The 229,855-nt window shown below is 37.4% G+C and overlaps 7 protein-coding genes across 9 annotated transcripts; 5 read left to right on the forward strand and 2 right to left on the reverse strand.

The window, feature by feature from the left end:
• The first annotated feature begins 29,624 nt into the window (after positions 1 to 29,624).
• LOC149071218 (uncharacterized) lies at positions 29,625 to 30,140 on the forward strand. Its single transcript, XM_089248101.1, has one exon. It carries the CDS (start codon positions 29,625 to 29,627, stop codon positions 30,138 to 30,140), a length of 516 nt encoding a protein of 171 aa, XP_089104227.1.
• A 7,219-nt stretch (positions 30,141 to 37,359) lies between these two features.
• On the forward strand, positions 37,360 to 37,833 carry LOC149071219 (uncharacterized). Its single transcript, XM_089248102.1, has one exon. The coding sequence runs from the start codon at positions 37,360 to 37,362 to the stop codon at positions 37,831 to 37,833; it is 474 nt and encodes a 157-aa protein (XP_089104228.1).
• A 587-nt stretch (positions 37,834 to 38,420) lies between these two features.
• On the forward strand, positions 38,421 to 38,900 carry LOC149071220 (uncharacterized). The gene has a single exon (XM_089248104.1). The coding sequence runs from the start codon at positions 38,421 to 38,423 to the stop codon at positions 38,898 to 38,900; it is 480 nt and encodes a 159-aa protein (XP_089104230.1).
• Positions 38,901 to 55,426: 16,526 nt separating this feature from the next.
• On the forward strand, positions 55,427 to 57,289 carry LOC149071221 (uncharacterized). Its single transcript, XM_089248172.1, has one exon. The coding sequence runs from the start codon at positions 56,006 to 56,008 to the stop codon at positions 56,972 to 56,974; it is 969 nt and encodes a 322-aa protein (XP_089104298.1). The 5' UTR covers positions 55,427 to 56,005; the 3' UTR covers positions 56,975 to 57,289.
• A 39,426-nt stretch (positions 57,290 to 96,715) lies between these two features.
• LOC149071222 (DNA-directed RNA polymerase I subunit RPA2-like) lies at positions 96,716 to 149,441 on the reverse strand. Of its 3 annotated transcripts, none has more exons than XM_089248150.1 (26): positions 149,326 to 149,441; positions 147,315 to 147,396; positions 144,989 to 145,033; positions 144,253 to 144,306; positions 142,202 to 142,321; positions 141,850 to 141,915; positions 140,238 to 140,312; positions 136,691 to 136,795; positions 133,234 to 133,400; positions 132,497 to 132,637; positions 132,137 to 132,190; positions 128,492 to 128,609; positions 127,505 to 127,592; positions 120,802 to 121,035; positions 117,364 to 117,437; positions 117,070 to 117,273; positions 116,003 to 116,212; positions 114,110 to 114,214; positions 107,223 to 107,402; positions 106,079 to 106,317; positions 105,635 to 105,776; positions 104,674 to 104,830; positions 104,437 to 104,562; positions 104,102 to 104,229; positions 98,557 to 98,721; positions 96,716 to 97,456 (listed from the first exon to the last, which is right to left on the reverse strand). In XM_089248150.1, the coding sequence occupies exons 2-26, from the start codon at positions 147,387 to 147,389 to the stop codon at positions 97,184 to 97,186; spliced, it is 3,345 nt and encodes a 1,114-aa protein (XP_089104276.1). In that variant the 5' UTR covers positions 147,390 to 147,396; positions 149,326 to 149,441; the 3' UTR covers positions 96,716 to 97,183. The 3 variants fall into 3 exon arrangements, 2 of the variants coding, with proteins under 2 accessions (XP_089104276.1, XP_089104277.1); XR_016194687.1 differs by lacking the exon at positions 96,716 to 97,456 and adding an exon at positions 100,721 to 100,812 and having other exon boundaries at positions 98,608 to 98,721; XM_089248151.1 differs by lacking the exon at positions 132,497 to 132,637 and having other exon boundaries at positions 96,726 to 97,456.
• A 185-nt stretch (positions 149,442 to 149,626) lies between these two features.
• Sse (extra spindle pole bodies like 1, separase) lies at positions 149,627 to 206,917 on the forward strand. Its single transcript, XM_089248178.1, has 22 exons — positions 149,627 to 149,645; positions 153,834 to 153,928; positions 155,846 to 156,085; positions 158,901 to 159,795; positions 159,898 to 160,017; positions 163,226 to 163,341; positions 164,033 to 164,217; positions 167,119 to 167,217; positions 167,309 to 167,449; positions 169,459 to 169,609; positions 170,556 to 170,852; positions 171,030 to 171,287; positions 173,490 to 173,769; positions 173,922 to 174,066; positions 180,706 to 182,621; positions 182,730 to 182,857; positions 190,215 to 190,904; positions 193,791 to 193,970; positions 194,570 to 194,787; positions 198,732 to 198,815; positions 205,345 to 205,512; positions 206,494 to 206,917. Exons 2-22 carry the CDS (start codon positions 153,842 to 153,844, stop codon positions 206,717 to 206,719), a joined length of 6,624 nt encoding a protein of 2,207 aa, XP_089104304.1. The 5' UTR covers positions 149,627 to 149,645; positions 153,834 to 153,841; the 3' UTR covers positions 206,720 to 206,917.
• A 7,192-nt stretch (positions 206,918 to 214,109) lies between these two features.
• Positions 214,110 to 223,310, reverse strand: LOC149071224 (alpha/beta hydrolase domain-containing protein 17B). Its single transcript, XM_089248258.1, has 2 exons — positions 222,415 to 223,310; positions 214,110 to 217,202 (listed from the first exon to the last, which is right to left on the reverse strand). The coding sequence occupies exons 1-2, from the start codon at positions 223,059 to 223,061 to the stop codon at positions 216,986 to 216,988; spliced, it is 864 nt and encodes a 287-aa protein (XP_089104384.1). The 5' UTR covers positions 223,062 to 223,310; the 3' UTR covers positions 214,110 to 216,985.
• Positions 223,311 to 229,855: the final 6,545 nt, after the last annotated feature.

Consider the following 229,855-nt stretch of genomic DNA (forward strand, 5'->3'; position numbering starts at 1 on the left):
ATAACCGACCGGACTCATCGTCTTCCACCTTGGAGCGACAAAACCAGTTTTTTTCCAAGTGACGTCTAAAGGTCTGGACACAGCTATTCACACCGGGCCAGGACCAAAGCCGCTTGTAAGTTACTCTTAATGCAGCTTTGGCCAGGACCGTAGCTCGGTCCTTAGCTGGCCATGACTCAAATCTCTGCCCCTTTGAGAGCACACTTTTCCGTGTGTTGCCTGTTTCGTTGCCGTATGCTGGCTGCTAGCTTAACCCAGCTGCGTCGTCTCCTTTAAGATTTTAGGCAGCCCCGGTTCGGTGTAACTAAAATGTTTAGCAAATTTAGCAATGGCGATTTCGCTATAATAACTCGAGCGTGAAAATTCATAATAATAATTATTCTAAATAATCTCTCTATGTAATATGTATATAAATATGAGTTACCAAGTGAATTGGTGAGTCACCATAAGACTAAGTGATTGGGTGAGTGACTGCATTCGCGTACGCAAAGTGGGGGGTTTGGATTCTAACCCCCCCCCCCCCCAAAGCCAAGATTATAGTGTTATTTTACAGGAAAAAACGTAAAACCCCTCATTGAGAAGAAAAAAAAAATTAACCCACCCCCCCCCCGAGAAAATTCAGAGTACGCCTATGAGTGACCACATGAGTGGTTCATCGAGCGACCGTATGAGTGAGTAAGTGACAGTATGTGACCTATGGGTAAATGGCCGTATGAGTGACTAATTGAGCGACCGTATGAGTAAATGGCCGTATGAGTGACTAATTGAGCAACCGTATGAGTGGCAAAGTGAGTAAATATATCAGGGGTGCAAGAGCTACGCCAAACTGCACCAAAACGGTTCTCTTGCTACATGGTGCTTGCGCCAATTCTTGGTTCGCGCATGTACCGCTAATGCACGTAGTGCGTCAAATACCCGGAATTAAGGAAAAAGAAGCATAAAAATTTTCTTCACGGTAAACACATTCTTTCCGAGACAAGGAAAAAGGTACGGAGGGGGAAACTTCAGTTTTTTTTCACTTCCCACCATCTACCACAATCGCGTTATCTCGTGACCTTTGAAAGTAGTTGTAAGCATTTTCTTACTTCAATATTATAAAGTCTTGTACCGTTATTGGTATAACCAGCGGGCTATCAAAGTCCCTGCATGAATATGCAGAATTTTCCGATAGCTTTTTTTTCTCCTGCGGGTTACGTACTGAAAATAACGGCAATTTCGCGGCTACCAACCTGCGTTCAAAGACAGCTTATCTACGGCGTAAATTCACTTTATTTCACTTATATGGTCATTAGCTTGGTCACTCACTTGATCATTCATATGGTCGCTTAGTCACTCATATTGTCACTTGGTCATTATTAGGTCACTCATATTGTCACTTGGTCATTATTAGGTCACTCATATTGTCACTTGGTCATTATTAGGTCACTCATACGATCATTCACTTGGTCACCCACATGGTCAATCACTCAGTGTAACTTCCGTGGACACTCATACCTTCACTCACACAATCATATGTTCAATCACTCGGCCACCCATTTGGTCACTCTTACAGTCACTCACTTGGTCAATCATACAATTACCCATATGGTCAATCACTCGGTCACTCATGTGGTAAATCACTTGGTCACTCATACGATCAATCACTTATTCACTCATACGATCAATTACTTAGTCACTCTCTTGGTCACTCATATGCTCAATCAGTCACTCACTTGGAAATTCATACAAGAATTCAGTCGGTCACTCGGTTATTCGTACGGTCAATCACTCGCTTGGATACTCGTACATTCATATGGTCAATCACTCGTACGGTAAACTACTCGGATATTCATATGGTCAATCACTCACTTGGACACACATACTGTCACTCACTCATACAGTCAATTCCACACTCATAGATACTGTCACTCACGTGATCAGTCATTCTGTCACTCACTTAGTCATTTGTACGGTCACTAACTCACTCCTAAAGCCGATTTCATACTCACTTGGTCACTCATGCACTTATATGGTCATTTACACAGTCAGTCACTCATACTTTCAGGGCAGGTGAAATATCAGGTGCGAAAATTTCGGGGGCGAAAATTTCGGGGGCGAAAAGTCGGAGACGAAATATCGGGCGCGAAATTTCCGGATCCCGTCACCAACACGGAGAAGAGTTGCCGAATCCTAGATAAGCTGAAAAAAAAACATTATTTTTCAAAAAAAAAAAAATGCTTGGCTGGAAATTTGGTTGGTGCTTAAATTACTTTTTGATTTGTCAAGCCCTGCTCCAGGTCACTCACTTTCTAGGCAGAAACTGATTTTTAGGCCGAACACATACTGGAGATGTGAGCGGAGAGGTACGGGCGAGCGTCGAAAACAAATATACTGTTTTGTTCTGCGCCTCACATATATGCTTAACCCAGTCTATCCTAATTTAAAAGTTTGACGATTGTTGTGGTAGTATTTCACGGATTAATCCCCCCCCCCCCTCCGTCATTCTTTTAGACGTGAGTATTTTACAAAATTTTACTGGGACTACGACATATTTCGCAAATTTCCGCCCATCCCATTGCGCTTTTTGCATGGAAAACTACACTATGTGCAAGAGAACTTCTTTCTGACGACGAACGAACAGTGCTGCAACTAGGAGGGGAGCAGTGGGGGGGGGGGAACCCGGGAAACCAGTCTGGTACTGGCCCCTTCTGATACTACGACCGGGAAACCAGACTGGTTTCCCGGTCGTAGTATCAAAAGGGGCGCAAATTCCATACTTTACAAATTTCATCTTTTCAATTGTCCCTGAATAGCTTTTAATAAGAAACGTACTGCCATGGGACATAGGCACCAGAACATGGGGGGGGGGGTGAAATAACCCCCCCCCCCAATAAATTTTGTGTTGGGGGGGCTGAGAACCCCCTTCCCCAATAAATGAATAAATAATACGGGCTCGAGGCTCGTCACGGGACGACTGGCAACTTTCAGCCCTCTCAATATTCAAGAAATAATGAAGAAAAATTTCAGAATTAATGAAAGAATATTCAAGAAATAATGAAGAAAAATTTCAGAATTAATGAAAGAATATTCAAGAAATAATGAAAGAATATTCAAGAAATAATGAAGGAAAATCCAGAATTGATGAAGGAAAATTCAAGAGATGATGAAGGAAAATTCAAGAGATGATGAAGGAAAATTCAAGAGATGATGAAGGAAAATTCAAGAGATGATGAAGGAAAATTCAAGAGATGATGAAGGAAAATTCAAGAGATGATGAAGGAAAATTCAAGAGATGATGAAGGAAAATTCAAGAGATGATGAAGGAAAATTCAAGAGATGATGAAGGAAAATTCAAGAGATGATGAAAGAAATTATTTCACATTAATGAAAGGAATGATTCTAGTATTAATGAAATAAATAACTTAATCTTTTTTCACCTTTAGATGAGTTCTCTATCCTTTTTTTAAATCTTTGAAACCCAATATTTAAGTTTTCCTAGGAGCAGGTTTCCTGTGCCGCGCGCAACGTGATCCGTCCAGCGCGACACGCCGTCCACTCACCAGTAAGAAAAGCAGCATGACTGTTTTCCTAAAGAGCGCAATACGCCTGACGATAGCGCTTTACGTCGGGCGTGATTGGCTGACTGCTTCTGGAGGAGTCAAATGCGTCGTGCGCCGCGGTTTTGCCGATATTCTCTTCACTCTTGTGTGTTTTCTTTTCCTTCCCTTCAAACCGGAGCATGCAGACGACAGAGTAGCTGATGCCAAAGCCATATACTTTATATAGCCGCCCTGATATGACGCGCCTCGCTAGGAAAACACAAACGCGTAGCGTGATTATGTAACTCGTTTCTGTCGGCGCGAAATAGTTTAATTCGGTTCACGCTGCGCAACAAACCTATTCCTAGGAAAACCCGGCTTTAGAGACCGAACTGTACATTTCTTTGGAAAAATTGCCAGGCGGGAAGTTTGTTTTGACCGAGTCACGTAATTTCCTCGCATTTGATGTCGCTGCAGTCGCGGTGGCTGGATGCTCCCTCCAGTAATATAATCTCTGTCGTCTGCTTCTCTCCAGGTTACTTGTTTTGGGCGTCTCTTTGTGTCCTAAAAAAATTACTGAACTGGTAGTTCAAACTTCCAGTTCTGTTTGTGAGCTTTAGCTTGTAGGGAACCGACTTCTTCTCTGTCGTCTGCTCATTAAGAGGCTCTTTGTTTTGGACGTCTCCTTATGTTCAAATAAAATAACCGAACTTATAGTTCAAATTTCCAGTTCAGTTCACGAGCTTTGTTTATAAGGAACTGAGCGGAATAAAGAATATAGTTTTTTTCACTTTGAACTTCATCTTCACCACATGAGTCACTTTTAAATTTGACATTAGATGGCAGCACATTACTATAAAGTGTAGTGTGGAAAAATTCACTCTTTACGATCTTACCTGTCGTCTGCTGGTATGGAAGACCTTTGTTTTGGATGTCTCCTTGGGTCTTGAAAAAATTACTGAACTGGAATTTTGATCTTTCAGGTCAGTTTATGACCTTTGTTTATAAGGAGCGTAGCTGCATGAAGAATTTAGTTTTTTATACCTGAGCTTCTCGTCATCACCACATAAGGCACTTCTCATTTTGAAAGTAGGTAGCAGCACCAAAAATATTTTTAAAAATGAATTTCTTAAAGTATTCTAGAGTATTAAATTAATTTTAATTCCCGTTTAAAATTGTTAGTGCCATTGTGAATTCGCGGCAAATGCTACAAAGCAAAAAAAAAAAACAAAAAAAACTGCTATTGGCGGACGGCGTAACAGTTCGAGTCACCCGGTATATACAGGTTTTGTCATTGCGTAACAAAGTGACAAAACTGTTCATGTGAACATAATAATGATTAATTATCAGGATTTCAAGCCCATTGGAAAATATAAATGAGGGGCCATTTAAGTATTACGTAAGCAGATTTTCAGCCATTTTTGATCCCCCCTCTCCCCCCCCTTGTCATCAGAACAGTGATTCCCCCCCTTCCCCCGTCAGCAAAATTTCGTCAGCAGCTTAGAATATTTCATATCTTCAAAAAGGGGTGGTTGCAGTGCCGTCTTAACGCATGGGCCCAACCGGGCACGGCCCGGGGGCCTCATGAGAAGAGGGGCCTCACAAAAATTATAATTAGTTGAAATTTTGGAGAGTTTGCCTGATAGGGCCTCAGAAAAATCACTTGGCCCGGGGGCCCATGATGCTCTTAAGACGGCCCTGGGTGGTTGATGACGTAATCAACATTCAACCCCCCCCCCCTATCATCAAAAGTCAGCAAATCCGAAACCCCCTCCCTCCCCTCGATGCTGACGTAATACTTGAATGACCGCTAATAAGATTTTCAAATAAGAAAATTATCAGTTTGTTGACTTCAATTTCGATACGGTGAAAATCTGATATTTCGTTGGATGACAAGTTACCTTCAAGTGGCTTTTTGGTTCATAATGTGGCCGCTCTCTCGCAGGCGAACGAAGCAACGTGCGAATTGGCTAAAGCACAACACAATATTTCACATAATAGTCCGTACTATATTTAATATACAGCGCATAGGTAACGGGGCATATGGCATTTTACTGGCGAAGGATTGGTCCTAGAGGCATACTTCCAGTTAGAAAAAGTACCCGAATAATGTGTAGTACTCAGATATTTGATTCATGTTGCCAGGGGTTACATAGTTATTAAAATTAAAATGTTAACTTTTTATGTGGACACCCTGTGTCCAAAAACCCAATTGGAAAGTTGTTTCCCGGTCTCCAACAGAAAAATTCATCGTTTCTAAGTGCAATATTCACTGAGATATTCGAAGAAGGTTGGAAAAAAAAACATCATTAAACGAGAGGAAACCGTTCTACCCGCATTTAATGCTGTTTTTCCCTAATTTCCTCATTTTTTCGAATTCGAATATCTCGGTGAATATTGCACTTAGAAACGTGAAATTATTTTAGTTGCCATCGGGAAAGTCAGAGCAACAACGTCTTAATTGGGTTCTTTGGCACACGGGGATGGTATAAAAAGTTTTTTTTATTTTATAACTATACAACCCCTTACAACATGAATGACATATCTGAGTTGGGCATATGATTTGGATACTTTTTCTAGTTGGAAGTATGTCTCTAAGACTAACGGCTCGCAAGTAGTGCCATACGCCCTGTTACAAATGCAGTCTGCATATACACGTAAAAAATAGTTTGAGACGAAATACAGTCGACTCTTGTTTTAACGAATACCGTTATAACGGAAAAAATATCGTTTTAACGAAAACTTTTCAAATCCCCCCGGATAAGTTTACATAGGAACAATATAAAAATCTGAAATTTAACGAAATTTCTTTATTACTCCGGTCTCTTGGAGTTCATTATAATGGGGTTGACTGTATTACCACCAAAAAAATCTGATATTTTTGCAATTTTTGATGCGAAAGCAGTCCTTTTTATAATGATTGTGTCATTTTCTTTTATAAATTTAAGAAGGAAACAAAAGAAAGAAAGGGTAGGGAGAGAAAAAAAGAAAAATGGCCAAGAGAGGTTCTCGGTTGTGCGTAAATGCCTTGAAATTCCACTTGTGCGCAAGGGGATTCGGGCCTCACTCTCAGTTTTATGACAAAATTTCACATTTATGAGACGTTTAACTACGGTTACGATTAACCTCTATATATATATAGCTTTCAATATTAAAATATTTCATTTATACGGAGCACAATTTCAATTATTTGGCATTTTCATTTTGACTCGAACTCCAAATCTTTGGCATTTAAACATAATTTCCAACTATCAAATCCACGAGATTTTCGCAAAGATTGTGAAAAATGCGTCGCTGAATTGGTTTTGCATGCGTATTATCAACACTGAAAACCATAAATTTTAGGTTGACAGATACAAAGACGTGCATTCAGCCGGTTACTGACATTTCAAAGTGAAGACTTACGTGAGAATTTATTGCCCTTTTCTGAGAAATCAGCAGATGCAGTGAGTCTCAAATAAACGGATTTAAATTGCTTTAAATGTAGTCATACGCCAATTTAGAATTTTTTTTCCTTATGTCCACAACATTGTTCTTGTAGGATACTACTACAACTTCACCAAACACCAACTCTGGCCATATCGCTATATTGCAATTTACTGCCATTAGTGAGATGGGTTGGAAGTGAAGGCGCTGTCGATCGGTGGTCGCCTCGAGTTCGTTAGGGAAAGTATCTTATCTGTATCCTCCCTTGGGTTCGAACCCGGGACCCTAACAACCACCTACACGATGGTAGACGAGCATCTTACCGCCATGCCACTCGGGCACTTCTTGCAGGATAGAAAAATTGCATGGGAATTATTTTGGATGTTGTAGGCCAGTAGTAGGCCACCAGCAGGCTTACGTAGTAGGGCAGTTAATAGGAAGCATTACAGTATAGATTAAAAAAAATTCAAAGATGTGGTGTCAATCTTAGAAGAAGTCCCAATACATTATCTGCTTGGTTTGCTTATAGAAACCAATCAGCTAACCAAATGGCGTTAAGACCGTCTTAAATATGTTTAAAATCACGTTTTTCCTGCTAAATTGAAAGGAATGACATATGAACACTTGCGATTGAAACAACAGTAAATTTATGCAATTACCGTTTCTTAAGTTATACAGAAATGTAATTCTAAAAAATATAATTTCGCGGGTATTTTTCCTCATGTATGATTTGGTCTCTTGGAGTTCGTTATAACTGAATTCAACTTTATTTCTTTTCAGTGGAGGCAATGGGTTGGCACACCCCTCCCCAAAAATTCATACCCCAGAGCAATCATTCTTTTTATTCGATTTTTATTAATATATTCCCCATCAGACCACTCAGTGCCGGTTGAAGATAGCTATCCGTCTGTAATGGCATGAAAACGATGGGTTTTTTTAAAAGCTTTCATTTTTCACGAATAGCGAAAAAATTGCGAAAAATATATTCTAGGCATTTTTTGTTTGAAATTAAATTTTTTTTAGTCAGAGTGACTAAAAAAATTTAATTCCACAAACTTCTTCGTGGCCCCCGTATCAGTAGCCGTGGCTCCCCTTTCGCCAGAATTTCACCCGTGGTCCCCCTGCAATATCCTAGGGTCCCCCCTGAGGTCATATGGCCCCCGGTTGAGAACCACTGGTCTAGTGCACCCGGAAAGTGAAAGGACGGGGGTTCGATTCCCGCAGGGGCAGCTGAATTTTTTCTCTCTTCGCAACAGCTAGTTGTTAAAAAACCTTCGTCGTATGGTAGCGGAGAGTGACGTAATCCTTGTATATAACTATTACTTGGTGTTTAATTAGTCACTCTTTTGTACCCTCTTGAGATTCCCGAAGATACGTTCATAAAGAAATCATCAAAAATTCCATTGAAAATTGAAAAAGTAACATTTCAAACACATTGAGAAGCTATTATTCTCTCTCTCGTGGTCTTCATACACCGAAGTCACCATAAATGAAGTTATCAAAGCAAACATATTTATGTTACGGGCCGTTCAAGTATTACATAAGCAAATTTTTTGCCATTTTTGGCCCTTCCCCCCTTGTCAGCAAAAGTTAGCAAAACGCTGACCCCTCCCCCCTCTTTTGTCAGCAAAATTTCGTCATCAGCTCTGCCCCTCTGAATCCTAACGCTTAACGCATATTGGACGCATCAGACACGTTCACGGGGGGGGGGGGGAGGAAGGGGCATAGGGGGCTCGTGCCCCCCCCCCCTCCCACGATCAAAATTTTTTTTTTTTCGATGCAAAATTTTTTTTTTTTTTGAAATAGAAATTTCGGAAGAAAATATCTTTAAATGTTATTATAATCAATTCCTGCTAATTTCAATGCCATTTGAAGGCTATGAACTCAAAATTTATCTTTAATAAATTAATTGTGACCCACCCTCTATATAAGCCATATAATTATAAATCACATAAAGGCCCTGACCCGCGGACCAAATATAGCCCTGGGGGTTAACTTACGCGGCCCCTGCCCTCTTCAAAAATAATTTTATAAAAATGAATCAAGCGGCACATTTACAAATTGCTTAAGCGTCCCGTGGTACAATTCCTGAACATTTAAGTGGCCCGTGGTACAATTCCAGAACATTTAAGTGGCCCGTGGTACAATTCCAACATATTTAAGTGGCCCGTGGCATATTTTCAGATCACTTAAATTACCCGGGACACAGTTCTAGAACACTTAAGCGATCCATGACATATTTAGATATCCCTTGAGTGACATGTGACGTAGTTTTAGAGCACTTAAGTGGCCCCCAGTGCGGTTCTACATCACTGAAGTTACCCGCGGCACATTCTCAGATTATTTAAGTGATCCGCGGCATATAATCACGGATCACTTGAATGATGCGTGGCACAGTTCCAGAGCACTTAAGCGGCCCGGACACATTGCCAGATCACTTGGATCCGTGAAACATTTAGAGTTCACTAAAATGGTTCTGTAGGGCACTTATCAATAGGGGGGGGGGGAATGTTACTTCAAGTACCCACAAACTATCGAAAGGTTTTCTCGTTTTTGGCGCACCGAGTAAGATGCCATTAAAAATATTTCATATTTTCATAAAGGGTGGTTGATGACGTAAGCATTATTCAAACTTCCGTCTTGTCATCAAAAGTCAGCAAATCGGAAACTCCCTCTCCCATCGATGATGACGTAATACTTGAACGGCCCCTTACCTGCTCACATTGAAACGCATTCTCAACGCGACATACATTCAGTGTGAACAACCAATCTGTTAATAATAGCACTAAATTTTGGCTTGGTTATGGGAAATCGTAAATAACCAAGTCCTCATTAGTTTATTGGTAGAATTTTACAAAGTAAACAAGGTTTACGGGGGCTCAGTCGATTGGGCCCAAAATGGGAGTATATTTCGACTTCCAATGTATTCCCCGAACAGGTCGATTGCGCCCACTCCAATTCTAATGCTTGTGAATTACGGGAAGGGGGGGGGGGGGTCGGCTACCAACTGCTGAGTGGGGGTGTCACTCAGGCTATAGAGACCCGATCACTGTATATAGACATTAAGCAGTTTTTGCTACAAAAAAAAGATGAAAATAGTGTAGATCGGGGCCGGCTTGCATTTTAGGTAATTTCGACTATCTTTGGCTTCTATATGAAATGTCCTGGCTTTTTTTAATGAAGTTGATTTGAGAATTTATTATTTATTGAAATCAAGGATTAAGATCACTTATATAACTTATAAATTACATTATGGTAATAATAACTATAATTATAAAAACTAATTATATTCATACAAATAAATATTTATCAAACTAAATATTTTTCCTTGAATCCATTGTGATTAGCAATAGTGCTTCGTTTCCCGTTGTTTGGGATTTCTTTAGTGGTTTCAGTGATTACATAGACACAATTTTGTTAAACTTTGAAAACTTTTTTGGTGATAATTGGCGATGTCCCGTATTTTCCCGTAGGGGATCCCGATGTACTGCAAATTCCTTTCCGAGGAGATATTGTCAGTCGGAGTATATAGCGTACTGTATGTATAATACTTTTCTAACAAAATACATTTCGCAGGCCGGATGGAAGCCCTTCGCTGTGTGCATTTGGTCTGCGAGTCGGAAGTTGTACGTCCCTAGTGTAGATGATTTTTAAATCAAATTGTATAAGAATTCATATTGATAGAAGAGAGAAGACATTTGGAAGTTCCTCATGTGATATAATATTTCTCTGACGAAATATGATCATATCTTCAACATTCACAGGTCGGGTTTTAATAAAATTAGACTGAAACTTATATTAATGAATAGGAAGATGAAAAATGTCTCATCTATAAAAGTATGTAAAGATTGAATAATCACTGAGGAATGCGTTAATCATACAGGATTCAGGTTTTAATCAGGAATAGGCAAATTATAGGCGTCAGGTCACCATGGCAACTATAAAATCGGTATTGATGCCAGTGCCTGCCTAAGGCATGGGCCCACTTTGCCATGGCCCGGGGGGGGGGCCTCACGAGTAGAGGAGCCTCATAAAAATGAGATCTGTTTAAAATTCACTAGAATTTACCATGAAGGGCCTCAGAAAAACCACTTGGCCGGGGAGCCCAAGATGCTCTTAAGCCGGCCCTGATTGGTGCCTAAAATTTTGTATGCATCATTGCTAAACTGAAGTGTAACTAAGACTACTTTTTTTGACTTCGTAATAATGTCTTCGTAATAATAATGAAGGAAGAGTTTAATTATGTGGGCTACAAACTTTAATTTTCCAGTCTATTAGCAATTAATTCTCGAGTGTAAAGTACTGAAGAAATGTTGGATAGGTTTTTAATGGCATAGCTTTTTTTTTATACAGCTTCGAGTATGATTTCCACTTTATTTTTGCAAGAGTGAAGCTGATGGACACGCACCCGTAATATATCTTAAATGCGAGAATCAATCACTATACGTACAACTATGAATAATTAGAGCCGTGGTGCTCATTGAGAACAGTTCTGCCGGACGAAAAAAGCGAGAAAAATAAATAAAATATTAAAACGAAAATTCGATTGACTATATAAAAAAAATTGTTTAGAGAAATCAGTGATGAAAATGTCTCGAGTTGAAAATAAAATAAGCTTTCAAAAAAAATAGATGGAAAATGGTGCAAATGTCAAGCATAAACATTTAGAATAAGTTAGAATAAGCAAAATGACACTTGAATTTGCTTGCCTCTTAGCACGGTTAAATTTATATTAATTGTTTTCACTGTCAATTTTGATCAAACTCCTCTGCCGACTTCATTTATATCAGCGGATAAAAACGTGAACCCCCCCCCCCCCCATAAAAGAAAATTTCGGATTTTTGATTGAAAATGTAATTTTTTTGTGGAATTTTCTGAAAATTATATTTACAGAAAAAATACCTATATAAAGATAAACTTCACAATAAATGAAAATTTTTTTTGTTCTAAACGTAAATGATGAACGTAATGATGAAACGTAGCTATGAACAGTATTTCATTAAATAATAATACAATTTTTATACAAGTGTTCGAATACGATCACGGCAGTTCAGGATCGGGAAATGGCGATTTGAAAATTTAAGTTGATAAAAATACTGCATAGATAAAACAAAAGAGAAATTAATGCTCAGTTAATGTAATGAATAAAATTATCACTTTTTGTTTGTAATGAAAAGCTACACCTATATATCAGGAATTGCTTCCTTGATATTTCTTTTCGGTCATAGTATTGTTTGAGAAGATTTTTGATAAATACTTTCGATTTCTTATATATTTTTGATTAAACCTTTTGCTAATTTGCCCACCGTTTTTCAAAACATGAGTTTCTATATGATGAGTATCTGTAATAACCTTAAGAAAACAGAATATATTTGGATTGGGATGAAAAAAAACCTCATTATACCATGAATGCAACGATTCGTTTCATTGGTGGTGCGTTCTGAAGTCGTACGGGGAGTTGCCCATAATGCTAGTGAAAATTTAGAGTCCTCTGCTCGTAATGCTGAAAATGTAATCGTCCTCCGTATAGTCTGAAAATTTCTCAATATTTTTTTCCTGTGGGTTGGTCGGACATAAGGTCTTCTGCGAAAGCGTCAGAAACATCACCTTTCGGAAAAGGGCAAGCCGAAACACAAGTGAAGCCACTGAGACTTCTCAGAATTACCATCTTTATAATCCACACTAAGGCCACATTCTTGAATTTTCCTGTACCACGCTTGGGTGAGATGAAACCTACAACCAGTGATGCTACAGTTGGGCCATACTTTCCTCGCAGTCATGTGTACAGAAGTTTCAAGAACACATCAACTTCGAGGGGCATGAAATCTTCTCTGCATAACTCAATTATCATTTTGAAGCCATTCACATAAGTTTGACTCATTTTATCTGGAAGCAGAAAAAATACTAATGGGACAAAACGACTATTCTCAACAACATGGACAGTGAATAGCTGACTAAAATACTTTGGACAGTAAGCAAAAGTACTGTCGACCGAAATTTTACTTTGTTTGCTAAAATAGTTCAAACTGGAATTTACAAGACAAACAATGTGACGATCTCGGTCATTGAACTGCAGCAAAGTTTCACCTCGTGCACTTCACCTAAGCTTTTCTACAACGTGGGTAGATTTTTTTTGCCTTGCTCTTTCGATACATATATTTTTTAATTATATAATTTACTCAATCTTTCACGTTGATATTTTCGGAAGGGCGAGAAGCACTAATTTCTTCTTCGATGTTTCGTGATGGTTTTTCAAAGAGATTTTCCTCCACCTTTCTTTTGACCGCATTCGATATTATTTACCTCTGAAGATGATTTTCGATTTCAAGTTGTGAGCCAACTTCCGAGTTGAAAATTATTGTACCATTTTCATCCTGTACAGCTTTGCAGTGCAATTCTTATTAGTACATCTCCATTTGATGCCTTCATTCGTTTTGTGACCTTTATAAAACTTTTTTAAAACCTTTATAAAACTTTTTTAAAACCTTTATAAAACGCCTTTGTTTTATTTTTTACAGCTAATTTAGGAATCATAATTGAATTTTTCTAGTTTTAAAAAAATATCTGAGCTGACAGAGTTGAAAATTTTTCAGAAATCTTAGTGTGAGACTTGGAAAAAAAAAGAAGTGAAAATTTTTTTGAGGGAAGAAGAAGCACACGGGTTGATGTCTTGGAAGACACCTGTATACCCTAAGACGCCTTCATATACGTCATATACGTATATCAAGGGGTTCTAGTATACCCTAAAAGAGGGTGACGTCATTGTTGATACTTGAAAAAGAGTAATTTGGAAATGACCCCTCGAAAAAAAATTGTATGGAGCACTATAATTTGATAACGACCCCCTCGTAGGGCGGGGTGTGCGAACTTTATGCAAAGAAGAGAGGGCGAGACTTTAAAAAAAACAAACACAAATACAATGCCACAACAGGCAAAATGCCCAACCGAGGTGGCTGAGAAAAAGATGCCCATAACAAATATGGATGTTATATATTTAAAAAATACAGCAAAAATAAAAGTGATAAGTGCGTTGAAAACATTAATTTTCTAGGGTGACGTCATCGCTGAGACTTGGGGAAAAAAAAATAGAATAACGACTTGATTCCATGGGATTCCTGACGTGACGTCTGGAATTTCACACGTTAGCGCTATAAAAAATTCTACATTGTATTTTCTGAAAAAAAAAATTTACTAACGATAATTTGGGAAAGATTTCTCTTCACGGGATGACATCATAGGAAAGAAACACAATACGCAGCGCCATCTAGAGAGCCTCTCCTTATCGCGTGGCAGCAAAGGGCAGCACCCATTGTTGTCGTGCCCCCCCCCCCTATTGTGTCCTAGTATTCCGTTACTTCTATTCATCCGAGAGTCATACTTCCAATTGGAAAAAGTATCGAAACAGCGTGCGGATTTGAAACACGCCATCTATATTGCAAATAGCTGTATAGTTATTAAAATATAAAAATTAATGTTTTATACGGTTCCCCTATCCTTTAACTTCCAATTAGAAAGTTGTCGCCCTGTCTTTCTTGAGGCCAACAAAAAATTCAAAAATCTGAGGAAAGTTGGGAAAGAGCAGCATGAACTAAGGGACGACGCTTCTTTCCCTCATCTGTGCTCTTCTTTTCCTTCGAGTTTTTGAATTCAAATATTTCAGCAAAAAAATTGTTCTTAGTCTCTCACTCATTTCATTTCTCTCACTCATTTATTTTTTGCCAGTTCAGACAAGTTATTTTCTCCTGTGAATTTATGTCTCGCGGTTCCGCAAATTACTTCTCCCATGTTCACCAGTCCCTGAAATTGTTCAACTTTATTTACCAGCCCGCAGTTGTCAAATAGTTGAGGAACACCGTGCTATAACTTGAACATTTATATTCATGTAAATTACTTATCATTTTCTGTGTTTTTAATTGTAGAAAATATATAATTTTGAAATCGAATTTTTCTAAATGACATTATATTATAGGTATTGAATTCGAGGTACAGGATTTTACGGATGTAGGTCGATTGCGCGAACCTTTCAAGCTAATCACTGGATTTCCAAACTGGAGACTGATTTTACATGATTTAAGAAATATTTACTTCAAATGTTTCTGAAGATCACCATATATACTTCATATCCGATAGAACTTACTTTCTAACGTAGTATATCATTATAACAACACATTAATCGTAAAATCGATCCTAATATCCTATCTTCGATCCCAATATGCGTTAGGAGGGGGTGGGGGCAGAGCTGACGAAATTTTGTTGACGGAAGGAAAGGGGTCAAAGCATGCTGATTTTTGCTAACGGGGTGGGGGTCAAAAATGGCTGAAAACTTACTGACGTAATACTTGAATGGCCCCCTAATCTCTTCAAGAGCACCAAAAAATTTGGAGCACTTACAAGGAAAATCTCCCAGGGTGTCTGTCGTCTTCAAAAATTATGAAAAAAATTAAGTACATTCATCTCGCCTAAAAACACATGAAAAAAAAAATTAGCGCCGGGATGCAATTATTAAAGCTACAAAAATTATTAATTAAAAATGATAACAATTTGCTACTTATCACCTCTCGCGCTTCTTTGCGGATGTCTATAAATAAAACTTACTCACAATTTCCTTTCTTTTCTTTCCTCCATATTTCCTCTATTCTAGAAAAACTAGTAATTTCTCTTCCTTTGTCTGTGCTGTGTGTGTGTGTACTTGATCCAGGAAGTCTAGAAATACTAGCGGGCTCATCACTAAGAGAAACAACGCTTGTTAGCTCTGTAATGGTCAACGATGCCTAGGAAATCGTAAAAAAAATCGTTAAAATTTCAACTAGTTTCAACTAAGACGAAATTATCTAGCAGGTGTCCACGTACCAATATTTTAAAAAACGAAAATAATAAATCCTAAACTTTTTAAGAAATAATGGTTTAGAATAGCTTATGTAAAAACAACAGCAAATGCATAACCATCATATCCGCCATCACCGAGCACTCTGATGTCAGCATTATCACTCTTGACGAGCCCATCCTAATTTTCAGACGCTATAACTTGATCCTGTGTTGAATGAATGGTGTCACTGTATGACTCTAGGGATGCGGGATTTTTAATTCGTTATTGGCGTATATATATTGGCATTAAAAATATTAATATTTACTTACTTTTTTTGTCACCCATAATAAGTTCACCGGTTTTTTTTATATTTTTGTGCATATCAAAATCAGGGGAATCAATAATATTTTTGTCAAAAATTTTTGATTTCACCTTGGGACCCTTTCCTTGTAAGTTACTCTGTTAATCTCTCGGTTTTTTTTGTCTAATAAGTAGATAATTTTGTCATCGGTCGATTAAAAATGTTATAAGTTAAAATTTTGATGGTTGCCTGTTGATTTCGCGCACCGCAATAGATGTGGGCTTTAGACGAAGACTAAAGTCTATTCCGCTAAAGAAAATACCCTCCGCTCCACATCTACAGGGACAGTTTTTCAGTCTCACTTAAACAACTGCCAATTTCAGATGATTCCAAGAGCTACAGCTCTCCACTCCACTCCGTCTTACTCCTTTCAGTATACTCCTTTCAGCGGAGCAACGATAGAGTCCACACCGCATTAGAATCACCTGATGGCTTTTCCGGCATCTCGATAATGAAATGAGTCGGCAAGAAAAATAATTTTGCTCAAAGAATCAAGCAAAAAAAAAAATTTTCTTGTAATCCCACCTCCACTTCAACAACTCGTCATCATCATCATCATTCCCCCATTGCAACAGCCAGCTTTGGCTAAACTGAGCAACACTAGAGAGGAAGTGTGCTTCAAAAAATCGTCGAGGACATTCAGGATTGGTGTGCATCAACGCCATTGAACTGAACCACAGCAAGTGCCAATTTATTTGGTTCACGAGAAAAACAGACCCAGGAAACGCTCCCATACATATCGGTGGCGCGGCCGTGGAACCAGTAAGAAAAGTGAAATACTTAGGCTGTATTCTGGACAGGCTAATGACTTTTGGTTCCTCAGATTGACTATGTCAGGAACAAGGCCACCCAAGCCTTAGGTATGCTCTCCAAAATGACATTTCCTCAAGCTCGTCTCTCCTTAAAGAATAACGTCACACTATATAAATCTACACTTCAACCAATTATGACATATGCAGCCATCTAAGTCTACACAAGTCATAGCAATATGAAAAAGATACAATCTTAGCAAAACAAGATCCTAAGTTCTCTTGTGAGAGCACCTAAATTTATACGTGGAGCTGACATTAGGAAAGACCTGGGTATACCCCTTATTCTGGACTTCATCAAGAAGCTCTCTAAAACCCACCGTGACAAACTTCAGAACTCATATGGCCATCTCAATGAGATAGTCACTTACGACCCATTGCAGAGAACCATATACCATTGGCCAAGAAAGATATTGCATACTGACTGAACACGCTACTGCTCTTATAAAGAAAATTATGTATACTATTATTATTTTTGTTATAAATGTTTTCGAGAAAAAAAGAAAAAAAAAAGGAATACGGAAAAAAGAATAAATTTAAATAATGTATTTAAAAAAATGAATAAATACATTCATGTCCATAAATTAAGGATAATTCAGAATCACATGGAAATCGAAATCTAAAGTAAAAATTTCACATGTAGAATTATCACACACATCTGCAAGAATGACATGCAAATTTCAGGAAGCCACCAGATGATGCCGATACTACGTCACAATGACGAGAGTGTAAGAAAGGGGTATATAAGGAATGGTGGCAAAGAAGTAAAATTGTTCACAATAGTTCTGTAAGGCGCTCAGTGCCATAAGCGAATAGTTATGACACAGAGGACGCATGTGAATGATTTTTTACGTGGTAGAATTATCGGCCGCCTGGAATGTGGGCGTACTCAGATGGAAGTATCCGAGGAACTTGGAATTGCCCAAAGTGTCATCTCTAGGCTTTGGCAACGATTCCGAGATAACGGAAATGTCAGTAGACGTTACAGTACAGGTCACCCCCGAGTTACAACGCCGAATGAAGACCGGTATTTGGCAGTAACTGCCAAAAGAAGCAGACGGAGCACAGCATCCGACCTGTCTCGTCAGCTATCTGCAGCCACGGGTATCACAGTTTCAAGGCAAACCGTGTACAGACGTTTGGGAGATATTAGTCAATATGCTCGCAGGCCTGTCAGATGTGTTCCGCTCACGGCAACTCACTGTCGGCAGCGATTAGCCTGGAGTAGAGAACATGCAATGTGGACATCGTCACAGTGAGCTTGTGTGATATTTTCCGACGAGTCCAGGTTTAGCTTGCAGTCTGATTCACGTCGGATTTTCATATGGAGAACGCCAGGTACCCGTTACCGCCAAGACAACATCATTGAACGACACCGTTACGGTGGTGCAGCATTGCTCGTTTGGGGTGGAATTATACTGGGTTCCAGAACAGATCTGCATGTTCAAACCGGAACCATGAAAGCGCAAATTTATCGGGACATCATTCTGGAACAACATGTACGTTTGTTTAGGGGTGCCATAGGCGCAGAATTTGTGTTTATGGATGACAACGCCCGTCCTCACCGAGCAAACATCGTAAACGAATGCCTTGAATCTGAGGATATAACCCGTATGGAATGGCCAGCATTCTCACCTGACTTGAATCCTATAGAGCATGTGTGGGACATGCTTGGCCGACGAGTTGCAGCCCGTCAACCCCCTCCTACATGTGTACCGGAACTTCGGAGAGCATTGCTTGCTGAGTGGAGTGATCTTCCCCAAGATCAGATCGATAATTTGATACTCAGCATGCCTAGGCGTTGTACGGACTGTATTTCATCGCATGGGAGACATACAATGTATTAACCATCATACCAACCATGTAATAGAAAGTTTTTGTAAAGGAGATATTTTTTACAATTGCTCCAGGGAGCAAAAATCGTAGTTTTTATGAATGGTATCATACATACACCATCGTTTTTGTTCTTTCTCTTTTGTTTAATAAATGGGCTTTATGAATAAGTAACGTTTGTTTTGTTTCTGAACCTTTATTTTCCGGAGCTGGCATTATCCTTAATTTATGGACATGATTGTATATATATAAACGCAAAACATGCTTTCTAGTGTAAAATACTTGACTGCATATTTCTACCAATAGATGGCAGCACACTTTTCGAAATATGTGGGAAAAATTTAGTCAAAAGGGGAATTTTCGAGGGAAATTTTGCTTGATGAGGCTTTTGCTTACCATCACTGGTTGTGAACTTTGCGAGAAAGTTGTTAAATACGTGTAAATTGCTGTTCTGTGAATAAATATGTGTTTGTCCGTCAAACCGCTTCTTGTTTTGCTGTCTCGAAGTCTTGTGGAAAAAATTGTCCGGAACAATATTATGAAAATGTAGTGTGGGTATTTACGAATTTAAAATATTGAAAACTGCAATAACTATCGTTTAAAAAACGGGACAAATGCATAAAAAAGTCTTAACGAAAATTACAGGAATGTCCCGTAATACGGGACAAAAGTGATCCGTCAAATTGTTTCAGGCATTTTAGTGGTTCAGAATGGTTGTGATTTTACTGCTCTTATACTTGATATATGAAGTTCAATTCCAGCCATAGGCGGAGATAGACTTGGAAGTCTGTAGGGGCACGATGATGATGTCAATTCATATGTACATAAGATCAGTCAACTCCACTTTCGACGCTGGGGGGGGGGGGGGCGTAAATCCACCAATGTTTCTAGCAAACAAGTGAAAAAATGATTTTATATTCAAACTTTAAGTATTATAAATGTCACAAAAGGAATGAAGGCATCAAATGGAGATGTACAAACAAGAAGTGCACTGCAAAGCTGTACACGATGAAAATGGTACAATAATATTCAACTCGAATTGGCTCACAACTTGAACCCGAAAATCATCTTCAGAGTTAAATAATATCGAATGCGGTCAAAATAAAAGTGGAGGAAATGTCTTTGAAAAACCATCACGAATCATCCAAGAAGAAATTAGTGCTTCTCGCCCATCCAAAAATATCAACGTGAAGGATTGAGTAAATTATATAATTAAAAAAACATATGTATCGACAGAGAAAGTCGAAAAAATCTACCCACGTTGTAGAAAAGCTTAGATGAAGTGCATTAGAAAATTTTGACGCAACATCATTTCGAGGTGAAATTTTGCTGCAGTTTAATGACCGAGATCGTCATATTCTTTGTCCGCAAATTCAAGTTTGAACAATTTTAGCAAAGTAAAATTTTGGTCGACAGTACTTTTGCTTACTGTCCAAAGTATTTTAGTCAGCTATTCACTGTCCATGTTGTTGAGAATAGTCGTTGTGTCCCATTAGTATTTTTTCTGCTTCCAGATAAAATGAGTCAAACTTATGTGAATGGCTTCAAAACGATAATTGAGTTATGCAGAGAAGTTTCATGCCCCTCGAAGTTGATGGTGTTCTTGAAACTTCTGCACACAGAGCTGCGAGGGAAATATGGTCCAACTGTAGCATCACTAGTTGGAGGTTTCATCTCACCCAAGAGTGGTACCGAAAAATTCAAAAATGTGGTCTCAGTGCGGATTATAAAAGATGGTAATTCTGAGAAGTCTCAGTGGCTTCACTTGTGCTGCGGCTTGCTTTTTTCGAAAGATGTTTCTGACGCTTTTGCAGAAGATCTTATGTTGGACCAACCCACAGGAAAAAAATATTGTGATATTTGCAGACTATACGGCGGACGATTACATGCAGAGAACTCTAAATTTCCACTGGCATTATGGGCGACTCCCCATGCGACTTCAGAACGCACCACCAATGAAACGAATCGTTGCCATTCACGGTATATAATGAGTTTTTTTTTTTTTTTAAATCTCAATCCAAATATACTGTTTTCCTAAGATTATTACAGATATTCATCATATAGAAATCCATATTTTGAAAAACGGTGGGCAAATTACAAGGGCATAGCGCGGGGGGGGGGGGGACTTAGTGGTCTGGTCCTCCGAAATTTGAGAAAATGACCGAAAAAAGGGAAAAAGATGGCCAAATCTATTGTTCTATCACTTTGGTCTCCCTCCGAATGAAAGTGAACAAAATTCCTTTCTACGCCCTTGGCAAATTAGCAAAAGGTTTAATCAAAAATATATAAGAAATCGAAAGTATTTATCAAAAATCTTCTCAAACAATACTATGACCGAAAAGAAATATCAAGGAAGCAATTCTTATATATAGGTGCAGCTTTTCATTACAAACACAAAAAGTGATAATTTTATTCATTACATTAATTGAGCATTAATTTCTCTTTTGTTTTATCTATGCAGTATTTTTATCAACTGAAATTTTCAAATCGCCATTTCCCGATACTGAAATGTGTAGCCGTAGTCATATTTGAACACTTGTATAAAAATTGTATCATTATTCAATGAAATTATTGTTCATAAACTATCACGTTTAGAACAAAAAAAATTTTCATTTATTGTAAAGTTTTTGTTTACAGAAAATACCTACATAGAGATAATTTTCAGAAAATTTCACAAAAAAATTACATTTTCAATCAAAAATCCGAAGAAAGTTTTAAGGTACACGTCTTCATCCGTTGATAAATAAAGTCAGCAGAGGAGTTTGATCCAAATTCAGAGTGAGAACAACTAATTTAACCATGTTAAGAGGTAGGCAAATTCAAGTGTCATTTTGCTTATTCTAATTTGATATTTATGCTTGACATTTGCACCATGTTCCATCTATTTGGAAAGCTTATTTTGAACTTCGAGACATTTTCATCACTGATCCTCCAAACATTTTTTTAATAGTCAATCGCATTTTCATTTAATTTTTTATTTATTTTTCTCGCTCTTTTCGTCGGGCAGAACTGTTCCCAATGAGCACCACGGCTCTAATTATTCAAAGTTGTACGTACAGTGATTAATTCTTGCATTTAAGATATATTACGGGTGCGTGTCCATCAGCTTTACTCTTGAAAAAAATGAAGAGGAAATAATACTCGAAGCTGTATAAAAAAGAGAAAGCTATGAAATTAAAAAAACCTATCCAACATTCCTTCAGTACTTTATACACGGAGCAGAGAAGAATTAATTGCCAATAGACTGGGAAATTAAAGTTTGTAGCCCACATAATTAAACTCTTACAGCAAGAAAATAAAAACTCAAAAAAGTGTGTGTGTGACCTTTTTCGATGGCAACTGTGCTCATTTCAATTTTTTTTCCTCTCTCTTCATTAAGATGTTCCCAAAGTTCACCATCTGGCTGTAGAGTGGTTAAGGAGCCACCTCCTGACTGTGCAGGTCGGGGTTCGAATCCCGGTTTGGTCATGGGTGTCTACTAACACTAACGAATTCCGTATACAGATCTTATCGGACCCTACTAGAATATACGATCTGCGGCCTCGTCACTGAAACTCATCTACTGAGAGCCAAGCGACGTTGTGCCTATCCACATTTCGTACTGACGAATGTCAAATCAACTTGTAAACACTGCCGTTTTAACGCATGGGTCCACCCGGGCATGGCCCGGGGCCTCACAAAAATGAGAACTAATTGAAGTTTTCAAGAATTTTCCTGGTAGGGCCTTAGAAAAACCAGATGGCCCGGGGGCCCATGATGCTCTTAAGACGGCCCTGCTTGTAAATTGAGATTATATTCCAGAGACAATTAATCATAATCAGTCTTGGCGATACTACGATTATTCAAATCAACTTTATTATAAGATGCGCGTGATCTGGCGGTTATACCTTTCGGAGTTCTTTAATTTCTTCCTCCGTATATTATGATACGTCCATTGACGAACATTGATTATATGTGAATTTACATGTGCAATCTATGTGTAATATTTTTATTTATTATTCTGAAGATGTTTAATAAAATTTCCAACACACCCATCCTCCAGGAACGCTTCGATATCTCAATGCGATGGGAAGCGGGGTGTGTTTGGTTTTCAAAGGTCAAAGATCTTATGGGAATACGTGAGGATCGCGTTAAAAAATTAGTCCCATAGCTTCCCTGATAGTAAAAGCTGCAGACAGCTCAGAACCAGGGCTGGACACACACAAATCTAGAAAAAAATTAGGCACCAACCTAATTTCTTTGGAGCCAAGCATGTTTTTCCCCAAGAAAAACTAGTCCTAAATAAGGTTTTTTTTTTACTTTTCCCAGACTTTATGACCCTTTTCCCATGTTGAAAGACACATTATTACGAAATCAAAAAATTTTGTGTGATAGTTACACTTCAGTTTAGCAATGATGCATATAAAATTTTAGGCATCAATACCGATTTTCTAGTTGCCATGGTGACCTGGCGCCTATAAATTGTCCATCCCTGACTAAAACCTGAATCCTGTATGACAAACGCTTTCCTCAGTGAATATTCAATCTTTATATACTATTATAGGTTAATATAAGTTTTAACATAAGTTTCAGCCTGATTTTATTGAAACCCGACCTGAATGTTGAAGATGTGATCATATTTCATCAGAGAAATTTTATATCACATGAAGAACTTCCAAATGTCTTCTCTCTTCTATCAATATGAATTCTTATACAATTAATTTAAAAATCATCTACACCAGGGATGTACAACTTCCGACCCGCAGACCAAATGCACACAGCGAAGGGCTTCCATCCGGCCTCCGAAATGTATTTTGTTAGAAAAGTATTATACACACAGTACGCTACATAAACTACGACTGACCAGCTACTCGAAAAAGAATTACAGTACATCGGGATCCCCTACGGGAAAATACGGGACATCGCCAATTATCACCAAAAACGTTGTCAAAGTTTAACAAAGTTGCGTCTATATAATCACTGAAATCACTAAAGATATCCCAAACAGCGCAAAACGAAGCACTATTGCAAATCACAATGGAGATTCACGGAATTTTGATGATTATAGAGTTATTATTACTATATATAATGTAATTTATATAAGTTATATAAGTGATCTTAATCCTTGATTTCAATAATTAATAAAAATTCAAGCAACTTCATTAAAAAAAGCAGGACATTTCATATAGAAGTCGTGATAGTTAAAATTACCTCTAAAATGCAAGAGTCGTCGACACTATTTTTATTTACCATATTTTTTTGTGGCAAAAACTGCTTAATGTTTATATGCAACAATCTCGTCTCTATAGAGTGACACGTCACTCAGCAGTTGGTATTCCCCCCCCCTTCCCGTCACCCACAAGGATTAAAAGCAGACTGGGCCACGACCTCCTATATAACCTAGTTATATAGGAGGTTATCTAGGTGGTCGTGACTGTGCTCAATCGACCTGTTGGGGGGGAATACATTGGAAGTCGAAACACTTGTGGTGGTGCTGTCCGCAAAAGTGCGTAGGTGTTGGCATTCCTATATTATATAAATCTGCCAACACGTCGTTTTCGTGAGCGCGCCTTTTCTTGACTTCTCTTACGCTGTTTTAAGAGAGACTTTCATTTCTTGCAGAGTCAAGTCGTCATTATCTGTGTCCGGGTATTCTCGTTTCGTATATGTGTAACGTACTGTGTGTTTCTTCAAATTAATAAACTTTATACAGTAATTAGCTGTTATCTGGAGTTTAAGTATTTTTTGTGAGTCAGATTTACGCTATCTATGGACAAGTCACTACTTGAATTTAAGTGTCAGCACTCACACTAGTGATACAGCCCCCGTAAACCTTGTTACTTTGGAAATTTCTACCAATAAAGTAATGAGGACTTGGTTATTTACGATTTCCCATAACCAAGCAAAAATTTATTGCTATTATTAACAGATTGGTTGTTCACACTGAATGTATGTCGCGTTGAAAATGTGTTTCAATGTGAGCAGGTAAGGGGCCATTCAAGTATTACATCAGCGTCGATGGGAGGGGGGGGGGAGTTTGAATAATGCTTACGTCATCAACCACCCTTTATGAAAATATGAAATATTTTTAATGGCATCTTACTCGCTGCACCAAAAACGAGAAAAAGCTTTCGATAATTTGTGGGCACTAGAAGTAATATTCCCCGTATTGATGTATTATGCATTTGTAATGTTGATGTTATTATAAGTGCCCTACAGAGCCACTTTAGTGACCTCTAAATTTTCGCGGATCCAAGTCATCTGGGCCGCTTAAGTTCTCTGGAACTGTGCCAATCATCACTGAAGTGATCCGTAATTATATGCCGTGGGCCACTTAAGTGCTTTAAAACTACACCACATGTCGCTCATGGGATCTCTAAATGTGTCACGGATCGCTTAAGTGTTCTGGAACTGTGTCCCGGGTCATTTAAGTGATCTGCGAATGTGACACGGGCCGCTTAATACTCTGGAATGGTACCACGGGACATTTAAGCGATCTGTAAATGTGCCGCTTACTTCATTTTTACAAAATTAGGTTTGAGGAGTGCAGGCCGCATATGGCCTAGGGCCATATTTGGTCCGCGGGCCAAGGGCCTTTATGCGATTTATCATTATATGTCTTAGAGTGCGGGTCGCAATGAATTTATTAAAGAGAAATTTTGAGTTCTTACCCTTTAAATAGCATTGAAATGAACAGAAATTGATTATAATAACATAAAGATATTTTCTCTCTCTCTCTTCCGAAATTTCAATTAAAAAAATTTTTTTTTTTGCATTAAGAAAATAAATTTTTGATCGTGGGAGGGGGCACGAGCCCCCTATACCCCCCCCCCCCCCGTGTACGTCTTTGATCCCACCAATATTCGTTAGGATTCAGAGGGGCAGAGCTGCTGACGAAATTTTGCTGACAAGGGGGGGGGGGGGGTCAGTGTTTTGCTGACTTTTGCTGACAGGGGAAGGGAGGAGAAGGTCAAAAATGGCAAAAAATTTGTTTACGTAATACTTGAACGGCCCTAAATATGTTTGCTTCAAAAATTTCATTTATGGTCACTTCGGTGTATAAAGAAGATCACGAGAGGGAGAGAACAATAGCTTCTCTATGTGCCGCTAAAGGTGGTCAAGTGGTTATAGTGACGGACTCGCATCGCGAGGACTCGGGTTCAAACCCCACCTTCACCATACTGGTGGTCGGCTGAAGTGGGTTTTCTGTGGTTCCCAGTTTCAAGGCGCGAATGCGAGCCGATCTCCCGTTAAAAAGTCTCTCCACAGAGTGAAACAGACCTACAAACAGCACAAATGCAATTCAATCATATCACAGCACTCACTTCTCTTCTGAAATATAGATGGCAGCACTGAAAAATCAAACACAACACTACATATGCGCTCAGACTGTTAGTTACACACACAGTTACACCTCCGGCACAACTCACTAGGTAGTAAATCGCTCATAAATGGTGATGGACCTGAGTTGTGCTCGGTTTGAAAGAAAGAAAGCTTCTCAATGTGTTTGAAATGTTACGTTTTTTTTTTCAATTTTCAATGGAATTTGATGATTTCTCTTCTCTTTATGAACGTATCTTTGAGAATGTCAAGAGGGTACAAAAGAGTGATCAATTAAACACTAAGTAATAACTATTAGTTTGTGTTTTAAAGCGTTAATCAAGCATCAAAATATGCATAGAGTTGTTATATTTACCTTATATACATATATATACGTATTTTGATGTCCGATTCCTTCATTAATTCATAGAGCGGAAGCTTTATCACATTTTCAACTTATTTACAACCAATTCTATCGGCTAGTATTTGCAGCAATAGCTATCGAAAAGACAAAAAAGTCGCGAGTAAAGATGATTCAAGTTGAATCTCGAGAATCACCGCTTTAGAACAATCGTCATTTATACAAGATATACAGAAGACTGGATGTTGTGAAGATATTTATTATTTGAGATGTTAATTTTTTAAGGAAGGAAAAAAAATCGTCATTTAGAACAACTTTAACTACGGATACAAACCATCTCACCAAAAGAACGCATTCTAAATTGAGCAAAAAAATTTTTGAAGTGTCGTACTGAAATTAAGCAGCGCAAATGAAAAAATCTGCGAAAGACTACCGCTTGGGACCGGATGATGTCATCCAGATGATGTTAATCGGCAGTACTGCGTTTGTGAACAATCGGCAGTGAAGATTAAGCCAAAACGTACAACCGTGCTCCTGTGTCGTCACGTCGGCCTCCAATTGACTAGAAAGACGAAAGGTGTCGAATGCCGGTTTCTTCCCTTGGACAGAGAGAGATGAAGAAGATCCGAAGTGCGCTCATTGCGCAGATTACGGAGAGGGCACAGAACACCGCAACTGCTCTAACCGCGTTCACCGCCATGCAGCGATCTGCAGAAACCTGGAGAAGAGCGCAGCGCAAGCTCGCCCCGCCGGCTAGCGACAGCGGACATTTCTTCATGATTGGAAGAAAGAAGAAGAAGAAAACCGTGCGCCCATCCATCCAGAAGTGATTGCGTGCCACCGTCTCGGTGCCGGTCCCCATGTGTCTGATGTCCAGTCTCCATGTGTTAACAGACTTCTTCCTGGCCTTTAGTTTCGTAAAAAAAAAAAATTAACATTATTTCGTTTTAGTTTATGAGTTTCTAGTTAAAAACTGTCATCACACTTTGAAAACATGTAGTAATGAATAAAATGTATAGTTCTTTTCATGACAAATTTGCTATTTTTAATATTATTCTTTACCTTAAAAAAATGATTACTGAAATAAAATTTCAACAGTTTCATTCAAGAACTGATGCGCTTAAAAATCCCCTTTTCTATATCCATTCTTCTTTTCGATACCTTTACCTTAATCCTTAAATAAAGGATCAATAATAGGACCAATTTGCTTGGGGGGGGGGGGAATATCAACCACCTTTATCATACCGCCGACATTGAGGTGACTGATCAATTGGGAGTCCCAGAATCCGCTGCGGTAGCGACCCATAGCAACACCTTCTAGAGCAGTGCACCTTCTAGGGCCTCAGAGCTACAGCCCTGTCAACCCTCCCCCCCTTGTGGGGGTCATGGCCAACGGTGCAGTGGCACCATTGCATCATATTATGTGGGCTACACTGAAGTTATTAATCTACAATTATTTACAAATTACACATGAAAGAAAATTTAAAGCCTTCACCATTAATTATTAAGGTTATATACATTAATTTGGACCGCCAATCTAATGAAGGGATTATTTTTTAGAGAAATTTTAGTTTCTCTTATTCTTCCCCCCCCCCCCCCCTTCGTGCAGAAGAGCAATGTGAGGAGGCGGGAATCGTCGGAGAATACTCTTTTTCTCCTTTTCTGAGTAGCTCTTAGGGGCCATTCAAGTATTACATCAGCAGATTTTTAGCCATTTTGACCGCCCCCCCCCCCCGTCAGTAAAAGTCAATAGAGTTCCATCCAAGAGCTCCGTCGGAAGCCATGGAAGCAACATGCATGGTCAATGCCTTAAAAAGACTGGAGCCGACAAGAAAACTGATCAGTCTTGTCAGATTTCTACAAGAAAACCCGGACAAGGCTAAGATGATCGGACCGGACTTGGATGAGGAGAGGCCCAGCACCATCGATATGGAGCCAAGACGCTCGGTCAGGCTGGCAGAAAAACATCCGCGATACGTCAAAGACTCGTCAGACTAGGTCTGACAACAGATTCCCCTGAACAACCTGGACTCAAGCAAGTACTCGGCTAACGTTCACACTGTACAGACAGACAGACATGACCGCTCAGAGAGACCATCTTGGGATGGTTTGCGCTCTTTCCCAAAGGGATGGACGGTCTTGGAGAGATGTGTACCTAACAGTCTGAATGCGTATGTAGTGTCGTGTTTGATTTTTCAGTGCTGCCATCTATATTTCAGAAAGGAAGTGAGTGATGTGTTGGGATTGAATTACATTTGTGCTGTTTGTAGCTCTGTTGCTCTCTGTGGCGAGACTTTTTAACGGGAGATCGGGTCGCATTCGCGCGTTGAAGTTGGGAACCTCTGAAAACCAACTTCAGCCGACCACCACTATGGCGACGGTGGGCTTCGAACCCGGGTCCTCGCGATGCGAGTCCGTCACTATGACCACTCGATCACCATAGCGGCATTCACACTGAACAGTTGCCTCCTTCCCCCTCTTTCTTTCATTTATCTGTCATCATGATTTGTATATACAGTCAAACCTCGTTAATGAATCACTCTTGGGAGAGCAAAAATATGACCTGATAAGCGGAGTGACGTGTTAACCGGGTGACGCACTAACGAGGTTTGACTGTATTGTAATTAATCTCTAGGATTTTCTTTTGTCTGTTCTTTTTTCGTTCTTCTTTAAGTTTTTAAAACTTTTTTACGGATGTATTCTTGTGTACATGAAAACTAAAGTTCCCCGACACTACCCAGCCCCTTAACAAGGGCTGAAATTGACGAATGTCGACAGAGCTTGGGTGGTATACGGTTTAAAAGTAAAAAAATTAAAAGTCAGCAAAACACTGACCCCCTCGCCCCCTTGTCAGAAAAAATTCGTCAGCAGCTTAGAATATTCCATATCTTCAGAAAGGGGGGTTGATGACGTTACAACTGTAGTGACCGATCATAAACGATGCTCTGTGACGTCACGATGTCACGTTTTCTCGTTGTAGCGTTTTTCGCCTTGCGATGGATGGTAACCTAGCAACGGATCGCCAGAGAGTTTTTCGAACGTTTTAATCAGTTGATTGTATTTCGTCATAGAGTATGGATGTCGCGTATAACTTGTCCGTGTGTGTGTAAATAAATGTTCATGCTTTAAAAATGAAATTTACATCTTCTCATTGCCGTCGCCTTTACTGGTGACCCGGACGTGATCCCGAACCTGCCAAGAACTTATCGCCATGGCTGAACAGCAAGAGAGCAATCTTCGAATTCAAGCTGTCCACGCGAAACTGCCGACATTCTCGAAGGACAGGATCAAACTTTTTTTCGTCCAGCTCGACGCTGCCTTCAAGATCAACCATGTTACTGCCGAAGGAACCAAGTATAACTACCTAGTCAACTGCCTAGATGTGGAGATCTTGTCAACGGTAAGTGACATTGTTTTCGATCCTCCCGCATCGGATCCGTTCTCGAAACTCAAGGAGAGACTTCTCGCTGTATATAAACATTCAGCCGCGAAAGAGGTCAAGATATTGTTAGAAGACCTATCCTTAGGTGATCAGAAGCCTAGTACGTTGCTACGTAAAATGCGCGAGCTTTCGACAGGGCGAATTAGCGATGAGACTTTCCTCAAAAATTTGTGGCTTCAACGGCTACCAAAGAGTATACAAACAGTGTTAGCTGCCAGCAGCGAAGAATTGGACAAGCTAGCCGAGTTAGCTGATCGAGTAGCTGAGCCAATTACGGTCATGTAGCAGAAGCTTCGTCTTGCTCGGAAATAAGAGACCTTAAACTGCAAATCTCGGAGCTGACTAAAAGAGTTGAGCAGTTGGGCAAATACCCGAGGAATAGCCGGAACCGCTATCGAAACTCCAGTCGAGACCGACGTTATTCTGGTTCTAGGAATCGCTCGCGATATCGAGACTCCGATGAAAACCCTAAAGTGTGTTATTATCATAGCAGGTTCGGAGATAAAGCTTCCAGATGCAAGTACCCCTGCGCTTACAACGCTCAGAATATTCAGGGAAACGGTCCAAGCCCCCCGCAGTAACGGCATGCGGTGGCGGCGATAGCAGTCTTCACCATAGCCGTTTGTTCATTATGGAAAGGAAAAGCGGCATGAAGTTTTTAATTGACTCTGGAGCTGATATATCAATTTTACCTTACAAAGGCAACGGCAAACCGACAACTTTTGAGCTTTTCGCTGCAAATAGTTCCCGTATATCTACCTACGGTTTGAAACTCTTGGAATTGGACTTGAACTTACGGCGGAATTACAAATGGCATTTCACCCTCGCTGACGTTGAGAGACCAATTATCGGATCGGATTTCCTTGCTCACTACGGACTCATCATCGATATCAAAAACAAGCGACTTATAGATCCACTCACTTCTCTCACATGTAAAGGTTTTACTTACAATGGACCTTCGACAACGATTAAAACAATCTCAGGAAACAGTGCTATAACTGAAATTTTGAAGGAATTTCCCGAATTAACGAGACCTCGTCCGTTTTCGAGGAAAGCTTCCCATAATACCTTGCACTACATAGAAACTAAAGGTCCTCCTGTTTTCGCAAAGCCACGCAGATTGCACCCAGCTCAACTCAAGATTGCCAAGACCGAATTCCAGATGATGTTGGATCAAGGTATATGTCGTCCATCGAAATCAAACTGGGCTTCCCCGTTGCACATGGTTTCAAAAGGACCTAATGAGTGGAGACCAACTGGTGATTATCGAAGTCTGAATCGAATTACTGTGCCGGATAACTACCCAGTGCCACATATACAGGACTTTGCGCAGAATCTGCATGGATGTAAAGTTTTCTCTAAAATAGATCTGGTCAAAGCATTCCATCATATTCCTGTAAATCCCGATGACATTCCCAAGACAGCAATCATAACTCCCTTTGGTTTGTTTGAATTCGTAGTCATGCCGTTCGGACTCTCAAACGCTGCACAAACGTTCCAACGCTTCATCCACGAGGTGCTACGCAATCTCGACTTCTGTTTCTCGTATCTTGATGACGTGCTCATCGCCAGCCATGACGCAGAGCAACATCACAAGCACTTTAGAGAAGTGTTTGAAAGACTCGATAAGTACGGACTGACAATCAACACATCTAAATGCGTGTTCAATGTACCGGAAATTTCCTTCCTGGGCTATTTGGTCAATGAACACGGCTCGAAGCCTCTCCCGGACAGAGTTCGTGCAATCCAAGAATTTCCTCTTCCAGAAAACATCAAGCAGCTTCGAAGATTTCTAGGAACTTTGAACTTTTACAGGCGATTTCTACCATCTACAGCAGCTGTGCAAGCACCACTTCATTCCTTCTTGTCCAGCACCAAGAAGAATGACAAGACATCAGTTCCTTGGACTCTTGAGACCAGACAAGCATTCGAAAAATGCAAAGCTCAGCTCGCTAATGCCACTCTTTTGCACCATCCCTCAGCATCATCACCATTAGTTTTACATGTGGATGCCAGTGATTTTGCTATAGGTGCCGCCTTGCATCAAGTATCTAACGATAATCAGCTACAACCACTCGCATTCTTCTCGAAGAAGCTTTCAAGCGCACAAAGAAGTTATTCTGCTTACGATAGAGAATTACTTGCAGCTTATTCTGCTGTCAAGCACTTCAGGTATATGCTAGAAGCAAGACAATTCTGTATTTGTAGTGACCATAACCCGTTGGTGTATGCGTTCAGGCAGAAACCAGAAAAGTGTTCACCACGCCAGCTACGACAGTTGAACTTTATCAGCCAATTCACAACAGAAATTCTCCATATAAAAGGTGTCAAAAATATTCCAGCTGATACTCTTTCTAGAATATCGACCATTTCTGTACCCACACCTTTAGATTATGTGCAACTCGCAGCTGACCAAGAGAATGACAACGATCTCAAAACCATCTTAAATTCTAGTGAATCATCTTTACAACTGAAAAAACTCAGCCTTCCTGACGCAACAGCCGAAATTTGGTGTGATGTGTCAAACGGCAAAATAAGGCCTTTTGTACCAATTTCTCAACGACGACGAGCGTTTGATTCATTGCATTGCTTATCACATCCTGGCATGCGAGCAACATCAAAACTGCTGAGTGACAGATTTGTTTGGCCTTCAATTAGATCTGACTGTCGTGAGTGGACTAGAGCATGTATTCCATGCCAACGCTCTAAAGTTCACCGACACACTCGATCCGCGCTGGCTGAATTCAAGGTACCTAACAACCGATTTCAGCATATCAATCTTGACATAGTTGGTCCATTACCATTATGCCAAGGTTCTCGGTACCTCCTAACGATGATAGACAGATTCTCCAGGTGGATCGAAGCCTCTCCAATGCCAGACCAAACTGCCGAAACAGTCGCCAAAACATTAATTGCCACTTGGTTTTCAAGATTCGGCATACCGCACAGGATCACCACTGACCAGGGCAGACAGTTCGAGAGCCAGCTTTTCCAAAGCTTGAGCAGATATCTAGGATTCCAACATCATAAAACGACTGCTTATCATCCACAAGCAAATGGGCTGATCGAGAGACAACACCGATCGCTGAAAACTGCCCTGAGATGCCGTATTCAACCACAAATTTCGTTGACACTAGGGGGGGAGTGTGTAGTGACCGATCATAAACGATGCTCTGTGATGTCACGATGTCACGTTTTCTCGTTGTAGCGTTTTTCGCCTTGCGATGGATGGTAACCTAGCAACGGATCGCCAGAGAGTTTTTCCAACGTTTTAATCAGTTGATTGTATTTCGTGATAGAGTATGGATGTCGCGTATAACTTGTCCGTGTGTGTGTAAATAAATGTTCATGTCTTTAAAAACGAAATTTACATCTTCTCATTGCCGTCGCCTTTACTGGTGGTGATGTAGTGACCGATCATAAACGATGCTCTGTGACGTCACGATGTCACGTTTTCTCGTTGTAGCGTTTTTCGCCTTGCGATGGATGGTAACCTAGCAACGGATCGCCAGAGAGTTTTTCGAACGTTTTAATCAGTTGATTGTATTTCGTCATAGAGTATGGATGTCGCGTATAACTTGTCCGTGTGTGTGTAAATAAATGTTCATGCTTTAAAAATGAAATTTACATCTTCTCATTGCCGTCGCCTTTACAACCTTCAACCCCCCCCCCCGTCATCAAAAGTCAGCAAATTCTAAACCGCTTCCCCCCCCCCCCGATGCTGACGTAATACTTGAATGACCCCCTTATCGACTTTTATATCTAAATCTCTGCTTTTTTCCTTTTCTTACGCTCTTGGGCTTTTTTTTGGTGGTGCGTTATTTTCTTTTTTTCCCTTGCTTCTAGCCCTCTCTTTGAGTTCCGAAGTCAGCGATGACGCAATGTGTCTATTGAGGCCACTAGATCGCAGCAGCATACTGTTGGCGACCGTGAACAAGTGATACACAGAGCGCCAGATCAAAATAATATTTAAATTTTCAGATCTACATCTCCTTCATCATTGGTTTTCACTACTAACGTGAAAAATTGATTATTACATCATTTCCGCTTTGTAACAAGCTACTCGCTAACTTGTTACATTAATTTGTAGTTAAATTTTAATGAAGCCTTTTAGAATATAATTTTGTTTACGACGCCAGACAGTCTGGAAACTGGGTTGGACTTTTATTCAGGTATCGTGTATGCACAGGTGTTACCTCCAACGCCTTTTGCAGATTCTCAGAATTGACCCTGCCCTTTGGGCAGTGGTGCCTTGAGAAGGAGTGGCAGATGGATTTTATCAATGTTATGTAGACATCGGGGCAGCAGCGAGATTCCAGTAAGGGATTCTAGTCTGGGACCCAAAGGGGAGGAGGTGTGACGTTTAGGAGAGGGAAACAGGAGGAAATTGGACGAGAGAAGGGGGTTGAAAGGGACAGAACGAACTGGGTCTTGATGAGAGGTGGTTGTCCGGTTTTGGGGTAAAAGTGGAAGGAGCGGAAGATGACGAAAGCCTGGGGTAAGGCTTGACCTATTGCTTTTCCCCATTCCTCTCTCGCTCAAGGAGTAGTACCATAAAACATATGTACTGATTTATAAGTATGTAATTTAAAAACATCCTCTTATATACATTATTTGTTAAGGCTGTAAATAAATAATCTTTTACTCCGACCTGAGGACTAGGGTTGAATAATTGAGTGGCATTAATTGGTATCTCGAGTATCAGCCCCAGATGCGCAGAGCAGCTCTGGGACAGCTTTGAGCGGCCGTTGTGCCTTGGGTGGCTGCGCGCGCAATTCAGTATCATCTCAGCCACCAAAGCCGCTTGAAATGTAAGCGTATTTCACCATCGAGCTTATATTACTGGTACATCGAGTAATATAAGCTCGATGGTATTCACTCAGTGTTAAAGAATGGCCACGAAATTGATAGCAGCGCCATCTGAGAAGCGGAAGGGAAAACTTGCAGATTGATGGACGTGGCTTCCCCCTTCCTCTACTGCTGATTACGTCGCTTTTCCACAATTTTCGCTGCTAAATTAGCTGTCAATTATGTGAGAATTAACGCATCACCAAAGAAAGCTTTTCAAGCGGCGTTACCATCGAATTACAAAGGAAACCTATTCATCATTCAAGCATCGTGATCATGGGTGGAGATACGTGGGGGCCCAGTGTCAAAGGTGAAGTTGACTGATCTAATGTATATATATGCATATATGAAATGGCATCATCATCATCGTGCCCCCAGAATTCCAAGTCTATCTCCGCCTATGGTCGTAATTTAAAAATTGATTCGACATTATTATTTAATATAGCTGAATTTTTTTGCATTTCATGACCTCTAGGATTACAAATGGTGAAATCGTCATAAAAAAAAAAATCAAAAAACGCAGATATACTATACCTCAACACTTTCCGTCCATAACCTTAGAATTATATATCTAGTTTTTCTTGAAAATAATGTAAAACTGGATGATCTCCCACGGCATGAGCTTGAAATCTATCAAGATCAAGCCAGAAAACTGTGGACGGAGCTCAACGCCTTGCACGATGAAATCGTCATCATGTCAACGGATGAACATTCTGGTAGCCCACGAACCGGAATTCGGCGATTTGGCAAGCGGATCGACGATCTTCGTTTCAGTATGGCCCAGGCATCGGAATAGACAAAACAATCAATTACTGTAAATTCAGAAGCTAGTTCCGTGTGCTTACCGAACGAATTGCCTTCGTTCAGTGGTGAACTTAACGATTGGTTGCCATTTCGCGATATGTTTACAACGACCATTGATCAAAATAAAGGTCTAAGTGACATTCAAAAGTTACAATATTTGAAACTATGTGTCAAGGAAAACGCCGCTCAAGTAATTCACGCGATCCCGCTCACAGGGAGCAATTACGGTAAAGCATGGGCACTTTTGTACGATCGGTTTAACAACGTAACTGAGATTGTTCAGGCAAATTTGGACAAGCTGTTTTCACTACCAAGCATCACACATGAGTCAGCACTATGCCTACATCGGCTTCTAGATACCACGAATCAGTGCCTGGGAGCTCTACAATCGCTCCAGCAACCGGTGCAACTATGGGACAGTATCCTGATCTACTTCCTGTCCAAGAAGCTGGATCCGGAATCTTTGCGTCGATGGCCTCTTCATTCGCAGTGGGATAAGAAACTTCTCACTTTCAGTGAATGGCGGAAATTCATCGACAATCGAGCTCGCGCTCTTGCAGCTGTCAGCACAAGCAAGTAAATCATCAAGTTCAGCCAAGTCGAAGACGCAAGGTCACCCGACGAATTCATTCGAATCACGAAAATCAGTGTTGATAATAAATCATGGTGTTTCTAGCACATGTGTGGTTTGCAAAGGAAACCATCCCATCTTCAGGTGTTCGAAATTCCTCGACCAGAGTAGAGTGTTTCAGCTAGAAGAGCAACAGTCGAAAAGCACCGACTTTGTTTCAATTGCTTGGGATCATCACATATGGTTCGGAGTTGCTCTGCAGGACACTGCAAAAAATGCAACGATTCACACAATACACTACTGCATGAAGCGGATGTTGATACCACAACGACTGTCAAAACAACTTGGTCTTTTCGTCACAGTTGTCGCGTACAATGAAGACATCGACTTCCATTTGTGTCATCTTACCGACCGCCATCGTCAAATGTTTCGATAAAATGGATCAAGCTCACACATTCAGGGCACTTCTCGACTCCAGAAGCCAATCAAGTTTCATCCGGGAGGCATGCGTTCAAACACTTGGTCTCCGACGACATAATTGCAACTTGAATATCTCTGGATTATCGTCAACCAAGCTTGGCAAGGTAAGAGGGCTGGTTCATCTGAACACATCTTCATGTGACAACGAATCGACTGAACTGATTAATGTTTTTGTGTTGCCCAAAATAACCTGTAATTTGCCGCAAACAACCATTTCTTCAGAGGAGTTAACACAGTTCAAAAACTTGAAACTAGCAGATAAACATTGCTTCCATACTGGTCCTGTGGATGTACTATTGGGTGCATATTTTTTGGAAAACTGTTGTTTCCTGGGCGAGTAGCATCTCGAGATGGTTTACTTCACGCCCTCGAGACAGTGTTCGACTAGGTCATCTCGGGGAAGATACATACCACAGACATACCGAGACCTGTTTCAACAACACTTCTCGTACAATGTACAAGCTTCGATCTCAATAAGTTCTGGGAATTGGAAGAAGTCCCACAAACTTCATTGTTGACAGCCGAAGAGCAAGCATGTGAAGAACATTTCGACACAACTCACACACGTAATTCATCGGGAAGATTCCTCATCAGGCTTCCTTTCAAGAACATCGAAGGAAAATTGTCATCATCCAGAGACGTAGCTGAGACACGACCTCTACAGAATGAAAGGCGTTGGAGACACCAGCCAGAAGCTCAGAGAATGTATCGTGAGTTCATGCAACAGTATGAGACTCTGAGACACATGAAACAGCTTGAAATGACAATCAAGATAAGTACTACCTACCTCACCACGCAGTTATGAAGCCTGAGAATCAAGCCAAGTTTCGAGTGGTTTTTGATGCTTCTGTAAAATCACCATGGGGTTTGTCACTGAATGACAAGCTGATGGTTGGACCAACACTGCAAGACGATATTTCCACACTTCTTCCCCGCTTCCGAACTCACAAGGTCGCCATGACAGCAAACATTGTAAAAATTTATCGTCAGATCCCTGTTTATCCGGACGACACGAAGTACCAACCAATCTTATGGAGAAAATCGCCAGACATACTCATCAAGGAGTATCAATTGCTGACTGTGACATACGGAACTGAATCAGCACCTTACTTAGCTACCAAGCGCCTGCGACAGTTGGCTGAGGATGAAAAAGATGAGTTTTCCAGAGCTTCTGCTATAGTCAAGCAGGATTTTTATGTAGATAATTCGCTCACTGGAGCAGATTCAGTTGAGGAAACTATTCACATTCAGCAGAAAATCATTAAACTTCTTTAAAACGGTGGATTCGTCATAAAAAAATGGGCATCAAATGAAGACTACGTTCTTGTATCTGTACCGAATGACTTTCGTGCAACAAGTACTACGTCCGAAATAGAGACTGACATCAAAACTTTGGGCATTTTATGGAAGCCAAAGGATGATGTATTTGTTTTCAATTCAAAATAACCAATCTTCTTTTGTTGGTATTGCACATGACATGGAAATTATCGACAGGTTTTCCTCACCTACTTCTCTTCAACGAGTCACGGCATATGCCTTCAGATTCATAGACAACTGCAAACTTGCTGCACCTGAAAGGAACACAAGGTTTCTTACCACTCAATAGCTGAAACATGCATTGCGTATATGGATCAGGAGAGTTCAAGAAGTACAATTCAAATCAGAATTGTCTTCGTTGAAAAAATCAGGAACTCTACCTTCAAACTGCAATATTATCCGGTTGAATTCATTCATTGGCGATGATGGAATTATCAGGGTGGGCGGAAGTGCGACATGCACATTGGCTGGGAAGTCACCAACATCCAATCCTTCTTCCAAAAGAGCATCATTTCACTCAGTTGATTATCCAGCATTATCATACAATGCATTTGCATGCTGGACCTCAACTTCTCCAGTCTTGCATCCAACAGCAATTCTGGATTGTTTCTGGAAGAAGTGTGATCGGGCAATTTTTGAGGAAATGCATAACCTGTGTTCGCTACCGTGGCGCAACAGCTCAAATCATGGGCGATCTATCGGCTGCAAGAGTAACACCATCTCGAGCATTTCTTCACTGTACTGTCGATTATGCAGGACCTTTCACCATCAGGATGTCGAAGGCATCTCGAGCAAAACCGTGCAAAGCATACCTGGCACTTTTCGTATGTTTCACAACCAAAGCTGTGCATTGTAAAGTTGTGAGTGACTTGTCAACAGAGGCATTCATCGCCACTCTGAAACGATTCATTTCCAGGAGAGGAAAGCCGAGTGATATATACAGTGACTGCGGAACTAACTTCGTGAAAGCTGACAAGGTGCTAAGGGAGTGTGCTCGTCTCTTTTCATCTCGCATTCATAACTAACGTGTTTCCAGTCATCTCACATTCGGAGTAAACTGGCATTTCAATCCTCCAGCATCTCCACACATGGGAGGTATTTGGGATGCTAGAGTGAAAGCCGTGAAATACCATCTGAGACGAATCACTTCCAGCCTCCGGGGGTAAGCTATTCCATTTATTGACAACCCTATTAGAGTTCACTGCGACACCATAACCTTGCATTGTTCCTTACCAATCGATACTGGTGTCCCCTTGTAAAAGATTGGCGGTGTACTAAAAGTTCATGGTCCATCCTATCCATCCCGTTGAATGAATCGTTTCTGGAATCGTAGGAGAGCTGAGTATCTTACCTAGCCACAGCAGAGAAGAAAGTGGTTGAAACGCAAGGAAGAGTGAAAGAAGATCGTCTACCACCCTTGCAGTGGAGACTTGGTTGAGTAATCGACTTGTTTCCAGGATCCGACGGGATCGTGAGAGTTGTCTCTATCAAGTCCAAGAATGGGACATTTAAGAGAAATGTACAAAAACTTTGTCTTCTACCAGGTGACAATTTGTATGCCGATGTTATACACCGTTACATGTCATGTTTTTTCTTGATGTTAGAATTTTCATCGTTGCTTTCAGCAAAGTGTTATACAGCTCGCATACTTGTACTGCATTTTATGTATATCATATATCGCACACTTTTGGATTTCATGTACAACAGCATATGTTGCTTCGCATCGACACTATTTGCACATATTTTGTATAATTTTCACATGTAGCTGTCATCGTATTTCATGTAAACATGAACGTTTGACGGTTTCATTAGGGTTATCTGGATCCGGGTCCTCTATTGCGTCATCGCTGCTCGCGGCCATGTTTACTACTTCTCTCTGATTGTTGACCTCAGCGTCGCGACGTGCTGCCGTGATCGTACTCGCAGAACTTGAACTTAGTGGTGGTGTTGGTGGCCGAACATACTGATACAGGGGTGTAATGTGATAGGCCTCCTCGTGGTGCACCCTGGGTAACGCCAAATCTATCACACGTCATTGTCATCGCTTTTTGTGCTCATATACTTCACCTTCAATAGCCCAAATTACATGTTTATTTCGACACATCTTGCAGTACATGTCTTGCGTCTCGTTTTGTCCTGTACATGTTTTTGTCTTTTGTGTCCAACCCCTCATTGTGGGCCCCGCTCAGGCGGGGAGGGGTCCTCCCGGATGGGGCATTGCTTCTAGCGTATGCTCCATCCGGGACGCTGTCTACCTGCGTGTTTGCCGTGCGTGGAGACCCGTAAGGCTGGAGATGAGGATCCTGGTTAGCCTGATGCGCTAGCTTTGGCCTCGGATTCAGCCGAAACGGGAGGCTTGGATTAGCCCCGTCCAGGTCAATCGGCTGTGGTCGCCTCGGTGGCTGAAGGGGTTACACTACTGGGCAGGTAGAGGGGCCGGGCCTGCCGGACGTCGTTGAGGTTTGTTGGTGCTGCTTCACGACGATCTTGGATCTTGAACGCGTCTGCTCGCCTGCTTTGGTGGTGTATAGCTCCCACCTAACCTGACGTTGCTATTAACTTTCACCGGTTACGTGTGCGCGTCCCCTCGTAGGGCTCCATGGTGGGCATGGTGGGTGGGAGTGGAACAATACCCATTCAAATATGGGAAAAAATCAAAATGCACCAAAACGTCAAAGAACTGCTTCAAACCAAACACATGTCACTGTAACTGCTTCAAATTCATCAACTGTCTCATTTTTCTTTCTGCACTCTTCAGATGCCGAAAAACCGCTGGCCAAAGTATCACCATTTGTAATAGATAAAGCTCTCTATGGCACAGTTGGTACCTTAAAATCGGTGAAGGCCCTTCGTTCAGGAGACCTTCTCATCGAAACTAACACACCCAAACAAGCCGAACTCATTCAAAAGCTCACATCTCTCGGAGACATTCCAATAACAGTCAAAATCCATCCCACATTGAATTATTCACGTGGTGTCATTTCAGATAATAACTTAATTAACATGGATGAAGAAGAACTAACACAAGAGCTGGCGTCTCAAGGCGTAACATCTGCCAAACATATTATGAGCCGCAAAGATGGCAATCCAGCTCCCACACGAAACATAATTCTCACATTCTCATCACCAACATTGCCGAAAGATATCAAAATAGGTTATTATAACCTCAAAATCCGGCCATACATTCCTAACCCTGTTCGATGCTTTAACTGCCAAAAATACGGCCACTCACGAACGGCGTGCCGCAGTCAACCCACCTGCGCAAAATGCGGTGAGAAGGACCACATTTCGGACAACTGCACTAATTCACCATTCAAGTGCGTCAATTGCGGTGGCGACCACCCCGCATTTGACAGAAAGTGTCCGAAATGGAATGAAGAAAAAGAGATCCAGAAGATCAAGGTCCTCAATAACATCTCATATATCGAAGCACGCCGTCGTATAACCTCTAACCAAACTCCAATAGGTAATAGATCATATTCTAATATGGTAACAAATCCATCATCAGCTAATATGACTAACAATGTTGTCACCAAAGCATCCGTAACAACTCAGACTGAACCAATAGCTGATACATCAACTCAAACATCATCATCTAACCAACCGTGTAATAGTTGTGGCTGCTGTTGCTCTGCTGGATTACGGAGGGAGTCCACTACCTCCGAAGAAGAGGCAGGAAAAGCAACAGTGCACACATTCAAAAAACCTACGGTTACTAAACCCAAGATTAATTCTGGAAATAAATCTAAAAAGACCGGATATTCAAGAAAAGCAATACAGAGAGCAATAAAATGTCCCACCCTCAAGAATGTGTCACTAATTGATGACAAGTCAATTGGTGACATGGATCTTGATAATCTATCAGAATCTGGTGGTACTCGCCGGAAACTAGACCGGAATAAATTTAAAGACCTCGAACCGTCTACTTCTACCTAATTTATGGCCAACATAATCCAATGGAACATTCGTGGTCTTAGATCCAATTATGAAGATCTCAAGGATTTGATCAATCACTATCATCCTGTTTGCGTGGCACTCCAGGAAACTTTTACGAAGCCCTCGGAGACATGGAACATCAGGCGACATTCCCTGTTCCGTATTGATTACGATGACGGGAGTAGAGCCTGCCGCGGTGTTGCTCTGCTGGTTCCACATTACGTGTCGTCGCGCGTTCTAACGCTGCGCACGAACCTGCAAGCCATCGCGGTGGAAATCTCTACAGGCCTAAGAATTACCATCTGTTCCATTTATTTGCCACCAAATGACACCATCTTACAGAGAGATCTAGAAGATCTGATTGATCAATTACCTCCACCATTTTTTCTTCTTGGAGACTTCAATGCACATAACATGATATGGGGTTCTAACAGCAACACCCCACGTGGCGAAATGGTTGAACGGCTGTTAGAAGACATGGACCTCGCCATCATGAATGATGGCAGTTTCACTCATTTTCATGCCCCAAACAATAGTTTCACTGCAATAGATCTATCCTTATGTTCACCCTCACTCTTGCCCAACTGGTCCTGGTCGGTTGATCCGGACCTCCACGGGAGCAATCATTTTCCTCTAGTGGTTAAGTGCCTTGATCGAAGCCATAGCATACCTGAGGGTCCTCCTCGGTGGAAGCTTGTGGCCGCCCGATGGGCAGACTTCACGGTCAAGGCAGAAATCACGGAGGATATGGTTTCGCAACCCGACGTCGACCATTGTGTCGACCTTGTGACCAGTTGTATCATCTCTGCAGCAAATGAAACAATACCTAAAGTCTCCTCGAAACTTCCTAAATTTCCTAAACCTTGGTGGAACCACGAATGTAATCTCACGATTAAATCACAAAAGAAAGCATGGAGTAGGTTCCGGCGGTATCCTACCCATGACAACAAGTTGGCATTTTTAAAAGCAAAGGCGATAGCGAGAAGAACCAGGCGCCAGGCTCAACGCGAGTCCTGGCACAAGTTTACCACGGGAATCAATTCATCTACTTCATCGAAAGACATTTGGGACCGGATCCGAAAAATCAATGGTCATTATCAGTCTCATCCAATCACCATTTTAAACACCAATGGCACTATCATCAGCGATGTGAGGGATATTGCGGATACCATCGCCGCCCATTTCGCCACTGTTTCCAGTGATGCGAATTATCCCCCATCGTTTCATCCCATTAAATCATCGGCCGAACGTACATCGTACACCTTCCGGCCTTTTACACCGGAGGGATACAACTCATTGTTCACCCTTCATGAACTGACGACGGCCTTGCAGCGAAGTCCTGACTCAGCTGTAGGGCCCGATGCCATTCATTATTCCATGATTCGGCATCTCTCACCAGAATCACTGTCACATTTACTCATTTTATTCAATCGGATCTGGGTCAGTCATTCATTTCCTGACACCTGGCGAGCAGCCATTGTTCTTGCATTCCCGAAGCCTGGCAAAAATCCTCAGCAACCTAATAGTTACAGACCTATTGCTTTGACCAGTTGTTTGTGTAAGCTCATGGAACGCATGGTCAACTATCGCCTTACGCACTACCTTGAGGTTAGCAATATTTTATCGAAACATCAAAGCGGCTTTAGACGGTTCAGGTCCACAACATGCAATTTGTTACGCCTTGAGACATCAATAAGACAAGCATTTGTGAAGAGGGAGCATATGCTAGCCATATTTTTCGACATAGAAAAGGCCTACGACCGTACTTGGAGGCACGGAATTCTTTCCGACCTCTATAATAGCGGCTTGCGGGGCAACTTGCCCATTTTCATTAAGAACTTTCTTGCTCGCCGCATCTTTCAGGTACGGATCGGAAGCACGTTATCAGCTCCCCAAATTCAAGAACAAGGTGTACCTCAAGGTAGCATTTTAAGTGTAACACTTTTCATTTTAAGACTCAACGGGGTGTTGAACCAACTCCCGTTGTCTGTCACTGGCGCACTCTACGTGGATGATCTGTTGATATCTTACCAATCAGTGAATATGAGGTCAGCCGAGAGACAATTACAAACCGCTCTCAACAAGATCAGCAAGTGGGCTCATAATAACGGCTTTTCATTCTCCGCTGACAAGACTGTTGCTATGCACTTTTGTCGGCGTCGAGACCTACATGATGACCCACAATTGTTTCTCAATAACAATCTAATACCTATTGTAGAAAATACTAAATTCCTCGGCATCACATTTGACAAGAAACTCACTTTCAAACCTCAAATTGCGCAATTAAGAGCTCGTTGCATGAAGACGATGAACCTCTTGAAGGTCATCTCTTCTACATCGTGGGGAGCTGACCGTAAGTCGCTCCTCCACTTATACAAAGCTTTAATAAGATCGAAGCTCGACTACGGCTCCATTGTATACGGGTCGGCACCTCGGAGCTATCTGAGTGTGCTCGACCCAGTCCACCATCTCGCCCTGCGGATTTGTTCTGGAGCTTTCCGGACGTCTCCAATGGAGAGCCTGTATGTCGAATGCAACGAGCCATCACTGACATCAAGACGCCAACAACTTTCTTTGAAATATTATATCAAAATGAAGTCTTTACCAGGTCATCCACTTCATCGTGTCACTTTTAATCCCTCATTTCATAGACTATTTGCTACTCGCCCTTCATGTGTTCCATCTTACGGTCTTCGTATGAGGGCACTTGTGGAAGAACTAGAATTAGACATCAGTCGTGTGGCCCCAGTTGCTTGGCAACTGGCACCATGGGAGCACTCTCTGCCAGATGTCTCTCTTTCATTATCATTATACCCTAGAGCCACCACAGCAGATGTCATATATCGACAGATATTCTTTAAGCACAGGGGTAGGTACAACAGGTACTTCCCCATATATACCGACGGCTCCAAGAGCCCTGGCCATGTCGGTTGTGCCTACATCTGCTGTGAGGAGACATCTTTCAAACTTCCAGACACATTCTCTATTTATTCGGCAGAACTGTACGCAATCCTTCAGGCTCTACGTCATATACGACGCAAACGCCACCGACGATGCATTATCTATAGCGACTCTCTCAGCGCATTACAAGCACTGTGTTCTTTTACTTTTCACACTCATCCATTCATTCATGCCATTTTCCATGAGCTAAATTACCTCACTCATCATGGTACCACAGTAAAATTTTACTGGGTACCAGGTCATGTTGGAATACCGGGCAACGAAAAAGCAGACAACGCAGCTCGAACAACAACCAACATTGATAATAGCCTTTTGGTACCTGCCAGTGACCACTTCTCAATCCTCCGGGAAGTGATGCATCGCCGCTGGCAGGAGCACTGGAACAATCAAGTAAATAATAAACTGCATGCCATCAAGCCCACACTTGGCCATTGGCGTTCGAGCTGCAGAACTAACCGAAAGGAGGAAGTTCTGCTTGCCCGGTTGCGCATAGGACACAGTCGTATCACACAATCATATCTTTTATTACGAGAGAGTCAGCCACAGTGCCCACATTGTCAAAGTCCATTAACCATTGCTCATGCTTTTACTTGTTCACATCATCGTCATCATTTTACGACCGCTTTTGGTCAAAGTCATCTTTCACTTCATGACATTTTAAATGACCACAGCGATGCATCTCGCGTTTTTAAATTCATCAAAGCCATTGGTTTTTATAACAAATTATAGATTTTTACAATTCATGTCATTGTTTTATGCTTTACGTTGCTTTTTATCATGCATGATTTTAGTATTTTGACATTACAAAAGGATGATTTTTATAATTTGTTTTGGCGCAGTTTGACCAAATTGGTCCTTGCGCCAGAAAATTTAAAATCCAATCCAATCCATACTGATACAAATTCCGTAGACGAGTTTTCGAAGATGGCTGAAGACACCAGAGTGATTCCTGAACCCGAGGTCAGCCGGGGCTGTTTCAGAGCTTGAACGAGCGGGTGGTGGTTGATAGGTGGTCCGGATGGATGTGGGGGTACTGGCGATAATTTCCCTGGAATGTGCGTGGCATGTAATCGCAGTGCATGCCGCCAGAGTTTTCTGATGTACTGATGACTGGACCGTCTACGAGGAACGTGGATCCGACGTTCCTGAACAAGCAGCATCAGTGGTGGTTGGTGACGACGGCGCGATCGGTCCACATTGGTTCGTGTCCGACGGCGTATGTGTCGCACAGGGCGGACTGGTACTTCGATGGCTGCAACAACAGACAGCAGCCTCCCGTGAGGTGGTACTCATGATCATGAGACCGTAGTTCTGATTGCGTGTAAATTATCCTGGGAACGACTGGCGCTGCATGCCGGAAGAGAGGATTGCTATCGTCGGCGGGATTGTTCACGACGATTCCGATTGTCGGATCCTTTTTTGACCGTTGGATCGGTGAATAAGTTTTCGTAGAGAGTCGGGACTCAACGTAGGTCGTTCCAGTCGTATTTCTTCGTGTCGATGACGGTTGCCCATTTTCAAGTTGGGCCAATGATAACAGTAGACCTTCCAGTCGGATTTCCTTGGAGGTGAGCTTGAAATCTTTGGTGAAAAATTCGACATCTTTGGTGAATAACTTAAAGCTGCCGTTATTATCATAACTAGTTGAAGAAGCATTAGGCACGTTGCATTCGTTTTTATGTTCGGGGTTGGGACAAGGACTCGAAGAGAACATCGGACGGAATGTCCAGCTGGGTATCCTGGTCCTCGGGCTCGCACCAAGGAACCAAGGAACCTTTTTATCGTCAATCGTTGCTGCTGGTGGTGCCTGCCGAATTTCGGAAATTGGATGATGGCGATTTATCCGCTCTGGCGTTTGATTTTGGAAAGCCACCGACGGTACCCGAGACGTTCAAAAAATCCGGATGATTTTGAGACGTGCTCTGGATCTCGAATGTCGCGTCCGAGGTTTTCGAAACATTTTGCGAACCTTCGCCACCGATATAGCCCATTGACGGCGTGAGAGGCTTTTGGTAGAATTCCGATTACACAAGTTAGGAACTTTTATATTTGCGTTTGTATCGCTCAAGGGTGAGAGGTCTGATTTGTCCAATTGATTTTCAGCCTTGGAGTGATCTTCAGGGCTGTGACCGTACCGTAATCGAGTCGACGTCTGGGACCCCTCCCGTCATCATGACTCCTCGTTTGCTCAAGGACGCGGTGTTTTCTTGTGAGCAATATGCAGTAACAACGTGTGTAAAACACACTTCCTTATCGTTTACCATGAAGAGACGTGAATCGCGCCCGATGCTTTCTTGGTGCTCCACGTACGACACAACAGCATCGTTCTGCCGAGTGCGAGTCCCTCTCAACGTAGACTCTCCCATGTCCCCAGGAACGTGATGCGAGAGGGCCGTCCTCGACGCGATCCTTATCCTCGAGAAGACCGGGCGTACAGTGCAAGTGATACGGCGAATGTTGGCGGTCATTTTTTCTCTCTGCTGCCGTTGTTAAATCGGTAAATGAGAAACATGCAACTGTGACTCCGGTTCTCGCACTGACCGAATTCCCGGACCAATCCGTATACGAACTGAAATCGATTCCGAACGAAGTGCTGTTCGGAGTTCGGCCGCGTCGGGACAAGGACTGCTCCAGGCACTGCTCGACTCGTTGTCAGGAGCCCTCAAAAATTCGGATTCCAACGATGCGACGGGTGTTGCATCTTCGCGTTTTAGCGCGGGTCATGATGATGAAACTACGAGTCCGACCTCGTCGACGTGTTCATCATGAAATTCTTGGGCCGAAATTCCATTCTCCTTGGAGAGTCAGGTACGCAAGTCTAGAAGTCTGGAGTCTATGACGAGGTACCGAGTTCTCCTTGGCTTCCAACCGACGTTGTTGAGACTTCGGACATTTCTCTCTTAGTTAATCTTGACTGTATGTATCCTCAATGTCTTCTAATGGATTGTTTCCATATAGAATGTACATTATAATTTTTCATTTGTTCAATAAATAGAAGATGCTCTCCGACACGACCCAGCCTCCTAGGAGGGGAAGAGAGGAAGTTGTCTTGCACAACAGCTCTGGGCGTGAGCTGCCATCGATCATCTGAAAATTGGTTCTCCATACCTTTGTTTTCCGACGAATCTTCCATAACCACCATGAGAGGAATTGATTTTTTCAGATGACCATTGACCAATGAGAATTTGGATTCGCGATCATCATCTACTTGAGATGGACCTTGCTATTCTTCGTTTCCGGATGATACTACGGCTCTTCTGTGGACCTCGTAACTGGAAGAGTCGTTGAAAGTCACTGCGCTATCCGTGGATTCGTCGATTTCGTCCGTTTTGAGTGTCGTCGTCGAAGTTGCCGCCAACTCCTTGCTCTCGCAATCCTCTATCTGGAAATTTCTCGTAAAGGCTCGATCGTGGCTGGCATCTTCGAAAACGTCCGACTCCAAGTCGATCACGAATTCAGTCCCATCGGACGTCGAAACGCTCCCTACATCGGCACCACCCATGTCGCACGGAGTCTCTCCACTGAATTTTTGGTCGCATAAATGCGCGGATGTCCTCCCATCGCTCTTGGTACCCGTCTCCGGTGAAGCACGAACCTCTTTCAGAAAGCGTGTGTGACTGATACCGAGGTCGGCTCCTCCTATCGTGGGGATTTCATTCTTTCTGTTCGCTCGGAAGTACTCGGAACATTTAATCGGTTGCGGCAAGTTCATCGTTCCGTCGTTTTAGAGTGCCCACGGTAAATAGAACTCGGAAGTGTTGTTGGAGACAGCTGCGGTGGTGCTCCCATCGCGAACACACTCGGTAACGCCGCTACTCGTCGCTGAACCTGCGGACTCGGTCACGGTGCTCTCGTAGTTGAAGTCGAATTCTTGCGTTCCTCTTCCCGTGACGTTATCGTCGTTATCCACGCAGTCCTGGAATTCGTCGTCTTCCGTTTCTTGCATGAATCGCGGTATGATGAATTTCAACAGCTCGGCCGAACCTCGTTCTATTTCTCCAGAAGCTCTTTGTCCGTCGATAGTAGCTGCCATATTTTCGTACGAACGACTAGTCCTCCAACATTCCACGTATTTGGTCGGAACGCTGTTGGTCGTCTCGAGACTGGTGACGCTACAACCGTCACGGATAACCTCTGACTCACGTCCTAAAAACAAAAATGAACAAAACATAACATCTTTTACATAAAATATCTATAAAAAAACACTTACATGAGTATTAAAACTGTAACAAATACTGTATAGGACCAAAGTCGTGCGCGAAAAATTCATCGCCAACAATTCACCGACAGGACAATTCACTGCTAGGAAAATTCACCGACAAGCTATTCATCGATAAAGTGGAAAATGAGTGAAATTGAAAAAGAAAGAGAGAGAGAGGGAGTGTGTCAGTTGAGCAGTTGAGATAGCAAGTGAGTCAGGTAGTGAATGAGCAGGCCAGCAAATGAGTCAGTTAATGAGTAGTTGAGCAACCGATTAGCCAGTGATTGAATCACTCATACGGTCATTCGCTCACTTCTACTGTCACTTACCTTACTCAATCGCTCTCTCATACAGTCACTTACTGAATCGCTCCCTCATACTGTCATTTACTGAATCGCTCACTCATATTGTCACTTACTCAATCGCTCATTCATAGTCACTCAATCAATCGCTTGCTCACTCGGTCACTCGTGTGGTTACTCATTTGCTAGCGCATTTACCAACTCATTCGGTCACTCGCTCGTTCACACATCCACTCAATTACTCAATCACTCAGCCTCTCACTCACTGGTGACAAATTGTTTTCTGTGAATTATGCCAGCGAAAGTTTTCCGCCGGTGAATTTTCCGTAAATCGATCGACATCGATACGATTTCCTTTTGCGTTTTGATGTTATGAATCAAATGATTTTATTTGCCGGTGATTTAATTAGCGGCGGTTACTGTATTTCGGTTCGAAAACCAAGAAGGCCCGTAAATCGGGGAGTGGCAATAGAAAGTTCATTAGTTTTCTCCCTACTTTGGTTCGATTTAGGAATTAAAGAATTAAGCCTATTTGTTGGTCAATTAGGCCAAACTATTGAGAAAAGTTAACGAATATTTTGTACCCACTTCCCGACTTACGAACAATTTGGATTTCGAATCGAAATATTTGCCTTTCCTAGTGAATTCCAGATCGATCTTGGCAGTAATAGACTATTTTCACGCTCTTCTCCGTCTTTACCAGAATTATGCGCTTTCAAAGAATTGATACCGTATAAAATTTACTTATGTACTATGCTAATTATACCATACATGCTCACCCCATGACCTGCGGGCGAAATGTGTCATCTTCGGAGTCATCTGATGTTGCCCGTGACCTCAAACCTAATTTTGTAAAAAAGACCCAAGCGACACATTTACAGATGGCATAAGTCATCCGTGATGACGTTCTGTATCACCCAGGTGGCCCGCGTAACATTCCCAGATCACTCGCGTGACCCGCAGCATATTTACAGTTCACTTGAGTGACCCGTGGCACAAATCCTGAGCACTTTGTGCTACCCGTGGGGTGGTTGTGCTTCACTTGAGTGATTCGCGGCACTGTTTCAGAGAATTTGAACGGCCCGCGCGCGGCACGTTGTCGGATCACTCAAATGACCCCCTGCACAGTTCTAGATTACCACCCATGGCACCTTTACGAGCACTTGAGTGATCTGTAGCGAAGTTCCAGATCACTTGAATGTCGAGCACATTTGCAGATTACTTAAGTGAACCTATTTTCAAACCAATGAAGTGGTCAGCACTATCCGAAAGGTTGAGCATCCTTGATGTCCATCGAATGGCTCTTAACCTTACACCTTTAAAATAATTTTAAATATCGCATTAACTTGCAAGTTAACTGAATAAACTTGCAAGATGAAGAAATACACAAACTATTTCGAGAATAATGCTAGATTCAAAAGAAATGAAAAATGTAAGCGAAATGTGTGTATGTTCGCGTGCGTGCGTGTGGGGGAGCCCCTTCCTCCCCAGCGCGACCCAACCCGCAAGGGTAAAAGGCTTATATCCCGGGAGGGACAGAGCCTGGGTCGTGACTGGTCTGTCGGGGAGCCCCTTCACCACTTGTCGTGGCTCCCTCAAAGGTGGTGCTGATAGGGCTCCAAGCCCTGATGACCGGGAGGATTCTCTTTTTTTACAATATAAAGTATCAATATAGAGCCCGTGATGATCTCAAGGGCCCCTGCTGCCGGATGTGGGAGCCATGCGTGGTTCTCCTATCATCTGATTTTCACCCATATCCCCCTAGAATTTAAATTGAAAATCACTGCTGTAGGGTACTTCAGTGAGCACCGAGTTGCTCCTGAACAAAAATTTTAAGATGCGTAAGTACAATATAAATGGAGACAAAAAAAGAACTACAGGAACAAATCATAGAATCAAGGAATATAAGTCAATTAATTCAAAAATGATTATTTACCTCATTGGGGCTTCAATGCTGATCAATACCTAGTCCATATTTAATGACTATTTGTGCGTTAAATCCGAATTAGTTCATAATCCGAATCATGGCGAACAAGATACCCGTCGGTCGAAATTATTTTTGAATGAAATTTATATCGAACGGCATGGTTTTTAAAGAATAAGGCGATACCTTTGCAATGGATGTCTCTGAGAACAAGTCGGGGTAATTCCTAATTATGTATCAGTATTAGATTCGCTCGGGGGTTTTCAACCTTCCAGACATTGCGGATTGAATTCAAACTTCTCATGATGCCTGCGGGCCACCACATTGAGTCAGTGTAGATTCGAAAACTTAGGTCTGAAAATTTCCGCCATGCAATTCATCGCTGGGAAAATTCACTAACATCAGTTCGACATGTAATGGGTAGGGATACGTAAATTTCGCAAAAAAAATCCGAAATTTCGCAGAAAAAAAAAATAATAATTAAATAAAAATAATAAATTTCGCATTTATTCGCAAAAAAAATTCAGGTCAGAAATTTCGTATTTGTTCACAAAAAAAAATTATTTTTCACAAAAAATTTAAAATAAATAAATAAAATACATTAAAAAAAAATATCATATCATAGGCCCTCGGCTGAAATGATTTTTCCGAGGCCCCCCTCCTCCTACCTTGCTAGAAATGCTTACTCTCGATAATTTGAACCAGATCTCATTTTCATGAAGCCCCTCTGTAGTTGAGGTTTCTGGGCTGTGCTCGGTCGGACCCATGGATTAAGACGACACTGGTTGTGGATGTCATATGTAAAGTCAATTTATTTTAATTCTTTCCTGCTGCTGTGTCTTCAGCAGAATACTATGCCATTCATCAATTCCCCAATATACAGTGGAGTCTCGTTTATCCGACCTTCCGTATTATCCGACGTCCCACCGCAAAAAAAGAAGAGAGATCAAGCACCAACTGTTGAGCTTTCAGAATTTCACATAATGAAATTTCATAGAAACTGTAATTAAATACATTGAGCAACAAGAAGAAATTACAGGAATCGACATAATCACGCTGCAAAGATGGCGAGATTTGGCAGCGAAGAAACGGCACTCGTCAGGAAAGCAGACTACGATCAAAAAATGTTTTAAATCATCACAGGACTGAAATTTTTTAAGTACTGTATTTAACTTCAAAATATTCTGTAACCAAGTTCATTTTCTTACTTGACTCTTTCTGTTGTTTTGCTCTAAACATGATTATTAGGTTCTTAATGCACCAAATTATGACATAGTTTGACGTTTAATATGCTTTTCCTTAACACTTCCGTATTATCCGACATTCTGCCGGCCCGTTTATGTCGGATAAGCGAGACTCTACTGTACTCATTTGTAAATTTTTTTTCTCGTAAAAATGTCCTTGAAATTTGAGCCCAAAAGATTTCAAATGTACTAACTTACTCCACAAAACATGTGCAAATGGAAAGTTTGATCCTTTCAAATTGTCGATTAACATAATTTTCCTACAGAACTCGGAAACGAAAGTCAACTGAACCCGTATTTTAGAAGCTAGAATTTCATTGTCTAAACTTAAGAAACTTATATGCTGGTCTATATGCTGGTCCCGGGTTCGAACCCCACCGTCGCCACAGAGGTGGTCAGCTGAAGTTGGTTTTCTGCGGTTCACAACTTCAAGGCGCGAATGCGAGGGCTTCACTTCTGAAATATAGATGGCAGCACTGAAAAGTCAAACAACACTACGTACTCACTCAGACTGTTAGGTACACACACAGTTACACTTCCGGCACAACTCACTAGGTAGTAAACCACCCATAGATGGTGATATGCCTGAGTTGCGCTCGGTTTAAAGAAAGAAAAAGAAGGAAAATTGACCCAAAAAAAAAAGCTTAATTTTTGCTCATGTGAACAATGACGTAGGATTTGGACGCTCAAGAGCACGACTAGATTTATCTTGGTCGCACACAGCACGGTCACACAGAACACGACACCGGCTGTTTTGGGTATTGTAAAATCTGATTTTGCTTCTTTTTTTCCCCCATTTTTCGCTATTTAATCCTGTTTCTGTTTGCAGAAAACCTCATTAGGCAGGAAGAATTGAGGTTAATTATTCCCAAGAATTTATCCTCCAAACAAATTTCAATGCACATTTGTCATTCTAAAGCAAATTTGGACGCTGGTTGGGATAGTCTCATCGTGTGCTAATCAATTTTGAGAACGTCTAAGTGCAAAACGCCATCCATTGCTTCAAAAATTATAGCTATACAGTTAGTTGATAGTCAAGTATGGAAAAAGAAAGTAATGCATCAAAAAAAAAAAAAAAAATTGGAATTATTCGGAGATTTTCATTTTATTTCTAAATGATTCGAAAAAATGAGACGATGAAAAAAATTTTTCATGCTATTGCTCAATGAAAAGACACTTTTTGCATGTTCATTCGGCAAAAATGATTTGAAGCGTGAGGTATCTCCTACCTTTCAACATGATAAGAAACTTCCTTATGCAGAAATTTCAATAAAAATATTATTTATTCATTGATTAATTTCAAATTTTTACCGCATATATTTGATTGCGCATGCTACCTTATGTCAGTGAAAAATTTAGCATGTGTCTACAATACTTAATACCGTTTTCAAAAATATGCATTAACAATAGCTTGCACTCATGATAAAATTGCATGAAATTAATGTAATTGAATAACAAATGATTCAAACTAAAAGAAAACTGTTCAGTTCATAAAATCATGAAAAAGATCTCAATCTTTTTCATGAAAAAGATTGAGATCTTTTTCATTAAACTATGGGGAGGAAGTTACATTTATCTGGATCCAAGCACTATTGCACTGCTGCTGGAGTCGCAGTGTGGTCATATGGTAAGTATTTATGATACCCAATTCATAATACCCAAGTATTTATGAATGGATCTCGGATCTCTTTTTTTTCATGATTTTACGGACTGAACAGTTTTCTTTATTTTGAATCAATCTAATTTATCTTAGTTATAGTTATCTAATTCCATTGATATCATGTTATTTCATCATGCGTGCAAGCTGTTTTTCATACATTTATTGAATATTTGTGAAAATTGTACTTAAACTCTCTGTATATTGCAATGCTTGCCAGTTAACGGGTAAAAACAAAAAAACCAAATAAACGCATAATCTGAATTAATCTTTTTTTTTCCTATTCTTATAATATTGAACTTGAAATAAAATTCCTCCTCGAGTGAAAAATAAATTCCGGATCATGTCAACAACCAACGGTATGGCCACGTTGCATCGATTTCCTCGCCACGATCAATCGTTGAAAAATCATCTATTACCCGGATGTTAAAAAGGTTTATCTGCAAAAATACAGGAAAAAAAAAAAAATTCTACAAAAACTGAAGGAAAGTCAAGAAAAATTTCTCCGAAGAATACTTTTATCCTTGTGTGTATAATGTTTGTTTGTGCCTCCTCTTGAAAGCAAAAAAAAAAAATTCTTTCATCCCTCTTCTCCTCTCGAACCCTCTGGCCCATGGTTTTCTCACTCCATCCTATTCCTGAAGAATCCCGGATAAGAACACACACACACACACAGAAACACCATACCCTGTCATCGATTCTTGGCCACACCTGCCGGTGCTGTGATTGGCTGGAGCTGACTCGCCCTATATTGCGGCAGCCGGCGCGTCAACCGCTGCTACTGGCTGCCAGAGTCTGGTGGACATGGCATAAGAGAAGGGAGAGGATAGAGGTCTTAATTTCATATCCAGTATTGCGTCTTCTCTCTCTCTCTCTCTACACACAACCCTCGCACAGCAGCACACACAAGGCCCCTTTATTATTATTATTATTCTTTCTTTTTTTTTAATACTAATATTTTCATTTTGTACCTCCTCTCTCTGTTGCAGTCGCTGTCAATTTTCGCGTGTACCCTCCAGGCGTGAAATCACAAGGCATCGCACGGATGGGCGTGAACTGCTGCTGCCATCCAAGATGGCGTTTACTCTTTTTCCTACCCTTCTACAGATCCCCCCCCCCCACTTCCAAAAAGTTGCATAATGTACCTTTCGCAAGCCGTTACAAGTCGGGGATGTCAAAACGGGAATGAATGGGTGGTGGGGGAGGTATTGCCGGGAACAGCGAGAGGATGGATAGGAACAAGAAAACCAAAAAAAAAAAAAGTTGGGTTGGGAAGCATGGAAATGGACGTCATCCCTGTTGATGGCGGAGAAGGGACATAGAAAACTAAGAGGAAGGGATGTGTGTGCGGTCGTCGCATAATATTCGCCCAAATCAGTTTTACCCCCCACTCTCCATGACTGGTACTTCATGGGGATTGGGAGAAAGATGGTGATACTAGAACAAGAGATTGGTAAAAGGAGGGAGGTGAATCTTCACCCCCTTTAACCGTTTGTATGGATGGTATTTGGGAAACGACTAACCTGACACGGGTTACTGCATTTTTCAGAGGTGTTGAAAAGCGAGACGATCAATGGTCTGGATAAAGACATCTACCAGCAGGGGATGTTGGAAATCTTCTGCTGTCATACGGGACCGGCCGAGATTCGAACGATGGCACCTGAAGGTGTTGTTGTTGGAGATTGTGCGGAATTGAGACTCGGTGAACTAATTAGATATTTAGAGGAGAAAGAGATGCGGAGGAATTGTGTCCTCCTCTTTTTCCTCATCCACGAGCCTCCCTCCAGCTGAGGTTTCATCCCTCCTCCTCCTCCTGCTCCTCATCATCCTCCACTTGTGCTTGCTCTCCCTCTCTCTCTTTCATCTTGCGGCATCTGGCGCGGAACACACGCCACATTGCCCAAGATGTCGGGCGCACTCAACCCGTCAAACGGTGTCAATCGCTTTCACGCTAGCTCGGCCACGGCTGCCGCCACGTTTGGCGGCACACCTGAGTGCGGCAGTAGCTCAGCGGCCGCGGCTTTCCTCGAGCTCACGAACGCAGCAGCGGCGGCAGCAGCCGCAGCGGACTTTGGATTTTCGACCGATTTCAGCCTGAGTGGTTTCCGGCACCACCACCACCATCCACCTCCACCTGCACATTCCACGGCCGCTGCCAATTTCGGAGTGCCCTATTTCGGGACTGAAAGTTTCGCAGCTGCGGAGAACTACGCCTCGCTGGCCTGGGAGGCACAGAGCGCGGCTGCCCTCGCGGCTTCCTACCACCACCATCACCACCACCAGGGACAGGCCGGACCACATTTCGCGTCCTCGTGCGATTTCGGACCGTTCGCTTTACCCGGGCCGAATTGCGGTAGGATACCCGCGATGGCAGTGCAGAGATTCGGAAGTTCCCAGTCTAGTGGAAGGAGTTCGAGCACGTGCAACGGCAACGGGGGTCACCAACCTCACGGTGCGAGCGGTTCGTCGAATGGCACCCCTAAGTCGAAACCTAGGAGACGAGTCGCGACAGTCGCTCAAAGACGAGCGGCTAATATCCGCGAGAGACGTCGCATGTTCAACCTCAATTCGGCTTTCGACAAACTCAGAAAGAAAGTCCCGACGTTCGCGTACGAGAAGAGGCTATCTCGCATCGAGACGCTCCGACTCGCCATCATGTACATCGCCTTCATGACCGAAGTGGTCAGAGGCAAAGACCAAGACGGCCATTCCAACCACGAGAACCACGTGCCACTTCCGGCACCGGCGTATACTTCCGGCCACGGTTTGGCAGATGGTCACCTATGGTCAACTGGGCACGACCCGTCGCCATTGGGAGAGAATTCGCTCCCGAGATCCGGAAGGCTATCTCATCTGTGCTCTCGCCAAGTTTGAAGGATGGGCGGCCATTTTCTTTCCATCTACTCCATGTCCGTGCAATAGATAACCTGCGTGTACGTGTGTGTGTGTAAATACATTAATATAATCTCTTGTGACTTTCTTGATCCAGTCTTCCAGTTTTGGACTCCAATAGGTGACGGATACTGACATTAATCCGAACCAAATTAATATGAACATGTATAAGAGACTTTTAAAATGTCGAACTTTGAAGAATTTTTAGGTAAGAAATATGATTTTGATATACAAAGATATGATCTTTATTTTCGTTCAAAAAATGCTCTAATTGTTTGAAAAGAAAATAGAAATGTATTTAAAGATGTAAAATTTTGAATAATTACCTCTACAAATTGCATAAAAATATGATTTTTTTGCCTGATTTGATCTTTTGAAGTTATTTTGAAATTGTAATAACTAAATATTCTCATTTAAAACAACGATGATCGATAAACTTGTGGTTTTTCAGGGGATTCGTAATTTTTTCACGGAAATTCAAAAATACAGCACTTTTATCGTCAAAAATTTGGGGTTAATTTTGAAGGGTAGATACCTTGGTATATCAACTTGCGGCAATTTATCAAACGATTTTCTAATATCTTTTCGTCTATTTTTTTTTATTGGGATTTTGAATGTTTTTACGTAAACATTGGTATATAAATGCCGATAAAATAATTTTTTTGATAAAGATTTTAAATAATTGATTGGAAGATATAGTTGGGAAATGAATTAGAACTATCATGATTTAAATTAAGAATCAAGACAAATTAATTAAATCTTGGTATCGATTGCCGATGAGAAGAATTATTATTTCTTATTCATTGTATACCATTCTTATAACCTCATTCACACACAACTGTTATTTATATCGTTTATTTTTCACTGCGTTTTTTCATCTTTTATTTACATATACAAAATTTTTCTGTCTCTTTTAAATTTCATCATTTAATTACTAATTTATTCCGTTTATTTTCTCTGATTTTTTTTTGTTTGCTTTCTGCAATTTCTTTTGTATATTTTTAGCGACTGATATTTACATTGCTTACCTTTGCTTTAAGTTTTAAACTTTTCTTTACTTTTTCGTTTGCTTTTCGAAACATTTTGTTTTATACTTTTTTAAAAAAAATAGTTCACTCTTTTTCCTCAATTTTTATTATTTATTTCTCTATAATATTAACTGTTTGATTTCCATAAATTTTATCTTTTATTTACCGACACTTTTCAGTATAAATTTTTAAGTTAAATCTACTAAATTAAGTTTTTTTTTATAATGTTATTCGAAAGTTGACCTTTTTATGTGAATTACGTACTTCGACTTGGTTTTCAGCTTTTTTGTAGTGTGTGTTTCCATCCTTACTACCATGTTTCGTCCATAATATACATTGAAGGACCGGACTTTCCCCCGCTACTTCAGTGTAAAACATGAACGAAACATGGTGGAAAGGATGGGAACACTCTATAAAATGCTAAATATAAAGTTGAAATATGTAATCCCATAAAAAGATCAACTTTTGAATATGCATCCATTTTGTACCATAACATTTTATGGGAAACCCTTTTTAACGTGGGTAACCATTATGATACAATTATTGCGGTCGTGTTGTTTCACAAGAATTACTCGTATCGCTGTATTATATCAGATAAATTGCTAAAGTAGACTACAATTCATAGTTTTCAATTAATTCTGAAAAGTTGTATAAAATACCCACGATTACAAAGTCGATAAACAACTCAGGCTGGGGCAACCATGACACCGTTCCAGGGCCCCGAGCCCAAAAATGTAAACTTATTTTTCATAACTCTTTCAAGAGCGGTCCCCGTGAAGGCACACTGCGGCCCTGAAACAACTCATTATGACTCATTATCTCTAAGTTAAGCATCGCTTAACTTAGGAATTCTTAAATAAAATTAAATATTGAATTTTTATTCCATTAATTAAATATTTTATTAATATTTGTATGATTTATATCAAAATTATCAATTAAGTAATTTATTTATACTGGAAGATTTGTTCAGACATCAATGTGAGTCGGTTCCCTGGAAAGTCGTTTTGTGGCAGTAAATGTCTTCTTGCAGTGAAGCTACCTTTCCGAAGATTCAGTCCAAAAGAATGAATCTTAATTCAATTATTAATTAACCATAACTGCTATTAATTTGTTATTGTCAACGATTCGTGCAATAATTTCATGTTCGAGGATTCACGCAGGGATTCAGAATCCATTTTTAACGTTTTTAAATGGTATTTAATGATTCTTTTGTCAAATTAAGCCTAGATGTACACGTTTGCGTGTGTGCGTTCGCGCGCGTGTGTGTGAGTGTACCTAGCTCAAATATTTTTGGTAATGATATAGACCCAAATTAATTAATTAATTATTTTAAAAAATTGTTTTTTGTTCCACATAGAATAAACACGTTTCGACATACAATAAACACAATCGAAAAAATGTTTTATTAGTCAGTTTTGGCTCAGGGGTGAAGAGGTGATAACATTATAGCTATGTCAAGGAAACAGGTATTTTCTGCATTTTTTCACGCCGAGGTGAACTCGGGAAGAAAAATCATCTCGTCTTCGCCGGGACTCGAACCCAGGTCCTTTTGCATACCGGGCAAGCATGCTATAGCTATGGGTTTTATAGCCATTATAATACCCATCCTCCGGGAACGCTTCGATATCTCTATGAGATGGGAAGCGGGTTGTGTCCGGTCTTCAAAGGTCAAAGCCATTATAATGGTTTACAATTAGCTTTAACGTCATGAAAAATCTTCAATTGATTGCTTAGGCCGGGATTGCACTATAAAAGTTTCATAAAAATTCTTTTTTCTTTTATAAAACTTGAAAAATTCAACCAATATATCACGGGCAGTAAATCCTTGCATTTTCTCGAATGTAATCGATACGCTTATTGGTTGCATTTTTTTCAAGTTTTATAAAAGAACATTTATAAGAATTTCGCAATTTCGGTCATAGGTACCGATACACATCTCATATTTTTTGGAATTGGCTTCTCGTGTGACCGATTGTGGCCCGATTAGCCAGTTTGATGCCATAATTGGCAGTTACATGGGGGGAATATTTTGATTATTGATCATTTTTGCCATATCATGGTCATTTCCTGCACATGGTGGGCTAGTTAGACCGGGACCTACAATTTACTGCGGATTCCAAACGGCAGCCTCACCGAGAGGTTCGTGCGCTAACCACTCAGTGTGGAGCCAATCCTTGCTGTAGCAATCTTTCTCTGGTGGTCAAGTTTTCAGCGTTTCTGTAGTTACAACCCCCCCCCCCCCACATCAGGAGCATCAGGAAAGTGGTTTTGTAGCAGTATGCTGTGAAGTTAACTTTCCATAGATTCAGTCCAAAAGAATGAATTTCAATTCAATAATTATTGAATTAATAGCAACCATTATTGCTATTAGTTCGTTGTTACCAATGATTCATGAATTGTTTTTAGTGTTCGGATTTATTTTAAAGACACAGGGATTCTGAATCTTCTTGAATTCACGGCACCCTTGACCTCTTCACACATGTAACGGTTCTAAATGGTTTTTACAATGATTCTTTTCTGTAAGTCAAGATCTGAGGTACACATATGTGTAACTCAAAAATGTTCCTAATAAAGACAGTGAAGCCCTCACGTGGAGCAATGGTAAGATGTTCCTCCTCTACTATGAAGGTTACCATCAGGGTCTACGGGTTCGAATCCGGGCAAAGACATCAGAAACAACTTCTTTACCCACCAAGCCTGGGGCGACCACCGACCTGTCGCACCTTCATTTCCTACGCAACTCCACTGGTTAGAAATTGCCGTATGGCGATATATGGCCAGAATTTGTGTGCGGTAAGGATGATAAATTGGTAAATGAATAAATTATTTTTAAAAAATTGTTTTTCGTTTAATATTTTCACATTTTGACACATACAATAAACACAAATCAATCACAGAAATATATTTTCAGTTGTCAGTTTCGGCTCAGGCGTGAAGAGGTTAAGATACGATAACATTATAGCTATAGTTTTACAGCCACGTTTTAAGCCACTGTGGTGGTCACAGTAGCAGACTCGCATCGTGAGGTCCCGGGTTCGAACCCCACCGTCGCCGCAGTGGTGGTCGGCTGAAGTTAGTTTTCTGAGGCTCCCAACTTCGAGGTGCGAATGCAAGCCGATCTCCCCATTAAAAAGTCTCGCCACAGAGAGCAACAGGCATACAACGATAAAATCTTCAAACATTACACTTCACTCATAGTTCGAAAAATATGTGGTTGATGGCAGCACACTATAACAATAAGCATTACACAGAAACAAGCTTCCCATTAGGTTCACAACACGGACACTCACATTCCAGCATGTACCAATTCGTTAGAAGTTCCGCAGAGGAATATGGACGAGGTACATATGTGGTTTAGTAGCCATGTTATAACGGCTTTATTACAGCTTTTACTTCATAAGAAATCTTCTATTTATTCCTTATTAATGATAACAATATTATACTAATTATATTATTTATCTGAAGAAGAATACTACCTAAAATAAACCAATGTCAACATTGTTTTTTATATATATCCTGGGTTGATATTAAAATTCCAACATTCAATCGATATTATTCACGCGCCCTTATCGATTCCCTGTCCGTGATATTTTTATTCCGATACATACAAATGCAATGGACATAACAGACAAAACGCCCAACGAGGTGACTGAAAAAAGACTCCCATAAAAAATATGAATATCGAATATAATATATCGGAACTAATACAACAACCCAATAAGAGCAATAAAAACACCAATAATTATGATAAAATATAAATATACTGCCCTTAAAGAATTATGGTTGAATCATTTAAGTATTGATAGCTCCAATGATAAACATATTGATTTATCTCATTATAAAAAAGAGTTATTTTCCGGATATTTTGCTGAGGTGAACTCGGAAAGAAAAGTCATCGCGTCATGACCCTACCTTCCTTATTTCACGCACTGTGGCGTGAGGTGCTGAAGTAGAGGCCCGGCGGAGACGATGACTTTTCTTTCCAAGTTCACCTCAGCATATCCGGAAAATAACTGTTTCCTTGATATCTCGGGCTGAGAAAAAGCCATCTATCTCACTCTCTATCTCGATATGTTTATCATATTTCTTTTTTAAACGTGCCAATTGTGTTAGAATTCAAGACAACCGGAGACAAGCTATTCCATTTATTCACAACACTATCAGAAAAAAATTCTCTGCGACATCGCAACCTAGAATTGTTCCTTACCAATCGATACTGGCGTCCCTTTGTCGAAGCAGTTGATTGACGATGTATTAACAACTCAATGGTCCATCCTATCCACCCCGTTGAAAATTTTAATCACTTCAACCATATCCCCCGACACCTGGGCTCTTCCAATACAAACATTTTCAAAAAATAAAGTCTTTCTTCGTAGCTTAAGCCTCGTGTGCCATCAAGAGCACGCGTAGCGATTTTCTGCACCCGTCGACCAAGTCTATGTCCCTCTGTAGGTATGGTATCCAAAACCTGACGACCTACTCCAGTGAAGGACGAACTAAAGGTCCCGGAAAAGTAGAAGGATCATATCACAGGATGATACCCTCAGCAACACTACTCCTGTAAATCTGTGTGACTGGCCCCAACAATTAATTAGCACATACATTCCCCGAGGATCCTGGGATAGATATCATCTGGTCCTGGTACTTTTTCGCTTGCACGTACATTTTTAGAAAATTTAGGACCTCCACATCTTCCACTTGAATTTTATTGAGGCCCTTGTAACCCCATGCCACCGGTACTTTGTGCATCGCCTTCACTATTAAAGCTGGGTTTTCCTAGGAAAAGGTTTTCTACGGTGCACTCAGCGTGAAATCGCTGATTGTTTAAAAACCTGAAATTCACGTTTTTTAACCTATCAGCGTTTTCACGCTGCACACGGTGCAGGTAACCTGCTCATAGGAAAACCCGGCTTAAAGACTGACGCAAAAAAAAAAAAAAAAATCATTGAAAGCACTACACATGCCTACATTGCTCTCTACCCTAGACCCTCCTATCGAGGGGGAGGGGGCCCAACTGCCCCCTTACACCCTTACATCTATTATTGACGTACCTGAAAAATTATTTTTGGTCAGAGCCAATGTTATTTGCCAACCTAGATTCAACTTCCTTATCGTTATCCTTTATCGCTTTCTTCAACTCCCTTCTTTATCAGTAAATAATGACAGGTCACTTCTTCCACTTTTCAGACAGCTATCATAGTTTCTAAAAAAATCTTTCTTATTACCCAAGCTCCTGGTATTTATTATCACACATGCCACATATTTTTTGAAACCGGCCTCTCGTGTGGCCAATTGTGGTCCGATTAGCCAATTTGATGCCATAATTGGTAGTTGTATGGTGCAATATTTTGAAGAAACCGAAGAAATATTTTTTGAGGCAAGGAATACGTGTCGTAGCTGCATGTGTATCATGTGTAGGATTCGATTTCTATTCCACGTTAGGATACTCTTTCAAGTGTGTTAGTTTTCTCATTGTATCATGTTGAAGTTTAGTTCATTCAATTACTTACCATTACCAGAATATCCCGGTATTCGTCGGTAGTTCATTCTAGAACTCTCTTGACGAGTGTTCTTTTCCCTAGTATTGGTTCCACGGTAGTGAGGCTCCTCCTCCGCAACACTTCCGTAATGCTAATTTTTATACTTTCATAATTTATGCTCAAACACCTTATTTTGATTACCACAAAAAATCTAATTGATATACAGGGTGATTCAGAAAAGATGGGAAAAACTTTAAGAGGTGGTATAGTACACACACACACACACACACACGCACGCACGCATGCACAAAATACTACTACTAATAATAATAATTTGTTTCTGTTTTTGCGTGTACAAGTTTTTACCATCTTTTCTGAATCACCCGATAATCAATTACCGTGAGTGCGGGGACAGTTTACCTAAATTACGGAGCCATAACCTCCTAGATACAGTATCTAGTATAGGGGTTTGCAACGTAGAGTTGCTCGCGGAATCCTTGCTGATAGTGAGGCAGTTCTACGGAACAAATTTTTTTCAATATTTATCCAAAAGAAAATTTGTCCGTACTGCCGTCTCGACATCATCATAGACCAAGGCCAAAATGAAAGAGAGGGCTTAGGCACCACCTCTTAATCAGGGGCATACGCAGGATCGATGTTTGGGAGGGGGTTCAAAAAGTCTATTCCGAGAAATTTTGTGTTACCACCATTCAAAAAGCATTAAAATTAACAGAAATTTGTTAAAATAGCACATAAAAGGTATTCTTTTCGAATATTTGAATTTTGTTAACCGAAATGATGAACTTTTTTCAATTGTTGGTTTCTTGGGAGGGGACATGGTCCCCTTATCCCCCCCCCATGCGTCTCTGCGCTTATTATGCATATTCATTGTCATAAGTCATTGTGCCAGATCTTATCGTGGAACCCCTATTCAACAACCACATGTCCCCTACATGGGGGGTTGGGGTGACAGAGCTCCGATCCGGAGCCCAAGATTATTCTCATCATTTTTGTTTTTCACAGTATAAGTTCATAATGGAGGAGGTCCGTGAAGAGTCTTACCTGGGAGCCTTGTCAAAGATCTCAGATTAGGGGCCCCTACTACTACTACTTAAACGTACATTCACCTCGTACACATTCCTCTACGGAATTTCTAGGGGCCGTACTGCAAAATGGAGAAGGGGGTCATGGGTCTTCGTGCCGTGCTTGATTGAACTCACGGTTGGGACTAAAGAAGTTGGAGCCCTGTCATCCTATTGGGAGGAATATTCACGAATCAAGAGCTATGATTATAACCATCTCTCTCACCAGAGCTCCCACACAAAACTCTGTAGTCTAGTACGTTCACCCGGAAAGTGAAAGGACGTGGGTTCGATTCCCCGCGGTGGCAGTTGAATTTTCTCTCTTTCCAAAATATATCTTCGCAACAGCCAGTTGTGTTAAAACCTTCGTATGGTAGCGGAGAGTGACGTCATCCTTGTATAACTCTTGCATGTGCTTTAAATAATCATAATGATAATCATTGAATCATAGGGTGTTTTTCTGAGTTGAAGTTGTTTTACACTATAAATTCACTACTGAACCACACATGCACCTAGTCCATATTCCTCTGCGGAACTCCTAATGAAGAATGAGTTCTTAAGTTAAGGAGTTCTTTCTCTCCTAAAGAACTGGTACATGTTGTAATGGGCATGTACGTGTTGCGCACCTAACGTGAAGTTTTTTCTGTGAAATGCTTATTATGTGCAGTGCTGTCATCTGCCTTTCAATTTTTTTGAACTGTGAGTGAAGTGCAATGATTGAATAATTGCACCGTTGTAGGCCTATTGCTCTCTGTGGCGAGACTTTCTAACGGAGAGATCGGCTCACATTCACGCCTTGAAGTTGGGAACCACGGAAAACCAATTCCAGCTGACCACCACTGTGGCGACTGTGAGGTTCGAACCCGTTGGTCCGAAGTCTACAGGAATTCCTCTATTGATACTATAAATTCACTATCTCAGTCTAGGGGGAGTGGCTCCAGGATGGACATGGTGAGCACAGAAATGCTGGCGGGGAAACGAAAAATGTTATCCTGATACGAAATGTGCCCTCTAACTTTGTTTTCTTCCAGATGGGGCATATTGTCATTTATTTCACCTGCAATGACCTGTTTCTCTGCGCATTTAATCTCAAAACAATATGCTGCATTATACAATATCGGGAAGTTTTCTTTCTGTGCAGCAAAAACTTCATGAATACAGTCATTCCCAGACTATAAACATTCCATATTTTCTAAACTTATTAACCAAGAAAAAATATTGTCTTTCTTAGTTAAGCCTCAGTTAGTACCTTTTCCTCTGGTCCATAACAAACAAACGGATAAAAAATAAAAATTTTGTCAACCACAAAAAATATCCCTTTCAGAAAACAACGATACAGTACAGAATGTATTATATGTATTGGCAAAACATCATTAAAACTGGAAACCTTTCTGCCACCTATCAAATAAAAACACAACTATTATGTGTCGAATTCAAGATCAGTTTTCAAATAATGTGCTGCATGCAAAAAATAATGCAGTGTAATATTAATAAACATTTTATAAGCAATAATATTAGTTAAATTATCAATATTACTTAAAAAATTTAACAGTTGATATTTTTATGCAGTAAAATAACGTTAGTAACACTCGCAAAGTTGCCGTCAATTGTAAAGCATATAAATCGAAATGAAAGTTTTTCCGGTTAATATGTTTTACGACTGCAATTAAGAGGAGCCAAGGGTAATTATACGTTTCGCGTGTTACTAACGTTATTTTACTGTGTTCAAACATCAACTGTTAAAGTTTTGCAGCTAACTTGATAATTTAAATTATATTATTGCTAAAAAAATATTTATTAATATCATGCTTTACTGATTATCATTCAGCACGTTATTTTTTACCGATTCTATTCTGAAGAATCATTAACAGTTGTGGTTTTTATTTGATAGGTGGCAGAAGGAGTTCCGGTTAAATTATTGGTTTCTGAATATATTACATCCCGCACTGTATTAGTTATTTCCTAAAGTGACAGTTAGCTATTAAAATTTTGTTTTAACCCATTTTTGTTGGTTATGGACAAAAGTAACTCAGAAAGACATAATTTTTTCATGATTAATAAGTTTACAAAATATGGACATTTAGCGTCTTAGAATGACTAATCATGTACATTCGTATACACACTTTCTGCTAAGAAGAAAAAAGCCCTATATTGTATGAGGTTGTATGATATGTTTTTTTCATTCCGCACATATATCGAAATTCTGTGCGAAGGGAAACAACAGGTTAGTGTAGAGAATGCTCCTACGCTCTGGAAAATGAATAGGATCCTTGGTGATCCTAGGATGAGAAAAAACTTTTTCTCATTTCAGCCTCATTTTTCCACGAAATTCAAGCAATTGGCAAGGATCACATAATTTTAGGCCCTCGATGAAAGCTTTGTTCCCTCCCCCCCAGTTTGCTGATTTATCGTTTTGTGACCTGTAGGCTGCGCAAATTATTTTGTCGCCATTCATTCACCGATTCTAGTCTAGTTTACTCGACTACTCATTCCTCCAAATTAGTCACCCCGGAGTATATAACCTGTTTAGCCCTCCCATACCGTAAATATGTATCTGCGTACTGTCTTTCGGTCGTTCACATGCTTTCACACACTCTCTAGGTAACTGTTTTAATCCCTTACTCACACGACCAGGTCATTCTTTTGATCACTCATATACTTGAGCACTGTTTTGGCTACTCACATGCTTCCGCATTACCTAGGTGAGTCATTTAAGTGGTATGGATTTTTTTTCAAATACGACACAATCTCGTTAAAATTTGAAACAGAGGACAGCTTTGTGTGTGAATATCAGCAATAAGAAAGTTTTCATCTTTGAAAGCTCTTCAGAATCTGGGATTTTTAAGGCTTCCGGGGAATTTGATCATGCGCACCCTCAAAGAAACTGTCACGGAACACCAGGGGTTCAGCGGAACATCAGTTGGAAACACGTGATCTAGTAAGTAATGATCTGATACGGCCTCACCTATCACACAACTCTAAGGGCGGCTCTGATTTTAAGGCTTCTGTTGAAACTTCTGGATGACCATTGGCCGTCTAAGATACACATTCAACCAAATCGTGTTATTAAGATATCGCATTCATCGTTTTTATTGCCGTTTCATAATTACATTTCAGCTCTTTACTGGCTTTTATTGCCTTCATGGAATAGGGTTTTGGACTGTATCGAAGTAAACTCTTATCCGGATTGATAGAGAACAACCTAAATCCACCTCACAGCGAATTGCTCGATGACCAGCTCTTTCTTGAGGATCTCAATCACCATCATCTGTCTCCTCAACAAAATTTTAATTGTTGCTGAATCTTAACAGAATGGGAATTAGGGAAATCACACCGTTGTGAATGAACAGTAGACGTGGCGTTATTAAGAATCAATTGTTAAAGCTTTACGAAGAGCATAAATTAAAGAGTCTACCAATCCCTTTGTTTGGACTTTTACGCTCAATTTAGAAATTTCAATAGAGTTTGGGCACATTCTAAAAACCGATAACAAAGAGTGGAAGGGTGGGTTTGCTTCATGTGTAGTAGAAGCAACGAAAGTCCCAGGTCTTGTGTGACTGGACCATTACGAGATTGGAACGAGTAAGGTATCGCACTCCAGGATTTTCACCCCGTGTAAGCAAGAGGCCCGATCGTCGACATAATACATGTGGTCGGGTCTTGAAGGAAATTATTTCTGGCAAATTAGTTCTAAAGCCAGGATTACACTATAAAAGTTTGATAAAATGTCTTTTGCAAAATCTGAAGAAAAAAAAAATGCAACCAATAAGCATATCGGTTAGAATCTAACCGATATGCTTATTGGTTGCATTTTTGCATTTTTATCAGTTTTATCAAAGAGCTTTTACAAAACTTTTATAGTGTAATCCCGGCCTCAGGAGCCATGAACTCACAAGTTCTTTGGACGTAGAATATTTTTTATTTGCTAGAGGACACATACATAAATTTTAATATTGGTTCCGATCTTGTAGGACCTTTCAGTTTTACTGCGGGTTTGACTAACGTAATTAGTATATAGTGAATTTGTAAATGTAATTAGAAGTAATTAAAACGTAAATATGTAGTAGGTATTTATGTAATGCAGCGTTTCTCAACCTTTCTGAATATAAAGACCAGTAAAATGCCTGAAACAACAACAACGGACCACAAACTTAAAACACGATGGGGGTCCCATATCTTACGGGACCGTCAGAATGACCAGATTTTTTTCTGTTCCGACTATTATATTCACTTGCCCCGTTTTTTCAACAAAGCTTATTTGAATTTGTAACGCTTACTAAACTCGTGAAATATGATCATTTTCATAGCTTATAAATCAAATAATGATATATGACTACATTTAAATTAACAGCGATCTCCAGTAGTGCTTCATTTCTAAAGCATTCGTAATTTTTCAGCAATTCTAGAAAATTATTGTTGATTTACGGCCACGTTTTGGTAACACTTATGGCAACGTTTTCGGTGATAATCGAAGATAACCCGTATTATGCCGTATTTAAAATTCTAGCTTCCCATATTTTACTTAATGAAATATGGTCACCAAGTCTTGATGAATGCTTTTCTTTCCAAGAAATACATCCTTGTTTACCGCGAAGCTTTAAGCCCTTTATTTCCAGCAAATTTTGCAATAGTTATTGAAATTATCTCAAATTCCATTTTTGGCTGAAGTTGGTAATATCCCGTATTTAGGGCAGCAATTTCCCACGCTTTCCTCGATAAGATATGTTGTAATTTTTATTTCAACCAAAAAGGATATTACTAATACTAATTACACCGATTGAAGAATTTTAAAATTGATATTTGGAAGTAAATTATTTATAGTCTGCCTGAGGACCAACTTTATCATCGTGTCCGCGGACCATACGTTGAGAGACACTGATGTAATGTAAGTACGTTATTAAAATGATGAGTAGAGTAAATACGTAAATTTCGCAAATGAACAATCGAAATTTGACAAAAGAAATTTTGAAATCGTAAATTTCACATTTATTCGCAAAGAAAAATTCGATTCAAAAGTTTTCTGTTTGCCAAAAGCTCCCGTGGGCCGTATCACGAACATATTAAACATTAAACTAGTATTTAATTATATCGGGCAGGCATCTTCAACCCGTTGCTCGCGAGCACCCAGATTGTTCGATGCTTGTGTCCGATTTGGTGCTCGCGAGCACTTGATCAGCGTTCTAACTAAGCACCTTGTACAAATTTCATTCAAGGATTGAAATAATTCTGATTTCATGCATTCGTATGTCACACGTGCCCCGTGAGGGTGCTCTTCTTTTGATGATAGCTACAGGCAGTGCTCGCGGCTAGAAAAATGTTGAAGACCTCTGGTATAGGGTGTCCTGTAAGTACTACTGCGGCCTTTATCTCATCAACCATCCGTCGTAGATGCATGATTCCAGTTTAAAAAATGCTCAACGGTCGCTCAAAAATTACCCTGTACCAGTTTTGAGAGTGACAATACAGCGTGCACCAAAATAGAAAATCTAAATTTTTATACGGCCCCCTCCCCTCCACTGTACTCTTACTTCCAATAGGAAAGTTGTTGCCTGTTTCTCCTGATGCCAACAAAAAAAAAATCCATGTTTCTAAGTCCAATATTCGCTGAGATATTCGAATTCGAAAAACGGAGGAAATTTGGGAAAGAACAGCGTTAAATGCGGTTGAAAACTCGTTTTACCCGCATTTAACGTTGCTTTTTGTGATTGCAAAATTGAAGCGTGGGAATGTTATTGAATTTTCATCGTTTCTTAATCTGTCTGGGCACCATACAGTATAAAGCAGTTTGTCGTCCTTTCTGAATACAAGGGCCAGAGTAAAATGAGTGAAACAATTTGTGTGTGACGGACCACTTGTGTCCCGTATTACGGGACATTCTTGCATCTTCAGTCCCGATTTTACTTCCCAGAAAAGTCGCGTTTCTTTTCAACGATACAAATTTGAATTCGTAATATTTCCTTAAGCCATGAATACGCAGCATTTTCATAATATAAATTATATTATGATGATTATGGCAAAAATTACAAATACAGTCGAAGCCCTTTATAACGAACTCCAAGAGACTCAAGAAATCACTTCGCAATAACGAAATTTCGTTATAAAGGAATTCCGGATTTTTACATTGTTCCTAATTAAACGTATCTGAGGAATTAGAAACGTTTTCGTTAAAACAAGATTTTCGCTAATCGTTAAAACGGGAGAATCGATTGCAGTCATCTCGCATATTCTGCAGGTTTAACGCTTTGTCTTAAATTCTTTTTGGAATTTTAATTACGATTGTGGATTTTGCCTATTTCTGACAATGTTTTTGATTGCAATTTGCGATGTCCCGTGAATATTTTACGAATTATTATTTAAGATCCCAATTTTTATCGAATTATATTTTTCTCAATGAAAAATATGGTCATCAAACCATTTCAATGCTTTTTCCCATGGAAATGCATTTTTACTATACAGCGATTTGTAGCAGCCCTTTATTTTTCACACCCTTCAGCAATTTTAGCAGTAATTTTAAAATTGCATTTAAGACAATAAATTGAATTTTTTTTTTGGCAAAATTTAGTGACATCCCGTATTTAGGATCGCAATTTCCTGCATTCTCCTCGATGATGTACCGTATACCGATATCTGAGTATTAAGGTATAATTTTATGTGAACCGATATGACTAATATCAATTACAACGGGTCGATAATTTTATCATGTCTGCCTACGGACCACCAGTGCCACCGTCGTGGACCGTAGGTTGAGAAACGCTGTAATAAGTCAATCAAGAGTAGAACCCAAATGTGATAATGTAAGACGTAAATAAATGAGTGCATGCGTATATACAGGGCAAGGGCGTAGCGGGGGGAGGGGGGATCTAGTCCCCCAGAAATGTGAGAAAATAACCGAAAAAAGGGGGGAAAAGATGGCCATATCTATTGCTCTATCGCTTTGGTCCCCCTCCCCGAACGAAATTTCTGGCTACGCATAGTTAGTGTAGCTTCAGTTCAAAAAATGCCCAAAGGGAGTTCAAAAATTACTCTGTACCAGTTTTGAGATTGATATTACAGTGCGTAACAAACTAAAAAAATCTATATATTTAATACGGTCTCCCTGTCCCACGCCCGACATTTAGGGGGAGGGGGTGGGGGGCCGTTTCTTCCTCCCCTGGCTTTTGAAAATACACTAAAAATGGTATATATATATACATACATTGAGTACATCTGCTTTGCCCCCCCCCCCCCTGGAAAAAGTTGAAATGACGGCCCTGCCCTGTTCCCTTAACTTCCAATAAGAAAGTTGTTGCCCTGTCTCTCCTGAGGTCAACAAAAAAAAAATTTCAAATTTCCAAGTGCAATATTCGCTAAGATATTTGAATTCACAAATTGGAGAAAAGTTATGAAAGAACATCGAAAACTAATGGACAACGCTCCCCCCCCCCCCTTATTCATGCTGCCATTTCCCAGCTATTCTCCGATTTTTGAATTCACATATCTCGCCGAATATTGCACTTAAAAACATTATTATTTTTTTTTTTGGTTGCTCTCCTCAGGAGAGACAGGGCAACAACTTTCTAATTGGAAGGTAGAGGACAGAGAGACCGTATTAAATACATAGATTCTTTATTTTGTCACACACTGTGTGTAGTAATATCACTTTCAAAACTGGTACAAGGTTACTTTCGAACACTTTCTAAATTGGATTCACACCTCTACGAAGGACGGTTGATGAGATAAAGGCCGCATTAGCACTTACAGGACGCCCTGTATACAGGGTGATTCAGAAAAGATGGAGGAAAAACTTAAAGAGGTGGTAGTACACAATAATGTGCAAACAATTGCCATTAAAGAATGCATGGTCTAACGCGAAACTCAAACGCGCAGGAACGTTTCTAAACGGCCGCTCCGTAAATGTTAAAACGTCATTGCTGTTTGAATTTATCGGGAGAAAAGTAACACACACCATGCATGCAAATGTAACCTGGGGAAATACGCTGAGTATTTTCATACAGAAATGCTTGTCTGCTTTTCAGTGTTACTGAAGTGCGCCATCATCCCGTACGTTACAACTATTAGAACGGTTGCACACTGGAATAACTTCACGGGGCTGGCGTGCGCGTCTTTTATTCACTGTGATGAGGATTTACATACGGTTTCTTCTTCTCCACGTTACATTTGCATGCATGTGGTGTTCTCTTTCTCCCGATAAATTTCAACAGGAATGGCGTTTTAACGTTTGTGCGTGGAGCGACCGTTTAGAAACGCGCCTGCGCGTTTGCGTTTCATGTTAGACCATGCATTCTTTGATGGAAATTGTTTGTATTGGTGTGTACTATCACCTCTTAAAGTTTTTCCCATCTTTTCTGAATCACCCCTGTAGATCACTTGAAAGTAACCTGCGGGATATTTACAGATGACTTAACGGAACTGTTGGCGCAGTTCCAGATCACACAAGCGTCGCGCGGCGTGTCTACAGATTACTTAAGTGGCCTGTGGCATAAGTTACAGAAGTAGCACGCGGCATATTTACAGGTCACTTGAGTGGCTCGCGGCATATCTCCAAATCACTTAAGTGTCTCGTGGCATATCTCCAGTTCACTCAAGCAAGGAACCCGCGGCATATTTACAAATCCCCTAAACAATTCGTAGAACAGTTGCAGATCACTCAAGCGACCCGCATCTCATTTACAGATCGCTTAACTGAGCCCGCAACACATCTGCAGATCACTCAAGCTGCCACCACCACAGTTCCAGATCACTCAAGCTGCCACCACCACAGTTCCAGATCACTTTAGCATCTCGCAGTACATTTACAGATAACTTGGATGGCCCACCGCACAGTTCCAGATCACTTTAGCATCCCGCAGTACATTTACAGATAACTTGGGTGGCCCACCGCACAGTTCTAGATCATTTAAGTGGGCAGCTGCACATATCATAGGTCGGTCCCCGCGATGGCCTTCACCGGCTGTCGCGCGGGGGGGGGGGGGGCTGCGAGCTTACATATCACAGATCACTCAAGTGGCTGTCGCGTGCTTAAGTGGCCCGTGGCACGTTCACAAACCGATGAAGTGGCCCACGCTCTCCAAAAAGTTGAGCCCCCTTGCCGTAAATGGTGCTCATTGTGTGGCGATAAGTATAAGTATAGACAGTGCTCGCGACTCGAGAACGGTTGAAGGCCCCCCCCCTCTCTGGTTTTTAAGAGAATCGCCGAATTTTTTGGATAAGTTGGACCACGGGAAATATGGATCGTTTTCTGCGGCTCCCAGTGCGAAACCACACCGCTGAATTCTGAGCTGCCTCTTCCGACGATGGTGTTTTTTCGGCGATCTAATAACGCCAAATATCCAGAGTTCAAATTTGTTCTCTGTTTTATGTCATAATAATGAACATTTCAAGCATTTCAATTCGATATTATGCTGAATTTCATCTGGGGAAAAACAAAATATTACCTTAGAACTTGCCGATATATAACGGACACACCTTGGGCCGAAAATTTTGTCCGCTAATGAGCGGGTACGATATACACAGTGGAACCTCGTTTCCACTGTTATACGACGTTTGGCTTCGATCGCAATCGGTTCCTATACATACTAAAACGTATATTTAATGTGTAAAGTTACACCGGTGGTTATACATAATCACCAATCGTCTCGATAAAGAAAGTTTCATTAAGTTTCACTACATTTATCACTTTAACCGGCTATTACGTGCAATTCCCAAGTAAAGTTAATAAGTCTAATAAATATAGAAAATTTACAATCTTTCTTCTCTTCATTAAACCAATTAATTGTTATTTCTACCGGTACATGATAAGTGCAGACTACACATATTTTGCAATAAAAATGAAGTTAAAATAAGTGTGAAGAAGATAAAAACATTCATAACAACGTTATCAGTCGTGTAATGTCGGCTTTCTTTACACGTTATCGATAAATAAAACCAACATTACCATTTGAAATCACCAGTTATGTTCAGTTAATTAAGTAATTGATTGACGATATTCGCCAATACGAGCTTGCTTAATCTTCTTTGAATACGATAAATTCTTGGTTTATGACCAAAAATAAAGTTTGGAAAAAAATTAGAGTTTATCTGGTTCTACTGTCCGCTATCGCGTGTCCTGTAACGGGGAGTGAAATGCATTAAAGCCCTATTCCACGGGAACGGGCATCAGAAAAGCGTCCGTTAACGGGGAGTATCCGTTGGGAAGGTTCCACTGTAACAAACACATCGAGAAAAATGAATTAGAGTGGGTAATTGCATCTAAATTATTAGTAAATTCTGACATGGGTAACATCTTTTACACGTCGTTACGGAACAAGAGGGTCGGTCTGGAACCCAAAAATGAAGACGTATTTTACATCATCGAGATATTCGATGGATTTATCTTACCAAGATCTATCACTTGACACCAGTCATGTGGATATGATTTTTCTTATTGTTTTAATCTGTTTCTGTCTTTTTCCCTTATTTTTGTAAAACACATTTTCGTTGGCGTGTATATATTTGACAGAACTTGCAATCCTTGCTCTGCTGTGTTTTTGTTTTTGATTATTTGAGTGAACCATTTGATTTCTATTGTTTTCTGAGAAATTTTTTTGAGAAATCCATTAGTATACAGTAAAAGTCCTCTTAACGTACACCCCTGAGATGCGGTTACTCCTCTTTTAAGGCCAAATAATAATTTCTCCAAATAAACATTTCAAACCCATAATTAACTGTCACCCCTCTTTTAGGGACGAATTTTTTTGTCCCGCCGATGACCGCAAAAGAGAGCTTTTACTGTTCTTTATATAAGTGTAAAAGATAAAAATGTATATGTTGTGCATGATCTACTACACGAACAGATTTAACAGAAATTCACACATGCAAACAAATGAGAGATTTCTCACGATTGTACATGCAATACAAGCAATAGGTAATACCAATTATGCAATTTTTTTTGGTTTTCGGCAACGTCTATTGATTACGCATGCTCTGTGTAGAGTTATCCAGTTGATTGCTTCAGTATGCGGACTGGACCATTCTGTGTATTCTTCCGCGCTTTCTAATTCACCGTTTACGCAAACACTGGGTGCTTTAACACATGAAAAATTTACTTTTGCCCCCACTCTGTCACGTTTCAGTATTTACCATCGTTCCAGAAATATCGAAATCTCTCGTGATTCTGACTATTTACATAATCGTCGGAATAATTATAGTCCCATCTTTCTCATTCGTCTTTCGATGAATCTCAGTCAAATTATGTCTAAATTTGATTTTAAATACGACCCTTGATGTTTGTACATACACACTCCTACATATTGATTCATTGATTCGTGTGTTGCACTTTTGCATATTCATTGACGTAATAATTATATTCTTACATACGATTGATGCATAAATTACATTCTTACATGTTCATTGATGACTTGATTACATTCTTACATGTTCATTTTGATGCATTAAATTTTATGCTCTTACATGTTCATTTTGATGCATTAAATTTTATGCTCTTACATGTTCATTTTGATGCATTAAATTTTATGCTCTTACATGTTCATTTTGATGCATTAAATTTTATACTCTTACATGTTCATTTTGATGCATTAAATTTTATGCTCTTACATGTTCATTTTGATGCATTAAATTTTATGCTCTTACATGTTCATTTTGATGCATTAAATTTTATACTCTTACATGTTCATTTTGATGCATTAAATTTTATGCTCTTACATATGCTATTACATAATGCATGAATTACATTCTTACATATTCATTGATGCATAAATTATGTTCTTGCATATAGGTTGATGATGTTACATGTTACATTCTTACATATGCATTGATGCACAAATTACATTCTCACGTGTGAAGAGTTAAATTGAGTCCCCTCAAGGAAGTATTCTTGGGCCATACTTTTTCCCTTTTTATCGATAAACTGGATCGGAGGTATCGACGATTCACAGACTTGAATTCATATGAAGTCTTACATGAATCAAACATGGCCAGTTGATTTTATGCTCTTACATGTTCATTTTGATGCATTAAATTTTATACTCTTACATGTTCATTTTGATGCATTAAATTTTATGCTCTTACATATGCTATTACATAATGCATGAATTACATTCTTACATATTCATTGATGCATAAATTATGTTCTTGCATATAGGTTGATGATGTTACATGTTACATTCTTACATATGCATTGATGCACAAATTACATTCTCACGTGTGAAGAGTTAAATTGAGTCCCCTCAAGGAAGTATTCTTGGGCCATACTTTTTCCCTTTTTATCGATAAACTGGATCGGAGGTATCGACGATTCACAGACTTGAATTCATATGAAGTCTTACATGAATCAAACATGGCCAGTTGATTTTATGCTCTTACATGTTCATTTTGATGCATTAAATTTTATACTCTTACATGTTCATTTTGATGCATTAAATTTTATGCTCTTACATATGCTATTACATAATGCATGAATTACATTCTTACATATTCATTGATGCATAAATTATGTTCTTGCATATAGGTTGATGATGTTACATGTTACATTCTTACATATGCATTGATGCACAAATTACATTCTCACGTGTGAAGAGTTAAATTGAGTCCCCTCAAGGAAGTATTCTTGGGCCATACTTTTTCCCTTTTTATCGATAAACTGGATCGGAGGTATCGACGATTCACAGACTTGAATTCATATGAAGTCTTACATGAATCAAACATGGCCAGTTGATTTTCCTTTACACTACATAACAATGATTGTTGTTTATTTTTGACATGATAATTATGGTTCTCTTCAAAGTCAGTCCAACGAGGACTGAAAATAAGAAAAATCGAATTATCCAAAAGTTTGAATTAGCCATGTTCCGCTGCTTTTACTATGCAGCATTTCGTTCTGCACCTCACCGCCGGCTTTGGGGGAACTTCACAGTCACCTTTAGGAAGGGGATGCGACAGGTGCAATCACATTTGGCCCACGCTTTGATGGGCTCCGTACTCACGGAATAAAAAAAAAGAGGTTTTTCTGCTTTGTAATGATGAAATAATGTGTACATAATGAAGCAAAAAAACAACAGATTTTTTTTTCTCATTCGAACTCACGGACCACCTGAATTCCTCGCCAAGGACCTCTTTCTTTCTCTCCTTCGTACTGAGCACACAACACCAGTTTATCGCCATGGGCAATTCCCTACCGATTGAGTTGTGCCGAAAGTTTGAGTTTGTACACTTAACAGTCTGAGTGTGCATATAGTGTCATGTCTGATTTTCCAGTAATGAAATCTATATTTAAGAAATGAAGTAAGTAAATTGTAATGATTGAATATTTGTTGCTCTCTGTGGCGTGACTTTTTAAAGGGGAGATCGGCTCGCATTTGCACCTCGAAGTTGGGAACCACAGAAAATTCGAAAATTCAAGGGTCCTGGTTAAGAACCATTAAAGCATCTTAAAGACTCTGTTTATTGAAAATTGAGTTATCAACAACTTTTATAGAATTTTAGCAGTAATTACAGTTCATATAAGAAATTTTTCTTGTGATTTCAAGAGCGATTTCACGTCAATTTATCAGTACAAAAATACGGCAGTATTGCAATTCTTCCGAATTCAGTGTTGCCTGAATGTATAGATATAATAGCCACGTGCTTCGAACCCACTTACAGTGGGTTTTTTATTCATTAATAAACCATTTAGTTGTTTGCTTTGAGACTAGTAACGAGGGCCTCTCCCTCAATCCCTGTCAAGGGCTCCACGGAATTGATATCTCAAGCAGAGATGAGGAGTGGGGAAGGTATGAAAAGTATTCAATACAAAACCACCCGGAATCCAAATCACCCCAGTCATTGGTTATAAGGGATTTCGTAGGATCAAAGGGAGGGGGAGAGAGAGAGAGGAATTCTCAACACAAAAACACGGGACACAGAGCTCAAAAGCCGATTATCTCAATCTGTATTAAAATCTACAGTCACACCATCACAATGAGACTAATGATCCGCAGCCATTGACTCCGCTGGGTTTCATTATAATAAAAACAATTTTTTTTTTCATTATTCCGGATAAGCTCCGCAGTCACGGGTGTTTTTCGAGTACGGCACTCCAGTGTCACGTGCCACGTGTGGCTGCAGAGGGTGCCGCCCATCGCTCCAGGTGTCCTTGTTCCCGTCCCATCCACGAACATTAGAATGACAAAGCGGATCACTCTCTATACTGTATACACACACAAAACTGTATATATATATGCGGTAACAACAGCAACCTTCCCGCTGTGGATACGATTTTTTGTAAAGGATTTTTTTTTTTCCTGTGGTTAACACTTGACCTTACTAAAGTGACAGGTTTTATTTTTTTTCCTCCTGTATCTTCTCTCCCTCTATTTTTCCGGATCATCTGATCCAGGACGAAAACAAGATGGCGGTAAAAAGGGAGTCAAGTCAGCGGAAATTAGTCCCATCCTGTATTTTTTGGTCCCCCCCGATTGTCCCTCTATTTCAACACATCAATCCCTCCCTCCTCACGGGTAAAAGCATTTAAAACGAACTTGTTACTCAGAAAAGGATTATTTGCTGATCCTAAGCCCCTCGTCCTTTTTACAGGACGGATTACCATATTTTCCCTCCAGTTAGGGACAGAAAGTGCTTCGTATATTAAAATATGAAGACGTGACTGGGCATAGGCGTATTAATAATTCTTCGATATTGAAATATTGGGGGCTATGTTTTTTTTTCCTATGAATGGACGTATTGGATACGCCGATTCCGTCCCAATACGCATATGCTTGGATTCACATGTCGCGAGTCACCCCCCTTTTTTATCCTTTCTTCTGCTTGGATTGACTTGCGCTAGAGATTAGCTATGGTGATATCAAAGAAATATTAAAACATCCATCCGGAGTGAATGTCCATAGTGAAAGGATTTCCATAATTGGTGAAATATATTCGGGGATAATGATTCAATTTTAATGCCTTTTTCTACTGAGTATGTGCATTTTATTCTAGAATTTCATTAGTTTTCGTTCCTATTTTTTTTTTTTTCATTGCTTTATTATACTAACAAGATCGTAACTGTGTCGAGGCAATGCCTCATGGTTCAGTTAACCCGGAGGGTCTTCAACCTTTCTGAAATTCCGGGCGAAATTAAAACTTTGCATAAAGCCCGCGGGACCACTAAGTCATACCGTGGTATTCCCGGTTATTAAACAGGGCCCTGAGATTATTGAAAACTTTTACTTACTCTGAAATTATTTCTTTCATTAAATTTGAATTTTTATTCATTCTGAAAAATAGCTTCTGCTGATTTGAATTTTTTTAAATTAATTATTTCTTTCATTATTTTTTTTTTCATGAATTATTACTTCTAAAACAATTCTGAAATGACTCTCAGCAATTCTGGAATTATTTCTATCATTAATTTTAAAAAAACAATAAGAAAATCGCTTCGGTGAAACATAATGTATGTCTGAGTATTAAAATAAGCTTCAACGTTTAATAAATTAGCAATGTATTGTTGAAGTCGTTGTTTTTAATATTTTATTAGCAGGAAACAGTGTTATATTTTGCGATTCAATAGGTAAAGTGTTAAGGTTTTCGGAGCAATGTAAAAAAAAATGTTTGCGAAAAATATCGTTCCTATGTGAGGGAATCTAAAATACCTACGAGCTCGTCTCAAGGAAACATTCATTTTGGGTTGGCAAAGGTTTTTGTTTTCGTGCTGAAGAAAACTATTGCGGTATAAAAGACAAATTGTCGGAAGTTTAGGATATATTTATTAGAAGAAATATCATTTGAAGTTGACTATCCTAAAAACATGAGAAATTTGTATTTAATAGATACCGAGATATTTCTACGAGCAGACTTCATTCAGACATTGATAATTACAAGCGTGACGCGAATAATCTGTTGTATGAGATTTGAGAACAAGATTCGAGCTGGGATTTACCCTGAGGTAAAAAGTGAATAAATTTCGTTTTGTCGAGAGTTAACTTCTTATCGTGTACGAAGCAATCGTTAATAGTTAGATCTTGCTGTGTTATCACTGTATTTTGATCATCACATTAATAAAAAATCATCAGCGTATCTAATAATTTTACCAAATGGTTTTAAAGTACAAAAATCACTGATGAAAATAATGGAAAGCAATGGATACAAAATGGATCCCCGAGGAATTCCTCTACTAATATCGAGTAAAAACTGGAAAATTTATTAATTTATTTTTTTATATTTTCAAAAACATTTACTCTCTCTCTCTCTCTCTCTCTCTCTCTCTTCTGTCTCTGGAAAAAAAAAATTTAGATGGAAAATTAGAATAAAATTTCTAAAAATTTCATTTCTAAAAGTCATAAAAAAATCAAATTTCTCTTTAGAAACAAATTTTTAAAAAATACTATGGCACACTCTCATCAGAACTTTTAATTTTCAAACATGTTCGTTTCATACAAAAATTTACACGAAAATGTATTGAAATTTTTTTCTTTTAACAAACCGTTGCGCAAATGCAACGTCACTCAAAAATGAGCTGTAGAGAGATTAACACTTAGGTCTTAGATGTTAATGTGCCCCGGGGTCCTATGGTATTTCTCTGTATACCTGAGAAGTCTGAAATTATTTCTAAAATAATTATGGAATTATTTCTAAAATAATTATGGAATTATTTCTAAAATAATTATGGAATTATTTCTAAAATAATTATGGAATTATTTCTAAAATAATTATGGAATTATTTCTTAGAGTAATTATGGAATTATTTCTTAGAGTAATTATGGAATTATTTCTTAGAGTAATTATGGAATTATTTCTCAGAGTAATTATAAAATTATTTCGAAAAGTGTCATAATAATAAGGACATATTGTGATGAAATTACGATTAAAAAAAAGCAATTGATGGAAATTAAATTATAAATTTTCTTAAATTATTAAATGCAGTAATTTCTTTCGTTCCAAACTTCGAGGCCCAAATGCGACCTGACATTAAAAAGTCTCACCACAGAGAGCAACATGTCTACACAACAGTACAATTCTTCAATCATTACACTTCACTCATAGTTAGAAAATCTGATGGCAGATGGCAGCACTACACATAAACTAGCATTACACCGAAACAAACTTCACGATTGGTTCGCAACACGTACACGCCAGCATGCACCAGCTCGTTAGAAATTTCGTAGAGGAATGTGTACGAAGTGCATGTATTGTTAAGTGGTAGTAGTAATTCCTTTCAGTATTTCTGAAATTATTTCTCTCTCTCTCTCTCTCTCATCAATTCTCAAATCCTTTCTTTCAAAAACAGTGAAATTAACTCTAATAAAAGTAATTATGAAATTATTTCAAAAAACAATAACGAAATCGTTTCAGAAAATAATTATGAAATTATTTAGGAATCAAGGATCATGCTGCTGTTTGGTACAGCGTGAATGGCTTGAATTAAAACCAACAGGTGAGCCAACGGGACCTGAGTCTGGGCCCCTGAATTAAACATGGGTCTCCAAATTATTGGAAATTCTTAACTCTGGAATTGTTCTCTTTTCATAAATTCTGAATTTTTTTTCAATTATTTCTTTTAATAATTCTTGCAATATTTTTATTGATTCTTGTAATATTTTTATTGATTCTTGTAATATTTTTATTGATTCTTGCAATATTTTTATTGATTCTTGCATTATTTTCATTAGTTCTTAAAATATTTTTATTGATTCTTGCATTATTTTCATTAGTTCTTAAAATATTTTTATTGATTTGCATTATCTTCAACTAAGAAGATGTTTTCACTTATTCTGAATTAGTATTTCTTTCATTCATTAATTTCTAATTCTCATCAATTCACACGTGTAGCCTAAGAGTTATTGATCCACGATCTCGCTGTAGTTATTCCACCATAAGCATGGATGCGCCATCCTTTCCAACAGCTTGGGATGAGAGAGAGAGCTTCATCGATCCCGCCTCCAACCTATCCACACGGACCAAGCGGAACCAACTACAGTGAAACAAGGCGTGGATGATCACGTGGAGACCAGTTTGCCTAATCACGTTGTCAATCCCACTTTTGGCGAGGAGAATCAATGCTTCATCGTGGAATAAAGCAGATGTCTTTTCATTAGAGATCTTGAACTTATATTTTCTGTTTCAGCTTAGGGTTGCCTATTCTTTTACAGGGTAGTTTTAAATAACTGACACTACTCACGCGTATGTAGCGCCCATTCCGATGGAGGTATTTTGATTATACTTGGTACATACCATATATGGGCCATGGGGGAAAAATAAAGATTCAATAAAAAAAAAAAATTACATTTTTCACCACCAGGAGAAAAGGTTTTCCCCCATGGTCCAAATAACGAGTATACTAAGTTTCAATGAAATACGAACACGAAATCACAACACGGACACGCACATTCCAATATGTACCAATTCGTCGGAGCAGTGATTCCCAAAATTTTTTGAACCCCTTTTTGACAAAAAATTTATTGGCGACCGCCATACGATGTGATTGTATTTCCGATTTTTTGCTAGTAAAGGTCTCGAAAGCATTTTTCGGAACGCCTTTCTCTCTCGGTTCCAATTTGCATATAAGTGATGAATGAAATGATGATGTATTATCAAATTATATTTTTTTAAATATTTCAATGGCAGCGCTGTGTTTTGTTATTAAGGTATCCGACTACGTTGAATACGACATTTTGGAAGAAAATATCGATTTATTTTTTTATTATTATTATTTATTTTTATAAAAGCCCTGTTTGTGATTCCAAAACAGGCCTTGCTTTGTTTATATGACACTTAGAATCTAAGTTGCTTTCACTTCATTGTCGCGTTTTTACATTGTCGTTTTATTTCCGAAGAATGCTATTCTGATATTTTACTTGAGTTTGAAACATGATTTCTAAAAATCTATCCATTACATCATTACGAAATGTTATTATAATATTCTGCTATATATTGTTCAAGTTATGAAATAATGGTAGGTATGGTATCTAAGGTTTCTCACATTCGTTTGATTACAGTGTGACTATATATAGGATGAAATTTCGAAAAATTCACGCGTACATGAACAGATTCCCGAGCGTAACTTACGAGAATACCATAAAATCCTTCAAATTTTAGTTCATAACCTGCAACATTACTATCTGAATGCATTGTGAAAATAACAAAACATTCTCTCCATTCATAGAATTTTTTTACAATCGTGTTTCGAATATTACACGAATTTTGCTTAAAATTTGACATAGAACTGACTTTTTCATGGAAAATATAACATAGGTAGAGGAAAATTTATTATTGTTTTCACCACTTTTTGGGATACTTTCTATCAAAAAATTTTATTTTCTTAAGTTCACTCCAGTGCCATTTTATAGAAAAGGGTTCTTGAACGCAGTCAGATACCTTAAAATGGAAGTGTAGTGAGGTGTATGTTCCTTGATTTAGATATGCAGTGTGATTCAAAAAGAATCATTCAATTTCAAAATGATTCTTTGCTTGAAATTGGCCATTAATAATATTCTTTATAATACTGTACCTTTGTTATTTTTCCCTTTAAATTAACATATTATTTATCATTGCGTATTTAATTTTGAAAATACAAGGTGATTATAATGAAATTTCCCGTACCTTGTGTGTGTGAGAGAGAGAGTTGTTTTTCTCAAAAACTAATCCGAATACAGCCAAATTTTTTAGGATATCTGACTGGTGTTACATTGGTCTGAGCAGTGATAGTATACTGAAATACTCACTTATGTAGCGCCCGTTCTGATAGACGTATTCCTTTGAAACTTGGTATATGCGCTATATGGACCATGGGAAAAATGTAAAATGCAATGAAAAAAAGCATCACTTTTTGCACCTGGTGGTCGAAAATTGAACTTTTTTTAAATTTATTTAACAAATTTCTCTCCCATGGTCTGATTAAGATATCCAAAAAATTTGGCTGTATTCGGATAAGCAATTTTGAGGAAAAAACTACTCAGAGTACGGGAACTTTAATTATAATCACCCTGTATTGCCCCCCCCCCATTTTCACTTATACGCCTACCTCACTTATAAGGCTTATTTTTTTGTTCCCTTGCACCGACGCATAAGTGATGAGATCATTGTATTTTGCATGAAAATTATTTCAGAAATTACGAGATGGATTTTTTTTCGACCCGAAATATACTGAGAAATTGAATTTTCGGGCACAACATCCAGAAAATTCAATTTCTCAGTATTTCAGAAATATCAAGAAATTTTCCCATGTGAAGTGACGACGACAACTGCAATGCGCGAATTCCATTACCGCGTCTCCTATTTCACTCAAAGCTCAGTTGAATGAATTCATTCCAGAAATCGCGATACCACGAGCGACACGTGCAGGCCGCGCGTGCCGCAACACGCGTCGTCGTTCGAAGGGATATATCTCGGTCTGGGTCGGGTGGAGAGGTTTATTAAACACCACAGTGATGATTTTTTTGTTGGGTATATTATAGGTTTCCCACACGTGTGCGCGTGTGTGCGTATTTACACCCGCGGAAACGGATACCCCTGCGAAAAGATTCGATACCACGCATAGGAAATTCATTGACTTGAGAGGATAGGAGGCACGTGTTTGTGGTGATATTTATGTGGGAAAATTTTTCTTAATCTCATAGAATTTTCCATGACATTCACATTTTGCGTACATACGCTAGATAGATTTACTTATCCATGATATCAGTGTTTATTTTAATTACTCTTAAATATGTCGGACTCAATTTTTGTACGACAACGTTGGGCTACCTACGTCAGAGCCCCTGGGCAGTGGCGTATTTACAGTGGGTGGGGTAAGCGAGCTAAAGCCCAGGACGTAAGTTCCAAGGGCAGGCAAATTTGAGGAATGAGTTGCAAGAAAATTAGTAGAATGGGAAAAAGGCGGTGAAATTTTTATAACCCTCAATAACTTCGCCTCTGCCCAGACTACAAGGAACTAGGTCAGTGAATGACCAAAACAGTGACCTAGAGCAGGCATCTTCAACCCGTTGCTCGCAAGCACCACGGTGCTCCCTGAAGAACCCAGAATGCTCGCTGCTCGCGTCCGATTTTGTGCTCGCGAGCACTTCATCAACTTTCCAACTAAACGCCTTGTACAAATTGCATTCAAGGATTGAAATCACCCTGATTTCATGCATGCGTATGCCAAACTTGCTATCCGGGTGCTCTTCTTTTGATGATGGGCACAAGCAGTGCTCTCTCGAGTAGAAAAGGGTTGAAGACCTCTGACCTAGAGAGTTGTTAGCGCGTGAGTGAGCAAAAAAAAGTGACTTGGAGCGTGAGCAAGCATGTGAACGACTAAAAGAGTTACTTTAGAGACACATGTGTACTTGCAGGGAAGGGGGGGGGGGGAGCCAATCGTTTTATAGTAAAACTTGGCAGATTCGAGTAACGAGTAGACAAGAAAATCAGACTAAGATGGGAGAAGGGCGTCAAAATTCACTTTCAAATAATATTTGAAAGAAGTAAGAAAATTAAATCTTTTTTTTTTATACAAATAAACTGCAATGGGAATTAGTAAAAATTTGCCCCCTTTTTTTTCAACCGCCATTTTTGCCGAGATGTCGGCAGTCGGAACTTTCAACTCGTTTTTGCTTCTTTTTCATTTGAAAATAAAGAAGCTTTAAGTGGCAAGTCGTGAGTTTTTACATAACTGGTCATTTTAACACGTGTAAAGTGTGGTAAAAATCGAAAATTTTAAAATCATCGTTATCTAAATAAAATTCGCTTCAAATGTTTGGTTATAAATTTCTTTCTCAATGTTGCAAATGTTTTGGATTTTTGTGACTGGGAACCGTGTAAAAACTTTTAGTTTTATATTTCCCCCAATCATTATTTACGACGTGCATGCTAAACCTATGGTCCGCGGGCCAAACGTGGTCCTGGGAGTCATCTGATGTGGCCCGCAACCTCAAACCCGATTTTGTAAAGTCAATCAAGTGGCACATTTCTAAATGATTTAAGTGAGGCGCGATTCCAAACAACCCAAGTGTCGCGTAATGCATTTACAGGTCATTTAAATGACTTGGAGCACTGCTTCAGATCACTTACGTGTTTCGTGGCACATGTGCAGATTACTTATGTGACCCATGGCACATATACAGATCACTTGAGTGACCTGCAGCACATTTACAGAACATTTAATGACCAGAACATTACACCACACCGCAGTTCCACATCACTCAAGTGGCTTGAGCATCTTCCCAGATCATTTGAGTGACCCGCGGCATATTTACAGATCACTTTAGTGAACCGCAGCACAGCACAGTTCCAGATCATTCCAGCGGCCTCTACACATTTACAGATCACTTGAGTAACCAGCGGGCTGTTCCACACCACTAAATTAAGTGGCCCGCGACGAGTTTTCACATCAATGAAGTGAACTCTCCTAAAGGTTGAACTACACCCTTGAATTACATCAACAAAAACCCACATGCATCTTGTAAGCATTCCTCTGAGGAATGACTAACGAACTGATGAATGTCGAAATTTGCCTTGTTTGTATTGTGTACCTAACGTGAAGTTTAACGTGAGGTTAATGGGTATTACGTTTGACCTTTGAAGACCAAACACACCCCGCTTCCCATCTCATTGAGATATCGAAGCGTTCCCGGAGGATGGGTGTGTCTGGAAATTTTATTAAATATCTTCAGAATAATAAATAAAAATATTACACATAGATTGCACATGTAAATTCACATATAATCAATGTTCGTCAATGGACGTATCATAATATACGGAGGGAGAAATTAAAAATCAACCGTAAAATCTACATCATAATCTTCTGAAAGTTCTTGATTCCATCCGAAGATGAACATTCTAGCGTCCATGCGCTCTAAACAGCGTCCCTTGACACTGTGGTCATAGCTTTGTTGAGGTACATTCTTGAAGAGTCAGCTGGTTCGTGAAATCTCACTGAGATAGTGGATGATCCTGGAGTACACGGGACAGAAGTCCTGGAATACCCGTCTTGTATACCACAAGTATTACAGGACTTCTGTCCTGTGTACTCCAGGATCATCCAGGATTTTTACCGTTCGTGGAATATACACATTTTTTTCGGCCTTTCCCCCCCCCCTCCCCATTCTATAAATTTTCTTGACCACTCATTCCTCAAATTTGCCACCCCTCTCGACTTACAGCTCTTTGCTATATTCCGCTAAGTGCTCCCCCCCCCCCCCGAGTACGATTCTGTCTGTACGCTATTCTTCGGTACACACGCACGCGTTTGAAACGAACGCGGATAACTCACAAACAAATTGACGTAGAACCACGGGAACAACGTCTAAGTCAGAGATTCTCAATCTCTATTGACTTGCGGAGCCCTTTTTAGTATGTAATTTCTACGGGGGAGCCCCGTCAAAACCTCTTTTTTTATTTATTTATGAAATTCATTAATATATTTCATTTTCCTCGAACGGCCGCGGAACCCTTAAGAAATGCACACGGAACCCCCAAGGGCTCCGCGGGGCACTGGTTGAGAACTGCTGGAATATAGTATTGTCATTGTGTAGAAAAGAAACGATTGGGCATGGGGATGGGTGATTTCTATGCCCATTTCCAAACACCGAGCGGTATTTATGAGCCAACACCCAGGGCTGGATCTTGAATCCTGCGAACTACGTGGCCGCAGAAGTCGCCAACTAAAGGGGCCAGATTTTTTAGGGTGCCGACTGAAGGGGAGGCAGTGCCATCTTAACACGCATGGGCCCACCTGGGCACAGCCCGCGGGCCTAAATAGAAGAGGGGAGCCCACAAAAATTTGATCTGGTTGAAATTCTTCAGACTTAACTAGATGGAGCCTCCGAAAAATCCCTTGACCCGGGGACCCATGCTGCTCTTGAGACGGCCCTGGGGGGAGCAGCGATTTTCAATCACCAAAATATTATTCGCTTACACTTTAAAAATGTCCAGAACCGGCACTTCCAACACCCGAAAGATTCTACGCCTACATAGCCAACGTAAGAAGAAACGAAATACAGTAGAATACTGCGTGGTTCAAACTGTAATTAAACATGTGCTAAGTGATCTTCTCGGACTACTCTCATGGCATTAGACAAATTTGGCAACTCGAGCGGAGTAGGGTTACCAGACGTCCTCCTTTTGATGTCATTTCAAGTGCCCTCCAAGATTTTAGAAAATTCGCCATTTTGTCCTTTTTTCAAATTCCGGAATTATTACTTTTCCTAGGGATAAATTTTTTCACTCTGAAACATATCTCTTAATTTATGAGTGCTTGTGAACCCCCCCCCCCCCCACACACACACACACATTTTTACACGATTTGACCGATCGCCACCTAAATTTCCAGAAAACAAGAACCATGTTGCCTCCTATCAGGGCAGATGCTATTCTAAACATGGCCCAGCTTGCTCTAGGATAATATGAAAACGACAATCCGAAAAACAACTCTGTAAAACGAAGCCGCAACATACATTTTAGCCCAATCAACTCTGATTTAAATGCCATATGTGTGGGCTATGGTCCAGACGTCCTCCTTTTTGATGTCATTTCAAGCGGACTCTTCCGTTTTAGAAAATTCACCCTTTGCTCTGAGCAAAGCAATAAAATTGACCAGATGTTGGGAAGACCTCGTTATAAGTGAAAGGAGAAAAATCTCGTTGTTTGCTTTTCTTCCCTTTTCCTTTTTTAGCAGTTCTGTTTCAGTTAGGAAAAATTATTGTGGTGGTTTTTGTCAATATAGTGGTACCATTTGTTATGAAAATTAGGAAAAATGGCGTTAACAAAGGTGTAGGTGCTTTCCTCTTCCTTTCTCAGTTTCCGAATCTGGGTATCACACATTCACACGAATTGATTGGGTCTAGAATACTATTGTTTGGTTACCACCCATCTAATGCCGTGTACATCTGTTGTGAAAATTAGGAAAAGTGACGTTATAAAGAGTGCACGCAGGCATCTCCTTTCACAATTTTCGAATCTGGTGACCCTAGGGAGTCCTTCAATCTCTAGGAGATTTTGTCTATAAAACTCACTAAATGTAGGGTTACTGGAAGTCCTCTTTTTTATGTCATTTCAAGCGTCCTCCTACATTTCAGAAAATTCGATTTTTTTGTCCTCAGGTTACCAACCCCTTTTCAGGTTACTGGAATTATTTCTTTTTTCTGGGGGAAGAAATTTGCCCCACTTTGAAACAAATCTATTCATTGATACGAATTTTTTCACACGCATTGACTAATAGCCGTCGAAATTCACAGAATTGTTTTCGTTAGAGGCCCTTCACACGGAGCGGATGCGGGTCTGGAAGAAGTTTTAACAATTGGAATATACGTCGTCCGCATGTGTCAAAACCAAGTGCGGGCTCCGCATCCGCACATAGAAGCTTTGACAATAGGTTTATTCGGAGCTATTCACACGATGCGGATGCGAATTCATCCGCATCTTTGGCTACTTTTTAACGGAATTTTGAAAGGAATTTTTTTAATTATTTTGCCATAAAACACCATATGAGGGTCCCTCTTCATCAAATATAATGTAACTACATGCGTCTATCCCTCCGTTTCCTTCTGAGATTGAGATATAGCAACTTTAACTGCCTTTTGTCCATATTTCACAATTTTATACAATAAAACCTGCCAACAATGGCCACTGACGGGACCAAAATTATAAGCCGTTCTGTTCATTACGAATATTTAATTGACTACATACTTTAATAACTTTCAAATTTAATTTAAAAATTTTAATTTTTTTCTTTTCAAAATTATTTAAAAAAAATATAAATATTTAAGATTATTTTAAATATTTATTATTTTTTAAATTTTTTAAACTTAAAAAAAATACTTTTATTACACAACGTTATCCACGTACGACGTTCACTCAGGGCCAGATTAAGACGATTGCAGGCCCTAAGCACTTGAATAGTTTTGGTGCCCCCCGATACCTACAAGTATATTTTACTCGATATTGAGTCTATAAACTAAAAAAAAAGTGAAATTTTATATTTCAGAAGTAACTAATCTACGTATGGGACTTTACTCTAAAAGGTTTATGAAAGTTATTTTATAAAACTTGAAAAAAGCAACCAATTAATTTATCGGTTGCATTTGCTCGAATGCAACCGATCAGCTTATTGGTTGCATTTTTAAGAGAATTATTATAAAATTTTTATAGTGCAATCTGGGCTTAAGGCCGTGATCACACTTAAAAAATCCAACCAATAAAGATCATAGGTTACCTTCGAGCAAATGCAACTGGTAAGTTTATTGGTTAAATTTTTCAAGTTTTATAAAAAGACTTTTAGAAAACTTTTATAGGAATTTACCGGGATTACACTTTTATAATGTAATCCCGGCCTAAGACAGAATTGCGATGTGAATACCGGTCTAAGGCCGGTATTACACTATAGAAGTTTGATAAAAGTCCTTTTATAAAACTTGAAAAATGCAGCCAATAAGGTCAACGGTTGCATTTTCTAGAATGTAACCAATAACCTTATTGGTTAGATTTTTCAAGTTTTATAAAAGGGATTTTACCAAACTTTTATAGTGTAATACCGGCCTAAGACAGAATTGTGATGTGAATATTTCTAAGCACAGGCATTTTGAAAGTCTCCACCCCTCCCCTTTTTTTCTACTTGCAAGTTCTTTGATATCTCCTGAATTTTCTTTTTTTTTTGGAACATCGAATGTTTTGGATGTTTTTGGATTGGATTTTTCGAACATTGGATGTTTTTGGAATTTTTCCGAAAAGACAGATTTTTTTTTCAAAATCTTTTGAAAATATTTGAAGACATTTTCTCCCATCCACTACTTGTGAGGATCGGAAAGAAGACATCTTTATTCCCATATTCTATGTGGCTCTAGATTAAACCACCAAAGAATGGCTCTAGGGCAGTGCCTATGGGCAGTGAATCAAGGGTGAAGGAGAAAAATAATTACAAAAATTGCGAAAAAATAGTTTTTATGCACGAATTTCAAACTAAAGATGCGGGCGATTCGTCCACATCTTTAGTGCTCGTGTGAAAGGGTATGCGGACCCGCATCCGCTCCGTGTGAAAGGGGCCTTAGCAGTTCTGTTTTATTCATAGTTGGGAAAAATTGTAATTCTTGCCGGTTTTATTGGTCAGAATAGTGGTGCCATTTGTTGTGAAAATTGGCACAGTTCCAGAGAAGTGACGTTATTAAGGGTGTTTGCGCAAGCTTCCTCTTTTCTCAGTTTTCAAATCTGGTAACACTAAGGGTTACCATCCGTTCTCCTAAAGGAGAACACGTTCTCTTTTTTTTTTTATGTCATTTCAAATGTCCTACGTTTTAGAAAACTCATCCTTTTGTCCTCCTTTTCAGGTTTCAGGAAAACTTTTCTTTTTTTTCCGCGGGAATTTTTATTTTCACTCTGAAACATGTATCTCTTTATTCTCTCTCTCTCTCTGTGTTTTCCCCCTTCACATTTTTACACACTTTGACCAAAGCCTTCAAAATTCCCAGACGAATCCAACGTTGCCTCCAAGCAGGGCAGATGCTCTTCTAATGGCCCAGCTTGTCCCAGGATAACATAAAAAAGCCAGTCGGAAAAACAGATGTGGAAGAAAACCCCGATACCCATTTTTAGAATGCCATTTTTTGCTCACCAACAGCAGTGTACTACTACTACTAAACCACACATGTACCGCGTCCATATTCCTCTGCGGAACCTCTAACGAATTGGTATATGCGGGAATGTGTGTGTACGTGTAGTGAAACCTGACGTGAAGTTTGTTTCCGTGTAACGCTTGTTATATGTAGTGCTGCCATCTATCTTTCTACTTATAAGTGAAGTGTAATGATTGAATAATTGGTCATTGTAGGCCTGTTGCTCTCTGTGGCGAGACTTTTTAATGGGAGAGATCGGCTCGCATTTGCGCCTCGAAGTTGGGAACCACAGGAAACCAACTTCAGCCGATCACCACTATGGCGACGGGGGGGTTAACAGCAGTGTACTGAAGTGGGGGAAGGGGTTTACTACACCCTAGTAGCATACCGATATAGAACGACGTAGAGATTTCGATACCGTTTGACGTAGAAATGGCATACATTTGTTGTCGAATTTGGATTATTCCAAAGGAGACTACTTATCATTCAAGGCATTCTCCTTCAAAACGAAATGCTTTAAAAATAAGAGTAAAAATATTTTGGAGAAAAAAAGAAGATATTTTGGTGTATAATTGAGTGAATAGATTTTTACTATATCCTTCGATATCGGACCCATAAAAATTTCCAACCTCTTTCCGGCGTCGGACCGGTACGATATTGTTGTGCTACTGGGGGTAGCCGCTTCGGGCAGTTATTGTAATCCCTTCGTCAGTGGAAAGAAATGTGCCCCCCCCCCCCGCACTACACGCCTTCACCAATAGCCGTCGAAATTCCCAGAATTTTTTCTGTTCCTGCTTCTTTTAGCAGTTCTGAAAAATTATTGTTGTGGTCGGTATTATTCAAAGCCGCTTGAAAGTTAATGCAGCTTTGGTATTATTGTCGGAATAGTGGCACCATCTATTGTGGAAATTATGATAAGTGACATCATTAAGGATAGCTAAACCTGTCACATAAGTGAACTGACCATATTTTCAGAAAAATACGGATCACTGGGATTCGAAATACAGGACAATGCTAATTATTGCCAAAAGTGAATTTTGCTAGCTATCACTAAAATCGTCATTAGCGGGAAATTTAACACTACTGCAAATTGCAGTCGATTACGAAATAAAACGTTTAAAAACACGACAAATATGTGCATGGCCCTCCACAAGGGCGGGGCTGATAGGGCTCCAGCCCCAGGGCCGTCTTAAGAGCATCATGGGTCCCCGGGCCAAGTGGTTTTTCTGAGGCCCTACAAAGTAAATTCTAGAAATCTACCAAATTCTACCAAATCTCATTTTTGTGAGGCCCTCTTCCCTTTAGGCCCCCGGGCCGTGCCCGGGTGGGCCCATGCGTTAAGACAGACAGCACTGTCCAGCCCTGGAACGGTTCTCATTACTTTTTGTTTTTTCACACTATAAATTCACTGTATCGGGCCCGTGAAAAAACTGGTCAAAGGTTCCGGCCTAGGGGACCTCCTCCCCAGCATGGCCCAACCCAGACGAGTAAAGGGCTTATATCCCGGAAGGGGTAGAGCCCGGGTCTTGTCTGGTCTGACAGAATATTAGGGGTCCTTGTCCAGGATGTGCTCATGGCCCTACTCCAGGCCATGATCATGTGAGATGAGTTTCCTTGTTTATAATTGCCATTGCCATAATATAATTTATGAGTTTGGAAGGTTTTAATTTTTGATTTCAATAAAGAATGAAAATTCAAGTTGGCTTCGTTGGAAATGCAGTCAACCCTCGGTTTACGAACTTGGGTGGTGAGGTTTGAACCCATACTTACGATGCGAATCCGTCACTCTACCACCACAGCGGCAGACCCTGGAGATAAATTCCTACGCTTTCTTTGGTAGATTCGAAGACCAGGACATGTCACTGGTCCCCAAGATTGATTTTCTAGCAAATTTATCAAGGGCAAAGCTCCATTAAGAGTGGCTTTGATCAAGGGCGTCTCCTGAACAAGGAGCGAAAAAGCACAGATGCAAGACAAATGCTGCCATCTATCTTTTAAACTTTTTTTTTTCAATTCGCACAGTAAAATAGTGACAACTGCTGAGGCTCAACAATGTTTTTCAATGTTGTAAAATATCAGTTAGCTCACTCATATGGAGTTTATGAAAACATCTTCCTCTTTCTTCCATGAGGATCACTGTTCAAAGCATCCACGTTAATGTTGTGTTGATAGAACGATATTATTTTTGTACAGCATAGATGTAGGCCTACAAAAATAATGTAAGAAATAAATTATCTAACAGAAATAGTATATTACCTGTATCCCAATATCATAGGCGAAAGCTGAAAGCTTTGGCTCATGGGATTCATGCCCCCCCCCCCAATATAAATGTCACTATCTCCGTAGTGACCTCAGGGAGCCCTGTGCATCTAAGGTCACAGATGGTTGTCAGTGAAGTGCCAGAAAAACTGGTACAGATGAGCGTTTGCCAATGAAGGACCACTGACGGCTGACAAGAATCATTTCACGAGATTGAAGTGCAACACTACCTCAAATCCATACAGATTTCAACGTTGGGACATCAACAAGTGTTACCATGCAAACTGTGCAACAGTCCCTCCTTGACACATGCTTTCGGAGCTGAAGGCCCACTCCAGTACCTTTGATGATTTTCTGCCACTGAGGATCTAATTTTGGGAAAATAAACAAATTAACTGGAATACAACTGACTTATTGTTGCACACACTGGCAGACCCAGGAAGTGAGGCAAAACTATGTGCTTCATATCCTGGGCTTGCCAGCACCGCCATTGGACTGTTGACGACTGGAAACATGTTGCTTGGTTTGACGAGATGTGTTTTCAGTTATATCAGATTGATGGATGTGTACAGATATAGAGAAAACCCCATAAGACCTATGAACCCCTGCACGTTAACAGGAGATTGCTCACACTGGTTGAGACTCTGCCATGGTGGTCAGACGTGTGTAGCTGGTCTGATATGGGACCCCCGATAAGTCCACACGTGAGTTTGAATGATAACCAGTAAGTAAACATAACGGAAAAGTAAATAAGTATGGTAAGGAAACAGACGTTACTGCCAAGTGGCTTCAGGTAAACTCTTCTGACTTCGACATCTTCCGTATAGGCCACCTAAATCCCCAGACATGAACATTATTGAGCACATATGGGATACCTTACAAAGTGCTGTAAAAATCACCTAGCACCATTGTGAACTGCCCTGAGAGAATTATGGTGTTAATTGCCTTCATGATACTTTCACATAAGGTCCATGTCCATGCCACTTGATGTTGCAACAGTTCTGGGTGTTCGAGGGGGACCTACACGATATTGGGTGTACGTTTTTCTGGCACACTTCAACGTCTACTATTCAAATTTTGGGCCCCCAAAATCATGAGGACTTTGGCAAACACAATATTTGCCCATGACTAAATCGAGTCTTGCCAAGGCAGTAGCGAGAGAGGGGGAGCGAGGGGATGTCCAGTCTCTCCCTGAAATGTTAGAAAATGGCTAATATGCACAGAATGATGTGCACCACTATAATACCCCCTTTGGAATCAATTTTTGGCTACAGCCCTGCCCTTATCATAATAAAATGCAAACGATTTGGCTCCCACCCTCAGAATTTTTTATGACGAGCCACCACTGAACAGTCTAAAATATTGTAATGCTGATTCCCAGGCACCTCTATCCCTCAGCTAAAGTCCAGTCAGCTATCCCCTTATTAAAGAAATTCTCACAATCCTCACACATGCCATGTGTCCAAAGTTATAGTAAATATTGTGGGAGGCCAAACATAAACTGCAATAGATATTATAAATGCTGCAGTAAAAATATTTGGGAACAGGATGGTGGCAGCTCTCGCGGGTGGGGGGTTTCATACAAATGCTTACTCTGATGTCCTCACCTATCAACTGAAAATGAGGATGGCAAAGGTCAGAAATATAAAAAAAATTAACAAGGATGCTTAAAATGGCAAAAAATGAGGACGTCTAGTAACCTTATGTGTTAAGATCACATATACACACTCAGAACATACATTACTATATGTACCAATTTGCTATAAATTCCCTAGAGGAATATTTACAGGGTGCATGTCCAGATAAGCGATAGTTTATTTGTCATATAACTTGCAAAATAATAGTTTTTGCTTTTCCAAGAAAAAAATACATGAGAAATTTGTTTTTCAAGGCCATAAATTGACTAGATAATAGTTATCATACAAGAATTAAGATAAGGTTCCGAAAATTGAGCGATGCAGCGTGAAATAAACAAGATGAATATCGAAATTGGGGTAGTCTGAAAGAGTTCAATAGCCTACATTTTCATGCAGATGAAGACAAATTTACCAAAAATATTTTGGGTGATTACTGAAAAAAGAAAACATTATTACAACTTGATTTCATCATAAAAATCTTGCTATATATGCATACACCCTTGGGCGTTCAAAGTGGTTGGTGTGAGTGCTGAACTTGAGCTTTATTATAGAGATTTAATTTTTTGAATTGATATTCTAGGTGTGCTTGACATCATGCTACAATATTCTGTTGAAAATGGGATATCAGACACCACTGCATAAGTTTCATATAAATATCAAAGAGATCAGGACTTTCACAATAAACTTCCGATAACAATTAATTTTTATTTCAACTGAATTTTGTCTTAACACAGTATAATCTTTGCATGCAGGGTCTGTTTCTCTCGCCTAGGCAAACCAAGCATGTTCCACAGGATCTACAAATTTCCATTGCCCCAAAATTGGCTGCCATCTGCATTATAAGCACAAAGGCCCTTTTTCCTTTCCCCACTCCATTGCCTCAAAGAAGCTATACATAAGGGGCCGAAAAATTCAGATTTTTCTACGGCCCAAACTTGTGAGGAAACAGGCCCTGATTGTATGACAGTCATTTTCCTGTGTCCAAAGTTTTTTATACATGGAGTAATTAACAAAATGAGAGCATTCAGGTGGAATTCTTATTACATAGAGCCTCTACTTTGCTTTCATGAGCTCACAAATACGTGCTCAAAATCATAAGGAAAACTGAGGGTTCAGAGAATTTAACAAAAATGTGACACGAGTTTGAAATGCATTTTTTACTTTTTATTATTGGATGTTAATACCCAGTACAAAGGATCAGTGAGCACCTTACTGCTTACGTGCATTTTGATTCTCAAGTTTATAGCAGTTAATTCTGAATGTAAAACTAAAAAAGAGTGTGGCACTTTGATGAGAACAGTTCTTGGGTTTTCACATATTTTACAGACTCTCAATTCCTTGTATTGAGGTGAATTTCTTTGGGATCTCGAAATATATTTCCTCTTCATCACCGGGTACAAGATTTCCCCACACTCATTGCACATGTATGTCTGAAACAGAACATAAAATATGTATATATACTGCACAATATAGTATATCTATAATGTATATAGCAGTGCTTCCTAGACTGGAAGACTGTTAAATAAACAACTTTATTATCTCCCAATGAGAGTAGTGATGGTGACTCATGGCATGATAGACTTTAATGTCAGACAATACATAGGCTGTCTACGATTAAAGTTGGCATGTTTTGAGCTGTCTACAACCATAACTACCCATCAGAAAGGTACAGTGGATTCTTGATAATCTTAGGTGGATGGGGACCGAGGCCCAACCTCGGATTTTTGAAAAACTTGAATTATCTGATAAACAATAAAAAATGCTTTAAATGTTGAGTTTTACTTTAAAAAAAATAAAGAGAGAGAGACAACCAAAAGCAGTACTAGCATACTTATAACTGTATTTGCAACATTTTTAATTTTTTCACCTTATAGTCCTTATAGCTCCAAACTTAGTTAACAGAGAAACAAACTTTCCTTTACTTGTATTTTTTGAAGTCATTTTTCATCATCTCACGGTGATTACATACAGATGATTTTATGGCTAATTAGAACCTATAGCCTATTCAGAACAGGTTTTCATTTATGTCTCTCATCAAGAGATTTGCTAACCCATAGATATCAAGACTTTTATAGTTGCTACATGAGACTTTTGTAGTGCAATTATTGGCATATTATTTCTTAGCATCATCTCTCTTTTTCTCAAATTATACCATTAGTTTGGGAAAAATCTTGGTTATATTAATAATAACCTGTTGCTGGAAACCATTTTTTTTCCATGTGAAATAAAAAAAGGGGGTTTAAAAAGAAAATTTTAATTTTTTTTGTCAATATAAAATAAAACTGCTCTTTTGCGAGCACCAGCAAGACAAAAATTTTTGTCGTAAAAGAGGATGACAGTTAATGAGGGGTTTGAAATGCATATTTTGATTATACAAGGGGAAATTATTATTTGGTTGTAAAAGAGGGGTGTCGCATTTGAGGGGTGTCCATTAAGAGGAGTTTTGCTGTATTAATGACTTTTCATATATTGAAGAAAAAATCTTGAGAGTATCGTTAGAAAATTGAGTATCAAATCTTATCAGCCTTACATATTCTTCATCAGAACATGCCATAAAGCGATCTTGCAACAAAAATGATGCGCCGTGTGCAATCAGAGCATCCCGTTCCATTTCTCCAAATCGTATGGCTCCATCTTTGGATGCTGATTTGATTGGCTGATACATCAAAGAACTCATCTTCCCTTCCGATCTCATCTAGAGAACAATAACAGAAATTTATTTATTTATTTATTCAGTATTGTTTGGCCAAGGCCTATACAAGAGGATGCGGAAATTATGTATGGTGAAAATGACGGTTGATGGTACATGAAAATTCAGAAATCGTAGTACAATCTACCATATTTGATAGTAGGTTGTTCCAGTTGATAATAGTTCTTGGGAAGAAACTAAATTTGTGACAATTTGAAGAGGCAAAGATTGGCTTTAATTTTTGGGAGTGATCGAATCTAACTGAGAAATGTGAGGGTTTGATTAAAATATTAGAAGTGTCGATATTAAAAAAACCCTGGAGGATTTTGAAAAGAAAAGTTAAGTTTTAAATTGAATAACTGCCCACTTTATCACTGCTAATCACTCCACAAGTGAGCCAAGTAAAATAATAAAGATATGGCAACTAGAAATAATAATTAGACGTTCCATAAGGTAAGCCATATGGCAAGGCAAAAACAGGAACTAAAAACCTAAAAAAGTGAGTGAAATTAAACTACACAAGCCTCTAATACTGCTACAGTAGACTCTCGATAATCCAGCGCCATGCGCTAGTCCAGCCTGTCCAGTAATCCAGCATTTTTAGGTTGGTTTTCTTCAAGCATAGAAGGAGGAAAATGTGTCACTGCTTGTCTTTGCGCAGACGTTTATATTGTTCAAATGGGCTTTTTCAATTAACTTCCAGTAATCTGGGGATTTCAGTAACCCAACACACCTTGTTTTGATATGTGCTGGATTAGAGAGAGCCTACTGTACCACCAAATCACACACACACCTTAAAATTTCTATAAGGAATTTTTAATGAATTGGTGTGCTAGAAAGTGTCATATGAGCATGGATGTGTTCATAACATATTTTTCTGAGCATTTCCATTAATTGACGAAAACTTCTGAAGAAGGAAAAATTCAAAATCTTGACTTTCCAAATGTTCTTTTGAGTGTTTTTTTTTTTCCTTTAACAGAATTTTTCCCTGATGTTCATCAAATACTTGCATATTTCTCAGACTTTTGGCAAATATTTTACATTTTCCTTGCCATTCCAGGTCGCTAGGAACAAGGGGTGGCTCGAGCTCACCTCCTGCCCGGTCGCAGAACCTCATATGCCATCCCTAATGATGATTCTGGTGGCAGAGGCCGTCTTAAGAGCATTATGGGCTCTCGGGACAAGTGATTTATCTGAGGCCCTACCTGGTGAATTGTTGAAAATATCAACCGGTTTTCATTTTTGCAAGACCCCTAGGCCGTGCCGGGTGGGCCCACGCATTAAGACATCACTTTGGGGGGGGGGGAAGGGGGAATGGTATGAGGTGTGTATGATGTCCACTAAATCAGAACTGGAAACTAGCAGATTGCATGAATTTTTATGTTTTGTATGCTACATTTCACAAGTATGCCTGCTCTCTGAGCAATTTTTTTTCAAAGTGACACAATTCAGTTTTCTGGCGCGAAGTTTGAAAGCAACAGAAAAGGGAAGGAAAACATCAGTGCTTCTGTAGCAGTAGGTGGCATTTTGCTAGATTTTGAGAGGATAGTGGATTTGATTCCATCACGAGACCGTGTAGAATTTTCCAGGTTCTATTAATCATATTGTATCCAGTTCTTGTGACCTTTCTATGAATAGCGGAGAGTGACATCACACATTTTTTTACGTCTAATGTCTCTTGGTAAAATTATTTATTCCATATGCACTGAATGAACAGAAAATGTCTTCCAGATTCTACAACACTCAATAATCACCAATAATAAATAATTATTTATATATTATGACTATAAATTATTTTTCTCACATAATTGATAAATTATTCATATAATTTAATTGTTCGTAGCCTATCAAATCCATAGTATTTTTCAGAGAATTGTGACTCTTGAAAAATCCAGTCCTTCCTTTCGCAACAATATTTTTTTCTTAAAAAAATTAATATTCTACCAAATTCTTAAATATTCGTTTGGGGGGGGGGGGAAAGGAAGAAAAACCATAAATGACTTACTGCTCTTTTCATCACTGGAGCGGATTCTATGGCAATGCAATACAGCATTTCTCAGAATTTTATAAGTATGGAAATCTGCAATTAAGCTAATGCTTCAGGGGAAAAAAGCAGAAAGAGTGTAAAAATAATCGATTGGTAAATTAATTTTAAAGTGAGCACAGTTCATAGAAGCTCATAAGCGCAGTCAAACCCTGATATATTTCTCCACTTTTGGTTCCAACCCTGATTATCATTAGAACATTTCAGTAAACAAATCTTCCACAAGGCGATTATAATGTTAAAAAAAACTTTTTGTTAGTGGCAAGTCATTTATCCTCCTCGGTCCCTGCATCACCAGTGGGAGACATTAAACAGCACTTTGAAAAATGTTCACCTAGCAAATGAAATACTCACAGAGACCTCAAAAGTTCAAGATGTTTTAGAAATTTGGTAGTAACTCATTCATACTCATCTGTTAGCAGAAACTAATTTTAGGCAGTAGCACAGTTAAAAATAAATGTAAAAAAAAAAATGTATGAGAATCTTGCGTGACAAAAGTGAAACATAAGTCAGACAACTACTAGTAGAAACAACTAAACCATTTGATTTGCAAAAAAACATATGAAATTTTCATTTTTCATTGTCATAGACTTATTAAACCTTGTTTCTGATCAATTATAATTAGTTTTATTCATTTCGAACCCCCACTGAAGCTGGTGTTGGTTGTGTACATAGTGTAAAATAAAAAGACCTTCAGTATCTAATCGTCCTATAAATGCTCCTTCCTATAAATTTTGAAGCTGTTAGGTTTAGTCTTCAATCTGTATTTGCCTTTTTTTATAGTCCTTGGTATTTTATCAAACTTATTTGCAAATTCTACACCGTTTCTGGAGCAAATAAAACAATTTTCCATAGAAACCTATGAGAAATTGCGTTTCAGCTAACGAACGTGATTCCAGAATGAATTAGCTTTGTTAGCAAAGATATCACTGTCAATGGAAACTCAAATCTGATGAAAGAATAGATAAATCTGATATTATTACTTTCAATCAGTCAAACTTTTCATTACTTCTAAAGATATTTCTTAAATTAATTTCAAATTTTCATTAATTGTCATTTTTGTTTTGACCATTAATTTTTTGTGTGGGTATACAATATTTTGCCTATTGTGCTCGGGATGATAAATAGAACCTTCACACCAACCAAACTTTCTTTTCCGTCATACCGTACATGATTCAAGCTCCATAGACAAGCAACACCACTGCCAACTCAAAGTAATTCCATTTGCAAAACTGGTTTTGAGAAAAAAAAGGAAAGCACTTCTTTGTTTCACTTTTTATATCACAGATTTGAAAATTCACTGCTGCCCTCACTAAAGAAGTTTCACTTCAAAAATGTGAAATTCAAAGGTTCTTTCAGGACTGAGGAGGTTATAATGCCAGCCATGCCAGTCTATTACATCTTCGTTTGACTGCACATAGAAGCAGAAGCATGATACTAGACAGTTAGCAACAAGTCAAACACAAAAAATGATAATGTAAACATAAGCATTAGCAGAAAACACTAGATTGAAATTAACAGAGCAGTTTAAAAAAAATCGCTCAAGGAAGTTACTTCCCCCTCCCCCAAAAAAAATTGAGCAAAAACAGAAGAGAATTACTAATATACTGTATATATATATAGAATACTCTGTCAGACAAGACATGACCCAGGCTCTGTCCCTTCTGGGATATAAGCCTTTTACCCGTGTGGGTTGGTTATATAAAATCCGACACGACTACACTCTCAGGGGCAATAAGCTAAAATCATATAAGTGACAGAGCCTGGTAGTGCTTGGTCTGTTCTGTATATATAGAATCATATGATTTTCCTCACAATTAGTTCAACCTACCCCACACTGTCCTCCTGTAAAAGAAATTTCTAGTTACAATCCTCAAATTATGCTATCCATTTAATACAATATTAGTTTTTGTATTCATTTCATTTGAATACATAGAATCCAAAAGTGCATGCCCGATGAAGCTATACTAAAGCTGCTCATTATCAAAGCGACACACAAAGGTTACCATAGCAGAGAACACAATAAAAATGCAGACCTTATTACAGCATATTTACAGTCAAAGTGCTGGGTTCTGTGCAACCACAGATCTCCAAAATTTATGTCTAAATTACAGACCTAGATTCTTTCCGAATAAAGGCTCATAATAACTTTTCTGAATAAGCTTAGAGATAATGTGTCAAATTTAACAGATTCAGAATGATTCAAATGAATTTTATAGCAGCTAAATTTTATGTATAATATTGTAATAATATCGTTTAAACATATGTCGATATGTATATCGATATATTCCAGTCAAACAAATTTTTAAAAACATTTAAAAAATAAAAAGTCAGTCCTTCGAATAAAATTAAAACAGCATTGCCAAATCACTTTGACACAATATTATAACACACAAACTGCTATATAGTCATTCTTAAGTGGGGTGCACACCACATGTGCCTCCCTTAGGGGTGTGCAAGAGGCATGGTCGCACTGGGCCTGTGCTTTATGGGGCTCTGCACTCATGGTAAGTTATTGGAGCCTTTCACCAATTCTTAAATGATTTTTTGCATTAGTTCTGAACGTTCATCAATTCTGGAACTATATCTGTCAACAATTCTGGAATTATTTCTGTTGTCAATTTTATAATTATTTCTTTCATTAATTCTAAATTTTCATGAATTCTGGAATTTTTTCTGCTAATTCTGAACTTTCATCAATTCTGGAATTATTTCTTTCATTAATTCTAAAATTGTTATTAGTTCCAGGAAATGTTTCTCTCTTTGGTTTAAAACTATCTTCAGTGCAGAATTTTCATCAATTTTTGTGTTAATTTGCATTCAATAGCGTGTTTAAAATTTTTAGTATGATCATTTCTCAGCATTCCTGTATTTTCTGAAATAATGGATACCAATTCCTTGTCCCCGCAAAACATAGGGCAAAGAGGGTGCTAAACATTTTTGTACCCTGAAATTGTTGAGACGCACCTGACCCTGTTATTATTTTCTAATCGGGCCCTGTGTCTGGCAAGGGTGGCTCTGGTATGCCATGTCCTTGATATATTTGATGAGCTCCCTTATAATGTGGGCAGGATGACAGTTTACGAGACAAGCCATGAAAGAGCCCCTTGTGAGGATCCAATTTGTTTCAGTACATTTAACAGATTTCTCCCACTAACATTCTTGTATGACAGAAAGCTGTCTCAATGTGAACGCAACTGGCTTGTGTATGGGTAAAAAACTAAAAAATAATAAATCTTTCTGTCTCTGAGAAACCTGAGCAGATGTACTGGGGGGCAGTTTTATAGTGGTTTTTAAATCATACTTCTAGAAAAAATGTGTACATATGAAAAAACTACACACCTGAAATTTATCTTGCACCATATGCTTGAGTCTTTGATAATATACAACTCCACAAAATACATCACATTCGAGTTCTTGGCCACTCACGCCACTGTACATTTTTTCAGTGCCATAGTAATTGAAGCCAGCTATAACAGAATAAATCATGGAACATGTCAATTCATAAAAAACAAACTACAGCAGAAATATAGCATGAAGTAAAAATAAATTAATTAAAAGAGAAGTTGTACAACTTTTTACGAGTCCTAAGACTATCATTATGTCTGAATTTGGTTGCCAGAACAATATCCAACATCTTTCATCAACATTAAATAATTGCAACAAATAACAAATACCAGTTTTTAGCATTCTTCCAAAATAATCTACTGCAGAGCTATCATCAGAGAACTTGAATGCTTCTATGATCTGTTTGTGAAATTTTGATGCTGTAGCCTTCCCTGCCATCAGCTCCAGAAGCATTCCTATAGAGAGAGGAAAATTGGCATTGCAGTATAAAAAAAACTATGAGCGAAACCTGTAGAAGTGAAATAATTTTAAAAACGTTCTCTCGCTTATCATCACTTGTAACTTACCAACAGTCATTCGACTAGGAAACCCATGCGGATTGAACAAAATATCCGGTGTTAAACCACTAGCAGTGAAAGGCATGTCCTCATGTGCCATCAATAGACTGCAAACATTTTTCTGGCCATGTCTGTTGGCAAATTTATCTCCTACTTCAACAAGTCGCTGAAAAATACAGAGCATACAAAAAATATTTCTAAAAATCTGCTGAATACATAGTATTATGAAAATGATAAATGATAAATAGCACATTTCCTGTAAATTGCATCAATTTGGAGATGAACTTGGGAAATTTGTCAAAAACATTGATGTTGTACAGAAGATGGATGGTAGCTTGTGGGTGGAGAGGATAAATGAGATTTTTTTTCTGGTTTGTTCGTGATGTTTCTTTTTTGCCTATGTAAGGCCACAAGTTTCAGCCAAGAAGAGATGAGACAGAAAGAAAAATCAAGTTCTCTGGGTTAGCATGGTTTTTTCTGTGTGCTGCTTGTGAATAGTAGAAATTGTTCATTCTGTGAATGAATTTGTGACATCCTGTATTAGGATTTCCTGCCTTCGCTCATTTTGAGGACTGAAGGAGAAATAATCCACAACAATATAACCCATACATAGCTACAATCATATAAACGTATGTTGTTAGGTTTCACCAATACACACAACACTTCTTGACTGGGAGACAAAGACTGCAATTGTTCCTCCTCCCTTTTCTAAAAAAAGGGACTGGGAAGGGAATCTTTTGCTGTGTCTGTAATCAACATTTTAAAATAATTTTAATAATTACTGTCTTCTAAATTTTGGCTCTTCCCCTTGCACTTTTACTGTACACTGCTGCTTGTGGTTCGAAGAGTTTTTGCAAACTGTCATGATGGAAACTGGCATACTTCTGAAGAGGTTTCTTTTTTCTCACACACTTAATAAGAGTTTTAAGTCTTCTGTATTGCAATCAGAAAACGAACCATAATCACTTACTTCCAAACGAAACTGTATGAGAACGGCAGTCATATATTTAGGGCTCTCATGATTACCAAGAATCTTCACATCACTAACATATACCCGTTCAGTGAATTCTGATACTTCTTCATGGAAAATCTCACTTTTTGTTTCCTTATAACTGAAAACAAAAGAATAGATATCGTAAAATGTGATGACTGCATTCTTTAAATATTTGAGCAAGTTTTTTACAATATTGATATAAAGTAAATGAAATGCAATAAATCTTGCTCATTCAATAGATGAGAGAATGAAATTTTGCCAAGTACCGTTGTAAAAAAATCTGTTGATTAGATAACATGGATACAGCATACAATGGATTGAAAAAAATCTACTAAAAATTTAAAGACAAAATTTATGCTCACAGAAAGATTATAATATACCGAAAAATATTTTTTGGCATAAACTCTGCACATTCATTACCTGCAAAATATTTCTCCATAATTCACAACCTGACCAACATGGGGTAGACCATCAGAATCCAATATGTTGCCACAATAAGATCGTGATCTCTCAAATTTCAAGGCATATGCATGATCTAAACCAAGAATTTCAGCTTTTTCAATGAGATCCACATGAACATTTTTGAAAATGCTACACCTTGCTAAACCTCTTTCCAATGAGGATTTATTCAAGACAATGGCATCTTCCATATCATATCCCTATTGCAAAAAGGGAAATCACAAGAAAAAAAAGTCTTATTCAGCATTTGAATAGCAGTAATTCAAAGAAACATTTAAATTTTTTTTAAATAAACATTTCATTCTCGCTATGTTTCACTCCTCTGCTATTGAACTTATATTTCTCCCATACTTTCCTATGCAGCTGAAATCTAGGGGACCCCTACAACTCCAGGAATATAGACAAACCAAAATAAATCCGCCCGCTTTATTCACAACACCTGGTTCTCTTTTGCTTCCATTTCCAAAGTTTTAAGTTACTAGCTTTCAAAAAGCATTTTGAATCAACAGAAATTAATTATAACAACATACCATCCGAAAAGTTCTGAAACTTATTTTATTGAAGCATGAACATGGGCAGAACCTGTTTATTTTGGGCTTCCTTCGAAGTAACTACCCTATGCAATTATGCATTTTGTCATTGTTTATACAAAAATGTAAATGAGGATTGCAAGCCTTTTTTGTCACATCCTCCAGCTGCACTTCTTTGGACCCTGAGAATCGTTGCCCCCCCCCCCCTAGAGCAAATTTTTTACCCGAGGAAAAATGTCACAGGGCAAGATCAGGGGAATAAGCTTGTTGTGGAAATATTGGAGTATGATGTTTTGACAGGTAATCTCACACCAGGTGGGACCCATGAGTCCTTAAATGCCTGCATAATTCGGTAAGATGCAAGCGACCAGATCTTTGGAAAGCCAAGCTGTGGGTGCTCCATCACGATAATGCACCGGCTCACAGGTCCCTCCTGGTGTCAGATTACATGTAAAAACATCACTGTTTCTAGGAATTTCTGGCATTTTGTAAACATTTTACACATATATTTTCTCACCTTGAACAATGTAAAATTGCACAGTCAATGAGAATAATTAAATGAACCACAAACTTACTGAATATGATAATACAGCCACTACTGCATTTGTTCCATAAGGGTAATTATCATCAAGTTCTAAAGCTGAAGAATACTTGGTACTAATCAAGGATGATTGTGGGTAAGTGATCTGCCTGATAGTGGTATCGCTGTGCCAATGCAATCCATGATATAAAGTTCCAATTGATTGTTTGATAAACTAAGAAGAAAATTAAAAATATAGTAATAAATACTAAAGCAAAATACAAGTTTTTATATGACACAAATCTGAAACCGCTGCAAATGTAAGCTATCAGTAATTAAACTGATACGGCTATAAATTTATATATTGGGAATGCCTAATGAATAAATCATATGATTAATTAAATATGTTATTCATAAAAATTTCATTTCTTTTGCTTTTAAATAATATATATTGATCGGACACACCCCACTTCTTATCTGAGGAAGATGTCAAAGCATTGTAAATAATATACAGGATGTCCTGGTATTAAGGTTAAAATTTCCTAGGAAGGGTAGGGTGCACCCAGACAACTTGGAATCATATAGCAATGCTGGGTCTGAAATGTTTTCCTCGTGACATAGATGGCATTGAACCGCACCAGAGTTCTGGGTGTTTGGTGCACAGGCCTGATCATTCACCAGATCTATCATCCTTTGATTTCTTCTTAAGGGAGCCTCCAGTTTGGGGCATATCAAAGCATTGGTGTATGACACTCCTGTTCACAGTGCTGAGGAACCGATTTCATGCATTACAGGGAAATCTGGGATGCGAAATAAGCCCAAAATTTTTTCAGGAGATGTGAGACCTGCGTTACAGCTCATGGACAACATTTCATATAATTTTGATCTCTGTTAGTTTTGTTCATTTGTATTCATTATAGAAACACATATTCGCTTATGTTGTGACCTTTCACTTCTGGTGTTTTCTGTGCACGCTACAACACCTCAGAAAAAGCATTTCTAATCATAAATAGCTATGAGATTCCAAGTTGTTTAGTTGCACCCTTAGGGGAGATATATAACAGAGTAGACAAGTCTATTAATTTCTTTCATGCAGAGCACATGATTGTTGTCAGAATAGTTCCAGTGGTTGGCTGCAGTCTCTAATTTGGCTAAGTGTTGTTTTTCCCTCAACTTTTTTCAGTTCGATGGTTTAAGTGCTTTTATTGGAGGAGCTCTGCGACAACCCTCAGAGAAATTATTAATTTTTAAAATCATAATTTGAATTTAACAAGCTCAAAGTTAGGGCTTTCAAGAAATTCAGTGATTTTTAAATAAGCTATACTTAAATAAGCTTTATTTCCTCTTAATTTGACTAAATATTAATAGCTTTATAAGTTAAGACAAATATTATTGAAAAATATACAAGATTTAGAGACTTATTGGGCTAGAAAACACTAGCTTTAATGAGTTTTCTTCACAATCGCAAGCTTTAAACTTTGTATTTATTAAAAAACATGAATATTTAATAAGATAAACCTGTGAAACATTAAAAGTACTCCTTTTTGACTTGTGTTTCGGAATAGTCGTAAGCACAGCATGCATATACCATTTTAACAATGATTTTCAAATCACTTGTCCTGTTTTCACCATGGGAAATGACTGTAGAAGAAAATTTGATGAAGATTTGCACAAAAGAAGATGACAGTCATGTGACACAACATCGGTGGGGAAAAAAATATGGTTCTGCTCTCTCTACCCCTACCTCGCCTCAAAGTTTGTAACCCTGGTACTGGGATACCCTATATATGTTACAGCCATTTCACAAAACTTAAATTTTAAATTTTTTCCCAAATTTTCTCTACAAAGTGGCCAGTGTCTGAAGTCTGGCATATGTGCTATCGTGCATTTGCAGAGCGGCCAAGATCATGGATATTCTGGCAATAACATATATACACCATTAGTTTCATAAAGTAATAATATTATACATTTTTGCATGAAAAGAACAATAACAAAACATCTGCATACCCTGTTATCATATCATTATTTTTTTTTTTTCATTGCAAGCACCAAGAATTGCAAAAATTGTCAGATTTGTGTTTCTATCCCCCTTAAAATTTTAATAAGCTGTGTTTATAAGTGAAGAGTCTGAGGGCATCATGTTCTTCAAGGAATCACATGATAATCACCTCTTCAAGGAACTAGCAAACTACAGTTCAAAAAGTGCAGATCTCTGTTACTAATAGCATTGAGGATTATGTTAATAACAATGCCTCAATGTGTTGCAACAGCCATAATATACAGTGGAACTTCAGTTAACGAGCAGTTTGATTAACGAGAAATTCACATGACGAGAAATTTTTTTAAACAAGTTTTGACTCACTTAACAAGCGATGATTCACATTACGAGCAAAAAGTTTTTTGCTTTGTTTATTGAGTTTCCGGTTATCATAACTGAGGCCGATGGTTTTTCTTTTGGCCCCACACTTATTGTGGAATTGTGGGTAATATTCACCCATAAGGTGTCTCCCGTCAGTGTGCCTCACTTAAAAAATTAACACACGTGCAAGCTTGACTGTTTACTACACGAAACTAAAAATAACATCGTAATCACATGTGTGCACTCAAAGGATTTTTTTATTCTGCATCCAAGTGTAATGACTCTGCTGTTTAAGTATCTGTGATCCAACGATGGCCTCCATGATGAAGACGATTGAGAAGAAAAGCTGTAGGAAGATGATTACTCTGGAAATTAAGTGGGAAATCATCAAAAGCATGAGCAAGGTATGGGAGTCGCCGACATTGCAAGATCCTATAAGAAGTTTATATCTATGATTTGCACAATATTAAAGAAGAAATAAGAGAGCTAAATACAGCAAAAGGAATTTCAAGAGTATCAAAGCAACGGCCACATGTGCCGGAGGAAGTAGAAAAGTTGCTGCTCATGTGATCAATGAAAAGAAACTAGCTGGTGATACTGTAACTGAGAACATTTTCCGTGAGAAAGCAAAGATGCTGATATCGTGAGCAAACTACCAGGTGTGTGTCAACAGAAAACAAAGAAGGCTTTCCGGCGAGCAGGGGATGGTTTAAAAACTTTAAGAAGAGTAGTGGCATCCATAGTGTTTTGAGGTATGAAGATGCAGCTAGTGTGGATGCTAAGGCAGCTGAAGTGTTTGCTTAGGAATTTAAGAAGCTTATGGTTTCGGAGGGTTATCTTATGCAGCAAATTTTCAACTGTGATGAGACAGGGTTTTTCTGGAAAAAGATGCAGAAGAGGACCTGCATTACAGCAGAAGAGAATGCAATGCCCGATCACAAGCCCATGAAAGACAGTCCCCTCTGTTCTGTGCTAACGCAAGAGAGGATTTTAAAGTGAAACCTCTGCTCATGTACCATTCCGAGAATCCACGAGCTTTCAAGAAATGCAAGGTGCAGAAGAATCAGTTAAACGTTATGTAGAGATCAAACAGCAAGGCTTGGGTCACTCGTATCTTGTTTATTGAGTGGATCAATGAGGTCTTCAGTCCTCAAGTAAAAAAATATCTTTCAGAAAAGAATCTGCCACTCAAAGTCATGCTGGCTATGGATAATGCTGCTCATCCTCCAAGCCTTAAGGATGACTTACTGGAGGAATTCCAGTTCATTGAGATCAAGTTCCTTCCTTCCAATACCACTCCCATTACTTCAACCGATGGACCAATATTTAATTTCCAACTTCAAAAAAAAAAGCTTTACATCAAAGAACTGTTTCAGCAATGCTTCAAGGTGACTGAGGGAACAAACCTTACCCTCCAAGAGTTTTGGAAAAACATTTAAACATCATGCACTGCCTCAAAATCATCAATACAGCCTGGGATGGGGTCACCATGAGAACCATAAATTCAGTTTTGAGAAAACTTTGAGCTGATTGCGTTATTGAACACAATGAGGGGATAGCTCATAAACAAAAGCCACCAGTTGTCAAAGAGATAGTGTCCTTGGGACTGGAGATGAATGAGAAGGCCATTCAAGAACTATTGGAGGAACATGGCCAGGAGTTAACCACGGACGAGTTGATGGATCTCTACTGCATGCAACAGAAAAAGCCTATGGATAGGATCTTGTCTGAGGAAGAGAAAAATGAGGAGGAGTCCCTCACTTCAAATGAGACTAGAGAGATGTGTAGGAATTGGGAATCTGTGAGAAATTTTTTTAGAAAAGAACCACCCAAAAAAAAAAGATGTGGAAATGCGAGCAATGAATCTGGCCAATGACAATGCAGGGGTGCAAGTGCCCCTCATCCATTTCGGAGCAGCAAATTTCATTTTTGGAGCAGAAATTTTGAAAATGGAGCAGAACTAAACACGAACTATATCTGCAATATAAGGAGTAATTTTTCTGTGAAATGTGAAAAGTTTTGCCAAAAATGGTTGAAACAAATAATTCTAAATAAATTCCATTCACAAATTAAAAGCCATTTAAATTTTTTCTGAATTATCTTATCTGTCATTAATAAAACGTGTATTACTGAAATGACGAATACAAATTATTACTCTTTTCAAATTAAGCGACATGCATACTGAAAACCTAGGCAGCAAGAATTTCTGCTGCTTGAACACCAAAATCTTATTCCTCCTGATATAGCAAAAAAAGTGTGTGCAGAATATAATAAGAGTTTCCGTGAAAAAAAAAAAAATTGGCTTCTCACAGAATTTAAAGGGATTATTAAATTTAAAAGCAAAATGCAAAAAATGAGAAAAATATAAATACCTTATTTACTTAAAGAATTTCTCAACCTAATAGCATGTTAATAGATTACAAATCACGATTCGCTTTCAGAAGTACAGCATCTCAATGAATATTTTTTTCCAATTTTTTATGCCCTTGAACATAAGATTTTGTATGTCTTATTCCATTAAACATTAAAGCATTGCATGGACAGATTTTTCAATGTTCGAACAGACTTTTATTTATTTGTTAACAATGAACTCTTTTTCACTGTCTGTGTTACCATGTGCTGAAGATAAAAAAGTCTTCACCAAAACTGGCAAAATTTTGAACTTTGGGCAGCTTTCAAAGTTACAAAGTTTGAATATGTCTGCCCAATATCTATCTATCTATTCTCTGAACTGATTTCACTTCTTGTAATTGTTTGGATTGTAGTACAACCCATTCATCACACATAATCAATAGTTCTGTTGGTGATACAATGTTAAACAACATCCCAGCAATACGTGAGGGAGTAATGTACCATCCCAGCAATGCACGAGAGGGAGTGCGAAAAACAAGAAAGGGTGCAAATATTTCATTCTCTCCAACAACATGTTTTGGAAAAGTAGGACATTAATATATATTAGGTATCTCACAGAAGTTATGTAAAATGAGCATGCCCTAGTACAAACTCCTTCCTCTGACTGTTGTTAAGAGCATGCCCCTCCCCCACCAATGCAGTGGCGGACCGTGCGGCCATATTGGGCGCCGCTCAAGGAGGGGTGCCAAATGGAGTTGAAAGGGTGAAAAAGGTTTGTCGACCAAAAAAAACGTGGTCAGTAGCGCCAAAAAAAAAAAGGTTCTGCATGGGTAGAGATTTTTTTCGCTCAAGCCGGCCCCGTTCGCCAAATCCGGATTTTCGCGATGTGAAATTGTTACGATCGGCAACCGCCGACGATAACCACATGACCGCATAGTGGCTAGATGACAAAACTATGAATATTTTAGATGGAGTTTTTACAGATTCAAATTTTTTCCCAACGATCTCCGAAAAATTTCGGTAATTTAAACGAGTAAACCAATCCTCTTTTCGATGCATGCCGTCTTAGAACGCAGGTTGGCAGCCGCGAAATTACCGTTATTTTCAGTATATAGCAGGAGAAAAAATGGTCTCCGAAATCGGAAAATTCGGCATATTTATTCAGGGACTTTGATAGCCCGCCAGTTATACCAATAACAGTACAGGACTTTATACTTCAAGGTAGTATAACTACTTTCCAAGGTCACGAGATAACGCGATTGTGGTAGATGGTGGGAAGTGAAAATAAAATTGAAGTTTCTTCCCCCCCCCCCCCGTATCTTTTTCCGTGTCTCGGAAAGAACGTGTCCCTGAACATCATTTTCATGCGAATTTTTGCTTAATTAAGGGTATTTGACGTACTACAGTGCATTAGCGGTACCTCCGCGAACCACAAACAAGAATTGGCGCAAATGCGCAGGGATTCGGCGCCTTGGCGCACCATGTAGCAAGAGAACCGTTTCGGCGCAGTTTGGCGCAGCTCTTGCACCCCTGACAATGCCATTTCCCATTTCTGGGGAAACCTAAAAAAGAGACAAAAGCAAGTGTCCTTGCATAGGTTCTTTTTCAAAGAATAAGTTTGCAAACAAAAGATATAGTCTGTAAATCGTTCTTCTTTCGCTCACTGTTTAGAGTAAGTAAATTTGCAAACATTATATCGTATTGCATGTTTATTTTATGGTGTTACTGTATTATTTTATTATAAGATTATTTTATTGTATTATTTGTTATACTATTATTGCATTTTGCTGTTTATTAAATGTCTTTTTATGAATCATTTTTATGTCGAATAATTGTCGAACGAATCATCCGAATTTACGTTATTTCCTATGGGGAAGTTTGATTTGAATGAGCGATTCGGGTAATGAATTATTTGGATAACGAGCATGTTTATGGAATGAATTAAGCTCGTTAACCAAAGTTCTACTGTATCAGCAACTGAATATGTCAATGGTAATGAAAAAATTGATTTACTGATTTGACCACTAATAATACATATTTATGAGTTCCTTTTCCGATTCCTGAACATTGTAAAGAAGACAAATTCTATTCTATTTTTCTTACCATAAAAATATTGTACCAATCTCTTTACCATTCTCTTTACATTTTCTAGTAACTGTTTCAGAAGATATGCAAACTAATAAAAGGAGAGAAAACATAAGAATGTTGGTTGTATAAGGAAAAAAACATACATGTGTAGAATTAATACTTCGAACACTGGGATTGAACTCAAAAAATGGAATCAATGAACCAACTGAGCTAAGCAAACCGCCATCATCTATTTCTCTGTAATTAGCCTGAGAGAGTAAATAAGGGAAAAAATTAATAAAATAAAAATTTGAAAAAGTTTGTGTCGAAAAAAAGTTAACAAGTAAAGAAAGTAAATGGAATTGAAATAATGTATAAGTTTATTTGAATTGGTTATATATATATATATATATATATATATATATATATATATATATATATAATATATATATAATATTATATAATATCAGATTATATAATATTATATATATATATATTTTTTTTTAATCACATTTTAACTTTTTGACAAGGTAATAGCTTGTGAAAGTCTTTCCCAAGACAGGGAAGCCCCCCTGATGTTAAGGCATTGAACCCTCTGGTCTAAGATATTGATAGGCAGCCCCCCTCCATCTCAAGCCCAGAAGAGGGGGAGGATGCGAGTGGATATGATGTCCTAGGCGATAGACAAGGGCAGGTGCTAAATTCTTCTTTTGACCAAGATGCTTTCAACCTTAGACACAGCATGGACCACATCTGATATTTTAATAAAGCCTGCCTGCATGCCACTGTACTAATTATATATTGTCAAAGAGTTTGGCAGGGCATGAGTTGAAGACCCCCCCCCCCCCCCACCACTAATATTTTACAGCAGTGGTCCTCAACCTTTAAGTTCCTGAAAGGAAAAACACTTGCAATTTTTTTGCTGGGCAGTGGGCATAGTTGTCCAAATATATTATCAAATGGTTTTTTTTTTATCCCAGTGAAATAGTAGTTTGATAGTTATTCTCGGGTGCCAGTGTAAACTTGGCATGCACCAATGTGCTAATGGATATCGGGAGATTGGGAAAACCTATTTCAGAGGGCCGCAAAAGACTTAGGCCTGTCTGTGATTATACTGCTGCAAGTCTGTAATTAAATATTTGTATCATTGTGAATCATTTGTTATGAACTTAAAATTAAAAAACAATTAACTGAAAATTTACAAATTTATTGTTGTCTCAATTATGTGTCCCAAATACATAATTTTGCTGTATTGTCTCAAATACATAAATCTGTACAAATACACAATCTAATTTAACATGGAAAACTAAGTTTCAAGAATTATAACACTTACATTTGAATAAAACTTAATTTGGTACATTTAACTTACTGGTTAAGTTTTCTTTGAACTAACAATACAGATTAAATGTCAGGCATTATTCTTGAATAAAAAAATACTGAGTAAGCTGCAAGAGTTACAAATTAACTTTTGAAGCTATATAAGCTGCCGCTTTATTACGTGGAAATTCATGGGAGGAATTATGGAAGAAGGAATATTAGAATAAACAGTGTTTGTGTCTCTACAAGCATTCTAACTCAATGTAATGAATGATGAAAACAGCATTCATGACTGTATCTGAGGATAACTATTAAACATACATTTGATATGCATATTTTGAATAGGATTGTTAAATGAAAATTATTATTTGGCTTTAAAAGAGGAGTAGCAGCATGTACAGGATGACCGTTAACAGGAGTTTGAGTGTAAATGTCATTACACAGAAAAATCTCTGTATATAAATAGTATCCAAAAGCAATCATTTACCATAATAATAACTTATACAGAGCTTTATGATGCATTTGAAAAGTCTTTTCTGGCTATAAATATTTAAAAAGAAAATGTAAAGGAAATTTTTAAGAAATTATATTCTAAAATTTTTTGATTGTCTGTTTAGAAACTGCGCATTAAAAAACACAATTAGATATTAAGCATTTAAACAGCTTATGCATATGAAATACATGACACACAGTATGACAAGATCTGGAAATCAGTAAGAATAGTTTTGGGTTCATATTACCTGACATAAGGGGGATCCAGATGAAGCAATATTTATCAAAGCTTGTTCAAACACTCCAATGTATTTAATTTTTCCAGATACAACATTTTCGACACGACGCATCAATCTTCCTGGTGTTGTGAAAATGTATATTCCCGGATACATAATAGTAGAGTCATAACTGCTTCTTTCTTCCATGGGCAGAAAAACAATTTCTGAACATTTTAGAACCTGAAAATATGACAATAACAAGATAACCTAAAGTTGTTCTTGATTTTTCACAATTCATAAAGGGATAGACAACTTTTGAGAAGGATATTGAATCCTTGATTTAATAAAGACTGTAAACATGGTAATAAAAATGAACTACAGTGGATCCTGCTTATAACATTCCGATTTAGAACGATTTCCAGAGCTTAGTAGGACCTGCTTTCATGGGCTCAATTCTTACTAATACTCATTGAAATTTCCCATTTGAAGCGTTTTCCTGCTTACAACGATTTTTCAGGATGATTTTGTAGAAAAAGTGATAAGAAAGATTTACTGTTCATCTCCATGGAATATTTTGGTGCGACTCATACTGATGTTGCCTCTAGTGTAGCCAGCGATACTGTAGCTGACCATTACATTGGCCCCCAAACAATGAGAAGAGTGAGAAGTTGGTCACCCCTGATACCAGTACACACTCTCTTCTGAAAAAATATATAGGCTGAAATTTGATCAGAATAGGCCTAGTATTGGTTCTCCCCGCCCCTCCCCCGGAACCGCCACTGCATAGAAAGTATAGAAACTACATTATAACTGAACTAAAAAAGACATACAGAAAACTTCCCCAGTTCAGTTATAGGGCTTTGCAGTTCTGGAAAGCCAAGAAGAACCTAAAGGAATACCGACATTCCACACTTGCCAATAAAATATTAGAACAGAAGAGCAAATTATTTGAAGGTAAACTTTAATAGCTTTCATTGAAAATTTTTTTTTCTATTTGAAATAATGATACTTTGTATAATAACATGTAATCTAAAAGGTCTGATTCAACTGAACTCCAACTCATGAAAATTGAAAATATAAAAGCTTTGAAGACACACTTTCTCTACATCCGGAGGAAATTCTTTGAACCTCAGCATGTTTACAAGTTTTCTAGAAAAATCTGAAGACACCAAGCCACAGACTTTTCCATCAAGTATCACATGGTAAAATGATTCCGGTTTCAAGAGTGAATGCAATGGCATCATTCCCAAGGTTTCTAAGGCACTCTCAAGCTCCACATTTGAGTTCTTCTCTGTGATAACCTGAAAAACAAAGTTATTGGTTCAATATTTAAAATGAGGAGTTGAAGAAGACCATAAAGAATTAAGGAAAAAATTGTTTCCAGTTTTTACCTTTGCATTCACAGTCAAATAATTCGAAAAACCTGTTTTCATTCCACTAGGAGTCTGGACCGGACAGATGAATCCTATAATTACATTTTTTTTAATAATTTTATTTAAATTCCAAGACTGGGAGAATCACCAATTTGAAATTTTATCAGTTAACAATGTATCTAACACACAAGTCAGTTGATAAATTTTGTTGCAATTAATGTTTATAAAAAAAACTTTTTCTTTGAAAAGTATGACGAAATTTAATTTCTTGACTCCCAGTAGAGAATGGACGGGAAAAACAACTGAGAATGTAAGTCACAAAAAATTATTTATTTTCATGGATAATCTAGTATGCATCATACCAGTGGCATGGTAAAGCATACCACTGGCATGCCACATACTATAACAAATAGTTTAGTTTTCGCAGCTCTGGAAAGTTATCCTGTAAAATTTGATTTTTGTGACTTGTGTGTGCGCATGCTTTTCCATGTCTCACACACAAAGCAACAATTATTCTATAAAATGGTTTTTTTTTCAAATTTTTTTGTTTTAATTCATTTTTTATTTAGTGGACACACCCTATGAGGAAAAAGTTTAAATTTACTTTAACAATGTTTCTATAAGCTTTATGTTATTAATATTTTTCAAAAGGAAGGGTAAGATTTGTAAACAAGTTTAGTGTAGCACCTGTCTTAAATCTTTACTTTCAATAATAATAGTCCAGAAAGTGAAAACTTTAAAATTTTATTTTTGATGCTTTAAAAACTGGCAATCATTAATTCCAGAATGGTATAGGATAATTGTTCAATGTAATACTGGTAATTGAAAATAACCACTGAAACACAATGAAAATATTGCACTTCAAACAAAAAGAAAAGAATTTTCCATATTAAGTGGAGTACACAGAGCATTTCAATTTTCAGAGTTCTAGCTAAGTGATTCACAAAGGGTGTGCTGTGAGATCTATCAAGCGATGTCATTAGATATTTTATGGACAAAATTATACTGAACAAATGAACGAAGCAATAAAGCTGTGATTCTCAACCTATTTGCCATTACAATTTATGGGACAACCAAAATTGCTTTTTTATTGGCCAGAGATTCTCTGTGAAGAATTTAGAACTCCTTAGGGTTCAGCATACTGTCACGTTACAATGAAAACCTTATACATCAATTTTTTTTAAATGGCTTTTTGACAGCATATTGCGAACATCATATCTCACCTATTACACCTTTATTAAAAAAAAATCGGCAAAGATCTGCTTCCTATAGAAAAAAAATCTTTTGTGTGTTATTCAATGGGGCATCCCATCCCTTTGCTCTTCCTATAAAGTTGGGGATTTTTTATGTATGAGGTTTTTATTACAAGGAGACGATATGTAAAAGTTATGGGAACCCCCCTTACTCTAGCTGATGCAGACTACGTCCGCATCAGCTAGAGTAAGGGTGTTCCCAGGAAACCAATGCAGACTACATCTGCAACTTGTGATCTAAAACCCACTATAACTACTCTTTTAGCCTATTTGCACGAGTGGGGTTGAACATGAACAAATGAACAATTGGGTATTTATTACATTTTATATGGTGGTTGCCTTCTTGGTTACATAGGACAGATAACGAGACATATAAAAATAAACAGTGAGGTATTTATTACATTCCATGTGATGATTGTCCTCTTGGTTACATAGGGCAGACAAGGAGACCCATAAAAACTAGATTAAATGAGTATGCTCGTTGTATTAAAAATCAAGAATGTGAAAAATTGACCATCGCTGCTCACTGCTGGCAAGAGGGTCTTAGATTCAAATTAGATTTAAATTTCAAGAAGGAGAAATCTTCCACAAAGTAAAGTCCAAGGCTGATTTAGACTTCTACGAAAGCACATATATTCAGGCCTTCAAAAATAAATTAGTAAATGACAGTAAATTAACACTACCGATCACAGCACAATGACTTAAGTTCATAACTTATACAAATACAACGCCACAACAGGCAAATTGCCCAACGAGGTGGCTGACTTAAGAACATCATGGATCCCCGAGCCCCTACCTACTACTGCTACACCACACATGAACCCCCCCGCCCCCCGCGGAACCCCCCAACGAATCGGTACATGCGGGAATGTGCGTGTACGTGTAGTGCAACCTGACGTAAATTTTTTTGTTTCTGTGTAATGCTTGTTATGTGTAGTGCTGTCATCTGCCCCCAGTTTTACTAACTATGAGTGAAGTGTTATGGTTGAATGATTTACCGTTTTAGGACTGTTGCTCTCTGTGGCGAGACTTTTTAACGGGGAGATCGGCTCGCATTTGCGCCTTGAAGTTGGGAACCACAGAAAACCAACTTCAGCCGACCACCACTGTGGGGTTCGAACCCGGATTCTCGCATCACGAGTCCGGCACTATAACCACTCGACCACCACTCGACCACCAATCAGGAATTGTAAGAAAATTTGAATAGACAAATCAGATAGCTCCATTTTGCAGGCAGCCAATCAGGATGTTATAGAAGATTTACGCACAGGTGCTTCATTCTGGTCATGATGTTTGACTTAGACAGACGTATATATTTTTTTCTGCTGAGCAGTCAACAGTTAAGATTTGGTAATCAATCCAAGTGGGATCCTCGGTCAGGGTGATATTTTGTATCCTCTGCAGACCACACCCATAGTGTGTCGAAATGCATAAGGAGTTTTGATTTTTCCTTGTATTTACCTTTTTCGTTGGTGATTTTTCTGAATATGCAGTGGAAACCTCGATACAATGATGCATCAATACAACAATACTCTATGGATCAAGAAAAAACATTGTTGATGGATATAGAGGGATTATCTTTACATCAAAAGGTAGCATTTAACATTCCACTATAGGCATTTCCAAATAAGATTTGAAAAAATATCGTTCTAAAGGGATTTATTGTTATATCTAGGGCCGGACAAATCCCAGGTGACTAAGAAATTGGTCTTGGCACCTAAAATTTTCTTTGTGTAGTTATTAAACTGCAGGCTGAGAGCAGCACAAAATGTTTGCAATCTTATAGCAGCAGATCTGCCAACATGAAAGAGGGTCATTATGATCTGAAAAGTCAAAGGAAGCAATATTTTGGACCTTTTTCCACCGGGTAAAGTTTTTTTGGCACCTACATTTTTTTGTAATTTGTCCAGCCCTGGTTATATCAAGCATCATTGTAGCGAGATTTCACTGTACCTAATTTTTAGTTGAGTTCAACAAATGTGTTGTTGAAATGGCACTTGCAATCAGGGTTCTCTTTAAGGTGGACACTTTGGCAATCTACTCACTATGTCTATGGGTAGAGCAAAAATGGCAACCAGTTCAAAGCAAATAGAATGTTAAATTATGGGAATCCCACCACTTGTTATGGGTAAATACCAATATCTATAAAAATAAACTAAAAACATTTTTGAGATATTGTTGACACAGTAAATGAATTACTAACCCCAATATTCTGGATGTATTTTACGTATAGATGGAGTGTATTGGTTGAAAACAAATTTATGAATTTGATGACAGTATGACAAGTGATGAATAAAGTTTGTGCTTTCACAAAACAGAGAATACCCAGTTTCCCAATCCAGGTTCATCTTTGCAGAAGGAACGTTTCCAGTACTCAAAGCTTTATTCAAATAATATCCGAGACCCCAGGCTTTGTTAGTGCAATGGATCATGACAACTGAAAAAAAAACAAAAACAATTACACATAAAATTCTGGACTTTGGTATACAAGTGGACAGCATAAACAGGTAAAATAGAAATTGATACAGAATAAAATTAATATTCTTTGTCAGAGAGATTGAATAGTCAAACTCTAGATCAGGGGTTCTTGACCACGAGTTTGCAGACTCGTTGGGGGTTCTTGGAAAGATTTCAAGGGGCTCTATGGGCTTGGATGTGAAAACAACAACCTAGTATATTTATTATTATTAAACAACCTAGTATATTTATTATTATTAAACAACCTAGTATATTTATTATTATTAAACAACCTAGTATATTTATTATTATTAAACAACGTAGTATATTTATTATTATTAAACAACCTAGTATATTTATTATTATTAAACAACCTAGTATATTTATTATTATTAAACAACTGTTGGCTCCTAAGGAAAATGGCCGCGGCTTCAATTCAAGTATTCCGGGTTTTTACTAACGTTTTCAAAAAAGCAGACTTTATTCGAATTCAGAACATTAACAAGCGTAGCCTAAATACGACTACTCTCCTCTACCATCCCTTAATTCAATCTCTCTAATACTACCGCTCTCATACTTTCTTTTTTAAGCTTGACGTTCTTACAAATCGCTCGTTCCCTCGAGCACAAAGTCACGTTACATTTCTTCCTTTTCAGCGGCTGTTCAACAGCTTCCTACACTCGGTCATCCTGACCTGCAATCGTCCCGATTGCCCCACAGTACTGGTCTTTACGTGTCGACCTCTTCGGATTACGTCTTGGTAACACTGGCTCATCTTCTTCTTGCACTGAAATGTCTTCATCATCGGACTCAGACTCACACCTCCAAGCTTTTAGTTGGCTCACGTGCGCTGTTGTCGTGTACAGATGACCTTTCACTGTTGATTCCAATTCAGTCACCCGATACGTGTCATTTGGTAATACAGCCGTGACAGTCATCGGTCCTCTATACTTCGGTTGAGTCTTCGTCGGTTGCCCCATGGCTCTCGGACTTTTCTTCATAACAACAACCTCGCCTGGTTCGAACACTATTGTAGCACATCTGCGCTTATCGAAGGTGCTCTTCATTTTTCTTTGATTCTCCACGATTATATCTCGAGCTTCTTTTCTTATTTCCTCTGGATCCATCCACGAGTTATTCTCCTCATCTGCTAACCGTCTCAACATTCCATCATTGAATCTTGGAGAATATCCATGCAACATCTCAAATGGTGTCTTACCAGATGACTTGTTCACAAAGTTGTTCAGATTTCGTTCTACCAACTTGATTTTCACGTCCCAGTCCTTATGGTCTCTGTTCTCCATACCTGTAGTTATCGACGACAATATAGTCCTATTTGCTCTTTCGACCATCCCATTTGCTCTAGGGTGTTTCGTTGAATTGAGCGTATGGTGAATTCCGTTATCCTTGCAGTACTTTTCAAACTGCTGTGACGTAAAACAAGAACCACGATCGCTTATAATTCGGTCCGGTAGTCCAAAGTCATTCACAAAGATGTTGACCGATTTCATTACACAAGTAGTTGAAGTATTTCTAACTGGAAATAATCGTACGAATCTGGTAAGGTTGTCAATGATCACTAGTAGCTCCTGATTTCCCTTCGAACTTTTGACAAAAGGTCCCAGATGATCCATATGTATCACTGCAAACGGTCTTTTTCCGGGTTCGATTGCGTGCAGCAATCCCTGTTGCTTACCTGCCGGTAACTTATTGACCAAACATTCCAGACACATAGCTATATGACGTTTTACATAGCGTTTCATGTATGGGAACCAGTACATTTCCTTGATCTTCCCAACTGTTCTGTCTGTGGCGAAATGCCCCATAAGATCATGAAATTTGATTACAGTACCTTTCCGCATGCACTTCGGAATTACATACAATAGTTTCAATTTTCCTTTATCGTCCACCTTCCTGAAGAGTCGGTTATTCTTCAGCTCGTACCCAAGAACTAATTGTTTTTCCTCCTTGGTCCGGTCCGTATCGTTTTTCTGTAATATTTCTATCTTTTTCTTCAGTTCGTCATCTGTATGCTGGATCATTAGGATTTGATCTTCCTCAGTGAGAGTTAAGCATATCTCTAATTTCTGATCGATAAATGAGTCTAGAGTATCTTTTGACTCTGCTACAGGTGCTCTACTAAGTGCGTCTATATGTGCCATTTTTGATCCTGATCGATGTTTCACCTCGAAGTCATATTCCTGAATTAGATCAAACCATCTGGTTATCTGTGGATTCATGCATTTCTTTGTATTCATGTAGACCAAAGCTTGACAGTCAGTGACGATAGTGAACTTGATCCCAATTAGGAATTGTCGCAATCTATCCAACGTCCAAACAATCGCCATCAATTCCAATTTACTCGAGTGATATTTACTCTCAGTTTCCGTGGTCTTCTTGCTCACACAATATACTAGATGCCACTTGCCGTTCGTTCCTTTCTGCAACAACATTCCCGCTAACCCAATTGAGCTCGCGTCACAATGGACTTCGGTTTCCGCTCTCGCATCATAGTGTGATAGTATAGGTTGGCACATCAACGCATACTTCAGTTCTTCAAAAGCCCTTGTCTGTTCCTCTTTCCAAGTAAACTCTTCGTTCTTTCGAGTCAATCGTGTCAATGGATCAGCTTTCTGTGCATAGTTTTTTATAAATCTTCTAAAATAACTAGTCAATCCTAGAAATCTACGTAGTTCATGAACGTTACCGGGAATCGGAAAGTCTTTGACAGCTTTCAACTTCCTCGAACCTGGCTGAATGCCTTCTGCATTGACAACGAATCCTAAGAACTCCAGTTCTCTTTTCCCGAATTCACATTTTGTCAACTTCAGCGTCAATCCGGCTGTTCTCAGTCTTTCGAACACTTCTCTAATTCGCTCCATCATATCTGTCCAATCCTTCGCTGGTATCAAGATATCATCGAGATAGCATAAGACCTTAGTGTTCATGAGTGGACCCAACATTTGACACATCAGTCTTTGAAACTCTGCTGGTGCATTTGCTAACCCGAATATCATACGTTCAAACTGTCCTGTTTCATCTGGAGTGATGAATGCTGTTTTCAACTTCGCTTCCTCCGTTAGCGGTATCTGCAAGTATCCATGAGCTAGATCCAACGTCGTAAACACTTTACACCCAGCCAAATTTTCCAGTAAATCATCGATTCGTGGCAATGGGAATTTGTCTTTCACTGTCTGATTATTCAATCGACGGTAGTCCACAACTAATCGGTTTTCACCTGTCTTTTTCTTCACCAATAATACTGGACTAGCATACGGTGACCTAGTTTCTGTGACTATACCATTATCTTTCCATTCTTTCACGATATCGCTGATTGCCGTCCTCTCAGACAAACTTGTTCTATACGGCGGTACACAAATAGGTTTGCTGCCTTCTACTTCCTTAATGTCCATCTTAGTCAACGATGTACACCCAAGTTCCTCAATGGACAATGCAAAAACATCTCTATACTCATTCACCAATGACCAAACTTCACGCTTTTCTTCTTTCTCAGTTGAATCGTCGAACTTTATCTCATCTAAACGAATTCCTCTTCTCTTACGTCCTCGTCCCTCACACGTAGTACCCACATTAGCAAATTTCTTATCGCGAGACTGTAATTCATCCCACAGTTCATCCTTCAAGGCCACACTTGAAATGATATCATCCTCACAGATTACTTCAATGTCCCTCGATCCTATAACGGCCTCACTCACGCAGCAATCAGTCGAAGGACTCACTTCTTCATCCACCAGAATATCCAAGTTTTCACGTAGCTCATCACACACAAAAGAGTTTCTGACTTCGGGGTTTCCTACAGCTTCATCAGATTCTTCTAATTCCCTCATGCTCAGTTTATCAACAACGATTGACGCACGACCGATACACTGTCCTTCGCCAAACTTCACAACATGTTTCCCTAAATTCAAAATAGGAACCTTCGTTTTCCCCTTCACGACTTCTAGCAAGACATCAGTATTTCCTTGGCTTCCTTTCATCAGCACCAGTCCGTCCTCCACATCTTCTGTTCTGGCATCGATGACCTCCATCGTTGCACCTTCAACTTCTTCTGGATTCATGGTCATCAGCTCTATCCTTTTCTCCTCGACTCCGACATCTCGAACACATGGCAACTCACTTGCGTGCCACACGCGCAGTCTTCCTCCACTCCCGGCAAACTCAATTTCCGGCGACATCAGATAGTTCCGTCCAACTATCAAATCATACGACTGTGCATTATCATCGACGACCAACACATCCACAGCTGACTTTGCACCATCCACTTCCAAATCCACGTTAAGTTTCCCAAGTGCAACTGCTGATGGCTTCACCAGATCTCCATAACCGAATAATTCTTCTGATTTCGGCACATACTTGAGCTTCATATCCTCCGCTACGGACTTCTTCAACAATGTCACACTACTTCCAGTGTCGATCAAACATGAGATGAGACGCCCATCATTGATCCTAGCATTTTTGATGCAGTTCCCTTCGTAACAATCAGCACAACCATTTGCTGCCAAGTTGACTTTCTTCGTTGTAGTCTGATCACAGTGCTTTTGAATATGACCGGCCACACCACACAGGCGGCATGTTAAATTCTTCTTTCTTGGACAATCACGCGACACATGACCCAGGTATCCACACGAAAAACATCTGGGCTCCCATTCCTGCCGCTTATTGTCTCTCGGAACCGTTGGCCTGACACGTTGTCCCTCGCCGTCACGAACTTCACTCATACGAGGTCGATTGTTCCGGTTCAAAGTCGTTCCCATCATCATGTCTCTCCTTGGATCCACGTGCACAATTCGATCCTGAGCAACGGTTCTTCGGTGAGCATCTACCCTTTGGTCATCCCAAAATCCGGATCTTCGTTCATCAGTCCCGGTGAACTTGTGACTTTTTACATCCTCGATCTCGGATCTCACGACTTCGTATTCATCGAGCTTCTTCGCTAATTCATCAGGGTTCACAAAACTAGACCATTGATCGATGAAATGTTCACGAATTTTCGTCGGTACCCGCGATTTCATCTGTTCTGTGACGATCAGTTTCTTCAATGATTCAAACTCGGTAACATTCAGAAGAGATAGCCACTCGGAAAAGAAGACATTCAATTCATATCCAAAGTCCTTCCAAGTCGACTTCAGACGTCGGGAGTGCTGGATAAACTTTTGCCGTATCTTCTCTGTCGTCAGCTTGAATCGATTCAGCAACAGTCCCTTGACGAAACCATAGTCGTTAATCCTCTCCTTGGGTTCACGGATCACGATTTCGGACACTTCGTAAGGCAGTAACACTAATAAGCTAGTGACCCATTGTTCCTCTGGTACTCTCGCAAGTTCGGCTTGGCACTCGAAGTACTGTAAATACAGACTTAAATCCCCGTTATCCGCGTCGAACTTCTGTATCTTCTTCGTCAAATCGCACGGTACGATGCGATAACTTTCGGTGACATCATCGATATTTCGCGACGCCGCACATGTTATCCGAAGACGCTCCAGTTCGAACTGCCGCTCGGCCTCTCGTTCCTGTCGCTGAGCTTCATCTTCTTTCTTCTGTCGCAGAGCTTCGGCTTCTTCTTTCCGTCGCAGAGCTTCGGCTTCTTCTTTCCGTCGCAGAGCTTCGGCTTCTTCTTTCCGTCGCAGAGCTTCGGCTTCTTCTTTCCGTCGCAGAGCTTCGGCTTCTTCTTGACGGGTTTCGATGATCTGCTCGAGGAGGCCTCTAACAAATTCCTCTTCATAGTTCTTCGACATGACGATGAGATTCTTCAGATCGGCGACTCTGTCATCTGAAGACGGCTTCTCTCCCAACTCCAATGCCAGCATCTCCAAGTCTTTCTTTCGTCCTCTCACGAGAAATGACATTTTCTTCTATCGCAGTCCGGTTTTATATCCCGCTTCTGATAAATCTGTTGGCTCCTAAGGAAAATGGCCGCGGCTTCAATTCAAGTATTCCGGGTTTTTACTAACGTTTTCAAAAAAGCAGACTTTATTCGAATTCAGAACATTAACAAGCGTAGCCTAAATACGACTACTCTCCTCTACCATCCCTTAATTCAATCTCTCTAATACTACCGCTCTCATACTTTCTTTTTTAAGCTTGACGTTCTTACAAATCGCTCGTTCCCTCGAGCACAAAGTCACGTTACATTTCTTCCTTTTCAGCGGCTGTTCAACAGCTTCCTACACAACCTAGTATATTATAACCTAGTATATAAGCATGTTGAGTACACCAATATTAAGAAAGAAAAAATTTCAACATTCATTCGCAAGATATTTTACATAAACATATAAAACTGGTAAACTAAGACAATGAGTAAAAAAACTTGCAATAAATTTTCTAAGTTGAATATAACTAATCATTAAAATGAAAAAAAAGATTAAATAGTTTCTCTGGCAATTAATAAGACATTAAGAAAATCTTTAATTTTTTTAACATTCACTTACGTGGTGTCAATGAAAATGAAGTGCCTTCAGTTTCAACTTTTTTATCTAAAATCCTTCTCACAGACCTCAAATACCCTAGAAGCTCAAACTACACAGAGAATACAAACATATGAGATTTAAATTTTGTTACGTATATAAGATTTATGTTGTTAACCAGTCAGGTGGTTATGACAACATATGCCAACGTGCCAATTTTTAAATCGAATTATTAAACAATTAATCCAATTATTTAAATAAATGAAAACAAATTAGTAATTGTTCCAATTATCCTAATTTTTTTTATGATGATTTTAAAAAACAGTGAAGAACATGTTAAATCAATTTAAATGTATTCATAAACATTTTAATCCAAAAAATTTATTTTATTAGCTTCAAACTTTTAAAAAAGGAAGAAAGGAGAAATTAATTGGACTGAGTGATAAAAGATTTTTAAAAATAACAACGATTACAGAACGTGCAACTGAATTACAATAATGTATTTATATTTTTTATGAATTTTTAGCAATGAGAAGAGAAATGTGACAGTAAGATTAATCAGTTTAACAAAATTCATTAAAGTTCTAATAAAAGAAAAATTATTTGAAATTATTTCTCATCATCACTATATTCTTACAATACTATTTCAGGTTCAAATTATTAACCACCTTTTATCATACAAACTTTATAATAAGTTATTTTTTGCAAACAATAATCCACACACAAAAAAAAATTAAAAAATAATTCCTACAATTTCCTCTATTGTGTGGTTGTTGCTACAGTTTAATGTTACGTTTTTTAAAGAAGAAATCCTCTTTCCATATTTTTATATTTATCATCATATTAGCCCATACATGTGCATTTTGAGATGAAAATTTAAGAAAAGTCCACATAGATTAATAGTTCACATTATTAATTTTAATTGTAAGCTTTAAATGATTTAAACCAGTAAATAACTTGGTTATCATTTTTCAGTGTGACACAAAAGTTGCAAATAAACTAAAAGCTCACCCTTAAAAGCATTAGGTATAGCTGACCACCTAATAGTAGCTCTTGGTTTCTCAAATCATCTGGACTTTCAGCAGCCAGTTCACCTTTCACCAGCTTGAGGAGTTTCTTGAACATTATACTGTAAGCACAAGTGAAATAAAATGAAACTGATCAAATACACAATAGTAATAATGAATGATAATCAGAATATAAATTCCTTCTAAAATTGTTGTAAGACAATGGGTGCCCCAGAAAGTTTTTTAAAACTTTTATTACCAGAAACTTTTTTAAAACTTTTATTACCAGAAACTTTTTCAAATTCCTCACCACATTGCCAGAGTAGTAGCATGACATGAACAAAGATCTTTTCGGTAAGGTCAAGATTTCTTCTTTTTTTCTTTTTCAAGCCGAGCACAACTCAGGTCTATCGCCATGGGCAATTTACTACCTAGTGAGTTGTGCCGGAAGTGTAAGTATGTGTACCTAACAGTCTGAGTGCGTATCTAGTGTTGTGTATGATTTTTAGTGCTGCCATCTATATCTCAGAAGTGAAGTGAGTGAAGTGTAATGACTGAATATTTGTACTGTTTGTAGGACTGTTGTTCTCTGTGGCGAGACTTTTTAACGGGGAGATCGGTTCGCATTTGCGCCTTGAAGTTGGGAACCACAGAAAACCAACTTCAGCCAACCACCACTGTGGTGACGGTGGGGCTCGAACCCGGGTCCCCACGATGCGAGTCCGTCATTATGACCACTCGACCACCACAGCAGCCAAGGTCAAGATTAGACTAAAAAAGTTCACTTTGAAAACATCAACTAGGCGTTAAAAATGACTGTGTGCAAATACTTCAACTTTTGAAAGATGGATTGCATCATTCAAGCAGAAATAATAAAAAATATTTGTATCACTTTTCCACAGATGGAATTTGAATCCTGGTTGGGAATGCTACACCGATCGAACTGACATTTTTACCAAACACACTGTCACAATACCTACTAATAGCTCCTTCTAAAACAGTACAGTGAAACCTGTCTAAGACGGACACTATATGAGACGGAAACCTGCCTTAAACAGAATCAAAATACAGTCATCCAATGATTAGAGCTTTTATGTGCACCTTTATAAAATGAAAATCTGTGTAAAACAGGATATTATTTCAGCCTGTTGACGTTCCATTTCATACAGGTTTCACTGTATATGCAGTACCTACAAATTGCTATTATGGCAAACTTCACAAGTAATAATAATTACTTTATTTCCTTCATTATTGTTGAACAATGCTAACCTCAAGTTATTTTAACCGTTTTTAAAAATATTTTTTATGCTTGAAAAATTACAAATAATGCAAATAATTTTTTGCGCTATTTACAATCTGCAAAAAAATTGATCCATTTTTTTTTTTTTTTTTTGTAGTTCTTTATGCATCTTAAAGAATCCATTGCATCTTTTTCATGCATCTTGACTGATTTCACAGCATGGCTCCCCACAAAGGTGCTGACAGGGCTACAGCCTCACACATTACACTATTTTTTGGAGTATTACATTATTTTTTTACATTATATATATATATTACATTATTTTTTTGGAGTCTCTTCCACAGTCCAGTCTGTCACAACTGTCTTAGACAATTCACACAGCAAATTATGAAGACATGTAAGTTTACTAAGAATGACGCTATGGAGATCACTTCCAAGAGCACAGTTTAAAATGTGTAACTTACAAGTTCCGATATAAATAAGTCAAGGTGTGGACTAGATAGTTTTATTGTCCCTCCCTTTTTATAGTCTTTTTATAGTCCATCCCTTTTTAAAAAGGATTTGCTTAAATTTAACGGTCGATGCCAGTGTAATCGTCTTCGACAAATGAAGCACTTTCATTTCTAGCTCTTTGCTAAGCATTGTAAATATTGTTTATGCTTCTGCATGCCTTAAAAATACGGAAGACCATTGAGTATTCTCAGCCACTTCGTTGGGCATTTTGCCTGTTGTGGTGTTGTATTTGTATTTATATCATCACAAAACCTAGAATAGGCCTATGTACCCAACTGTTATGCAAACTGTAGTGTCACCTATACACAAAATGTGCACCATAATGATGAATGATGATACTGCCCAAGACCATGAAGTAGTAAATACAATTTTTTTTTTTTTTTCAAACCAGGTATAGACCTGTGATTATATTTTTAATCACCACTCTACTTGTTGAACTCTCACACTAAGCAAATGAAAAATTAATAAACCACCAAATGGTCCCTCCCCATGGTTTAATAACTTTAAAAGCAATACAATTTCTACTTTGGCAGAATCATTAATTGCAATCTACTACATTTGTATCATTTGGCATTATATCAATGATTCCCTCCTAAATTAAAATCAAGTATATGAATTTTGTTGATAGGTTTTGGTAAAAAAGTAGGACAAAACCAAGAAAGTAGGACATTTTACCAAAAGGTAGGAGGAGTGGGAGCTAAACAAAATATGAACAAACAAAACAAAAATTAATGAAAATTTTCACTGGTTGAAAGTAATAAATATAATTTTGTTTTTTGGTTTTTCAGTATATTCTCCAAAATCAATGAATAAATTAATCTAATACAATCCGTAAATGAAAAACAAATTATTTATTATACATATAATTGATTCTAATTGCATTCAGGGTGCATAGCGAACAGGGCATATGGCATTTCACTGGCAATTCATTGATCCTAGAGGTATATTTCCAATTAGAAAAAGTTTCCAAATCACGTTATTACTCAATTATGTCTTTCATACTGCAAGGGGTTACATAGGTATTAAAATTAAAAAATTAACTTTTTATATCATCCTCATGTGCCAAAAACCCAATTAGAAAGTTGTTGCCCAGTCTCTCCTGATGCCAACTAAAAAAATTCCACATTTTTAAGTGCAGTATTCGCTGAGATATTCAAATTAAGAAACAGAGTAAAGTTGGTTTTTTTTTAAAATTTAAATACTGCAAACAAGGGACTCAGCATTTAAATTTGTAAAAAAAAAATAAATGTTCACATTCATGGATTCTTAACTCAAAAATTATTTACCATTTTATAACCAGAAAACAACATCCAAATATTATACGTCATTTTATTTTCTACGAAAGACTTGAATTTATGAACTTTTAATTCATGACATTGAATGTCGATATGTCAGATGTCATGTCTCAATAAAATTGTATTACAAAGTGAATTTTTTCCAACTGATATTTAAATGAGAAAAAAATATTGAATCAAATATCACATCATGCTGCTACATGGGTGTTGGAATTTGATATGAAAAATGAAAACAATCAATTTACTTTCAAATTAACTGAAAATAATTATTTACTTTCAAATCAAATGAAAATAATGATTTGTTCTCATTTAAACAAATTATTATTTACAATTTACTATTATGCAACAATACCATGGAAACAAATACTGTATCAAGGGATATATTACTATCATTACTATGATGTGGATATTACAAAATAATGAAAATAAAATTAATATAATACACAAGGGAATATTATTGTTATTTTAGTCATTGGGAAAGGAAGATGAGCACCAAAAACACAATGGACATAAATAGTGAAATATAGAAAAATGATCTATTTGAATATAGAAAAATGTCACACATTCAACAAATATATGTCTATAATTAATTGTACTCAACCTCAGCATGTTGAATTTGTCCTTATCATTTACCAAGTTTATCAGAACACTGTCCCTGGAATAAGAAAGTTAATATTAATCTTTAATATAAATCTTTTATTTACATCCATGAATTAAAAAAATAATAATTGTGAATAAAAACAGCAAGAAATATCCATTTCGAAAAGACTGAAAAAGTGATTCTGATTAAAAAACCCAACTTGCCTTTACAACCATTCAAAGTGATTTTTTCTTTCAATTTTTATAAATGTTTTTTTCTTTGTATGCCATGTGACAAAACGCAAAAGAGAAATGATAACAGAAAATTAAATCACGATATTTACTTTTTTACAGTACACAAAAAATGAAAATAAAAAACCACCTTAAGATAACAGCTGTAACACGAAATGAATCTCTCTCTGAATCAACGAGAGCTTTGAATGTCTTTCCAAAGTAGGCTCTTGCTTGGGATTGAGTATAAATGTTTCCATCTTGCAAAGATTGAAGCATATTGTACACACAACTATATAAGCACAAAAAAACTTGCAATAATTATAAAATAACAAATGTATGCAATTAAGGTCCGAGATAATTAACAGTTAAAAATTTTAAAAATAACACAGATTTCTTTTTCTAAATTTCTATCATCACCATCATGTATTTATTATTCTGAAAAAAATTAATATCTAATGTTTAATCGCAAATGAGTGAACAATTTTCACAGCGATACCCATGAGCAGAGGTGGTCTTAATATTACCATCCTCCACCAATCAAATATTTTCAATACCCCTATGAACAATACCTTTTTCGAAAAATGCAATTTTGGACCCCTGTGGATGGTTGCAATGCCTAAAAACCAGGTCTGCTAAGAGAGTGATACAGAACAGATAATTAAAGAAAACTATTTTTTTACATTGTCTTTGCCAACTGAATGCTGAAATCCATTTGACAAGAGAAACTGAATATTCTTAGCTCACTTTAATATATATTTGCACAGCATGACCACATAGAGTCTTATGGCTCAAAGAAGCAAATACAAATGTTTGTTGCACATTATTATTAGTAGTATAACTGTTTTCCTGAACTAATTAAGAATGTGAAACATTAATTTTTCTTACCTTTTCGAAAGCGGATCTAATTTGTCAGCAATTTTTCTATACAAGTTCAGGTCAGTATCATCTATAAGGACTTTACACAGCAGCAAGAAAGAAACAAAGTAATACATCCCATTGAAGCGAAACATGACTTTAACTGTATTGTCTTCAAGGTAACGTAATGTCAAAGGCTAAAAGGAAAAAAAATTCAATGATATTACATTTCTGAAAGAATTCAGACATTTGGCAGATGATATTAAATTGAATATACCATATAATGATATCATCTATAACGATAATCCCATATATAAAATATATAATTCCAATGGGGACCATATACAGTCGAATCCTGTTATAATGAATTCCAAGAGACCAAAGAAATCACTTTACTGTAATGAAATTTCGTTACAATGGAATGTTTCCGTTTTCAACATGCACTAAAAAGATTTTTATATCAGAATTTCATTGTAAGGAAAAAAATTACTTATTTGTGTTCTAGATAATAAAAAGAAAGTTGAATTTTAAAAATAACTCAAAACACATTAAACCAATTAGGCATCTAAGTTTTTTCCATAAGTTTTACTCACTTAACATGTTAGAAGCAAATAATCCATAATTTTCTTTTGCACAAGTATTGCAAAAGCCGAGGAAAAAACAAATTCCTCTAAAGCAGCGGTTCTCAACCGATGTTCTAGGAGCCATCAGGGCTCCATGTGCACTTCACAGGGGCTCCGCGGCCACTCAAGAATAATAAAATAAATCAATAAATTCGATAAAAAAAAACCAAAAAAAAAAAAAGGCATAAAAGGGTACCGCCGTATAAATAATATACTAAAAAGGGCTTCTCAAGTTAAACAGGGCTCCGCCATAGAAATTATTCACTGAAAAGAGCTCAGCGAGTCAGAAAAGGTTGAGAACCGCTGCTCTAAAGTATAAGTGTGCTCAAACAAATAGTCTGGAAGGTTCTCTCGAGCTGATAAATATTGTTTTAGAGTTTCCAAACTAACTACGGCTTCAGATGCTGTAGGTACTGAAACACATATTCTTGTGAAAGCTCTTCTTCCTCACTGCTGTCTGCAATGAAATGTTCTACGTTTTCTTGTTTCATACGAATGGTATCATTGTCCGTTAATGGTTTCGAAGTGAAGACATCATCGTAGGGGGGAAAAAATCACCCAACGTCACTCCATTCAGAACAGATGTTTCTTTTGCGATGTGTTCCCACAAATTGGTGGGTGCACTTTCATCAGCATTATTCAGTGTTTCACAGAACTCTGCTGCTATTAAATTTACTTTCTTCCACCCATTACAAATAACTTTTTGAGTGATATCTTTCCAGACTCCAGCTATCAAATCCATAGCTCGCTTGACTTTCTTTCTTTTAAACTGAGCACAACTCAGGTCTATCACCATCTATGAGTGATTCACTACCTAGTGAGTTGTGCCGGAAGTGTAACTGTGTGTGTACTAACAGTCTGAGTGTGTATGTAGTGTTGCGTTTGATTTTTCAGTGCTGCCATCTATATTTCAGAAGTGAAGTGAGTGATGTTTTATGATTGAATTACATTTGTACTGTTTGTAGGTCTGTTGCTCTCTGTGGGAGACTTTATAAATGGGAGATCGGCTCGCATTCGCTCCTTGAAGTTGGGAACCACAGAAAACCAACTTCAGCCAACCACAACTGTGACGCCGGTGGGGTTTGAACCCAGGACCTCGCGACGCAAGTCCATCACTATGACCACTCAACACCACAGCAACAGCTTGCTTGACTATGCTATCAGGCTTCACCATAATTTCTTTATTATCAAGCTGGTGAGGAATATCTCAGCAGTTGCGCATGGTACTTTCCTTTTATGCATTAATATGGCCTCAGTAAAAGGCCTCAATTATGCATTAGTCAAGTGGTTGCAAAACCGACATGCAGTTAGGAGGCATGTATTCGATGCTAATGCTCTCAAACTTTGGAGATTCATTGTGTGCCGTGCAGTTGTCAATAAGGAGTGGGATCTTTCTATTTTTTCATTTAATTTCTCCATCAAACTTAACTAGACACTCATTAACAATTCTAGTAATCATCCACGCCCTTTGACTTGATTTGTAATCACAAGGCAGTGATTTCATGTTCTTGAGGCACCATGGATTTGCAGATTTGACAATCACTAAAATTTTTATTTTTTTGGTTCCGTTCATGTTGTAGCAAAACAAAGCAGTCAAGTGTTGCTTGGAATTTTTGCCACCAATGCACTTGTCTTTTTTAAATGTTAACGCTTTGTTAGGTAACAGTTGGAAAACGATTCCAGCTTCGTCTATGTTGAATACATCGAAAGGATCGCATGACTTTATCACTTTTGCTATTTTACCAGCTTTCCATTCATTCAAATTTTTCATGTCAACTGAATTTGCTTTGCTACCACACCATACAGTTCTTTGAAGTGATTCTGCCCCCAGCCGACACTTGCTTGAAAGTTTTTGCATCCAAAAGCATGTGCGAATTCAAAACGTTTTCTCATATTAGAGGACCAGTTATTGGCACATTTCGGGAACGATGTCTTAGAACCAGATAAAAGCAGATGCATACACATCTTAGAAATTCGAAAGTCTGATCTTATTCCTATTGGATCCTATAACTGCTGTTTGAATTTTCAATTCCAATTTTGTCAGATTTCTCAGAAACATTGAAAGATTAGATGGAGATATGCCATATTTCGATGCCACATTGTTTTTCCTTACACCAGTATCGACTTTAGAAATTATGACAAGTTTTTCTTCAATTGAAATTTTTTTTTTGAGGAACACTCATTTCGAAACAAAAAATATCAAACATTAGCACTGATTTGATTTCCTTCTCACGCACTGTATTCATTAAAATTTCTTCTCGCAACCCCACACAAGCTATAGGAGAACAATTCAGTTTTTTCCCAACAGTGGACAAGCACCATTTACATCAGGAGGGGGAATAGCAATAGGGAAAAAATGGAAAGAGTTATGGGAAATTGGGATGACACAAAATATATTCTAAAGAAGATGGTGCAAATATTTCTTTTTTCCTTATAAGGGGAAAAAGTTGCCGAACAGAACTATATTCACTCTTTTGATGATTTTCGGACACTTGTTTTCGAGTTTGTTACAACGGGTTTTTCATTTCGTAATACTGGAATGGTGCAATACATTGTTCCTATGAAAACTGATTTGAAGTATTGGAAAAGTTTCCGTTATATGTTATAATGGAATCTGACTGTATTGGGACTCTGGTCCCTATGCACTCTTTTCACAGTTAATATATTACAGCTTTAATGATAATTATTTATAGAAATAAATTTCTTTTTCCTTGAATATTGTTATACAGGAGTTTCATTATATGTCTCACAGGTAAAACTCGTTTAGATCAAACGTGTTTAGAGGTTAACCAGAAAACAAAGATTGCAAACTTTATTCTTGCCATTTTTGTCTTCAATGCAGAAGCAATGATTTAGATACATACTGACTGATGACCATCATTTCTTACAGATCTTATTTTGACACCAAATACTGAGAATTTTTCTCCGGATATAGTCTTTTTCCAAGATTGGCGAACAATTGCAAGGGGCTGAAAGAATAAATGTATAAATATACTGCACACATAAATAATAGCACCAAGTAAATATATTGTCAGATTCTTATCAATTATCATACATAAGCTCTAAACTGGAATTTTTAAAATTCCAGATATTGTAAATTTCAAAGAAAAGAAAAAAAAACTACAATAAAAAAAAGTAAAAAATGTGATGCTCTAGCAGGGTTCCTAACAAAATCTGCTTCATAATTTTCTTGATCGAAACTCCTGAAGAGAGAAATACAGTCAAGGCTTGTTAATGATCCCCCATCATTCCGTGGAAAGTGGATGTTATATTAGAAGGTTGTAAACATCAAAAGGTTAAAGAAAAACTGTTTCTTAATCCTTCAGGTATTTTTTTTACATTTTCTGATCCACACTATGATTGTGTGAGCTGATAGATGGTCCCCCCGTTGTATTTTTACGAAGCGCTGGAGCCTTAGGCTGAATTACATTGATCAGGCACATTGTAGAAAAATAACATACTTTATTGGTAACAAAAAGTATTATGTAAAATGAATTAAATGAGGTCATCTTCACAGCAGCAAAACATCATGGCCCAGGAAGTCAAAAGGTAAACATCAACAGACGGACAGCATTGACCACGGTTTTTTAGTTCATAGTTGTTGTAGTTTTACAGCATTCCTCCCCTCACGATGAAATAAATCTCTTGACCAGTGTTCTCTTACGAGTCGACCTACAAAGAACAGAAGAGGGTTGACTCGAAACCGGTGCAGAGCATTCAGGATGCCCAACTGAAATATTGGTAGTAATCACAAAACCACCATCAGCAGATTCGAGAGTAGTCACTGGACACCTTGAATCTTTAGTAGAAGGAGGCAGCAATAACTGAAAGTCCATACAGTACTCAGATGGCATTGCAGGACGTTTATCTGAAGCATGATCTTTTCTCATTTGATTCTGATGACGTTTCCATTTCCCACGATTTGTCTGAACCAAATACATCATTTTGATAAGATGTTTGAGGACTTTGTCATTAATCCACTTAGAACCATTCGAATAGTTCTTACAGAAAACTCTGCTATTGATACTGAACTTGCGGGTAGTACTGTCTTGTGGAAGTGCAATGTTCTTATCCTTTGGAGGAAATAAGAGGGAGAGCAGATTTCTAGGCTGCCTGCCATGCAATAGTTGTGCAAGAGACATCAGGACCAGATGACATCTATCCCAGGGTCTTCAGAGAATGTGCTAATGAATTATTGGGGCCAGTCGCACTGATATACAGGAGAAGTGTTGCTGAGGGTATCGTCCCAAGGAATTGGAAACTTGCTAATGCTGTTCCTATATTTAAGAAAGGTAGTAGAGAAGCTATGCCCAATTATTGTCCAGTGAGTTTGACGAGCTCCCTCTCGAAAATTTTAGAAATTATTATCAAAAAGCAATTGGTGAAGTGGCTAGAGGAGAATAGTCAGATAATCAGCACGTGTTCAGGAAGGGGAAGTTATGTGTAACTAATCCCCTTTGCTTCTATAATCACGTGACTAAGGCTTTGGGTAACAAAGTTTGAGTACACAAGATTGAGATTGGGGGCAACTTGCTAAATTGGATAGAATCATGGTTAAGAGATAGGTCACAATGAGTTATGGTGAACGGGGAATTCTCTGGTTGTACAGACGTCACAAGTGGAGTTCCTCAAGGAAGTGTCCTTGGCCCCATACTTTTTTCACTTTTTATCGATAAACTCGATCAGGGTATCGATAAGATTGCTAGCAAATTCACAGGTGATGTGAACTAATGGGGGTAGTCAGGAATCAAAGCGATAGGGAGTTGCTCCACACACACAGACCAACTTAAACAAGATTGCAGCATGGATAATGGAATGGAGTAAGACGTTTAGCATTGGCAAGTGCATGGTCACTCATTTCGGTTCTAACAACCGATATTTCTCTTACGAGTTGAATGGTGTTGGACGTGGTATAGCCCAGGTCGATATGATACTTGCATAAAGTACCAAAGGATGTTTAGAGGTGTCGCGAGTTCAATACCCGGTTTATTCTTGTCAGAAAAATTTCCTCACACAGGGTACAACAAAAACGGTGACTTGACCACAGCAAAAAATTGCTACCGCAGGGAGTCTCCCATCAAGGGGTTAGCACACCAACCTCTCAATAAATATAAAAAAACAAGCCTGACATTCGGAATCGGCAATAAATTGTAGGTCCCGGGTCTAATTAGCCCTCGTGTGCAGAAAATGACCATGGTGCAACAAAAATGATCAAATGATTGAATGGTGTCACTATCACGGATGCAACTAGAGTCACGAATTTGGAATTCTCTTTGACGAGCGGCTTAGGTTTTCTGAACATTGCTCAGCAGTGGTCAAAAAATTGAACGCAGGTGTCAGGGGAGACATGATAGACGAGTTCAAAATTTTCAACAGGATGGACAAAATGGACCATGAATTATTAGTACACTATCAATCAGCTGCTTTTACAAGGGGGACACCAGTATTGATTGGTACGGGACAATTCTAGGTTATGGTGTCGCAGGGAATTTTTCTCTAGTAGGGTTGTTAATTAGTGGAATAGCTTACCCCCGGAGGTAGTAAATTGTAACACAATTGACACGTTTAAAAAGAAATACTATAAACATGTTGGGGTAAATCGAGAAGCTATACATACTTAGAATAAGACAACCATAAATATTCTTTATGGGCATTGTATAATATATTTCATCATGTATAATATATTGTTTATAGTTTTTGTAATTGCATTTTTAATTGGGCTGCTATATTTTAGAAATATATGACATCCATATTTGTTATGGGCATCTTTTCCTCAGCCACATCGTTGGGCATTTTGCCTGTTGTAGCCTTGTATTTATGTAATAAAACAAAGAAGATGAAAAAACTTATACTATACACTCCAGGGTAAGCTATTCCACTTATTAACAACCCTATTAGAGAAAAATTCCCTGCAAAAAATTTATACTATCCACTTAATTGTATACTACCTCTTTTGCAGGGAAAGAAAAACATTCTTTCTCTCCCTTTCAGTTATCAGAGTTTGAACAAAAGCTGACTCTGCCCACTGGCTTTTGATTGATAGGATAGGGGGGCAAGGAAAACATGATATCAGGAGAGGGAAACTTTACAATGGCATCTGGGCTTGTCAATGCCAAAAATAGAGGGGTTTAAGAACCCGAGATAATTTGGGATTGCCAAATATAACGGATCAAGTTAGACAAGATATCTGAGGGTTGTGCAACTATAAGGGTTAAAAGAACCCAAAATTTGAGTGGAGAAAAAATTATATTGTTTATTGTGTTATAATTTAAGCAGTTACAGTGGAAGTGTAACAAGTCTGAATAATAAAACTGCAATAATTAATTGCATGCATACAATATGCACATACAATTTAAGGTGCAAGTATCAACACAATCAGCTAAAAAATACACACTCAAAATTAAAACTCACATAATTTTGCCTTTGAATATGATATGTTTGGAAAATCCTTTCTCTGCCACTAATGATGAAATATCCTCCTGGATCCTATTAAATACCAATCATTATAAATATAGAATACAAACAAAAAATTTGTAACTCACTTTGAACATACAATGAAAAGCTCTATCTGTACAAAAAAAGATTTAAACTGTCTCATCACACATATTAATTTCTGTGAAAGTAACCAAAATTCAGCTGCAGTCACAGATACATAGCTCAATAAGTTACAGTTAACATTGCTCAGGTATTGATGCATAAATTTTTACAAAGAATTAGAAACTGTGCATTTGAAATTTTGTGTTTTAACTCCAGGAATAATTATGAAATCACCCAACTGTGGGTATCATAAGTCGAGGAGGGGGGATTATTGTAATATGGGAGAAATAGAAACCTTTCCCTTATACTAACACATTAAAGAAGAATTTAGTGAATGATAAAGGATGAAAAATGATAATAGCAAGGAAAACCATGAATAAATGAACTTAGGCACCTCATTTATATCTGATTTGTGTGACAGAAGTAGAAAGGACACATCCAGTGATTCTTAGCGATGCTTTCTGAAAGAATATAACATCTGTTAGCCGTTTCTTCTTAATTTCAGTTAATTCGTTAGAGTATGGTAACAAGGCTTCCTCTACCAATTTTTCTACATGTGAAAAATGTCCCATAGATAGGTCTATGACATGGAAACAATCCACTGCTGGTTTAAACTTATGAACTTTTCTTCCCATTTCTTAATTTTGATCATCTTCATAGTATGTTATGTCATAGTATCACTTCGGTTTCAAAATCAGTCAGTTTGATTAATACTTCTTCTGTTGATTCCTAAATTCATGTTAATTAATTTCATCTATGTGCACATCATTGAACTGTTCTCCATCCATCTGCTTTGCTAACGTGACAATGTCTTTCATAACCTTTATGACTGTCTCCGTAGAAATAGATGTGTCCACACAGGCACATGTTGTAGCCAAAAGTTCTTTCAATACAAGATGACTGTTTCCATCTGTATAGCTTCTGCAGCTCTAGCAATGACACTGATGGCATCAGTAAAATTCATTCTTTGAGACGTTTCCTGCATTTGTATATTCTTTGATTGCCTGCAGAATCTTCATTGAATAATATTTATAGCAAGCCATAAATGTTCACATAATATCCAATCAAGCAGCTGAATGCTAGATTATAGTCTCCCGAACTTTTTGTTTCATGGTTCCTTTCTTCAGAATTTTTTCCCCCTCATTGTCCCCTACCCCCAACTCAAGTAAACCTATAGGATCCTATGTTATACCCGTAGCTTCTATCACCCATTAGGGGGTGATTTTGCCCACTTTGATGTCATGGTGTTCAAGGACATTATCCAGTATTCAAAGAACTTCGGATAACATGTCTTTAATGTCAAGGCACTTTCTGTGACTTCAAGAAAGGAACAACATTTGAACCAATTAAATTTGTTCCAAAAATTAACACTGTAACAGTGTTTTTCAGAAAACAGGGAAAGAAATTGTGAATACAAAAACCGTGAATACCAAGGGCCGACTGTAAATGCTAGAAAAAGGTTGTCTTCATTTATAAATACCAGTACCTTTTCCTCTTCTTTGGCCAAAATCAGCTGTTTTGGTGACATATTCTTCAACAAACAAGCAGAGGACTACATAAAACAAAACAGAACACTGGTTATTTCAATACATTTTTCATATAAAAAACATAAATGATCTAAGCAATAGATATGATCTAGTGTTGGTTGTATTTGAAATTCAACAATGATAATGGTATAACTGAAAAAATCAAATGCTATTTATGGAAAAATACACCCCCCCCCCCATGTGATGTGAAACATGTATGCTTCTAAAAAAGTACTAAAAATATTTAAATATGATAAAACACGTTGTAATAAAACAGAAATTTCAGGTGTCTTGAGCAGAGATTGTACAAACTTTAAGTAGTATTGGAACAGGAACTACTCTGGCAGATAAAGCTTCGATATTTTCTTTTGGGATGCGCCATTTCAGATGAACTGTTAATTTCCCACAATATGTCTCTTTTCTCACACGGCACTGAAAATAATAAATTTAATTTGTAGCAATTCACATGAAAAATATCATGATAATCTAAACTCATAATTTACACGTGTTGAACGTGTAAATTATGAGTTTAGATTATTTTCTGTCATCATTAGCCACTATGAAAGGATGTTTTTTTTCGATTAAGAAGGAAAAAACATGTAACACATGAATCAGGCAATCAAATGAAAAATCCTTACAATCCATTTTGTCTTCACATAGGTCTAAACAGGATTTTCTCCAGGTGGGGGATGGGAGGGTTTCAATTTATTTTTTCTTCTGAAGGAGAGGGGGGTTGTTTTTTTCCTGCAAAATAACATTATAATCTTGACACAAGGGGTGGGGTTATAACCAACCCCGCATACACCAATGTGTCTTTATCAGGGGGTTCACAACATTTTCAGTCTAAGGGCTGGAATTCTGGTGTACTTATAAGCTATGTTCATATGTGCAAATATTGCGGTAGCACTGGCAGTTTCAGCACCCGCTTGATGACTTTTTTTCCTTTGTAAGAAAAGAAATAGAGAGCAGTCATTGACGAAAATTCTTGAAGCAGGTTTTAAACGCCGCTTGCTATATTTCCCATGGGAATGGGGCTATATAGTGTGACACACATCTGATGGTATATTTCTTTCAAACTGAGCACAACTCAGGTCTGTCACCATCTATGGGCGATTTACTTCCTAGTGAGTTGTGTCGGAAGTGTGACTGTGTATACCTAACAGTCTAAGTGTGTATGTAGTGTTTGATTTTTCAGTGCTACCATCTATATTTCAGAAGTGAAGTGAGTGATGTGTTATGATTGAATTACATTTGTACTGTTTGTAGGTCTGTTGCTCTCTGTGGGGAGACTTTATAAATGGGAGATCGGCTCGCATTCGCGCCTTGAAGTTGGGAACCACAGAAAACCAACTTCAGCCAACCACCACTGTGACACGCCGGTGGGGTTTGAACCCAGGACCTCGCGACGCAAGTCCATCACTATGACCACTCAACACCACAGCAACAGCTTGCTTGACTATGCTATCAGGCTTCACCATAATTTCTTTATTATCAAGCTGGTGAGGAATGTCTCAGCAGTTGCGCATGGTACTTCATGGCAACAGTGGGGTTTGAACCCGGGACTTCGCGACGCGAATCCATCAATATGACCACTTGACCACCACAGCGGCTGATAGTATCAAGTAGTAATATCAACTCACTTCTCCCCCCCCCCCCGAATACCTTTAGTACACGATGTTTGAAAGTATTTTACTGCAAAAAGCCCTTGGCTGACTGAAAATTCCCATAATAGTTGAAAAAACATAAAAAGTGTCCTTTTTCGTTTTTTTTTCTTAGAATTCTTCCTGAGATTGTTCTGCACAAGCACTAATTATTCTGTGATACATGTCACAGCTTTTGGTACATTCTGCTTTGAGCACCAGATAGAGCATCTTACCAAGCTAAAGGTTATGCATCTCTAGTCTAAATCATGGTATAGCTTTTAGAAATCAAACAATTGATGTATTTAGGAATCACTTCCTAACTGGTATCACATAACCGTAAAAATTGGCGCCATGTTCCTTGGAATCTCATAGGGAGAATGTGTTCATGTCTTTTTTTATGTATTTTTATCTTGTCTTATGTAAGTATAAGTGAATTTTTATGTTTGTTTTTACATGTTTCTCCGTAAACATTTCAAAAACAATCTACAGCTCCACAGAATAAATAACTAAGCAAAAATATATTGATCCAATCCCTTTATTAAGAATCCATTGTTAGGACTGATGTTAAAAATTTAAGAATGATTCTATAAAAGACACGAAATGTCTGATGTGCGTTATAAAGAGCTGGGGATATAACGAGGGGATACTGTAATAAGCATTATACATTCATAAAATAAAAAAAATTCTCAGAAGAAAAGAATCAATTTATTGTATGCTTACCTCAGAAGGATACAGGGGAAATTCTGATAAAATTAATGGTTCAACAAAGGCATTCTGATAGAAAGAGAAAAACATAATGAGAGAAATTTGAAGTAAGCAGATAAAGTAAATGGATAAATATTTGGCAAATTTGATTTTTCATCTACTCTCAAAATGAAACATTTTATCATGTTTCGGCATGATTGTGATCAGCAGTGGGAACCTGAAGTATATTAACACATGATAAGAATTTATATAGGCCTACCTTCATTACAAGGCAAATCAAAAACTACTCTGAAGATCATAATGAAAATGCCATTATTAAAGTAAAAAAAACATTATTAAAGTAAAATTTCAAACATGTTTCTCCATAAACATTTCAAAAACAATCTACAGCTCCACAGAATAAATAACTAAGCAAAAATATATTGATCCAATCCCTTTATTAAAGAATCCATTGTTAGGACTGCTGTTAAAAATTTAAGAATGATTCTATAAAAGCCCCGAAATGTCTGATGTGCGTTATAAAGAGCTGGGGATATAACGAGGGGATATTGTAATAAGCATTATATATTCATAAAATTTACCAAACAAATTAACAAAATTTCATATTTGTGTCATACAGAAGCAATAGTTATTGGACAAGCACTCAATCACTTCATTTCTCAATTACTTCACTTCATAAATGTATACACTACACAGTTCTTATTAATTACATTTTAAAAAAGACGTACACACACAAGTAAAATTTACTCACACTGATGATAACTTCAATGCCATTCCCTATGCTGGGTGAAATGTTCTAAAGAATGAAATACGAAATATAAAAATTTTTAACATGCATTTCACTTCATCAAAATTTAAGAAAGTCAGTAGCCAATAAAATTTTTTAGCAGTTCAAATTTTTGAATGCCTTAGAGAGAAAATTTATTCCCTCTTTTCTTTACATTCCGCTACAAAGAACGAGATTAACGTAAGTTACGGGTTACGGTAATATAAACGAAAAACCTTCATCCTGTTATTGCTTCCTTTGATTTGGCAGACCATGGGTTGAAGACGCTACTTTAAAACTAACTCTTACAAACTTAGCTATTGGGAAGCGATAACAGAGGACTTTTGTATAATACTGGTGAAATAATACAATTAAAGGTTTGACAAATTCCAGGGTATAAGGTTCCCATGGCAATCGAAAAATTTGCATTCCCATCTAAAATTTCTAATGTATCATAACTAAACTGATGTCTAAGCCCAGCACAGAATTTCAAAAAATTATGCTAGCGTACGAAGTACAAATGGATGGATACCAAGTGAAGATAATTGGAAAGAAAAGTCACATTCCTCTGGGTAGTCGAACCACCAATCTCGCACTTTTCAGGCTCATGTTCTACCATTAAACTACAGAGGACAGACATTTTCTTTCCTAAGAACACTGTGTTCCTTTGGGCTGGTCCCGCTCAGTCCAAAGGCTTATCTTCGCTTGGTATTTAGTCCCATTTGTACTTCAATGTGCAGTCCCATTCAGCCCAAAGGAACGCAGTGCTCTTAGGGAAGAAAATGTCTGTCCCCTGTGGTTTAATGATAGAACACACGCCCGGAAAGTGTGAGGTTGGTGGTTCGATTCCCCACAGAGGAATGTGACTTTCTTTCCAATTATCTTCACTTGGCATCAATGTGTACTTTGCACAATTAGCAGAGAGGTCCATCGTTTCGTCCTATGTCGCCATCTGGAGGCTAATTTCATTATGAGCTGCTGCTGAGTTAGCAGACTGTGTATTGCGCAGTCCTGTTCAGCCTAAAGGCACACAGTGTTTTTAAGAAAAAAAAATGTCTGTCCTCTGTAGTTTAATGGTAGAGCACATGCCCAGAAAGTGTGAGGTTAGTGGTTCGATTCCCCACAGAGAAATGCACCTTTTATTTCCAACTACCTTCGCTTGGTATCCAGTGTCATTTGTACTTTGTACAATTAGTGGAGAGGTTCATCGTTTTGTCTTATGCTAGCATATATGCTAACATGGAGGTGCTATGTCCCATATAAATCAAAGAAAGCATCATTATGCAGGGTATCTACCACAGGGGATGACAAATTCTAGACGCCAGTCACCATGGCAATTAAAAAATCTGTATTGGTGCCAAGAATTTTCCATATATGGTTGCTAAATTAGTCTAAAGAGGTCATGAGGTTTCATGACAGTGCAATTTTAACATGGAAAGAGGATATTAAGTACTATCGAAATTTCGAAAAACAGAATTTAGGATAATTTTCCTTAAGCAAAAGTCATGCTTGGTTCCTAAGAAATTTGGATGGTGCTTGAATTATTTTTTTGCCAAATGCTGATCTAAAAATTATGTAACTTTTCCTTGACTTATTTGGCAACATTCAGTGATCTAACACTACTGCTAAACCACACATACGCCTAATCCATATTCCTCTATGGAATTTCTAACAAAAGCAATTTAATACTGATTATTTGGTGACTTTGCCAGTTTAACATTCCTTATTTGGATGAATACCTGTTTTTTCTTCCAAAAAAATTAAACATTTCGTCGCGATTTGGCGCAATGATGATCGACAACAAAAACTCTGATCGATTTTTCTGCTTACTGAAAACCGACTCACATTCACATTTTAAAGTTGGAAAACCATCTTCTGACAACCATACTACATGATATGGGTATCAATTACTTTTGCAATGGCAAACCTGATGAGGGGGGGGCATGATTTTTAGTGATAAAATTAAGCTCAGAAACTCGCTGGGAAAAATCTGAAAATTGGTTCGTAAAATTATGATAGATACTCTGTTTTTGACCATTTTCTGAAGGGGAAGAAATGTTTGGCCTCCTATGAAATTCAGCAGGAGTATAAATTACATTTTGATTCATCCAAACGTGATATAATATCTGCATAAGAACCAATTACAGTTGTGAAAATCAGAAAGTACATATACGGCAATAAAAATTTCCCCCATTATGTAAAATAAGCTTAAAATCTGAAAACTGTGTATGTACAATAAATAATAAAAATAATAATAATAATTTAATTTAAAAAAATTGAAAAATAAAAACAATTTATCATTATAGATTACCTTAACCACATGTTGCAATCCTTCACCAATGGCATAATTGAACGAATCTATACTTGCAGCTGATACTGCATACATGGCAACCCTGTAATGAAAGTAAAATTTATCTCCACAAATAATAAAATAATTCAAATTATGAAATAATTTGAAAAAATGTTGCTCAGATAACATAAATCAATTCAATGAACCCCTAAAGCAGAATATGCTGAAAACTGTGAAGTACTTCACAGAGCAATCATTGCTGCTGTGCAGAACAATCTGGAAGAGTTTTAAGAAAAGTGTAGAAAACACTATTATGGGTATTTTTACTGCAGAACATTTTCAGTCAGCCTTGTTGCAGAACAATGCAAAACGTTCTGCTTTGGGGCCAATAAAATAATGTTATTTCACATATTAATATAATATTATTACAGTAAAACTTCTATTAACTGCCACTCGTTTAACAGTCAGTCTCTGTTATTCGTCATCGTCTAAAAGAAATATGCAGAAAAAACCGCCCCAGGTTTTAAGTTCCAAAAAGATCAGATCACTGCTATGATCTGTAAAAATGCCACAGGCAATCATAGACTTCTAATTTGAATCCATTATCAAGAAAATTGGTGCTCTTCCGAAACGTAGAGATGTAAAATTCTCAAGGATATTCTTGTTATTTATAATATAGTTACATATAGGCCTAATATCCTTGAGAATATTCTCTGGAAGGACTACTTTTATAAATTACAGGGGAATATTCTTATAGAAAATAATAAGAATTATTCTGAAGTTATTAATAATAGTCCTTCCAGAGAATATTCTCGAATATTCGATGAAAACATTCTTCAGTTACCAAAATCTTTCCAGAGAATATTATCAAGAATATATGTAATAACATGTATTATAATAAATAATCTCGATAAATAACTTGAGAACAATTAGTATTTTCGATAAGAACATTCTCTAGTAATTTATAATAGCAGTCCTTGTCTTTCTTCCCGTCAAGAAGATGGGAATATTGAAGTTTGTAGACCACACTATTAAAGTTTGAAAGCAAGAAAAACCAACATGGCTGAATTGCACAACTTTTAAAGAAGTATGAGTGATACAGAATTTAAGTATATGTACATTGAAGAAAACAACAGTTCTGTATCTTAGAATGAAGGTGATTGTATAAGAATTGCTTCCTTTATCAATCACCTTTGGTTTAATTTTTTGTTCTGATCTCAAGGTTTTTAAAATCTCCATAACCAAACTTTTAAAACCTCTCATCAAGACCAGGACTAAAAGTTACCATTGGTGGGTAATTATGCCAAAAATTGCTTTTTTTTTAAATATTTCAGGCAATGAAAACTGATTTATATTTCATAATACAAACAAAATTAGTAAAAAACATTTCATTATTCACAAAAAAAATTAATATTCTCAATTATTCTCCAATTTTTACACCCAGGAGAATATTCTCGTTCTCCTCACATCTCTACCGAAACATGATTTCTATCTCAACACTACAGCCGTCAGACAAAAAATGTCTAACGCAAATGGTGAGGTGACGGGAAACTTTGACAAATGAAATAATGGATAGAAAAAATAGAACAACCTCATAAATTCGTCAAACACGTGTAAACAACTAGCTTGAAAGGTACTGATAACAGGATGCTATGGATGCATTTCTTTCTCAAGGGAGTGGCATGTTAAGCAATGCGTGGGGTCAAAATTACCCCACCACGCCAGTTGAGGGTTAAGACAACCCTGCTTGACCCAAAAAGTTGATTATTAAAGTGTATTTTTTTTTAATTATCATTCAACAGAAAAATTTGCATATGCAAAGACAGATAATTCATTGGGGACAACTTTGAATACAGTTTATGGAGCATGTATTATAATCAAATCAAGCAATATATAACCATTTATTTAAAAATAACATGTTATTTTTATGTATATACATATATTGTAGCTTAACTGAATGGGTCAATCTTTCTCTTATCTGATATGAAGTCTAAACCTTTTTAAAATAAAAAAAAGAATGGAAACAACTCACGCCCCATTAGTTTATGGTTTCATTGAAGTGAAATTTCTCAATCTTTATGAAAATGTTATAAATGATAGCTCTTAAGAGTTTCGGTTTTGGGTGATAATATTTAAAAAGTTTATGGCACATCCGGGAGTTTATCATTTTTGATCTTTTCACCCTGTCGAGATTTCAGATGTTTTTGCTTTAAGTTATAACATTAATAGAAAATAGTTTGCCCATATTTGCTCAAGAAAAATACAAGACATCAGATTTCAAATACGGGACATTGCGCAAGGCTAGTTGTTTTAAAGGCACATCAGGCAAAGAAAAATTTTCAAATAAACGAGGTAAACTTTTTTATGTAAATACGATTTATACTCCATTTCATTCATGTTTTCGATGTGTATGTCATGTGAATTTGAAACTTATACTTTGATATTTCATATTTTTCATCAAATTTATATTGAGTTCGCTTCTTTAAATGAAGTGTTTGAAATATCATTCGGGCTTTGTTGTAGTCATGTTGTTGAATAGTAATCTCTTATAAAACTTTTTATGTGTAGAATTTATTTGAAATATTTGATTCCGATTTTGTTTCTATGAGAAGCTCGAATTCTAGATGTTAATTCGTGATTTTCAATTTCCGTGTGAGCTGCGTTGTGTCTCCCATGATTTAGGGGGCGGAGCTGTTCTTATAGGCTCAATTACATTGGGTGAGTTTACTAGCTATTTTCCGGCGAGTGAATTTCAATTACACAGGACTGGTAAAATCGCTCACTAGATGAGCGAACAACTCGTTTTCTTTCCCTTCCTTTTTGCGTATTGTCGTTCTCATTTGTTGGAAGTCAAAAGCGTGAGGGGAAAAATGGTAGCCACACCTGAGAAATAACAAAAACGCCGGTGAGTAGCGAGAAAAGTAGCCTACCTTTCAACTTTTCGCCCTAGCAGAGTGAGGGGCGAGTTTGCTTGATAACATTATTACACTGCTCGACTTTAGTAGTAGCGAGTGAAACTGTAAAGCTAGTAAATGAGCCTTATTGTTACTTTGGGGGAGGAGCATGTTAAGGGTTATGAATCTTTGTGGAGAATATTCCATAATCTGGGTGAACAATTAGCGACACTATTTCAACCGCCAATACAAAAATGCTTATATCCCTCAAAATCTGTAATCGCTGAGTAGGGATATAACTGGGAGGGAGTAGGCTGGTCAGTTGCGCTGGACCCGAGGGGGGGGGGGGATTTCACGCTGTAACCTCTTTTTTCAACATTACGGGGGGGGGGGGGCTCCAAAAGGCATGTTTGTCCTGGCTGACCTAGCATCCATGATTCCATAATCATGATATGCAACAATTTGGCAAAACAGCTATAGTGTAATTCTTTTTTTTTGGGGGTGGGGGGGGGGAAGTTTTTCTCTTTAAAGAGAAATATTTCTGATTGTGCATGAGGGGAAGTCACAAGAGTGAAATTGTGTCATGCTTTTGGATGTCTTTCTTGCCAAAGAAAAAAATTGTGAAAAGGGGATTATACTACAGCAGGTGTGTGTGTGAAACAAAAAAAATGATAAAAGCAAAACGTAAGCGATCAATATTAAAACATCCTAGACTAGATACTTTCAAATCAAGCACAACTTTGGCCTATTGCCATGGGCGATACTACCCATTGAGTTGTGCTGAAAGTGTGAGTGTACCTAACACTCTAAGTGCATATATTGTGTTATGTGTGAATTTTTTCGTGCTACCATCTATATTTCGAATTTTGAGTGAAGTGTAGTGATTGAATATATGGATTGTTGTAGGACTTTTGCTCTTTGTGGCAACTAGATACTACTAGTACTACTAAACCAGATATGCACTTCTTCCATATTCCTTTGCGAAGCAACACGAAACTGGATTGAGATTGGAAATGAAGCAACATATAAATTGAGCAACAATAACATGATTTTGGAATGAATTTTCTGAAATAAATAACTGATTTCTTTTTTAAATAATACAATGGTTCCTCCTTGATGTATAAATAAATATTCTCTGTAACAAAAAATAAAAACCTGGATTCGATTTTTAGTAATAATACTATCAGGGCGCGTCCCTTTCCATCACCCTGAATAAAATTCTTTCTGGGTTCTGTAAATAAAACATGATTTCAGGATATAAGGACTAGTAAGCAAAAAAGTAATAAAAATGGAAATATTAAAGACGCAACCTGAGAATCGATATCCGAAACGAAACAATCCAACAAGAAAAATCAAAGGTAACATACTCCATAGTGCAAAATGGTACATGCCATACAAGGAAGGAACAAAAAAAAACTTCATCTGCGGTAATACAAGAGAATATTATAACCAGTGCCCTCAATGGGGTGAAATTTAACAGTAAACAACAGTGAAAAAAAAGGATGGCAACCTACAACAGGAAGGAAATGATAGCTGGCAGAAAAATAAACATCGGAGAAACATGGCCAATCATCACCGTTCAGGATGAAAAGTGCCAATATGCTAGAAAGGAAATTGCCAAAGAAATAAGGAATAATACTGAAGCGGTTCCGTCAGGTGAATAATGTTCGTTCAGTCAGTGTGTTGCACTATGTTACATGTGCGTGCAGCCAAGTATTAATATTAACAGTGTGGGGAGCAAAGGATGGTCACAGAAACAAGCAGTGGCTTGAAGTGCTGCATGATGAATGACAGTATACTTTCTTTAATCCGGCACATATCAACAAAAGTGTGCCTGATTACTGGAAGTTAGGTGAAAAAGTCGGCTTGAATAATATAACCTGCTCTTGAACAGAAAACGCCAGATTACTGGACGGGGCATACTAGTGCACAGGTGGATTATTCTAAGTATACTGTACTTGCTGTTATAAAGTCTCTCTGCAGAGAGCAGGCAAACATACAAGATGATAATGACATAACATGAAAATTCAAGCATTTACCACCTGTACTTCAATATATGAAAGGCAGACGGCAGCACCAGCAAGAATATGAAACAAGCACAATTCTGACAACATAAATACATTAGGTAGGGTTACCAGATTCAAAAACTCAAAAAGGAAGACTTGCTCCCGCACCCTTATTAATGTCACTTCCAATTTTCACAACAGATGATGCCACTATTCTGACCAATAAAACCGGCCATAACAATTTTTCCCACCTCTCTAAAACAGAACCGCTAAAAAAAGAAATGAAAAAAAAATCTGGGAGCTTCTTTCGACGGCTATTGATCAAAAAAAAAAAAAAAGACAAAAACACTTGTATCAAAGAAAAAATATATGTTTCAAAAGTGGAAAAAAAAAATTTTTCCTCAATAAAAAAGGTAGTCTAGTGACCCTTCATTAGGGCCACATATACTGTACTAAATATGGTACATTACAATAATTAAGGACCATTTCCGCTTGGGCCTAAATGGTCATATTACAATACATACACTCGGAACACAAACTCTGGCATCTACCAATTCATTAGAAATTCTGTGGGGGAATGTATATGAGGTGCATGTATGATTAAGAAGTCTACTGTATTTCAAGGCTAATTGGATTGTAACATACCTGTTACCAGGCGCAGGCACCATCTTAGGTTAGGCCTCAAAATATTTACAATCGGCCATGTGATAGACGATCGTGGCTGATTGGTAATACTATTTGTATTGATTGTCTTAGAACTTGGATAAAAATAAGAATCCGGGAATTCAACTGAGGCTTGTTGCAAAATAAACCTGATGCTTGAAGAGTCACCAAAAAAACTTGGCACATACCCTAATTAAAGAATTAAAGCCGATGTTGAATTTGAGGTCTCATTGGTTATGAATATACTGTGGTGGTGGTGCTTTCTATTAAAATTGAAATTCTTTATATAATTATTAAATTCATTACAATATGTCTTTCCAATATCTTCCAACTTCTCCCAGTGGTGGTCAAAAACCAGTAATGGTGAGTAATTTTTAATTGGGTTGCTGTATTTTTGAAATATATGACATCCATATTTTTATGGGCATCTTTTTATCAGCCACCTCGTTGGGCATTTTGTCTGTTGTGGCGTTGTATTTGTATTTGTATTCCAATGTTCTTTGATTTTTCTCCTGAAATGAAAGCAGAGGTAGAATGTTGTTTGCTGCTTCCGATTTGTAATTAAATTGTGTATAATATGTGCTGCTCTGGTTCCCCGCATCTCAAATATATTCTTGAAAATCATGCCAAAACCTTGTACAACAAAAGCAATTGTTATACCATCTAATGGCAGTTATTCCAATGTCTATGTATTAAATTTTCTCCTTGAATTAGATAATGGAATTAGTCATATTGAACTATGGTTAACATGATTCTATTTTACGTGGTTTAATAAATACAAATGTCTGTTTAATCAAAGCTTGTATCTCTATAATCAAGATATTTTTATTCCCTGAACACTGGAAAATTTTACAATTTTTTGTTCTGCAAAACCCCAGAAAAGCTCTCGTGGAACTTTGATAGGAAACCTATGTTCTATGATAAATATCTTTTGTGAAATGTGTCATTTTATAATGGATCATTATTATCAATTACAGAATCAGCAATGGATGTCTATAAATCAACCTATATTGAAAAATGCTTCAAAGATTTGAAGAATGGTAAATTTGAAGGTGTATTAGAAATAATAAAGGTAATTCAATGAACATTTAATTTTATACGAGTGTCTTTTTACAATTTCATATATTCGATATGAATATAAATACTGTTCTTAAACTTTGTTAAAATGGGTTAGTTATTGAGTTTCATTGGCTAACTTTTGTTATTTTGCTTTCTTCCGATTTTGTTTCCCATGGCATTGTTTGATTTCTCTGTTTTAAGTGATGAAAAATTGCTCACCTGGAATGAGGTTTTTTTAGAAATAATTTCTTTTATAAAATTAAATGCTTAATTTAATTAAAAACTCCACAAAACATGAAAAAAGAACAACCAAGAAACAATGAAAATCCACCAAACTGGAGAACCTTCCTTGAAGTGACAAAAGATTAAGACATTCAAACAAACGTTAAAAATCTAGAAATGCCTTTGATCAATTAGAGACAACTGTGACCTGATGATAGCAAGACTCTATGGAATATTTTGCATGTGAAGCAAAGTTTACATAGTGACAACTAAACAGTAAAAAACAACTAGAATTAAGAAACATTAGGAACGTTATAGAACATTTGTTTTTAGATTTAGTGCTGTAGTGGTGGGTTGGTAAGATAAGGAGTTAGAGATGGGAAGAGTTCAGGGTACATGGGTTCAAACTCACCCACCTCAAGAAAATTACACTTATTCTCAGCCACCTCGTTGGGCATTTTGCCTGTTGTGGCGTTGTATTTGTATAAACTTCAGATTGGGCCAAATTAATAAGTTTAGTAAGTGTGGTGTGTTCTCTCTAATGACCACCTAATCAATTTGAAATAATAATAATAAAGGTTCTATCTAGCAAAAAAAAATTCCCCTTGATTATACAGAAAGGCAATATAAATTTTCAAACACCCCAACTGCTGCAACAAGAGAAAGTTGAAATTCTACCCCTACCTTAAGGAGCCTGAGACTCTCTCCCCTGCATAACCATCATCAGAATGAAGACAAAAAATAATAACTAGAACACTCTCTTTGGTTTGCAGTGCAAAACACATTTTTAACAATCATTCCCAAGAGGTCCAGTGAGAGATTTTGTTTAAAAATAGTGTTTTCCTTTAATTCAGCCAGTCAAGACTGGCAATAATAGTTTGGTTCTGTTAGTTTCAATCAGTTTCATCTAATATCTCAATGATGATGCTATTCATGCTGCAGATTTCATTCCGGTAAGCCCAAAGCAGAATGTGCCAAAATCTGCGACGTACGTCACAGAACAATTAGCGCTACTGCAGAACAATTCGGAAGAATTTTAAGAAAAAATGCCAAAACACTTACATATATGGGGATTTTTACCGTGGAACATTTCCAGTCAGCCAAGGGCTAGTCGCAGAACAGTGCTAAACATTCTGCTTTGGGGCCGGTAAGATGTGTTTGTATCTGGCCTCCAAGGAAAGACATCTCTTTGAATTCTTAACATGGACTCAAGAGTAAGTATAACAGTTTTTGGGATTAGTCTTGGGGTCCTGGGCATAGACACGATTAGGTAGCTCTGGGAAGGGGATTTTCCCAATGTTCTGTTTAATGTTTTCTGTAGTTTATTGTTCTCTCTGTTGGATTGGGCTCAGCTCTGCGGATCAGCAAAGTACAGAGTTTCTTGACCTCCTGGCCAGTTTAGTTGAGAACCCTTTGTGTTCTCTAATATATCTTGTATCATTGCGGTCAGTTGCTCAACCCCAATTACACTTTTTAATTCTATGATGATGATGCTAAATACTGGTGTTAGAGAAATGTGGAGTCTATGCTTGAACTCATGACAATCCCTTAACCTGAGAAAATTGTATTGATTGTTGAAAATGTTAATTAATATAGAATTTTTTTTATAGTTTTTACTGAGATTTAAAGTATCCCTCATGCTATAGCCTTTTATTCTGTGCAAAATTATCTAATTAAAATTGTTATTAATGCTTCAACTTTATTTCAGAATGTGGTAGAAAATGGTGATTCAAGTCATTCCTCCCTTGTTTTTCGTTATTTCCGTTTGCTGTGTAATTACCTGAAGAGCCTCACATCATTAAAACCAGATGTTGAAAACTATTTATATAACTCGGTGCACTCATGTTCACATTATCTTGAAAAGTATTATGATGCTGCTGAGCTAATGAGAGTTGAACCGTATTTCCAGAACTATATTTATTGGATTATAGAAAGCCTTCTTCGTTTGGTATGTACAAACCTTGTGTGGGCAATAACAATATTTTTGTCTTTTTATTGTTTTATAAATCTGCATATTTGTGAAGAAAGAATGGTATGAAGTTGTAACAATTTCTCATTTATTATTGTTTTTTAAATGTTTATGAAATCATAATAAGTACCAGGATGTCTATACCATCACAGAAAAGTCACAAAGTCCCGAAAAAGTGAAAATCAGATATTTTTGATTCTCCAGACATTTTTTTTTTTCGATTTTTTTAAAATCTAAAACCTAGGCTTTGAAGAAGCTGTAGCGTTCAATATTTTCTTCTTTCCTCTATCTTATCTACCTATATATATATATATATATAAGCTCACTATTGTTATGTGGCGCAGCGCTTCGCAACACAACTCAGCTGTTGTGCACACAGCTTAATATCGATCAATAGCGTTTTCAGTAGTTTTACATTCGCAGGACGCTTTTTCAACTTGCACGGGTGCCCCCATGGAGCTTGTTTTAAAAATTTTCCTCATATGTGCCGAAAGAACTCGGATGGGACAAAAACAGGGGGGGAAGGGGAGTCTAGGGCTGCCAGATGTCCGTGTATACGACCCTGAAGTGTGTATGCCGGAATGGATTGCATTGGGTGTTCATGATCTGAGGGCTTAGGTGACCTCGCAAAGTTGGTTGAAGGCATGGGTGGGGATAGAGAGAGGGAGGGTGCTAGGGATGACTCCCCCCCCCCCCCATTAAAAAATGATTGGCATAGGCAGGTGAACATTTGTTGTCCCCTCCCCATTCAAGAAACAACCTGTAGGCATATGGGGCTTGAGCCCTTAGGATCCAGTTCCTATGGGGTGCTGTATTTAAATCTTTAAATTTGAACATTTTTAAAAAATTTGTAAAAATTGTGTTTTTTTTCTATTGTGTTGTAGGGGTTGCCCCCCGCCCCCATCATGGTCAAGCTCATTATTCAGCACTGAGAGGCTTCATGCCAATGTTGGCATGTCTGTATGTATGTATATGCATTGACATCTTCATCATGCTCTGCAGAAAGTTTTAAAGGATTAAAATAATTGATTTCTTATCAAATGTTTTTATTTTGTAAATTCACTGGGGCTTTCCCTCTTTTACTAAGATCCCCCTATTTTATTAACCCCCCTCCCATCCGAGATGGTCGCTACTCACAGTTTGAAACCACTGGTATAAGAAAACAGTCCAGCATGGTTGATTTTGTCGAATGAAAAAAAAAAGTCACTAAAAAGTCCCAAAGAAGTCACAAAATTTTGCTTTTGGTATTTTGTAGACACCCTGAGCACAAATCAAAACTTATTATCCTGACTTTTATTCTATTGATGGGCTTTGTAGCAATATGAGTTTTGGTGGAGTTTAATATGAAAGATCCATCTTAAGCAGCTTCCAATCGGGGCTGCTTCAATACAAATACAAAAGGTATACGTTATAGTGAAATAATTCCTTGCAAGGCCAGGTTCTCAAATTGGTAAAGGCCCCAGTAATGTGATTTGGTATTATGGTTTTCAACAGTAAGTATGAAATTTGAAGTGCAGTTACTTGAAGCAAGGTAGGAGTCCCAGAATAACATTCATTTGAGGAGGAGGTATAATGCTATTAAGACGGCCCTGGTTCCAATATGTTTCTGTTGATTCTTAAACAATTTTTTTATGAAAATTTTTCTTGTTTATCAAATGAAATGCAGCCATACCTCAATACAACTATTTTACAACTCGTATTTTGATGAAAGAAAAAACTCAAAGCAAAATGTTTCGAATTGCTTTGGAACAAGCCTTCAGCTGACTGAAAATATTCTGTGATAGAAATTCTCATAATAATGAAGAAAACAGAAGAATTGATTTTCAAACTTTTTAAAAAAATTCTTCCAGAGATTGTCCTGCAACAGCACTCATGAAGCCCATTCTGTGATGTGTGTCACAGTTCTTGGTATATTTTGGGGGGGGGGGGGAATGTTTCAGCACTGAGTGCATGCTCAGCTCTATTTACATTAAAATAATGCCTCTATTATCCTTTATATACATTATAAAAAAATTGAGGTAGGCTGCCAGATTTGACGTGAATAAATTTTTGTGCCTAGCCTTGTGTGGTAGGTACCACACAAGCACCTTTGCAATGTGCATCTGATGATACCATTACTTTTGACCAGCGGTTCTCAACCAGTGCTCCGCGGAGCCCTTGGGGCTCCGCAGCCGCTCGAGGAAAATAAAATAAAAAAACAGTCATTTGAAAAAATAATTATGATTACTTTAGAATAATAAAAATAAATCAGTAATTTTTCTGAATAAGTAAAAAATAGGTCTATATATCTCCGCCATAGAAATTATATGCCAAAAAGGGCTCCGCAAGTCAAAACAGGTTGAGAACCGCTGCTTTTGACTTATGTTGGCTACTTCCTGTAGCCATATATTTTCATTGCTGAGCATTTAAAGAATTTTGTCATGCAACTTTTTGCAAATGCTCCCAGTATCGTCAAATGATTTAAAAGACGTATTCACATAAAAAAAATGTTCTCTGTGCTTGTGTTGTTTTTGGCACTCGATGTGAGAAATGAAATATCACTATACAGTCAAAATTGGATACCTTGAAATGCTTTTGGAAATTGATACTATTGTTAGTTGTAAAGAAATGAATTCACTCAATAGATATTAGTTCTTCAATGTACCTAAAATTTAAGTTTTGGAAGTGTGATTCTCCATTGTAATTTGAATTGATAGCTTTTCTTAACCGAAAATATTTCCCTGTCTCTCAGAAGTACATCTTTCATTCTTTTTCATTTCACTTGTAATCATGTTTCATTATTTTGCTTTTGCAGAAATTCCATTCTCACTCACTGGAGTTGTCAAAGTTTTTGAGATGTGAAATGAAAAAAATTGAGTTGACATCTGCATCCAATGAATCGCATGGAATCATCAGTCGAAACCTCTACCATATGTTTTGGAATTCTTCGGTTGAGTTAGAGAACAACTCTAAGGACTTTGAAATTGGTTTCAAGCTTCGTTGCGAAGGATTGTATTTCATGCTGATGGTAAAGAAAGATGTTCAAGACTCTTGTGATAAATTGGTTCTGTGCATCCAAAGATATTTCACAACAATCGATACTTTCGATACAAAAACCATTGAACTTTTCTTAAAAAGTTTTTATTCAGAGTTTTGTAGAACCATGTCTTGCTTGGAAACTCTCTGTGCAAAAGAGCTTCTTTTTATAACATTATGCAAATGGAGTGGTACACTTTTCAAGGCACCTTACAGTCAACAGATATTTTCATTGCTGAACATGTTGTATAGTAGTCTCAACTGCACATGCAGCAGTTTTTTTAATTTCTCGAAGTTTTACATAGATATCACAAAATTTAGCATTGATTTTTTCATTTTTGAAAAAGATGTAACGTTAACTGATGATATAGTCAACCAATGTAAAAAAATTTCACACATTCTGAGCATTTCAGAAAAAAATGCATCAGAAGTCACTTTTGTTGGCTGGAAATTCTTTTACTGTGCATTCTCTCTTTACGTGAAGCTCAAAATGTGTAAAGAAAAAACATTTGTGACAAAACTAGACGATGTTCTGGAATCTATCGTATTGGTTTGCAATACATGCTTCGAATGCATGACAAAAACTGAAACTATTGATTCATGCTCAGAAATTGCTATTGGGTCATCAATCAACTTGATGAGAGCTTGTGAAATCGCAATAGAGGTTGTATCAGGTGAATATGGTGTCAAATTAGAGTTGTATGTTAGGAATTATGATTGCCAAAAGTTACATGATTATCTTATGAGTGGTCTTATTTGTTTTTTTTTCTTTATAGTTTCAGAGCATACAGTTTCAAAGTACATAACTATTGCTTCCAATAACGCTCTGAAATTAGAAGGAATCCTGAAAAAGGGTGATAAATTTCCAATGGGCTTTCAGCGCATGCAGCAGTATGGTAAATTCAGTTAATATTGATTCCAGCATAAGAAAAGCTATTGTTCTCAATCTAAGCATACTTAAAAAATTATTACCATGTTCACTAGTGTCACTCTATCCTATCTCTCTCCCTTTTGTGTCTCTAGAATCCAAGTTATGGAAGAATCTGGGTTCTTAATAAGTAAAAGTAAGCAGTGGGATTTGAAAATTATACTTTTATGCACCACGTTCGGAAATTTTGGGTTATTTGACATACTACAGTGACAGTTTCTCCAGTCTTGTATGTCTCTCCGGTCGAAAGAGTTGAATGATCCTTTCATTAATTTTTTGCCAGAATTTGTGTAATTTATTTATTCATATGGTTTTCAGTACAAACTGAGCCACTTTGTCTTCTTTGTGCTTCCAACTTTGTCAACCAGTTAGTTATTTCAACATAGATCTTTCCTCTGCCTAGCCATTGTGTCCACTTCCACAGGTTGTTGCTTTCAGATGACTGTTCAGCAAATTTCTACTGAAGAAAATTCCCACCTGTTCGAAATGGCAGAAAAATTGTTGATTCCTATCCAATTAATTCACTTCTTTGATCTTAGTTCTGATCGTCTGTCACAGACACAAATTTTGAGACAGACTAGTGGTTGAATGGCTCTTTGAATTCAGAGATGGGGTTTGACTGAGAAAATGGATGTTTGTTGGTTAGTTTGTCATGGAATCTAAATCTAATTAGGCTATTATATGAACAAAGATGAATAAAAAAATTAAGTTATGCACCCTATGTCTAAAAGGGCATTTCAGACTATTACTATGGTTACCCAGGTTCGAACCCCACCATCGCCAAGTGGTGGTCGGCTGAAATTGGTTTTCTGTGGTTCCAAGGTGAAAATGTGAGCCGATTTCCCCATTAAAAAGTCTTGCCATGGAGAGCAACAGGCCTTCAATGATTCAATAATTACACTTCGTTCATAGCTAGAGAAATCGATGGCAACACTATGCATAACAAGCATTACACAGAAACGAACTTCACGGTAGGCTCACAACACGTATACATGCATTCCAACATGTACCAATTCATTAGAAGTTCTGCAGGGGAATATAGACGAGGTGCATGCGTGATTTAGTACTAGACTAATTACTATGGAATCTTGGTTAATCAAGATTCATTGAGACTGGCACCACATTGCTCTGGTTGAGACTGAGGCACATAAAATCTGTTAAACTCCTCCCAAGTTCATTGGGGTTTTTATTATACAAGAGTGATTCTGTGATTCCTCTTGCTGCACTGAACCATTGATCTTAGAGGCATATTTCCAATTAGAAAAACTATCCCTAGTAATGTGTAAAACAGATTCGTCATTCATGTTATGAGGGGTTGTATAGTTATTAAAATAAAGACACCGTCTTCAAAAATCTGATAAGAAAGTTGTTGCCTGGTCGCTGCTGAGACCAAAAAAGGAAATTCCCTGTTTCTAAGCGCAACGTTTCAGAGATATTTAAAAAATGAGGAAATTTGGGAAAGAACAGCATAAACTAACAGACAATGCCCCCATTTATGCTGTTGTTTCTTTCCCAATTTTCCTCAGATTTTTGAGTTCAAATATCTCTGCGAATATTGCACGATTTAGAAAAGTGTGGGTTTTTTTTTTTTTTTTTTGGCTCAGGAGAAACGCCAATAACTCTCCAATTGGGTTTTGGAGGACAGGATGTCTATATAAAAAGTTAATTTTTATATTTCAATAACTATACAACCCTTTGCAACATGAATGGCCTATCTGAATTTTACACATTACTTGTAGGGATGGGACAAATAGTGATTTGGCCAAATAACTGAATATTGAATATTCAGTGGCCGAATATTAACTAAGTTAAAATTCATCACAATTAAATTGGTGTTTTTAATTAAAACTAATATTATTGGTAATGTCGAATAATTAGAATTGAATTTTAATTATGCAATGTGTATTTAAAGAAATATTAGAAAACTGGTAATTAAACAATTTATATTGTGATGATACTGACAATCAGATTTAACAATGATATATTGTATTTTAATATTACTAATGGAATCAATTTTTTGTAGCACTTGTTACTAATTTTAAATCTAATTAACAAAATATCAACCATTATTTACGCTCAACTAGTAATGTATCATAAAAATCATAACTTATTTTCTTATTTCTCCTCTCTAGATGTTCTTTGCCCCTTTTGCCTCTTTATGTAGCTCAATACGTACCTTGTCTAGGTACATCTTTCAGTTAGTGGATTTGTGTAATTCATGCTCATTTCCACTTTTTATTGCAGTAGGATTCTATTTTCAATTTCATGTTTTCCCTGTCTAAGAAATTCTTCCTGACTTAACCTTTTCCTCAGAAAGGGATATACACAATAAAATATATTTGATAAATTTTAAATTTATGGGAAAAGTTCCAATTAACATAATTTTTCTAAAATTAGTTTGAAGTACTTAGATTTACACAGATATTCTGCAAAATACCTAAGCATTATTCGGCTGAACTTAATATTGGGCCAAATGGCTGAATATGGAATAGCAACCTCATATTCGTCCCATTTCTAGTTACTTGGATAGTTTTTCTAATTGGAAGTATGCCTTTGAAATCAATGATTCACTAATAAAATACTGCAAGGAGAATTATGGAATCATCCTGTATGTTGCTGTAAACTTAAATATTTTTGGTGGGTGATTCCATGGAATCTAGCATTGTGACTAGATGTCTCATGTTGTATGTTTCAGTATGAACTACATCTAGATCGTTAGTACAAATCCTAGTATTCAATGGTGACTTTACTCACAAATTGATTTATGCTTATTAGTAGCCTGTATCTTAAAAATTTGTTTTTTAAAACAAACTTCCTCATAAATTTAATGGAGTTCTCATTTTAATTTGTTGTACTTTTTCAAAATATAAATATTCATATAAAAGCTAATGCACCTTGGCACACTATGGTATATTCTACATGTAAAAAAGAATTAATATCGCTTATATGACAAATGGAAAACTATAGATGCCCTCTCACTGTTGTCTTGAACTTGCTCAAAGCACTCAAGCTTCCTTATGTTAAATGATGGAAAACTACTGTTTCTTATCCATTTCATGCTCTTAAGCAGAATATTCACTGCCCTGTAAGAGTAAGTCACCACTGTATATTGCATACATATTTTTAGATTAAAATTTTGTAGTTATTCTATTGTAACACTTTTTCTTACATTGCAGTCTGTGCTGTATCAAATATTGGTAAACTTTGTTATCGCAAGAGTTTGTTTCAAGAGGCAGCTTCATTTTTTGCAATCATCTTGGATGGAAAATTGTTGTTATCAGAATCGAAAATAGTGAGTTCTGGTTATTAGAATTAAAAGTGGAATGAACAGTGTATGTTTAAATCCATTTGATATTCAATTTTTTTCCCATAGAGTCTCTGCTGCAAAGTTTTATTTATTGCTAATTTTTTGTAATAACATAGTTTAAATGTATAAAAAACTACAATAATGAGCATTTTTGTAATATTTCCTAACCTCTTTGAACATTAAATTCTGGTAGTGTTATGTAAAATAAAATTTTAGTCATACAGCCATTTCACTGACTTATGAGCAGATATGGGTAGGGAGTGGCATAGGGAAGCCATGTCTCCCCCCCCCCCCAGAGTCAGTGATGGGGTGGTCTTATCCAATATATATATATACTGACATTTTTATGGTCTTTTCTCCAGCTCTATCTCCACTTGTGTGAAGAGGTTCTCGATTTATCAAGCCTGTTAATTAATGAATTCATATCACAAATACTGGTTTTCAATTCCTAGGTATTTTAGTCGTTATTCATACCCAATTTCATGGTGTTTGATATGCCATCTCTTAGTAGATTCCACTTTATCCCTTTCAGACTCAGTAGTCTGCTTTTTCCTTATTGTAGATATTTTATTTTAACCTCAGGGAATTGATTCCTGACTTCAACGACAACACACACACACACATCCTCCTAGAAGTCATTTCAAATAATAATGTGCCTAAATATTGTGTTTTTCAGAATATACAAAAGGACTATGAACTTCTGATTTCTTGTTACTCTAAGTTGAGGAAATTTGATGAGGCTCTAAAATGCATTGTGAGAGCCATCCTGATGAATGAGAGCATGGCAAAATTTTGCATGACTCTGTGGATGAAAATTAAAAGGAAAGCATCAGATGTTGAAGACAAAAGCACTGTAGAAAAGTAATTTTCACAATTTTTGTATACCTTTATGAGTATCATATGTTTCTCAACTCTCTTCATCAAGCTCAGTATCTCTCAGATGCATCACACCATTTAAATGTCATTGTGTATTTTTATTAAATTGTAAATTCTTAAATTATTACAGCATTAAATATTATAAAGCAATTAAAAAGGACCTGATGTCTATCTTTTGTTTCTAATTTAAATTCCTGGTTCATTTCAATTTGTGAGGTTTTTCCATTAGACTGATAACCCCGATATAAGGGATTTTTGTCTCAGAGACACTGCACATGCTCAGGTCATTTTTGACCATGGCCACTTTAGGGACTGAAGAAATGTATGCTGAGATATTTTAATTATTAGCATGCAAACCTGTATCTTTGGTCTGGATTTGAGTCTCAATGAACTATAAGTTATAGAACAAAGGTTCTTAATTCTTTTTAAGTTCCTGAGACTCCTTATGATAATAATATTAAGTCCTCATTAAATGTAAAATATCCCACAGATTTGTGTGTATATATATTATTTATTATTTTTATAGTTTAATCTTAGAAACTGAAAAAATATACAGGGTAGGATAGTTTTAAATTCATAGGATAAACTTTAAGAGGTGATATAAGACATCTAAACAAGCATTTTCAATTCTAGAATGTATGTTTGAATCACAGTATCAAAGATAGTAGAGGATGTTTTAGAGAGTGCACAACAGCACTTCACCAAAAACAAATATAATATTTTTCTGACAGATTTTTGCTGTTATATGTGCTATCAACCATTCAAATGTGCATAGGCACCTTCAAATTTGAGTTTACATTTTATTGGTGCAAGGATCATCAAGGTTATGCTGCGCCTAACAATGATCAAGTGATACAATGATTTGTGGTAAAATTTGTGTTAGAGATAGGACAAATATTTGGCTGCTATTCTGCCCTTTTGCTGAATATTGGGTTTGGTCGAATACCTGTGTAAATCTAAGCACAACAGACTAATTTTTAAAAATTATATTAATTGGAATTTTTTGCATAAATTACCAATTTACTGATTATATATTTTATTGTGTGGTGTATATATCTTTCCGTGAAAGAGGTTATGTCAGGGTGAATTTCTAGGATAAGTAAAATATGAAACTGCAAGTAGAATCCTACCTCAATAATGTAGAAGTGAGCATAAATTACTCGAATTGACTAACTGAACGATATACCTAGACAAGAACATCATTGAGAGCTACTGAAAGGAGCAAAGAACATCTAGAGGGAAAAATTAATCATAAATTTTATGATGCATTAATACTTGAGAGTAAATAATGGTTGACATTTTCTTAATTAGATGTAAAATTATAACTAGTGGTGAAAAAAAATTGTTCTTTAAATAAAAAGATACCTAGGCTTATAAATTTTTTGACTAACAAAGATTTGTTCATGATTTTTCTGCTTTGGCTAACAAATACAGAATCAGCTAACAAACATTTCTGATGATATGAATGCACACACTAACATAAAATAGCCACGTCATGAGCTGAATTTTCACACCAATCATCAGAATAATGTCACTTTGGCCCGATTAACTCATGTCCACCTCAGAACCTTTTTCAAATGTATCTACACTTCTCTTTATGAAATTCTTTAACACCATTTCATGTAAAATGAAATGTTTAGTCAGCATTGAAAAAAAGGTAGCTTGTGTTTTCAGAGCATGCTTTCTTTTGGTGCAAGACTTAGCATCAAGCTGAACTGTCTGGACATTCTGGGAACTAATCTTTCCCATCTGCATGTATCAGACACAGAAATGAGCTGATGAAATCACAAATGGGTGGAGACACTTAACTCGACTAGGTTGTGTCTACACAAACTTTAGTGGACTGAAGCTGGTATTGGTTGTGTATATACTGGAAAATAAAAAGATCTTCAGCATCTCGCTCTCATATTATCCGATTCTCATTGGATTCTCATTTACCTGATTTTGAAGGTGTTCATTTTAGCCTTTAATCAGTTTTTTCTTTTTATAGCTTTTTTTTTTTTTTTTTTGTGTTTTAAGATTTTATCTTCAAATTTTGGTTAAAAGCTGAAACAAATCGAACAATTTTCTATACAAACCTATGGGAAATGCTGTTTCGGCTATTGAACATGATTCCAGAACGAATCATCTTTGTTTGCCAAGGTCACACACACATCACTGTAATATTAAAATACAATATATCATCATTAAATTTGATTATCAGTATCATGGAAATAAAAATCATTCAGTTACCCAGTTTTTAAATTTTAATTTAAATAATAAATTGTATAATTAAAATTCAATATTAATCATTTAAAAAAATTATCAATTTTATTTATAATTGTGGTGAATTTTAAGAAAATTGATATTCGGCTGTTGAATATTCTGTATTCGGTCAAATCACTATTTGTTCCATCCCTATTTTGTTACGCAAGTTGCACCATCAACAAATAGCATATCAAAGTGCAATACTCTTCACCCCCGAATGGTTGATTACACTTATTGCAATAAATTTATCAAAAAAATATTTACTTTTGGTGAAGTGCTGATATGCCTTCTCTACTGCCTTTACTATTGTTATTCAACCATGCATTCTATGATCAAAAATTCTTATTTAGGTCGTATATCACCTCAAAGTTTTTCCCATGAATTTTTAATCTCCCTGTATTTTTCAACATTCTATATTTCAATTTTTCAACATTCAATAAGAACCACATTGACATTACTTATTTTTTACACTATTTTAAAAAGTGTAATTCAGGGGGGAAGCCATGATTTGTTTGTTTTTTTTTCATTCCCTTGCTTTTTTGTTTGCAAAAATATTCTTAATTTCTGTCAAGCTTATAATGAATTAAACTGAAAGTAAAAATATTTTGACATTTTTTATTAAAAATATTCTGATTTCAGGACAATTTCTGATGTTTTGTGTGAACTAAAATATGAAATAGAACCATCCAAACTTATACAACTCTTAAAACTGGAATTGGCTGCTGTTAGAAATGAAAGGTTGAATTTTTTTTTAAATTTTTTAATCTTTTTCTACAGATTCCAGCTTTATATTTCTTCTGAACATTTTTTTTTCTTTTTCATTTCTTAGTAAATATTGTTTGGATCCAGAAATTATTCGCATATGCTGTTGCATGATATGCAAAGATAAAAGTAATCTTACTTTAGCAGATGCATTGCTAGATGTATGCCAAGTATCAGGCTTACCAGAGGAATTCAAGCTCTTTGGCAGGTAAATTTTCCTCTTTCAGTTTTACCAAAATCTATCTACAGTGGAATCTGAATTAGTTATATGCACAGTAAGGGAACAATAAAAAAGTATTCTTAATTATATCTTTAGTTCAACTCATTGAATATTCTGATTTTGGGGTGGAAAAATACAGTGGAACTTCAGTTTAAAAGTACAATTTTTTATGTGAATGTGCTCGTGATCCAATACACTTGTATATAAAATCGAACTTTCTCATAGAAAATAATGTAAACTCAAATAATTCATTCCACGTCTGTCGCCCTCATACAAATACAAATACAACGCCACAACAGGCAAATTGCCCAACGAGGTGGCTGACTCATGCCAGCCATAATATTTTGCAATAGAAAAGTGGATTGCTTTTTTCAAAATTATTGTGTTTTTATACTTATTTTATGTTGAACGTTCGAGTATTTCCGGAATGATACAAAAGAGTAAGGTGTTTCACTTTGGAATTTCCACTTGCAATTAACACACTCAACAACAGGGTAAGACAAGTTTTTCATGGGTTTTGGCTATGAATGCCACTCGCATAGTTCGTGTGATGTCTTGATGAATGGGCCCGAATCAAATAAGGATCCCATAAACTTTTGAAGGGTTTCCAGACCTGGCAACTCTCCCGATTTAGACGGGAGACTCCAGATTTTTCATCCTTCCTCCCGCTCTCCGGATTTGTTAAAATTTCTCCGGATTTTGGCGGAAAATTAGATTTTACGCTAGCTTTCACGTTGTCGTGGCATCAATGATTACAGTTGTCGTTAAGGAAAACGCCCATAGAGGACAGCCATAATCATTTCCATCGAGCAGCCGTAAAAAAGTCTCTGTGACCGCATTTAAGCAACTGGCAAAGACTTCGTTTTCGTAGCGTTTATCGGCAGTCATTTATCAGGGGCATGACCTTGGTTGCCAAAATTCCTGTATAATCGTTATTGTATTCCATTAACAGCCGTGCGGTAAACATATTTTTTAGTCCGCAGCTTTGTAATTTGAATTTTTTTAAATCGTTTCTTCCGATTAAACATCTTCAGAAAGAAAATATAAAACTTTAAGCTATATACAGCTAAATATAAAGCTTTTAAGAATTCATATACCCAAGATTATCAATCACTGATAGCATCCACGAAAGGAAACACTTATAATTTATGAACAGTATGTAGATGTGGTTTCTCTATTCCGCATGGAAAGACTGACATGGAATTATATTCTGCTCAGGGGCAATGCAGAACCTGCTTTAGGGGGGGGGGGAAAGAATGTAACTTTTTTTTTAATTATTTAAAAAAAAAAAATTCTGAATTTTTTTTTTTATGAACTTTTTTTTTGATCAAGTCTATGAGTATGAGTGTCGGGGGGGGGGGATTTCTGGATTTCAAAAGTTGGCACGTCTGGGTTTCCTTAGTACACGTGTGCATACAATGTGATTTTCAATTTGGTCTGCAATTAAAATAATAAAAAGCCCCCCCCCCCAAAAAAAAATGCTTGAGTGTGGCCCTCTTAATTAGGGTTGTCAGATTTGCTGTCCAGGTAGATACCCCACTCCCCAGCTGAGTTTTTTATTCTAAAAAACCTGCCTGGGTTGTGTTTTTTACAACCCTGCTCTTAATTAGTTATATAATTCCTAAAGATGTCCTTGCCAGCAGTATAAGGGAAAGAGAATCGTCATGTCAGCTTTATTTGTAACCATTGGGGTAATAGCTGAACATTTGGGTATATTATGCTACTCATATTGCAAGAAATATTTCATTTATCAAATTGAAATATGTTTAAAAGTTAAAAAATTTGGCTGGTTTTGCAGATCAGATTATGAGTAACTCAGTTTATGGGTGAAGTTCTGTATATCAGGGCTCAACTGCATATATGTTGATTCTCTAATCTATAACAATGCTTTTTCTTGTTGAGTTACTTCTTACATAAAAAATTATTTTACATGGAAAATTTTCATTGTATCATATGTGAGATAATAAGGAATTTGATTAAAATTGTTACTCTTTCAGTTCTAAGGTAGATCTTTGTCATAAAGCTATTTCATGTTATGAAAAAGCATGTGAGAAGATGCCAACTGATTACTCTCTGAAAATGAAGCTTGCTTTGTCTTTATTTTGGCTGCATCATCATGAAATGATAAAACGACAAAAAGATGCATTTGTGAGTGTTGTTTGACTAAACAATAATTGTTTTTTTAACATTTTTAAAGATCTTTAAAGCAATATTACATTCAGATTCACTCATTTAATATATATTGTGATGGTCACAGATAACATCAAGATTTCCAAGACCAGATTCACAGAAACGAGAGTCCCTAGAGAGAGAGAGAGCTTGGAAATCACATGTATAGTTATGCACTCTCCCTAGTTTGTGTAAATACAGTGGAACTCCAATTTAACAAATCATGAGGAACCAACCATTTTATTCATTAAATCATGGTAAAATTGATCTGGAGGATAAACACTCAAAACTGCTAATTTTAAAAGCTACTTTAAAATTGCTATTACAACTTATTTCTGCAAAAATTAAAAATATATATGTAAACTTAAGAATAAAGTTAGGAACCGAGGTGTGGACCCATTAGTCCCTGAACACTCTAAATGGCTTTTTCTCTTCCTTCACTAAAAAAATAACAGTTCTACGTCCCCTTTTTTTCGTTTGTCTCTAGAGAAGAGCTAAAGGTTAAATCGTAGGAAGACCAATCTTCAGATTGTGATTTTGGGTGATGAAAAATAAGAAAAAAAATTAGGATAGTTGAAAAATATTTTATTATGTCAAAGATTTTTATTCGTTAAATAGGGGTTTGAGCTTTATTTTTTGTCAGAATTTCAGAAAAAACTTTGTTAAATCAAGGAATTTGTTGAATCTGAGTTTGTTATAAATATTATAACAAACTCAGTCTGGCTGTATAAATATTAATCTAACTAAATTTTTATTATGTGAAATCAAAATATTGTTGTGAAGGTGTGCACAATACTAGTAAATGCAACCTGCATCAACAAAAGCAATATCATTCTTTTGCAGTCTTAATCAAACAATTTTTATGAAGCCTAAGAACCAACCAAAATTTTCAGAGTAATGGAATTTTTAATTATTATTCCAATAGGATGAAATCAATGAATATGAGACTGCATTGGAAGAAAAAAAGAAGCTGAAAAATGTCAAAGTTAATCCAGATTCAGAGGAAAATGAGGATGATTACTGTGATATCAAACCTGCTTTTGCTCATGTGACTGTAAGCATAGAGTCGGAAGCCATAGAGAATTTGTTTAAAGCTGCAGATCATCTGAAAATGGTTTGCGATATCAAAGGTGCTTGGCCCTGTATAAAAGATGATGTTGAGAGCTATGATTTATTCCAGGTTCTATACACAATTGCAGAGATTTTTGCATTGTCTGGCTATGTAAGTGGGTTTTCCTCCCCATAACTGACGATTCATTGTTTATAAATTATTTTTATACCATTTTTTTAATAAATAGTTCTTTCTGTGATGGGATTGGCTGAATTTATGCTTGTATTTTAGAACAAGTGTTTTCTATTTGATTTTATTTAGTGGTTTTTTTTTTTTGTATATCAATAGTATGCTCAAGAAATGAAAGCTCTGTGTATTCTTAAAGAGTTATCCTCCTGCTTATCTAATCATCATTATGAACTATTGGCTTCTGAACGAATGATTAACTTATTAAGTGAAACTGGCTACTTGGGTCTAGCTGGAGCTCTCATCAACAGTGTCACTGAACGCTTGTTCCCTGTATTAAATTTTGAAGATAAGCAAATAGAGGAGGCAAAATTGAAGTTTCAATGCACACAGAGTGAATATTATATGAAAGTGAATGAAGTAAGTGTTTTATCGTAAAAGTAATTAGTTTCAAGTGTTTTTTCTCAAAGTTTTTAACATAGCCTTGTTGTACAATTAATGTACTCATATTTCTATGAGAAAGAGAAAGTTCAGTTGTAAAAAAACTTACCTGAGAGTTGGAAAAAAATAAATAATTTAAAGTTAGATATAACTGTGCAAAGAAGCAGAGCAGGTTAATGACAGTTATTAGTAGAATTAGACGCGTAAGTGAAGTGAACGAGTCCACACATTCTGGAATGTGTGTGTGTATATATATATATATATACTACTTGACTGTGCATGCATCTCATACACATTTCTCTACGGAATTTTTAAAAAATTGGTATATTCCAGAATGTGTGTTCTGAGTGTATATGTGGCCCCTATGTATTTATGTTGTCAGAGTTACGCTTGTTTTGTTCTGCTGGTGCTGCTATCTATCTCCCATATTTTGAAGTGAATGGCAAAATTCTTGAATTTTTTCAATCTGCCTGCTCTCTGCCGAGAGATTTTTTCAAATTTGAGACAGGCTTGCATTTGCACTATTGCAGTGAGCAAGTCTATTGAAAGGCAAACTTTTATACCATTGGGCAGTGTTTCCCAGTCTTTTTGATGTTGTGGACCTCTATAGTGAAGATCAATACACCGATCAATACCCAGCATCATAGCTGCCAAGTCTCCCGAATTTTGGCTTCATCTCTCGACCTCCTGAAAAGTTCTTAAATCTCTCGAATTTTTATTAAAATTTTAAAAATCCCTAATTCTCTCTAAAAATTCCCTACTTCATTTAAAAGAATCCCTGCTTCTGAAAACAATCCCTAAGGAATTTCTTGTGGGGCAAAAAGTCTTTTGCCTCTGTTTTTTTCCCCCTTTCGAAATGACGTCACATGTCGTAAATGGGAGAATAGTGGGAAATTCCATTTTTCAGGAAGTTTTGCAAACCCTCTGATGGTAATGTTTGTCTTATCGTGCAGGAAAATAGCTTAGCAGCCAATGGTCCTGGATGATAATTGAAGATTATAGTGATGCGCATGTGGTCAAAAATTCCTCTTTTGTTGAAGTTACGTACATGAGATAACAGAACATGAATACTGATAAGCAAAAAAATATTTAATCAATTTTAAATATACTTATTCCCCAATGAATTTCCTTTCATAAAAGTTCCAGAAAAAGGCTGACTTTTCCTTTTTGTACAAGTTGTGTTAAGGACATAAACATCGGTCATGGTGGAAAGACTGACATCACCCATGTGAAATCAAAAAACATCAAGCTAATTTCACAAAAAGTCAGTGTTCTTCAAAAATTGACGTTTTTTCCTTCATCTTCTGATGATTTTGGGGTCATTCGCGCAGAATGTTTGTTCACATCATTTCTGATTGAGCACAATATTTTTTTTAGATCATTCAAGTTTTGGCCTCCAATTTTCCAATTTCACTTGCTTTTTGCATAGGGGTTTAACTTCCAAGTGTGTGAAATCCCTATTTCATTTGACTTCAATTTTTGAGTAGGGATTTTATTCCCTGTGCCTTTATGTTTAACCTTTATGTGTGGAAAACCCCTATTTTATTTGGAAAATCCCTTTTGTATTTATTAAGAAGTGGTTTTAGTATAAAATACGGGTTCACACGAAAATCTCCCTAGTTTTCATTTTCAAAAGTTTGCAGCTATGCAGTATCCTCCAAATGTAAATTTCCTGCTCCCATAAAATTTGAAATATATTGGTTTTTTTTTCAAATTTGTATATTATAAATAAAATTTAAAAATTTTAATTTCACAATTCATAATTTATGCATTGATAGTAAAGGGAAATGATCCCCTAGTCCCCTTATAGAGTACTCATGGACCCTCAGGAGTCTGCGGTCCACAGGTTGAGAACACTGCCATAAGATTTGCAAACAGTCTGTCTGACATACAGGAATGCTCCAGGTTTAAATGTTTTTCTGTCATAATATCATTCAATACTTGTAATTTCTGTTTAGAGGTCATTCAAAGAATTGTGCAAAATATACATTTAATATCTTATTTCAAAATAGACTCTGATCTTTTTTTACAACATAATTATAGTGTATACAGCATTAGTGATCTGATCATATTGTGTGATTTTTTTCTTTGTTTTTTCACTCACCAACACAATTTTACTCGTGTATGACTAAAAATATATTTTATTGAATAATTGATATTGATGTTTACTTCATTTTCTAGTATTCTCATGGTTATGCTTTGTTAAAAGCAGTTGTGGAAAACATCTCGATGAAAAGAAATTCAAAGTGTACTGTTGTTCTGCAGATCAGAGCACATTATCTCCAAAGTCAATATGCTCTGATTTCTCCATCTTTGCTTGGTGGATCGTTTTTGCCTGAAGATCAGCTTCCATGCTGGAATCCATTAAGTTTTTTACTGAGCTGTGTCTCTTTATGTCAACATATTTTGAAAAAGAAGCCATTTTCGAAGATTAATTCATTTGAAAATAAAAATAACAAATGTAAGTATGAAAATATCCTTTCTATGTATTTTGTTTTTCGATGATTTGTAAACTTTAACTCCATTTCATTTTATATCTCTTAATTCGTCATTTGGTGATTGAATTATTTTTGTGCAAATGATTCACAAACAGTTGTTTTTTTTCTCCCTCAGGTTTGATGTTGGAAGTTACTCATCTGTACTTGAAATCTTCATTTAAGGCAGCTAATTTATTCAGAGAAATCGGATGGCCTTATGCATCCAGATTCATTCTGCGGGACATCTTATCTATTGCTCATGGTCTTGTTCTGACTCGTTGGTAATGATTTCTTATTTATGTTTCATATGCACCATTCATTACTTGCTGTTGAAAATTGGCAATATAAAATGTTCAGGCAATATCAGTCTAGTGATATAAAATATTCGCCCGGATGAAATGAAATTTCATGATTTATAGGCATACTAGCTGATACCCGGCGACGTTGCCCGCCCCGTAAAAAATTTATATATATGTATAGCTTATTAATTATTTCTTTTAATCAAAAAATTTCTGCATCAAGTAAGAAAAAATTACTTTGCTTGAAGTCTTTAATTAAAATATTTAAAAATCAATTGCTTGTGGATACACAATATTTTTTGTTTTTCCATCTGGTGTGTAGATGTACAAATTTTTTGGATTATCAACACGCGAACAGGCGACGTAAAGCTGTCCGTGTGAAAAACAGGGCTCAAGTAGGTTGATACCTGCCACTGCTAACGACTGGCCTTGCGCTTTGTTGATTGTCATGGCAAAAGCTAAACGAACCGGGAACTGCAATCGCTTAAAAGTGCACTGCATTTCTTCCGTGATAATTGGGATACATGGAGTGAAGACAGCTTCTCCTTTGGCACATCCAGTTAAAATTGTTGCTTCGATGATGTAATTGTGCAATTTCTTCACGCAGAGTCTCTGTGTCTCCAAATTTCTTAAAAGCATTATAGGTGCTCCGACTTTGAGGGTCAAGTTGTGTGGTGGCACACCTGGAATATCCAAAGAGTTCAGAAATTCTGCAGGATACAGAACTGTCTGCGCTGTGTCTGTGACAGTGTCAACCGATTTATAAGATTTGGAGTCTCCTGGAATAATTTTTAGGATTTTTCGTTGATTTTGTTCACACTGTCATTTTTCGGTGCCAGAATCGCTCTCTCACAAAGCCACTCATGGTTTCTGTGATTTTGTTCAATGTTTGGGAAGACTTTGTCTGCAAGTTCTTGAACTGAATTTAACAACTGGAAAATCCATTTGGGAACGTAATCAGTCCGGTGCTTGGGTCTACGGGAATTCTTCCATTGCCAAGTTTGATCAACTGATGTGAAAATGATCGCAGTGCTGAGTCATTTTGCAGTTGAACTCGCATGTTGGTGGATAATGATAATTTTTTAACTTCGTGCCAGAGTGTTGATGATTTGAGGCAAGCATTAAATTCATCAGCTGGCGTTGAACGCGGAACTACAAGCAGAGTCTGACGAAAATCTCCAGCCAACAAAACAACCACTTTTCCCATGAGCCGCTGATTTCCTCGCAGATCTTTAAGTGACATGTTGACAGATTGCAGAGCCCGTTTGTGAGACATTGTACACTCATCCCAAACTATGAGGCTGCACTCTTGCAACACTTTTGCTGGGCCTGTTCCCTTGGAAATGTTGCAAACTGGAGATTTGTTATGGTTCAAGTCCAGTGGTAATTTGAAGGCGGTATGTGCCGTCTGACCTCCAGTAGTGTTGTTAGTAGTGTTGCGGCTATACCAGAACAGGCCACTGCTACTGCAATTTTCTTTTGTTGTCTCACCTTTGCCAAAAGTAAATTTTTCCCAAAATTGAAGTGGATTTGACACAGATTGGGTAGATAAAAGAATGCCAAAAAGATGTCTTAGACGAATGGCAGATTGAGTGATTTTTGCTTCAGTCATTGCCAAATCCCAGTGGTCATCGTTTTCCAGCAATCCTCGCTTTTGGCATGCTTCTTGCATGGTTACACAAACTTGACCATTAAATGTTTTCAAATCATTGAATGTTGTTGGTCCTTTGATGATGTGAAGCAACATAAGCAGAAAGAAGCATTCGCTACTTGACGGATGAACAATATAAATGCGGCCAAGTGTTTCTGATGATTTAACCCCAGGATGTCCTGCAACATCAGTTCCTTGTTTGCGTCGCTGCCATTTTTTGCTTGATGCATTCCATGTGTAGAACCGGGGAAGATCACAGTAGAAAAGTGTTCTGGCAAATACGTCGGTCTTACATAATTCAAAGAATTCGGTCAGTGTTGTCTTTGGTGGCTGTTGCAAGTTGTTTGCTTGGAGGTTTTCTGGATTGTAATATACCCTCTGGCCATTTTCAAGGTGAACACTCAGATGTTGAACTGATGGGTAGCGTTTGTGAATTTGGAAGCTGAGGATTCGCCAAATTGCTTCGTTGCTGCAAATGTATCTTCCCAATTGAAATGTTGAAATCTCATCGTTCGTTTGTTGGCCCAATCCAAAAATCGCTTGGTCACTTCCTTTGTTGACATACTTGCAAATGTACTTGATGGCTTTTACAGACTGGCAAGACTACATTAATGTGCGCCTGGAACATTTTTGACAATATTGGGGAATATGGAACTACCCACCTATTGTCAACGTTAACGTCTACATGGCGTATTTTCAATGTTGTGGTGAATCCGCCATCTTCAGGCTTTCATCTCCAGTACAGAGGATAGCCATCTTGGCCAGTCTGTGTTTCTTGTAGCATTGTGCGTGGATATTTCTTGGAGCATTGATCATTCATCATGCAAGGAGCGTTTAGCGCTCCACAGGGTCCGTGAATCATATTTTTGGTAATGATCTGAAACAACAATGGATCTTGATCTGGATTAGGCAATTCAGCAGAGATGACGTTGTCGATTTCAGTTGGCCGAATTTTTTCTCGCAGCCAGATGAGGATGTGGGCATGTGGGAGACCTCTTTTTTGCCATTCGATTGAATACATCCAGCATCTTGTTTCTCCGAAAATATGGCACTTCTTCACGACGTTCATCAGTTTTGTTAATTTTCTCTTGAACACTCTGGCAATCAGGTCATGTGGATCTGTAGCTTTCTGAGCAGGCAGAAGAGCCTCTTGTATTTCAGACCAAAGTGGATTGCATGTGAAGGTGATGAGCAGGTCAGGGCGACCATAACTCCTGACATAAGTCATTGCATCCTGGGTGTACTCATGCATGTGTCTTGGACCGCCAGTAAAGGTTGCTGGCAAAATCACCATTCTCCCCAATTCATTTGGATTCGTGTCATTGGCCATAGCATCTCTAAGATGAATGTAGTCATCTACTCTCAGTTTCTCTTGGTTTGTTCGGATGTAGAGTAGCCGTTCACTTTCGATTTTGGCGTACATATCTACTACAAACTGATGGAGGAGCTGCCGGGATTTTAATAAATGATTTTCATCTCCTACCCTTCTCATCAATCTGAATGCATAAAAGTCCATGGCAGATACCTTCTTTCCCGGTAGCGTGTCGCCTGTAGTTGGATTGATCTGAGTAATTCCAAAGTTATAATCGTTATTGCCTTGCCAAAAGATGATCGGGTATTGGAGAACATCGTACGATCTATGAGTCTCCGTTACTCTCTCTGTAGCCTGTTATTTCTTTTCTGTAGAACAATATCGCGGCTTTCAAATTCATTCCCCACAATAACAATCGCCACCTCATCAATTGTTGGTGCATTGAATGTCCGTGGATGGGCGCCTACTGGAGTCTCATCTGCTCTGATAATTATTTGGTAATCATCTCTTGGCATACGCTCCAGAGCAGTCTTGAACAAATTCACGTAGGAATTGTGTTCGTGGAGGAATTGTTGTATCGCCCGAACGATATGCTGTTTGGTGGTTGGAATATTGGAGCATCGTTGTCGAGCTTCTGCATGTTGGTCTCCCATGAAGAAAATCTGCAAAAATTTCGGCTCTTCATTCGTTCCTGGGAGCAGTGACCCTGAAAGATGGTAGATTTGTCCCTGTACTTTGAATGTAGGCATGAATCCAGGCTCGCCAATTTCTTTTGTTGCTCCGAAAGAGGTCATTTGGAAGCAAGAGTTGTACTTTCTGATGTGTTGCAGAAAGTGCTTGGAATCTGGTGTGGTTCCAGCCATCAAAGTGCGAAGTGGTTCAGGTGGTTGATTGATTAATGGCAGCTTGATTTTTCCATTTGAGTAGCACATCCCAGGCGCCTCACCATCCCATTTATAAGCTTGGCAATGGACACAGACCTTCGCCATGTGGCCAATCAAGACTGCTGGATGTTCGTGATAATCAAGTTCAGCATTGTATGCAAATGCAGCTTTTTTCAGATCTTGAAAAGCATGCTCTCTATAAGTGAAGACCCTAGTTTGATTAGCAGATAGGCGTTCTTCAGTCTGTTCTGGAATCTCATTTGTCCTGGAAGTGGAGGCTCTAGTTCGATTAGCAGATAGATGCTTTTCAGTGTGTTCTGGAGTCTCACTTGTCCTGGAAGTGGAAGCCCTAGTTCGATTAGTGGATAGGCGTTCTTCAGTTTGTTCTTTAGTCTCACTTGTCCTGGAAGTGGAGGCCCTAGTTCGATTAGCAGAGAGGCGTTCTTCAGTTTGTTCTGGAGTCTCATTTGTCCTGGAAGTGGAGGACCTAGTTCAATTAGCATATTGTCTTTGTTTAGTCTGCTCTGAAGACTCATTTTTCCTTGCCAATCGCGACCGTTTCGCTTCAGTCGAAATTTTTCCGATTGCTGCTCGCTTTTTAGGAGGCATCTTACACAGTGGAAGAATATTGTGGTCAGAATGAGCGAGCGTCTGTGATGGTCAGAGTTGTTTCCTTCACTTCAGTATTTTTATTCTCAGTTTTGTCGTCGTAGTTGTTGTTCTCTGTTGTTGGTGACAACAATTATTCGAACGCCTTTTCAGCATTTCTTAAATTGAAACTATACCTATACAATGGGCTGTGGTTGAGAAACTTAACTGATACCCGGCGACGTTGCCCGCCCCGTAAAAAATTTATATACGTATAGCTTATTAATTATTTCCTAATCAAAAAAATTTCTGCATGAAGTAAGAAAAAATTACTTTTATTTTTAAATATTTTAATTAAAATCTTCAGGCAATCGCTTGTGAATACACAATATTTTTTCTTTTTCCATCTGGTGTGTAGATGTACAAATTTTTGGGATTACCAACACGCGAACAGGTGACGAAAAGGTGTCAGTGTGAAAAACAGGGCCCAAGTAGGTTGATACCTGCCACTACTAACAACTGGCCTTGCGCTCTGTTGATTGTCATGGCAAAAGCTAAACGAATCGGGAACTGTAATCGCTTGAAAGTGAATGGCATTTCTTCGGTGAAATGCTTGTGCAGCGAATATTATTCAAACGCCTTTTAAGCATTTTTTAAATTGAAACTATACCTATACGATGGGCAGTTGATGAGATAAAGGCCACATTATCACTTACAGGATACCCTGTATATAGGCGAGCAGAAATACCCGGCGCTCTTCCCGGGTTTTCTTCAATTACTGGTAGGATCGGAAAAGTGACAAACCGTTATAAAGGAATAAACTGTTATAATAACAGAATTAAAGGTGTGACAAACCATTGTAAAGGCATATATTCTCGTCTGAAACGCATTGTTGGAAACCACAGTAACCAAAGTAAACGTTCCAAAAGTGATTGTTGAGGCCCGAAAACCATTGTTGCCCGACAGTTTTTTTGCCCATTTCGGGCATTTGCCCAGCTCTGACAAACTTTTAAAGTAGCCTACGGTTCAATCCCGGACCTGTTTGGTATATATGCAAAATCTGGCGACGATCGGTCTAAAACTGTAGATTTGTATAAAGAACACACATACATACTTTCACACTTATATATAAGATTCATAAATGCTTCATTCCGGCCATGTACTGGTTGACCCTATCTAATAACAAATGTTATTTTCTTTACATTTAGTAATCACATTGTAAGAATTATAAATATAATTTTTGTTAACCTTTATAATTATAAATAATACTGTCTTAAATCTTTTAATGACCAGTGTCCCCAACTGGGAACATCGGTTTTATTAATTAGAGAAAAATATTTTTTATTCATGAAAGCACTTGATTTTTTTTTTCTGAAGGAGTGAAATTCTGAACTTAGCACTTATGTCGTAAATTTAACTTGTGTTAAATCACCTTCTTTTCTGGGAAGAAAGAAATTTAATTTTTTTGGTTTTAATTTCAGTGTGTTTTCTGTGGACATGGGCAATTCAGAAATCATGCATGGAAAATTTTTTTCATACATTTTTCAGTTGATATCTTTAAACTGAAGGATCAAAAGAGGATATAAATGAAAAAAATGTGTGAAAATCAATCTAAATCTGAATTAGTCTTATAAAAGCTTGATTATTAAATTAAATTCGCCAAAATTACTGGCTTGACTTGAATGATTAGTGTCCTCTATACCTGCTGGGGAAAATTACTGGTTTCTGAAATAATTTTGTATGACTCCTTCCCTCTCTCTCCTTCTTGACAAAAAAAAGACACTTCAGCTTTAATTAGCTATAACTCTGTCAATTTTGGTGGTAAAGGTTCATAATACCACTCACAAACACATTGAAATCAAAATAAAAACTCAACATACTTATTGAAAATATCTGAATCATCAAGTGTTAGCCATTTTTAATTTTTTAAGAATTCAAACAAGTTGTATGTCATACCATCAAAACATGGATGTGTGTAAAGAAAATAAATGTGCATATGATCATTGAAAATAATTCTGAGGGTTTACTACATTGTAAATAGTATTGACTCTGTATTAATTGTTTCTTGAAGAGCAATTAGCTTAATTATTAAAATTAGCTTATATTATTAATTAGGCTTAAGAATTAGCCTTTGCATAGTGATAAGATTGGATACATTTGTATTGATTCACCTGTTTTTATTTTAGGTCTGCAAAGATTCTAACAGCCCTAGGTTTTCTAGATATTTTGTGCCATAACATAGATGACTGTGCAGTAAAAGTAGATGGTTTGAAGTATATCTTGAACATGAATCCTAAATCCAAAGCCAACGTTTTAAATTCTACAAATATTGGTCTTGAGCTAAAATCTAAACATGTGAAAGACAATGAAGAAGATTTTCTCAATCCTGGTCCAGAGGGAATATCTTTAGCTGGAGAAATCAGACTGAAACTTAAAGAACACTTATATGCATCCCCACAATCTCCCATTACTCATCGCCGTAGGAAAGCAACAAAATTTGAAGTGGATCCTTATTTCAACAAGTGTGAATGTGGTCAATGTACTAGTTGTTCATTGCTCGTTTCATGCCTTGGTATGAACTGGTTGCATTGCTCCTACCTTTGTGCGCAAGGTCTAACTACCGAGGCTATTCAAGGGTATGATAAAGTGAAACACTATCATAAAAAAGTATTGAAATCTAACATTGTCAAAGATGTTTTCCTGAATTTCAATACAAATGCTAGTTTCAAGGAGAAATATAAAAAATCCATGTGTAAGGACGATCTTGTATTTGCTGTAGGAATTTTAGTTGATAAAGCTATGTTACAATGTTACTCTGCCAATAATTTTGAATTTGCTCAAGATGCCATATCTGAAGCTCTTTCTTTATTGAAATCTGAGATTGCTAATCCAGAAATTTCTCAACCACATATGTTAGCACATGTTTTGTATCACAAGACTTTAATTGCCATCAGAGCGGCTAACAATATGCCATCCCAGGAAAACAATTTGTTTCAAAAATTTTGGTGCAAAGTAAAACACCCGGAAATTGATAGCCTTACAGAGAATATGTCTGACCTGTCTATATCAAAAACACCTACAAAATTTTTAAAATCGCATACAAAGCAATGTTTAGCTCCCATGAAGAAAAATTTGGTACCTTCTACCATTAAAAAAGCTTTGCTGAGTCTTCAGTCCAAGGACAGCACTTCATCAACAGAAGATGAAATAAATCAGATGAATCCTGTCATTCAGGTGAACTGTATATCTTCCTCTGCCAGTGTGTCTATTTCTCGAAATGACAATGTCTCCATCTTTAATTTTGACAGCGAAGGTGATGATGATGCATTTCTCAACCAAGGAGATAATTCTACAAAAAGCAGAAGCTGTAAGAAATCGGTTCGTAGACTATCTGTTGGCAAAAAAGTGAGAAGTCGACTTACACTGAAAGAAAAGAGCTCAAGAACAAAGTGTAAACGAGATCAACCTGTCACCAGTAAAAGTTCTTCAGATTGCGATAAGTCATCTGGAGAGCTTTATAAATTCTTCAAATCAAAAGCCAGTCTAAACTCTCCATCATTTATTCAAGCAGATGAGAGACAACCTAAGACCTATTTATCTAAGAAATCAGGAGTGAAAATGAAACAAGCAAAAGCCAAAAAACATCCAGTTAAAAGCTCTACTCTGGTTGAAGAAGTAAGAAATTCTGCTACATCTTTCCGTCCCTATTCTGATGCCGAAAGCATGTCTGATTCAAGACCAACTACCAGGACCCGAGCTAGAAATACAAAATCCAAAGGCAAACCAAAACCTGAGAAGAGTTTAATTACACAATTAAAACAGGGTAGGAATGTTCAGTGTATATCAGACTCTAGGATTGATTCTAAGAATTTTTCACCAGGTAGCAAAGCAACCATTATAATTTCAGATGAATCTACTCTAGGCATGCCGTGTGAAAACAGATTTTCTGTGGAGAAGATTCGAGATTGCTCCAGTGGTTTGGAACCTGTAGATAAGTGCATTAAAGGAAAAGATAGGTTAACAAAATGTGAAAAAGACAGTCTTTTGGACACAAAGCCTGTTCTTGCCAAACCGTCTAGCACTGATTGCTCAAATCCTTCAGGTAAGATATATACCACATTGACTCTCATCTTCAAATATTAATGCTTTTCGATAACATTGAATTACTCCAATGTTCTATTTTTCATATTGAATATTTCTCCATCAGCAGGACTGGACATGGCAGTGATTATTTCCGAGTTGAGAAGTGCTATAGCATCTGTGGAACATTATCCATTTTATAGCATTTATCCAAGTATGTGCAAGATTTTAGCAGTACTGGAAATGACATCACAGGAAGTAATTATTGGTTTAATAATTCAATTCAATTAATTATAAATATGGAATCATCTTTTATTTTTAATGCACTTATCTAAATTAATTAACCAAAAAGTGATATTTTTTTCTTGTAAATTGCAAATGTCTTTTTGGTAGAAGCATCTAATAAAAGGGGAGAGGTAATAAAAACGCATAAAAGTTGCATCAAAATTTCTCATTCTCACAAGGAAAATTGCAAACAGAAGTACTTGCTTAAATTACCTGATTGATAGTTAGTCAAACACTTCTATCTCCAAACTGACAGGATTGACAAAAATTTCGAGGTAAAGAGTTTTCAAGAAATAGTTTTGATATGAATATGTATTTTAAATCATCTGACTGTACTGGGTGCATCCGCAAAAAGTTGTATAATGAAATAATTTAAATGCTCATATCTCAAGAAGTATTCAGCATATATCAATGCTTTTGACGTTTACAGGTAGATCTTGTTAAGGGAAATCCAATGCTACAATTCTGGGTTTATGTCTTCTGGTCAGGCTTGGAGCCTGCTTTCATAACAAAATTGTTTTACTATATATCTTGAAATGTTAGCAACACAAATAAAAACCAGGGTTGTGTTTTGATGTCAAGAACTGGTTTAAACTATCAAAAACCTAAATGAATCAGGCCCGTCATTTAGGGGGGGCAATGCCCCCTGGCTTTTGAAAATACACTAAAAATGATATATATATATAATTTCATTGTATATATATACATACAATGAATGTATGTATATATACATACATACATGTGCTTTGCCCCCTCCCCCTGGAAAATGTTTGCCCCCCCCCCCCGGAAAAAGTTGAAATGATGCCCCTGAAATGAATGCTTTTGGATATTTTGAACACAATAGGTTGATAACATGATGAACTTTTTTTTTTGTATATTACATTTTATTTTTAAACACTAATTTATTACAATAATTAAAGCTAAATATGAATTATAATTTGCAATTTTGAATTTTTCAACAGACAGTCTAGAACAGATATATAATTTTATGGTCCATTTTATCTAAACTGCTAATGTTACCTAAACTGTTGATTACCTGTGTTCAATTTCCATAGGGAAATAGAACTGTTTATTCAAAATATGTGTGATAGGAGATCACAGGATTATGTTTTTGACATCAAAAACTTAGTATTAAAACAGTCAAAAACATATTGTCATTCTTACTTTTACACTTAAGCCAAGATTGCACTGTAAAACTTTTCTAAAAGTTCTTTTATAAAATTTTAATAATTCAACCAGCAAGATTATGGGTTGCATTAGCTTGAATGTAACCTATGAGCTCTATTGGCTGGATTTTTCAAATTTTATAAAAGGGATTTTATCAAAGTTTTATAGTGTAATCTCGGCCTTAGAATAAGTTATAAGAGCTTTTCATAAGCATCACATACAAGCCAGCACTCCCATTTTGAAGGGCATTTTAGTCCTGCAATTTTGTATTTTGATTGCTAAATATATTCTGATGGGGAAACAAGGGGCACAATATTCTGATGGGCACAATAAGGGTATTGTTTCAAGTATCAATGATTACCTAGATAATTTAATAACAGAAATCAGCATTACATATATAGTGTAAAAACTTTTTAAACACCTAATCTGTTATGAAAAGAGTACAGCAGATGATTTATGTCAATACACATATACTAAATAAGCAGTTGAAATTTTTGAAGGTCGAGAATCATGTTGAATTGAAGAATATCAAATAGTTCCATAGTTTTCCTTCAGCTTTTATGTTATGCTCTATTCACATTGTATATTTTACATGACATGCACATATATTGTCCAAAATAATTATGTATTCTTTGTAGAATATAGTGACTTTAAACGTTACACACACATGCAACCGATGTGTGTATTTTTAATGGGAATTTTTATATCAAAAAGCAATATTTAAGGTTTTTGACAGAGGCTTCTGATGTGACAGTTTAAACCGTCAAAAACCTGCTAACCCTGATAAAAACCAATGGTGTCGTCTGATACGCATTTTTAGGCCAAATCCAATGCTACCACTTTGGTTTTAATATGTCTTCTGGTCTGGGCACTAGGCTTGCTGCAAGCTTTTCAAGAAATAGAGTTTTGACGTAAATATGTGTTTTAAATCATCTGACAATACTGGGTACATTTGCAAAAAGTTGTATAACAAAATAAATGCTCATATCTTCAGTATATACCAGTGCTTTTATGTTTGCGGGTAGATCTCGTTAAGGCAAATCCACTACCCTTCTGGTTTTAATGCTACCTCTTCTGGTCTGGGCACCAGGCTTAGGGCCCGCTTTCATAATAAAACTGTTTTACTATGTATCTTGAAAGGTTCGCAACACAAATAAAAACCAGGGTTGGGTAACGAAATTGTTTTGTACTGTTTCGCAAGAGGTTTGCATCACTTATAGATGACATTGGTATCGTTTATTAGCTATTACAAATACAAATCTGGTGATACCAATTTAATTATGCCAATACCCACCATGATTCAAGGCACAAAGAACGTGTTCACATGAAAATTTGTGGTCGTGTCAATAACACAGCCTATTCTAATTTTTTGTGAGAGAAAGGAAAAACATGTCAAAATGGGGAAAATTTCAATTGACAGAAACAAATACTAAATTTTAATATGTACTAAATGAATTTTTTTGTTCAAATTGCAGAATCAGTGTACAATTACACTTAAAAATACAAATACATTAAAATATGTACAATTTATTTTTTCTTCAATACAGTTTTTATATATCTGATTTAAAATAATGTAATCTGTAATTGATGAATATTTTTTTGCTAGCCAGTGTCATCTATAGCAGCAAGAGCTGCAAATAATTTGGACTATAGCTTTGCTGTAGCTCGATTTGCTCTAAAAAATTATGTAGTGTTTTTACATTATGTTCCCCATTCTTTCTGTCACTTGTTAGTAATCCCTCTGAATCATCTGCGGCATTTTTGTCATCCGAGTTGGCCATACATTCAACAATAATTGTGGTATCAGTGAAGGGGTGCCACAAGTTTGTAGTGAACTGTCCCTTTTTACAAAATCGAAAAATTAAGTTTTGAGATTCAGATGTCTTTTAGTAATTTCTGACTTCATGTTCAGATATTTCATCTTGAGCATTGTGTTAAGAATTGTTAGAATTTGAGTGTACCACTAGGTCTGATCTATCACTGTGGCATCACAAGGTTTGTGGTATCACAACCTTCATGATCTCTGCCTGTGACTCAACATATTTGTTTTGTTCGATGTTAACCCCAATATGCTTATCAGCTTTGTGCACCTATGCTACGAGCATAAGCGGATACAAGCTCTTCAAAATGGAAAGGGAGGGGGTGGGCATTAGTTCCCCCCATCATTCATAGTATCCGACAATGATTGACAAGATCTATCATCACAATGGAAGTTGTAATATTACCACAAATATCTTTATCAGTTTCTTTCACCCTTGGGAAAAAGCCAGATTTATGTGGAAAAAAAAGAATTTCCGTGTTTTCTGGTTTACTATTATTATGGGTTGGCCTTCAAGGTAGAGAGTTAATCAAAAAATACTTCAAGAGGTAGGTGAAAATGCATTTTCAAATTTAGTAAAGTGAGTGCAGGAATTTTTTCTTAGAGTTATAATGTTTTGAGAAAGAAAGGTTTGACTATCTTTAAACAAATCTACATTTTAGCTTGTTAAAAAGTCTTATACAGTAAAACCTGTCTAATTTGGACACCTATGATTCCATTAAAATCTGTCCAAGCTAGAGAAGTATTGAAAATATTGAGGTAGAAAGTTATATTTTACAGCATCATTAAAATTCTTTAACTAGTAGAATATCACAAAAGAACTAACTATAATTACAAGCATTATAACCTTTTGAATATATGTTAGAAAATAATTGTGTACAAAATCTCTTTAATAAAAATGTCTTGTGGTGTATATCTAGTGCGGCCTAGAAACAACAAATAGTAGATTCAGTAGTGCCAGGAAGAGACAGAAAGAGAGATGAATCTGGCAACATGAGGAGTTGACACTTTTGGCCAGACCACGCGGTACTGATAGGAAAACTGTTCATCGACAACCGAAGCAACAGGTACGATGGCAGATCCTCCTCTACACACATAGACGGTACCAAGTCTGACTCAAACCACAACAACACGCTCGGGTAGGGGCGTACGTTTCAACCCTAAGTACAGCAACTTGTATGTGTAATCAGAAATCGTACTGTTGGTACTTGGGTGGAAGTAGTGTGGTGTATATCTAGTGCGGCCTAGAAACAACAAATAGTAGATTCAGTAGTGCCAGGAAGAGACAGAAAGAGAGATGAATCTGGCAAGACGAGGAGTTGACACTTTTGGCCAGACCACGTGGTACTGATAGGACGCTCTTCCATCACTTTACTTTAAACATGTAATTGTTCTTATATTATGTTAAATTAAAAAAAGGTTATAGTAGTTATATAAAGAAAAGGCTGGCTTGAGTTCTTTTCCTACTCCGACAAACTCCAATAGTCTTAAAATTAAATTTAACTGCAGTAATTAAATGTCAATTATATTAATAAGTTTTCCTTCTTTACTAACTTTTGTTTACTCATAATTGCAAGGTTAAAAGTCCAAAGTAAAGCTGAGTTACAAGCATTACACAGGAACAAACTTTACGTTAGGTTTACAACACAGACACACATTCCAACATATAATGTGTGTATCTGTGTTGTGAACCTAATCATTAGAAATTCTGAGAGGAATATGGACGAGGTGCATGTCTGATTCAGTAGTAGTAGTAAAGCGGAGTAAAAGATAAGCGTAGTCAATTCGATGGGGAAAACCTGTCTCTAATAAGCGGCACTACTAGCAGAAGAGCGAACTACAGAGTCGTCTGGATGCTGTTCTTTTCTTCCGATTCACTAATTATTTTTCCTGCCATCCTTATTACGTGGTTGCTTACTCTGTTTAATCTTATTTTAAATTGAAATTGTCTTGTTTCATGCCAATCCTTGGAACAGAATGTTAAACTTTATGCAGGATAGATGCAAAGGGAATTGTGTTTTTCTTTAAAAAACATGGTGATCATCAGTTGAACTTGCCAAGCAAGGAATGAATTATATAATAGACGTGTTCTGTGATGAAGGAAATCTCAAGCATAAAATGTCAATCAAACTGGATATGGCCGTGACTGTGCTATTTGCCCCTTTCTCGTCAGAGGGAGGCTATCAATTCAGCATCTTTTTTAACAGTGAGTGTCTACGCTTACTCTTAACCCAGCTTTAGTCCAAAGTGACAGGTTATACTGCATTATAATTCTTTAAAATTAGAAATGACTTGCTAGTCCATTGGCCAGATTAAAACCTGTAGGCTGGGTACCTAATAATGCTGACTCAAACCTGAAATGGCAATCTTAAGTAGCATTTCTGCTCAAGAAAGTTTTTAAAATACTCTCTTCTGATTTTGTCATCTACACAAATTTGTCTAGCACTTCTTTCTATCAACATTATACCATGCATGGATACAGTTCTCCACCAATATATGGAATTAATGATTTGGAAAAGTTATCATGAGACATTATGAGAAACTTCCTATCAGAGTATGCCAATTTAAATCATTGATTTAAATCAAAACTTTTAAATTGTTTTTGTTTACATAACTTCAATGATATTGTAGTAAAATTAACCTGGTATGATAGGCATGTTACTAATATGTGGTAAAGTTCATGATTAAAAAAAGTATAGAAGATCTTTGGGATAAATATGGACTTGAACTTAATCCCTAGATACAGTGCAGAAAAAAAAAGCTCCATTTCTAGATTATGTGCATGAAAAAAATTGCAGAAAAATATAGGCAGTTGAACTTAGCATTTCGCTTAACTGCACTAAGTATTTTTAATGCATTACAATGTGGCACTAGGGTTCCCCTGATTAAAAAAACAGGATTTTTAATTTTTTTTTTTTTTTTTTTTTGTATAACCCTTTGAATTCTATGCCCTAATTGCTGATTCAAAATAATAATAGTTGTTGTATCAACATAAATATCATTGGGGTTTCGACTTATTTTGTTTTAAAATTTTGAGTTTGCTCGTTTTTTACCAAACTCATTAAATCTATGAAAGAATAAAAATGTGTAAACTATTAAACAACATCATGCAAGTCGGAAATGCATCCATTAATTGTGTTAGAAACAATCTTGTCAGTAGAATGATTTATTTGATACTGAATGACTCTTTTGTTGTGCATCGAGTGAATCGAGATGTCTGCACCATATGCGTGATACTGAGTTGCCACCACTCATTCATTTTAATGGGGAAGGGGAAGCTCATGAATAAAAGCACTTTTCTTTATTAAAAAAACAATGTTAATACATGAAGTTAATTTGGGCTCAATGACCTTTTTCATGTTACATAAACACAGATTTTTTGTATATGTATTTTTTGCTTTTAGTTCATTTGTAGTTTATTTATTAATGCTTAATTAAATTAACAATTGGGAGAAAAAATCACTTGGGTGATATGAAAATATGAATTCTTGATGATTAACAAGATTTGCTTTAATTAATAAGCAGCCAGTTAATTTAAAGCCCTTTTAAGCCCTGCTTCCTATCATAACCATATAACCAACAGATTTTTTAACTTTTAAATCAATCTGTTTTAGTTCCAAGCTGGCACCAGGTGCTAAAAATGTTTGGTTGTGATAATGTGGCGAGCCCAGAGGCTTGACTGACCCAGAGATAAATCACACTGCCATCGCTGTATATCGCTGTCTAGTTGCTATTGTCATTGATTACAAGCTATTAGCCAAGTTAGTTCTGACTGTGCATTGTGTATCCCATTCAGTATATATTGACTCCAAGGAAGTAAAGTGATCAGCTCTTCTATAGCATAAAGATCGAACACACTCACCTGGATTGTGAGAGGACCAGTGGTTTTATTCCCTACATAAGGCTGTTGAATTTTTCTTTCAAAATTCATCTCTTATTTGTATCCAGTTGCCCGTACTTTTTGCGAGACACATTAGCAGCACATGTTTGTATAATTTCCATTAAATTTCTTATTTGTTTGCTGATCACTTTTTGTTCGGCAGACCATAGGCTTTTTTATAAATAAGTTTAAGGTTGGAAAGGGTTGTACTAGTAAAAAGCGAAGCTCTCAAATAAATTTTTCAATAAGTAGTACTAGTTCATTATGCTACATATTTTTTTCTAACCAAGCTGAACTACTAAAATAAATAACTAAGTGAAAAAAACAAACTAACTAAATGTTATGTGGAGAATGGTTCAATTCTGACGAAATTATTCAGCTCAGAATTATTTAATGAAATTCTCGCAATCATAAAATTTATTTGAATATTAATTTTTCATATTTTAATTGTTTTTATTTTATAGGATGAGGAAATGAATGATGAAGAAAAGAATTGTGATAAATACCTAACATCTGCATATCTTTTGACTGAGAGTTTCTCCGTCACATTGAGACATCGAGCTTTGATTGTCATGGCCAGGACTTGTTTGAGTAATCCAATGTGTGAGACTACCAGCTATGATGTCGGTGCTCCATTAACCAATGAATCAGCTTTTTCAAAATACAAAGAATTGTGTTTTCCAAGTGCAATTGAAAATGTGCCTTATTCCAAGCGTATGCAACAAATGATTGACAAAGCTGCTGAGAGCTATACTGTTGTACAGATATGCACAGTACAAGAACTGTGTGATGATACTACTTCTAGTGTGCCATCTGCTCCCAAGCTTATAATATGTCGCTATCGCAAGGGTACATCACCTTGCATAGTTGGAGTGGATAATTCTTCGAAATTTTCCTTCAACTTGTTGGAGGAGTTCACTTCCATCATGGCAGAAAACAGACTCACGATGGGGAATACAACCCCCAAACTATGGTGGTCGGCGAGAACAAAGCTTGATAGGCGACTTTGTAGTTTCATTGAATCTATGGAAAAGACATGGCTTGGAGGATGGAAGTGTCTGTTTATGGGGAGGTCAGTGGACAAAAGAAGATCAGAATTGATCGAGATTGCACTACGCAATCTTCCACCTCACTCATCAAAGGAACTAATTAGAGTAAGTGAACCTCCAAAGTTTAGAAAACCATTTGAAGTACCGTATATACTCTTGTATAAGCTGACCCCCCGCCCCACTTCAGGACCACCAAAACCGCAATAAATTGAAACCCCATGTTTAAGCTGACCCGAAAAAATCCGTGCATTTCAGAGAAAAAAAAATTCTTATATTTACAACAGAAGTGATTCAAACGTTTTAATCTGTTTCTTCTAAGTCTCCAAGCTCATGGTAATCCATTATATCATCGTAGGGGGTGCGGCATCTTCTTTTTGTCTTCATCTGGGCTGTCATCGCCATTGTCACTTTCAAAGGATATCTTCAGTTCCGTCCATCGCATTGCTGATGCAACACTTTTTGAAGGATCGGCGGAAACAGAATCCCACGCCTCATGTACAGGTTTCTTCAAGGCGCCACTTTTCTTTGTAGTTTCTTTGTTATCGGAACTCATCCATTCAATCCACAAATTCCTCAAATAGTCTTTGAGAGGCTTGTTGATGCTCACATCTAAAAGCTGTACAATTGACGTTAACCTACCTGGTATCAAAGCCAATGATGTTTTCAATTTTGACATCGGTTCTATGGGGTATAAGCATATCCCATACCAATAATGCCGGTTTCTCGAACACAAATGACTACTATACAAAAATGACTACTGATTGCGGGGGTCGAACAAATTTTTCCACAAAAAAACTCTGCTTATACACAAGTATATACAGTAATCTAATTTCCTAATCTGTAATAAAAATATTTTCTCGTACAAACTTTGTCAAAAATGTTCTAAAACTAACGGTCATAGGTCTTGTCAAATTTGTCCTCTTTGGGATATTTTATTCACAGCTGTCACCATTTCTAAAGACAATGTAATCAAGTAGAGAAAGCTTCATTATGGATGCTGCTCAACAAGTCTGTCACAAGCATTTTAATTACTGCAGTATCTTCATGACGCTTTCCTTTTAGTGGCCTTTTCATACTGGGGAACAAAATGAATCACAAAGCTATAGGTCAGGTGAATATGGGGGATGTGGTGGAGCATAGATACAGTGTTTGGTCAGATACTCCTGTACCAATACAGCAGTATGAGGCCCTGCATTTTCATGCAATAAGAACCTCTGTCCAAATATCTACAAATTAGGCTGTTAGTCTTACAATTTAGTATTTCGATTGGTAGATATATATCCTTAAGGGTATTGATTTAAATATCTCGGTGTGGTTATCTAGATAATTTGATAACAGAAATCCTCATTACATATATATGGTGTAAAAGAACTTTAACACATCTGTTATAAAAATTGTACAGCAGATGTTTATATCTATGCACATGTATAAGCAGTTGAAATTTTGGCAGTTCAAGAATCATCCTAAATTGAAGATTATGAAATCCTTTCATAGTTTTCCCTTCAGCGTTTATGCTATGCTCTGTTCAAATTGCATGTTTTACAAGGAACCAAAAAACATGTAATCCACATTAATTCTGTGCAGAGAATCATTTTACATTCATATTAAGTATTTATTATTTTATAACACATAGCCATTTTAAACACTACATGCAATTAACGTATGTATTTCCAATGGGAATTTTTATATTGAAAAGCGCAATATTTGAAAAAAAACGATGACAAGACCGCAGGAAAAAATTGCTACTGCAAGGAGTTCCCCATCGAGGGGTTGGTGTGCTAACCCCTCAATGAGTATAAAAAACAAGCCTGCCGTTCGGAATTGGCAATAAATTGTAGGTCCCGGTCTAATTAGTCCTCGTGTGCAGAAAATGACTGTGGTGCGATCAAAATGAGCAACATTTGAAGTTTTTCAGTTTTTTTTATAGAGGCTTTTGACCTGCCAGTTTAAACCATCAAAAAATTTAATATAGGCTATCATTTTGCACTATGTTTAGGAATTAGGCTCAAGTCTATATCTACCACGTCTTCTATATTTCTTTTAATCAAGATTTTTACCGCATTTCTATAACATGCTTACCACACAAGGTTATTTTTACTACAATATCATGGAAGTTAAATAAAGGAAAAATGTGAAATTTAAATTTTGTTAGTTAAATTAAGTGATTTAAATTAAGCTGATTTAAATCACCGTTCCCTGATAGCCTATGTGAGATAAAAAATATTCACATTTATTGTTAGAATTTATCGTAACATAGTTTATATGTTGACAAAATGATTTTAATCCTTGATTTAAGTGAAAAACAAAAATTCAAATAGATCTTTAGCAAAAAAGCAGATCTCTTTATAAAAAAATGTGGGGTGGCCAAAATTACAGGAAAATACAACACTGTCCCAGAAAACTAGTCATATGGTCACTGTATAACATCCTCCAAAAAAAACCCCATTTTTTTCCTCTTTTATTTGAGTGACATGTTTCCTTTTGGCAGCAAAATATTTTGTCATGTACAAACTACAGATTTTTCAAGTCTGGGAATCGGCTTTTTTTGAATTATTAAGAGCTTGTGTAATTTTCAACTAAATGCATGAACTAGCAGAAAATGTGGGTTCTTAAGCATAGCTTTATAAGCTGGTGAGTTCACATGGAAACACTTCCACTTCTGGATACATATCAGGTGACTGAACAAGCATTTTTTTGTTTGAATATCAAAGGTAGACAGTAAAAAAAATCAGTCCTGGAAATTCTCATATTACTTATCTGGATTTTAAGCCAATACAGTAAAACCTCCCTTTTGTGGACACCGACCAGACCAAAAAAAATGTGTTCGGGTGACCGTTAATTAGGGGTTTGAAATGCATTCTTTTTTTTTTTATGCAAGGGAAAGTTATTATTTGGCCACAAAAGAGGTGTGACCACATTTGAGGAGTGTCTGTCAATAGGGGTTTTACTGTGCTTGATATTTTTCATTAATAAATTGTTTCTTTTGTTTAGGTTTTTCTTGATGGTGCTACATATCTCACAGATAGGGAAATATCATCACTCGTCAGTGAAATTTGGAAGACTTCACCAGGAGACAACAAACATTCCAAGATTACGGCATACATAAAAAATGCAGTGAACTGCTTTTGCCCAGTCTCTGAACGAGAACCAGTTATACTGATACCTGATAAGGTATGTAATTACAACATATGCATGTTTGTAGAAATATGATCCTGATATGCTGATCATATTTCTTTGATCTCGTCCATCCCACACATGTATAATGTGATAAAACCTCTGTTTACTTATATTAGCAATGCCAGCTTTGCACCATATAACCTATAATTATGAAAAGCTTTGACTTTATGCTAGTGTCTTTTTATTGTGCGTCATTTCAATTTTCAGGAATATAATCAGACACCATGTTACATTTTTATTGTCCATGTCGCAACCCCCAAAAATTCTTTCCCTCACTTCTGGTTAAGAACTGCTAGTCTACACCTATTCTGTACTACTATCTGCGGAGGAACCATTTCTCTGCAGCCTAAAAACATCTTATGCCACTGGCCATTAAAGTTATTGTATTATATAATTGCTTCTTCATTTACACTCATAGAATCCCTGAATTCTACTCAAAGACCCACAAGGAGTTTGTGGAAGGTTAAGGTCCTGATTAAGCATCTTTGATTTGAGTCATTTGAATGAGATTGTATTATCAATGTTCCACTATATCTACTGCATCCACATGCATCAAGTATTCTGAACTATAATTGAACTATTTTTTCATACAGGATTTGCAATGCCTACCATGGGAAAACATGCCTATTCTCAGAAACTTCCAGGTAACTCGTATACCATCTGTGAGAATGTTGAACTATCATTTGGCATCTTGCGATCAGCATAATTATACGAATTGCAAGGAGATTGACAGCAGCAAAGCATTTTACATCCTCAATCCAGGAAATGACCTTCCCTCCACGCAAAAAGCATTCGAAAAAAAATTCAAGATGTAAGTTTATAATTTTATTATCTGTGACTAAACACATTTCAGGGGCTTCAAATTGAGGAGGTTGAAGTTTGCCGGAAGCAATCCATAATTCAATTTCAATATACTTACAGAGGCAGATTTATAGTTTTGGTGCCTGTGGGCTATAAAACGTTTTCTACCTTTTACCCAAGTCTATCTAGTCTAATTTTCTCAGACCCCCAATTTCTCAAATTTTTTCACCCTGGGATATACCTCTTCCCCATAAATATGCCCCAGTCTCTAAATCACTCTTTTGGTCATTTAATGATGTGATTCCTTACTCTACCTCACTCTTTGGGTTACTCCCATGCTTACACACTTTCTTGACCACTCACTGACCTAGCCTCTCATTTTCTAGGTCACTAATGTGGTCCTTCATAGTCACTCACTTTTTTGGTCACTCACATGCTTGCACACTCTCTGGGTCACTCTTTTGTTTGCTCATATGGTCTGATTTATGATTTTTCTGCCCTTCTAACATTCCAGTCTAGTTTTCTTGACCACTCATTTCTCAAGCTTCCTGCCACTCCGGACTTACCACCCTGGGCTGTGGCCTGCTTAATCCCCGACATCCCGTAAATATGCCGCTGTACAGTGAAACCTCACAACAACCACTAATGGGACCTTGGAAATATGGCAGGTATTGTTAAGGTACCACTATTGAAAAAAACAAACTGGGTCTGTGTAGTTTTCAGTACTAGTAATAATTAAAAAACATTACAGCAGCAGGACTCCCACTTGTCCTACTTTTAGATGAAATGTTCTACTTTCTAGATTTTGTCCTTTTCTTTTACCAAACACTGTCAACAAAATTCTTATAACATTTATTTTCATTTTTAAATGAAGAGGGAATCATCGATATATTGCCAAATAATATAGTAGATTGCAATTAATGATTCTGTCAACGCAGAAATTGCATCATGCTTTCTTTCAGGTTATTTGGCGGCGTATGTCAACCATTTGGTTTATTAATCTTTCTTTTGCTTAGTTTGAAGGCTCAACTAATTTTGTGTCAATGTTTTGAGTAATCATTACAAACTTCTGTCTGGACGGAAAAAAATACTTTAGTGTTTATTACTTTATGGTCTTGGACTATTCATTGTACAGTAACTAACATTCATGATCAAAATTATGGTGCACATTTTACGTATCGGTGAAACAACTGTTCACATTTGCATACATAAGCTTGTTCTAGGTTTTGTGATTCTGATGCTATCCAATAGCATTCAGTTATCTTCTGTATTTATAGGACGTGTGTGTGCAGAGGCATAAAACAATGTTTAAAAACCTCTGCAAAGAGCTAGAAATGGAAATGCTTCATTTGTAAAAAAACGATTTTGCTGGCATTTAACAGTAAAATGTAAACAAATCTCTTTAAAAAAGAATGGACAGCATACTAAAACCATCTACACTGCTCAAAACAATTAGGGGAGCAAGCAAAAAAGTGAAGAAAACCGTGCGAGACAGCCACGTATTGGCATACAATGGATAGTACACGCGTATCAATGCGCAATACAGAAAAAAGATGTAAAAAAATTTGGAATTAAGCTTTAATTCTTTGAAAATATGGAAAAAACATGAAAAGATTATTTAGGGCAACAATTTGGTTACATGTAAACGATAAAAAAAAGTACTGTTTAGACATGATGCATGAGTTTTAATAGGGCGTGTGGTCTCCTCGAACAGCTAAGACTGCTGCACACCTGTTTGCCATGGATGCGATGAGGTTATCGATCAGACTTTGGGGAATACTGTTCCACTCCTCAAGAAGTGCAATCTGCAAGTCTCGGACAGTAACAGGCGGCCTTGGTCGCGCAGCAATGCGTCGTCCGAGCATGTCCCAAACAGGCTCGATTGGATTCAGGTCAGGAGAGCACGCTGGCCATTCCATATGCTATATTGTTTCAGCTTCAAGCATGTTCTGCACCAGACGAGCTCTATGCGGTTGGGCATTATCATCCTGGAAAACAAAGGAATCCCCGATGGCTCCAGCGTAAGGGATGACATGAGGTCGCAGTATCTCGTCTGCATACCTTCGGGCCATCAAAGTGCCATTCCGAATGATATGCAGGTCCGTACGTCCGCCTATGCTGATTCCACCCCATACCATCCAACCAGCTCGTCTGTATTGCAACCTTTCACGAACAAATGCGGGGTTATTTCGAGTGCGACTGTCCCTCCATACCAGAACACATCTGGTGTCACACTCCAGACTGAATCGGGACTCGTCTGTAAACAGCACTTGGCTCCAATCATGTTGCTCCCAATCTCGATGTTCAGCAGCCCATCTTCTTCGGGCCGCACGGTGGCGTGGGGTCAACGGAATGCAGACCATTGGCCTACGTGCATAGAGCCCTCCCTCATGAAGCCGATTACGTACTGTTTGGCTGGACACCCTTCGTCCTGTTGCCAAGAGCAACCGTCTTTGCAGCTGCGTAACATTCTCTGTTCTGTTTCGACGGGCTGTTAACCGTATATACCGGTCATCAGTTGCTGTAGTGGCGCGTGGCCGACCTTGCCCTGGTCGACGTCTAATATTTCCTGTTTCTTGGAATCGATTCCACAGCCTTGCAACAACACTTCTGGCGACTCCAACAGCGTCCGCGACACTACGTTGTGTTTGCCCGGATTCCAGTCTGCCTATAACACGCCATGCCATGGATTCCAGTAAATCACGTTGTTGAGACATCCTCAAGTCACCTTGTCTCAAAAAAAAATACTGCGCAATCAAATTTCACAGTTACGGCAGTAAAACAGACGTTTCTGCAACATCCCGATTTCTGCCCTTATCTCCTTTTTCTGGTTTTTGACGTCATGAACTTTGATTTGCATATGAAGTTTTCTTCTTCCGTTTCCTGCTACGCTTTAAATTATGGATGATTCATTTTATGTTACTTATCGGTATACATCTTTGTGTAATTTTGTTAAAACCATGTGCTCTCCTAATTGTTTTGAGCAGTGTAGTTCACCTCGACTTATTTACATTGGACCTTGCAATTTGCACTGTGCTTTTGGAAGTGATCTCAAAGGAGTGCCATTTTAAAAAAAAACTTGCATGTCTTCATGATTTTCTGTGCATTGAGGAAGAGAGTTGACAGACTGGACTGTGGAATAGTTTGGAATAGGACTTATAAAAAAAGTAATATATTGGGAAAAGAGAGAGAAAAGAATTATCTGTGGTTGTGCTAATACGCTGTAAGAAAAAAGAAAAATTTTCTGCCATTTTGCTGTCTCTTGAGTCAATCTTATAGGGTAATGAAATAGTGTGCTATGATTTTTTTCTTTTAAAATTTTCTAGATTGAGATATATATATTTATTTATTTTGTGTTATGATTATATCGTCTGGGGAACTGTTCAACTTTTTCTAATTTTTTGAGTGGGAGCTCTGCAGCAGCAAATTATCAAGTTCTGAATTGACTGTGTTAAATAAACTGAACTGTTCCTCAAAATATAGTATATCTATGCGAGTTCTCTTATATAAATTTCAGCTAATTTTTGTGTACTGGTGCCAGTACTATCCTCAATAAGTTTATCTTTGAAACTTTGAACCCGCCATTAAGCTAGCAGTTACAATATAGTGACGACAGTGAAGAAAATACAAGTTGACGACAGAGGCTTTAACAAGAAAAACAGATCCAAGTCCCCACAGGAGGGTGAAGAGTAAAAAAGAAAAAGAGTAGTCAAAACTTATACAAGTCTGCTTTATGAAGAAATACCTGGGTGTTAAAGAGTTAACTTCAATTCCAATCAATAAGATACATTCTGTTCCAAAAAAAAAAATATGTGGCAGCTGTTTAGACGTTACCTACTATTATTTAGAGGTGGTGTTTTATTGTAATAAATGTAACTGTTGCAGTGTAATTCTATTTTTTTTTAGTGCAACTTATAATTTCTGTGTTTTATTTATTTATTTTTGTCGTTGAAGGTGTGAACCATGGGAAGGAATCATTGGTAGAATGCCAACGCCTGCAGAATTCATCAATGCTGTTTCCAACTATGAACTATTCATGTAAGTTGATAGTCTCAGGAATGTTAATAATGTATCATTTTGATAAAGGGTGAATTGTATGTAACTAACTTTAAAGCACATGTTTTATGTATTTATTCATTATGTATGGCATATACAGGGGAATCCAACCTGTTTTGCCAAACGAAAGGGGGTGTTAGACAAACCCAAGTGGATTATGAAACACCTCACCAACCCTGTCCTATCTCAAACCATTTGAGTTATGGCATATAGTTGATTATAGAAAAAAGTCTCAAGTCTGAAAAATTTTGAATTTGTGAAGTTTTTGAAAGACCTATAAGCAAACTAAGCACACATTTGCAAAGAGCAGAAGAAGTGCTATAAGGTAACACCAATTTCATTGAAATATCTGGTTTTAATGGCGAGCTATGATTGCTGAAAGATTGATGAAGTTCAAAATCGAATTGTCGCCAAAATTTTTAATTGCCATTTCTGCAACCACCCTTCTAGCTACAGTCGATCAAATCTACCAAAACTTGTCCATTCCACAAGCTTTTGGAAGAGTAATAAATCGTGTTCTGGTTCGCAAGATAATTAGCCTTTTGTTTGCAATATATCACTGAAATCAGCATTTGTCGAAGTATATATTAGATGAAAATTCGGAATCGGTGGTTACAGATTTTAACGACAAGCCTCTATCTACAGAATATCTGTATTTAATGGCAAGATACAAGCGCTGAGAGATCTGTGAAGTGAAGAATCGCATTGTCGCCAAAACCTACTAAAATTACTTTGATGAATGCAGATTGCAGTAATGTATTACAAACAAAAGACCAAATTTCTCTTGAACTAGATCACTGATATGGCTTATTGTACTCTCTTTTGAAAGCTGGTGCAATAGACAAGTTTTTGGTGAATTTGACCGAATTTAGCTAGAAGAGCGTTTGAGTAATTGGCGATGAAAAATTATGGCAACAATTTGATTTTAAACTTTGCCAATCTTTCAACACTGGTAGCTCGCCATTAAATCCAGATATTCCGATGAAATTAGTGGCACTTTATATAATTTTTTCTGCTCTTTCCCGATGTGTGCTTAGTTTGCATGTAGATTGTTCAGAAACCTTACAAATTCAGGTTTTTTTCAAACTTGGCGTATTTTTTCCATAATTGATTATCCACCGTATCTAAAACAGGTTGAGATATGACATAGTTGGTGGGGTGTTTCACTATCCACTTTATCTCATCTATCATCCCCTTTCGTTTGGCAGAATAGGTCAAATTCACCCTGTATATACCGATATACAACAGTATTATCTGTGATTGTCATAAGTAATCATTTCCTCATAAGGCAGTGGTTCTGGGGGTCTATTACGCTCACGTCGTTATACAACGAGGTCGTTAGTGACGTCACGCCCTTAACGCAAATTCTCAACGAGCCTCATAACGCAAATCTCAGCGACCAGCGTCAAAAACTTGATTTTTCTCAGCAACCCGCGGTATGTCGTTATCTATTTTACGAAAAACTCCCTGGTCTGAGAGTTGCGTTAGCTCCGAAAGGGATGGACCAATCGGATAATTTTCTCCGCTGCTGATATTCATCATCACTATTAACGAGTGCTGCAGCACGTGCGTTATTATTATTTTATTTATTTGTAGTTTTGTACGCGTTAGTGTGTGTTGGTTGTCCCTAATTTTCTAAGCTGCATTTTTTTTAATTCATCCGGATTCTTTTTATTTTCATCAAATATTTGAGAAAAAGGTAGGCTATGCACGCACATGATACTGGCGCGCGGGGAAATTTTCTAAATTATTACGTTTAAAAAATGATTTTCTATTGAAGTTCAATGACGCTATGTGAATTTGCAAAACGACTATCAAAAATATCATCATATATTACCATGTTTTTAACACATTTAATCTACCGTCTTGATGTTAAGTCAAAATCAAGAAACCTTTTATTTACATCATCAATTAGACAATTGGTTTCCTTGTGTCATACATGAAAATGAAGTGCCACCAAATTTACACTGTTGTTGACATCTTTTTTTTTTTTATACACCGATCAGAAAATGCACTCAAGGATTAGAAAAAATTTATTTGTTGATTAATAAAATTTACTTTGATTTTTTTATAGTGTACTTAGTGCGCAGAGTATAGTGTGTGTAATGGTGTTTACTGCATTACACGTCTGTGTACTGCACAGAAAGTAGCAATACTTAATTGATATTACAAAATATCAATGTTATTAAACGAATTAAGAAGGGGAAAATCTGGAGACGTTTAAATATATATTGACGTCGATTTTGAACGAGGTGTAAAAAAAAATATTGAGCGAATTTTAAAATGTCTTGAAAACATCGCGATAGAGAGGTTTACCAGTTAAATAATATTCTTATATTGAGATGAGTTTAAGATTAGAATAAAGGCATTTCCATGCAAGATTTAAAAAAAAAAAAACGTTTTGTAGAGTGATTTATCTTTTTACCGAGTATAATTTATACCGATTTACCACTATGAATAATTTTTTCCAATCAGTATGTGTACAGATAACATTCTAAACGATAATGCTGTCTCTAAATCATGTTACTAAATTAAGTAACGTAATTCAGAGAATTATTATTCATTATAATGAACAATTTGATAAATTAATAATGAATGAATAATTTCCAATTCTAACTAATTCGTCTCCGTTGCTCTCACCTTCATCGAAAAATGTACGCGCGAGCGGCCATGTTTATTTCCGTAACGCGAACATAACGAGTGGTCTCCGGTTCTCGTTAGTTAACGTTTTACGTAGCGATGTCGATAACGAATATCGCTAGTAACGATGTGAGAAAAATCAACCTTTAGCGATGGTGACGTAAATCTATCCCACAATGCACCGCAAACCCCAAACACGTTTGAAACGCGGGCATAACGACATGAGCGTAATAGACCCCCTGAACATTTCTTCATCCACAGCGCAATTGCCCAATTCATGGTTCAGCTGCAGCTCTCCAGAATATAGTTTGATAGGTATTTTCCCATGTAAAAGAACCACTTCAAAACATAAATAAACACACAAATCAATATCTCCAGCTCTCTGCGACGTCCTTAGGAGCAGCAATGCACACTTTAAGAAACCACCACCATAAGGTATTGTTATCCACCTAAAGGCTATTTACTACTGTAGGGGGGCAGAAGGTCTACCCTTCTTCTTTTATTGTCAAAAATTTCCGTACTCTTTTCACAATGTTTTAATCGGGCCGCTGTAGCTTCCGTGATTCGTGTGATGCTGTTTTCACAATAGCCTTTCTATAGCTTAGGCAATGTAAGGTATATAAAAAAGAATCCTTCCTTCTCAGTTCTTGGTCGGCTTATCAGATCACAATTACTTGATCGAAGGACTTTCTCAAGAGGATTTTCTCAGCCACCTCGTTGAGCATTTTGCCTGTTGTGGCTTTGTATTTGTATGTTAAAAAATTGTCATCATCCATAATATATATTAAACAGTTTCATTCAAACTCCTCGTAATGGCTTAGTAATGATTGAAAAAATGTAGAATTTTAGATTAAAGGGAAAATGTCCCATTTCAAAACAATGAAAAAATGGCACAGTTTAACATTTTGCAACCAGTTACACGTAGAAAAAAAATGGAGCTGTTCCGTTTGGTGGGATATATGATGAATATGACACATATGACCTGTTTAGTCTGACGGGATATGTGCCATCATATTAGTTTCCAGATTTGTTTCAGATATGCAGTCGTTTTCTGTATTTGCAGATTTCATATTCGCTGTCTCTTTCCCAGCTGATGTAGTGGTCGAGTGGTCATAGTGATGGACTCGCATCGCGAGGACCCAGGTTTGAACCCCACTGTGGTGATCAGCTGAAGTTGATTTTCTGTTGTTCCCAGCTTCGAATTGTGAACGTGAGTCGATTACCCCATTAAAAAGTCTCACCACAGAGAGCAACACTACTAATACGAATTACGAAAGCCTGGATAACCAAGCGGAGATCGAGATGTTGTTCGGAAAGAAAATTCACATTCCTCTGTGGGGAATCGAACCACCAATCTCTCACTGTCCGGGCGAGTGTTCTAACCATTGAACTACAGAGGACAAACATTTTCAATCCTTAGAGCATATGTATGAATGCCCGTTCAGCATTCAGCCTCCAAGGACAGCCTCCAAGCTCAGCTAATAGCCCTTACAACGTTAGCCCCCAGATGGCGACATATAGAGAGAAACGTTGTTCTTTCCGAACAACATCTCGATCTCCGCTTGGTTATCCAGGCTTTCGTACTTCGTATGAAAAGCGGAGAGTGGCATCGTTTCTCTCTATATGTCGCCATCTGGGGGCTAACGTCGTAAGGGCTATTAGCTGAGCTTGGAGGCTGTCCATGCGCAGTCCCGTTCAGCATTCATACATATGCTCTAAGGATTGAAAATGTCTGTCCTTTGTAGTTCAATGGTTAGAACACTCGCCCGGACAGTGAGAGATTGGTGGTTCGATTCCCCACAGAGGAATGTGAATTTTCTTTCCGAACAATATCTCGATCTCCGCTTGGTTATCCAGGCTTTCGTACTTCGTATGAAAAGCGGAGAGTGACATCGTTTCTCTCTATAACACTACTAATGTTCAACATTACACTTCACTCCCAATTTGAAACACTACAAACTGCCATAGCATAGATAGCAGCAATAATTCATTCACAACACCATATGTACATTCAGACTGTTAGGTGTACACACTCACACTTCTGGCACAACTTAATCGGTAATAAAATTACCCATGGCGATAGACCTGAGTTGTGCTCTGTTTGAAAGAATGGTAGGTGTCCTCCCAGTTTTCTGTTGCAGAACTAATTCTGCAATAATAACACACCATTGCAGTGCTAATTCTCATATTGGAACAAAATATAAATTGCATATATTAAATGTTTTAAAACCCCTCCTGAGAGAGAGAGAGAGAGTGAGTCAAGTCCTCTATATGCCTTCTAACTCCACATCTAGCTGCTTGTTTGGATACTATGCAAACATTTATGACTCTCTGTACACATTACTCAATGATGATTGTGCAAGCATTCAAAGAAAATACTGGAAACGTCTTAAAATCATGGATGAATTTCACCGATGTCATTAGCATCATTACTAAAACTGTGGAAGCTATAAATTTGGGAAAATCTTGCACTAGAACGTTTGGTCACAATGTGTGCACAAGGATACATCAACTTCTACGGAGCCAGTCGAAAAGTTTATGAAATGTATAATATATATACGTTATTAAGATATATATGCTAGCAAAATAGGTGATGGAGAAAGGTTCAATAAAGTGGAAGTAAATTGTATAATATAATTAACAGCAATTCAGAAATTGACAGAGGAGGGATTAATCGAATTGACTTCTCCTGAAGCCAAAGTGATATTACATGATGATCAAGATTAAGAAGCGGATGACAAGTTCATTATGAGTAACACAGTGGGCTTCATAAGTTAAAATCATCAATGAATTGTTTCCTTGTAGCACGTTTCTCTTATGTGGAAAAATTGGAAGCACACTCTTTCAAACCAAACACGGTCAAGGCTCTATTGACTAGCCAATGTCGAGAGGCGTTATAGTGTAGGAAGTTAACATACTCTAACATATTAACTGCAATGAAGAAGAAACAGCTAACACACTTCTGCTAATATTCTTTCAAGAAAACATCACTGGGGATCAGTAAATGCCATTTTCACTTCTGCTGCACAAAGCAGATGTAAATGAGATGTCTAGAAAAAGTATGAATTCATGGTTTGAGTTATTCACAGATTTTCCGTATGCGCAGTCACCCCGCAAATGCAGAGGGACGACTATAGTTATCAGTCAGTTATCGTTATCAGAACTCCAGAGTTCTCAATGTGATCACATTAAGTGGCATTCATTGTATTTTGATAATAAGATAAAAAATTAACTGGGTTTGAATAATTGTACATTTTATGCCCAGTTTCATTATGTGAGAAATTTTTCATTGCTGTCCACTGTATTTTGACAATAAACTCCACTGGTGCCACTGTGATAATTGGCTAAAGTTAGTTTTCTGTGGTCCCAAACTTTGAGGTGCAAATACAGGCCAATTTCCCTGTTAAAGTCTCGCCACAGGGAGCAACAAGCCTATTTAGTGAAGTGTAATGATTGAAATATTTGTAACGTTTACAAGCTTACACTTCAAAGAAATTGAAGACACATTGTATTTTACTTGAAGCTTACACTTCACTCAGAATTTGAGATATAGATCACAGCACTGAAAAAACGAGACATAACATTAGATTCATACTCAGATTGTTAGGTATGCACTTTGTTCCAGTCTCTGCCACGAAAGCCAGGCTCAAAGAGATCTCGACAACAGAATAACTCTAGTGGCAGAGTCTTCCCATTCATTAATTTATTTCGATAATGAAATAAAAAATGAAATGGGTCAATAGCTTTGAATAATTGTGCATCTTATGTCCAGTTTCATTATGTTTGAAATTTAAAATTTTTTTTTCCCCGTTATTACCTGATTGTAAATCATGGATTTCTTACTTCACCAAATATTTCTTTTAATTTGCAGTTATCTGGGTCATGGAAGTGGAAGAAGATTTCTTGACGGAGAATCTCTAGATATTAGGACTTGTGAAGCTGTCTCTATTTTAATGGGATGCAGCAGCGGCTCATTGAGAAAACCTGGACCTGGTCTGGAAGTAGCAGGCACGTCACTCAATCATTGGCTGTGTGGGAGGTAACCATTATTCGTTTTAATTTACACATCCTGCAAAATTTCCTTTTTTAGAAGCGAAATTCTAACCTTCAAGATTGATATGGAAAGTCTAAGTTCCTACCGTATAAACTACTCTAAGTCATTGAACTGGAAATGAACTCAAGAAAAATAAAAGATAAGCAGCACATAAAAAAGACTGCTTAAGTGACTTGTAGCAAGCAACTCATGCCATGTTTTCTGATCACTTAAGTGACCTGCAGAGCAGTGTTCCAGATCACTGAAGTGCCCCACAGCACATTTCTAGGTCACTTAAGCAGGACATTTACTGATCACTGGAGTGACCCATGCACATTCCCAGTTCATTCAAGTTACCCGCAACATATTTACAGATCAGTTGGGTGACCTGTAACCAGGTTCTAGAGCACTTAAGTGACCCCAGCACATTTACAGATCACATGATGATCAAGATTAAGAAGCGGATGGCAAGTTCATTATGAGTAACACAGTGGGCTTCATAAGTTAAAATCATCAATGGATTGTTTCCTTGTAGCACGTTTTTCTTATGTGGAAAAATATAAATGACCTATGGCGGTATCCCAGATCACATAATTGAGTGACCTGTTTTCAAACTGATGAAGAGGTAAGCACTCTCCTAAAGGTTTAGCTCCCTCCTTGCTTTAAAACAAATTCTATGGGTTGAATGCATGCCAATGTAGTTTTTGTAAGTTGGGAGACCAATTTCCCACCTCTTTTTTCTGACAATTGGTGCTAAACCTACCTTGGCCTTTTCTCTAATTTGTGACTGTCTCATTTTGTGACTTTTTGCCACTTGAAATATTTCGGAGTTCACAAATTTTGTGCTTAAAATTTCAAATATGACAATTATTGATGAAAGTTTGTGATCTTGAAAAATATTCAGAGCCTGAGGTCTAAAACAAAATCGTCGTGACTTATGTCTATTATATTTCTCATTAATTTTTGAATGTTTCTTTTCAATTTCAGCCCATGTATCGTCGGGAACCTTTGGGATGTCACAGACAAAGATATAGACAGGTTCACCGAAGGTTTTCTCGAGAAATGGTTGCCTAATTATAGCCAAACTGCTGAATCTGGGATCAGTGTCTGCAGGGCCGTCATCTTAGCGAGAGAAAAATGTCGTCTGAAGTATTTGATCGGTGCCGCTCCGGTCGTTTATGGTCTACCTATCCGTGTGAAAAATGGGGTATGACGTTTTATGGCTTCGGATAGATGGTTGTGAAACATTGCGCATTGGGGTTCACCTGTTGTAATTTTTATGCCTTTGTGTGATCTTTAATGGAACAAATTTTTATACACTTTATTTTATTATAGTCAGTGACGTTTATAACTTGCCAAATAACTTTGTAAATTGATAGTTATATTCAAATGAAATTTTAATGTTTTTCAAGTGATACTGTTTGAAGTTTATCTTTTACCTTTGCTTTTGACTCCTTCCCCCCCCCCCCCCCCCCCCGTTGGGGAAACGTTGAGAACAAACTCAAACGGACGACGGTCTTCGAACCCGAAAAAACAATTTTTATCAAATGATGGCCGCGAAAACCTTATAGACTATGAAATATTTTGTTATGTTGTTTGTTATTTTATATGTAGAAGGCAGATGGCAGCATGAGTATAACATAGAACAAACTTAACTCTGACAACATAAGTATGTTACTGCCATACATATGTGCTGTGATATTACAAACCGATTGTAAGCAGAACTAAAGTTATTCTTTCACATATTCTAGAATGAAAAATAGTGACCATAAATGAGTAATAACCGGGATGTTTATGCTAGGCCTATGGGGTCACATTACAATACAATTAAACCTCTCTGTCTCGAAACTGACGGGGTAGAATAACATCATGAAATTTTTAAAAAGTTTAAATTTTGCCATTTAACCACAGATATAAGCCATGGGTCTGTGCTCATTTCAGAGATTTTCCAAAATTTCTAAAAAATTATTGGACGAATCATTCTGAAATTTTATTCATGCAAACCCTATGCTTATATACCATGGGAAACCAACTTAAGTAGACCCAAAATGATAAAACTACAGCTAGACACGTTTCGGAACTGTATGAAGTTACTTCTTCAGTAGCAAAGAAGAAAAATTGAAAGAAAGCAAAAAAAAGCAAATACTCCATATCGCCGGAGTTACTCGCTGTTCATGACACAGAGTCGAAAAATGTTTTTTTTTCTCCATTTAGACTCTTTGTCATGAACAGCAAGTAACTCTCGTTACATGGAGTGTTTGCCTTTTTTGCTTTATTCCAATTTTTATCTTTGCGACTGAAGAAGGAACTTTATACAGTTCCGAAACATGTCTAGCTGTATTGCTCTTATTATTTTAGGTTTACTTAAGTTGGTTTCCCATGGTATATAGTCTCACCCAAAAGGTAAGTCCACATTTCTGCGTAGGTGAAAGAACAGTTTGCATAACAACGCAGTTGGATGCATAGGCCTATTCTATGTTTAGTGATTCTGATGCCGCCTAATAGCATCAATTGTCTTCTGTATTTTAGGGCCTGCAGATGCATAGACAATATTAACAATGCTCAGCAAAGAGTTAGAAATAAAAGTGCTTTATTTGTCACAAATGATTACACTGGTATTGTGTAATCAGTAAAATGTAAATAGAAACGCACTAAAACCATCCGGTTCACCTCGACTTATTTACATTATAAAACTTTGTAATTCACACATTTTATACTGTGTTTTTGAAAGTTGTCTGGAAAGAGCATCATTCTTAAAAAATGTATGTCTCTTCATAATTTGCTGTGTGCATTGTCAGAGAGAGTTGACATACTGGACTGTGGAAAACTCCAAAAAAAGAATGCAATTTATATTACGAGAAGAGAATTATCTATAGTTGCTAGTACAGTTTTGGCCAAAAATTGTATTTGTAACCAAGTCATTTCGCTTTGGCTTGAGTCATGTAGACTCTGTCAAATTTTCACATTTATTCGTCAAAACTGGCAAATTTTTTATATATTTCATAAATACAAAGTTTACATACCCCTAATGACCAGCAACAATAATGAATAGTTAATAATGCACGTAGTCCATATATTTTATTATAAAAAGGTTTTTTTTCCTTCCAACTTTGTACTTGCAAGTCACAAATGCATGCTACAATGTTTTGAATTTTCTGCTACAGATGTGCAAAACAAGTGGAACGAAAAACAATAAGTAATTTTTAAAAGTTTTCGATTATTACATGAAAAAAAGAGCGAAAATATCATTGAGATTAAAAAAATCTTATTCGGAAAAGCACAATTCGGAGAAAAAATATGTTTTAGGCACAAAATGGTAAGTTAGAAAAAAAAATTCATTAGCTGGAAAAACGGCAAGACAAAGTCAAAAAATATATAAATCGATATCATTCCGCAATATAAAATCTATACAAGCTATTTATCAGATATACTGAAAGGTATCATTTATCAGCTTTAATGAAAAGCCAATCGCAGAAGGGAAAAAAATTAGAAAGCTTGCAAAGCGTTTTACTCAATTCATAAAAAATATACAACGACAATTATCACGCATTCATCAATGCAGGCAAATTTTCTGTGCTCTTGAATAAAAAGCGGCCGGAGGGAGAAGAAGAGTTTCATTATCAAAATTTTTATGGTGTCATTTAATGATGCTTCAATTCCTCTGTTCGTCTTCCAAAAAAATTTTATACGCCGATTTTCAGTACAAGGAAGCCCAGAACATGTGATTCCACATTTGAAAGAAAAATTTCAACAGGAATACTCGAGCGTAGTTTCAAGTGTGTCGTGTATCTCTAGCTAGTGATTAGTCTATAATGTGTATATATATATATTTTATGTCAATTAAATTATTATAAGCAAAAGTAATTTCCCCAATAAACTGGTGGTTTTCAAAGTGTTCGTCGAGCCTAGAATATTGTTTATACAAAATCCACATTATACAATGGTTTTTCGTTGACGTTGTTACAGATGTATGATTGAGAACCTCGCTGTAAAAATTACTTCGCATGAGGATAGGGGGAGATGTGTTGATTTGATATTTTGAAATCAAGACCCTTAATTAGAGTTCTGAAATAGTTTTCAAAGAAAAACAAATGTTCAGCACAAAATTTTACTCATAAGGCGTGAACCAGGTTGATCGTTCCACAAGTTTTGATTATGTTACATGTACAATAAGAATGGAAATTTTCACGTTACTTTTGAAGTATTTATAGAGCGCTAGATTGGGTTGCCCGTGGAATTTCAAAGGCCAAGTGAAACTGAAGGAAGCCAGTGTCTCTCGGCTGTGGATGAGGAAACACATACCAACAAATAACCATCGCTCCTGTTAAAACCCTATCTTCAGACGTCCAAATAAGGCAAAAGTTCTATTTCCCAAGACTGAGCAATCTTACCTGCATTCATTGCGATGAGCAAAATAGACAGCCAAAATGTTAGAAAACGGCACTGATCCCTTGGATTAAATTCCTCTCAAATTTTTTTCCAACTGGAAGAAGCATCTGCGAATTATGACAAAGAGACCGCTGTCTATAACATCAAATAGAAAAACTTGTTTCTGGGATAAACTGTCCAACCGCATGCTTCCAAGTATTGTGCAAAATAAAACATTTGGGGGCCAAAAATCTGATCTAATTCAAGAAGAAAAAACCAGAGCCAGCCAAAAAGTTGAGGGTAACTAAGCAGGCTAATAAATGTACAGCGTGAAATTTTAGTAATGGGTGATCAAGAACTATAAAATTTAAATAGCCTGCAGGTATCACGCGAATGGATCTGCAGTAGCTGGAGAGGAATCTATACATAAGCGCTATTTAATTGATATTCTCACCTTTATTATGTCAATATGACTGTATCGTCATCAGGAGCTGCCCGCCTAGTGGTTTACAGTGTTGTTCATGCAAAATATGCAGTTGTGCCCGCTAGTACCATCTGGTGGTGCGGACGATACACAAATCTGGTATGGTTGGCGATGATTGACCACCTCTCCCATGGCCCTGTCATATACGGCAGCATGACATAATTTCTTTGCCTATATTCAGCCGCACTTCACAGCTTGCTAATTAACTTCACCTGGGGAGTTAAGATGTCTTACCCTTGGGAACCTCTCCAATCTTCCATGTTCTTAAACTTTACACCAGGCTGCTTCACCATGTAAGGCTTCCTAAGGTAAAGGAACAGATGAGTCAACATCAAATACCTGACTGATGAAGTGCCTCAGTGTTTCGAGATATGAACCAGCAATCCATGGCAGTAACAATTTTAATCCAAATTTGATAATTTGTAAAATCTCAAATCTAGTTGTTAAACATGTGGAAATTGAAAAATGATTTTGATTTCAATCTAGACGTCGTTGTTGACTCATGATACTCATTCTAAATCCTGTTGCGTGATCTGTCACACAGGTGCCAGTGTGATAAATCTGCCTTCGTTCCAGAGGCAGAAGAAAAAAAAAAACTTTTCCTCATTATAAATATGTATGTATAGAAAATTATAACAGACACATTTATTTATAACAAACACTTTCCATTGAGAGAGACAGGCTTCAGTATATTTTTCTAATTCATTTCGTGGGTAACATGTTCCTATAGGTGCCCGTTAATTGGTTCTACTGTATGTCTCACCATAACTACATTGAAATGTTCACAGTTTTACCACACTGTGTTTTCTGAGATAAAGAAATAGTGTGATTTAAAATTGTAAGAATGTTTTATATCGCTCCCCACGCCAAAATCATGAACGTGCAAATTTTCACTTTTTATACGTTGGTTGGATACCTTATTTTGCTATCTAAGTTTTATACCCAAAACGATGAATGTGCATCACTATTGAAGCAGGTGTTATGAAACATTTCGGGAAAATAACTTCCATAGAGTATCGTGGGTAGAGTAAACATTCAAACATCATTTCCCACGTTCATTTTTCTTTCTTTCTGCATATTCATGCTTTTGGCATGAGGAGGATGATATGCTTTGCAGTTTTTTTTACAATTAACCTGGTTTTGCATCTCAGAAGGTTTCTATTGTATTTATTATGTATCAACAGCAGGGTATTACATAGCCAAATGCAATCACTGAATGATTGGTGCTGCAATGTGGCAATTAATAGCAGAAAAGGGTTTCGAAATCAACCTTGATTCTGTGAGCAATAGAGAAGTTCTGTGATATATCGTAAATTGGGCCAACTTCGAACTTGTCAACGATCAGAATATCTAAAATCGCTAATATTTATTTGAGCTCCACTTTTTATGTGGTACTGGTTAATAAAAAAACAGTGAATCAAATGAAATTTTACATCGCTTTATCATGCCTACCTTCTTAGAAAGAATCTCAACAAAATTATGTACCAGGGGAAGAAAAATGTTCTGGAGCCCTCTAGTGACAGCCAACCAATTTATGTATAGAAATAAACGTAAAAAAAAACCCAATATTATCGAATCAAAAATCTTATTTAATGCACAGTGTCGTTAAATAAGATTTTGCGGGGGAAGACAATCTCTATAGGTGTGATGCATTTCGCTTGTACAAAATCTTGAGAATTTTTTTTTCCCCTCATACTCATCCAAAAGAAAACACAAAATCAAGACATCCTAATTAAGATATTGAAAAATACAGAGAAAAAAATATATATTTTCACCCTGAACTGAAATTCCACGGCATAATAAATAATTATGGACTTAGAGAGCAATGAGGGTTCATCCAAAAAATATAATATAACATATATAACAATTTCCAATCATTCACCGAGAGCACAAGATAACCCATATTGATAATGTAAGGGAGAAAGAAAAACAAATCTACGAAAATATACATTTTCCCTAAAAACATAAAATGCTCTTTTAGGAACAGACGATTCTTGAATGTTGACATGATCATTTTCTTTGGCATGAAATAACGGCAGTTGTTTATTTCCTTTCATATTTATATTATATATTTATATATATTCCATATGATTATATGCGGAGGACAGGATATGGTTGCGAGAAGATGACCATTACACATTCATAAATTATAACAACACAAAAACATACAATAAATAGGAATTCGTCCGCCATTGAATCTATTTTTTCACACTTCTGATATTCTTCACATTTCAGAAACTGTCATGATAATCGTGCAGGGGTTCCTGCTCGATATTAATACCTCACCATTGGGGCAAAAATATTTCCCTATAACTGGAAAATATCAAAACTGTAGAAATAAGTTCTGGTATTTGGCATAATTGACAGGGATTTGTCATCTGGGGATGCCAAAGAGGTTTCATATTCAAAACATAAAATTTCAAAGGCTTTATTACTAGGGCTCGACAAATTGATAAAAAAATTTAGTCACCAGTCAGACACTGCAATGTAAATTTTGTGATGTCCTCAGACAAAACAAAATCACTTAAGCCTGAAAATAACTCGCTAACAGAGCTATATCTATGTAATGCACAATAGCGCCCTGTATCAGTGAATTTCAGAAGTTAGAAATATTTGGAAACTCATGTGTCATTTTATAAGGATTCTCTCTAAATGATTTTTGAAGGCTAACTTTCGAAATTGGTCATGAGGGACACTGTTGTTGCATAGCATGCAGTAAATCTCCATTCACGAGTTATTATCGCTCATGAATTTAGCATTTACTGGATGCATACATACAAGCTGAAGTTAAGTATGTCTAAGTCCATTGATTAAATTTAGCTTTCGCAATGGTAAACAAATTGAGGAAAGACTGGAAAATTAAGTGCAGGCATCTTTGTTATCTACAGATTGAATTTCTTTAATGGCCGTATTCACAGACAGAGTTTAACTGCAATCGCAGGTTAAAGGATTAGAACTCGACATAGATTGGCTAAAATCCTTGAATTTAATCAATCCGTTTCAATCTCTAATCCTTTAATCTGTCAATGCAGTTAGCTGTAAATAAGTAGAACCTTAACAGAGTTTATGTGGCCGATTCATATCGAGCTGTGGCACCGAAAAAGCTAATTACAACTTCAGTGAAACCCACATATTCTACGGACCAAGAAAAAATGTTGTAGAGATTATCCTTACATACAAAATTTACTTTTGTGCCGTACAAAGAAAAAGCAATACCAATAACTTCCTTTTAGCTTTGTGATCCTTTAGTACAAAATATTGATATATTATTAGACGGCTTCAGAAAAACGAAAATAAGTGACGAAGGTAAAGTCAGTATAGTTTCAAAACAGTTTTTAGCAAAATATAAAAGATAGTGTTATAGTTATTTCAAAACCTTCAAGTTTTAAGTAGTTTAACATTAGACTATAGGTAATTCCAAACAAGATTGTTGTAGAGGGATCTATCTTTATATTATCATTGTAATGAGGTTTCACTTTAAAGATACAGTTGACACTCAATTTTACGAAGCTCTAAATTATGAACTAACTTCCCAAATAATATACTATTCCTTTACCTGCCTTTCCTATTGACAAACTTTTCATGTCTGTACAGCATAGCTGCCAAATTTTCCATCATCAGAATTTTAGCATCATCTCTCAACCTCCCAAAAAGTTCTTAAATCTCCAGAATTTAAAAAAAAATCACAAATAATACCTAAGGAATTTCTTGTGGGGCAAAAAGTCTTTTGGCTGTTTTTTTTTTTCCTTTTCGAAGTGATGTCACACGTCGTAAATGGGAAAATTCCCTTTTTAAGGAAGTTTTACAAACCCTCTGATGGTAACAAGAAAAGTGGTTCGCCTTATCGTGCCGGGAAATAGCTTAGCAGCCAATAGTCCTGGATAATAATTGAAGATTATAGTGACGCGCATGTAGTCAAAATTTCCTCTTTTGTTACGTACGTGCAATAACAAAACAAATATTTAATCAATTTTAAAGATACTTATTCCCAGATGAATTTCCTTTCATCAAATGTTCCAGAAAAAGGCTGACTGTTTTTGTACAAGTTGTGTTATGGACATAAACATTGGTCATGGTGGAAAGACTGACATCACCCATGTTAAATCAAAAAAACATCAAGTGCCACAAAAAATTTTGTGTTCTTAAAAATTGAAGCTTTTCCCCCTTGATTTTGGGGTCATTCACGCAAAATGTTTGTTCACAGCGTTTCTGATTGAACACTATATTTTTTTAGGTAACCATTTTGAAATTTTGGCATCCAATTTCACTTGTTTTTTGAGTAGGGATTTTATTCCCTATGCTTTAACTTTAATGTGGAAAATCCCTTTTGTATTTATTAGGAAGTGGTTTTAACATTAATACCAGTCCATGCGAAAATCTCCCTAATTTTCATTTTCAAAAGTTGGCAGGTATGTTATAGATTTGTGCAAACAAGCGCCAACTGTAATTCCGGATTATTTTTAAAAAAACCACAGTAGAACCTATATAATTTCTGGACACTTCTGAGTTTTTTTTCTCAACTGCAGGGACTTTACCCAAATTCTATCTATGCCTTTTTCTATTACATTGATCTTCATCACATTTTTCCAATGTGTATTGTTGGTATTTTGTCGGTTTCTGGACAAGCAGAAACAATGATGGCACCTGCATGTCTCAATGAATGTGATTAGTCAGCTTTGGTCAAAAAATGTTCTTGCTTCACTCGGTACAATTCACGTCAACGTCTTACAACTTGCCAAGAGCTCTGTTAATTCAATTTTAGATCAAAGAAAGTAAAGATATCAAAAGCATCAAGTGATGCTTTACAAGATGTAAGTAGAAACGTTACATTTTAAGTATATATATATGAGAAAGTCAAACTTTTGGAAAAGGTAGAACACAGAATACCAGTACGAATGTTATGTGGGGGAATATGGAATTGGGGAAAATCTGTTGTTTACGATCTTTAAAAAACAAATATATATACACACTCAGATTTTTTAGGATCCAAACAATGCCTACAAAATATGTTTAAAAAACAAGGGGGTTATGTAATTCAAAAATTATAATTTAAAATTAAATTATCAACTATTATATGCATATATATTGCTTTATTTTCTTTTAAAGGAAAATATGAATCAAAATGCTTAGAGGCACATTACTGCTAGGTGATTATTAATCTAGTTTTGTTTATTCCCTAGGGGTTCAGATTAGAGAAGCTCTACTGTACAACACTTATACGGTATGATCATGCTAGCTATGCTCAAATTACCCATCATAATCTCTGGACATTTCAATCCATTAACCCTTTCAGCCATTTTTTAAAATTTTCCTGATTAGCATTATAACTGCCATAGTGAAAATCACTTCTACAAATTGTCACTATTTTGAAGACAATTTTTTTCCCAGATTGCATGAGCTGATAAATGCTTTACCTTCCGCCCTCCCAATACCAAAAGAATTTTAAAAAGGGGGAAAGCTATCGTGTTTATATTGTATACATAATTCAATTCTACCTCGAAGGAAAGGGGGAAAAAAATCTCCTCGTGTTACTTTTAACAAAAGCTGACTCCGTCAACTGGCAATTGATCAACAGGTTGTAAGGGTGGGGGAGATTGGAAAACATATTTGACTGTGAAAGCAACTTCAACACAGTATCTGGACTTGTCCTTGCAGAAATGAGAAGGTTTGAAAGGGGAAAGATATTTCAGGATTGAAGCTGTAAGTGGTTAATTCATTATTCTACTCAAGTGCTTGGAGATTTACTTGAATACTATCAAATTCTGGTACATTATTGTACTAATAACTGAAGTTGCCAAGATTAAGCCAATTTGTACTGCAGCAAAACTTTAATCCATACTTATTAGCTCTAATTAGATTCAACAGGTGACTAAATTTTTCCCCATTTATCCAGGAATTTAATAGTTTTTTCCACGCAAATGATTAAGCAATCAAACTTTTTCTTCAGATGAATAAAAAATTGATTTAACATAAGTATAATGATTCAGTCAGGTTTTAGATAATGTGTTCATCATATTCATAAAAAATGTACTGCACATCATTGATAACATTCCATTATTTTTTTATACAGTAGAAAAAAAGAAAAGAAAAATCAAATTTTCTCGATATTGTAAACAACCATAAAAAAACATAAATCAAAAATCATCTTACTGTGATATCCATCCATCACCAAACAAAATAAATTTCAACAACAGATACGGGCAAATTAAATAAAAACGGTGTCACGATTTCCCCATTTCCGCCCGTAAACAAACTACATTTATATCTTGAAATTACCTGTATAGGAAAATACATATCATACAAAATTAAAAAGTACTGGGAAAAAAAATCAACACGCACATTCACAAAAGAACATTGAAGAGAGGGAAATAATAGAAGAATATGTCACTGACGATAAAGAAGGGACGATACGTTTACTCCTGCAATTCAATGCAGAAGTGAATTGTAATTACTAAATGCACATTTTTTTTTTCAAATATTTCCTTTGAGTACAAAAATCTTTATAAAACATAAAAACATATAATTCAAGTGCATGTATAAATTGCTGGATTTCTCCAATTTTATATGATAGTTCTTTTTTTTTCTTCTCATATTCAACCTATGAAGAAGAGGCCTCAGGTTCAGTGATCAGTTAACTAATTCCATCGAAACGAATTGTTTCAACCGGTCCAAATACTGTCCATACAACTCGACATCATTATGGCCTGCACCTTCGATCCACAGCGGCTCGACGGCTCTTGGGCAACTCTCGTAAATGGCCAGTCCGTGAGAAAAATCTATGACCTCATCTTCAGTGCCGTGGATTACGAGAACTGGGGAAGTCACCTTTGGTACTTTGTCAATGCTAGGAGTAAATAGATATAAAGATTGATCAATATTTATGATGTAATATAATATTTCAGAAATGGGCCAATTTTGCTAAATCACAAAGATGTTTTTGATTCCAGATGTGGTTTTTTGTCATGGGAAAACTGCAAACAAATTGTAATTTCACATGGTGAAAATGCGGTGTTTCCTAACCAATGGCGTCCCTGATATCACATAAAATACCCAAAAATGCAGAAAAGGATGTGTTAATTCACACAAGGTTACCTATGAAGAAATTACCTTAGAACCAATTAAGCATGTTTAAATTGATTTAATTTTATCAGTACTCATCAGTTATTGGTACAACTTCTATGTGGCCACTAAGAAACCAGCTAAGCTGTATGTGGGTGTGTTTTGATCAGGATTGGAAAAAAAACCTTTTTTTTGGTTTAATAGCATTAACATTAAAAACAATAATAAAGTTTCTGAAAAATCATTCAAACTTCTAATAATTAATCAAAATAAAATGTTTATTAATGTAATTAATACTATTCTCATATTTAATTAATCTATAAATATTTCTTACATTTTAATAAAAACCACTTTTTGCAATTTAATTATTTTTTTTGGTTAACTCAATGAATTACTTTGTGTTTTAAAATTCTTAATGTTATTATTAGCCATATAAATTAAAAGTTTTCTCCGGTTATACTTTTAGTATACTTAATTAAGAAGCTATTTTACAAAAAACTGATAAAAATTAGGTGAATATAATGTATTTAATGAAGCATAAATAATGCAGATTAATTAGAGATGATTTACAATATACAGCACGATTATATACAACTAAAGTCCTGATTTAAAACACTACAGAAGAATTATTGTCAGAATGACTTGAAAATTTACATACCGTATATACTCGTGTATAAGCCGACCCCCCCATTTCAGGACCACCAAAATCGCAATAAATTGAAAACCCGTGTATAAGCAGACTCCAAAAAATCTGTGCATTTCAGAGAAAAAAAATTCTTATATTCTCATGCAAAATGAATAGCTCACGGAAATTTACAATGGAAAATGATTCAAACATTTTAATCTGTTTCTTCTGAGTCTCCAAGCTCACCGTAATCCATCAGATCATCATAGGGAGTGCGGCATCTTTGTTTTTATCTTCATCTGGGCTGTCACTTTCAAAGAGGATATTATCTTCAGTTCCGTCCATCGCATTGCTGATGCAACACTTTTTGAAGGGATAATTTCAGTGGAAACATAATTCCAGGCCTCCTGTACCCATTGGCACACTAGGCCAATGTCAGGTTTCTTCAAGGCACCACTTTTTGTAGTTTCTTTATTATCTGAACTCATCCATTCGATCCACAAATTCCTCAAATAGTCTTTGAAAGACTTGTTGATGCTCACATAAGGCTTTGCAATCGATGTTAGCCCACCTAGTATCAAAGCCAATGATGTTTTCGATTTCTTTGCCTCGTCTTTGACATTATCGGGTTTTTGAACATATCCCATACCAATAATGCCGGTTTCTCAAACACTGCTACAAAAATGACTACTGATTGGGGGGTCGATATTTTCTCATCAAAAACTGACCCGAGTATAAGCCGACCCCCCCCCCCCCCCCAGAGGAACAAATTTTTCCACAAAAAACTCTGCTTATACACGAGTATATACGGTAAATATTCCTGAAGCAATGGAATTTTATATGGCAATGGGGGAAAAATAACTAAATTGAAAAATTAACCACACTGTACTCATCCAACTCAAATTTGCTAGCAGAATGGGAACGAGGGCCATTCAGGGAAAAATTATAACTTAATTAGCATTGCAAGATGGATTCATGGAAACATCACAAAAATGAAGTAATTAAACAGCAACAATAAATATACAACTTACTCAAGAAATGTTAAATATACTGTCTACCGTAATTTGGCAATGAGGTGAAAGAAAAAAAAATACTTGTTCAACAACAGATCAGACTATATCATGATGTGGATGTGCTTGCAATTCACCAAAGTTTGCAATCAGACTTTTGTTCATAATATTTTTAGGTACTCCCTCTACAGCCAGAAGTTGCAAGGGTTAAGGTCAGGTGAACTGACGATGGGGCCAGGTGTCGTGCCATCCTGTTATTGTCAAAATGGTTCTTCAGCTGCTGGTATTGCAATGTACATCTTGATAAAAGTTGTGCAATCCACACACTGATGCTGTTGAACTGTCGAAATGATGTGGTTGCACAAAATAGATTATACTGCTGGCCAAGTATTTAGCTTCCTCTACATGCACATTTTGCACTTGTTTTCCTTTTGCCAAAGAAATTTCCATTGCTTCGGGAGTACCCATGCAAATTTACAAGTCATTCTGACGAGTAGCTCTTATTGTATAGTTTTGGAATCAAAACTTTACAATTACCCTGTATACAGCTGATTATTTTTAGTAAATCTGTTACTACTATACAGTAGAACCTTGATTATCTGGGATTAATGGTGAAAGTATAAAAAAACTATTGAATATTAAGACGGTAATATACAGTATGAGATTCGCTACCTCTTATGGGAAAGCATGAAAGTGCCTGTGAGGTAATGTAACTACTAGTACACTGGTCTTTGTCCTTTAAGGGCAGCTGGTGTCTTTATTGGATTACAATTATTGCTAGGATGGTGGTGTCACTACTGTTGCTGCTTCTTTGTGAGGGGGGAAAAAATAACCCTGTGAGATAATACACCACTACATCTAGATGTGTAATGCAATCCTAATTCATGAACTTGCTAAATATAGAGCATCAGAATGTAGCCAATAGTTAGAAAATGTGGCAAGAATGAGAAATTTTGGCTTCTATATATAACAAGATACTTAATACAAAAAAAATTATATTCAGACCACTTTCACGAAATTTTTTTCTTTGAAAAAAACCACTTATATCATTTTACACCATTTAAAAATGTACCATCAGAATGTACCACAAGAATATAAAATGTGGTAAGAACGAACGATTTTGGCTAATAATGAACCAATATGATATTTTTCAAGGGAAAAATTATATTTAGGCCATTTTTATGTCATTTTTGAAAAAAGTCACTTGGCTTAAACCAAACAACCCTGGTTTTGATGATTAAAAAAAAGATTGCTACTTTCAATCACAAGCAATAATAGGAGTACTGGATTGCCATCAAAAGTACTCTACATTAGTTTTGAAAAGTACACTAATGGTTGTCCTAATAACTGACCAGTTTCATTTTTCTGAGGCCCTACCAGGCAAATTTTCGAAAATCTCAACCAGATCCCATTCATGTGAGGCCCCCGGGCGGGCCCATGCCTTAAGACGACGCTGCCCACAGGCTAAACACAATGGATGATAATTGCTGTGCCAGATAATTTAAGATTCCACCCATTTGAGCTGAAGCATTAAGCTAGCCCTGTGCAGAAGGTCTTCCTAAAAAGCGATTGATATGACGCAGATGGGCATATGCCATCTCACCAGTTGACGTAGCCAGCCGAAGTACAGAACTAGCCTTGGATATGCCTGCTGCGAATCACAACAGGAGAATGACTGCCATTTAGAGAGTTTGTATGGAATGAGTATCGTGTCTGATCCTCCAATGAATTTCAGCTTTTGGCACGCCTTCCACCCAAAGAAATCAAATTACTGCTCTTTGGCGAAAACTGCCAATAAAACTAATGACAATCACATAAAAAAAACAGCAAGAAAAATGAAGTTATCAAGATCAAAATTCTAATAACCATGGTACTAGCAACACAGAACATAAAGGAAACATTCTCTAGATATTATGCCAAGCTGAACTCTGAAAGAAAAGTCATCAGGTCTGTGCCGATACTTGAACCTAGGCCCTCTTACATTCCAGGAAAGCATGCCAAATTAATTTTAGATTTGTCAAGCCCTGATGAATGATAGAAATGCAGATAATTTTCTTACAAAAACCTGTTCATCTTACCTGCCCCGAAAATTATATTATTGCCCTGCTTGTAGACAGGTGCACAAGATTTTACAGAAAAAAGAAGCAGAAATATGACTATTGAGATCAAATATCCAATAAGACAACCACAGTAATATTAAGGTATCAATCCAAAAGTTTTGTGGCACTGTGACAGGCATCATATGGCAAAAACATGGATGATTTTTTTTTTATTTTCTGTGTACATCTGCCTCTGTTACCTAGATGTTCCATTCTTACTGAAGCTCTGGACATTGACCCAGTTGCCCCTATGTAGTTGCCACTGTTTTCATACCTGTGTACATGAATGTCTTACAGGAAACCGAAGCAAGAAAAATGATATCAAGATCAAGGCCGAAACTAGGGGAGAGCTGGAAAGTTTAGTGCGTCAGACGCATGACCAAAAGGGGCGCCAAAATGCTTACAGCTGACTGAGCATCTAGTTGCGGCCCTGATCAAAATCAAACTTTTAATAACACAACCACAGTAATATGAAAAGTAGCCATTCATTTGTGGACGACAGTGACAAATTTAAAGATGAATAGGAAAAATTCAGATATTATTTACCTACGATATTCGGGGCGTCGCCCTTGTGTAGTTATGATCCTACTTCCCTATGCGGTTGTACGTTTCACAGAAAAATTACCCTATCAAGATCTAATTTTTGGTGATGCGAACATACAAGTATTGTACACCCAGGCTGAGTTTGATTCTGGCTACGTCACAACTGGCGATTCCATTTACCTTCTTTTGGTAAAAATGTCGCAGGGAAAAGGAACAGGTTGTATTTTCTGTTCGCGTCTTTTGCAATATTTTTAGAGTTTTTCCCCTTTCCCCCTCAGAAAATGAACCCCCCCCCCTCACGCGTCAGAGGCCAACTCAGTATAGGCATACAATACCAACCCTGAACATGCATTTGTAAATGACAGTGGCAATTCTATAGATGTCCTACGACGAAAAACCTTTTCATTTTTCCTGGTAAACTTTGGGACTTGGCTCTCATGTAATTACCAGGATCTTGCAAACCACAAAAAAGACACCAACCAAATATTTAAGGAGCCAAGGGTATTTTTTTTTTGCCTAAGCTAGTGGTCAGTCACGTATAGAAAATTTTACGTGCCAATGCCAATTTTTCAGTCGCCATAGCAACCCAGTGCCTAGGATTTGTCAAGCCCTGGTAGTTACGACCCTGTTTTCAAAGCTTGTATCATACATGCCACGTTTATCAAAGTGGTAGGAATCAAATAACACAAAATGGCACTGGGAAAAGTAAGAACAACAAACCTTGGAAATGCGTCGAAGAACCATGTCCTCTTGGTGTTAGGAAAGGCAACTCTCATACCGGACATGAGAGGTGAATGAAGCACCACGGCCCCGACTTCATACCTGGATGCAAGGTCGACGGTGGGCACCGTGCCGATACTCTGGCCGTACAGGATGATGTTCTCGGGGCTTATACCGTACCTGGTCCTCAAGGCATGCCACGAGGCGTCTATGTCGGCGTAAAGGTTCTTCTCCGACGGCTTGCCGTTGCTTATGCCGTAACCGGAGTAGTCGTAACTAAATATATTACAGTTGATTCTTGAACCCAGGCCCAGGTAGAAGCTACTCATCTGGCCCAGGTCCACTGCGTTGCCGTGGCTGAACAGGATCGTGAACCGGGCGTTGGGCGAGCACCTCACGAACATGCACGCTATGCGGTTGCCCCTCGAAGTCCTCGTGTAAAACACTTCTATGCCCTCGAGTTCGCGCTGCGAGTACTGCCATTCCGCTCTCTCGGACAGGTTCAGCGTGAATTTGGTGCCGGACTCGTCGGCGACGAACGAATACGTCGGTTCAGGTGGCAGGAAGGCCAGCTTAGCCGCTATGCGAGACGGGAAAGGCGGACAACAGAACAGACAACACAACTCGCTAAAAGACAATCCGTTCATGATTGTTGTCGGGTATTGTTACAATCAAGAGCATACACACACACACAAACAGACGACACTCACTTACGTCGAAGATGATGATAATGACGTCAAAACAATGATATGGGCTAATAACATTTCACCAACGGTTATAAAATATTTGGAGTCAATTAACTATCGGAAAAACGTGTACATACACACACAACACCAAAGACAATACACTACCGAGACGTCCATTGCCTCCACCTACAACCGTCCATCACCCCGACGCGCAGTGAAGCCACTTCCGTCAGTGCCAGCGAATCAAAACGATCGTATTTTCTGATGTATGTCATATTTGAATGAATCCCCAATTTCTATTGGTCCCTTGCAAGTCATTCGCATCCATTAAGGGTAGCGTCAGTGACGTCAGCGAGCAGCAACAGCTGATAAGCATATTAAAAATAAATAAATAAATAAACAACTCGAAAATTAATCAATAAAATTATGAATAAAAATAGTGTCGCAGATGAAATATCCCATTGTTTTGGAAATAATAATGCGAATTTGTATTAAAAGGAAACGAATTAAAGTGAAAACTCTACATGTTGATTATTATGCAACAAATGTGACCATATCTGTTCGAAACAAATACGGGAGATTAAGGTAATTTCGTGGTTTCCAACTTCAGGTCAAGGCCGTAACTAGGCTGGGGAAAATAGGCAAGGGCGTAGCGAGGGGGGGACTTGGGGATCTGGTTTCCCCCCCCCCCCGAAATTTGTGAAAATGACCGAAAAAGGGAAAAAGATGGCTAAATCTATTTTGTTCTATCACTTTGGTCCCCCCCCGAACGAAATTTCTGGCTACGCCCCTGCAACCAGGGCATTGCCCCTTGGCCCTCAGTCAAATTGGGCTCCCCCACAAAAGTTTTGCACAATAATAGCAGTTTCAAGAGAAGCCCAAAGAAAAAAAAGCTGTCTCGGGCATAGGCGGAGATTGACTTGGAAGTCTGGGGGGGGGGCCACGATGATGTCAGCTCATATATACATATATACATTAGATCAGTCGACTCCACCTTTGACGATGAAGGGGCAATGCCCCCCCCCCGTATCTCCGCCCATGGTCTCGGGACCCCGAGAAGGCACGCTACGGACCCGCTTATGGTACACATACCCTCCTAGAATACGTGTCAGCAAATTTAGGAATGCGCAAAAAATCGTTAGCAATTGTGGAAAACTTCAGTTGAGGCCTTGCAAAATATCCTGGCCTACGGGCTTGGGCCTCAAGTCAAATCGACCAGACCAGAATTCAATTTTGAATCGGCTACAAATTTAATTCTTGTATGGTCTTGACTTGAGGCCAGTGCTGTCTTAACGCATGGACCCACCCGGATACGGCCCGGAAGCCTCAAGAGAAGAAGGCCTCACAAAAATGAGATTTAGTTTTCCAGAATTTACCCGGTAGGGCCACAGAAAAAACCGCTTGGCCCGGGGGCCCATGATGCTCTTAAGACGGTCCTGCTTGAGGCCCTAGCCCGCAGGCCAGGATATTTCGCAAGGCCCCAACTGAATTTTTCCACAATTGCTGATGGCTTTTTGCGCGCCCCTGAATGGGCTGACACATATTCTAGGAGGATATGTGTGCCATAAGCAGGGCCGTAGTGTGCCTTCTCGGGTCCTGGGGCAGCTTTTGTTTGGGTCTCTCCAAAAGGCTATTATTATGCATAAAGTGTAAACTTGTGTGGGGCCGTCATTTGGCTCAGTGGACCAGGGGCAGTGCCCCGGTCGCCCCAGCCAAGTTACGGCCCTCACCACAAGTTGGGAACCACGGAATTACCTTAATAATTATCAAATTCGACCATTGTTCTTCAACCTTTTTATAGCTGCGGACCGGTTAGAGTAGTTGAACCATTTATCTGACCCGCGGAAGCGTGAGAAATAATTTGTAGATCCAACAAGAAAATAAATGAATGAGAAGAATGAGTTGCAGACCGGCAAATAAATAAATAAATTTGACAAATAATTTGTGGTCGCGCAAAAATAAATAAATGAGGGAAATAATTTGCGGACTGGCAAAAGGAATAAGTAAATAGGAGAAATAATAAATAAATGGGAGAGATAATTCCACAGCGGCAAATAAATAAATGGGAGAGATAATTCCACAGCGGCAAATAAATAAATGATTGGGAAAAATAGTTCGCATTTGCAGACCGGCAAAAAATAAATAAATTTGAGAAATAATTTGTGGTCTGGCAAAAAATAAATAAAGGGGAGAAATGATTTGCAGTCGGCAAACAAATATAAATAAGTGGGAAAAAATAATTTGCAGACAGGCAAAATGTAAATGAACTGGGGAAATAATTTATGGGCCGGCAGGGTAAATGAATGAGAGAAATGATTTGCAGACCGGCAAAAATATAAGTGAATACGAAAAAAGAATGAATAAGTTGGAGAAAAATAATTTATGGGTCTGCAGAGAAGAAACGATCGACCCTACTTTTACGGCAGATGTCGCTCTTCAGTGACACGTCGGGTTGGGTTTCGAAGTCGAAGACAAGAAATGAATGAGAGAAATGATTTGAAAATAAGTAAATGTGTGGGAGAAAAAATAAATAAATAGAAAAAAGTGAAATAATTTGTGGTCCATCAAATGAATAAATGGAGAAATGATTTGCGGACTGCCAAGTACTAAATAAATTGGAGAAATAATTTATAGACGGGCAATAAAAAGTAAATAAATATAATTCGCATACCAGCTGATGGCAAAGACAGAAATAAAAACCAATATGGAGACAGTAAAATATTTAAAAAATCTAAAATTTTATGAAGTGACTATGTGAATTAGTCGAAACTTATCGCGGACCGGAAGGAAACTCCCACGGACTGGTTTTTGAAGATCACTGTTTTAGACGGCTATTCATTCAGTATTACACTTATTGCAGATTATTGTTGGCATTTTCTTTAGGAATTGCTTGGAAATCTCAAAACTGAAATATGTAAGCATGACATAAGATTTAAAAAGGAACTGTACAATAATGAGCAAATAGAATTTACTGCCTAATAAAAAAGAGATAAAATTGATAATCAAGTTTGAAAATGAAAATATTGAGATGAAATAAAAAATTAAGTATCATCTTGATTAAATTTGGTGTGTACTTATTGCTATTATTATATAAATGCATTTATTATATACTAGCTACAATACCCGGCGCTGCCCGGGTTTTCTTCAATGAGGCTTTTTGGATCATGCGATATCTCCCTCTTTCTTTGAGGGACATGCAAACCGTGTCTAAGTTTACCAATATGGCGACGTCCTGCGCGACTCATGAAAGAAATAAATCTAAATTTAAAGAAACGTAGAAATGAATAGTCCCCTCCCCCCTTTTTTTTGATGGGTGCTAGGTATTTCGATTCCCTCCCCCTGAACTTCAAGTTATCCATCTGCCTGTTTCAGCTTCCAAAAATGCTTAATTAAAGCTGTGGAATTTTTTCGATGCCCTTTACGGGGCCCAAAACTAATTTTAAAAACATCCTAAACTATATGAATTTATGCAAATAAATATCAAAAGACAATACGGAGAACTTAATTTTCATGCTTGAGAAGATATAAATAAAAAGTTGAAATCAATGTTATTACATGGATATCAAACTCAAAAGTAGATCCGGCAAATTATTCATATTTTTAATTTTCTGGGCTTCGTATCTCCAAGTGAATTCCATACTTCAAAAATCGAGAATTCAATTTAATTTTTAAAATTATTGATGTGGCAGGGACCCCCCCCCCCCCCCACTAAATTTCCGTATTTATGCAGTTAAATCGGCAATTTTAATAGTGATTTCTATGAGGATCACCCTTCTCCTGACCCTCAAAGCGATGATGGTGATGATTATGACGTCTATTCCAAAAGCCTCATTACTGAGAGTATTGAAAATGTGGCAAACCATTATAAAGGCATAAACTATTATACATAACTGGCAGCATTAAAGAAGTGACAAACCATTGTAAAGACATAAACACGTCTGAAACTCATCGCTAGGGAACCACGGTAACCAAAGTAAACGTTCGGAAAGTGATTGTTGAGGCCCAAAAACCATTGTTGCCGGACAGTTTTTTGCCCATTTGGGGCATTTGCCCTGGTCTGACGAAATTTTAAAGTAGCCTATCGTTCAAGTCGGGTCCCATTTGGTACATATGCAAAATTTGGCGACGATCGATCTAAAATTGTAGATTTGTATAGAGAACATACACACACACACACAGACACACAGAAAATCAATTTTATATATATAGATAGATAGATAGACTAGCTATAATACCCGGCGCTGCCCGGGTTTTCTTGAATGAGGCTTTTTGGATCACGTGATATCTCCCTCTTTCTTTGAGGGACATGCAAGCCGTGTCCAAGTTAACCAATATGGCGACTTCCTGCGCGGTTCATGAAATAAGCAAATATAGATTTACACAGAAACGTAGAAATGAATATATATTTTTCTTTTTTTAAGGGGCGCTAGGTATTTCGATCCCCCCCCCCCTGAACTTCAAGTTATCCATCTGTCTGTTCCAGCTTCCAAAAATCCTTAGTTAAAGCTGTGGAATTTTTTCGATGCACTTTTCACGGGCTCGTAAATAATTTTAAAATATCCTAACCCACATGAATTTATGCAAATAAATATCAAAAGAGACAATATGGAGACATTAATTTTCATACTTGAGAAGATATAAATGAAATCTATGATATTGCTCGAATATCCAACTCAAAAGTATAGGTCCGGCTAATTACTTCATATTTAATCTCCTGGGCTTCGTATATCTCTAAGCGAACTGAATATTTCAAAAATCGAGAATTCAATACAATTTTTAAAATTATTGATGGGGCGGAAAATCCCACTAATTTCCGCATTTCTACAGTAAAATCGACAATTTTAGCACTGATTTCTATGAGGATCACCCTTTTCCTGACTCTCAAAGCGATGCTGATGATGATTATGACGTCTATTCAAAAAGCCTCATTACTGAGAGTATATTGAAAATGTGGCAAACCATTATAAAGGCATAAACTATTATACATATACTAACAGGATTAAAGAAGTGACAAACCGTTGTAAAGGCATATACACGTCTGAAACGCATTGCTACGGAACCACGGTAACCAAAGTAAACGTTCAGAAAGTGATTGTTGAGGCCCAAAAACCATTGTTGCCGGACAGTTTTTTGCCCGTTTAGGGCATTTGCCCTGCTCTGGCGAAATTTTAAAGTAGCCTATCGTTCAAGTCGGGTCCCATTTGGTATATATGCAAAATTTGGCGACGATTGATCTAAAATTGTCGATTTGTATAGAGAACATACACACACACACACACACAGACGCACAGAAAATCAATTTTATATATATAGAAGATTATTATTAATATAAAAAATACATTTCTCTTTTATCTTCTGTATTTGCTGCATTTTACCACCCATAACAAATACGGTAATTTTAATTTTCACTCCACGAATTCGATATAGTAATGAATCGAAATTTCAAAAAAATGTGATTCAAAGAATTCTGTAAAAATGTCATCAGCACGATAACCGCACGCAGCTTAGGGGCCATTCAAGTATTACGTCATCATCGATGGGGTTTCCGATTTGCTGACTTTTGATGACGGGGGGGGGGGGTTGGATAATGCTTACGTCATCAGCCACCCTTTATGAAAATAGGAGTTAGGATTCAGAGGGGCAGAGCTGATGACGAAATTTGAACGGCCCCTTAGCAACAGATAGTGCTTATTAGACACAAACAAGAGTAATACGGTTGCCAATTATACTAAAGAACTATTGTTGTCGTCACACACACCTTAATAAGACGTTATCAGTTACAATCACAATCAGAGCAAATTGTTATCCTATACGGTATGACGCAGTTTTAATATCGGTTAGGCGTGCCGCGGGTAGTTTCGTGGATAAAATTAGATTGCGTACGGTGATAGGACTGTGATTCGAAACCACTTTGTCAGATAGTTAGCGCTTGGGCTAAAAATATTTAAAATTCTTAAGAGTGATGCGACAAAAAGTGCGTGGGGAACCCTGAATCATAAGCGAATACAGGCTCTTCGAACGGGAGGGGGCGGGAATTTTCGACCTCCACCCTCCCCTTATGCTAGTAATGCAATTTTTTTTAGGGAACAGAAGGTGGCCGCCCACTCCGTCTTCCCTCTGTATCGACTTACACCCTGAATCCAGGCATCTCTCTGCATAGTAATCTTTAATCCACTAGTATTTTTGTGAAAATATTTATTGCTCAGCCGTAAAAACTTTTTCCCATTTTAACAGGGCTACAACTGAGGGAGGGCGGGGGATCTGGCTCCCCGGGAGCTGAGTTCACTCTTTTTGCGTTAGAAATTACGAGGAGGAGGGCGTCGCCAAAATGGACACTGGTCCGGGTGACCGAGTAAATTTTCGTTTCGTTTGTAATTGCGGCATTTAAGAATAAGAGGAAAACAAAATTAATAACAAAGTAATTCTTCTGAAATTCCAAAATTTAAGAAATTTTCCATGTCAGAGCTATGGGAATTACTTTTTTATTGATTTTGTAGTTAACTATTTGAGTTTCATAACATGCTGAGATTAAACTTACATTGCACGGGTTGATCCGACTCCTTGGTTGAGTTTTGATATCTTGCTAATTTTATGAAATGAAAATTTGAATGCCATGATAGGAAAATAACCAATATTTTATTTTTCATTTCAAAGTATAGAAAATATCTCAAATAAAATATAATCTAAAACAAATTAATTTACTAAAGAGATTTGAGATTTCAATGCAAAAAAAAATAAAATAAAAACTCAATGAA

This window comes from Pholcus phalangioides, unplaced genomic scaffold, assembly GCF_987345545.1.
Source record: "Pholcus phalangioides strain wild (caught in Gottingen) unplaced genomic scaffold, Ppha-v1.0 ptg000019l_1, whole genome shotgun sequence".
Lineage (NCBI taxonomy): Eukaryota > Metazoa > Arthropoda > Arachnida > Araneae > Pholcidae > Pholcus > Pholcus phalangioides.

Excerpts from the sequence above, each read along its gene's own strand:
- LOC149071219 (XM_089248102.1), top strand. The coding sequence starts at position 37,360 with ATGAAGCCTGAGAATCAAGCCAAGTTTCGAGTGGTTTTTGATGCTTCT.
- LOC149071224 (XM_089248258.1), bottom strand. The coding sequence starts at position 223,061 with ATGAACGGATTGTCTTTTAGCGAGTTGTGTTGTCTGTTCTGTTGTCCG. Across the intron at positions 217,203-222,414 it reads TTCTTCGACGCATTTCCAAG|CATTGACAAAGTACCAAAGG; the intron begins GTTTGTTGTTCT and ends ATTTACTCCTAG.
- LOC149071218 (XM_089248101.1), top strand. The coding sequence starts at position 29,625 with ATGGCTGAACAGCAAGAGAGCAATCTTCGAATTCAAGCTGTCCACGCG.
- LOC149071220 (XM_089248104.1), top strand. The coding sequence starts at position 38,421 with ATGCATTTGCATGCTGGACCTCAACTTCTCCAGTCTTGCATCCAACAG.
- LOC149071222 (XM_089248150.1), bottom strand. The coding sequence starts at position 147,389 with ATGTATGCAGTATCAGCTGCAAGTATAGATTCGTTCAATTATGCCATT. Across the intron at positions 132,191-132,496 it reads GTTACAGCTGTTATCTTAAG|GGACAGTGTTCTGATAAACT; the intron begins GTGGTTTTTTAT and ends TTCTTATTCCAG. Across the intron at positions 97,457-98,556 it reads CATGTTCTGATGAAGAATAT|ACATACATGTGCAATGAGTG; the intron begins GTAAGGCTGATA and ends GTTCTGTTTCAG.
- LOC149071221 (XM_089248172.1), top strand. The coding sequence starts at position 56,006 with ATGTCGGGCGCACTCAACCCGTCAAACGGTGTCAATCGCTTTCACGCT.
- Sse (XM_089248178.1), top strand. The coding sequence starts at position 153,842 with ATGGATGTCTATAAATCAACCTATATTGAAAAATGCTTCAAAGATTTG. Across the intron at positions 160,018-163,225 it reads TCAGCGCATGCAGCAGTATG|TCTGTGCTGTATCAAATATT; the intron begins GTAAATTCAGTT and ends CTTACATTGCAG. Across the intron at positions 205,513-206,493 it reads AATCATTGGCTGTGTGGGAG|CCCATGTATCGTCGGGAACC; the intron begins GTAACCATTATT and ends TTTCAATTTCAG.